Source organism: Oreochromis niloticus, linkage group LG2 (assembly GCF_001858045.2).
Source record: "Oreochromis niloticus isolate F11D_XX linkage group LG2, O_niloticus_UMD_NMBU, whole genome shotgun sequence".
NCBI lineage: Eukaryota > Metazoa > Chordata > Actinopteri > Cichliformes > Cichlidae > Oreochromis > Oreochromis niloticus.
This window is the reverse complement of record NC_031966.2, coordinates 8,706,630-8,930,790: the sequence shown is the minus strand read 5'-3', so window position 1 is coordinate 8,930,790 and position 224,161 is coordinate 8,706,630. Positions and strand designations below refer to the sequence as shown.

General features: G+C 42.7%; 6 protein-coding genes, 1 long non-coding RNA gene and 1 pseudogene across 11 annotated transcripts in view; 7 read left to right on the top strand and 1 right to left on the bottom strand.

The window, feature by feature from the left end:
- Nucleotides 1–2,956: 2,956 nt before the first annotated feature.
- LOC109203062 (piggyBac transposable element-derived protein 4-like) lies at nt 2,957–6,157 on the top strand (annotated as a pseudogene).
- A 5,549-nt stretch (nt 6,158–11,706) lies between these two features.
- On the top strand, nt 11,707–124,327 carry mgat4b (alpha-1,3-mannosyl-glycoprotein 4-beta-N-acetylglucosaminyltransferase B). The gene is made up of 15 exons (XM_019363497.2): nt 11,707–12,125; nt 66,061–66,240; nt 68,128–68,271; nt 69,967–70,100; nt 75,736–75,782; nt 76,812–76,925; nt 83,923–83,998; nt 87,953–88,067; nt 102,311–102,441; nt 103,515–103,622; nt 109,877–110,070; nt 110,172–110,250; nt 115,030–115,117; nt 119,899–120,011; nt 121,212–124,327. The coding sequence occupies exons 1-15, from the start codon at nt 12,029–12,031 to the stop codon at nt 121,233–121,235; spliced, it is 1,644 nt and encodes a 547-aa protein (XP_019219042.1). The 5' UTR covers nt 11,707–12,028; the 3' UTR covers nt 121,236–124,327.
- Nucleotides 124,328–127,228: 2,901 nt separating this feature from the next.
- On the top strand, nt 127,229–144,913 carry canx (calnexin). Its single transcript, XM_005453247.3, has 15 exons — nt 127,229–127,366; nt 132,001–132,228; nt 133,586–133,659; nt 134,095–134,153; nt 134,319–134,460; nt 134,580–134,661; nt 134,916–135,108; nt 135,279–135,468; nt 136,142–136,255; nt 136,452–136,608; nt 136,700–136,915; nt 137,660–137,779; nt 139,965–140,088; nt 140,172–140,245; nt 141,921–144,913. Exons 2-15 carry the CDS (start codon nt 132,004–132,006, stop codon nt 141,978–141,980), a joined length of 1,830 nt encoding a protein of 609 aa, XP_005453304.1. The 5' UTR covers nt 127,229–127,366; nt 132,001–132,003; the 3' UTR covers nt 141,981–144,913.
- A 1,301-nt stretch (nt 144,914–146,214) lies between these two features.
- On the top strand, nt 146,215–164,850 carry maml1 (mastermind-like transcriptional coactivator 1). 2 transcript variants are annotated; one of them, XM_005453245.4, is made up of 6 exons: nt 146,215–146,583; nt 147,171–147,647; nt 155,490–156,779; nt 158,270–158,497; nt 158,832–158,943; nt 160,500–164,850. In XM_005453245.4, exons 2-6 carry the CDS (start codon nt 147,321–147,323, stop codon nt 161,486–161,488), a joined length of 2,946 nt encoding a protein of 981 aa, XP_005453302.1. In that variant the 5' UTR covers nt 146,215–146,583; nt 147,171–147,320; the 3' UTR covers nt 161,489–164,850. The 2 variants fall into 2 exon arrangements, with proteins under 2 accessions (XP_005453302.1, XP_005453303.1); XM_005453246.4 differs by having other exon boundaries at nt 146,216–146,583; nt 147,353–147,647.
- Nucleotides 164,851–166,916: 2,066 nt separating this feature from the next.
- On the top strand, nt 166,917–174,184 carry ltc4s (leukotriene C4 synthase). Of its 4 annotated transcripts, none has more exons than XM_005453235.4 (7): nt 166,917–167,088; nt 169,064–169,138; nt 170,979–171,204; nt 172,808–172,907; nt 173,192–173,262; nt 173,339–173,420; nt 173,908–174,184. In XM_005453235.4, exons 3-7 carry the CDS (start codon nt 171,147–171,149, stop codon nt 174,047–174,049), a joined length of 453 nt encoding a protein of 150 aa, XP_005453292.1. In that variant the 5' UTR covers nt 166,917–167,088; nt 169,064–169,138; nt 170,979–171,146; the 3' UTR covers nt 174,050–174,184. The 4 variants fall into 4 exon arrangements, with proteins under 4 accessions (XP_005453292.1, XP_005453291.1, XP_005453294.1 ...); XM_005453237.3 differs by lacking the exon at nt 166,917–167,088 and adding an exon at nt 167,978–168,194; XM_005453234.4 differs by lacking the exon at nt 169,064–169,138.
- A 19,973-nt stretch (nt 174,185–194,157) lies between these two features.
- ccdc69 (coiled-coil domain containing 69) lies at nt 194,158–214,668 on the top strand. The gene is made up of 9 exons (XM_005453233.4): nt 194,158–194,352; nt 203,764–203,827; nt 207,123–207,292; nt 207,873–207,960; nt 208,406–208,479; nt 209,430–209,531; nt 209,649–209,768; nt 210,400–210,497; nt 211,117–214,668. The coding sequence occupies exons 1-9, from the start codon at nt 194,332–194,334 to the stop codon at nt 211,283–211,285; spliced, it is 906 nt and encodes a 301-aa protein (XP_005453290.1). The 5' UTR covers nt 194,158–194,331; the 3' UTR covers nt 211,286–214,668.
- Nucleotides 194,717–196,436, bottom strand: LOC112847680 (uncharacterized). Its single transcript, XR_003221387.1, has 2 exons — nt 196,035–196,436; nt 194,717–195,574 (listed from the first exon to the last, which is right to left on the bottom strand). It is a non-coding gene; the product is annotated as an uncharacterized LOC112847680 (long non-coding RNA).
- A 7,809-nt stretch (nt 214,669–222,477) lies between the features above and the next one.
- Nucleotides 222,478–224,161, top strand: part of emx3 (empty spiracles homeobox 3) — a 17,395-nt gene continuing 15,711 nt past the window's right edge. Inside the window, 2 exon segments of the mRNA XM_003447619.4 lie at nt 222,478–223,783; nt 223,786–224,065. Coding sequence (XP_003447667.2) covers nt 223,700–223,783; nt 223,786–224,065 — 364 coding nt within the window. The 5' untranslated portion in view covers nt 222,478–223,699.

The following is a 224,161-nucleotide window of genomic DNA, read 5'->3' as shown; positions in this document are numbered from 1 at the left end:
TTCTAATTTGGCTGTAGGTGTGACAGATTGTCTGTCTCTCTGTGTTAACCTTGCAGCAAATTAGCAACCTGTCCAGGTGTATCCCACCTATCGCCCTGGGACACCTGTACCTATCACCCAAGTGTGCCAGTGAACTGCATAAGCAGAGGAGGATGGATGGATGGAGGGATGGATGGATGGATGAAGTCAGATGAAGGTTGAGCAAAAGTAAAAATAGACGCTCTGAAATATACTTGCTATCTTTGACCACTAGATGTCAGTGTGACACAGTAAAAATGAATGTAGACCACAGAGAGGGTCAAAGGTAGAAAAAAAGACGCCCACCTTAATAATTACTTTTGTTTCCTTAACTTTTGTCATAATAATTTCCTACTTTCCACACTTAAACTCTTATGTTGGTGCACTGGTTACGCTTTGAAAAACAGGTTTATATTCAGTGGTTTCACTTTAAAATATATCAAATGCAACACATGTGCAACACAGCTCTTCTTTTATATGGGATTTTCATCTATATGGTGCATGCAAACAGAATTCACATAATAGAGGGTCAAATGCATGTAAGAGATTTGTTTTGAACGGTAACTCATTTCTGGAACTGTGCTTGTTTAGCATGTGGTCATAATCAAACCCCTCCCTGACCTCTGAGGGGCTCACCGGTGATCTGATGGCCCTAAAGAGGTTAGAAAAAAGTCCTGAGACGTTAAAGGAAGAACAAATGTTTCAGACATTTCCTGTGTCAGTGATCATGTTATGTTACCTATGAAGAGTTGTTTCTTCCCACCGAGGCACCGCTCAGATGGATTTCATAAACTCACTGGAGGCGTGTTCGGTTAAATCACTGTTAGAAATGTTGCTGTGCCTCGAGGTTTCAGCCCATCGTTGCTGACTGAGCAGCACTGCGATCGTGGGAAACCTCAGCAAAAAAAACTGATGACACTTAACACGTCTGTCTGCATATAACCATCTGCAGGCCTCAGATGCAGTTTTTAGCTGACCATAAATGTGTTTCGCAGACCCATCTCCTCTGCTTGCAGTACTGTGCAAAAGTCTTGAGCAACCTCTCTTGTCTTTCTTTTAGCTTACAAAGAGTTTCAGTTTTTAAAGTGGTCTTCATCAATAGTTCTCCAGGATCTATTAAGGCCTTTAATAGTTTTATTTAGATTAGATTAGATTAGATTAGATTAGATAGATTAGATAAAACTTTACTAATCCCTTGGTCGGGTTCCTCCGGGGAAATTCGGTTTCCAATAGCACAGAAGTTACAGAATGTGAGCAGAATACCATATATACACATATATAAATACAGAGTATACAAAAGGGATAAATAGAATAAATAGGAATAAGAATACAAGGGAATTGCACATTTCAAGTATTGTGAGTCTATTGCACTGTTGGATATTAACAAAAAGTATTGCACAGTGAAAAGGCACTACAGCTTAGTTGTCCCGCCCTCCTTTGTCCTCCTGTTTCCCCTCCCTCTCCCCTCCAGTGAGGAGTTAAACAGTCTGATGGCGTGTGGGACAAAGGAGTTTTTAAGTCTGTTGGTTCTTGACTTTGGGAGAAGCAACCTGTAGCTGAATAGGCTCCTCTGGTTGTTTACGGCTGTGTGCAGAGGATGCCCAGCATTGTCCATAATGTCCAGCAGTTTTTTAGTGTCCTTTTCTCTGCCACTGTCACCAGAGTGTCCAGCTTCATGCCGACCACAGAGCCAGCCTGCCTGATCAGTTTTTCCAGCCTGGATGAGTCCTTCTTTGCTGTGCTGCTCCCCCAGCACACCACAGCATAGAAAAGTACTCCAGCAACCACTGACTGGTAAAACATCCTCAGGAGCTTCCTGCAAATGTTAAAAGACCTCAGCCTCCTGAGGAAGTACAGTCGGCTTTGGCCTTTTTAAAAAAGGTGCTGTGTTTTGCTTGAGCAGTCCAGCTTGTTGTCCACCCACAGCCCGAGGTACTTGTATGTGTTGACCACCTCCACCTCCTCTCCCTCTATCTGAACTGGCAGTGGACCTGGTCTGGACCTCCTAAAGTCCACAACCAGTTCCTTGGTCTTTGAGGTGTTGAGTTGCAGGTGGTTTGTTGGACGCCATGTGACAATGTTCCTCACCAGACTTCTGTACTCCTCTTCCTGATCATCCCAGATACACCCCATGATGGCCGTGTCATCTGCAAACTTCTGAATATGGCATAATTCAGAGTTGTAGTAGAAGTCAGAGGTGTAGAGGGTGAAGAGAAGAGGGGACAGCACAGTTCCCTGTGGTGCTCCTGTGCTGCTGACCACAGTGTCAGACGTGATGTCCTTCAGCCTGACGTACTGTGGTCTGTCAGTGATCCAAGCCACCAGGCAGGGGTCCACCTGCATCCTGTTTAGTTTCTCCTGGAGCAGACAGGGCCAGATGGTATTAAAGGCACTTGAAAAGTCAAGAAACAGGATCCTGACCGTGCCTTTTCCCTTGTCCAGGTGTGAGTGGGCTCTATGTAGGAGGTACAGGATGGCATCCTCCACGCCGACATCCGCCTTGTAGGCGAACTGTAGTGGGTCCTGGGCATGTTGTACCTGTGGTCGGAGGAGGTTGAGGAAGAGCCGCTCTAGAGTCTTCATAAGATGTGACGTCAGTGCCACCGGTCAGAATTTGGGTTTCTTTTTCTCTCATTTTCAGTCCAGTCCTTGCACCTCACAATTTCCCTGAGGAAAGTTTGGGTTGTTAAGCCCCTTCACTCTGCTCCATGAATCGTTCAAGCATAAAAAGCCTCCTGAATCAGTGTTGTGTCTACACATAACAGACAACATAGCACAGAACCAGTTTGAAATGTACCTTTAGGCTATTTATTAGCAGACTGCCAGAAAAATACATCATTTGTTCCCATTTCTTTAGTCAAATCTGTAAAAAATACCAAAGATAGAGTGAAACTTACTGAAACATGTGCATATGCTGTATTTTTATGTGTGTTTGGACATGTTCCAGTAAGTTGATGCACCTATTTCCCATTTTCCTGCAAAATATAAAGAAATTGGAAGTGGCTCAGGACTTTTGCACAGTACTGAATTAAGGCTCGTTAAAAAACAAACTCTCCTGACATTCATCGACCAGTTTTTGTGGCGACGAAAGTACTGGTCATCCTTTCTTTTTCTTCATGAAAGTTTATGACTTTTCCTTATCTGGGGTCATGAACTGGTGTGTAAAATATGGACACTTTGATGTGTCCTGGAATGTCTCTGCAGTGTTTGTATACAAAGATGATGTTGCGGGTCATTTTGACCCAGACACTTTTATGTAAGTAAAAAGCTGTTTAGTTCCAAAATAAACATTTCTCTTTGATGTACTTTGTTTTGACTGCTTCTGAATATACATTCAGACCCAGGTGTGTATGCAAGAAACTTTCTCTCCCCTGTTCTTGTCACTGTTCTCGTGTCATTTCAACACACCAAAAGTGAGCTCCAGAAGGCTGACAGCTGAAGAAGCTTGATCACTGCTTTTCAACTGGGATAGTGATGAAGAAGAAGATGTTTCAGCGACAGAGGATCTTTCACAGGCCGAGGACAATGTTATTGATGATCCAGACTGTCAATTTTCCGACGAGGAGGAGGATTCTGAGGGCGAGTGTGCCGCCATCTCTACATCAAATGAAAACCAAGGAATGCAGCAATCATCATCCACAGAGGAGACATGGACATCTAAAGATGGTAATATAAAATGGTTATTATCACCACACCGAAGTCAAGGCAGGCTGTCATCTTCTAATGTCATCAAAATGACTCCTGGTCCTACAAGATTAGCCATCACACGAGTTGATGATATTCAATCAGCATTTCAACTCTGCATATCCCCTCCAATAGAAACGATCATACTGGACATGACTAACCTGGAAGGGAGGCGTGTATTTCAAGAGAAGTGGAAGCCACTGGATCAGACTGACTTGCACGCTTATATTGGAATTCTGATATTAGCTGGAGCATACAGGTCCAAGGGAGAAGCAACTGCAAGTCTATGGAATGAAGAGAATGGAAGGCCAATATTTCGAGCAACAATGTCTTTGGAGACATTTCTCAAGATATCTCGTGTGATCAGATTTGACAACCGTGAAACCAGAGCTGGTCGACGTGAAAGAGACAAACTTGCTGCAATCAGAGATGTATGGGCTAAATGGGTGGAAATTCTACCTTTGTTGTACAACCCTGGTCCCCACGTTACTGTTGATAAGCGCCTTGTCCCATTCAGGGGTCGCTGTCCTTTCTGACAGTATATGCCCAACAAGCTGGCCAAGTATGGCATCAAAATATGGGCAGCCTGTGATGCAAAATCTAGCTATGCATGGAATATGCAAGTGTACACTGGAAAGCTACCTGGAGGAGCATCTGAGAAGAATCAGGGGGCGCGTGTGGTGCTGCAGATGAGTGAAGGGCTGCAAGGGCATAACATCACCTGTGACAATTTCTTTACATCCTACTGGCTTGGAGAGGAACTTCAGAAGAGAAAGCTGACTATGTTGGGAACAATCAGAAGAAATAAGCCAGAACTTCGCAGTGAAATTCTGAAGATGCAGGGAAGATCTCTGCATTCCTCATTATTTGTTTTCACTGAGAAAGCAACAGTTGTTTCATATTGCCCAAAGAAAAACAAGAATGTTCTTGTCATGAGCGCAATGCACACAGATGCATCTCTGAGCATAAGAGAAGACAAAAAACCACAAATGATCCTAGACTACAACTCCACCAAAGGAGGAGTAGACAATCTTGACAGAGTCACAGCGACATAAAGCTGCCAGTGGAAGACAGCTCGTTGGCCCTTGGTAATTTTCTACAACATTTTGGATGCTTACAATGCCTATGTCCTGTGGACTGAAATCAACCAACACTGGAATGCCAGCAAATTGTACCGACGTCGCCTTTTCCTGGAAGAACTGGGAAAAAGTCTTGTCACTCCCAAGTTCCAGAGGCGAGTCAGACCAGCTCGATCCCCAGCAGCAGCAGCTGTCATTGAAAAGGTCAAGTGTGCACCATCCAACCAATCTGCAGTGGATCCAGTGGATCCAGGTGTAAAGAAACGGAAAAGATGCCAGGTCTGTCCCTCACGAGAAGACATTAAAACAAGCACTATTTGTGAGAAATGCAAAAAGTACATCTGCAGGAAGCGCACAGTTACATTCTGTCCATCATGTGGACAAAATTGAAAATGTTGAGCATTGAAAAATTGAGAAAATCGTGCAAGTTCAAAAGAAATGTGTTTGTAAAGAAGGAAAAAACTTTTACTAAATTGTTCTTACAAATAGTTCTGGAAATTCACACTGTGTTGTATGTTTGTGTTTTAAATGTTTATCTAATGGAAAATAAAGTTGTTATTGTTTTGTTGCAGTTTTTTTGACAATTCTGAGTGGATTTACACAGTATGGGTCAAAATGACCCGCAACATAATCAATGTGATTTCTTTTCAACATATTACAAGGGTTAGTCTCCTTCGCTTCCTCCCTATCTCCTCATCACCGAGGCTCTTCCCCGTCTCACTGAATGACGGTTTCCTAAACGCATTTATTTCTTATTGCATTTCCTTCCTCCTGTTGCTTTTTTCCTTCCTCTTTTTCTTTACTCTCTTCCTCAGTCTTTCACGTTGAGTAGTTCATGAGAACGAAACATGCGAAGTGAAAGTCTGTGATCAAATTTCGGCCTCAGTGTCTCCTCACTGAAGGCTTGATTCGGAAACATCCGATTTGATGTGGTGCAAAAGTTTTAAAGTTAAAGTAAAGAAGCTGCAGGGTGAACACAAAAGTCAAGATTTAGAGAACCACGGAAAATATTAAAGAACAAAATAATAAAGGCTGCAGTGTACTGCACTGCTTCATAAAGTCACAGCGGTGGCAAAAGGTAACCGTTTGTCATTTTCAGCAGTTACATCTGGTTACTTACCAAAATAAGAGTTTAATCTTTTTTTAAGTCAAATGAAACGTATAGTTAAATATTCTGAGCTGGTTGTAGACCATTTTCACATTTAAAAGACTCAGTTGGTGAGAGATTCTCTCTTTCAGTTTAAGGTGGTTTACTTAAATTCAGTTGATTTGTAACAGAAGCCAACATCTTAGTAATCTCACAAATACATCAGAGAATCTCTGTCTGTGTGCATCTTTCCTCTCTTTGCTCTCAGCAAATTCTCATGCTTTTGTAGAACAAGTGCAAGATTCCAAATGACAGCAGGCAAGGCACTGCTTTAAAAAGACACGAGGACAACACTCTGGAGCACTTTTCATTCAAGGTGTTTACTCTAAATGACATTACACTGCAGTAAAGGTACTAAAGATATGAAAATCTTATATGGTGGAATATGCATTGCTGAAAACGGGAGTGCATTTACTTTAATATTTTAAAGTAAATCTTTTATTTTGTGGGTTGTGTACGTTTGCTTAGTTGGAATAACTGTAGCAGAGGAAGGAGGTGATGACTCCCATCCTAAATTAACTGACTCTTGATGGAGAGATGGATCCTGGCCAAAGGAAGAAGTGTCTTTTAAATGAAGAAAAACTGGGCTGATCTCAATAGAAGCTCCAATCTATGTGTTCCTTTATAGAGTACTGGGTTTGTGTTGTTGCTTTAGTAAAACACAATAAATACTAAATGCAACAAATAAAATAATAAAGACCAAAGAAAAAAGACTATTTATTGAGATGATTCATTGCAGTTCTGACTGACAGCTGAGAGTCAGTAAACTCTGCTTTGCTCCTGAGTTCATAGTTAGACGGCAGAAGTAATGGGAGGGGGAAAAAAACCCTTCATAATGAATTTGCATGCATTCAAACTAAACAGATATTTCCTCTTTTGGTTCCTGGCTCCAGAATTCATGGTCAGCCTCTGACCATGAGCCAGAAATCGAGCATATGTAAATTAGTGTTAATCCTCGACTGTTACTGGTTTTGTCCATGAACTTACCTGAAACATGAAACATGGCTGCAGTGGAGCTCTGTGTGAGCATTTACTGAGTGCCTGAGGATTAAAAACTACAGTGTAAACAGGATGATTCTGGGTTTTTTAATCACGTCCATCTGATCAGATACGCCTGAACCTATAAACTTTGACCACAGTGTGTTAAAAGGACTTCCTCTACAATTTCTCTCAATTGTCACGAAACTGCTGAAATTAATTTTGATACTCTGCCCTCTAGTGGAGAGGTTACTGTATTGCCTCTCAGCAAGAATGCTGTGGGTTTGAATCCAGGCATCCCCACACAGTCCACAGTCCAAAGACATGCCTGTCAGTTCAAGTGGTGATTCTAATTTGGCTGTAGGTGTGACAGATTGTCTGTCTCTCTGTGTTAACCTTGCAGCAAATTAGCAACCTGTCCAGGTGTATCCCGCCTATCGCCCTGGGACACCTGTACCTATCACCCAAGTGTGCCAGTGAACTGCATAAGCAGAGGAGGATGGATGGATGGATGGATGGACGGATGGATGGATGGAGGGATGGATGGATGGATGAAGTCAGATGAAGGTTGAGCAAAAGTAAAAATAGACGCTCTGAAATATACTTGCTATCTTTGACCACTAGATGTCAGTGTGACACAGTAAAAATGAATGTAAATGGTAAATGGTAAATGGCCTGTATTTATATAGCGCCTTAATAGTCCCTAAGGACCCCAAAGCGCTTTATATATCCAGTCATCCACCCATTCACGCACACATTCACACAGTGGTGATGGCAAGCTACATTGTAGCCACAGCCACCCTGGGGCGCACTGACAGACCCACAGAGGGTGTAGACCACAGAGAGGGTCAAAGGTAGAAAAAAAGACGCCCACCTTAATAATTACTTTTGTTTCCTTAACTTTTGTCATAATAATTTCCTACTTTCCACACTTAAACTCTTATGTTGGTGCACCGGTTAGGCTTTGAAAAACAGGTTTATATTCAGTGGTTTCACTTTAAAATATATCAAATGCAACACATGTGCAACACAGCTCTTCTTTTATATGGGATTTTCATCTATATGGTGCATGCAAACAGAATTCACATAATAGAGGGTCAAATGCATGTAAGAGATTTGTTTTGAACGGTAACTCATTTCTGGAACTGTGCTTGTTTAGCATGTGGTCATAATCAAACCCCTCCCTGACTTCTGAGGGGCTCACCGGTGATCTGATGGCCCTAAAGAGGTTAGAAAAAAGTCCTGAGACGTTAAAGGAAGAACAAATGTTTCAGACATTTCCTGTGTCAGTGATCATGTTATGTTACCTATGAAGAGTTGTTTCTTCCCACCGAGGCACCGCTCAGATGGATTTCATAAACTCACTGGAGGCGTGTTCGGTTAAATCACTGTTAGAAATGTTGCTGTGCCTCGAGGTTTCAGCCCATCGTTGCTGACTGAGCAGCACTGCGATCGTGGGAAACCTCAGCAAAAAAAACTCGATGACACTCAACACATCTGTCTGTATATAACTCAGCTCATTCTCTCTCTCTCTCATAGTTGATTTTTATACAGCCTGTAAGTTAATGTGTTGTTTCCTGTGTTGAATCCTGCTTTATATGTTTGACTGATTAAATTAAAAAAAAATTGAGTAATATAAAATCCTTCATGAGTAACAACCCTGACCACCAGGGGGAGCTGCAGATTAACAAATCCGAACCCAAACCAGGAGTCCCTTTCTGTACAGTGAGCATGCTCTGACTCACTCTTACATGTCTCTAATCATCTCTTTCCTGCTCACACATCCTCCTGTACAGCACCTGTACGCCGTCCTATGGAGACTCTTTTCCACATAGCTGTGAAAGTGCTGACTTTATGGGTGAGCAGACCCAGAAAAAGGAAGGAGGACGAGGGAAGCTCTGCATGGCTCTGATGGATGACAGGTGCTCTGCAGTGGGGCAGGTAGAAACTTTAAAAAAAGCAAAACCTGGGAAATCTCACTCGATATCAAGCATAACTGCAAAGAACAACTGAGGATCTTTGTCTTCACACAGAACAACGTTACACGATGATTCCTGAAGTTCTTATCAGAGTCTGACAAATACAAGCAGTGTGACTCAGGTTTGAAGTCAGACGCGATGTGTTTCTGTAAGACAGTTTCAGCCTTATTCCAACAGCATGATGGTGTTTAAAACACTCAATTCACACCAGGCTCAGCTGCAACACTTACAGTAGATGCTCTATGGTAGCCTCAGATCTCTGTGTGCAGGCTTAGAGAGCGGTTCACTGACTTAAAATTTATTTGGAGCCAGCCAACAGGAAAGAACAAAGAATAAATTATCTCAGAATCTCTCACTGTTTGCTCATCATGGACAGAAAAAATATATGAAAAAACCCCATCAGAGACCCAATCAGTGCCTTCCTGGTTATTTTCCAGGAAACAGCTTCTGTAGTTGGTGATTTTTATCGTGAACATAACCTGTTCCAGAGCAGGTTAGGCCTGCAGCATTAGTTACTATGGCGATGTATCACCTTTGAAACCCTGAAAACCAGGATTAAGATGACATTAAACCGAGATTAAACCAGGATTGAACCAGGATGGTGCTTCGCCTGCACTGAAGCTCACAGTTTTACTTTGAAAGGATTACTCTCATGGTTTTTCATCAGTTATTCACAATTCTTCTCATTTACTATTTTCCCAACTGAGTCTGCCCTCACACAGAGATGTGGTTCATTCTGTTTCATGTCTGTTTTCCAGACATGAATGAGTATAAAAGGTTTACAGTTCTCCGTGATATCGGGATGTGTTTACATCTCTGTGGCTGGGGATCCAACCTGCTTTCACCTGTTCCTGGTCTTAGCAGCTCAGTTGTCTTTTAGCACACCTTCAGCTCCAGATTAAACCTTTTTGCTTACTAAAAAAAAAACAGCAAATGAAGCATTTCTGCTTCACAGAGAAAATCATCAACCTGATATCGACTCTTGTCGATCTTTTTTCTCAGACTATCAGGTTGTTTTTTCGGACCTTTGGTTCACGTTCTGAATAAACTCGTGTTCTTTGTTGTATTTCTACATTCTCACCCTCCTGCTGCCTTTGTCTCCCTTCTTTTCTCTTCCTTGGGTGCCTCCTGTGCCTTGTTTTGGTCATAATCCATGTTTTTGGGGTTCAAAAATTAGCCATTAATAAAGAAAAACAGGCCTAACCCTCACAATTTTCCTCACTAAGTAATGCTTTTATTGTGACGGACTCCTGAAGTCCGGAGTTAGAAATAATGTGTCACCCCTGTAATCTGCACGTGTGACCAAACAACCCACCTGTAACACCTCAGTGACTGATGAGGCTTGCTTCTCTGTCTTTCCCATAATAAGCTGAATGGACGTCTGATGAATGCACACAGCACAAAAAGTATAGACACACCCCTCAGCAGGCTTCCTGAAGCCGGCCAATCAGAAGAAAGCGGCTTGGATGGAGTTTCAGTGTGTGTCTGAGTAATGACTATGGCTGTCGGAGCGTTAGGGCGCACTGTTACAAACACCTTGAATCTGCTTGTGTTTATTTGCTTATAAATTCTGCTGCATGCTGAGTTTCTGCACCGTTGCCTCTCTGCCCCCAGCTCAGCGTTATGAAGCCCCGGTGCAGCTGAATCAATACGCAGGGCAGCGTGCTCAGTGAGATAATAAGTGAACTCGGAGAGAGAGGTCAGGGCTCTGAGATGTCCTCGTGGGGAGTACTTTTGTCTTTTCTGTCAGGTGAGAATCTTTTCTGGATTTCATTTTGTTTTAATCGATAAAATATCATCTAGAAGGATGCCCTGACCATACTCTGCGCTGAGCATCATTTTACTTTTAGCTTTACTTGTTCTGTTGTGTTTGTTGTAACTTCTGCTGCCCTCTCTGCCAGGTCTGTCTTGAAACAGAGATTTTAAAGATTTAATGGGTAGATGATTGTTTTGTGAGGAGCTGTGAAACCTCAGCATCTGTTTATGCTGAGGTTTCTACTGTCGCACTGCGGCGAGCTTTGACTCAAGAGAGAAGAATAATGTTTCAGCCATGTTTGCTGGGAACTTTAACTTCGGAAATATGTTGGCTGGAAATGAAAAAGACCATCAGCTGATGGTTGCTGCAAGCTTGCTTGTGGTTCCTAGAGTATTTAAAAGTAGAATGGGAGGGAGAGCCTTCAGTTTTCAGGCCCCTCCAAGCTCCCAGTTTGGATTCAGGAGACAGACACTATCTTTAATTTTAAGATTAGGCTTCAAATTTTCCTTTTTGCTAAAGCATATAGTTAGGGCTGGATCAGGTGACCCTGAACCAAAGTTATGACAGTTAGCTAAAACTAAATGTGAAAAAACATTTTAGTTACCTAAAACAGGGACGTCAAACAAATGATCAAAACTAAACTGAAACAAAAACAAATCCACTCTGGAAACTCATTGACACTGAATAAAAGACACAAAGTCAGAATGAAATAAAATAAAACCTACATTAACTCTCTAACGCTCTTTAGTAAAGCTGCTAATGGCTCCATGATGCACTGAGGATTTGTTTGTTTTTTTGTTTTTAACTCAATTGGAGATCATTTGTTTTGTCTCGGCCTGATTCCTGTTAACGGAGAGTTCTTCCTCCCCGCTTTTGCCAAGCCCTTGCTCACAGGGCACTGCCGGAGTCATTTTCAGGGGCCTGTGCTCGTGTTTTAGTGAATAAAGCTGAACTCTGAGCCTCTCCCCGGGACGCCGGCGCTTTGGAGTAACGCCGGGTGGAAACTCCCTTTCACTCCGTTACATGAATCATTACGTAAGACACGATGAAGCAACCCGACGTGTTTACGATGATTCTGCCTGTGAGGAACCCACCGGAATAACTCAGAGCTCCGGAGAAATTCAGACCTCTGACTCCCTCTCTCTCCTCACGTCTCTCTACCTGGTTGTCTCCTCCCCCTCTCTCCCTCCCTCTCTCTCTCTCTCTCCCTCTCTCCTCAGTCTCTCCGCTGCTGCTGAAACAGCAACAGCTCCGCCCGCCTCTCCGTCTCCCTCCGTCTCTGTGGCTCTCTCCGTCTACCTGTCTCCGCCTGCCTCCCCCTTTCCCTCCATCCACGCGCTGCCCTGCTCCCCCCTCTCGGTGCGGACATGCTCCCGGGGCTCCGGAGATGAGGCTCCGAAATGTCTCCTTCCTGACGGTCTTGTTGTTCGGGCTGTGCGGGCTGGTCTCCCTGTCCTGGTACACCGCCTTCAGCAGCTCCAGAGGTAAGAGCCGGTGTGTCCCGGTGTGCGCATCTGCGTGTGTGTGCGCGCGTGCACGATGGCGGGCTCGGTTTGTTTAAGGGGAGGCGGGGGGTCGTTTGGTTTTGGATGTTGCAGGAAAAAAACGCATGATGGTGTTGATGCGAGGCTGGAGGTGCAGGGAGCGCTCGGTTTGAGACGCATCACGTGCCAGCTGCAAGAGGAGAGGGTCCACGAGAGGGGAGGGCCGGGTGGGTGGGGAGGGGGGCGATTTTGTTGCAGAAAGCGTGAGGGCAATGAGAGGAGCGCTTGATTTGTGATGCCTCCCCGCCAGCAGTGGAGTCCGGGTCCAGGATGAAATGATGGTGGGGTGTGTGTGTGGGGGGGAGCTTTTTCATTAGGAGAGGACCAAGGGGGCGCTCGGTTTGCTATAAGAAGACGGGGACCAGGAGGGGGCGGGGCGTGAATAATGTTTTTTCAGAGACTGTTTGATTTTGTTGTACTTTCAATTTTGAAAAATGTGAAGGGGACCTCCAGGATCTGAGGGAGCGCTTGGTTTGTGATGTCCCAGGTGCCAGCTGAGAGGAGAGGCAGAAAAAGAGGGGTAGGTTTGTTTTTGTTGCAACCCCTCTCTGTGTTTCAGAGAGGATGCTTTGCAGGTGAAGGAAACTCCAGGTCATAAGGAAAGGAGCACTTGGTTTCCTATGCACCTCATGCCAGCTCAGGTTGGAGATGAAGGAAAGGAGGGGGTTTGTTTCATTCAGGTTACATGGGGTGCACGCATACACCCACATACAGGTGTAGTAGGGCACTGCGAGAGGGGTTGGTTTGATTCAGTTTCAGCTTTATCTTTCTTGAAGGTCGAGGTTAAAGGAACAGATAATGAAGGGAGCGCTTGATTGACTGATTTATTTATCCCTCAGCTGAGAGATGAGCTTCCAGGTGGAGGACAGTGGAGGGTTGGTTTGAGTTGATTGCAGCTTCACTTTGTGCTTTTAGATAAGGGGAGTGTTTGATTTCGGACACATGACACACCAGATTACGTGCAGGTGGGAACAGAAGAGGAACAGATGAAGCTCCTGCTTCCGAGGTATACAGGAGAGCGCTTGATTTGTGAGGTCACACCTGCCATCTCAGAGCTTCAGACTGAGGAGGAAGAGCGTGCTGGATGCTGGAAGGGAGCGCTTGCACCACGTACCAGCTCAGGTCGGAGATGGAGGAAAAGAGGGGTTTATTTCATTGAGAGGAGTTGGTTTGATTTATTTACAGGTCTGTCTCCAGTTCGAATAAACCTTAAAGCTTGTGCATTCAAGAGGAACAAGTAAAGAAGGGAGCGCTTGATTCTTTTTTTTAGGCTCCTGGAACCCCTGAACTGGATAAGTGGAAGAAAATGGATGGCTGGATGGATGGGTGGGGTTCCAGATGCAGGACAGTGGGCTTGGTTTGATTTTGTTTCAGCCCCGCCTTGCACTTTGTGGAAAACAACTACCTGTTAGTGATGTCACACCTGCCATCTGACAGCTTCAGAATGAGGAATAACAGAGCTCTGGATGCTGGAAAAGAGCGCTTGTTTTCCATCTAGTGTGGAAATGAGAGGTGGGGTTGGTTTGATTTAGTTGTGGTTACACTGGTGCTGTATTTATTTGTGCAGGAGCAGAAAATGTGATGATGGTAATGATGAAAGTTTGGACTGAAAGTCTGCCAGAGTTGTGCCTCAGGTTAAGGGAGCGATTGGTTTGTTGTCCATCATGTGCTAGAAGAGAGAAAGAGAGAGTGAAAGGTGGGTGGTGGTCGGCGAAGTGGTCAGTACAGCTGGTTCAGAGGTCAGAGAAAGGAGCGCTTGGTTTTCGCTGTGATAGAGAGCTGAGGGGAGGTGATGGCATGTTTGTGCGGAGGTGCGTTAGATTTGTACTGGGGGTGAGCAGACTGATCTGTTTTTGTTGTTTTTGTCCCTTTTTTAAACAAAGCGGAGGTTAACACACACACACGCAGGCCTGGTGTGTGTGTGTGCGCAGTTATTAACCTGTGGGTGTTTGCTCCCAGGAGCTCTGCAGGCTCAGCTGTCAGCTGCAGCTGTGGGTCCACGGGAGCGCTTGGATCGAAACTCCCTCCAGCCTGCAAGAGGGGTGGAGTTTGAGATCAGTATCTGCTGTGAAAGGAGTGCTTGGTTTGCGATTGGTCTCACATGATCTTTTCTCTGGCGTGAGACCCTCTTTGGTAAAAGGGGCCGCTTGGTTTGTGATACAGTGCAGCAGTTTTCCAAACAGCTGGAAGCTACAGCATCTGTATGCTTGCTTTTAATCACGGCGCACACCGGTGGGTGGGCGTGAGACTGACTAAGGGGAAGCAGTCGTGGTTTTGCTCGTCATGGATCGTCTGTTGTTATTTCTGTTTTAGCTCTTAAGCACGGTGTGGTGATAGGACGTTGAGGAGACGGACTCGAACTTGGAGACAGAACTCGGCATCTGGTCAGAAGGAAGAACCACAGCTGGACGGATTCGTGCGAAATGAAAGACCTCACACTGGATTGATGCAAGGATAGTGATGGTTACACCCTCGTGCAGTAAAGACGATGTTTGTCGTATCACAAGACATAAAGTCATCTACAAACTTGTCTACATCAGGACTTTTGGAGGAAACAACAGCTTTAATCTCAAAATGAACAATCAGCAGACACATCTGGTGATTTAAACATCTGATAGTCAGTCAAAGAGGCCACGCCCCTAATACTGCACACTTACTACAAATTAAAAACGTATAAAATAGATTCTCACCTATGCAGGTGTGATGAAGGATTAAATTATCTACAGAGACCAAACAGTTTGTGTGTCAGGCTGTAAAAATGTTTATTTTTGCTGTAAAGTTTTAATGTGAATTCTATGGGGACTGACTCACTGCTGGAGCCTCCGGTGGACGGTAGAGGAACTGCAGCTTTCGGCTCCTTCACTTTGCACTCAGTTTTCGTGTAAACATCAGTTTTTGGTGTTTCTGTGTCTGACGTGGACAGTTTGCAGTTAGTGTGACTCGCACAGACACAGCAGACGGAGTCGGCCCGAGGTGTTACGGGGCCTTAAGCAGAATTTGGTGCGGGGTGTAGTGTAAAAGTGTAAACCTTTTACACGACAATAAATATATTAAGTGGACACTAACTGACCAACACAGCGTCACCTGAGCTCGCCACACCTTGACTGACCTGGAGGCTTGATGCTTCTGAATGTTAATGATAAATGACTAATCTGTAATTATTTATGGAAACACACCTTTATCCCGCCCTTCGTTCCTGTTTCCTTTCAGCCTCAGAGGGATTTTAAATCCTTCTCTAAGTGTTTGCAGTCAGCTCACAAACACTGACAGTGAGCGTGAGCGCGACCTCGGCACCGACAGCCGCTGACGCCTCGGGCCGGCTGAGAAAACATGGAGCGATCCTTTAAATGTGTGCAGCTGCGCTTTCATGTACTTTCACTTTGATTTGAACTGAGGAGGAGAGAGAGAGAGTGTGTGTGTGTGTGTGTGTTTGTTTATGTGTGTGTGCCTGTAAGTGACACTTGTAGTATCAGAGAGTCAGACATGTTCAGATCCGTCTGTTCGGCTTTAACGTCTCTGATCTCTTTCAGTTTTTTCCCCTGAATCTGAACAAACAAACAAACACACACACATACACACACACACACACACACACGTCGGGTATTCATATCCTGTGGGAACATCTAATTGACATGATGCTTTCCCTAGCCCCTTACCCTAACCCTCACCATAACCAAATGTAACCCAGTCACTAAAACCACATTCTGAGTCTCAGAAATGTCTTGAAACCAGGATTTTGGTCCCCACAAAGATATAAATACACGCTCAGAGAAACACACACACCTGGTTTGAACCACTGACACACTTCACTCTGACACACATCTTCTCTTTCTTCTGGTCTTATTTTAGTTGCACTAAAAATATTTTAGATAGGTTTATTTTATTTTTTATTTTTAGCAATATTTTTAAACGTGGACGCGTTTGGCATGAATTAAATAGTTTCACTTTCTTGCCTTGCTGTTAATAACGGAGTGATCAGATTTGAATGTCACAGCTGTGTGATTGACATCGTTGAAGCAAATGTATGTGATTTATGGACGACCTTCAGGAACAAAAATCAAACAAAATCATCTCAAACATAAAATTCATTCACACTCTCTTCAGCGATGTTCTATTGTGGCACATTTGACATCTTTTCCATATTGTTCAGATTTTAGTAATATATTTAAATTTCGATGAACAAAATATGTGATCTTTTTTTATTAGATTTGGTTCATTTTATATTTTTTTCATGCTGTGAATGTTTTTGACCTACATTTTTAGATTTAGATATTTTGGGGAAATTTCACAGATTTTTCAGATGCGTTATTTATTTATTTTGGTAAATAATGAACAACTTTTAGACATTTTTTTTCCATTTTCTTTCCTTTTTTAACTTTTTAAAGTGTAATTTTCTGTCAATGGGGAAAATTTTACTGATATGTTTTATAAATTTTATATTTTTGTATAAACCTTTTGTCATATCACATTATTTCGTATGTTATTTACAACATTTTGGGAAAATCTTACAAACATTTGATAATATTTTATGGTTGTTTTTTTTCATTTTCCTGAGATCTGACCTGAACCTTTGACTCACAGTTATTCAGAACTTTAAAATGATGTGTGTGCGTGTGTCTGCACACAGGTGGCTCAAACCTGCTGATTTACTGTTTTCAAGCCAAAACCTCAATTAGACCTGAACTTCAGATGAATCAGACATTGCTGTGACTCATCCATCCTCCTGATGTGACACGTCCACACACACACACACACACAGTCCTCTCCATCCTTTCCAAATGACGGCATGTTTCTGCTGCAGAGTGGAGATTGATTCACACGCTGATGGCAGTTAACCATTGTCTCTGTGTGTGTGTCTGTGTGTGTGTGTGTGTGTGTGTGTGTGTGTGTGTGTGTTGTAGCACTCAGGGTAAATTAGTCCAGTCAGTGGAGCTGCAGAAAGAGGGTGCGTTTGATTTATTCATTCCTCTGAGACTGCAGCAGTGATCCAGTGATCTCACATTTGCAGCCGTGAGGTCAAAGGTCAGCAGCACCTTTTTTAAACCAGCCTTGTGATTGGCTGAACTTAACTCTGTTTGTTACTTCTTTGACGGCCATGTTGGATTAAAGAACCATTTTACTGTTTTTACTTTAATGTCTCACATTTAACCTTTTTTAAAAAATTTTTTTTTACAAGTTTTCTTTATGAAACTTTGGTTTTTATTTTTGTGCTGCTGCAGCTTTATGTGTATGATTCCCTCTCTCTCACATACACACGCACACACACACAGATAGACACACACAAACAAACCCGCACAGATTGGTTTACAGCGTAGCAGACGACTCATAGTGATTAGATGACGCATCAGATTCGAAGTGAACATGTTTTGTCTTGTCCTGCGGAGACACACACACACACACACACACATCCTGCCTGGCATTGTTCAGCAGCGATAACCTTGGCTTTTACTTTCTTCTGTTCAGTTTGTGTTTCTGTTTCAAGAACTGATCCAAACGTCTGTTCAGTTATTCTGGTTTAATCGTTCTGTGTGTGTGTGTGTGTGTGTGTGTGTGTGTGTGTGTGTGTGTGTGTGTGTGTTCCATATAAAATACAGCCTGAAAGTGAACCATTAATGGCATCAGAAATCACAAGTGACTGATTTTCTGTATTGATTGACCCGTCCTTCAGTTTGAAGGAGAAAGTCAATTAAAAGGTGTGTGTGTTTCTCTTGTGTGTGTGTGTGTGTGTGTGTGTGTGTGTGTGTGATCAATAACAGATGACTGAGCGTCATTTGTTCAGACTCTGCCAGAGCAGCTTTGCATGATTTACAGTCCAGAATAATCCTTCTTTGTCTTTGTCTGTCTGCATCAGCCTCTCAGTTCAGCTAGAAACATTTTAGCTCCTCCTCCTCTTCTGATTGGCCGCCCCTTGCAAACGCATAACAGTGGGGCTTCTGTGCTTGATGTGACTATATTAGGAATATCCCTCCTTATGACATCATGCAGATCCAAGAGTAGAAAAAACTGTGCTACACTGAGAGTTTGGAGCATCTGCAGCCTGAGCTCTGAGCTCACAGTGTGAACATCCATCAAGGAAAGCAGAACAGCACCACTTTAAATGTAATGACATGTCCTATCTTCAGGTGATGGTTCTGGTTCTGTTCACAAGGTGGTTCCAGCTTTAAAGATGTGAAGTCTGGTGACAGATTAAAGGAAAATGTTGTTTCTGTGGTTTGATGGAGCTGCTCATGTCAGTCAGGAAACCAGAGAAGAAGAGGAGACTCCTCTCTTTTTGCTCGTTGGTGTTTATACTCCTATTCTGACTTCCTGTCTTTCAGCTTCCTCTCCTTCCATCATTTATTGCTTCCTATGTCTGTGTTTCCTTTCCTTATTTCCTCGCTCTTCCTCCTCTTCTCTGGCTTTAGTGTAGTAACGAGAGAGAGGATGTTTGACAGTGTGATCAATATGAGGGAAACTGAGAGAGTGTGTGTGTGTGTGTGTGTGTGTGTGTGTGTGTATGTAATGTGAGCTCCAGCTTAACTGTGTGATCTGTTACACAAGCTGCAGTTTGAGGTGTCAGTCACACTGTTAACGGCTGTAGGTGTGTGTGTGTGTGTGTGTGTGTGTGTGTGTGTGTGTGTGTGAGACAAACTTTCATGTGTTTATAATCTGTAGGTAAAATCGATCTCACTCACACGGTGTCACTGTTTAAAATTTAAATGCTGATAATAATCAGAGGTCACACATGTAAGAATACGCCGAAGAAAGTAGTCCCTGACCGAAGCTCTGTTTCCTGAAGAGCTCAGCAGGAGACCTGACGCTGATCGACAGCAAACATTTGAAGCTTTTTCCCGTTTACTGTTTGAACCGATACCAGTACCTGGAATTCGGTATTGCAGCCAGCGGTATCTGTTTACTCGCTTTGAGATTATGGATTGAAAATGTTTCTTGGCTGAAACGTTTGACGCCGCCTCGGTCTGGCAGCGTTCACACCGCTGATGCTCGACTGTTTGCGGTTCCTGTTCATTCTGAGGTTTCAGACGTCTTACACGTCTCGAGCATAAATAGCATTCTGACATTTCAGTGCAGCCGGTGTAGAAATGCTCATTTAAAATGTGAACAAACTGTAAAGAAAAACACGTTTCTATGACAACTGAGTAATTATTTAGCCTACTGTCGGCGAATTTGGCTTTCAGGCCGTCAAACAGTCTGCAGCTTTAGTGTTTAAGCAGATGTTTCCTCAGATCAGATGTGCTGCCATTGTAAGTTTTGGAAAGTATGACCCCACCAGTGACCGCTTTCAGCCCGCCGCCATCGCCGTCTTCGCCCTGTGCGATTGTTGTTCTTCAACATGTCGTTGGAGTGACGTCACATGATCTCGCTTAGCTTCTTCCTCTATCCCGGATGTGCTCTGGTACGGAAGTTTAGCACGAATTGTTCCCTGTGAATCGGTCCTCGGCAGTGTTGACGTGCTTTGGTCAGCACGCCTGTCCTGTCAGGGTCAGTGATGGTTTCAGGTTTTTTACAGTCTGTGTGACCTCAGTCGACGACCCTCTGGGTGCAGTTTGCTTTGTTAGCAGGATCACTCCCTAAGTTACCCTCAGGCTCGGCCCATTTTAAATGTGCAGGTTTTCGAGTTTCTCCAAGCAGGTTTAGGCTGAAGTAAACTGGACAGCGTGGTAGTGAGAAATGATTTTGTTAATTGGAGGGTCATTTATCCCCACGTGTCACATTTTTCTTTTTGGAATGAGCGGTGCGGTGGTTGGCTCGGTCCTTCCTGTGCAGACCAGAGACGCGCTCAGTTACCTGCTGAAGGTGTGGATTATTTAGCCTAAATAAGTCTGAGACTGTCCTCTGGCAATGATGTGACACCATTTCTTCATCACTGAAACGGAAAACTCAAACATAGGATTTTAAAAAAATGTGCGCTGAAGTTTCCCGCCATCTGCGGTGACGTCTTTTTTTTTTTTATATAAAAGATCAAAGAAATGCTGATTAATCGTGATCGTGTCTCTCGTTGTTCCCACATCCGTGGCCGCGCAGGAAACAGCCACTCGTTTCCACGTTGATTAATAATTAGAGGTTAACTGAGGTTTTTAATCACGTCGTGTTAAAGCGGAGCAGGAATGTTGTGATGGATGTTCCTATTGGAAAATCGGGTTACACCCTCTGAGGGGATAAAAGAAAGGCGGCTGTGTGTGTGTTTGTGTTTCTCACTAATAAAGATTTCACACCTATAATTGAGGAATCGAAGTGGAGCCGCTATCGTCTCCATGGAAACCCTCAGTCCTCTATAGGCACCGTGTTGCATAATGATGCTCTATATACTCCAATGGGGGCTTTTATTTTGAAGGAAGTGAAGGAGGCAACATGTTAAAGGATTGATGTCTACAAACACATATGATTATTACAAATATCAGATTTAAGTCTTCATGTGTTCTCTGGGTGAATGTAGGCACAACTGTGTCAGACCGGGTGTTTGTAAGGTGTACCTAATGAAGTGACCACTCAGTGGAAAGGTGTGACTTGAGCAAACCTGTAGATCCAGTCTTGATTAAACACCAATGAAGAAGTTTGAGGTTTGAAGTGTTGAGAAATAAAATTTTTCCTCCTGACGTCCACCTGACACGCTCTGATCCTGCATGTTTGTTCAGCCTGCAGCCTTGACTGCTGCCCTCGCCCCAGGGGGCAGATAGCCTCAACCCCCCCCCCCAACAAACACCGCCCCGATTTAAAACAGGCGCACACACACCCCTGCCGGCCGTTGTCATGGTACGATCTGTTACTGCTGGGTGGTTTCAGCTGCAAGCCAACTCTGTGTGAGTGTGTGAGTGTGTGTGTGCGTAAGAGAGACATTTGGAATAAATGTGGACAGTAAAATTTCGTTTTTACTGCTTTTTCTGTCTGACCTGCTGTGAAGCTTTGAGCTTCTTTGGCAGCAGGAGTTCAGTTGTAAAGTCGAAGATAAGATTTGATTCAGTCCTTCTGTTATAAAATCTGGTATCTGTTCTAAAATGCTTTGATGTCCTTCAGCAACAGTTTCCTCCACTACAGCTGTCACATGGTGTACATGTCATGGATTTTACTGTGAAAGGTAGACGCAGAACCTTTTGCACATCTATCAAACAAATCAAGACGTCAGAATTTTTTGACAGACATGGCTCACAGAGCTCCATCTCCTCAGGACTGAATCATGGGTAACACTTTATAACACGACCTACGACTAAGAGTGTGATTCCTCTGTAATTAAAAACAGTTCGATTTAAAAAATTTTTTATTTTATTTGAAATTAAAACGTTAATATATTAACCTACAAATACTTAAAGGGAGGCACAAAAGCATAAAAAGTCAGGTTTTTATAGGAAACTGAGAAATAATTCTCCTGTACTCTAATATAAATGTGATTAAAAATAAATACAATCAATATTTGCTGGTCTATGTGACTTTATAGTGATAAAGAAAAAGTTAAGCCACTCCATAATAGCACCTCAAAAAGTATGAAATGTTGTTCTTCTGCAAAAACTCCAAAGAATTGACACAGTATTAAAATTACTTACAGTTTATTTTGTGTGTCTCTATTTAAAGTTACAGAATACGTAAAATTACTCATACACTACCTAAAACTAGTTACGCAGTACTTAAATGCACTTACAGTATGGAAATTTATTTGTATCCTGTAAAAACCTGACTTGTTACTGTTGCCTACCTTTAAGGATTTGTAGGTAAATCTAATTACGCTGTAACTTAAAATATAATACAGTTAAACTCTGTTTAATTACAGAGGAATTAAACGGCTATGTTATGAAGTGTTACTGAACCGTGTGCTTCAGTGAGGCGGCGTATACTTCATTCTTATATTATCTTTATTTAACCAAGAAAATAAGACTCTTGAGATAAAAATATCCCTTTGAAGATAAACTAATAAAACACACACACACACACACACACAGACACACACACACACACACACACACACACACACACAGAGGAGACCAGGTTTGAGCCTGAGTGAAATCTGAGTTAATAAAATTCGGGAGTTTTTAAAGTAAAAGAAAAAGTCATAATCTAGTGATTTCCCTACAGAATCCACATTCATAAAATCCTGGAGGCGGTTTGAGCTGACATTATTATCAGTAATGAGGTGAAATTACTCTCATACTGGACTGGATTCAGATCACTGACCACGGCAGAAAGTACTAAATCCATCGGACCTCCATGAGAGAAACCGCGCTCAGGTTTAATGTGCGCTCCTGCTGAGATGTCCTGCAGATGTTCCTGTTCCTGATGTGTTAGTCGTGTTACTGTGAGCAATAAAGTTTATTACCCACCATCAATGGGGCCTTATTGTTTCATCGTTAGTTATGGAAGCATAATGGGATGATAATGTGTTAAACAGAGATGAACACTGATGCGATGAGATCATGCGGCCGCACGAACCGTCTCGTGTTTGTGTGTTTCCTGGAGGGTCCAAGACGCTGTGAAAGGAGCTGATGAATATTTGATGCGAGCTCCAGCAGGTCAGGTTGCACTCTGAGAGAAACCGTCCTTGCCTTCATGCTGCACAGGGAACAAAGCTCACCTCATTCATGTGTGGAGAGAAGATTTAAAAGTCATCTTTAATGGGTCCATCAGGCACATGTGAACTGCTGAGTCTACATTTAAATGTACAATCATCTGAGTGTGTAACTGAGACAACACAGAGCAGATTCACAAACACATTTTGCTGAAGTCTGAGTTTTTCTGTCAAATATCTCACAGATGTAGCAGCATTTTTCATAGACTGTATATAAAAGATGGATGCAGCCAGTGGTTTCTGGGCTCATTTTGACGCTTCTACACTTTATGGCCACCATGTTGGGTTTTGCAGCCAGAGGAGACCTTATCAGGACACCAGGGTGAAGTGTCAAATTATCAGCTAATGCTAGCTAGCTTGGTTAGCAAGTTGCATCTGTAAACTGTATAGGAGCTCCCACTGGCACAGACAGGAGCTAATTAATGCTAAGAAATCAAATCCTAGAATTTTACTCACCAACACCGGAGCTCTTCCTGGACGGTCTGTTAGTATAGTAACCTCACAGCAGCCATATTATTGGTCATGTAATGTCATTAAAAATGCTCCAACAGCATAAACACGGTCCAGATATCCAGTTCAGTGACTCCGATTAGCTGAGGTGAGGGCTAGCAGATACCTAACAGCTAAAGTCGCCTGTGTCACCATGCACCTGTCAGTCGAAGAGGCCACTCCCCTAATGATGCAAACTCTTAAGCCTTAATACAATTTAAACAGGTGAGTTATAAGAACACTGACACCTGTAAAGTTGTTATGAAGATAGGACTTATCTGTAGAGCCTCAGACAGTTTTTATATCAGGATGTAAACGTGTTTATTTCTGCTTTGAAGTTGGATATTTTAATAGGGGAGTCTATGGGGACTGACTCACTGCTAGAGCCTCCAGTGGGTGTTGGAGGAACTGCACCTTTGGCGCTTTTAAGCCCCAGAGGTTGATGCTTGTTCCCACACACTTTTTACCCTTTCTTCTTCTGCCAGTGGAGTCTCTGGTAGCCTCTACATGTTTCTCCTCGAGCACTCTACCGCCACCATTGGGTCAAAGTCGGAGGTGTGTATAAGTGCTACTGAACTACATGCCACACTTTGAAGAAACTGAGCATAGCTGGATTATTCTGATGAAGCCAAGTTCAACGCAGCTGTGATCTCCATTTCTGCCATATTAGAGTTTTTATTCCAGCTCCCATAAATCTGGTTCAGCTGATCCTCACAGCAACTCTCGTAACAGTTCACAGACTGAGACACATTTGTTTTTATAAACTGGCCCCTCATCAGCGCTGACAGTTATTCATTGCTGTGATGTTATCAGATATCTCTACTGAAGTTTCCATAAGCAGGAACCGAACTGATTACTGGAGACATGCGCACTTGTTTATCTTTGAAATTTGCAATTAGCTGATGGAAATACCCGAGCGCTCCTTCCACCGCCGCTCCGGATCAGGTTTGCAGCGTTTAAAGCGGCGTGTAGATAAAGTTGAGTTGAAGGAAGTGGAAACACGACATCACTGCAGGTGTCTGATGTTTCACTGACGTGTGCGCTGAACTGTCTGCAGCGTGTCAGCAGACTGACGGCTGCAGTCGTTTATCTCCAGCTGCTCGGCTCGCCTGACAACCTCTGCCTGTGTGTGAGAGACCCCGAACCGCAGATTACCTCCCTCGCACGTCAAGTCTTCAGTTCAGATTTTATCACATTTTTTAGAAATTTTAATCAGATTTCAGATCAGAAGAAAATACGTCATGCATGTCGGTGCGGCTGCAGGACCGCGGGCCACAGCACGCATGTTACAGTTATAACGATCATCATGAAAGGTTTAAACCCAGCTGTCAGAGTCACTTTTACGCACTTTCTGTTTTAAAAGGCTTCAAAACAAAGACTTGTTTCCATTTGTTTTTTCTGAAACTTCCCTTACAATCATTATATCCAAACAACAGTAACAGGATGCGTCTAAAAATGCATCTCAGAGATTGTAACCAGTTAAATAACACAAAGATATTGTATTATCCGCCCCCTGCCTCATTTTTCAGTACCAGACCTGAGCCAGCTGTGCCATTTGTGAGCCAGACTAGGCTCAAACGTGCTGTCAGTATAGCTGTGACACATGTAACTGGATTAATTGACTGTTTGCTCCTTTAAATATATTTATACTGTTAAAGGTAATTAATCCAAGACGACTCTAAATTGGACCATTTTTCATTAGGAGTATTTGAACTTCTCAGTTCTTTGCCCTTTTGTACTTTTACTTTTCTAGAATATAAAATGCAGCACTTTAACTAAAGCAAGAGCAGTGCTGCTGAAACACATTTTGTCTTTTTGAAGTAACGGCGCTGACAAGTTTGCTTGGAGGCACAGAGCTGACACTGTGTGTGTGTGTGTGTGTCAGAGGTATGAGGAGGACAGCATGTGACCCACTGCCTTCAGCATGTGATGGGCTGTGTGTGTGACCTTTGACCTCTTGTTCCAGTTTTTTCTCTGTGTTTTAGCCAGTCGGAGCTCAAACGCCCACATCGTTCACCTTTCTGTCGTCTGTCACCATAAAAAAATGAAACATTTGCAGACTGCAGCTCCGCACATGTGATGATATCCCGGGTGGTTTGCATGCAGCGAGTCAAACAGTGGTCAGTGATACCTTATCACCCCCCCCCCCCCCCCCCCCCCCGACCACTGCTGCCTGTCTGTGTACCTGCGTATTCTCTTGGATGTGATTCTGTGGACGTTTGAAGGAAGTGAAGCAGCTTTATTGATCTTCCGGGAGCCTAAAAAAAGCGTCAGAACACAGAAAGTGTCCAGAATAGAGCGTCTTTGAAGTCAGCGCACCTGCTGGGTTCAAATCAATTTCTGGTGAGCAAACAGGACCGTGGAGCAGCGCCAAACTCCAAGAGCTCGGCTCAGCTGGAGGAAAACAAAGCTGCAAGTGGTCCTGAGAGCTCTGCCTTCTTCAGAAATTTAGTTTGAGGTGTTCAACCGGCAGCTTGAGAACCCACTGTCGTGCAGATGAAGAAGAACAGCCCTTTATTGTCATTGTACACATACAACGAAATTGTGGAATGAATAAAATGAATCTCCCTCACAGACAGAGACGATTTTTGGAACATGACCGTGAATTGTTTTCAGTTTTTCTGGTTGCAGAGCGCAGCATTGCATCAGCAGAGTTTTATTATCAGAAATGTGCTGATTTTTTTTTTCTGTGTGCTGTGCTAACTTTGCTCTCAGCAGCTCTCCATCAATGCAACAAAAGCATTGTTAAAAAAAATCATTTTGGCCGCTTATCTCTGAGTCTGATGGACAAAAAACTGCTTAGCAGGATCTTCCTAGACATCTTCGGCCCTAAACTGAACTAACAGAAAAGTTCCACACAAATACAGATCAAACACACGCACGAGGCCGTGTTATCTGACCCGTTTCATATGACACGCTGTGTCGGTGGTTGAGATGTACACGGAAACTCCTCACTTGACTTTTTTTTGAGCCCGTTGCAGGAACCAAAGCATGCTGGGTAAGTGTGTTTTAATCTCATGACTCATATAATGCTGATGACGGATTTTTAGGCTAATAGTTAGTGCTAACACACTTACCTCTCATCTTTCCTTACAAAATCGATAGATCCTCCACTTCTTTTAAGTGTCTCCCAGTGCAATTCTTAGCATATTTTGGTTCCTGCAACTGGTCCGTCGGGTTATTGTCTCCCCAGAAACACTTCCCCTTTGCTTTTGGAAATCTGTTTTTTCCTATTTCCGTTTTCGTTTTTTCCTATTTCCGTTTTCGTTTTTTCTATTTCCGTTGTGTTTTGTGTGCTTTTGGAGCATTTTTCTTATTGCTGGTGTTTTCTTAAGTTGCAGTCCGTTTGGCCTCTCAGGGCCACCGTAAGTTTGAGTTAATGATCAGTTTTTGCTGGCGGGATGGGAACGTAAATCAGAGCATCATCTACATATAACAGGAAGTCACCAAATAAAAAAACAACAAACATTTCAGATGTAAAGCAGGATCAATCATGTTTTCAAGATGTTAAAATGGTAAAATTCTGACTCTTCGAATGTTGCAGCAGAAATCGAGACTCGAGACAGACCACGCATCGTTTTTCCTCCATGTTCTTAGCCGACGGTAGTGCCACTCTTGTGGTCATGGTTTAAACACCACAGTGCACCTAGGCTTTCTTTCTGACTGCGTCCATCCCTTTATGACTACAGTGTACCATCTTCTGATGCTTCCAGGATGAGACAAAACTCAAATCATCTCAGACTGGTGTCCTGAACATGACGATGATGAGTTCACTGTACTTGAACAGCCTCCACAGTCAGCAGGTCCAGATCCAACAGGCACCTTTGAGATGTGAACACGAATATTTCCGATACTTTGTTTAACCCGTGCTGTGAAGAATCAAAGCAGCTCTGGAGGCAAAAAGGGTCCAACCCAGTACTAGTAAGGTGTACCTAATAAAGTGTCCTGTGAGTGTACACGTTGCTGTGTACACACATGGTGTCATTAAAAAAAAAACCCCAGCGAAACAGAAGTGTAACTTTTAAAGACGTGTGATATGGTTGGCTGTAGCTCAGGAGGACATCCGCTAATCTGAAGGTTGGTGGTTCGATCCCAGGCTGCTCCAGCCTGCACGCCAAAGAACCCTTGGGCAAGATCCTGAACACTCGGTCGCTCCCGATGTGCTCATCGGAGTGTGAATGTCAAGTAGGAAGCACTTAGAAGCAGAAAAAAAGTGCTTGTGTGAATGAGACGTACGCTCTATAAGAATCAGTTTCATTCAAAGCAGAATCAGAAGCTTTGGGGGGGAACTTCAGGTGTAACCCTCAGTTTGACGGGTCAGGGTGAATCACTTCACAGATAGTTAGACCGTTAGTCAGACAAACCGCTGTCACTATGTTTGGATTTAGGAATTTCCAATGTGTACGGATTTAAAACCATTTTTGGATTTTGAGTTTGACACTGTAATGCAGTCATGAATTATTCCCGTTTACATGCGTTTAAAGGTTAAAAGTAGATTTCTGCTGTTTAAAAAAAACCCCAACAAAACACTAAAAATATGTGTAATGTATTAAAGATGCGTAATATCTTCAGGGAAGTGTAATTTTCACAGAACAGTAAACAGGATCCTGGAGTCCCATTAAACATGTCCACGGAGAGAAGAGAAATCTGGAAGGTAACTAAAGACAGACGAGGAGAATATTTAAACACGAGAAGAGGAAACCGAAACGAGACGAGAGCAGAAGGTACAAAGTGAAGAGGAGGACGAAGAGGAGGAGGGAGGAGGTGATGGGGGGTCTCTGTACTGAATCAGATCAGCTTCCTCACACAGAGCGAACCATCTGTCAACCAGAAACACTGCGTGTGTGTGTGTGTGTGTGTGTGTGTGTGTGTGTGTGTGTGTGTGTGTGTGTGTGTGTTCAGCTCTGCCACTCATTTACTGTAAATGAGTAATGTGAGCGTCCGGGCAGCAGGGAGTGTGTACTGTACGGGAGCGCGCTTCATTAGATTAGATGTTTAAATCTCCGGCTTCATTGACAGACACATTCAGATCAAGTTCAGGCAGCTCTGCCTGGATACTGACAGCAAGTGATACACATTACAGGTCAAAATAAGTAAAAGATGTCAGCACGGAAGTTCTTCGGGGGATTATAATGTCCAAAAGAGGCACCAGATTCCTGCATTTAATACAGGCGCATCTCTGAACCTGTAGCTAAGACGGCTTTAGAAGATGCGTCTCAAAACCTGGTAAAAAAAAAAAACTAGATGCCAAAGCTGGATGTTCCTGGAAAAGCTATAAATTAACTCAGCAGAGTCGCAGAGGGGAAACAAACCCAGAGCCGTTAATCATTTGGCTTGTTAAGTTCTGACGTATCGACCGTGTTTCCGATTCGAGCGTCTCCTCGGTCGAGTCTCTTGACCTTTTTAACATCCTGCAGTTCTTTGACTCTAACAGAGACGAGCTCCCAAAAACTATCCAGCCGTTGCTGTTGGCCTCAGCTGTGACTGTCCTCTGTTACTGTGGCCTCGATTTACAGTCCTGTGAAATTTGCTTCCTCCCTGATTTATAGTTTTTTGACACACGTTTCAGATCATCAAAAAATGTCCTGTCTGAAGAAGTAACTGCCCCCTAAACCTAATGACTGCTTGTGCCAACATTGGCAGCAAGAAGTCTGTCGAGCATTTGTGATAACTTCAGTGAGTTTTTCACATCGCTGTGGAGGAATTTTCTTCCACTCTTCAGTCACGTTGGAGGGTTTTCCAGCATTAACGACCTGTTTAAGGTCAAAGCATCTCCATCTGACTTACGTCCAGACTTAAACTCGGCCACTCCTAAACCTTCATTTTGGTTTTAAGGCCATTCAGAGGTGGACATGCTGCCGTGTTTCAGATCGTTGTCCTGCTGCAGAACCAACTTGAGCTTCATGGACTGACAGAATCCATGTTTCCATCAGTTACAGCGAGTCGTCCTGAGCAGTCCACAGCAGAGCAGTCCAGACCATCACACTACCACCACCACGTCTGAGTGTTGCTTTATGAAATGCTGTGTTAACGGGATTCAAACCTCCCAGAACGTTCTGCTTTTATCTTGTCAGTCCACAGAAGATTTTCCCAGAAGTCTCAGGGATCATCCAGATGTTTGTTGGCAGATGTGAGGCGAGCCTTTGTGGGGGGGGTTTTCTCAGCAGCGGTTTCCTCCTTGGAGGCCATTTTTGCCTGGTCTCTTTCTTATTGTTGAATCATGACCTCAGTGGATAATGGCTGTTTCTTTGGACCGTGGCATGTTGGGTTGTTTTTTGAGGTCTTTTAGCTTGCTTCAGTGATTTACTGTTTAAACAGGTTTGGGAATAATCAGGCTTGGGTGTGACCAGTGAAATTGAACTCAACTTCCCAGAAAATGTGATTAATCACAGTTAACTCATGATTTAACATGGCGCAGTTACTTTGTTAGAGAGGGCCAGGTTTGGAAAGCCTTTTTCTCTTTAATAAATGAAATAACGATTTAAAAACTACATTTTGTATTTACCCTGGTTAACTTTGTGTAATATTAAAATATATTTGATGATCGGAAGATGTAAGTGTGATTTTCAAATATGCAAAGAAACTAAGAAATCAAGAAGGATTTTTTTGTATAGCCCACATAGCTGATGATTTTCTAAATGGCGGTCACATGCACGGTGCCTGAGAGAGTTCAGCTCTTAACACGCCGACTGTGTGGTGAAAGCAGCTCGTCAGCACTTTGGTTCCTGTCCGAGTCACACTGCATCCATTCAGCTGCGGTGCTCAGAGCCCAACAAACATCACAGTGTGCTTCAGAGGGCACGAGTATCCTGGTTAGCAGGCTGCTCTGGGGATATCAGGGGACAGAAAGAATCTGTTTGTGCATAATGCTGTGTACAGGAATGTGCATGATGCCGTGACTGTGCGTGAGATGCATCATTCACTGGGTAAAGGACTAAAACGTTGACCTAAATATATAAAAATCTATTTGAAAGACAGAAATGTGTGTGTGTGTGTGTGTATATATATATATATATATATATATATATATATATATATATATATATATATGAGTGAAAGTGAAAAAGGTCTTGTAAAAAATGTAAATTAGCAGGTGAAATGAGCACCTGCTCCATGGAGTGGGTAGGTACGATTAGTCTGCTTTAATCAGCAAATAATTTACTCTGTTTTCAAGAATCAAGTCAAATAAATCCTTAATGTGAGAATGTTTTCAGCTTTTTAAATGTATTATTATTTATAAACTCACTAGTCTAGTCTAGTTCCAGCAAACTGAATATATTTGAGGTTTTTGACTGTTGTGGAAAAAACGAGAAGTTATTTATATAAAATCATGTAACAGATTAAGTGTGTGAACACAGCTGATATCAGGTGAGGAAATTCTGCTTGTGAAACTGAAACAGGTAGAGCACAAATAGAATAACGGAGGTGAAGTGGAGCACCGAAACCTGACGACACCTTCGTCCACAGCGAGGACGAGGTGTTGTCGTTAATTGGTTGGTATTTGAGTTTCCCTCCAGATGTGGGCCCTCGCTCTCTAAATGCTCTCTTTGTGTCGGAGACTGCTCGAGTCTTTTTCCACAAATGCCCTCATTCAGCTGCTACCTGACTCTGCTCACCTCCGGCTCCCAGACAGGAGGAAGAGGGAGGGGTGACGCCATCTGGGCCTTAGTATCCCGTATCCAGGCAGATTCAGACCAGGTCCGGACTCTGTGAGATTAAAAATCTCACCTGCCATAACAAAACCTCTAAAATGGTTATATCCACTGTCCTTCCCTTTGCCTTGTCTGCTCTTCCTATTTCCGCATATTCTGAGCAATATTTATAACATTTATGGCTCCACGTAGACCCAAACTGGCTCTTAATATTTCACTTTTCCACCTGGGCAGATACACAAAGAATACCCAGCTTCCTCTAAGGCCTTGGTTTAGTGTTACGTTTAATAATTAACATTTTTACAAATCTTTCTTTAGCTTTCATGGAAACAAACACTTGATTATGTCTATTTTATGTCTGTAAATCGAAACACAAGACATCTGAAACTAACTCTTGTCCTGCGTTACTGTTGGCTGTGATTGTAAAAAAACCCAAGTTGTTAGTTATTGTTTTGTATTGTCATCGATATCGTTTTAGTATAACAAATCATTTAGAATCACTCCAGCTGCCATTTGAAAATTTGGAAAGCTAAAGCCAACTAGCATTTCAACTCCGTTAAAATAATGTTAGCTAGCAAAGAAAGCTTATAAGAACTGGCTGACCTTTAACAGTCAAAACAGTGTTTTGCTCAAAGTTACACAGCTTCTAGTTGGTCCAAATACTGATGTGTTAGGTTAACTGGTTAACTAATTCTGAATTGGCTGTAGGTGTTATTGTATGGATAACTTGTAGGATAGCCTCCGGGTTAGCAGGCAAGCTAATGTTAGTCAAAAGAACTCTGATTTGGATTTGATCCCCAAAGCCACACTGTCCCTCCATAAAGTCATTGCCCCACTGATGTGGACCTCAGTTTTATTAAGTTTAGCCAGAAACAATAGAGAGAAGCTTTAGCTAGCGTTGGCTAAAATTAGCTAATCTCACCAAACAAGATTTTTTTTCTAGATACCAAATGCAGAAGCTGGTGTTAGCTTGCTAACTTGCTAACAGTGCTGGCAGCAAAATACAGAGAGACTTCAATTCTTGTGTAGAATCTGTCGTGTTCTGCGAGCCGGTAATTTATTGGTATTTGTGATTAGAGGACTTTTTAGGCTAATATCCATGAACTGCAGTCTCAAATAGAAAAATGACCAAAATTATTGCGACTTTATGCAACAAATTCAAAATGTTGTTGACTTTAAAATGGTTGTTTTGATCTTCAAAACGGTCTTGGTGCAGCAAGTCCGCAATCAAAATGGAGTTGATCTGCGACTGAATGGAGTCAAGTTACATCCAGTCCATTTAAGATAATAACTGTGATAAATCTGTGAAAATTGCGAATCCGTTGCTATTTACATACGCAGAAATTCACATTAACTGTTTTCATTCAGAGTCTTGCCAGAAACTCACAATCTGAAACAGAGATTACTCTACAAAGTTGCTCCAGGATGGCAATTTAACCGCAAAATGACATAAGCGCTTGGCAACGTTGTCTTTTTTTTATATAGAAATAATTCCAGAATACATCCAGCTGAGTTCCTCATTGCAAAAAAGATGCATTGCAGACAAATTGCCCTCAGTGCTTCACACTGACTCGGATTGATTGAAATGTCTTAGAAATCTTGTAGCGTTTATGAATCGGATGGCAATGTGTGTGAGAGTTATTGCAGTCAGGATGTTTTGGAGACGGGATGCCTCTCACCAGGTGACCTGTTAGTCGCCTTTTGATTTAAATTTGTTGCCCAGAGGTTGAGAGTGTTGCACGCTTCAAATTTTACTCTAAAGTGACTTTGTTGTTACACACTGTTGATGCTGGAAGTGAAAGAGGCTCTGGGAAGCGTCACATCCTTTGCATTTTAGAAACTCCGTCCTGTGTCCATCACATGAGATTCAGTTTAAAAAAAGAAACATCACTCTACTTTTAGGGTTGGATTATTGTTGGCAAAGTACTGATGCAGGTTTACACAGTTAGATTTTATTCATGAATTACAGTAATTTTACACAGTACGTCAAATGAAGGTGCTGTTCCCACAGTGTGTTTCTCTGGTACACTGATTTGGGAAATAAAGCCCCTAATCATAACATAATTCCCTTATTACACTCAAATTAAGTTCAGTTAAATCAGATTAGATCCAGGGGTGGGGATGTGAGCCAACATGGCTGCTGTATATTAATCAGAATTACCCTGCTGGCAGTGAGCTGCTGTTTGATCTGATGATTCACTCTGACAGACCAAACACGGTCACTGATAACCAGTCAGTGTCGTCAAAGACCGAAGAGGTTACATCAGGGGACCATTATTTATCCTTCTTACTCACATTGCCCAGTCCGAGTCTGCCAGTACACCTTTTCTAGATTTGGTGCTTTAGTTTAGTCACATATCTGCAGGTAAGGGCTTCATAAACTATTTTAGAAACCATTTTTAAAAGGACGGTCCCTTTTAAAGGATTGTTGAAACTCCCTCTAAGAAATGTCCCATTGGAAAGCTGAGGAAATTATTTAAGTATTATTTCAAAACTGTACAAGGACCGTTAGTCATTCGTGGGAACTTTTGATCCTTCTAAAAACCTCTTTCACGAGTCCTGAAACCTTATTAGGACATGTTTTATTACTATGAGACATAAACACCATTTTCTACTTCCTGTAATAGGCCTCAAACCTTCCTGATAAGGATGGAACCTCTTTGAATTGTTTATTTATTTAAGACTCCTCAAAAAAAAAAAAAACAACCCCCCAAAAAACCAATCCATCAAAGGGCTACAAGAAAAAAAACCCAAAACAAAACTTTGAAAGTCAATCAGAAGATTTCTTGGACACCTAGACTCTTCTAAAAAGCATCTTTACTAATTCATGGACAAGAATCATCCCTCATTTGGACATTTTTCTGTATCTCTGAGACGCTCAAAGGGAATGCTGTCTTAAAAATCCAAAATCAAAGCAAGGACTAATCAAACCTACAGGAATGCCCCCCCTGAATTATATCTTTAAATAAACATGACCAGAAGCCTTTATCAGAGACTGAAATAGCCTTTTACCTCCCTAGAGAGAGTGTTGTAACCTTTTTAAATATCACTGGTGAGACTAGGACCGATCATAGCCTCTGAGGGTCCTTAAATCACTGCCCCAAGGATCGACCCACTGAAACCACTGAAGCATTAAAAACACCCCCCAAAACTGAAAAAAAGAGAAGAGGAAAGCTACAATACTTTTCAAGTAAAGGGAGCTCTGGTTTTTACTTTAAGAGTTCCGTAATCTTCTTAAAGGTTATTAGGACTTGTTTGATTGGACTGTTTGAAAAGACTCCTGAGGGAACACCCCCCCCACCCCACACACACACACACACACATACACACACACACCATGACCACCACCACAAACCATCATAGAGCCTTTTATAGGATACCTGGATCCCCCCAGACAACATCTTTTATATCCTTTAAAATTCCAGGACAAGAATCGACTCTTATTAAATTTTTTAAAACTGTCTGACACTTCTGAAGGAAGTACCAAATAATTTCCACAGCTTGAAGGTCCTTCCTAAAACTTAAAGAAAACCTTGTACCTGTTTAAAACCTTTTATAAGACACCTGGATTCACCTCTAGCACCCTGAAACCCATCGGGAGCTGGTGAAAAATGTATTTATTTGAAGCAGAAAACCACATAAATTAACTCCTGAGCATCTTATTCAGAAAAACCTTAAGTACTGTGCAGGGATCGAACCTGTGACCTATATATAATGTCCTGGGACACGCAGGCTCCCCTGGGAAGACGCTGATTGGTTCACAGAGATAAGAATCTCGTTACCACGTCAACAGTTGAGCACCCTGTCTGTCAAGCGTCTGTTCCCACGGTAACAAAAGCTCTCGTTTCCCCCTGTTGGACTTCAGCCCCTCCACACACATTTCAAAGAGATGGGAAAGTTTCCAGTCAGCGTGCCCAAAGTGGGGATGGGAACCGAGTGTGTGTGAGCCGGGGAGTCCTGCCTCTGTGAGGACCTTCTGAGGGTAGCATGTTGAGCCGGAGGATGTTTCCGCTCAGTCCTCGGCTCTCTAATAACGTGTTTCAGAGTTTGGCCTCGCTTTTGTTTTTAATGTTCACATTCCAGCTTGGATAAAGTCAGAGTCGAGGGAATGTGCTGTGTTTTGCCAGTGGGAGCCCTCACTGGGATACTAAGATGTCCGCGTTGGATTCTGCGGTCAGTGTTTTTATTCTCAGGCCGGGCTGATCCTATTAGGGTGAAAACAGACACACAGTGAATGTGGAGCTTTACAGGAAATGTTGTTAGCATCAGCTAGTGTTAAGGTTTAGGGGCTGTATTGAATTCTTGGATCTGCAGAGGGTTTCCAAGTAAAGTCCAAGTGTAACTGTTACAGAAGTCAGGCCTCGAGTCTTTGGGAACAGGTCAAGTCTCAAGAGGCAGTAGCTCCTGAATAAACACTGAGGGGGGAGCCAAATGTAGGCGTGGTTGTGAAGTAAACTGCTCTGATATAAACAGCAGTTACAAATAAAAAGCAGTTTTTGTTAAAGCATATAGTTAAAGCTGGATCAGGTGACCCTGAATCCGCCCTTAGTTACGCTGCAGTAGGCCTAGGCTGCTGGGAGCTTCCCACGATGCACTGAGTGTTTCTTCTTCACTCACCTTTTCACTGGTTCTGCTGGAGGTTTCTTCCTATTAAAAGTAAGTTTTTCCTTCCACTGTCACCAAGTGCTTGCTCACTGGGAGTTGTCTGGTTGTTGGGGATTCTCTGTATCATTGTAGCCTCTACCTTACAGTGTAAAGCACCTTGAGATTTGGTGCAATATAAATAAAATTGAATTGAACTAAGCTGAATTAGTGAGTAAAGCTTTACAGTCCACTGCCCAGTTATACACTAAATTGAAGCTTCTGCTTTGAACATAGATTGCACCTGCAGCACTTTAGTCTTCACTTGGATTAAAGGTGAACTTTCTGAGAAATAAACATCATCTTTAGCTGAAAATGTTTGTGATCACATTTTTGGTCTTTGGCTCTAATTAATCTGTATAATTTATCTGTGAACGCTAACCTTGGTAACAGTCGAATAATGAGTGCATGGACGTCCTGGCTATCGTGTTTTTATTTTGTGTCATGTCTCAGTAATGTTGGTGGAAGTCTTCCTGTTCTTGTTCCCAGTGTACTCGAGGGTTACGTTAATTTGCCTATTTGTGGACCTGGAGCTGTTCAGTGCAAAGGAAGAACTTAGTTTGCATTACAAGCAAATAAGTCAGTCTTATTTTCCTGCAGTTGTTGGACTTTAGCAGAGTCACTTTGTGTCCTTCTGTTTTGAACTGTTGTGTAATGTGCAGTGAAAGTGGTGGTGATCTTTGTTTACTTTGCAGGTGATGCTGTCATTTGTCTTGGGGTAGTTTGCATGCAAATGCAAAGCAGTGGAAGTTAATGCCACTAAGTTGAAGGATTTTTTTCACTCTGCAAAGGTCAGCAAAGTTTTTTTTTATATAGCACAGCTGCCACATTGTGGACTAACTGTAAGTGTTGTAAAGATGATTGTTCAATACCAAAGTTTAGGGAGTTAGAGTCCCGGTGGGAAGGGATAAAAGCATGAAGAACTTTTTCCAGGTCCTTCTGCAAGACCTAAGGCTTTACCTTGGCAATGACACGGAGTTGATTGAACTTAAAAATGACTGAAATTGTTTTAATTTTTTTTTTTTTTTACAAGAAATTGTAATTTAGACATAGGTCTGTAGGATGTTGCTGGGAATGCCTTCCAGTCCCCAAGAAGATCTGGATGAGGTGGTTTGGTGTTTACCAAAGGGATGCTTTATCTCCTTAACCAGAGTTCAGGCAGCAAAGTGTAGGGCTTGGAAAACAGACGCTTTAATATAGTCTTTAATATATAAATGTAAAATAAAAATACATATATACATGTATGTGAGGTCTCTGCTTAGAGGTTCAAGTGCTTTTTATGCCCTCCATCTGCTCCAACGACCTGTTCTCAGTCAGATGCTTGTAGTGCTTGCCTTTCAGCCCTTGATGTGTCAGAGGAAACAAGGTCGTAGATACTCTCAGATTCATGAATGCGATACTTGACTCTTAAAACTGCACAAAGGGAAACCGAGGAAACCGCATTTTTATTTGAGTGCCACCTCTCTGATCCGTGACAGCAGACCGGAGCCATGTTTGCAGATGTAAAACATCCTGCTCAGATACTCACGGCTGCTGCTGCTGCTCTCGCACAGGTTTGTCTGTAACGTGTCAGAGCGCTAGAACGAAGTGAGATGTTACAGAGAGCGCGCACACATGCACGCACGAACACACACACACTGCCAGCTGCGGGGGTGAAGAGACACACTGCTGCCTTGTTTAGAGAGAAGTGATACTTGAGCTGAATGAGTTTGTGTGTGAGAACAGATTGCTCAGTGTAAAGTCCACTCGCTGAGGCTGAAGGCCATCAGGCAAACACACACACACACACACACACACACACACACACACACACACAGAGGGCTGTTGCTGACATCTTCTTGCCTCGACCTGCTGTACAGGGTGCTCCTTCTTTTCCGTACAAAACAGTTTTTATTTAATGATTTTTTAGGTTTTTCTGTCTCTTTGTGCTCATTTTACATCATTATAGCACTCGATGTTATAGTCTCGCGCAAACTCTCTTCTTTAGTCAATGCTGCCTGAATTTAAATGCTGGAAGTATTCTAGACAGAGCGTGCAGGAGGCAGGACACAGGACACCTACTCACCAGATAATTGTTGTGCTATTCTCACGCTGGTGCAGCTGGACATTGTTGAACACAGACTTAGTAGTCAGGAGCTAGCGGGTTAAAGACCTTTGTGTGTGAGATATAACCCGAGCTGCTCTGTCGAGTAACTTCTAGAAAAAACCCAGCTTTAGTTCGATCTCTGCGGCCAGTTTTTCCTGAACCAAATACAGGTTGACCTTTGCATACATAGACTGTATATAAAAGATGGACGTAGCCACCAACTTTAGATTTGAGCGTTGCGTTTTGAAGTCTCCACATTATTGATTTATTCAGGGATTGCATTTATTTGCACCTGAAGGTGGAGCGCTAAGTTATCAGCTAACACAAGCTTAATTATCAGTTTGCATCCACGGCCTGTGTGGGAGCATCACACAGATACAGATATCTGCTAATGAGTAACATCCTAGTATTTCACTTGCTTAAGCGGAAGACTTCCTCTGTAACTATAATTGATGTCGCGGCAGCGGTGTTATTGGTCAGATGATTAAAAGGAGGACGTCACTCTCAGTGTTAATAAAGTTACACAGTTAAACAGTGAATTTGCGTTTATTATTATATTTACAAAATACCACAGTCGTATCATTTTATTTTGTTGTATTTATCCGCGGCACCGTAATGGCCGGTCCGTGAAAATATTGTCTGATATTAAACCGGTCCGTGGAGCAAAAAAGGTTGGGGGCCGCTGCACTAAAACGGTCCAACAGCACAAACACGGTCCAGAGGTCCAGTTCAGTGACTCCAGATAGGAGAGCTGACCCCAAACTGGTTCTCACAAAGACAGGCAAACACACAGAGGGTAAGGTCTGTTTACCTTTTCTGGAAAAATCCACAAGCAGAAATTCAAGGTAGAAATTTCCGGCCTGTTCGGCTCCAGTAAACAGAAAACGCTTGTTGAAGTAAAATACCCATTAAATGCCCATCAAATCAAGTCAGTGTATTTTTGGTTATATAAAACATCTTCTGTGCTTCCATTCAGACGAGGAAAAATCCCTAAAAACGGGGAAAAACTGGACAAATGTGTCTTTGAGGTGAGCTTTTCAGGTACAAACAAAGCAGCTTTTTCAGTGAAAGGCTGCAAACTAATGAGTATTACTCAACATGAGACTTACGCTGAAGCTCTGAAGGTCGAGCTGTTTTATTTGATAACTCCGGGTTTCTTTATTTGACTTTCTCAGGAAAAAAATGTATGACCAATACATTTGTGACGCACTAATTTCTCCTTGCACGCTTTATTCAACCAAAGTCAGTGTCCACTTGAAATTCAATAGCCTGCTGAGTGAATTTAAAGCACGTTTGCGATGCCTCGATATTTAAAGCACACATCGATTTGTATTAAACCTACCGGGGCAAAGAGCTGAAACAGTTACTCTGTTCAAGTGATCAATAGTTTGCAACCAAATAATTAATAGTTTTGTTAGTTTTAATTGTAAAAATGTCAAATATTTAATGATTGGACTGTAAATAACAAAAGGATTTGTGTCTTTTGTCCCTTTCACTGCTGCAGCAGGGATATGAGTTTGTTACTGAACTGTCTGTGAGACCGTCAGGTAGACTCATTACCCGCGTTACCTGAAACAGTTCATGTTTACAATGACGGGTCCTTTGTAAATGCTGCTGCTTTGATTGGCTCTAATACTGTGACAGTCCTTTCATCCTTATCACAGCCTCAGCGATGAAGTGATGTCTGCACACATCCACCACTGGAAAAAACCCTGAATAAAACATTGAGTGTAACTCAATCCTCCCCCTGTTAAGAGGAACATTTTAGAGTCAGTCGTCATTTGTTTAATGAGGACAACCCGCTTGTCAAGTCTGAGATCTCTGAAAGTTTCCAGGTCCAAACGCTCCTTCAGTTTCCAAAATCAAACAAACTGAGAGGTCAAACTCTTTGAGCTCCCATAAGATGATCAGAGTGGCTGTCCTCTCAGCTGTTTAACATCCAAATGTGAAGAAGAGGATTCACGAGGTTTAGCTGAGTGAGAAACCAACACTTACTGCTGCGCTTTAACTTTGTACATAAAACGGCAGCGATGTTTGGAGGGGTGGTGCCGTTGGACTCATTGGCAGATGATGATGGGCTACCTGCTGAGGCTAATATAAATAAATTAGCAGAAGGAAGTTGGAGGGGTTAGGGGTTATCCCAGCTGTCATAGGGCGAGAGGCGGGGTACACCCAGTCTGTAACAGAGAGACAGAGAACCGTTTACACCAGGGGTCCCCAATCTGAGTCCACGAGGGCCGGTGTCCCTGCAGGTTTGAGATGTGTCCTTGATCCATCACAGCTGATTTAAATGGATAAATTACCTTCTCAACATGTCTTGAAGTTCTCCAGAGGCCTGGTAACAAACTAATCATTTGATTCAGGTGTGTTGATGCAGGGTGAGATCTAAAACCTGCAGGACACCGGCCCTTGAGACCTAAAGTTCCCCACCCCTGGCCACTGACTGCATGTGTTTGAACTGTGGAAGGAAGCCGGAGTACCCAGAGAGAATCCACGCAGACACGGGGAGAACATGCAAACTCTGGATTCAAACTAGGGTCCTACTTGTTGAGGCGGCAGTGCTAAAATGCACCAATTCATTTTCATATTTAAACCTAGTTTATTTTTGACTCAATTAGATAACATTAACATTTTAAAATCACAATATTAACATTAAAAAAAATCATATTTTGTGAAGTGATCTGCAGTGCAGAGGCTGCTCATGCTGTAAATGATTTTACTCACTGATGTGTTAACAGTTTAAAATCCTCCGGTTGATCCAGGCCTGGTTAAATTATAACTGCTCCAGAGGTTATGCTGGGCCCAGTGTTAATAACTGATCCAGGAAGCACAGCGTCTGCGCCCTTACTGGGAATGTGTTTAATTAGAGTTTCTGTATTTGATATTAATTAGAACGTGATGAATAATTTGTGAACTAAAGGTCTGCTGATGGGACGAGGACGGTCTGAAAGCATCACAGCGGGAACCGCAGCACATCGACCACCTGACTGCTAGGTCAGGTCAAGTGCTTTAGAGTGTCAACAAACCACAATCTGTGACCTTTGACCCTAACTGGCTCTCTGCTGACAGCTTATCTCTCTCTGCGCTGGCAGCTTGCCTCCCTCCATCTCTCTCTTTCCACATTTATGACAACAGAGGAAGCTACACAATAAATGAAGGACATTTAAAATGTAGATCAGGACGAGCTCACAGGACTTTGGCTTCGGCCCCCTGAATGCCCCCTCATGTACACATTTGAGTCCTCTTGACTTCATGTTCACATGAAACCGCCAAAGCTGGAGAATACATTTAAACCTTATTTAAGAAGGAAAAACTGGGAATTTTTATGCCCACTCAAAGATTTACAATCTGAAGACTAAATCTGGTTTTTGTTCTGTGTGATTTTTGCATAAAACCGGCTGTGAGCATGAATATTGGAAAGTTGTGCGTGAAAAGAAAATATGAAACAACTTCTTTTTTCCTACATTGATCCTACAGGATCATCCTATAGTCGACATTCCTTGTGGGTCAAAATTTTTTTGTATCTTAATTTTTTTATCCTCTCCAGCTGAAGCCATCATAGATGATAACCTTTGTCATTCAGGCTGATAGGCCAGCTGTTGACCCCCTGGTAACCTCCGGTCACTGAGTCAAAGTGCGTACTCCACAACCGCGGTTGGGGGAGGTTGTTGCCAGTCTTTGTGTGAAACTGATTACAGTGAAGCATTAAAAAACCTCCTGCTGAGTGAGTTGGTCACCAGCAGGTGGCAGCAGTCTCCGGTGCTTTGCATGGAAAACGTTTCCAAAGTTCTGCATTACTGCTGAAACCAAGACATTACAAAAAGGCGCAACTTTTACTTTGAAGGCAACCGGTGAATGTTTCACTCCCGCTCATGCGGTCGTCGACCGGACTCTAGGCTTGCGAGGCCACACTTTTTAGTTTTTGATGTTTGAGTTTTGCTTGTTCCCTGATTGCTAGAACCCGAGAAAACAGTTTCATAATACCAAAAATTCCATATTTTGAATGCCTAGAGTTAAAGTTGGGGTTGAGGTTGTCACTGGTCACGACTTAGACCTCAGACGTTAACATTCGTCAGGCGCTCACTGGTTTTTCATGGAATAACCTCTCTCTGTAAATGCAGACAACATCCTTACTTCATCAAAATTTTGCACTTTAACTTTTTTTTTTGGTGTGGCGATGTTTGAGTTGGCGGTACTTTTACCTGCACCCTGACAAGTAAAGCTGTGAACACTCATTTCTATGAATAATTAATATTTGATTTTTCTAAGAGCTTTTGCTATGCAAGTTGCAAAGACTAACAGGACTGTTAATGTTTAGCTTGAAATCCTGAACTTACTGTGTTCTCATAATTGTTTCAGCTGTTTCATCTCAGTGTTTGTGGCCAAAGGACTGTTTAAAGGTTAAGTTGTTAACAAGGCGCCATGACTGAGACTCGTGCGGCGATTAATGACTCCTGCCCAGTGTTCCTGTGTACGAGGCACAGAAACAACAAACTCTTAGACTGCTATCTCGGCTTATTTACTATAAAACTCTAGTAAAATTCTTTTACTTTGTTGTACCATAAAGTTAATGCGGTTATATTGAGATACTCAAAAAAACAAGCTGGTATATATGGAGGACCACAAGAGCCACGCTCATCGAAATAAAAAATTCTGTGCTTAATTTTAATAAACTGATTTTTAAATTCTTTTCAAGTCTTCATTTCAAAAAACATTTTCGAATTGCACTTTAATAAACTGCATTTCAAAAACCTTTTTCGAATTGCACTTTAATAAACTGCATTTCAAAAACCTTTTTCGAATTCCACTTTATTAAAAACATTTTCGAATTCCACTTTAATAAACTGCATTTCAAAAAACATTTTCGAATTGCACTTTAATAAACTGCATTTCAAAAACCTTTTTCGAATTCCACTTTAATAAACTGCATTTCAAAAACCTTTTTCGAATTCCACTTTATTAAAAACATTTTCGAATTCCACTTTAATAAACTGCATTTCAAAAAACATTTTCGAATTGCACTTTAATAAACTGCATTTCAAAATCCTTTTTCGAATTCCACTTTAATAAACTGCATTTCAAAAACCTTTTTCGAATTGCACTTTAATAAACTGCATTTCAAAATCCATTTCCCTTTCCTGTTCGCTCAGGGATTAACATGTGGATTAGCAGTTGGATTAACAATTTCATTTTAAAAATCCTGCTGCTATTCAAATTAGCCACACCGTGGGATGTAAGGAGCTCTCTGATTGGTTGGTCAGACACAGGCTGTCTGCCAGCCTGGATTTTTCTAGCTCATAGCTTCGCCCTGCTACGAAGCGTGTGTGCTTGTATAAAGGCCGTTCAGCCTCGGGATTTACACTCAGCTCGACACGGATATGTGAAGAATGAAGGGACCCTTCAGCGAAACGGAGAGCCAACCTCTGACTGAGTGCCCGTTTACTCAGTCTGACCACCTGTTGAAGGTAACGTGCTAACATGGCTAACGCTAGCATCACCGCACGTAGCCCCGTTATTTTAAGGTCATTTTAGCTTATGAAAATTTTACGTCGCAGCTGTACGAGCTAGCTACGTGTTTTGTAAGCTGCTGTGCTCTTCTCAAATAAAGCTGGAAGCAGCTCAGACTGTTAGAACCAGCACTGAGGCCCGTTACATTTATACAGTGTTAGAGCAATGGCTGCAACCTACAGCCTTTAAACTAGCGATTAAAATGCTGACAGTAAACTCGTCAGTCCAAATGTTACCACATTACTCTATGGTACTTAGAGTTAAAACAACTGAGACAGGCTGATTAAAATAACAGCTGTCAGTTCTCTCATTCCTTATATCAAGACTGGAGATCACACTACTGATTTCAGTTCATTTAATATGTGAGTGCACAGATTCATTCTCAACTGGACATAAATGATGATCAAAGGTTGTATATATGATGAATTCATCAAATCTCAGCCTCTAACACAGTGCGCTGAATCTTAGCTTTGAATGTCCAGTATATTCTAATCAGTGCAATTTAAGCATTCACTGAACCTACAGTATCTACACCTGTGTGGCAAATGTGTGGTAAAGACACAGATAATGAAGTTTAATTATTAATACAATATACATCATGAGAAACGAAAGCTGAAATTGATTCAGTTTAGTACTTTTCTCTGTATGTTCTGTGATTATAAAGGCCTTAAATTCTGTGATATATACTGTAAATGATTTTCACAGAGGTCTTAAAGTACTTAAATCACTGCTGATAGTCTGGTTGTTTATATTTTCACATCTTTTTGTGTCTGTAGGGCTGTTTGATGACGATTTGGACTCCTCTGGGAGATGAGGACACACCCACATCTGTTCCATACTGCAGCCATGGATGGTGTTACAGCTCTGAGTCAGCCATCAGATGCACACACTGGAAAACCAGCGCCTGGACTTCATGCAGGAGAGACGGCCTCAGTGATCATGGACTCTGCATCCTCTACTTTACCTCCTAATCTCTTTCTCTTTAACACAGAATTAAAATCACTCCAAAAGAGTGTAAACTTACTGAGGAAGTCTCTAACTTGTACACATTTGTACTTTTACTTGTTTTATGAGTTATTTTTAAGAAGAGTAAAGTTATTCACAAAGTTTTTATTCTTCTGTATTTATTCTTTTGTATCATGTACCACAGTCATACTAAACTTTACAGACCTGGTGAATTGGGGGAAAAAAAAGTCATATATATACATGAATGAATCATTCAGCTTCAGCAGTATTTCTATTCATCTTATGAATTCCAGTCTAATGTCAATTCACTGTTTGAGTTCAGTTTTGGTCTTAAACTCCAGAGAATACCACCTAGTTCAACAATCTTTTTATCTGATTATTTGCAAAACGGTTTTCTTCTGAGAGATGCTGCTAGAGCTGAAATTGAGCCCAAAGAAACAAAGTTTAGTTCCTCTGGATTTTCCATGGAAAATTGTTTTATCACTCACTCAGGTGACTTCTCCAGTGTCACGGATGAGTGATGAATATATCTCCCACTGAAAACCATTGTGTCCAGTTAAAGTCAATCGACTTGCTGATGCTGTGCTCATGAGGACAATGAGTTTTAACTTGGAGCACAACACAAAGCTGCCATATTGGATCAACAAACAAAACACTTAATTGAGCAGAATTAAGTCAAAATGTAATATCCTCATATAATGACACATCACACATGACCCAGCATTGTTCTAAGAATGCAAACTTTCTTATTGGAAGTTTTCACAGCTGCCAGAAAGGGACAGATTTCTGTCTGGTCTTAATGAGTGGTCGTTGCTCTCTCGTTTTCTCTGGAATTGCGGCACAGAGGATGTAACACCCATGATAAGCGCTGAGGTGTGTGTCCTTGTCAGGAATCAGCCATCCTCAGCTTCCAGGTTAAGAAAAGTGGAACCAGAAGATATTCAAATACATCTCTTCACAGCTGCTGATGAATTCTACAAAAAACAAAGTTTGTTAAAAACATTTGCAGGTGAATCACCACTGATTTATCAGTGACATCCATTTACTCAAAAATTACTGACAAATGGATAACTAGAATATATAGTTTATAATTTCAACAATGTACTGTACAAAATGGAACTGTACATGACAAATGTGGTGTGGTGCTTGTGGAATTTTTAACAAGGGCCCTACAAAACTTTACAGTACTCATGCTGCCAAACTTCTGATGGCTACGTGTGCAGTTCCTGCTTTAAATGCATTCACTTTTAAGATTAAGAAATCTAAGTGATTTCTAAGTTTGAACTAGCTTATGAACCTAAATCACCGAGGCCGTCTCTCCTGCATGAAGTCCAGGTGCTGGTTTTCCAGTGTGTGCATCTGATGGCCCAAAGCTGACTCACAGCTGTAACACCATCAATGGCTGCAGTATGGAACAGATGTGGGTGTGTCCTCATCTCCAAGAGGAGTCCAAATCATCATCAAACAGCCCTACAGACACAAAAAGATGTGAAAATATAAACAACCAGACTATCAGCAGTGATTTAAGTACTTTAAGACCTCTGTGAAAATCATTTACAGTATATATCACAGAATTTAAGGCCTTTATAATCACAGAACATACAGAGAAAAGTACTAAACTGAATCAATTTCAGCTTTCGTTTCTCATGATGTATATTGTATTAATAATTAAACTTCATTATCTGTGTCTTTACCACACATTTGCCACACAGGTGTAGATACTGTAGGTTCAGTGAATGCTTAAATTGCACTGATTAGAATATACTGGACATTCAAAGCTAAGATTCAGCGCACTGTGTTAGAGGCTGAGATTTGATGAATTCATCATATATACAACCTTTGATCATCATTTATGTCCAGTTGAGAATGAATCTGTGCACTCACATATTAAATGAACTGAAATCAGTAGTGTGATCTCCAGTCTTGATATAAGGAATGAGAGAACTGACAGCTGTTATTTTAATCAGCCTGTCTCAGTTGTTTTAACTCTAAGTACCATAGAGTAATGTGGTAACATTTGGACTGACGAGTTTACTGTCAGCATTTTAATCGCTAGTTTAAAGGCTGTAGGTTGCAGCCATTGCTCTAACACTGTATAAATGTAACGGGCCTCAGTGCTGGTTCTAACAGTCTGAGCTGCTTCCAGCTTTATTTGAGAAGAGCACAGCAGCTTACAAAACACGTAGCTAGCTCGTACAGCTGCGACGTAAAATTTTCATAAGCTAAAATGACCTTAAAATAACGGGGCTACGTGCGGTGATGCTAGTGTTAGCCATGTTAGCACGTTACCTTCAACAGGTGGTCAGACTGAGTAAACGGGCACTCAGTCAGAGGTTGGCTCTCCGTTTCGCTGAAGGGTCCCTTCATTCTTCACATATCCGTGTCGAGCTGAGTGTAAATCCCGAGGCTGAACGGCCTTTGTACAAGCACACACGCTTCGTAGCAGGGCGAAGCTATGAGCTAGAAAAATCCAGGCTGGCAGACAGCCTGTGTCTGACCAACCAATCAGAGAGCTCCTTACATCCCACGGTGTGGCTAATTTGAATAGCAGCAGGATTTTTAAAATGAAATTGTTAATCCAACTGCTAATCCAACTGCTAATCCACATGTTAATCCCTGAGCGAACAGGAAAGGGAAATGGATTTTGAAATGCAGTTTATTAAAGTGCAATTCGAAAAAGGTTTTTGAAATGCAGTTTATTAAAGTGCAATTCGAAAAAGGATTTTGAAATGCAGTTTATTAAAGTGCAATTCGAAAATGTTTTTTGAAATGCAGTTTATTAAAGTGGAATTCGAAAATGTTTTTAATAAAGTGGAATTCGAAAAAGGTTTTTGAAATGCAGTTTATTAAAGTGGAATTCGAAAAAGGTTTTTGAAATGCAGTTTATTAAAGTGCAATTCGAAAATGTTTTTGAAATGCAGTTTATTAAAGTGGAATTCGAAAATGTTTTTAATAAAGTGGAATTCGAAAAAGGTTTTTGAAATGCAGTTTATTAAAGTGCAATTCGAAAAAGGTTTTTGAAATGCAGTTTATTAAAGTGCAATTCGAAAATGTTTTTTGAAATGAAGACTTGAAAAGAATTTAAAAATCAGTTTATTAAAATTAAGCACAGAATTTTTTATTTCGATGCGCGTGGCTCTTGTGGTCCTCCATAGGTATAACCCTCCTCTTATAAGATGGGAGCAGTTAGTTCATTTGATGCATTTTTCATTTTATAAAGACAACTTATGACGTTTTACAGTAATGTAATTTACGTATTAGCCGGGAATAATGTGGCTTTAAGAATACATGTCACTCTGTGCATTACATTCATCGTATGTTAACATCAATTAAAAGAAACATTAGCATACTGAGTGCTGACTTTCTGATATTTTGAAAGCATCTTTCAAACCGCCGCCGAGTGCATCTGCTGACATGAATTATTTACTGACTGTATTAACTTCAGAGTTCACCACGGCGCTCTTTGCAGCGTCTGCACTTTAGAAAATAAAAGAGCTTCATTTGACTTTGTCTGAACATGCTGTATACTCATGCAAGTGCAAATATTCAGAAACACAGACCGTGCAGCAGCGAAGCCAGCTCCCAGCTCGGGTTCGGGAGACAGACACTCTTCAGGCTTCAGACTTTCCTGTCTCGTAACGTTATAGTTAGAGCTGGACCAGGTGGATAAAGCTTTAGCTTTAGCTGTGGGGATTTCCCATGATGCACCAAGCATCCTGTGTTTGTGCACCGCTGCTGCATGTCCTTAACTTTGTTCTGTTTTTCTGCCCTCTCTTTCCCTTCACACCCAAACCAGATGCTGCAGATGGCCCCGCCCCTCCCTGAACCTGGCTCTGCTGAAGGTTTCTTCCTGTTAAAAGGGAGTTCTTCCTTCCTACCGTTGCCAAGTGCTTGTTCACTGTGGACCGTGTTGCCATGTCATTGTAGTATCATCACCTTACTTTGTACTTTGTTTATGAATGTTTATTACTGTGACTGTGAATCAGTGCTGTAGAAATAAAAATGAGCTGACATGAACTGACAGAGTGAAATAAAAAAAATGTAACAGTGTGATATCAAACTGCCCTGGCAGAGTAATTAACCTGCTTCAAGCTCTGATTGGCTGGCTGGTGAGTGTGATAGTGTATTATAATCTGTTTTATATCATAAAAGTATGTCTGTTTAACTTGAGTTTCACTCTCTCTCTCTGATTGGTCCGTGTAATCTTTAATTGGCTCTTATTGGTCACCTCAGGGCTTGTTTTAGCTGCTCTGTAATTTCATATAAGATATGAACTTTTTTTGTATCCTGGGGAACTCGGGCAGAAGTGAAGCTTTGTCCCGCTGCTGCACGCTGCCTCTGTCTGCTGTTGATTTAACAGTCTAACATTAAAGCTTAGAGGACCATGTTTATGAGCTCGGCTAAGAGTCTTAATGGCATTTGCTTGGCTGCAGAGTAAATCCATCAGGGCGGGTGCAGTACTAATGGAGTATTACTGCTCTGCTGTTTGAAGTACAGATTGTTTAAACAAGGACGCAAGTTTTCTCTGGATTTTTTTTTTTTAATTTATCAGAATCGGAATCGTCCTTCCTGCAAGTCATAAAAAATAAGTACTTCCAGTTACACACTGGCATGTGTTTTCATTTCTTAGATTTATTGAACCTCCTCTTTCTGTTTCACTGAACTTGCTTAAGGTCACATCGTGCAACTTTTGCACAGCAGTGTCAACAGCAGCCTCTGTGGCAACATGCTGTAATTACAGCTTTGTGCTCCCTTAAATCCCCTAGATTGAGGATTTTAGTGGTTAAGAGAGCGTTATGTCCTCTGTTTAGAAGATAAATTCAACCACTTTAGAAGTTATATTTGGGTTAAGCACAAGCTGTGCGGCTTTCATGTGCAAAATCCTGCATGGCATACACCTGCTTCTGTTTCTAGCATCGATAATACTTACATAAAGGTAGTTTGCTGCAGTGCAAAAACATAAAAACATATAAAATATACTGTATCTGTTGTCTGGGCTCCTTCTCCTCTTGAAAACGGGATGAAAATTGAAAGAAGATTGCAGGTTTCGAGGCAACTGCTCCACAGGAATCTTCTCATTCTGAGCATAAAATGAGCTGTTGAGCTAATTAGGCTCATGATCAAAAAGCCGGGAGTTGACAACTTTGCTACAACAAAAACCAAACAAGTGCACCAAAGCAGAAGGTGACAAACCATTATTTACTTGTGATTTAATTTACGAGCTGTAGATTTGCGAGAACAGAAAGTTTAGTTAAACTGTGAAAACATCAGGTGTAGTGATCACGTGAGCAGCTTTGCTTTGCATCGTGGTTCAGATTGATCACCGCCGCTGACAGTGAAGTCTCCCATCCATGATGACTTCCCAGATTTATGTGGCTGATCTCCCTGCTGTGAGCTTAAGAGGTGGATGCTGGGGCCTGCAGGCCTGCCCCGGGGCAGCAGGTGTTTCTAATGCAGTGACTGCGGGCTAATGAGGCGCTATGAAGTCACATGTCATATAATGACAGGGAGGAATGCATAAACATGTGGAAGGTTTTTTATTTTGTCCTTCCAGAAGGCCAGGGGTGGATGCAGACCAGCGTGGGAACAGAGCTGAGGAGGAAATGTTACTGTGTGACCTCTGGATGAGACAACTGATCAACATCAGAGCTCTCATAGACAGGAAACTATTATCATACAGACAGGAAGCCACTCACCCTAACATATAGACAGGAAACTTATCGGGCTGAACGTGGAGAGTGGATGGGTTATGAAACTAATGGCCCCTGGGAGCAGGTGTAAACATAAGAAAATGGCCCTCCACTCCTCCAGAGGTGGAGAGGGAAGTTACTTCCTTCTTTTAGAAATCACTGGTTTTCTTTTTCTGGTCATTTTCATGACGTCTTCTTTTTATTTTTATGTTTTTGTAGCTGCTTTGCATCTGTGCATGCTTTGAAGTTTGTTTCCAATCCCGTTTCGTGAGCTGCAGACCTTGTCTATTTGACAATCAGATCATCCCATTATTTCGGAATGATGCTGCCAGTTATTCAGGTGCAGCCTCATTTCAGAGGCTACGATATTTATAATATTCCCGGGGAAATGTTCAAAGCTGGAGGTCAGAGGTAAGATAAATCGGGTTTAGCTTTTATATTTCCAGCAACAGCAAAGTTAAATGTATGAGAGATACTGTATTGTGGAGTAAAGGGGGCACTGTACTCCAGCTAATTATTATGCCTGTGTTTCTTAAAAGCATTCATCCATCTATCCATTTTCTTTCACCTATGTGATTCAGGGTTGTGGGGTGGCTAGAACCTACCCAGCTGTCATAGGGTGAGGGGTAAGGAGCACCTGTGTCACGCTGTCAGTCTATTGCAGGGCGACCGTTTGCTCTCACAATAACACCTATGGCAGTCAGCCTAACCCCATGCGTATCTTTGGACTGTGGGAGGAAACCCCTTGCGGGAATAACATGCATACTCCACACAGAAAGGCTGTAGGCTGGATTTGAACCCAGGAGCTTCATGCTGTGAGGCGACAGAGCTAAATATTTCTGAATGAAAATTCAAAATGCAGAATCTGGAAAGATATCTCAGAGGCTGGAGAAAATGTTTGTAAAGAGGTTTACACCAGAGTGTTTACACGTGCCCACTTTCATTGGCTTCTTAGAGATAACCAACCAGGCAACTGTATTAGCATGTAAGCTAAAAACAAAGCAGCAGGCAGAGAGGCAGCGAGGTGGAGGTGTTGAGGGTCAGACAGCTGGTGGAAAACAGACTCGGTGTTCATCAGAGCGACAGTCGGACAGAGGATGACCGCCTGTTAGCATGCCGTCTGTCTGTCTGTCAGCCTGCTGCTGCAAACTGTGTTACCATGACAACTCTGCGTGTGTGTGTTTGTGTGTGAGACTGAAGGAACTGACCTGACACCAATCACTCAACAATCACACACACACTCACACGAGGTGAGATGTCCTCCAGACTGTGAAGCGTGTCTTTATCCCCCTCAGCCTGCTGCAGCCTGTGATGACACACACACACACACACACACACACACACACACACTGTGTACAGGTAGTTTATAACCTCACACCTTAGACGTATTCTGTATGTGTGTGCTCGTGGGCCATGTGATGTCCTCAGAATACCAACACACACAGCGCTGGTAGAAAACACAGGTTCTTAGAGGTGCCCTGAGACTCACAAGGCTGATCCTAATCATTCAGAAAATATTAATAGCTCTGTTTGTACATGCGAGCTGCAGAGTAGTTTAGAAAATTAAAAATGACCACATATGTGAAATACAATGCAGAAATAAGAAATGCTGTTCAAACGAAGCAGCTCTGAAACACAAGGACGCTGCTGTAACCGTAATCAGCAATCATGCTCGTACTTACTGCAGCCTCGTTATTGCACAAATGCACTCTGCTCTGTGATCTGTCGAGTGTGGATGGACAGCTGAGGAGGATTTTTTTAAGTTAAGTAGCTCTGATTCTGGACTAATAAAGACTTCTAAAGCCTCCATCAGCTTATGGAAGTCATGGCTCCGCTTTCCTTCTCGGCAGCAGAAGGCTGATGTTTCCTCTGGCTTCACAACCTGGAAACTTTTCCTGGAAAATTAATTGTATTTTTATAGAGCAGGTTTGATTATCAATAAAGTTTGAGTTAATGATCAGGCCCTGCTGGTAGGATAGGAACATACAGCTGAGCATCATCTGTATATCAGCTGACATTTAGTTTGGAAGTCACCAAACAGGAGGATTGATGTTAATACAGTTAACTCTGATGGTCAGTTAAACCACAAGTAGAAGTCTTCATACAGCCTGGTGGTACAGCACTATTTTTATAGATGGAAAAACAAACATGGCAATAAAGTATAAAAGGCAAAAACAAGAGTTTGTACAGTTCTCACAAGCTTAGAAGTCAATATTTGGTGTGACCGACCCGTGAGGCAGCTTTCCTTTCATTAGGAATCGTTTTCCAAACTTCTTCCTTGGATTTTGGCTTCTTTTCGTCCTGGTTTCTGTCAGGATGATCCCACACTGCTTAAACGACATTGAAGTTTGGCCTCTGGGGAGGCTGACCCATGACTGATACTGTTTCACTGTGTTATTTTTTTTTTATCCAGCTGTGCTTTACTGCACTGGCAGTGTGTTTGGGATCATTGCCATGCTGAAAAATGAAGCTATTTACTCTGAAATTGCAGAAAGGCATGTGTAAGTGGTCAAAATTAGACTTCTAGGCAGCCATTAAAAAATAGCAACCACATGCGAAGAGAAACGAACTTTCAGGTGTGGCTCAGCGACGGAAAACGGATATAAAGTTTTTTGCTGTCTATGTGTCCAGTAGCCGAACTTTATGATCAAGCCTCGTGGATGTGATTCCTCGTGAGTCTGAGCTCCTCTATGGACACTAACAGGACCGATTTTGCCTTTTTGTTGCGTTTTAAATTGAAGCCAAATGGAGCAGCCATGTAGCGGACTTTAAGAGATTTGTGTATTCATCCCGAGGCTGTAGTGGTTTTCACTTGTGGCAAAACGAATCATACTAGCATCAGTGTTTTTTACACACAGGAAACAAGTGGACTGTTATTTAAACAGGGCTTATATAAACTTGGACGACAGGTTTCAAGTTGTTAGCATTTAAGAAAAGAAAAAGGTTTCATTTAAGATGCAGGAGGGCTGAATAGCAGAAGTTACAAACTGGGGTCTGACACTGTGTTTAAAGTCAGGAGAAGATGACTGGAGCAGTCTGGACCTTTGATTTCAGCTAAAGAGAAAGGATGTTTTAAATCTCTATAAACTGTTCAGGAGCCAAAAGAGAAACAGATCTAAGAGTTCATAATTCGGCTGATAGGGTGGCAGTTTGATGACGACAGGAGAAAATTTCAGATTTTTGTGTCATCTCAAACATATATGTTAGATAAAAGCGTGCACGTTAATTGTCAGAAACCGATAACGGACCAGAAAACAGAATGTGAGGCTCAAACTGAGTTGGTGTGGCCTGACAGACGCCAGATCTTTGCTCCTCTTGTCTCTTTGTCTCTGTTCCGATTGGATGTGACAGCTGATATTGAGAGGAAGCGGCATGTGAAAATATGTGAGCGCTGCCAGGCTGACCAGCTCACACACAGAGAGCGAGCGTGTCTGATGATGGTAATGACTCTGTGAGCTTACCGTCTCCGGGTTTCATTCATCTCAGCGCGCGCACACACACACACACTATCTCTCAAGCACACTCATACAAACAGCAGTATTGACTAAAGGCTCAAATAAACACAAATCCACTCGACACATCGACTGAAACAAGAGCTCAGACGGTGTGGTATCCACACACACACACACACACACACACACACACACTTCATATGATGAAGTCATGGTATTAGATGATACTCTGCTCCTCGGAGATGATCCAGGCCTGTGCAGAATCGATCTCCAGGCTTCTCCGTGCAGAGCAGCCGGCCTGATTTTGGAGCTGTAGTCGAGTTTTTTGTACGCTGGGATGAATCCCTCCCATCCTGGAGTGAAACCCCATGAGGACCACTGCTCATTAACATGCATCCAGAGCCATTGTTGGGATTTTGAAACATGATAATTGCAGAAGGTTACTGGAAAATAAAATAGGCTTAAGATGCGTAATTGTGCTCTGCTAAGCAGTTATGGTCAGGCGTTCAAAATAAACACAATTAACTTGTTCAGTTAAATTTTTGCATCAGCATTTTTCAGCATTTATGATGTTAATGGAGTTCGAGAAGCAGCCTGCATGAGGAGGGTATCTGTCTTGGTGATTTTAGAGTTATAACCCTGCTTCTCGTCAGTGGTGTAGTCCTTCATGTCAACATGTCAACCCCATCGTGGTTTTCAGACGAGTGGGAAGCAGCTGGCAGGAGAATTAGCGCTTACAAAATCTGAGGCCACGGTTTCCTCTGGAGTGGGGAGGTGGGGGTTTGCCCCAGCCGAGGTACACTAAGTACACTGCTCAAAAAAATGAAAGGAACACTTTGTAATCAGAGTATAACATCAGGTCTTTTAAACTTCTGGGATATTGATCGGGTCAGTTAAGTAGCAGAGGAGGGTGTTAATCAGTTTCAGCTGTGCTAGAGGGGTAACAATGAGACCACCCCCAAAACAGGAATGGTCTCACAGGTGGAGGACACTCATATATTTTCCCTTCTCATATTTCTGGCTATTTTTTCCACTAGTTTGCATTTGGCTAAGGTCAGAGATTGGACAGGTAAACCAGCTCCTCCAGGATGGCTCCTTGCTGGCAGAAGATTTGCTGTGTCTCTCAGCAGAGTCTCAAGGGGATGGAGGAGACTCCAGGAGATGGATGGTTACTGTAGGAGAGCTGGACAGGGCTGTAGAAGGTCCTTGACTCATTACTGGGACTGGTATCTGCTTCTTTGTGCAAGGAGGAGAGGATGAACGGTGTGAGAGCTACAAAATGACCTCCAGCAGGCCGCTGGTGGGACCCCCCCAGGACACCATCTGTCGTCTCATTAGCAGCATGCTGGTTGATAATTTTCACTCCTAACACGTTAGTCAGTCCATATCAGTATAGATATCCAGCATGATTGTTTTAATCGTTCCTTGAGTGTATCTCTAAGCTTTCCACTCACCAATCAAAGTGTGGCCATGAACTCTGGGGATGCCTGGGCTCAGCCTCATGGTGCACACACCACATGTGAAGTGAAATTTGATTGGAAGCCCACAAACAGTCGCCTGTAACAGCCAATGAGACGAAGAGCAATCCACCCAACCTTCATAGCAAAACGTTTTCAGTACTTACTCTGAAGTTTTTCCTCACTTTTCTCCAAACCTTCTCCTTTTTTTCGTATCTGATACACTAAACAGCTTCCCTCACGCTGTCTCGGTGACCACCTCCTCCATTTCTCATTCCCGGCGGCGACAGTCTCAGCTGTTGTGCATTTGTGGTGAGTGTGAAACAAACATTTAGCTGAAGCTAAAATGTTTTTAGCTGTGCAAATCCTGGATTCACCTCCTTTTGTGTCTCCAGGTGCAGATTTGTGTTAGTTCGTCTTAATGTACAGACGTTGTAACTGCACCGTGCAAAAACTTCACTTTGGGTTAATGCACCATCAGAGATGTGGCGAGGAGCTCAGGCTTCTCCGCTGGGTGAAGTTGTTGCTCCTTTGGATGCCTCCATGGCACCTCCCTCTTGAGGTTTTGCAGGCTTGAATAAACCCCCGAGGGAGAACCAGAACTCGCTAGAGGTAGACTGAAGAGATTGGCGCTAAAGTGACTTGGCATAACTTGGTTATTTTGACCTATGAATCATGCTAAGCTACACTGGTGGGGGCTCATAATAAAAATATCCACTTTTCTCACAAACGTCAAACCATATGGCATCTCCATAATCTCACGCTGAAATCACATTTTCCATAGACGGCAGCATCTGTGCAAGGTGTCCTCATTGGAGACTTAAATGGACACCTGATGAGAAGCATGAATTTTCCTTCTTGTTGGTGTAAAATCTGAAGAGCTCTTTAAAGTCATCCTGACAGAAACACCTGGCTGAGCAGATGGATCCTTTTAAGACTTTGCTTCCATCTTCTTTCCTCCGTCGGTCTGTCTTTAGAGTCGGAGAAAGAAAACAGACGCCGCCTTTGCTTTTGTCATCAATTCAGCGTTTTTGGCTAGTTTGCTAATGCTCCTAACAGCTTTCTGCCTCTTTGTGTCTGCCTGCTCTTTAGTTTCTGATGTTTTTTTGCTTCTTCAGTTGCTCTGCAGTCTTTTTTTTTTCCCTTGGCATCGAGCTCTCCGAGTTTCAGTCCGTCTGGCTCGAGTGCTAATGTTCCTACCGGTCCGCTGCTCTGATCTGTGTGAATTAATGGAAGAAAGGAAGAAAAGCGCTTTGTTTTGGTTCGTTCTGCTGTTCGAAGCTGACTGTAGTTTCTGTTCACCTCCTCCTGTTTTCCATCAACGCTGCTACAGCCACGATCCTGGCAGATATTTGCTGTTGTTCATAACTAAAGATAAGGCGCGGGATCTTGGCATCAGGTAGATTTTACAGAAGGTGAACCAAGGACAAAGAGAGGGAGACTTCTCACTTTATAAATCTGTGTGAACAGCAGAGGTGGATTGTGGGAGTTGTGTGAAAAATCACAGGCGAGGTGTGAACTTTTAGACTTTGCTTCACTTTACTCAAACTTTCCTCTAAATTTTTATTCGGCTGTGTTCAAATATACAACAGAACATGTTTGAAAAAGAGGTGTGGTGCTGGTTATTCATGAAAGTTTTTCATCTCTGTTTTTGTCATGATGACCAAGTGGCTTGTCTGGAGTCACTGTAACATCTGAAATGTGGATTTATTTTCATGCAGAAGGTCACGACGTGGCACGATTTCAGGTTTAACGTCAGTTGACTGATGTATTGCCACTGCAAACGTAGGGGGCTGTCTCACACACTAAGGTATGTTAACGTGAACACTGCAAGTAGCCAATCAAATTGTTGTGATGTCATAGTTTTGCAACATGGAACTTGGATTTTTTGGAGGCATGAGTAACTGTATTCGCACTGTATTTGAATGCTCTGTAGTTATCAGCTAATGCTCATGCAGCAGCTGTCAGTCAAGAGGCCACGCCCCTAATAATGCAAACTTTAAGGGTAATACAATTTAAAAAGGTGAGCTGCAAAATAAATTCACCACCTATACAGCTGCTATGAAGGGGTAAACTATTTATAGCAACGAAAACAGTTTTTGTATCAGGCCGCAAACATGTTTATTTCTACTGTAAATTTTTTTCTATGGGGACTGACTCACTGCTGCAGCCTCCAGTGGACATTACAGGAACTGCAGGTTTTGCTTAAAGAGCTCTTTATCTGACAGACTAATGAATCATCTTAGAACCCGAGCTCCAGTTACGGTGAGTGAAGTTAAGTTTGGTTTTATTGAACAGGGATTATCAAGTCAAACACAGTCTGTGGATACAGGTTGATAACCAAGCTAGCTAGCGTTAGCTGATAACTGCATTTTGGGGCCTTAGTGGTTAATGGTTGAGCAAAGCTTCAAGCTGATGAGATGAAATGTGAGTCGTTTCTATGTTACTTGTGTAAAATGAATCACTCATTCTCCCCTGTGACCACACACACACACACACACACACACACACACACACACACACACACGTGCACACGGACACACACCCACATTCACTCTAAAGCTGGCGGTTGGATGATGTCATTATTTTAATGCTCCAGCCTTGACTTGCCAAGTGTGTTAACATTCCTCACATACTTTCCTGCTTGTGTGTGTGTGTGTGTGTGTGTGAGAGAGTGTGGAGAGGGATAATTGACTTCCTGTGACACTGCCTGACTGAAAATCACAGGTTGACACCTGTTTATTCTCGCTGACGCACTCCAGCTGTTTCTTCTTCTGTTCACTCGGAAAAGGAGGTCAAAAGCCGGTGGAGGGCTTTTACACAACAACACAAACACATGTATATATGGACTTCCGACGATCCACAAAGACCCACTCAGACCTACTGTTAGCAGTTAAACTCATCCTACAACAACATTTCCATCCACCTCGCCATCATCCTAGCTCCCCTCGTGGGGAACACACCCCATCACAAAACTCCATGACTTCCCCAACAAGGTCCAGATGAAATCAAAGTGTCCTTTGGTGTGGTCTCACTCTTCACTTGCATATCTGTAACCGAAGCAGTAGAGACTACGCAGTCAACACAAACACATGCCTTCCCCTGTAAGAGCACATGGATTACTGCAGTTTACTCCAAACACAAACACAGTGACGAGGCATGAATGGCAGAGGTTCAGAGAGCGAGCCGGGGCTTCGGTGCATTCAGCTCGATTTGGAATTAAAGCTCAGTTTGGCTGAGTGTAAGTGCCGCTGATGGATTATTAAGTCTGTGCGTTATTTTTGTCCGACAAACAGGACTCCACTGAGGACAGGGAGGTTAGCTTGGATCTTCCAGTGAAGTCTGAAGTGATGGAGCTGTAATTAAAAGTCAAACAGCGTGACACTGATCTGCTCTCAGTTTGAAGTATCTCTCATAAACTCACATATTTAGGTTTATTCCCCGCAGTCGGGCCGTTCTCGGGTGTTTGCTTCAGCCTGTTCTCGTCTCCAGAGTGTCACTTGGCACCATCTTGTCCTAATGGCGGCGAGCCTCATGGCACAGTCACTCCCAACTCGTCATTTATCAACAAACATGGTCACTGTTGCAGTGCCGCTGTAACGCTAAAGCTGCAATAAGGCGGTTTATGTTGCGAGCGTGGTATGTGTGGCCCCACGGCTGGGTGGCTCTGTGGGAATGACCTCGGAGCTCCTGATGATGGCCGCTCCGGTGTCGGACAGCTGTGTTCACATGAATGTGAAGGACCTTGTTTTCCTCCTGCACTCCGGGTTATTTGTCCACGAAGCACTCTGTGTGCATGTGCGTGGTTTTTTGCTTTCCGAGCTGCTCAGTGGTTTTGTCGATAATGAACTGCCATCACGCCGCTCTGGGACCACGACCCTGCCATCACATCGGGCTGACTCAGCAGCTTTATTTCCTTCCCTCCTCTTCTTTTTCTAATAAACACATCAGTCTGACTCAGAAGGCAAATCACCGAGCGCCACTTTCCTGTCAGCCGCCCTTCCTGTCCTGTTGACTTCCCTTTTGACATTTTGGGGGTCCCACGGGTCCATTCTGTGTGTCAGAGTGTTATTTAGAGAAGTGCTCTTCCTGTTTCATCTCTTCCACCTGACTTTCTTCCTGTTGGAATAATAATAATGTGTTCATCGTGTATGAAGGGTTAATAACTGTTAATTTGGTTCAAATGACGGGAACTGCAGAGACAGCTGACTGTTGTATTCTCTCATTTATCACTCGCTGATTAAACACCATCTGCTGGGGGGTGAGGATGGAGAGAGGAAGACGAGGGCCAGCGGGCCGGAAGACCCTTCATTAGGGACCTCGTTAAAAAGTGCCAGACCAATCTGTCCACGATGCTCAGCCATGTGAACGCATCGCCCAGTTTCTCTCCGTGAGCAATTGACACGAGACCGAACACTCACTGAAAAATAAAAACTTTATTAGCAGCCCTCCGCCATCTCCACTTCATAACATGAAAGCAGCAGGAGTGACTGTAAAGGCTCAGCTGAAACACATTTATCAGTAAAAGCAACTTTTAATGTTTAATCCTGCGTCTGAGGCTTTCTGTTTCTGTAACACTCCATCACGCAGGTCCTGTTTTTCCCCATTTCTTGGATGCCCTCATCAGAAATGTCCCAAAAAACCAGAATCCCGCTATTAAGTTTCAAATGACAGGAAATTTCCAAGAAGGTCCTGCAAAGTCTGGCATTTAAAAGGGGAAAGGAGCACGAGTTAGTGCATGAACTGTTAAAAGTTAATTTGATTTTGAGGTTTGGAAGTGGACGTATGTCAGGGTGACTTCTGAGTGGGTCAAGCTTTACAGCACAGAATAGAAGAAGAAAAAGCGAAGTGCAAAAAAATGGGCTTTTCTTCAGGACCTGAACAGAGTCGATAGGTTTTGTTGTTCTACACATCATTTTAAATCAGACAGTCAAGATGTGCCCGAAGTGCAGACATTCAGCTTTAATTCAACGGGTTCAACAGAAATGAATTTCAGCCATTGTTATATTTTTATATACAGCAATTGGATGACTGACTGACCGGCAGTTTCATGGCCAAGCGAGGCATGTTCCCTCATTATTTCGTGGCAAACCAAACAAAATAAACCCATTAGAGACTAAGAGCAGAAACTTTAGGAGCGGCCAAATCAGCAATCTGGTTCTTTTATTATTAGGAACAAATTCACTGCAACACCAAAAGACCTGAAGGTCCACAGACGACAACCGAAGTGCATGATGACAGAATTATTTCCATGGGTCAGAGAAACAACTTCACAACATCCAACCAAGTTGACAGCACTCTCGAGGAGGGAGGCGAGTCGTCATCAAAATCTGCAATCATAACTGTAAATCCAGAGCGCTCACAGCAAGGTGCAAACGCTGGTTACACTCAAGGAGAAGAAATCCAGCTTCTTCTTCAGACTCATAAAACTGACTGTAACTAATTGAATTACATGTAAATATAAGAGTGAAATTTTAAAGGAATCTGGTCAACTGAAATTATTTGATTGGTATAAATTTAGTTTACACCAAGCAAATTGTCTTTAATGATTAATTATCTCAATAAATAAAACTTTGTTTTTATACATTTCAGCTGCATTTAACTCAGAATGATTGAATTACTGAATCGTGGACTTGGACGTTAGGGGAGCTGCAGGTTTTGAAACCTAAATGTTGGCTTTGTTTTTCAGCCTCAGGTTGTTGCTGGATTGGGGATTACGGTGGCTAAAGCACATATTTTAACTACATGAACACACGTTTACCGCAGGGCACCGGGTTAGTGTCACATTTTTTTGACATTTTGTCAGCTGTTATCTTCTCTTAATCGTATAAAAAACCCAAAAAATAATCCTAGTTTATTTGATGATGGAACCTACTTATATTTATAGGAGTGTTTAAACCTCAGAACCTAAGAACACACGTTTAAACACATACAGGTCTGTACAGATCCGGGTCTGATCAATGTCAGACCGATGATTGGCATTTAATGTATTGATTGATCAGTGAGGAACAGCTGAACTGATTTTTAGTCCTCGTCCTTCTTCCTGTTCGCTAAAAGAACCACAAGGCCATTAACTGTGAGTCATCCTGAGCGTGTGTGTGTGTGTGTATAGGGTAATCTCATTACCTGTGATCGGTGGCTTTTATACTATTACACACACACACACACACACACACACACACACACACACACACACACACAGATATTACTACAGTATGACTCAACCTGTCTGCCCTCCACACTCTGCTCTGTGTCAGAATTGTGTGTGTGTGTGTGTGTGTGTGTGTGTGTGTGCGCAGGATTACTGTGTATTAGTGATGTTTATCCATCTCTCTGTGCATGTTCTTGTGTTACTAAAGTTGTGGGAACAGAAATCAGTCACATTGTGGGGAATTGGTGTGGTACTCATAAGGCAGGTTTTTCAGCTTTAGGCTCAAAAACCTTGAAGTTTGGGTAAAGTCTGGTTAGGTAAAAATTAAATAGAGGGAAAAAGTGTGGACATCTACTTGTACATATATGTTTGTGAGCACACGTGGGAGTTTTGGGACCTTTTGCATGAGGACGTGTGCAAAGTGAGGACATTTTCAGGCTGTTGCAGCGTTCAGACTAGTGTCTCCATGCTGTTTCCTGTTATTGATCTTTTTGCATTGATTAATTACCGAAAGAAAGCAAGCACACATATGACATCAGTCACTGGAGAGGAGGAGGGGGTCAAAGGTGAGACGTGAATGTCCCATGTCCCGAGTTTTGTGCCTCGTTAATCCAACTTTGTTTGCTGGATGTAAACAGATGATAAACCTCTGATATCTATGTATGCTGTTCTTATTAAATGCATGCCTTAGTTCTTCAACAGGCCAAACGTCATCATAATTTTGAAGAATTTTGACTATACAGATGTTTAAAGGACAACATCTGTATGCTTCAACCTTTGGATGGAGCATCTGCTCTTCCTCTGGTTCCCCCATATTAGACAATACTGAGACAGAGAGTCTGGCTGCTTTTATATGTTTCACATCCATCCACCAAAGAATAGCTTTATATATGGCACATCATAATAAAATGTATTCATGTGCTTTACAGTTGGATTAGCAGTCTACTTTTTGGGTTTTGTACCATGTTATAGTATAAATACATGGGAAGAGGTAGTTTTAAAACACAAGATTGCACAAGTGCAGTCTCTGTTTCCAGTAGCTGCCAGCCAATATCTAGGCCCGTGTGTGCTTGATCTGCACCTGGACTTTCCTAAAAAACTGAACTAAAACTCACCGACTTTAATTTCTTTTTCACGTTTGCCATTTTTAAAGCCATTAAGCTGCTTTCTATTTTACTATCGTTGGTAGGACTCAGAGTGGCCCATGTAGCTTAAAGTCAGTCTAAAAAGGCTAACAGATTATTTCCCCTCACTTTACAGTTGTTGTTTTCATGGCAATAAAAGTAAACAGTGAATTAATTAATTAATTAATAAGCGATGAATTACTGTAGGTTTAATGAACACAGTGACAACATCCAGCCAGATAATCCTAAATAGCCCACCGCATTGTCCTGGCATGTCGTGAAAGATTTTATTTACAGCTGTTTGTAATGTTGAGGTTTATACTTCTAGTCTGTCTCACCTGCTTTGTGTGATCTGTGTCTCCATACAGATTGTTTGGGTTTATAATGTCTCTTCCGACAGAGTTTACTGTGCTGCTTAATTCAACCATTTACACAAAAATATAAACTCTGGTAATAACTGAGCTTTTTTTGGTGTATTTTGCTGTCGGCTCTAACAAACTCCCGCTCCATGCTAATAGCGCCCGGAAAATATTTCTCAAAATTTGAAGTTGCTACAGTTATTAAATATTACGAAGGAAGTGAAACCACTGCTGGAACAAAAGCCTTCGCAGAAACACAGTTTCACTGTTTAACAGACCAACTGCTGCAGGAAGAAGATTATTTCATCAGCGCAGATAAATAACTGGGCAGCAGCATCATTAAAAACTCATCAGCGAGGAGTGTGTGTGTGTGCGCTCATAAATTCACTGCAGTTATCAGCCAAACAGATGTGACCATTGTTCTCATTAATGAGGGTTTACAGGAATAATTACAGCAAAATGAGGTGCTTTCTGAGTGATTTTACTCTCCGGCTATTAAAGTTCAGCTGACAGACAAACTGCAGCACAGCTCCGGTTAGCGTTCAGACCCGTCTGGTAAAAAGTTGTGAGGTCTGGAGTGTCGGCTGTAAACACTTCCTGACCCATATCACCAAGTTTCATTTCTCCGTTACTCTACAGGGAGCTTGAAGTGCTCAGGGCTTGTTAAACTTGGGCGGGTTGAGCTTTGTGGTGTGTTTATGTGCAGGAAATTTGAACCATTGAAAATCAGGCGTTGCTGAATCCCTCGGATCAAGCTGATCTGAGGCCGAACAAAGGCTGACACTCAGAGGACACTCAGAGCTTTCTGTGCATGAGTCTGTTTATCCTATGAAGTGTGGTTACCACAGTAGTATCCACATGGTGTACTCATGACAGCGTTAGCTCCTCTGAGCTGGTCGGGGTTGTGGACAGATGTGGACCTTGTTTCCATGGAGAGAAGAGGGTCAGTCGGACAGACTTTGGTTTTTAATTCAACAATTTGGACACTAATTTGGTGCCTAAATGGTTGTGAACAGATGCTCACGAAGACAGACGTATCAGTGGAGCCTGTTTATTAAATATAAACAACATTTTATGTCATTTATGTCATGGGGAAGATCAATTATGTCTTCCCCATGTGATGTTTTTGTGTAATGTATGTATGGTCGGAGGGTAAGATGGTGCCGCCATTGCGTGCAATAGGTCGGCAGCCTTAACATGAAATTTCCCCTTGTGGGACTAATAAAGGTAATAAAGGTATTTATAAGCCACTTACATTTATCTGAGTAAGTCAAGACGTTTGGAGCGAGAGATCGGGATTTTGAGTTTCCTGCTGATTTTGTTTTTCTTTGATCTTTTTCTCTCTAAATCAAAAAATCAATTCTGTCATTTCAATTGAATAATAATTAAACAATTTAGTAACTTTCTCTTACTAGAATATCCAATAATGCCAACATCAGCAAAGATTTCAATTTTAAATAGTTTTTTTTTTTTTTTTACCCAAACAGAAAAAAATAAGATAAAATAATACATTTCATTTATAGGCGCCTTTAAAGACCCTCAAGGTCACCTTATAATAGTACAAAAAACAACATAAATGAATAAAAACATAAGGTAAATGACAAAAAAACAAGCATGAAAGTCTAAAAGCTAAACAAGGTGAAAAATAGACTAAGACAGAATCAGGAGACAAAACTGAAAGAATAGAACAAATTTAGTGTGTTTTAAACTGAAGCAAATACTCAGGTTCATATTAGCAAGTGAGCAATTTATTTATATAGCACTTTCAGTCAACTCCCAGCTGAAAGCAAAGTGCTGTACACTTGACATGACAAAACACTTAAATTAAAACAATAAAATCAGCACATTAGATTAAATTAAAGCAGTAAAATCAGGGTCAAATTGTGTCATAAGCCAAGGAATAAAAAATATTAAATATAAAAAAATATTAATATTAAAACGATAAAAGTGATATTCAGGTCAATGGAGGAGACGAGCAACACCTGAGTAAAACCACTCCTAATCATAAACTAGTGCTAACTGCTGCGACTGTACTGATGATTTGGAACAAACGTCATGAACTGAAAATGTTAAAGAGAGGAAATACGGCTGAGTTTGTTGAAGTTATCTCGTGTTTGACGTTTGAGGTGGAGGTTTTTGCTGTTTTTATATTTGTGTTTCTAGATTTAAAATAATAAAAACACAATAAAATGAAGCTTTTTGTGAATTCCTCCAGAATAGTTAGTCACGTGAACCCTGTGGGTGTGTCAGGAAATACGTCAACTCTTTCTCTTCATGCAGTTTTCCTTTTTGTTGATTCTTTGGCGATAAAATGATGAATAAAAAACTGATAAGATTAACATAGAAAAGTGTCTCCTGTAAAACAAAACAAAACAAAAATAGGAACAGGTGACACTTTGTGTGAAGCTTTTTCAAAATAAAAGCGTGTCTCTCTCTGTAGACGAGGTAAGCACACCGACCGTCCTCCGTCTTCTGTATATCGAATTCAGTAAAACTGTTAAGTTAAAATGTGTAAAGCTCATTATCTGCAGGCTCAGGCTGAGAAAAGTTGAGGCCGAGCTGTTCATGTTGACACTTCTTATTTTTGGAGTCTCAGTCGGATGTATTACAGCTGGAGGGCTGAACAAAGTGAACGGGGACGTCTGCGTGTGAGCCCAAAAGGGATTAGTGCAGATTTACCTCCACATAGCATTAACTCAGCGAGGGATGATGGCAGGATGATGGACGGCCGGATGCTATTTGCTGCGGCAGATGAAGGATTTAGCTTTTTATTTCCATGTTTTTACCCAGATTATGTCCTTTTTTCCCTCCTACCTGTTGATGATGACGATCTGGCACAGTCCTATACGCTCTGTCTGCCTTCAGAGTAATCCCATGAAGCCTCAGTCTGTCTCTGTTTTCCTGTCTGTCATTCAGCACTGACAAAGAATATGCACAAGCGTAATAAAACAGCGACATGCTCCCATTAATAAATCTGTATTGATTTTACTTCCTGTGTTTGCACACGGGTTGAGTCAGATTACAGCTTCATTATATATAGGACTAAAATGGAAATATATCCTGTAAAAGAACAATGCAGAAAAATACTCCACAGCAAGTATAAGTTTACCTGATGTTTATAAAATCTGGCAGAAATAAGCATCATTCCATTGTGAGCCCTGCAGACCCTGAACTTTCTTTAAATTTAAAATAGATGATTTTGTATAACGCAAGAATTCTCAACCTTCCATCAAAATATCCAGTAGGATAAAATTATGAACACTTGGTCAGCTTTACTGTAAAAGCAAAATGAGGGCCGACTCAGTTTGGAGGTTGAAGTGGACATTGGAGAAACTGCAGGTTTTGGCACCTCTCAGTCAACTTCATAGTCAATCCTGCAGGACATCATGCTTCCACCTAACCCACAGTGTGCAATATAAACATTTAAAAAGCCGATTGTAAGTCTTCGTACATACCGTGCAAGTGAGATATCATTATTTGCTTCGTCGTTAGCTTCATTTTTTTGGTCCTGGATCTTGATGGTTGTTTGTGACCCTGTTTGGTCAGATGTTGGGTTTGAGACGTTGATCTCTGATGCCCACATGTCAACGTTTCACTACATGAATGGTGCGAGTCTGGACGGACAGACTTAAACTGCTTTTACTGCAATTTACTGTTTTTTCAAAGAAAGGCATCAAGTGGATTCTTGCTTTTGCTGTTTGTGTGACTTTTTTTTAACCTCGTCCCCTCCTCTCCTCTTTGTCTCCAGGAGATGTGGTTGATATCTACCAGAGGGAGTTCCTGGCGCTGAGGGAGCGCCTCCACTCGGCCGAGCAGGAGAACCTGCGGCGCTCCAAAGAGCTGAACCTGGTCCTGGAGGAGATCAAGAGGGCAATCGCCGAGAAGCAGGCGCTCAGAGACATCAACCGCACCTGGAGCAGCCTCTCAGGTCAGTCATGAGATTTTCTTTAAACAACAACTATGTAATGGCTCTAAACAGGAAAATCTCTGTTACCCTGAGTTAGATGAGGCGAGTCATCCCTGCAGGAAAAGTTCATACAGTCCTGATCAAAAGTTTAAGACCACTTGAAAAATGGCAAAAATCATATTTCGCATTCTCGTCAGAGAATAAAACTTTCTTCCACCTTTCAATGTCCCGTGTTTGGTGCTCTCTTGCAAAGTCCAAACGGTCAGTTCTGTGGCATTCAAGGAGACGAGGCCTTCAGTCTCAGATGCCGTCTGATGGTTATGGGGCTGCAGTCGGCACCAATAACGGCGTTAATTTGGGTCAAGGATCATCCAGTGTCTTGACGGACAGCCAATTGGATCCTCCGGCTCAGTGCTGGTGAAATTTTTTGGGTGTTCCACTTGACTTTTTTGTTCCAAAACCCTCAGGATCATTTAAGAAATTCCAAATGACTGTCTAACTGCGTCCCACCTCAGCAGTGATAGCTCGCTGCGAGAGATCCTGCCTATGCAGTTCAACGCAGTTCCACTTTCAAAAAGGGAACGTTTTTTTGCCTTTGCCATCAGAACGTCATGACAGTGTGACTACCTGACAGAAAATGACAATGAATCCACATTTTTGCACAGATTTGGCCTTTTAAAGGCACGTGGTCCTAAACTTTGGATCAGCTGTAAAACAGCCTGTTTCAGTTTAAGCGTTGTTTTCAAAAAAATGTTTTGTCTCACTCCCATTTCTTCTTGTTGCATGTTGAAGATCTACTTGGAACCTTGTTAAGATCCAACCACGCAAAATATGATTTTTTGCCATTTTTCAAGTGGTCTTAAACTTTTGATCAGGACTGTATCTTTGTGTTTTATATCTTGAATTGGCCTTTTCCCATCATCACGCTCACATCTACAGCTATTTCAGTGCTGTCATTTTTTCCTGTATCTTTACACTTTATTTGTTTTTGAAGGTAGTTTCAGACGAGTTCTGATTAAAGTGTTGTTCCTTCAGTCGACCAATAAAAATCAAAAGCTGACCTGATTAAATTTGTGATACCGTCTTCTCTTTTAAACACTCTCGACCTTCTGTGGTGTCAAACTCATTCTACTTCACAATTGAACCATTAAACCTACTGCACCTTTTAAGAAAACACCTTACAAATATTCCCTTTTCTTGGTAAAAAGAAGTTTCAGTACATTTTTAAAACATCTTAATTATTTATTTTAAAAATATGCTGAGATGTCTCGAGGAAAATATAAAGTTTTAACAATATCTCATTACCAGTTTGCTTTCCTTACAAAGAAACACTGCAGTCATAAACTGTCTGAGGTCTGCCATTGATGGCGAGGGTTAAGGAGCACCACTATTAGGGGTTTGGATGAAACACTGTAAGTCCTGTGTCATATCTTTCACAGTGTTGGGATGGACTGCATTATAAAATGCACAGCCGGCTCCAGCGACACACCTCTCATCTCTCATGATCTGAAAAGCGATTTTTGTTCGACCCCACATTTAAAATAAATCAGGTGCCCTTGAGGCCTGAAGTCATGCAGTCACTCAGCATGCAGCGCTTCTGTCCTCGTCTCCCTGCCACGAAGCAAAAACTGAATAATGTGCTCAGTCAGAAGATGTGAAAAATCATCTGTAATCCATTTAAACTGATCTGTTTTATCTGCTGTAATTTACTCTGTGTGTGTTCAGAGGAGATAAAGCTCAATCTGATCTGTTAGCGTGCTCAGTTTACTCCGACTTCACTCGTCCGACTGCGAGCCTGTTTCTAAGTACTTTATATGAAAGTGTGATTCAGCCGGTTTAAGCTGGCGGCGGGGAGACCTGAATAAACGTGACCTGATCTCTCCTGCTTTGGCCTCTGTGTGTCTGCAGAGGAGACGAGGCTGAAGCTGTGGAACGTGAGCAGCAGTAAAAACGTGCTGCAGCTTCCCTCCATCTTCCATCATCTTCCTCACCTGCTGAACAGAGAGGACAGCCTACAGCCCGCCGTGCACCTGGGACAGGGACGCACTGGAGGTAAAATCCATCACACCTTTTTCTAAGAACACCTGCATGGAGTTTATTTGATTTAATAATCTTCACAGCCTGCAAATAGCCTGCTTTCTTGGAAGAAGATTTTAATTTAATTTTTAATCTCTAGAAACTTTGAGGTTAAATAAAGGCAAGATCTTGTTTTATATAAAACGATATAAAGTTAATATTACAGAGCCTAAAATTAAGCCTGATATAAAGGTACATAGAGATAAGTCTAATAGATCTCAGTCTGTTTGGTAAAACTGTCTTAGTCTTCTTATGACCAAGGGGTCCTGGCTGAACCAACAGGCCAGGCACAGTGCTCCTCTCCTGGGGTAGCAGCTCACCAAGGCCCCCTCATAAACCCAACATCCTCTGGCGAATAAATACAGAGCTGTGATCAAACAGGCTGACCAAGGTCACTCCTGATGTGTGTGTGTGTTGCCTGTGTGCATGTTTGTGTGTGTGTGTCAAGCCTAATTTATTTTTAAAGCTTTTTTTCTGCTTAGTAAACCATTTTCTGACAACTCTGCTTTACACAGACGACATAAATACAGATAAAACCACAGAGAACAAACACATCAGAAAATGGAAGATATTGCTCTGTGTGTGTGTGTGTGTGTGTGTGTGTGTGTGTGTGTGTGTGCGCACAAGCAGTCAGATAAATTTATGATGCACTGACTAAAACGGGTTAGTCGTGTGGAAAGTGCTTTATGGTGCAGCAGAGGACAGAGATAACCACCAAGAAAAGAAACACAGCAAGGAAATTATATATATTTATTTGTGTGTGTGTGTGTTTGTGTGTGTGTGTGTGTGAGTGTGAGAGAGAGAGAGACACAAATCTGATTTATATGTTAAAGCTTTGAAACAAAACAGGATCAGCACAAAGTGTTTTCTTTTTCTGAAGCATCAAGGGGAGGAAAACATATTAAACTAAAACTGAAAGGCTTAAATGTACAGAAATATGACCTGTGTGTGTGTGTGTGTGTGTGTGTGTGTGCCTGTGTGTGTGTGTGTGTGTGTGTGTGTGTGTGTGTCTCTGCGTGTGTGTGTCCTTGTCCAGTCTTGTTTGATGAAGTTTCTTTCTTCTTTCTTTCTTATGTTCAACACAAATGTAACGAACATAAGAAACCTGAAATCTTTTGGCTCTGGCTCTGTGTATTTGTTGGTAACACCCAAAATTTCCCAGGCTCCTGGAATGGAAATATTCTCCACTCCTACAGTCCTTGAACTACCTATGTGTTTCCTAGAAATGTTTTTCATTTTGAAATGTCAGTTTACTCACTGTCTCTGTCTATTTCCTGTGAATATTTATGTTTAACCAGTCTCTCTTCCTGAGACCATTTCACATCCAGGAAGTGGTCCTATTTGTGGAAATACTCAGTGCTCCCAGATCCCTTAATTAAACCACTGGCTCTGTGTATTTGCTGGAAATATTTACAGCATCAATGCTTCTGACTCTGTGTATGTTTTGGGAAAATTTTAGGTCTCCTTGGCTGCTTTAGGCTCTTGTTTATTTCCAGCAAAATAAATGGATCTCCTAAATCCTTGGTAGTGTCTATTTGCTTGGTATTACCAGTGAGTGCTTCTCCATCTGGGCCTTTCATATTGTGGGACATTAGAGGCAATCTTCACCAAACATTTCAAATCTTGTGTGTGTGTGTGTGTGTGTGTGTGTGTGTGTGTGTGTGTGTGCAGTCTCCATAGTGATGGGGGTTCCCAGTGTGAAGAGGGAGGTCCACTCCTATCTGACCGACACGCTCACCTCTCTGATGTCAGAGCTCAGCGCCGCCGAGAAAGACGACTGCGTCATTGTCGTCCTCATTGCCGAGGTCAGTGTGTGTGAACTTGTATAACTATCATTGTGGGGACCTGCATCCTTTAAACAATCACACTTTAGGGACTTGTCTTCTTTAATGTGAAAGAAAGCCTTAAAAGTCCCCATAAGTTAAATCCTTATCCTTCAAAGGTTTATGTGAAATAGGTACTATTATTCATCCAAGCAGCAACATCTCAGGACTGAAGAACTGATTCAACACAACATCAAGAACTGCAGTTCCTGTAGTGGCCACTTGAGGTGCTACAAATGTTAATATGTATGTCTAAGCATATGTTTACTTCCTACCTTGGCACTAAAACCTCTGTCCTGTGGTGCTGTGTGTTTTTAGTTAAAAACATGAAATGATCTTCAGGATAGATTAAAGCCAAAGGCTAGATTTGGTTGTGTGCTATAACTGCAGTATGTTTGGATTATCCACTGGCTGGCTGTACCTTTGTTGCGCATCAAAAGCTGTGTTGCCACACCCATTACTTTACTGCACTACCTCCCAACCTCAATTACAGCGATAATATTAAAAGGAAATCAAATAAAGAATTGATTTGATTATGTTCAGTTCATTCTCTGAGAAAGAATCTAAGTCGAAGTGATGTCCTCTGAAGTGATGGAAACACGTGTGTGGATAATTGGCCATCAGAGTGAGTGTGTGTTGATGCGTGAGCTTCCTTGCATGCTTTCTAAAGGCCAGTGGTTTAGCTAATGAACCTCACACACACACACACACACACACACACGCACACACACACACACACACACAGCGATAATGTCAGTGATTCTCCGTGTTTAACTTCCATGCTAATGGTAACCTCTAATTGCCAAAGGGAGGTAAAGCAATGATGTTGTGTGTGTGTGTGTGTGTGTGTGTGTGTGTGTGTGAGCACACGTTCACACATTAGATCATTACAATCAATCTGCGAAATGTGTATGCTGTATGCTCTTTTAATAAATAAAGTCAGTGTGTTTGTGTCTTTACAGTGATGAAGGTCACAGTTTACACTGTCTTTGTTTGTTCTCACACTGGAGCTACAGCTTCTCATCTCTTGATATTTCAGTTCATATCTCTTCTTACTGTTTCGTCAAATCTCATTTGTGCAAATCCAATCCAATAGTGTGTCGGTTAATCTCACAGTACATCTCTTCAAATTCACCTGAAAGCCCATTAATTGTGATAATCTCTTTAAAGAAGCTAACTGTAACTTCTAGAAAACCATCATTATTAACTGCACCCATTATGTGAACTCCAGCCATCAATCTGTTGTTTGCATGAGCAAGAATCAGATTAATGCAGTGACAAGATGTCCTGCACTGTTATGTTGGTCTGAATGTGCTGTCTGTCATGTAAGTTGTACAACTACTTAAAGAGCAGTGTATATACTATTTATCTGAATATAAATGTCATGGCGACAAAGGTCACATGGACATCAAGTTAGGGCTAGCTTTATAACTTGGCTATCTTGCATGTTAGCTAAACTAATTTATAAATGGCGAGGGGAGTTTGGATGAATTGGCACTTTCAGTTCCATGAGATAGCTTTCAGTTCACGCATATCAGCCAGAGACTGTCCAGATTACAGACATTAAAACATTAAATCAACTAGGAAGTGGTTATAATGTTATACAGGGTAGGCCCATTCACTCACCATTCAATCACAAATCCCTGTGTCCCTTGTTTCACAATCAGATCGATCCCTCATTCACCAGTTTTGGATGCAGGACACCAAAACGGTGACAGTGAAAATATTTAACTTTAGCTCATCCATATTTTATACAGAATGTGGTGTTAGCAGGCAAGCTAATGGTAGCTATCATTAGTCAGAAGTAAGATAGCTCGGGGTCAACTTTGATCTCCAAAACAACACATTCCTACCATAAATTGAATGAGTACTGCTGTAATACACTCTAACCATTGGTGGTCTTTCATTCTAAATGAACGTTAAAATGAACATTTATTGATTTTTTTTTTTCAAATTTTGGCGTGCTTTATAAGAAATATATACATTTAAAAAAGTAGTACAGATATCTTCACTGAATTATTCATTCTAAAATAAGAAAAATATAATCAGTGCCAGTGTTTAATCCTGTTTTAAACATGACAGAAGAAATTTGTAATTAAAGTGATAAAGCTCTTTGTAATTGTCGGTAATCCATGTTTCTACATATTCAATATAGTTTTTTTTAAAAGAGACTGAAGACAGAGGTCTGGCATCTTAGTCCCAAAAGACATTAACTCACTTTTATGTAAATAGACTTTAAAAGTGGATAAATAGCCAGATTCATCTGCAATGTCCACATTTGTTATTTTGGACTCTGTGTCAGAAATATACAAAAACATACCATCTGCATATAAGGATACCTTTGAATTCAATTGATCTTACCTGCTGTTGTTTTTCCTATAGCCAGTGGTTCAATTGGCACAACAAAAGAAGAGGCATCCCTGCCTTGTACCTACAACTGGGAAAAATATATTTTATCATTTTTTCATACAGCTGCTGTGGAGTCTACTTTTAAGCTAACAATAGTTGATACTGAAAGCAGAATAGAGCCCCAGAGGCAAAGTGTTTGGGATGTAAATTTCTTTGGGACAAAAACCCCCTTAGGTTTGAGTTGGTAGAGGACACTGTACCGAGACTAAAGCTCAAAGGTGTGCAAGCATCTACTGCAGGAGACTGACTGGAGAGTTTATAAGCTGCTGCTGAAGACTCCCTGATTTATAAACTCAGATCAGTTTCAGAGCCTGCTACATTTCTCTGCTCTGCTGTTTCCATCTTGCTATTTTTACTTTACTTTCTGTTCTGCAATTTAATTTCTATCTCTGTTTTTCAGTTGGATGCTTGTTTGTTTTCCCTCCAGGCTGATATAATATTTAAAATCCTCTCAAGGTTTTTGTTTTTATCTCATAGTCACAGATTTCAGCTTTACTTGCTGGATTCAGGCTGAAATTAAAATTAAAGACTTGGCTTTAATTTAACGTTTGTTCAGGTTCGGGGTTTTGGGTTTCGGATAAACTCGTCACGTGGCGTCTCAGCAGGGTTTGTTTATGCAGACGAACAAGGAACGAAAGTACTTAAAGCTTTTAGAGAAGTGTAACATGAATATTGCATGACCAAAGCATGTTCCATTCAAAATGCAGAGGAGCATGTGACACAGCCCAACCTGGTGTCCCGGCCCCCGACAGATCCACCACACATCCTTTATTTCACACGAACAGGTCTGCAATCATTTCCTCTGTCACCTGACAGAGGAAATGGGCTGATTTATCAATTTGGAAGACAAATACAAGAGAGACGGCTGAGAAGAGATGAAAAGATCCTCTAGCTTTGTCATTGATCAGAGTCTGTGGTGTTTTCTTTACCATTTAAAGTGACTACAATTTAATGTACGATAACAATTAATGGTGTCATGACCAGGCTCCTAGGCCACTACGATAAACATGGAAAAGACACAGCAGACGGCTGTAAACCAGAACATTTATACCAACAAAATTTGGAAAACTGCATAATTATGTCATGGTCTCTTGATTGTGGTCCCAGGGTTTTGAGTCACTTTTGAGTCACTTTTGGATTCCTGGTTTCTGTTTGGCCATTCCACTCTTCTTTTTTGGATTATTGTTAGGCTGAGTTTGGATTTCCTGTTTTGATTTCTTTATTATTAATCTTTTCTTATGAGTTTAGGTTCCTTTGGTTGGGGTTTCATGTGATAAGTACAGTTTCCTTGTGTCATACTTCTTGCTAAGTGTTCACATTCCTGTAGTATTAGTATGCTGTGGTTGTTTTCTGTTCACCTTTAAAGATTAGCTCTCTGTCGTTGTTTCCTGTGACTGTCCACCTGAGTCTCGTTCTCTAATCAGCCCAATTTTTATTTCAGACTTTGTGGGCTCCATGTCAGTGACATAGATTTAACAAGCCCTTCCTGCCTCTCTTATAGTGGAGAAGTTTTCCCTTTCATTTTCTAATAAAATATAGTCCTTTAAAAATATGTGTCATACTTTTAGTGTTTGTTTCTTCAGCGAGAGGCTCTTATGGCGTCTGCTTCTCGTTAACACTGAGCTCTGCGGTAAGCTCCACCCAGCTGGCACCTCCAGGATGCCAAAACAAACCACAAACTCTCGGAAAAGCGCGCTGGAAATACATGTGACCGCGCTGTGACCTTCAGAGCCAGATGATTGGGTCCCACAGGGAGTCCATCTGTGCCCTGATTGGGCCGAGCTCTGATGTTACCGATTTCTTAAGTTGTTGATGTTTGAGCTTGAACAAGAGTGTGTGTGTGTGTGTGTGTGTGTGTGTGTGTGTGTGTGTTTTAGGAAAAAACTAAAATATTGTGATGACCTCAGCCTCCCGTGTGTATTTGTGAACATTCATTAATTCAGTGTGTGTGTGTTTGTGTGTTATTGTGCATAACAAGAAAAAGTGAGGAGAACTTGAACACTGTGTGTGCCGGAGATACTTGGACATGAGCATGATTCTGCAAGACAGGAAAAGTGTTTCGGTGCCACCTGTTAACACAGTGGCTACAGAGAAATGCTAAACAACATAAAACAGCTGCACAGTGATGCACAGTTACTTCACACTTGTGAGCAGTTGCTGTAAACAGATGTTAAACAGCCACGAAGAGACAGGCCTGAAGACTACAGAGTGATAACTAGGCTACAAAATCACACAAAACTGCAGAGACACCAAACTCTAGACTTATTACTATTATTATTATGACTTTAAATTGAGCTCTTTTAGTGTAAATTACCTCACTTTAAACATGCAAATACATCAACATAAATTAAACTATTAAATTAAATTCATGGTGTGCCTCATTATGAAATAACTGACTAACTATTTTGAAGTGATGCTGTGTTTTTACTCTCCATGGTTTCATTAGATGGTAACCTTTACTGTTTGGACCCATTCTGCATTAATGACTAGGAGCGAGAGAGAGAGGGAGAGAGACACTTGCAGCAGTGCATGAACTGAGCTTTTATGCCCTTATTATAGGGCAGTGAAGAGAATGAACAGCATTTGGATATGAAATCTTTCTTAAAGAAAAATATTTATTTTGATGTACAAAAACCTGAATAATCGTGCCCCACTGTTTCTCTTATTATCTTGAAAGAGCACTTCGCTCTCAGGCTGCAGGCTTACTTGTGGTTTCTAGAGTTTGTAAAGGTAAAATGGGAGGCAGAGCCTTCAGCTATCACACCTCCCAGTTGGGATTGAAGGGCTCAAACCTTGATTTTTACAACAGTTTACAGTTAGGACTGGATTTTATTTACATTGCTATAAGCTCAGGCTGCTGGAGCCTATGATGTATGAGCACTTTCAACCTCCTTCTTCCACCGTCCAAGTGTTTATATGCCACTGATGCACATCAATAAATAGTGTGTATTTTGTCCCTTTCTCTCTCCTTTTTCTCTTCACCCCAAATCGGTCCTGGCAGATGGCTGCTCCTCTCAGACCCTTCTGACCCCAGAAGTGCTTCTCTGTTTGGGTTTCTCTCTAAAATTTATAAAGTCTTTACCTTACAGTTTAAAGTAACTTGAGCGTGTAGTGCAGCTTATGTGGATGAATTCTTGACTTCATCACTCTGATGCTTCGAAGCTGTGAGTTTCACATCGAGACACAAACTGCTTTTTTGTGTTTTCAGGCTGACCAACAGTACGCCAGCAGTGTAGCAGACAACCTGAAGCGCCTGTAAGTCAACCTGCATGACAGGATGTTGTTACTACTGCAGCCAACACGAGTGTGTGTGTGTGTGTGTGTGTGGTCCCTTTTATGGACATTTTCAGTTCAGATAACAATACCACTGTTAACTAGACTGGGACTGGAAATATTCCTGCATGTATAAGACGACATCAGGCTGGATTTACAAGCCACTTTCCTAATTTTCTAAAAATAAAATATAACAGATTGATATGCTGATTAATATTATTCTTCTGGATTAGTGTTTATTAGTGAAACACTACATATCATCATGAAGATTTATATATAAAATTCAAATATGTGAACTTATTGTATTGTGGGATCAAGTCACTGTTCACAGTGGACAAGTTACAGTTTGTATAAATAAATCTTTGTCGTGTGTGAATGAGTTGTTGCCTCATGACAGTAAATAAGAGCGCACACAGCCCACAATCAGTCGTGTCAACAAGCTTGATCACATCATTAAGTCAAAAACTGCAAACAAACAAACAAACATATTGGAATGTGTTGACTTTGTATTTGTGGAGCACCTCCAAACTGCTGACCATGTCATGTTAGCTTGGCCTAGTGAACACAGAGCAATATGAATTTATATCCCATACTAACCTATTTGTGTCAGGCTTGGCCCCATTGCTGACTTCAGGGACTCTTGGTTTCTGTGTAGAGTTGTGAATGTGAACACCGAACAGCTTTGTGTATGAGCATGTTTGTTTTATTCTTCTGTCCTTAGCTCGTAGAGCAGGGGTGGGCAACTCCAGGCCTCAAGTGCTGGTGTCCTGCAGGTTTTAGATATCACCCTGGGTCAAATGATTAGTTCATTACCAGGACTCTGGAGAACTCCAAGACATGTTGAGGAGGTAGTTTAGCAATTTGAATCAGCCGTGTTGGATCAAGGACACATCTAAAACTTGCAGGACACCGGCCCTTGAGGCCTGGAGTTGCTTACTCCTGTCGCAAAGAGAGCTCATGGTTTGGTGTGAACATTGATCATTTGTTTCACTCGGTCTGTCTGAATCTCAGTTTTCCAGCAGAGATTCAGTCGGGTCTGTTGGAGGTCATCTCCCCGTCGGTCCACTTCTACCCCGACTTCTCTCGACTCCGAGAGTCCTTCGGAGACCCAAAGGAGAGAGTCAGGTCAGCAAACGTGTGTGTGTTTGTGTGTGTGTGTGTGTCTGTGTACATGTTTACACATCTTTGTGAGGACAGAAAATTGGCATGCTAAAATACAATACTATGGGGACAAAATGCCCGTCCACACGAGTTTGAAGGCATTTTTGAGGCTCAGAATGTGGTTTTAGTGTCAGGGTTACAATTAGGGTATGGTTAGGGTTAGGGTAAGCGACTAGGGAAAGCATTGTGTCAATGAGGTGTCCTCACTAAGATATGAAAACGAGTGTGTGTGTGTGTGTGTGTGTGTGTGTGTGTGTGTGTGTGTGTGCGCATGTTTCATAACTTCCTTTAAGTAGATGTGGACTTTTCAAAACCAGACATACTTAAAGCATCTGGATCAGTTCATATAAATAACACTGTTTCTGGATTTCATTAATAGAGGCATGTTATATAAATAGATACGACACTCAGTAAATCCTGAATAGAAATTAGTTTGGGGAATTCTCATCTACCAAAGACTAGAGATCCTGCTTCTAAAAAATCTGTCCTTGGGTCTCAGTAATGTCCTCATGCAAGGGTCCCCACAAAGATAGGTGTGCAAGTACACACAGTCAACTTTACAGTCCAATCAGGTGTGCGTTTGTATGTGATTTATGAGCTCCAGCAATGAGAGAAAGCTGGCGCTGGTGGGTGTCTCTAATCATTTGTATTTATGCATGCATGTCAGTCAGTGTGTGTGTGTGTGTGTGTGTGTGTGTGTGTGTGCGTGCGCATGTGTTTAACATCTCCCCAGGCATCTGTCAACCTGTCGTGGCTAATTCATGAGTCTCTGAGCAACCTAACCAGACACACACACACATACTGAACACACACACACACTTAAGTTGGTCCTCTCGCCTTCCTGTCTCCTTGACAGAGCCATCTTAAAAGGAAACGCACTCACAGCTTGAAGTGACATCATTTTATTTAATGAACTGCTGCTCCGCCCCTTGGCCCCGTTCCTGTGGTAACACTGGACAGGGAGGGAGGTAGAAAAGATGAGTTTGGAAGGGAGAAGGAAAAAAGAGAAACACCTCATCCTCTTCTTCACTGTCTGTGTGCTGATGAGCTATTTTCATCCACCGCCTCTGAAGAAACTGAAGTCTGAAGCTTGTGGAGTCGTTTTTCTCTGTGACACACACTCTGGAGCTAGTTGGTGTGAAAACAGCGGCGACGGGTAGTTGACTGTAACATCTCTGCAGAGGAAGACGAAAAAACAGCGTTCTTCTTCCCTTTTGGGACTCATCTCAGAGAGAGACAAGGAGATCTTCTGATTTTTTGATTTCATTCTTTCTGCAGACATCATCTTCAGTTCTTTCCTAGAAAATATCCGCTTTCAGAGACGCGATGCAGAAGGAAAGTCTGTCAGACAGAACCTGGGCTGTAAGTAATAACTGATGAGAAGAGCTGAGACCTGGGCTGAGTGATGCACGTGTTCTTCAAACAACAGGAAGCGAGTTGATTTAGTTTGCCAGCTGTTGGAGCTCAGAGAGATAGACTGCTGTCATTTTAATCAAACATGGATTCACAACACCTGAAATCCAAACACACAAACACAAAAACACGTTTTTAGATTCAGTAATGACGAGATGAATAAGATGGAAAATAATAAAGTTAAAATAAACATCCAATCATACAGTGCACGGACAGGTTGACTGAGAAATAAGAGTTCTGTAGCGGTGACGCGAGTTAAAGACCAAATATGTAAAACAAATATTGAAAACAAATATTGAAAACTCATAAGTTAAATTCATATTCATATAATCTATAATCAGAACTACTGATTCAGTCACGTGTATGTCAGCTGGTGATGATTTTAGGTACTAAACTACTGCTGGGAAGGTTTATCTATATTAGGACAGCGACTTATACTAGCAGATTGAAAAGCAATATATACCACGAGTACATTTAAACTGTGCTTTAGTAAAGTTAGACTATGTTATGTTACACCACCGGTTGTCTTCATGCCACCTGTTGTTTCCTTTCTGGGCATCCTCCTGCATGCTTAGCATCCAGATTTGGGCCTTTGTGTTTTGCTTCTAGTTTTGTTTTTTGCAAATTTATTTTTTCTTTCAGTCACTGGTTAAGTTTAGGTACCAAAACTTAGTTAACATACTGCAAATCACACAGATAGGTTTATATTTGGTTAGCTTTAGCTACGAAAACCTGTTTTGTGTGGTTTGAGTTCTTGGTTTCAGGTGGTGAAATTACAGTTTGTTCACCTGTGCACCACTAGAGAAGTGTACAGATTTACCACATCTCTTGCTAACTGCCCAGCCTGTACCCTAGAGCATCATGGGAGCAGTTAGTTCGCAAAGTGAAACGTTCCTTCAAACAGAAGATAATACATCAGCTGTGATGGATTTGTGTCCACGCTCTTCAGAGTTTAAGTGAGACGAACGGCCGTCAGGAAGGGACTACATCAGTCTGAAAACTTAATGATTTGGAGAAAATGGACTTTAATATGCAGAACTTGTCTGCTCCTTAAACACTTCAGAGTCTGAGTGAGCAAAAGACAAACACGTCTGCGCTGACTCTTCCTTTTTAACGCAGTTTGCATGCAAGCGTATCGCCGCCGCTTGCTATCTGAGGAGAATCTCATTAAAAGTTTGTTTTCCTGCCGAAGGCCCGATGCTCTCGGTGTGAGAGGAAGATGGTGACGTGAGTCAGCCGGCCGCTCTCGCGAGCTAACCACTGCTCATTCGGTTCATTTCCCAGAACACTCCACCTGTGCGCTCACAATAACGCACCTTTATTTGATCCTATTTATGGCTCCATTTAGACGCACACAGGAGCTTTTAAGGTTTGGAGGCCTGCTTTAATTCAGAAAAACTCTGATTACATCCAATCAATGCAACGTTGGCGAATGTTTTTTTTTTTTTTTTCTGCTGTTTTAATAGTTGAAGTTGTGACTCTGGTAACTTTATTGTTGTTCTTGTGATGACTTCTAGTCTATAATATAATTGTCTTTAATTTTACTGTCATTAGTCTCCACAGTCTTTCTCAGTTTTCCTTCCCTTCTGTTTTGTCCGTCTTTGTTTCATTCCCCAGTTTAGCTCTTTGTGTGTATTTGTGGACTCCAGCTTCAGTATTTTGGTTGCTGGGTGTTTTTCTTTGGTCATAAAAAGCATGTGTTTATCTTCATGTCAGCTGCCTCATTGTCCTGCATTCGGGTCTTCTTCACGTCACCACTCCTGACACTTTGTGCTTGTCATGGGATGATTGACTTTCATGACGAAGGAAACAAAAACTCCATTGTCTTGTCCACTTAACAATCATTCATGCATTCGATAAGAAACTTGTTATTAATAGAAAGAAGCGGATAAATACTGCTGTTTCTGTTGCTTCATGAAAAAAAAGAATACCTGGAAGTTTTTTTTTTTACTTCTGAACTTCTCAAACATCCACGATTATAAACGAGGATGCAGAACGAGAAGAACAAAAATCACAGCAGAGGTGGCAAAAACACTCACGCTGATCACTTAAGTCGAAGAAGCGATAAATGTGTTAAAAAAAATCCAGTTAAAGTTAAAGCACTGATTTAACTTCTTTACTCAAGTAAAAGTGAAGAAGGGTTAACAGGGATTTGGCAGGTGAGGGAACTTTAAGGTCGGTTTTAGCGGTGCAGCGTGGGAAAAGGAATCACTTATAAATCAGTGACAATCGTTTCAACTATGAGCTCCAGTTTCTTTGTGATCAGGCTTTGCTCAGCTGAGCTGTGCTGCTTGTGTTTGTGGATTTAAACAACTGAATTCAACAAGATATGAGACGATGTTACACGAGCTATCATGGCTGAGTGGCAGAGTATCTGTATCGTCTCCTTCAATTCAAGCTGATGTTGTGATATCACTCTGACCATGAACGCCACAGCTGCTCAGCACGAGTCCGGCATCGTGCATGACTGCACACTTCTGTTTGGAAAGTGTAAGGAAGAAAAAGTCCAGATCTTTGTGTTAAAATGCGGCAAGTACCAATAAAAAGTTCAAATAGATAAATAAACATGACCACAGGTCATGTTTAAGGAAATCCTTTAGAGCAGCGGTGGGGAACTCCAGGCCTCAAGGCCTGGTGTCCTGCAGGTTTTAGATACCACCCTGGGTCAAGACACCTGAATCAAATGAGTAGTTCATTTCCAGACCTCTGGAGAACTTGAGGACATGTTGAGGAGGTAATTTAGCCATTTAAATCAGCTGTGTTGGATCTAAGACACATCTAAAACCTGCAGGACTCCGGCCCTCGAGGCCTGGAGCTCTCCATCCCTGCTTTAGAGGAAGGAGTTGACATGGTCATGATGCTGATTCAGGCTCACAGCACAAACTTCAGTTTTTCTTATTTATATAAGAACTTGTTGAAGCTTGTTGGAGCTCTGAGACTGCTGGCCTCTAGTGTGTAAACTGATAACAATAATAATATAATAACCCCTGAGCTGTAATATTGTTACATTCTCACAGGAGAATTTATAGTAAAGAGTAAACATGATTGACGCTTAGCTGTAAATATGTGATTATAAGTGATTACAGCTACAATAAGGTGTCATTAAGTTTGTTTTAGTTTTTAATTTGTCTGTCGTCTTTGTTTTAGAATAATCTCAGTGACGTGAACTTCTGCGGTTTGACCTTTAAAGGATGTTAAGCATGAATGACGTCTTTGCTCAGAAGCTGTGTGTTTGGCTTTTTTGCCTTTTTGATTGAACGCAGCGTGGAAGCACTGTGTGCAATGATGCCTCTGTGGTCACGCTGCTGCTGTTTTTGTATAAGAAGCTGCCTGAGAATCGTTTCTGTTTTATCTGGAAACACTAGAGTCTTTGCGTGGAGAACCAGCTGACTCTCCCTGTCGCCTTAAATCGCCTCGCCGATCGCCGCAAGGGAGTGCGAGACAAGAAAGCCTCTGTGTTAACTTTACTGTTTTGCTATAAAAGCCTCTTTTTGCCTGGATTGTTTCTTAGACCTCGGTGGGATTATAAAAAGTCTATTGACTCCCAACAGTAAAAATAAGCCTTTAAAGTGCCGTGTGAGGAGATGAGCGTGGATCGTTTTTTTATGGCGCAATAAAGAGACGATGGAGGCGTGGATGGGTTTTCTTAACTGAAGGAGTGGGACCTCATGTGTTTATCACATGCTGCACAAACCCCTACAACAAAGTGCATCTTTTAATGCTTTCTTTTATTTTGACCCTGATTTGTGTGGCATGTTTTTCTGGCACTATGATCATGTGCTCCTGGTCAAAGCACAAAGCTGCAAACCTCCACTGGTCAGTGTGAGGAGTTTTTATGCTTCTGGACAAAATCTGTCCTCGTTTGTTTGCACCATCATTCTGCTTTTATATGATCTAATGACACAAAACGTTGAACGCACTAACATAAAACCTCACTGTTTTACCCTCAAGCATCACTGAGATCTGACTAGCAGGTGTCTGTGTCTGTGTGATGGTCACACGGTCTGTGGATGCAGACTGATCACTCCACCCTGTTCTGATGAAGTCACTTATTAAGTGTCGACATATAAACCGTTACCAGTGTATAAGTTATGAATCAGATTTTAGTGACTTCCCTGTTAAAATAAAGAATTCATTATCGATTTCTCTTTTTTCCTGAGAACTTATCGAGCATTAAACAGACGGCGGTAAACTCGCATACTGCAGCAGGAACCCTCTGAGCTCTGACACCTCGAACAGCTGAGCACTCGCTCTGTAAATATCGAGCTGTGTGTGTTTAGCAAACCTCGTCTGTAAACACACCGATTCAGTTCACCGCTGATTGCTTTGTTCTGTTTCTGCGAGCGCCTGAAACTCGCGGCGCGCTCTCTTTCCCACCTCGCGGGCCAAAGGCGTCGATGGAAACCTGCAGAGCTACAACCTTGATCCTGCTGGATGTGCTTCCTCTGTGTGTGTCAGAGACAGTTGGTACCTGTTTAGTGTGTGTGTGCAGCGTAAACACACAAACATTCAGTGTTTTTTATACCACGAACAGGCATTTTACAGGTGAACAGGCGATGAGATCAGCTTCACCATTAAGGGAACACTCTGTGGTCATTTTTGGATGTTTTTATTTTCATTCTTTCATTGTTTTTGTGTCTTTGTCTTGTTTTTCTCTATTTTGTAGCTTTTTTGTGTATTTGTGGTTGTTTTGTGGACCTTTGTGGTTCTTGTTGGATAATTGACTTTCATGAAGAAACAAATACACGCTGCCTTGTCTTTGCCACTTATAAGATCACACGTACTTAAGAAGGAGAGGTTCAATCCAAAATCACATCTACATATTTTGCCTCTGGCCTGCAGCGTTGTTTATCCAACACAGTCGTGTTTGACTTGCTCAGCTTTGCCAAACTGACTTTCCTTAACTACAGTGAAAGTAAATGGCACTTGTCTTGCATCTGTAGAAGAGCCCAAAGAATGCACTTGAAAAATATGTGGTTACTCGAGAACATCCACAAGGCTGTGAGCAGTCTCAGAAAGAAACAGAAGAGTAAATGTCTTTTAAAGCTGGTTCTTGATGCTCTTACTGGTTTCAGTGGGAGGAGCCACACCCATGCAGCATTGCATTTACTTACATCGCCGTCCTGGATATTTTTAGATGAACTGATCTGTTTATAACCCTCCACCTCTGCTCAGTGATGGAGATGTCCTCCTTTACTCTCTGAGGGGAGGCGTGGTACATGTGGACAGGTGATGTGCAGTGTTTCTAATGTCCAGCAGGGGGCGACCCCTCTGGTCAGTCTTCCTTTTGGTCTCCGTCGCTGATTTTAGGGGAGAAAGGATGAGTGTGATTTAGGGCGGAGCTACATCGTGATTGACAAGTCGCTTACACTTGTTTCGACAGTCCAACTTTAAAACACCAGCATAGCAACAGCTCCATAGCAACCCATTAACCAATGGATGATGTCACAATGGCGTGTGTGCATGTGCAGTAACTGTGTGTGTGTCTCAGAAGAAGAGGTGCAGGTATACTTGCTTTAACACATTAACTCCTCCCCCTCTTCTTCAGGTGGAGGACGAAGCAGAACCTGGACTACTGCTTCCTGATGATGTACGCTCAGTCTAAAGGAACCTACTACGTCCAGGTAAAGAGAAACACAGAAGAAGAAGAAGCTCGGCGAGCAGCTGCTGGTCTTTCTCTCTGTCTGTGGTTATTTTGGATGTTTTTGTAGTTATTTTTAAGCATTTCGGTCGTTTCACGTGTTTGTGCCAAAATCCTGTGGGCGCGGCCAAAAATACATAAATGAATTTGACAGTTGAGATAAATTGTTCATTCCGCTTCACGTCAGAGTGAACGCTGCGTGTTTATCGGTGGATTTTCTGGTAAATGATTCGTTGCCATGTGGTGAATGAAAGTGATGCTCACTGCTGCATCTTTCCTTTAAAACTAGTCTGCTTTTCCAAAAGCAGGATTAAGGAGAAGGGGGCGTGCTCAGAAATGATCAGGATCATGTAAGTGTAAATTCAGATGACACGTCCTCGTGTGTTTTCAGAGCTCCTGGGAGGACTTTGATCTCCTCTTTGCTTTTTCACATCTCTAATCATTTTGCATGGTTTCACTCTTTACTCTGTATTTCGGTCTTTAGGTTTAATTTTTTGTTAGATTTTGGTTGATTTGGCGTCTGTGGCTGTGATGTCTAGTTTGGAGACGGAGGCCGAGGTCACATGTTCACAGGGAGTGAGCATCGTGGAGGGGAACAGAAACATGTCCATCACAGGGACAGCTCAGAGTCAGAGAGGTTGAGATTGTTTGCACATGTGCAGAGGAGGGAGAAAGGAGGAAAAGCTCACAGAAGATTCATGGATGCAGTGAAGGAGGACATGCAGAGGGGGATGCTGGGATGGGAGGAGATGCAGATAACCCGCCATGGCGCCCCCTAAAGGTAGCAGCTGAAAGAAGAGCAGGAAGAAGAGTCTGTGGTCATTTCAGGTTGCATCTTTTTGTCTGTTTTAGGTCGTTTTTCGTCGTCTGGTCACATTTGGGTCAGGCTGTCGTTTCACTTGGTGGTGATTTTTGGACACATGTTTCTCAGGTTTAGCGTCTTTGTCTTTTTTTTTTTTTTGTCACATTTTGTTTGTTTTTGTGTATTTGGGTCATTTCAGGACTCATTTTTTAGTCTGGTTGTATCTCTGTGTGATTGTTTTATGCCTCATTTTGGTCATTTGTGTTCCTTTGTACCCTTTTGAAGCACATTGTGGTTATTTTCTGTATATGTTTCTGATTCAGGTCAGATTTTGGTCAGGCTGTGTTTCTTTGTAGGTCCTTGACGGACGTCACATTTTGGTTGTTTTTTGCGGGTGTGGACGGTTAATTTCCTGAGGGGTCACATGAGGAGCTTGGACTGTTATAGAGGGTCACGGCAATAAGCCTGTAAGGAGATAAAATTAATAATGAGCAGAACTGAGTTAAGTTTCTTGGTGCGACCCGTCACATCAGTCCCAGCTCCTCGTGCGGCCCCTCGGGAATGTTAACGTGACCTCACGTGACCTCGGAGCTCTCAGCAGACAGTCGTCTCTCCACAGAAACAAAACAAGTCGCGCTCTGAGTGTGATGAAGCTTTAAGATAAAAGGTCTCTGTGATGTAATCCCGCTGGTGTCTGAAGCTGATGATGAAACTGTTGCATTGTGGGTAGACTAATGGACGCGTCTCTGTGGCGCTGTCACAGAGCCTTTGTTCCCTTTAAAGATGAAAAGAAGAAGAAGGACTCGTCCCTCGTCCTCCTCCTCGACATGTGGGACAGAAAGGCGTTTTATCTGAATAAACAGGAAATGAGATGAAGTGATCTTTAGCTCACCTGCTTCCTCGCGACCTGCAGACACCCCGGCGTCCTCCAGAGGTCTTAAAAACACCTCATAAATATATTTGAAATTAAACAGCCTGATCGACCGGCTCTCAGGCTTTCTGCAGGAGACAGAAAGCCTTCACACTGAAGCCGGTGTTGCGTTCAGGTGCGTCTCACCAGCTCATGAATTAAAAGCGCCCCGTGTCACGTCCCGCTTCTGATATTTTCTCTTGTGCTAATAAAAATTAAATGAAACCTAAAAGTGCAGGCTTCATGTCTTTGGCTCTGCCATCCGCTTCGTTACGCTCACTAACCTTTAATTATCTGAGCTCGGTGGATGATAAAGCTGCTGATGCGGAGCAGCAGAGGAGAAGTGCAGCGTGTAAAAGCACACCAAACTATCCTTCATCTTCCCGGCCCTTTAATCTCCTTTTCCTTCTTCTTCTTCCTTCTTTTTGTTCTTCTCTTTCATTTCTTATTCATAATGGTTCCTCCCTGGATTCTTCTTCTTCTTCCTTCTCCTCTTTACTTCTTTTTCCTCTTCCTGGCTTCTATTCTTCTTCTTCACGGCCTCTTCTGTTTTTATCTTTTGTTCTTTTCTTCGCAGAGCATCAGATCACACTTTCAGAAGCTCTGTTTGACTTTTCGGCTCTCAGGGCTTTTATTTTGAATGTGGATCATGTTCTCTCGGTCATTTCTCACTTCCTGCCCTCCTCATCCTCACCTGACAAGGCTTGCTTGTGATCATGGTGCATTTATTGAACTGGGAGCAGTGTTTTGAGTGTTAGTTTAAAATAATCAGTGTAAAAACTAAAGAAAAATGCACACTTTTTATTGCTTAAAGGTGACGTCTGTGAAATACTGTTGAAATGTTGTTTATTCAAAGCCTGAAATGTGGCTGAATTATAAAACCAGCCTATTTCTGCATTCGAAGGTCAACCAAAGAGTGACTGAACGAAAATACAGAAAGTGATGACCAATAGATGTGAAACCGTCACAAAGACGAATAAATTCCACTGAAATGATGAAAGATGACATTTTCCTCAAAGACGCAGCAGAATACCTGCAGACAGGTGATGTCAGAGGTCGAGGCCGGCGGGAGGTGTTCGTGACAAACAAATAAAACCTGAATTTTCCTGACTCTGAGGATTCTCCATGGAAATGAGAAGCGTTTTCTGACAGAACGGCGAGCAGGAAGCTCTGCAGATGGATGTGTGATGTGCCGCTCTGTGCGCTGGGCTGTTGTGAGCCGCAGACTTGAACGCTGGTCTGCCTGCCGGAGCTGAGCTCGGTTATTTTTCTGGCTACTTTCCCGTGATGGAGCAGTCTCGCCGACATCATCTCAGCCGGCGGCGGCGGAGCTTCGGCTGCTCCCACACGAAGCTTTCTGACAGGAACACGGAGCCGACACGCTGTTTTGACACCTAAACTCTCTCTGAACTTTGCAGAGTTTTCGCTGTCTGCACGGAGCAGCGGTGAGGCGAGGAGGTGGAGGAGGTAATTACTCTGTGTCGACTACCCCGGGGACGAAAGGGGAAGACGTGTGTCAGGAGGCTGGCGTTTATGGAGCGTCTCCTGCTGGTTTGAGATCAGGAGCAGAAATGTTGAGTCTGGCTTCTCTGCTGAAGTCTTAGTGATTAGTGACGAGGCGAGAGGCAGAAACCCTGTTAAAGTTTGGATGTGCATCGCTTTCTCAATAACAATAAAACTATCTCAGTTTTATTGACATTTTTCTCCCAGTCTGATGGTTTTTGGAGCCGGCGTCTGTCTTTTACCGGTTTATGTTTGCATCATGAACTGTGACTGACTTTTAATGCTACAAACTCAGACAGCTGATGAGCCTCCAGAGAGTTCCTCTGGATCTGTGCTCCGTGATGTCCTGAACAGGTTTATGGATGTTTATCTGTGTTATAAGTAATAAAAAAGCAAGATCCAGACTTCTTGTGAAAATGTCTGATTGGAGGGTTTTAAATGATCTGCCTTTTGCTTCCACCTCACCTCTCCCTCCGTTCCCCTCTTGCTTCTTCACATTCAGCACATTTATTATGATCTTCATCTGAGGAGTTCATCGAGGCGGTCATGGTAATTTTGGCATTTCGTGCGTGTGAACGTTAAGCAGGCTTTTGTTTTTTGTTTTGGAGGGCACACACACACACACACACACACACACACACACACACACACACACACACACACACACACACACAGTTAGAGGATGAAACTAAACTGTGTCTTTCTGTCTCTCTCTGTTGCAGTTAGAGGACGATATAGTCGCTCGCCCAAACTTCTTCACCACCATGAAGAACTTTGCGCTGCAGCAGCCGTCGGAGGACTGGATGATCCTGGAGTTCTCTCAGCTCGGCTTCATCGGTGAGTCGCAGCGCTCGACTCCATCAAGGGTGGAGGAGACCCCCCCCCCCCAGACGGCAGAGGAGCAGAGAGGAGGTTCTGTTGTTCATTCGATGGTCATCTCTGAGAACTTCTCTGTGTCGTCTTCTTTTAGCTTCTGAAGGGACTGCAAACAGGTGAACAGGTGTCCGTCCAAACACCTGAAACACAGTCTGCAGTTACAAACACACGGTCAGCACAGGGCACAAAGTGTGTCGCTGCCAAACGCCTTCGACAGCCAAGTATTCTGTGAGTTAGCTGGTTTGATAAAACGTAACACCTCAGTCAGAGATGATGGGTGGTGATCCTCTCGCTCTGTCAGGCTTCACACAGGCTCAACGACTGGTTGGCAGACACAGGGGAACCACTAGAGCGATGTACCCCGGCTGATAACTGGATCAGGTTATCGTTGTGTTACTTTACATAAATACATACATTTTTCGTGACCACAAGGTTTTTATTTTTATCGCAAAGCACTTTGACTTTTACATGTGCTGCATAAATAAATGATCCTTACTTACCTACTAGGGAAAAAGGTGTGTTCTCCAACCGCTTGGAGAGTGGTTATTGGAGGTTGCTGCCTATCAGTGAGTGAACGTGACCAGGAAGTATGCAGTGAAACACCTCTGGTTTGAAAAGAAGACAGATTTGTCATCATTAACTACTTGCTAAGCGAAGTGTGAAAAGTGTGACACAAACTGAATATGCAACATGTTAGCAACCAAAGCAATCAGGAGGAGGTTTTTAGCCAGAGACCAGAGGCTTCCCAGGGGTCGAAATCTCCGGTCCACCCCTTTTAAAGCAAAGCGGTGTGTTTCACATGTCCTTTCACTCTTCCTCTGTGCCGCCTACTCCAGTCAGAGACATTATCAAAGGAATTGTTCATAAAGATTTATAAGTAGCATAAAAAACAGCAATAGAGCACTGATGAAGTAGTGTCTAATCCTCTGCTTTCACTGGTTATTACGCTTCTTGTTCTAGTCAGTTTGTAACATGATGTCTGTACATTGGAGCGCTGAGACAACACAGGCTAGTTCAGGTCTGACTGTCCCCATAAACAGTCCACAGACATGAGTGCTGCGTTAATCAGTGATGTAGAACAAAGTGCTGCATGAGTCTATGGTTAAAATGTGATTGTAGGCTAAAGTGCTTTGAGTGGTCAGTAAGATTAGAAAAACACCATAAATGCAAATACATTACATCTTTAAAAAGGCTCTCAGCCTTCCACTTACTCTCGTTTCTTTAATATTTTAAACTTATAAGTTGTAATTAGCACTGATGGATGCTTTTTATTTTCAATAATCGTAGTTTCTCATCCTGGGCTGACATACCGGGCTCTCCTCGTCCTCCGCCTTCTTCCTTCTTTTTCTTTTGCCATTTTTCTGTTTCAGCTCTGATGCCAGTCCTTTTCTTTGTTTTGAGTCATAGTCTCGAGGGAAATGCATTCACCACCTCGCTGCCCAAACCTCCGTTTTTTTCCATAAGCCGTGTCACTCTAAATAAAAAGCCCTGCCTTCTGTTTCTCTGTCGTCAGCCAGGTTTGCTTCAGTTGCAAAATCCTCCTTCGCTTCTCTCTCAGGCCGGATTCACACGTAGGTGTTGCAGGCCTGATGTTGCGGGGGTGTCTTTGCTTACACGATCATCATATTTAGGTTTAATTAGCCGTTAGCGTGATCCAGACTAGCTGACTGTTAAACTTTATTCCTGTACCCAAGAACAAGAACTAGCTCATTCTCTCAGGACATCCTCCGCTGAGAGGATGAGAATATCGTGATTTGAGTTTGATTTGAACAGTGCTTGCATTTTAAAAGTTAAACTTTTCTCAACTTTTTAAATGGAGCAAAGCGACAGTTCTGCAGTTCAGCACAGCAGCGTGTGACATCACCACGATCAAAACAGCTGGCTGGAAAACTCTGGGGCATGAAGAACAGACGCTCTGATGAAGGACAAGAGGAGACGGTGACTATGGTCGTGTCCAAATTCATGGGCTGCGTCCTCCTGAGGACGCAGTAGTAGGCCGATTACGTCACAGCGACGCAACGAAGGCTGTCCAAATTTGTAGACTCCTCCAAATGCAGCCGACAAATGCGTCCTCCTTTTCCCCGAATTTGAAGGATGGGTCGGGTGTGTCCTTCGTGGTCCAACATATCCCAGAATTCATAGCATGGCCCAGCCAATTCCAGTTTTCAACAATGGCGGCTGCTACTAAGTTTTTAATATTACTCTTATTAATCTTTCTGGGTCACAAAATAAACTTTTAACATATTTTCAGGCGATATTGTAGCTGTGTAAACATCAAATATCTGCTCGGTTTATCAAGACATCACATATTTGCAAAAATGCTTCGACGTTTTCGGAGACATCTGTTACCCACCAGCTTGATAGCTAGCCGAGAGCTCAAGGGTCACTGAAGCCGCCGAGAACGGCACAACTCCCAGCACATCATTTTCAGATCACCGCAGACTTTCGCTACTCAGGTTAAACGTAATATATAAGTCACTTAGACAACCTAAAAATGCTATTGTTTGGCTTTTTTCAGTGTTTTATTTGTTCATGAGTAAATCGGTTTGGCTGAGATTAAAGTGATTAGATTAGATTAGATAAAAAAAAACTTTATTAATCCCCCGGGTGGTTTTCACACAGCTGAATAAACGTCAAACAGAAAACTGATTAAACAGAAGTGTGAGACGGTCGAGAATTTACGCCAGTGTCCTGTTATATTTTAGATAGCAAGGAGCAGACGGCCGAGTTTATTAAACTCCACCGAGACAGCGGTGACGCAAATCTGAAGGCTAGACCGTCCCATTTCACAGCCGTTTACTTCCGGCCTACCCGACCTTCTGAGGACCCGGCCCACGTAGACCGCGAAGGCCGGGTCCTCAGGAGGATGCAGCCCATGAATTTGGACACAACACAAATAAACATAAGCAAGAGGAAGAGGAAACAGCTGGGAGAACAAGACAGCTGAACTAAATCAAAGAAGAAGACACAGGGGAGGACAAGTGAAAGCAGAGTACAAGGAACAACTGACTTTCAAAATAAAGCAGGAAGAATGATAACCAAATGGGGAAAACACATGAATGGACTTAATACTGGAGGACTGACACAGTAGGATGAAGCACTGAGGGAGAACTAAACTCTGAAGCAGGGGTGTCAAACAGATGGCTCGGTGGCCAGAATCAGCCCATCAAAGAGTCTTAATTTGGCCGACTGGACAGCTATGGAAAATTTTTTTTACAGCTTCTCATACTAATACTGGCATTTCCATGGTCATTCAGACACCACCAAAGTAAAGAAGTAACAGATTTCTGCTACAGTTGATTAGTTACCTCAGGGATTAAATGTGTAATTAAACTTTTTTACATTGATAGAACGACTTTGACTCATCTGGCCCGTTTAAGCTCAAAGTGGGCAGTAAAACAAGTCTGACACTCTAAAGCAACCAGGAACTAGGAACAGACTAAATACACTAAAGAACAAGCCAGGAATCAAGGCCAGAAAGATGCAAAGCTCACAAATACGACCCAGGACACGACAGCTGAAGCCAGCTGAGTCCACGGTAACGGGAAGCACTCGTGCCGGTTGTCCTGCTGAGCTTGTGGAGAACATACTGAAAGTAGATCAGCTGATGAATGCAAGAATATCACTGCAGATTTTTTGCAGTCTCATCTTAACTATTTCCCACCAGATCGGCACGATGTCAGCGAAGAGCGATGACATTGTGCCGTGTCATCGTGCGATGACATTGTGGAGAAAGATTTCATCAAGATATAAAAGTGATGGAAAACTGATATCAGGGAAAAGTGAATCTGAGCATGAAGAGTGGCTACTGTTGGGTTTTGAAAAGAGACACGGATGTGAGCAACGCTTTCGGCCACGCTGACCTCGTTTTATTTTGGTCTTAATTTACAGAGATTTGCTTTAACACGTCTCTCCTGGTTTCTTTTCAGAACAAACATTTTAAATTATTTTGGTGGGAAAAGTTAAGATTCCAGTCAATGTAAACATGAGTGATGTGTAGCTCAAAAACATGACAGGGAAGCTTAAGTCATGTCTGTGTAAACTGACCAAGAGCCAGTCTGAAGTTTTCCAGCAATAAACAATAAATATTTAGCTTTGGTTTTTGCAGACCAGTGTAATTAATACTGATTCATACATATTCACACATATATAGGAACAAAAGTTACCAGAGAGCTTTCAGGGATTGAGAGGCCAGACAATTTCTACGCTGATGGAGGCCGGACGTTTCCACAGCTTCTAAGCTTCGCGATTGAGGCGGCGATGGAAGCAGTGAGGTTCGCTGCCTCTGACAGGATGTGAAGCTGATTTCCAGTTTCCATCTGACTCATGAATTAAATCCAGCAGATTAATTGAGGCATCAGCCTGCATCTGATCTGCCTTCTAATTATTCTGTCAGGTCTAATCAATGAATTCTTCCTGGATCCAATCAGCCGACGGCGGCACGTGGAACACCGGCGTTATTTGCCTGGAACCAGAGTCAGGATTTATCCTCAGAACTGTTTCCAGTGCTGACAGATAGGCCGATGTAACAGAACCTGAAATCAGAGAGATCAGAGGTTTCGTCATGTCAACACGCTCGGTAATTAAATCCTGAAGCTGCTACCTACTAATCGTGTATTTGTGCTGAAAGTTCAGACCTCGAGTGCCCAAAAAGTAAACTCTTCTTCCTAACCAGAGCCGCCGTTAATTCGCTTCGACTGATGGTTGATCAGGACTGAAACAGCTGCTGAGAATAATCCATCTGTGATTTAATGTGATAAATTCCCATGGCCCTCGTAGCTCAAAGAGCACGGAAAACCTGAAAGTAAATTTATATTATTAAAAACAATTAACAGAAAGAAAAAACACCTAGAAATAAGGACTTCCATGGAGATTTATATCAAAAGACCTGACACATAAATTAATTTCAAGAAAATCAAACCCAAGCTCAGTCTTTCCAAACCAACATAAATACATAAACATACAGCGGAGGTGGACTGAGGTAGAAGGTCTGTCCATAATTATCTTTATCCAGATCCAAAATCATCATAACTCACTGAATTTTTACCAGGTTTTCTGAGTCGGGTGTTTTCAAATGCTGCACATTAAAATGGGAACAAACAACATGCTAACCCCATGTGGACAGTATCTGTGACAGTTCTCGGATATAATGTTAAATTGAATATTACAGTTCTAAATCCTGAGCAAGATGGTGACAAACGCACGTTTCACCAGCCAATAAGTGAAAACTAAACAGTGAGTAAAAGTCAAAAACATTACAAAGCAAAGCGTCGTGAAGATGCCAGTGTCAGACAGATGCCGTGGACAGTGAGCCAGAAAAATGAAACCAGTCCTCAACCGGTTGGCAAGTGGTTGCCGGGTGAAACTGGTCGCAGAGAGTGTGCTACACTGAAAACCTCCTTTTGATTACTTTGGTCATTAGCAGATTCCCACAGGGAAGACCAGCTTGTCTGAAAACACGCTGAGCAGTAGTGAAACTGAACGTTGACCTTGAAAGTAAAAGCATAATTTTTACATTGAAAACAGAGGGTTGCCATTTCAGGCATCACATGTTTCAGTTTCACCGCAGCTCAGCGAGTATCTGGTGAATGTTTGCAGATGGCCACCTTTCCTGACTCACTGAAAAGGGAGTTTTCCTTACCACTGTCACCAAGTGCTTGCTCATAGGGGTTTATGTCATTGTTGGGGTCTTCTCGGTATTGTTGTATGGGCTTTATCTTACAATATAAAGCACCTTGAGGTGACTGTTGTTGTCGTTTGGCACTTTATAAATTAAATTGAACTAAACTGAATTGATCTGGTCAGTGTCTTCCATACAAACAAACTACATACCACTTTGCAACCAGTTTCTCAGAGTCCAAGACAACAACCTCTAGCAACCACTCATCAACTAGTTGGAGAATGCTCATTTTCCCCTAGCAACCACAGGTTACCATGGGGTCACGGGCCCATCTTCAGGCTTGCCTGACTGATTTCGTAGCAGCTCCCAGCAAACACTCACAACAGCTCAGGGAAGGCAAATTTTTCCTTAATGACTGATGGTTGCCAGGCACTTACCACATGGTCTCTGAGGATTCTGCATTCCTTTTAACGGCCACAAGGGGGCAGCTCCTGTCGTTGTATAGACACTTCTAGGAAACTTGTCAGGTCCTCTTCCCTCGGTTTACCTCGCTAAACACTTCCCTGATGAGTCCAGGTGCTCAGTCCTAGCTTCAGGTCATCAAATGAGAAGAGAATAGAAAATGTTACTGATATTTAAAATTATGTTCATTTAGAAAAGAAGATTATCCAAGATACGCTCTTTGGCAAACATCTTTTGATTGACATGTTAGCTAGCTGTAAACACAGGCCGGTTCAGTGAGTTTAAACTTAATTTTTTAATTTACAGCATCTGCATTTAAAAAAATCATTAAATCAGTGCTTTATGACACTCCAGGTCATAAAGCACTTTTCAAAGTGTCTTTATTTCTGATTCCTTGGTATATAAACACTGTAGCAGACAGTGTACCTGGCCAGGTCCATCGGGTTAACCTGATGGGACACTTTTTCCGCTGTTTTTCTTCTCTCATTCTGCTCCCTGGTGTGCGTGGACACCATAAGAAGCAAAACATCCAGAAAACAAGCCAGATCTGACAGACAGGAGCTCATGAAACACTGCAGGTTTCTGCCTCCTTGGTGTGATGTTGCTGGTTTTGCTGCAGAAGCTGTGTGAGGTGATTTCAAACCACTTGTTGCTGGTTGTTGTTTGGAGGCAGCGACAGTGGGTGAGCGGGTGGAGGGACAGCGAGGTGCATTTGATTCCTCCATCACCGGTCCTGAGTAGTGACAGGCCGAGCACTCGGGGACCTATTAGAGAGGAGTCTGGTGGGACGACAGCGTTGCTGTGTAGCTTAGTGTGTTTAAAGAGGGAGGCTGGAGATGAGCTGAAAATGTCAACACTGACTTCACAGACACAACACCATCTTCCAACACAGAAATAAATTCAAACACAGTGAGGCTGCACCAATTCCCAGTACCAGATAACGCTGGATTATTTTGAGTTTTCTTTGAAGGTTGTCTGGACTGTTTCTTAGACCTCGGCCAACTCGGAGTTCTGATATTTCTACAGTGCTAGGTGTAGCAGGATATTTCACTACTGTATGTTTGCACTGTGGGTAAAATTGTTCCTACATTACGTCTGTGTACAGGGACCAACATAAAAATTTCTCCTGATGTTCTGATGCTTTGACTATTTCTGCTGCAGTCTTTTTTTTTCTGGTTCGGATGCAGACGTCTTCATTCTCAGTGAAGAAGAAGACATTATGTTCATGAACAGCTCCACGTGAAGTGTTTGGGTATCGCTGAATGTGACTACAGAAACTGCTTGTTGACCACAGCTGGCTCTATGTCAGATTCTTTCTTCTGACTTAAGTATCTGATAATAAATATCAGCAACATCACACAGCTGCACAAAACTTGGAGGATCAACAAAAACTTTATTCCCATCTCGTGTTTTTGCAGCTGCATCCTCATTGTTGCATCATTGCTTTTCTACTGACCCTGAGTATTTGTGATATTGTGCAGTGTTTGGTTCTGTTTTGACTTCATTATCCTCGTGATGGTAATAGTGATAGTGTGACCATCGGTGAGCATCAGTACGGCTTCATGCTGAGAAACAGAAATACAGACGTGATGTTTGCTTTCAGAGTTCTGATGGAGACGTTTAGAGAAGGTCAGAAGGAGCTGCACTGTGGATTTGTGGATCAGAGAAGATGATTGGCTGCTGAAGTGTGGTACTGTGTGAGGAAGTCAGGATGAGAGATGGGTTCACATTGGGGGTGGGATTACATCAGGGATCTGCTCTGAGCTCCTTGTTTGTAGAGGTGATGGACAGGCTGGCAGATGAGGTGGGTAGGACTCTCTGTGGACGCTGATGTTTGCAGACGACACTGTGATCTGTAGAAATAGTATGGAGCAGGTGGAGGAGAGCCTGCAGACGTGGAGGCATGAAGCAATACAGAAAACAGGGGTGATTTGTGACAGAAGGTTATCAGCAAGAGTGAAAGGTCAGGTTTACAAGATGATAGTGAGACCTGCTCTGATGGATGTCTTGGAGATGATGTAGGCTGGGCTGGAGATGTTAACATGCTCACTGGGAGTGAGCAGGATGGACAGGATTAGAAATGAGTCCATAAGAGGGACAGCTCAGGAAGAGCGGATATACCGGAGCTGCCTGGCAGGAAGAAAAGAGAAAGACCTCAGAGAAGATTCATGGATGCAGTGAAGGAGGATGTGTGAAAGAGGAGGATGCTGGGACAGGAGGCGATGGAGACAGATCATCCACTGTGGTGAGACCTGAAAGGAGCAGCTGAAAGAAGAAGAAGAGGAAGTGTTCTGCTTTTGGGTCCTCTCCACATTAAGCTTGAAACATTGACAAATTCCTTCATAAGTCCGGTTAAGCGTCCCTAACAGAAATGCTGATGCGCAGTGAAAGTGGATTTGTACACGTGTCGGCGAGTCTGAACGTTTCTCAGGAAGCACGATACAGCTCGGTACAAAAAGCTGCCAGGCTTTGCTGAAGCCTTCAAAGTGAGCCGTATTGTTTTGATGTGTTAAATCCTCTCGCTCTTACTGTCCCCCATTTTAATACAAAGCCTCGGGACTAAATTGCTTCGCGGGATCTCTGGAGGAACGTCAGTATTTATCCAGACAGATCCGTCTCCGCGGAGACGCTCTGCAGTCATCGGAACGCCGCCTCCCTCGCCGCCTCGTCTCCGCTCCAGGCGCAGCTTCTCCATCAAAAGAAATTAAACATTTTTACTTGTGAATTATTGATCGTGCTAACTGCAGAGCAGAAAACAATCAATTATCATTATGTGTGCTATGAAACCCCGAGGGACGCAGGAAACAATCCAAACGGATTTATGTTCTTGGCTCAACAGGAGCGTCAAAGTTTTCTGATGAAAATCTCTTTAACGCTGTTATTTAAGAGTGGAGCGTGCTGTAGGTGAGGATACACTCGTGTCGCTGTGTGTCTGCGCTGCACGGGGACATCATTAAGCGAAATCCTCAGATGTAATCCTGCTGCTGCGGGAGGCTGATGAAACTGTTGCTTTGTGGGTCGTCTGACAGTGAAGTTAATGAAGGGGTGAGAGTCGCTCTGTGCCTTCATCACACGGCCTTTGTTCTCTTTAAAGAGGAAAAACTGTGTCGGACAACAGAAGGTGATGAAGAGCATCCAGCTCAGGGACACGCTCGCATCAGCCTCTGATAATAATGGAAATAATGAGGGTAATTAACACATTAAACCAAACAAGTCCAATCATTATTTAAAATTAAAACATGATGCGGTTCAGAAGTGTTTGCATGATTTGTGGCTCCATGTGCCACTAAATTTAGTTTGAAATTGTTATTTATTTATTTATGTATTTATTTATAATGCATGAATAACAGAGAATAAGCTGATATGATGTGCTTTCATTATTTCGGCAGGTGTCTGTGGGCGTTCGGTAAAAGCACATCAACACAATGCGCTCACTAAACTTCTTGGCTGTGAAAGTAAAAAAAAGTTTCTATTCAAATTTAATTTATGCCTCAGGTCTTAAAAAGACATCATCAGAGTTGGAGGATCTTGAATATTTTAAAGCTTTTAGAAGCCCAAACTTTTCATGTAGCATCTGCCACAGGAACACCGAGACGGACAGTTTCTTTGAAATATTTTCTCACATCATAACGGATTTTAATCATGTGCTCAACAATTGGATCTCCGGACAGATTTTATAGTTTTTGTCACATTTGCTTTGCTTACATTTTTTCCTCATATCCGCAAAAACGATGATTGTCTGATTAGTTACGTCCGATGTGATTAGCTCTTTTAGGGTTCAAAGATAAAATAAACAAAAAATGTAAATGATTATTTCTTCTAAAAAGGTAAAAAAAAGAATATCAAAACCTGTGTGAAAAAGTAACACCTTGTTAAAGTATGAATTAACTATGATTAACCACATTTTTTGGAAAGCTGAGCTCAGTTTCACTACATACCCAGGCCAGATCACTGCTGGATCACAAAATCGCTTAAATAGAAACTGTGTGACAAAGTAAAGCAGACTAAGAGATCTCAAAAAGCAGCACATCATGCCACAATCTAAAGAAACAGCTGAGAAACAAAGTCTCTGACATCTATCAGTCTGGAAAGGGTTACAGAGCTAATGCTTTGGGTTTCCAGTGATCCGCAGTGAGAGACATTATCCACACATGGAGAAAACCTGGAACAGCGATGAAGCTTTCCAGGAGCAGCCGGTCTTCCAAAATTACTCCAAGAGCGCTCGACTCATCCAGGAGGTCAGAGAAGAACCCAGAACAAAACTGAAGCACTGCAGGCATCACTCGGCTCAGATAAGGTCAGAGGTCATGACTCCACCATAAGAAAGAGACGAAAATAGCCTCCGTGGGAGAGTCCAAGGAAAAAAACACTGCTGAGCAAGAAGATCACGAAGGCTCGTTTCACATCTGCCAAAAACATCTGGATGATCGCCGAGACTTCTGGGAAGATATTCTGTGGACTGACGAGACTGATGAGACCTGGAAGATGAGTCCCGTTACATCTGCATCAAACTAACAGCATTTCATAAAAAGATGACAGCGACAGTCAGACATGGTGGTGGTAGTGTGATGGTCTGGGCTGCTCTCCCGCTTCAGGACGACTTAGATTTTGTCACAAATCTGAATAAATGCGAGTAAGCATTACACCAAACCAAGCTATCATGACTGAAGACTTCACATGAAATTAGCCTGTTTATTTCTATGGGGACTTGCTCATGCTGCTGGTTCCTCTAGTGGACGTTAGACGTACTGCAGTCACTAACCAGCAACATCCAGCACTGAGAACTGAGGCTACTATCAGCCAGAAAAAAACAGGAAATAGCTTGGTGTTAGCTTTGTTTGGAAATCTTGAGATTGATGTCGTTGTTTTAACAGCATGCCGCTGTGTGTTAAGCTGCTCCAGAATAAATCAAAGCAGAAGAAGAAATGAAGCCGAATGAGAGGCAGAAGCAGTCGGCAGTGACGGGAGGAGGGAGGATTTGTAGCCGGTGTTTCTAACATTTCCTTCAGCAGTCTGTTTGTTTTCTGAATGAATCGGTTACAGGGTTCACGTGTCTTTAACGGATTTTGGCAGCGTTTCGCCTCCTGCTCCTGCTGGCTCGTTCGAAATTTGATTTGATGGAGAAATGATAGCGAGGGCTACAGAAATAGGAAGAGAGATGGAGGTGAATGCAGAGAGAGGCGTGTGTGATGGAGAACAGCATGAGTCTCATCTCTGAGGTGGATGATGTTGATTTCACACCTGGATGTTTGTGCTCGTCTCTGACTGTCTGAGCATCACAGACCTCCTCCTCCTCCTGCTCCTCTTACGTACCTCCGGGCCTCCCTCTGGTGCTCGGCTGCGACCTTACGAATCCTCCCTGACCCTGAGTCGCCTGCGAGCAGCGGCTGCTTTAATAAATTCATCAGGGTGAAGCTGACTCACTGAATTAAATCAGACGGAGGGAGAGCTGTGGCGCTGCGGGGCTGCTCTCTAATTCAACTGTTTGAATTTGGGTTTTGCATTTGCTAAGTTTAGCCTCTCTTCAGCCTCATTCACATCTGCAGGGGGTAGTTTTTTTTCCGATGCCTTGTCGAACATCCGACCCTCCAGAGGCTCAACTGTCCAAATGGATCAGGGCGGAGTACAAGGGGCAGGAGCGTGGCAGAGCTCTCTGCTGGCCTTTTAATTCGCCCTCGTCATTGTTTCAGTCTGTGGAGACTGTGCGGCTCACTTTCTGACCTTTCGTTTGTGGAGAAGGTTTCCTTCAGCTCAGCCTGACTCTGCAGAGAAAACAACAGAAACAAGCAGACTGAAGAGCTGAGTGACGAGAGGTTATTTCAGGCAGCTGGATGAACTGGACAGTGGCAGTGGCATAAAGCTCCAGCTCCTCTCATGCAGCGAGGTGAAGTAAAAATGTGATAAATCTGAAGGATAAGCAACCCCTGCTGCACTATTCTGACATGCCCTCAGATTTCAGAGGAGCAGCTGAACAGATACTAACAAGATAATTATTGAAAATAAACCAATCAGCAATCATCAGGCAGAGAGAGCAAGGCTGCTTTAATTTTGAATAGCACAGCTATTCGTCTGTAAGCAGCAACTCGCCCACCAGATACCAAAAAGTAACCAAAAGGAACAGCAAAGCAGCAATGATTCCAGTTTTTATTTTAACTGGTATTTCCCATTTAGAGTTGTGGTCAGCATTTTGTATCCACTCATCAACGGCATGAATATCGTTGTAATTTGGGCTTTTAATGAGTTCTTGGAATGGCTGTTTTTCCAGGGTGGAAGGATTGTACAGCAGCATGTTTAATGATTTGAGAAAATCCAAAATAAATTTGTTTTTTTTTTAAGTCATTGATGATGGATGCCATGCAATCAATCCACCCTGGAAAAAGAACCATTGAAACATTAAAAAACCCCAATAATTTCCATGTTTCTCATGTGTGTAATGTGTTTACGGTTCTGTGGTTCGTTCTAACTTTGCGTTGACCCAAGTCATAAAGAATTCGGGGAAAGGAGGAGTTGCACTTTTTACATAAGCTGCTTTCAAAAGTTTCTTTTCGTAGTTGTGGAAATACTTCTTTGTTATGACAGCTTCAACTTTAACACACAAAATACTACCTACAGCAATACACAACCCAACGCATCTCTCAAATAAATGAAGGAGTCTCTGTATGTCAGTTTGTTTTTTGCCTTTGTAAAGCACTTGGTCACTTGCATTTCTGAAGACCACTGGAAGAGGGTTCACATTCAGGTCATTTCAATTATATTTTGATTTCATTATGCAGCTCTTTAGATCACATGCAGAATTGTAAAATATTGTCACAGGTGACCGTTTGGAACGTTCCCACAGATACAAAAAATTAGTCTAGAATGTTCTCATAGATTTAAGAAAGAGTCTAGAATGTTCTCATAGATCAAAAAAGACCTAGACTGTTCCCATAAATTCAAGAAAGAGCTAGAATGTTCTCATAGATTACAAAGTAGTCTAGAATGTTCTCAAAGAGTCACAAATAGAGTCTAGAATGTTCTCATAGATTAAAAAATAGTGTAGAATGTTCCCATAAATTCAAGACAGAGTCTAGAATGTTCTCATAGATTAAAAAGTAGTCTAGAATGTTCTCAAAGACTCACAAATAGAGTTTAGAATGTTCTCATAGAGTAACAAAAAGACCTAGAATGTTCCCATAAATTCAAGAGAGTCTGGAATGTTCTCATAGATTAAAAAGTAGTTTAGAATGTTCTCATAGAGTAACAAAAAGACCTAGACTGTTCCCATAAATTCAAGAAAGAGCTAGAATGTTCTCATAGATTACAAAGTAGTCTAGAATGTTCTCAAAGAGTCACAGAGTTTAGAATGTTCTCATAGAGTAACAAAAAGACCTAGAGTGTTCTCATAGATTTAAGAAAGAGCCTAGAATGTTTTCATAGATTCAAAATGTCTGCTACTTGAAACACTGTGAAATATGTTTATTAGTAAACCAACTAACAGAACAAATTGAATTTGTTGGTATTAAGTTTTCCGGCATGACTCCCCACACTATTAGCAAAATGAGTGAAAAACAAAAGAGACCGAATAACTGGAAGGATCCACTGTAATTCTTAAAAAAAATATGACCGATGTCTTGTTTTAGCTGCCTCAGCTAAGGTAGATCATTATCTGCAAAGGGAGTACTTTTACTTCTGTATGTATTTCTTTTTTCTTGTTTTCATACTTTTTTTAATTTGTAAAGGAATATTTTTAGTTTGTACTTTTGATTCTCGTGCTAAAAATAAAGAATCTGAATACTTCCTCCGGGCATAAGAAAACAGAGCAGCAACATGAAATACGAGGATCAAATTTAAGTATGGCACTGATGAATGACAGTAAAGGTCACTGCTCCATCTTGATGTGTCGCTGCTGTTGTGACCTCTCACCTCTGACTTTCTTGCTGCTGGATGACGGGAATCAGAGCTTTTACACTGTCCCAGAATACAACCAGCAAACTGTTTCTGAATCACTGCATCTTTTCACTAACATGCTTTTTGAGTGCAGCTCTGTTGGGGAGCTCATTACTAATCTAAATATCTGAGTGTAAGTCAAAGAGTTCGATGAAGCATGAAGGGCTTGCACTGAGCTGTGCTTCTCTCTGTGCAGGTAAGATGTTTAAGTCTTTGGACCTGTCGCTCATCGTGGAGTTCATGCTGATGTTCTACAAAGACAAACCCATCGACTGGCTGCTGGACCACATCATGTGGGTCAAAGTGTGCAACCCTGAGAAGGATGCGGTGAGTGGATACAACAGAAATCATCAAAAAAAGAGGAGATCAAAGCTGAATGAAGGGTTTACCATGATATCTACTGTATATAAAACAATATCAGCCAGAAAAACAAAAAACTCATACTTTTAACCACTCACATGTGCATCAGCAAGATAACAGCAACACAGGCTTCAGATTGTTATTGTCCCTTTACTAAATGAGGCTGTTTTGTTTCTGAGTGGCACCTGTGTCACACTGTTAAGCACATCATGTGTTAGCGGTCCGGTAGTGGGACATATTGGTCATGAACAAGTGATTCACGTGTTTTTGCTGCCTTTGTGTGATTTTCAGTAAGAATGTAAACTCAGCTTTGGCGTTACAAAGAGTGTGTGCAGTGTTTCAGCTCAGTCTCCAGGAAAAAAGTGAAAAAGTCACAGTTTGATTTGCTTCTGTTGATGGACACAAACTCCCATGACTGAGAAAACAGAGCTTTGAACAAAGTGGCAGCTGTTTATTTGAACTCAAAGCTGTTTTTCTAAACCAAAACCTTTCCAGTGGTAATTAATAACACACTTAAAGTGTGAAATTCAAACTGTGGTCACATGAATTTTTGGAAATAAATGACTATATCCTGGTGAGGAGGAGGAGGAGGGGTGTCAGTGGGATTAGTCAGAAGACTTAGTTTTACTTTGTTTTCATTGGCTGATAACTTTTTACTAACAGGTTAAACATTATCTGGGTTAAAAAAAAATACTCCTTCACAACAGTTAATGACGCTTTGTATTTTAGATTTTTCCTTTCTTTATGGTTTATTTTGCTTTGTTTTATTACCGTTTAGTTAACTTTTAGTTGTAAAGTACTAAGGGCAAAGTTCAAACTAAAAGTGGTTAACGTCTCCTCAGTGAATACTTGAGCATACCCGTTCCCTCGTTCCTTACTAACAGCAGGGTGAGTTGTGCTTCCAGCCTGAGAGTAAGCGGTTCATCGTGACAGCGTTCGTACTGCAGGGCTGCTGCACGCATGCTTTGTAGTCGAAGATTTGGGAGGATTGTGTGTTTGTAAATGTACCTGTTTGCATCTCCCCCCTCTCTCTCTTTCAGAAACACTGTGACAGGCAGAAAGCCAACCTGAGGATTCGGTTTAAGCCGTCGCTCTTCCAGCATGTCGGCACCCACTCGTCCCTGGCTGGAAAGATTCAGAAACTCAAGGTAATGACTGAGCGTCTCTCTGAGCGCAGCTGTATTTATATCACGGCGGGAAATGTGCCGCTCTGTGAGCCTCGTGTTCCCGAAGACGACCACAAACACCTGTTAGCAGCAGATACACGGAAACGTCCATGAATATAAAAACTTATCAGGAATGTTTTTCCAGCTTGTCTTCCTGTTCCTCCCGTCTTATAAGGCCGTCTCTCTCCTGTGTTCCTGTTTCTCTTGGTGTGACCCTGGATAGTTGCCAGACACAACATACTGTGTAGCTCAACACAAGCTACACGCTACATACAGTTTGATCCTGAAACCTGGACGCCCACGAGCCACTCGTGTGTAGATGCTCGCTGTCCTGGCTAATGGCGCTGCTTCACCTCGTCAGCTCTCATTAACACTGCAGTCAGAAACCACTTTGTCATCACCGTGCAGTAAACGTGCAACCTTGCTGCCTTTGAAATGGTTGCTTCAAAGACAGAGACCAGGTCTACAATCATTTGCAGTCAGTTGCCGAGGGTTCATCTCGCCTAATAGGAGGCAAACTTTCTGCAAACAGTTGCAGTCTGGCTTGGACCGGCTGCAGATCACATCAGTCTGAATGAGTCTTTGTCAATGAGGGGACTCGACTCTTCTGGTTTCCAGCTGGTTGTATCCTGGTTATACTCCTGGGAAGGTTGCTGAGCTCAAATGTAACAGCTAAACGTGAATGTACACAGCAGGCATGCGACTTTCACCTATTTATGGCAGTTAGTTGCTGTATTATTAGAAACAGATGACATGTAATTGTTAACGGGACCCCATATTATTACAGGTTTTAGTGACAGTTCAGGCATTTTGCAGCAAAAAATAAGTGAAGTCAGATAACTTGATCTTATTGGATTAAACGGATAGTTTAACATTGAGGACATAATTTACACTTTAAAAAGATGATAATTTGCAATATATGTTACTACAGTAATCAATATGTCAGAAGAACTGTTAGGAAATTGTAATAACAGTGAAGTACTGTGATAATATTTGGTATTGTGTCTGGTGATTCCCACCTTTAATAAACTGACGAATGTCAGAAAACTGCCGTTGTCTGCATAAACACAAATCCATATTAACTGCTTACCTTCAAAATAAAACCAGAACCTCACAGATGTGAAGCATAAATTCAGAAATTCCTCCATGAATCGTGACGTAGTTACTGCAGTCGTTCAGCAGCCTCGCTTTAATACAGGAACGTAACCAGAAAACTACCAGCTGGCAACCAGTCGAGCCTCATGATGATTTCTTTTTGTCCTTTTTGCAGCATGGTTAACATCCTGTTTTTGCTCTTATTTCTGAATCAGCTCATAACTTTACTGGAATTGAGCTACAACCTAATTTCCAGCCCCATCCAAATTTCTTAAAATATTTATTTTCAAATAAAGGATTCTTCTCAAAAAGGACAGAAATAACCCAATAAATCAAAACAAAACAATCGGATCCTGTTGTGCCTGCAGTCTGCTGCAGTGCACCGGCTGACCCTTTAAGAAGAGTTTGGCACAAACGTCCTGTGAATGTTAATCTTTGATTTGTTGTCATGTCTGTTTTGGTGAATCTCAGGTAGACTCACAGCCACGCTGTGGAGCTGCTGAACAAACGGTACTTATTTCATCTGTTTCCAAGGGGCAGGCGACATCTTTCAGTCTTGTTTTAGTTGAAGATTCTTTATCATTTAAGCTGTAATGAGGCAGCATGGCCACCCGTGGTGTCATTTCAGATTATTTTAGAGATTATTCTTATGTTCTAAAGCTCAGCTCTGAGCCGGACGGCCTCAGTGTGAAAACATTGAGTTTCCTGAGCTTGAAGCGGGGTGAGGTTCAGTCCGTGTTCAGTCCAGCGTCTCTGGAGAGATGAAGATTGAAAGCCTCTGCAGTCGGTGGCAGCTTCGCTTCCTGCCAGCAGCTCGGCCGGAGCGCCTCCGCTTAATGCCTCTGATTACTGTGTTAAGCGCGGTGGATATTAGCCCGCTGACTGGTGCTGCAATCTGCTCTAATCAATTGGATATCGATCCGGCCGCCCCGTCCCAGAGCCTCCTCGCTGTGGGGATAGAAACGCAGAGGCTGGCTGCATGGGGCCGTGTAACTATGGAGGCTAACTCCGCTATTACCCTCCAGCCTGAACTGTTCACCGCTTCAGAAAGAAAATCAACCCAGAGTTTTAAAAATCAAAGTCATAATGGGAGGAATTGAAGTGGACGTCAGATTTATTCGACTGTAGAGTCGTGTAATTAAGAGGGAAAATTAAGTCTGGAGACTTGTTCATGGATGAAGGCGTGAAAATAACAAAACTGATTCAGAGTTTTATTTCTCCAAAGTCATTAAATGTCTTGAGTTAACCCCTGACCTCTGCTTGCAGAGACTTTAACACTCAGCTGTAACGGTGTTTGAGTTTGCTGTATAAGGACTCAACACTGAACAAATATCTGTTCACTGACTGTCAGCAAGAATGACTGAATTATTTCTAAGGCCAAACCGTTCCTTTAACCGGAGTATAAAATCATAAACAAACTTCTTTCAGTCTGGAGCTCCACCAGAGCAGCTTTGCATGATTCACAGTTCAGAATCATCCTTCTGTATCTCACACCAGACTTGCTGCAGCTCCTCGGGTCATCCACTGTTTGAAACAAGCTGGTTTAGCTCCACCCCCTTTAAGAAAATCTTCTTCTGATTGGTTACCCCTCACACACAGCCAGAATAAATTGCTGAAGCTGAGCATTTAAAGCACCGTAAAGCCTGACCTCTGACCTCATTATTATAAACTTTGTCCATGTTTAATGTGAACATCTTCTGCTAGAACAGCAGATCTATGACAGGAAGTACTGAGAAGCAGAGCAGGTCCACTTTAACATCTGAAAATAGGAGTTTCTTATAAGAGAGTCTCAGACATCACCAATCACTTGCTCTTTTAAAACCTGATATTATGCTGAGCTGTAAAAGTTATAAAAAGGAAAAGCTTCAGATTTGAGTTTCTCTTTTATTATTTGCTCACAAACAACAGAAACGTTATAAAACCCTCCTGACAGAAATGTGACAGGTAGGGTCAGAAAGGCAGAGCTCAGACAGAAAACCTCAAATCAAGCAGAATAAACGATAAAAATATTCTGACAGATCATTCAGCGGATGAACAAAGCCAAAACATTTCTCACATCACAAACAGCAAACTGTGGATGGGATGTGTTTTAACATCTGTACTCCACAATGTCTGAGAGAACACAGTTTCATAAACAGGACCACAACAAGACAAAGTCACACAACTGTTACACAAACGCATCAGCCTCTGGGGGTGAAACCAGTGATGAGGCACCAAAAGCTGCAGTTCCTCTAACCTCCACCAGAGGTTCCAGCAGCGAGTCAGTCCCCATAGACTCCCAAGTTAAAACTTTACAGCAGAATTAAACATGTTAACAGCCTAATACACAAACTGGTTTGGTCTCTGTGGATAATTTAAACCTTCCACACACCACAGGTGTGAGTTTAATTATGTCACCACTTTAAAGTTGTATTATTAGGGGCGTGGCCTCTGTTGGCGGCTGTAGCTGCTAGCTGTCTGCTAGTTTACACTAGGGCTGGGTATCGTCACTGATTTCTAGAATCGATTCATTTCCGATTCACAAGGTCCCGAATCGATTCGATCCACGATTCGATTCGATTCGATTCGATTAAATTCGATTTGAATCTGGGAAATTTTGACAGTCAGAAATATTATAATTCAGATCAGTACATTGACATATTTTTGTATCTATAAAAAGGAAGCTGACACAGGCAAGACTTTATCAAAGGTGTGAGCGTCACAGCAGATGCCTTTGTGTCAAAGTAGCTGAAGATAAAACACATAAAAACATGAAGGTGATTTTTCCTGGCCTGGGATTTTATAAAAATATTCTGCAGTACATCAAAAACGAAAGAAAACCATTAATCAACATATGAACATTACCTCTGATGTTACAGCGGTTTTATTAGAGACACTAAGCGTTTTGCATTTTGCATAATTTTAAAAAGTTTAAATTTGTTCAGTATTGAACGGCAGAAATTAGGTTTTCTTTTCGGAAGTATGTAAAACGAAAAAAAAAAAAAAAAAACAGCGGCCGACAGCGCTGTAAACAACAGTAGACTTGTGCGTAACAAGCAAGCGAATAATGCAGAAAACAGTACAGAGAGAGAGAGAGACAGAGCTGTGCATGAAGTGTGACTTTATCGTGGGTGAAGCAAAACAGTAAAAGTCAGAGGGAATTCATGACGATGTTTATGTGAAGCGTAGTTTGGATCGTCTTTTGCTGCTGGTTCACTCAATATTGTTTGGAGAGAGATAAAACTAACAGCTTTAGAATCAGCGCAAAAAGGGCGTGAACACAAAGCGCGGACCTGCCGAAACATCAGAATCAGCGAGCTGTCGGCTTTCAGCCCCGACCGTGTCCGTGCAGTTGTTGTGCCAGAAAGTGATTGCCGTCCGCGGGAACGCGCGCAGCCGCTTAAAGCTGCAGCGCCCGTCGGGTGAGAAAGGCGACATCTCACTGATTCTGATCCGCGGGTCGCGCTGTGTGTTTACGTCCTTGTGCAGAATCCGTGTACCTGCTCTCATTTACTGTCTTAGCTGTTTGGTGGTTGTTGAAATTTTGTGAGGTTTCACCTGAGATTCTGGCGTTTCGGGCAAAATAAATTTATATTAAAAAATCGATTCAGGATTTTAATGAATTGATTTCACGTTATCCAAGCCAGAATCGATTTTAATCGATGAATCGATTATTAAAACCCACCCCTAGTTTACACCTCAGCTAATCGAAGCCCCTGAATAAAATGGCTGCTGTGAGGTTACTGTACTAACAGACCGTCCGAGAAGTCTACGCTCCATTTTTAGGATTTTATTTGGATGCTACTGAGTGCTAATTAGCTATTTAGAAATCTGTGACTGTGGATGTGGACAGCTTCCTAACCAGGTTAGCTGGATTAGCTGATAGCTTAGCACCACTTCTGGTTCTACAAACCCAACATGGTGGTGGTAAAAACGCTGACATTGAGGTATGATCGACAAAGTACTAAGTGACATTACAGTGGTTACTGTGGCAGCTGGGGATGAAGGACCTGGACCACTCCAATGCTCCCCTGCAGGTAACACTAAAGAAGCAGATCACACCTGTTCCAGCTTTTTGAAGGTGACCAGCAGAATTTACAAAGTTGCGCAAACCTGAGCAGCAGTCGCTCTGCTTGCCTCTTCCCTCATTACTGATCCTGACAGGAGTCAGACCTGCAGCTGCTGCTGTCATTTCACCTGTAACAGAAATATTTGGTAATGAAATGTTGGCCACAGAGGGCGCTGTGCCTGCCAGTGCATGTTTATCACAGAGAGTAAAGTTATTGGAGTGTAGAAGCATAACAGACATGGAGCCTGCTCACACTGAACTTATTCTGTCAACAAACTACATCAACGACATAGACGCTGTATCCACGCTGATGTGATGCCTTTGTAAAACTCTCTATGAGGAAGAATATCACATCTGTACTGATATGGGCTGGGTAAGGTGTTAGTGAAGGATGCCACATCATTTGATGAGAGTGCAGGTTTAACTGCTTCGTTGCCTTCATTCTTTAAACTCCAAAACTAACAGAGGTGTTTATTCTTCTTCATTAGATGAATCTTATTATTTCTACTAGGGAAACGCTCTTGTTAATAATCTGAAGGTGGAAAAGGTTTTGTGAATATTTCATGTTTCATCCATGATGAGGTGGCATGGTACCAGAGTGGCAAGGCTGGATTTTTAGAGCATATTGTGATCTAATAAAGGCTTTGGATTGAATTAGATCCTGATGGACTGAGTCTGTTTTCTTGCTGTTTGTGTCTGTGCAGTTTCAATCCTATCACATTCTCGTTTTGTTGGCGGCAGTCTTGCGTTATGAGTTTAGGTTCAGAGGTCGGTGCGTGGTCACTCAGTGCTGCTATTGAATGATATCCAGAATACAAAAAGTCTCTGTAAGTGCACCAGAATAGCATGACATCATGCTTCTGTTGCTCTTCGGAAGGGTTTCTGCACTGAAGCGAAAGTGGATTAGTCATCAAGGACAGTGAGCGCGGCTGGCGATGATACCAGCGGTTCGAATTATCTTCTGGTCACTGCACAGCGGCGTCGGCTGTGCAGTGATTCAGACGTGCAGCTGCAGAAGCATCCAGCAAGGCGTGACTTCATACTGAAGAAGTGCTTTAGTCATGTGATGTCTGTTTGTTTGGGGTTTTTTTAGGATAAGGACTTTGGGAAACAGACTCTCCATAAGGGTCACGCCAACCCGCTGGCGGAGGTGACGACCAGCCTGAAGACCTACCAGCACTTCACCCTGGAGAAGGCCTACTTGGGTGAGGACTTCTTCTGGGCCTTCACCCCGGTGGCGGGGGATTTCATACGGATACGATTCTTCACGCCTGTTCGCATCGAGAGGTCAGTAACGAAGGACGGGATAGGGGGAGTACCACAGGTTGGAGTCTTCCCTCCGACCCTGCTGCTCTTACTGAAATATCACCTCTCTCTCTTTCTCTCAGGTATTTCTTCCGGAGCGGAAACATTGAACATCCAGGAGACAAACTCTTCAACACGTCAGTGGAGGTTCTGCCGTTCGACGTGAGTGTTCAGATACAGTTTTAATGGGCGGGGCATCCTGGGGAAGCCTTAAAGTGTCCACATGCTTCTTTGCTAGCTGTTTTGGGTAAAAGTATAGAAGTTTAAAATCTTTTAGATGTGCTTACTTTCTTAAAAGATCATTTCGGTGCAGTCCAGCAGAGGTTCAACTGAGAACAATCTTTATAGAGCTTTTCAAAATAAAGAGAGCTCACCAAATCAACGTGTTACCCCTCTTCACCCACTCATGTGGTGGCTAGCAGCATCACCTCTCCTCGAGAAAGGCCAGGGTTTGAATCCAGGCTAAGGCCTTTCTGTGAGCAGGTTGTTCTCCCTGTGCTTCCTCCAGCACAGTTCAAAGACATGCGTCGGGTTCAGTTTAATTTGGTGTTTATCTCTGTTAGCCTGTGATGGCCGGGATAGACTCCTGCAGCACTGAATTGGATGAGGTTTTCAGTTAATGGATAGATGGGTGAAATTTCTGCTTTTTGACCCAGTATCCATCACAATGACAGCAAAGGATGAGAGTGTAAAGTTAACATAGCCTTTACAAACATCAAGGACGAGGCAGGCAGGCTGAAACAAACCAGAGTAATCCAGGAAGCCCCTAACCGAGAGATTAATTTCCATCTATAGCAGGAGACCATATCTGACTCTGCCATGAGTGCCTGCTATAAGTGAGAACAGACTCAGTTTGTGGTGTGTGGAAAAGGAGACAGAGTGATGGATCACTGCCACTTTCTGTCTGTGGTCGACTGTAAAACGAAGACTGAATGAAGCCAAGAGCCTCAGCGGGGCGGAGAGAGGTGCGCTGAGAGGAAGAGGAGCTCCTACCGAGATCAACAGGAGAGATAAAACGAGGAGAAGAATCAGCACACGCTTACAGGAAGCTGAGCACACAGACACGTGCAGACCGGAGCTGGAGGAGGGAGGCGGTTGCTGCAGTAATGCTGACCAGGAGCAGGAAGGGAGGAGGAGGAGAAGGAGGGGGTGGGACTGGATGATGGCCCTGAAAACTGCAGGTACACGCCAGAAAACGTGGCTGCACAAAACACGATTACTGCTAAATTTGTTAGAAATTTCATCGTCCATGCTGCGGCTGCTCTCTGGGCCGAAACGTGTCAAAGTGTGGTTTGTGAGGCTGAATCGGTTTAGTTCATATGAAGCTCATCTGTCTGTTGTTGTAAAGGCATCAAAGGGCTTCGGCTTTTCTGTGTATCGAGGTAATAACACAGAGAAAACCTGCAGTCGAGTTTTATCATTGCATCATCACCTAAGAAGAGTCCAAAAATGATCAGTCTTCTTCTGCCTCCATCTCCTCCCATCCCAGCATCCCCCTCTGTCACACCAACCCTCTGCATGACCTCCTTCACAGCATCCTATCTGAGGTCCTCCTCTTGTCCTCCTGCCTGGCAGCTCCATCAATATATCCCTATATGCTCATCTCCACCCGTTCCACCCGGCCTGCCTTCTTTTCTTCACCTCTCGTGATTTGGATGGTTGACCCCACGTATTTACACTCACCTGCCTCCCTCTCATTCACACTTCTCTCTTTTTGTCATTTGTGATTCAAACATGATGTAAATGTGTCAGTGGAGCCGTCAGTAATTGAGCTGTTCTGATAAGAGGATGATGGAGGTGAGCTGAAAATAATTAATTTTAGGTGAAAAGGTCATTGAATTATCATATTAATATGTATGTAATGTGATCATTTAAACCGTTATGTCGAACCGGCGGTATTGTTTGGATTATTTGAGGCTGTAGGTGTGAATAATCGCTGTGACAGCTGAGAGCAGATAAACTGATGTTGGTTTAAATGTCAGTGTGTGTCTGAGGCAGCGTCTCCATTCAGAAGTTCATTAGCAGCCGGGACAGCGTCTCAGTCTGTGCGAGGACAGGAAACAGTGCAGGTGTGTGCGCACATGGGAACGCTGCAGAGCCTTTATGAGTACTGTTACTCCGGCACAGGAAGCACGAGAAACAGCAGCAAGATTAATGAGTGAGCAGCTTAAAGTCAGAGTTTTCACTGGTGGATCTCCTTTTACCTCCTTTTACCTGGCTAGATCACCATGGTAACAGGTGTGAAGCACATGTGGAAAGTGCAGAGCGGGTGATGTGTTTGGGGTTTTGGTGGCAGTGCTGATCAGATGCACAGTGAGGTGTTGCTTTAGTCGTATTTCACTAACAGCGACACAAATGGCACCACAGTCTGTTTAGCTGCGCAGTTTTTAAAAAAATATCCTCTTTCATTTCTAATGCTGCTCTTTCTTGTGTCGCCTGTACATTAACTTCCTGTCTGTTTTCTCTGAGTGTTTCCGCCTGTGTCTCGTCAACGACTCGTGTTTGTGTTTCTGTTCTTGTTGCTTCTTCACAAAGCAGGAACTCCAGCGACACTTGAGGGAAGATGAACAACTTTAATAATTGACCAACGCGTTTCGGCTTGTGGCCTTCATCAGGGTCATAGTAAAACATTCTAAAAAATTGCTTAAATACAAGACAGGAAACAGAAAAAAATTTAAAATTAACCAGTCAAAACTTCATAGATAGGTCAGCTGACATATAATAGGTAGGTATTGGTTAATTGGCTAAGTCACGACCAGGTAAATACCGGACTAGATCATTACTGATGAGGAGGAGGGGGGGGGCTTTATCACATGCAGAACTAAAAATGTAATCTACATGATACAGTGCCCATGCAATAAAATATATATAGGAGAAACATCGCCCTCTTAAAGATCGAATTAATGAGCACAGAAGTTCGATCAAAAGGAATGATTTAACCAGCCCTGTTGCAAGACACTTCAATGATAAACATCCAAATTCACCATTATTTTTCCTAGGCATAGAAGCCATTAAACTAAACCAAAGAGGTGGCAATATAAATTTTATCCGGAAAAAAAGAGAAGCATTTTGGATATTCCGTTTTAAGAGTCTGCACCCCAGCGGTATGAATGAGGATTTTTCTATCAATGAGTTTTTATGAACTACACTTTTTGTTTTTGTTTTGTTTTTTTTGTTTGTTTGTTTGTTTTGTTTTGTTTTGTTTTTTAATCCTATTTTATCAGTTAAATTACTCTCACATGAGTAATGTTTATTCAATTAATCTTATTTTAGCCAAAGAAGAAGTAACGTTCTAGACATCTCATCTTAAGTCTACATTTTAGTCTAAATTTTAGAGATTTCACATTTTAGAGACATAAATAAGGATCTTTTAACAAATGTGTTCCTGTGTGATGATGTAATCTTGTTTTCTAATTCAAACGTGCTTTTACTATTAAAGACTGCCCTTTCTTTTTTTAACCTGTGTGTATATTTATAACATTCTTCTTATGCATTTCATGCATGTGTTGTTTTTCAGACATATGGGGGTTATAAACCCCCCCCCTCCTCCTCATCAGTAATGATCTAGTCCGGTATTTACCTGGGCGTGACTTAGCCAATTAACCAATACCTACCTATTATATGTCAGCTGACCTATCTATGAAGTTTTGACTGGTTCATTTTAAATTTTTTTCTGTTTCCTGTCTTGTATTTAAGCAATTTTTTAGAATGTTTTACTATGACCCTGATGAAGGCCACAAGCCGAAACGCGTTGGTCAATTATTAAAGTTGTTCATCTTCCCTCAAGTGTCGCTGGAGTTCCTGCTTTGTGAATTCTGTCATCCTCTCTATGCACCTTGGAAGCAGGTGAAGTTGTGCCAGAAATTTTTTTGCTGCGATTTATTTTCTTGTTGCTTCTTCAGACAGATCCTGTGATTCAGCACAACTTCCTTTGGCACCAGTAACCTGAAACACTCATTCTCTGTGTGACTCTATAAGTTTCTCACTTTACTGCGTTGCTTCAGTTCATTGAGGTTTGCAGTATTCATTCATGCACAGCTCTCTGAAGGTCCCATCACAACATCTCAGTCAGGTTGAGTTCTGGACTCTGACTGGACCGTTGCAGATTTGCTGCGCTGCTCTGGATCATTTTCCTGTTAATGAGCCAGTTTGGTCTGAGCTTTAGCTGTGGGACAGATTTCCAGAAGTCTTGTTGTTTGTTCAGAAGCAGCTTTGCAAACTTAAACTGTGCTGTGATTTTTTTTTTTTACAGAGAAAAGACTTTCTCCTGGAAACCCTTCCGCATAAAACCTTAGAATTTAACTGTGCTTTTTGCCAGGAACGAGGAAACGAGCTATCCTCAGGGATGTGTGACACCCTCGCTTTATTATTCCTGTCAGGATGGAGAGTTTTGTTTTTTGTTTTGTTTTTGTAGTAGTTAAACAAATCCACGTGACCTGAGGTGTGTCACATGTACCCCGCCGTGCTTTGATTGTTTAAGGAGATAAATAAGGTTCTGAAAAAAGTGAAAAGGTTTCAGTTTTTCAGAAAAGGGTACTCAGTTTTTTCAAGGAAAAACCTGATTTAATGTTAAAGTTTAGTGTTATCCTTTAACCCTGGTGCTGTTGTATTTATATGAGAAGTTATTAAACTTTTAGTGTGTAAAATGAGCCCAAAGCTGCAGAAAACATAAGTTCTGAATCTAAATAGAAAAGTTAAACGTAGCTGGAGGAGAGGAGCTGAGTTTTTTTATTGCTTTTATTGCACATGTAACTGATCCATGATAAAAATGAGTTTTATCCATATTATAACTATAATTGAGACTCTCCAGCTTTCAATGAATGGCCTTAGATTAGATTTATAATTGAATGATGAGGCGTTTTCTTTCTGACACAGTAACGATACAAACGCAGAGTCAAATTAATTGATTAACTGATCGGCTGGTGTTTTGTTTGCTTCCAGAATATCCAGGCAGAGAAAGAGGCCTTGATAGAAGGGAAGGAGAAAACGCCAAAGTACCACCGGACCGAGGACGGCTTCATCAGAATCGGTGAGTGATGGCGCACAGACAGCAGCCGGCTGTGTGCAGCTTCACCGAGTTTCCCTGATCATCATAAAGTGATGGGTGTAGCAGCAGCTGAGGACGTGCAACTGACTGCTGCATTTGAGGAGCTGTAATGAGCTCTTTCCCTGCACATGAGCTGTCACAGTTTACATCTGCAAGGAGGGAAAACGCTCCTTTTACTCTTTTATCTTCCTGAACTCTGAAGTGAACTTCGACACGCAGTCTTTACAGCTGATCCAGTTCAGGTGTTCTCCACTGCAGGACCATTTTAAGAACCTGTACTTGTAAGCAGCTCCACAAAACTGCCAATCAGCAGACCTCAGTGCTGAATATTTCACCTCCCAGCAAGGATTATTTTAAAGAAAGCACCTTAGAACAGCTGATCTTTCAAATATCTGAGCCCTGTGCGCTAAAAAGTCGCATTAATTTGATTTTAGATTATATTTTGAGTTGTTTTCTCAGGAATGATCCGTGTTTGTGACCATAGAGTGTTCACTCGCTGCTTTCTAGTCTTTCCATTTTAAATCCTATGGGCGTATCACACACACGGACACATCTGATAGCACTCAGTCACATCCAAGTAAAATAAATAAAAAACAAAACTGGATCTCAGACAGTCAGTTAGGACAGTAATCTCACAGCAGCCATATTATTGGTCAGATGATGTTATTAAAGATGCTCCAACAGCACAAACACAGTCCAGAGGTCTACTTCAGGGACTCCAGTGATCTGAGGTGACAGCTAACAGCTACATTCACCTGTGTCTCCATCCACCTGTCAGTCAAAGAAGCCACACCCCTAATAATGCATAATAATTCAAGCCTATATAATATTTTAACAGGTGACTTATAACTGTACCGTTGCTTTGAAGGATTAAATTATCCACAGAGACCAAAACCATTTTTGTATGAGGCTCTAAACATGCCTATTTCTGCTGTAAAGTTTTAACATGGCGGTCTATGGGGAGTGACTGACTGCTGGAGCCTCTGGTGGACGGTAGAGGAACTGCAGGCTTTGGTGCTGCACTTTTATTTGGTGTATTTTTTCAGCTCGTGGAGGTTTCATGATTCACAAAGCGAAGACTTCTCCTCCTTTATTTTTTATATTGAATAATTTAACAGTGATGTTCTGCACATCTTTCACCAGCACGCAGCCTGACAGGTTTGGTGTTTTCCAAACTTTAAGAGCTGAACAACAACTTTTGTTATGAAAACTTTGCATTAGATTGTAAGAACTGACAGGCTGAAGGCCAAAACTTGGTTCCACTGTGGATGTGAGAAGGTAAAAAGTCAGGTATCATGCTGAGATCTTACATCAGTCCGCTTTCCATCTGATAGAAATCCAGCCTTGCAGGATGATGCTCGTAAAAATGTAAACTTTAGTTATAAAGAAAAATGAGCAGATGAAGAATAAGCACAAAAAGTTGGAGACTGTGCGTAAGTGCATTCAGTCAATCGATCAATAAACTCGTCAGGAATAGATTTCATGTCACAGGTTGGATTTTCAGTGTAGCCTCGGGGTTTCACACACATTGGCAGACTGTCAGATTTATCTTTTCATTACTGGAATTTGTTTTTCCTCCAGCTGGGCTGATTTCAGCAGGATTAACTGGAACCTTCAGTAAATAAATTAAGGTGTCCTGACATGCTGTGTGAAGTTATTTGACTTACAATAAATACAAACTGAAATAAAACCAACAGAACAAAATATAAGTCTGCTCATTTGTTCTTTGCATTCGGGAGCACCGAGCATCCTTGGTCAGTTTCTATTATATGAATGCAAACATTAAAGCTTCTGGCCTATTTAGCTCATCTACCCTTTTAGATTATTCTGGACCACAGTCGTCTCTTTGTCTTTCTCATTATTTGCATGAAAGACAAAGTTGATTTGTGCATGTTTGAATCCACCTGAAGGAATCAGGACTTCAGAGGGAAAGGAGATACTGGCCTACAGCGGGTGGAAGGAGCGCGAATGTGGGCTGACATCATAAATTACCAGCAGCTCTTTATCCTCTTCATCAATTTTTCAGATGAGTTGGAGGATCGATCCGGCCGGCGCTCCTTCACTCTATTCATTTCATCGTGCTGCCTTCAGGAGACCTGCATCCAATTTCAGTGTGTGAGATCTTCTGTGTGAGAATTAACCGTCTGAGAGAGTCAGGACGAAACGGCATGTTTGAAGGAGGGCGGGCTACAGAAAGGAGGGAACTTCATTTCAGCGTTTCCTCTTTAACTTCAGGTTCCTCCTCTCACTCCGTCATGTCCCAGCATCGAGCCCGAAAGAACCCAAACACGTGGTTTTCTCCCCGTCACTTCCACAGAAATCAAAAGTTTACAGAAACTTTTAGGCGGTTCAAACTTTATTTTATATAAATGTATTTTTGAGAAGCTTTGCATCTTAAACACGCTTTGATTTTTGTGGAAAATTCCTTCACAAAGAGATCAGTCCTGAGGAGGAAGCATGGGAACTTTGATGTTTTCACTTTTCCTCTAGCACCACCATGAGGCTCGCATTGTTTCAGTTAAAAATGTAATCACCCATCAGATGATTGGGATGGACTTTGGTTCAATTCATTTAATCAAGCTCAAGAATTCTGGAGAATTCATACCCGAGTATTTCCATTCGTCCTCCTTTCTGCTTCCTGTGCTTTAATCCAGACTTGAAGTGAACCTGAAGTCTGCTGTTTGTTGCCTGAAAGTGTAAAATGTCATCCTCTTAAAAGATTTGTTTCCCGCCTCTGTCGGCGTTTATTGTAGGAGAAACAAAAAGAAATCTCCCATGTCAGCCCAAGAACTGCTGTCTGATTATTTTTTATTGTCTTTGTTCTGAGCCTTCGTGTGATCTGTGTTTCTGGGGACAGCTCTCAGACAGCTGTATACACGAGTCTGGATGCTGAGTGAAAACCATAATACCCACAATAATATCAGATAATACCCTGTGATAAACAATAACACGCTCCCCAGATGCTGTTCTCTGTCAGGATTACAGTTGCTACCTGGAAGCATCACTGCCAGCATGATAATCCTAGTAAATAAATCCTCTGAGGGATTATTGCTCTGTTGAGGTGCAGTTGCCCTGAAACCAACCTCAGCTGGAAGACCCGATACCGGCAGGACGCCAGAGAGGGTCTGATGGAGACTGAGGCTTTTTTTCTGGTAGTCAGGCTCAGAGAAAGCCAGAACCACAGGGGTCAATAAATGGATGGTGGGAACACGTAATGTGTCTTAATAACCATTAATAACCCTGTAAATCTGCACAGAAAGCATAACAATCCCTTAATTACTTCAGCTTCCATCAACTAATGAATAATGAATAATAAACCCAAACTAATCCCTTTTAAAATGCTAAAAAAGCAGGTTAAAGGTTCAAATAAACCTTCTTTAAAGATAAGATGTTTTATCTGAGCCAAAAGTAGGTCTATCAAGGGGTCAGTTTTTACCACTCAGTCTGAAAACATTGGGGTATTGTCGTCCCACCAGGGTGGCTGGGCGGGGTGATGCAATTTTCTGAACACAATAACTTCAGAACGAGGCGATGTAGGATTTTTAAGTCTATACCATAGGCGCTTCTAGCAAAATCTCAGTGACATCAAGGTCAGAGGTGAAGTTTTCTGAAAATCTTTCAAGCACAATATCTCAAAAAGGAGTTATACCACATTTACACCACAGGTGCATGTACTTGGAGGCTGGAGGTGAGCACTGCCCACCGCCAGTATTTTTGTGAAGCATGTTCTTTGTCATGCAGGAGCCAAACACAGGCACAAAATTAATGACCAAAACAAAAAGTGAGTTTTATTCTATTCAAGGGTAAAGAAAGACAAAACAGAATAAAGCACACCCAAATCAAATGAAGAAGAAACCAATGAAACGGGGGGGAAAGTCCTAGATGATCTGACAGAGACTGAAAGTACATAATAAAGAACAGAAGCATGTGTTCCTCTGACCCGGGTAACTTCTGGGTTAGATCTGGGTTTTAAGATCAAAGTGGGCTTTACGTGGCCGGCAATGTAAAATGAGTACAGCTCTGCTGTATTCGCATTTCTCTGATGATCAGCAACTTTATTCCCTCCAAACAACTGTACAATCATTTTATTGTTGTATAAGATTTAATGTCTCATCTTAAAACAGAGCAGCTATTTGAACTTATATAAAATTTGCACATGGACTAAACCATTTGTTATTATGTTTTTATTTACTATTGTTGTTATTGTTAGGAAGTACTTAGTTGTCTGCTGTCAGTACATTTATCTATAACTATGAGTGAAACCGTGGGTTAACTACGCATGTTCGTGTGACCATTTATCCTGATTACTGATGTTAGAGTAAATGAATCCAGATAAAAGAAAAATACTGCGGATATGTGCAGGGTCCAGGATAATAAGGTGAAGCCAATGAGGGCAGAGCAGACAGTCATAAGAGGGACAACACAGGAAGTAAAATCACCAAAGTGACATGTCCAAAATAACAGGAAACAGCAAAGAACAAGACTTTAGAAAACCTAGGCGGGGAGATCACCGGACAAACATGTGTATCCCTTGTGCAGTTGGCACGTGGTTGCTGGCTGCTGTATTTAAATGGATGAAATAGATCACAAAGAGGATGATGCACCATTACCTGCCTTGTGTTTACTTTGGTCACTGGCAGATTAAATAAAGATGACAGTAGAAATCTCTGTAAATTAAAAAGCTGTGACAGTGCACTTCTGTTTGAAACTATCCTCACTTCTCCTGTCAGGTTATTGAGCCTGTTGATCTTCATCTTTTCCAGGAACGTTCCATAATGGCATCGCAGAGGGGGAGGTGGACCCCAGCTTCGGGCCCCTGGAGGCCATGCGTCTCTCAGTGATCACGGACTCACCGGTCTGGGTGATCCTCAGCGAGGTGAGATCGCCTCAGAGTTAAATCAAACTAAAACTAATCAAAAGACGGTGTTCTGTGGAGACATTTATCCACACTTACTGCTGAGTATTGACAGAAGTCGTCCTTGGAGAGGATTCTGAAGTCTCCGGGGTATTCTGTAATCCTTTCTTTACTTTGTCTGTACAAACCAGTCCAGTATATTAAGTCCTTTTCAGTGAATGTGGTCCCAGTGCCCAATCTAAGAACTAACTTCAGGTATGTGCACCAGAAAAAGACAGAAAGTTGGTACCACTGATGTCAGTGTCCAGCAGGTTTTCTGAAAGATTTATTTTTAAAAAGAAATGTAATTTATTGTATTTTATTTCATTGGACTGATAGTTCAGGAAGCAGAGCTGTGCCCTGAATCAGCTACAGTAGCTCCAGTTAGTGACAGACTGCAGTAAAGTTGACTATTAGGCCGACAGTTGTCATGTCTTATCAGAGCTTAGATAAGATCCACGCACAAACGATGACAGTACAGTGAATATTAACTGAAAGCTCTCCTGTAGTAATGCGGCCGACACACCGGGAAAGCAACCTGTGAGTCTCCAGATGGAACGATAATTAGAGCGTGGCTGAAAATAAAAACAGCTTGAATCCGTGCTGCAGCTCGCCCATCAGCTGTGAAGCAAAGCTGCAGACGCATCAGGTCTCGATAATGATTGGATTTATAGATGCAGGGCCACACGTGAAACTGGGCACGGCTTGTGATGGAGACGGAGCCCGGTTCTGCTGAACTTCAGCCCAGTTTAATTCTTTAGGTTTGGCTTTTGTAAATAAGAATCTGCGGCATGCTCTGACCTCTGAGGGTCAGCGAGGAGACGGAAAGACTGCTATGTGGATATAAAGGAGACCTTTCAGATTGTCTCACCTTTTCTGAGCAGCCACCTGATTTTACAGAAACCGATCAAACATCCAGGTTACCGCGCTTGTTTCTGCTCCTTTTATTAAAGTTTATTCAAACTGTAATAAATCTATTATTTCCTCTGAATATCCCCTGTATTTGGAGTTATGAGGGGTCAGATAGGCTAAAATGAGTGAAAAGCGGCAGGTTTGGACCCCCGCCATACTTCCTGTGTGATTGTGCAAACCAGCTGATGCTGAGCAGGTCAGGCGGGTTTGTCTGGTTATTATTTTAGTGATTCTCTGTGACTCACGCCTTCGCCATCTCTCCTCTCTCAGATCTTCATAAAGAAAGCCGAGTGAAGCTCCGCCCCCTCAGAGTTACCTCAGCAGCGTTCAGACGAGCTGACCGGAAGCTCCTCGGCTCCCGTCCTGCCTCGTCCCGCTCACCAGATCCCCACCGCGGTGCCACAGCACCGCTGCCTGGCAGGACCTCGGCACTGCAGGACTGAACAGATCAGAGACTGAGACACAGCGACAGGTGGGCTCACCTGTCTCCACCCAGAGGAGCGATGTCATTACTCCTCATCCTGTATTTATGTGTACATACAGTAAGCTCAATGTTGAAACACTGGTAATCACGGAGGCTGCGGCAAGAGTGGCGAGCCACCTCTGGTGATCGATCTGCTGCTTTGGGACTTCCTGTCTGCAGACGGGACCTTCCTGCCCCGCCCACAGTACCCGTGTATGTGCGTCCACTCGCTGCGTGTGGTGATGTGTGTGCTGCAGGCGTTTCCCCTCCTTCAATTTGCCTTAACAAAGAGCAGAGTCACTTCAAACAGGCCCCGCCTCCCGACATGTAGCGTCTACAAATACCCAGAATCCTCTGCTGCAGCCTCGGACCTTCTTCACGTCATCGTGGCTTCAAACTACTGACGAAGACGCCGACGAGTTTCTGTTCATGACCACGTCTTTAAGTTACTGAGGCCTTCACACTGACTGCTCTGTGTCCTGATTACTCTGATTACTCTACAGTACACCACTGTACCCTGAGGCATTCCTCAGTACCATGTAGTACTCTGATTACTCTGCAGTACTCCACTGTGCTCTGAGGCATTCCTCAGTACCATGTAGTACTCTGATTACTCAGCAGTACTCCACTGTGCTCTGAGGTATTCCTCAGTACCATGCAGTACTCTGATTACTGTGTAATACTCTGATTACTCTGAAATACTCCAGTGTACTCTGAGGTATTCCTCTGTGTTTTGCAGTACTCTGATTACTCTGCAATACTCCATTGTATTCTGAGAGTCTTTGGTATTCTGCGGTTCCTCATTAGTACTCTGAAATATGCTACTGTATCCTGAGATATTCCACATTACTCTGACTGTTATTCAGTACTCTAATTACATTGAAATACCCTAGAGTACTCAAAAATATTCCACAGTACTTTGAATTCCTCAGAAGACTAAAAATGCTTTGAGGTATTCCACAGTCTTCTGAGGTACCTTGGAGTACTTTGAGGGTTATTTTTAATACTTTGAGGTACACTCCACAGTACTTTGAAGTACTCTACAGTCCCCTGATTACTCTGCATTGGTCTTACTCTGCAGTACTCTTAAATACTTTGCAGTACTATGAGGTATTCCACAGTACTGTGCCGTACCTTAAAGTACTACAATGTGCCTCAGAAAACTGGGGTAATCAGTGTACTGCAGAGAGTATTGAAAAATAACCAGAGAACCGTCCCTCAGAGGGACTCTGAGATATTATGCAGTAATCTGAGATACTTTACAGTACTCTGAGGTATTTTGTAGTACTCTGAGGTACTCTGTTGTACCACTGGGGTGCTTTTCTCCACAGGTCGATTTTTAGTTTTTCTGAGCAGATGCCATCGTCCTTCGGCTCTTTGTCTCGCGCTGAGCGACGGTGTCAGCGTCGTCTTACAGGAGAGAAGTTTGTGATAAATTGTTCCCTCGTTTGCAGATTTTAATCTTTTCCCCGAACAGCTGCCTTAAAGTGACGTAACTCATCACATTATCATTGTTTCTTTTGTGCATCTAACCTTGTACCGACTAAATTTAATTGACTTCATGTTGGATCAACTGATTTATGAGGACATTTGTCAGATTTAGGGGCCACATTACCTCTCTGCAAGACCTGAGAGCGAAATGAACATCCTGTCAAAGTTTATTAAAACTCCAGAATCACTTTTAAGGATTTACATTCTTGGGTTTTAGAGGTGGATAATGGCCAGGGCTCTGATTAATCTCCTGGGTTCTGGACATTTTGAGGTCTTGAACTGGACTAAAGTGAAGAGCGAGTGGCCGTCTGGAGGCTCTCTCCTTCTCTAGTGGTTCTGTGGTTTAACAATGAGTAAATATGTGGTGTTCTAAGTGCTGTCATCTGCCTTTAAAACACAAATGTAGGACAAAAGAGAGTGTTTTAGTGTGTTGTTTCTTCTGTTACATTTAATGCTGTTTTAACTTAATTTCACCCGTTATTTCTGCACTTCTGGGAGCTTTAAACCATGTTATGAAGTGCGAGTGTTGCTGGAAGGTTATTGCTTTGATGCCTGTCACGCTGCGGTTATACTGGGCAGCTTCCAGTGAATGTGTTGAAGTGAACTGCCTTTGCACTCAGTGCAGTCGCTCATAAGAAACAACAAAACATACCAAGTAATTCTAATTTGTTTCCATTATTAATGTACTAAATATGTCTTCAAATACACACAGAAACAGTGGAGTGAAGCTGAAACATGAAACCGTATTTTATTCACAGTAAAACACTGAAAACCTATTAAAGGTTTAAACTGAGAAATGGACAATTTTAAGAAAATATGAGCTCATTTTGAATTTGATGGCAATAACACGTCTCTAAAAAGGGCCATATTTCCCTCTGTGCAGCATCCCCTCTTCTTGAACAACAGTCCGTAAACATCTGGGCACTGAGGAGAGCGGCTGCTGGAATTTTTCAAGAGGAATAGCATCCCATTCCTGTCTGATAAAGGATTCTAGCTGCTCATACAGTACAAATTGGCTTGCTAATATGCAGAAACACCACAGGATGTAACTTTGACGTCTGTAATCTGCTCACAGTAATCCACGTGTCCATTCACAGGAACAGGCTAAGTGAAGTAAAGGAGGTAAATGAACCACGGGAACAGTTTATCGAGACTCTCCTCCATTAAGATGTGGCTCTCTTTCCTGTACAAACTGTCACTAGTTCAGATTTTCAGATGTGAAGTCAGCTGATCAGTGATATTAGGCTAAATTAACTCTAGCTTCAGGAAACATCCCAGGATTTTATTTTTTTTATTTTCTTTGAAAGATGCACTGGAATGCATTGCTATCATCTTGTATGTGTCTTTTGTATCCTTTAGATAAACTCTATTTAAATGAGCTTAAACTTCTATCCAATCTGTGAATTGTAATAAAGACAGAAATTTAAGTGGTTTCCTCGTGTCTTTTAATTTCAGCATCTCTTCTAATGCAGGAAAGTCTTTCTTTTTCCAGATCCCCCCCGCCCCAGTTAAAACTGAGCAAAAAGCTTCCTAAATAATTAATGTTTGCTCATTTTTGTCGATTTCTGATCAGACTAATGGTGCATTCATACTGACAACATTTCTGTAATGAGGTGAATTGACAGGCTTTATGAATGGGGATGAATTCACATTCAAAAAATTAACTTCACACTGTCACGAAAACTAAACTTCACTTTTACATAGAGACATGAAAAAAGCAGAAGGTATGGAGGAAAATTTTGTGAAAATATGTACAGAATATATTAAAAAGGTCTTGGCTACTCTTTTCAGATGAAAGCCGACATTTTCCAGGAGTGTATCTGACATCTGGCTTCTCATGATGGAAAATTCATTGTATGTTTATACCTGCAAGTCTGAGTCAACTAAGGAAACTGTAGGATCAATTAGGAAAATAAATCAGTGCATCATCTGCGTGTAAACTGACATTTTCCAAGGAACTCAGCATTCTGAGCAGATTCAGTAAAAAACACAGGTCCTTATACTGAGCCTTGTGGTACACCAGTATTTATTGTAAAGGTGAAGAAATATAGATTCACAGACCAGAATGTGAAGCACAAACTCCTCGTCATCATCATCAATGTGAATTTCTGTCAGGGTGATAGCTGGATCATCATGCTGTGGTTCTGCTCATAAATGAACTGATCGATAAATGGGATGAAGAGTAACTTGGTCAGCAGAGCTGTTTCCATCAAAACTGTCCAACAACAGAAAATTTCTGCACTGCACTGTTGTATTTGTACTACAACAGAACAAAAAACATACATATATATGACACAGGAGTGCTGTTATGAGGTTAAGTGTTAAAAAAGCATCTTTTTCTACTTACTTTATTTACTTTTACACTTCTGTCACAAAATAGAGTGAAAATAGGGTTTTTCATCACTTTTAAAAATTTTAATACTGCAGTAAATTATAAATGATTCTATGAATGAAATTAATGAATTGCACTGGTTGTTCCAAATGTCAGTAAGGACTTGAGGTATGTGCATATTTGGCTGCAGAGTTGTCAGGGGGATGATGTGGAGGAGGTGAGTAGTTTTCTGGAAACTTTGTTTCATCACAAAAATGATGAAATGGCAGCATCACTCATTGGTTTTTGCAGAAGCTGCTTCATCACACAGACTCTGTGATCTTCATTTCAGGTGGAGAACAGAACATTTTCTATAGTCTTGTAGGTAAGGTCTTTACCTTACAATATGATGTGTTTTGAGTTTTTGATGAGCCTAATCTAAATCAAACTGAATTGATTTGAATTTAAAAGTGAGTTTATGTCCACCTCAATCTGAAAAAAGTCAGGTGACAAGAAGTGCTGAAGACTGAAAAAATTAACTCTTTTAATTACGATCACTTTAAAAGTCACAAATAATTCAGCAGGTGGATGGGTACCTTTAACAACTAGCTCTGGAAGAGAACTGAGCTTCCGTTTAAAAGGGTAACGGCAGCATGTGGTGTGGCAGTCACATGCAGGAAGATCACATGATTCTCAGAGTTCTGCTCTGACACAGAGTCAAGCATCAGAACATTTTCTTCGATGATAAAGCATCACTATCTGTGGCTCCATAGTGTAGGGATTAACACCTTCAGCTAATCCACAGAAGATCCGTGTTCAAGACCAGGAGGGTACCCAAATCTCTGGGGACAGCTGGAAGGTCATCTGATCTAAAAACATGACAAAATCAAACGTGCCAATCCATTTGCTGTGGCGACCCCTGGTGAATAAGGGAACAGCCCAAAGAAGCTTTATAAATCACACAAGACTGATTCTTTATGTTTCTTTGGTCACTGCTAATTAGAGCACAATAACATCCAATTAAAATCTTAGAGTTTCACTCAGCAAAACTGGAGCTTAGACCTGTTGGATGGTCTGTTTATTGAATTTACCACACAGCAGCCATATTAGATAATTGCATTAAAAATGTTCTAAAAGGCTCAAACAGTACAAACACAGTCCATGGGTCCAGTTCAGAGGCTCCAATTAGCTGACTCACTACTGGAGCCTTAGGTAGACATTAGAGGATCTTCAGAGCTGGACTAATTTTTCAGGCCTGGAGGTCTCGCTTTGCATCAAAGAAGAAGCTGAGCCAGCTCAGTTGTTGGCTGTTGTTTCAGTGATGATCACACTAACAATGACACCACTTCACAGGTCAAAGGACCCCCAACCTTTGCACACAGAAACCACACACACATTTAAATCCCGATTTCCCAGGTAAACAACACACACATGCTTTTCCCCCCTAGACTTTACCAAACAGTTTTTTAGTGCAGACCGGTGTGCATGTTTACTGTGTGCACAAAAACAGTTGAAAATTCATTTTTGTTTCTTATTAAAGTAGAAGTAAGTTTTTTAGTTGTTTTATCTCATATTTGTGTATCAAATGTGTAATTCAGATGCTGTCAGATTAGAAATACATGTAATAAATACTTTTTACAATAAATTTGACCTTTGTTTCTGCACTGAATAAAAGTGCTCCCCAGAGACTGTATGCTTTGGTTACAGTTAGCATAAATTTTAAAAAGTCATAATTAAATTGAGTTATGAATTAAATAGCTTTGGAAATTCAGAAAGTTTTATCCAATAGTTTAGTAGTTTTATCCAATCAAATACTTTAGTAGGTTAGAACCGAATTAAATCATTTTATGAATGAAGATCTGCAAAAATCAGTTTCAATCTCATCCCGCATTCTTAAGCCTTTTCATAAGCATGACTACAGCCAATCAGGGCACACTTCCCCTGGCAGCTCATCCAATCATCGCTGTCCACGAGGTGCAGCTCCATATGGGCGGGTCGAGCGACAGTTTCTGTTGACCAATCAGCTCCTGACAGTTGACAGGAAACGTCAAAGTTACGCGCTGGAGAACCAATCGGCGACGGGGGAAGGCGGTTAGTGCCCTCCAGGACCCCACGTGACCCTCCTCAGTAGTTCCCAGGCGGTGCACGGGTGAGCTTGAGGTGAGTGAAAACGCCGATAAATGAGAATTTTTAAAGGGTAGCTCAGCCGAATACAACTGTTTTCTGACAGGTGGTGTTCCGTTCACGTCGCCCGGGCTGTAGTTATTTACATGCTGTCGGTTTCTATCCGTTAAATCTGCTCTCCGTGTCTCCGGCGGGCAGTTAGCACCGGGCTGATAGCTAATTAACCGCAGGTGAACCCAGCTAGCCGTTAGCCCGCTGCCGTGGCCTCCGTTAGCGGGTAATAAACGCACCTTAAACCCGAGACTTGTCCCGGTGATCTGATTTGATTAACGTGGAGTACAGTCGGATTTTTTCTCACAGCGAAGCTAAAGTTGGTCCGAATGCTTCATTCAAAGTCGGGTGTTTCGTAAGGTGCTATGCTAACATTGGGCTAAGCAGGGATCTGGAGGAGGGAGGTGGGCGGTGTTCTCGGGCTCTTTGAAGGGTTTAGGATCAGCTGTTAAACTGTCCAGAGAAGACTGCGCTTTAAGATCCGGGTAGCAAAGCCTGCAGAAGGCTGGCAGAAAGAAATGGGTGTATAAAAACAAACAAACAAACAAAAAAAAGTCAATCATAAGCTACCTGCTTTCATGACTGACCTCCATCACCTGTCCGCTGTCACAGGTGTGTTAGCATCATTACAGGTAGACACTGCAGATTCAGTGACCACTGTGGTCGAGCTTGTCAGACTACAACGGGGATAAAGTGGATGGAAATGAGCTGATCCTAAGCTGTAAGCACAGTTTTTTACCAGCATGACTTAGAATTACCAGCAGGGGGCGACTTCTCTGATTTTAAAGTAAAACCAGAGCGCACGGAGTGAATGCTCTTAGGCTGGTTTAACACGATACTGAGTTAAGCATGATGTTTGGTGTCATTTACACGTTTGCAAACGAAAGGTTGCTAGTTCATTTCCGGTTACCTGTGGGGTAAGCAAGTAGCCAAAAGTACCTTTTTTATGGTCAGAAAGAACCCTGGGAAGTTGGGGACGCTATGGGCGGTGCTCCTTCATCATTGACAGATCACTCCATCATATCCACCCCTCTCAGATCTCACCTGGGTTCAAAACACCAAAACGGTGATGCTGAAAAGCTCAAATTCTTAATGTTAAAGTTGAATTGCTCCATGATCGTGAATTGATCAAGATCACATCGATCAGGATTAACATCTGGATTGTTTTAAGACATTTCTTCATTAACTAAACATTTGATCTTTATCGAACTATAATTTGCTTCTTTCAGCTGTATATGTAAAGTAAGATTAAAATGTTAATATTAAATATACTAGACAGCCCAGCGTTTCCCTAAGTTAGTAGCTGTTTTTCATTGTAAAGTCTGGCTCAAAGGGCCGCCGCTCGTAGCGTTTACTCCAGGATGTCTGCAGGTGGCGATATAGACATGTTAATCTGCAGAAATCTTTGACTTTTACTTCCTGTAGATCAACATCACTGTAAGGACAGCTGCAAAGACATCACAGCTGGATGCTCTCTGTAGATTTTTTTTTTTTTTTTTAAACAAGACTGTAAAAAAATGAAAGGGTACAAGAAGTGTCTGAGTAGCGAGTCTCTCTTAAGTTAGCAAGAACAAAGCGAACTGCTCCGAGATCTGTTAGGCACATAAGTCGAGATGGTTTCTGTTCCCACATTTAAAAGTAGCATATGCATGCTTGCTTACTGAAGGAATATACGATCATCTCTTCATCTCGCTTAGATTACAGGGACAATCTTTGGTGGGAATATGAGGGCTTACACGCAGTGACTCTTTAATTGATAAAATTACCTGACAAATAAAAACCGTATCATTGATCCTTAACAGAACATAAATAATTCCATTCTCTTCTGCATATCCACTTCGTAGTGGGGCTTCTGCCTATCCCAGTGGTGTACACCCTGCCCAGTCTGTCGCAGGGAAAAAAAAATCATAAATTAGAAACAAACTGAGCCAAAACAACCTGACCACGTTTGAATTCAGACACGGCAGTGACAGGATTTGGGATTTTAATCTTATTTCTGCTCTTTGGTTTTCTAAACGCATCATAACGTTAATTCAAACTGTTTTTTGGCACGACCACAGACTGAGTGAGTTGGGCCTGTTCTTGAGTTATTCAGTTTTTCGGGTTCATTGTTCAGCCTAAATGCTAACCAGTCCATCCTGTTTGGTTACGATTTAACTGACACATGCTGTTTAACTGTACATAACCTGAACACCTGCAGCAGTCTGAGCTCCACCGTTAGTCCTGTTAGAGCAGCTTTGCATGATTCACAGTTCCTTATTTATGTGACACCGGGCCGCAGTGCAACTGACTGAATGTAGAGGTCGCCATCTAATGACATCACAAAAACCCAAGAGTAGAGAAAGCTGAGTGTTTTAGAGTAATTACTTGAACATGTACTCACTTCTTTGTTTGAAACTGTTTAATATGAGCATCCACCAATGACCACACTGTAGGCAGAAAAACTCTTCCTGCAGTGATGAGTTTCACAATATGCAAGGTTTTGACGCCCCACTGGATTTGACACATTTCTGTAGTTCGTGGCATTATTGATGAATTATGAGAAATTGGTTGGTGTGAGGAGCAGCAGATGTCCTTCAGCTGTGAGATCAGATTGATTGATTGATTGATTGATATACCTTTATTAGTCCCACAAGGGGGGAGATTAAGTGACTAACGGCTTCTGGAGCCTTCAGTCTGGGTGGATAACAGCCACTTCAGCTGGTTTCACTCAGCTGATTAGGAATGGCTGATAAAACAGCAGCTTACAATCAGAGGCCACCCAAGAACTTATTACTGCCCACAGGCAGCTGGAAAACTGCAGTGTGAGTTTGTGAGCTCATCAGTGAAGTTCAGCATTGTTTGTGCAGCAGGGAACCTAAAGAAAGGCTTAAAGTAACATTTTTGTCCTTTTATTTTGAAAAGTAAGGTGTATGCATATCCACATATACACATTTAAGCAATAGCCTGACAGATGACCCTCCTGTGCACAGAAACAAAACTAACCTGACTAGGATTAAGGACAGAAATGTTTTAAAGTTCAGGCTCCTTCAGACCCTACAAAACGCCTTTGATGCTAAGCTAACGACTAGTGCTGGCAGATATGCTAATCTGTCTGAAAGGCTAATCTGATTAGCTGGCAGTCTGCTGAGTGAGATGTGCTTAACTTCAGGATCCACTTTTCTTGCCTTTCTTAATCTTAATGCACTTCCCGTCATGTGACCAGATTGTTTTCTTTTTCCTTGGCACCAATCGGACTGATCGGTAATTAGATTACCTTTTAGAGCAGCTCATGTCTCAGCATAGATGGATGATGGTTGGAAGACCAGCTCAGATGAGCCAAATCTGCTGGAATAAATATTAATAGAGACACTTGGGGTCAGAAGGTTTTGCACTTCCTGTCATGTGGTACAGATGATCTGGATCATGAATCTTTTCCTCCTCAGATTTAATGGAGGATGATGAATGATGGAGAACTTTGTCTTTACATTAGTCAGCCAGTCTAAAAAATTTTTCTCATTTAAATACGTCACCAGTCTTATCTCTGTTTGAGACTGCTCCGCCTGCAGCTGCACCTGCAGCTGCACCTGCACTGCACCACTTCCGTTAATATCTATCAGATGCAAAATCAACTCCAGATCAGTCTTTCCCTGGTTTGCTCCAGATTTAGGTTCTCTGTTTGGGCGTCCACACACATTCTTCTTCTGCAAATATTTGAATTACAGAGTATGTATGTGACAGATGAGTGTGGTGCTGTGCTTCATCACAGAGTGTATATGTAGTGTGATATATTCGTAGCTTTAAGAAGGCAGGCTACAGCTTCTGCTGACTGATTTCAGTGAGCTTGTTTACTTTTCCTTTTAGGAGACCAAGCTCGGCCGTCAGTGATTTTAGTGGATACTCCGAGCTTTGGTTTTACTTTTTTCCAGTGTACATGGCGATGTCCCTGATTATCTTTATCACTTTCTTGTCAGGCTAAAATTCTTTTACTGTCATTAGTGGCAATGAAAAGCATCAATGTAAGAACAACTGTAAACCCAAGTAGCAGTTGGGGTCGCTGAGCCCTGATGTGACACATCTTTTTGAGAGATTTTTACCGACTGATGTTGTAAAGTCCTGATATTTGTTGTTTAATGTGGTTCAGGAACACAGAACCTTTTTGGGCCTGTTTTTTCTGATGGTCACTGAACGCAGCAGCTTAACATTAGTTGTGTAATCACGGCATTGCTGCACTGAAAGACGACAGGAAGTCAGTCATCAGTCATGACTGACACAGCATCTCATGTTAAATAACCCGTAAAACAACTAAGGTAGTGATAGGTGTGTGTGTCTGCGTGCATTTATGCTTGTACCGGGGTGCTGCTGTAATCTCTCGGGGTATAATCTCATTAGGGTTAAAAGGAGCCGAGGAGCACGTCCTGTGGGCGCTCCGTGGTTGGTCACCATGGTGATAGATGAAACGCAGGTTGGCAGTCTGTTAATGATGGAGGAACACGACTGTGTGGATTTTTGTTGTTATTTATTAAAAAAAACAATAAAATGGGAGAAATCTCTGTATAACTAAAATCACGGGTTTTTGGCCCGGCCCTGCTTGCTACTCAAATCCAGGTGTGACGGGTTTTCTGCTCCTCTCTGTGCAGACTATGAATCAGCGGGTTGGGTTGTTTGTTCTCCTGGCGGCGGGCCTCCTCTGCCTCAGTTTGGCCCCTGTCTCTCGGGGTGACGATCTGGTCGAAGACGGTCTGGATGGCGATGACGCCGACGTGGAGGATGAAATGGACCTGAGCTTGGCTGGAGATGAGGAGGATCTGGAGGACGATGTGCAAGATGAAGCTCCACCTGCTCCTAAAACCCCTCCCAGTCCACAGGTAAAACAGCTTTATTTATTTTTATTTTATTATTAATAAAAAAGATGTTTTTCATGAATTCCTGTTAATGATAAATTTGCAGATGGTAGAAAATCTTTTTTTTTTTTTTTTTTTTAGTTTCATAAAGTCGTGAAGTTTATTTTCAATAGAAGCTGTAGTTACATGGGTCTGCACACTAGGGGGCACCAAACTAAATCAGACAGAAACCATCTCCAGGTCCAGATTGTCCATCAGTTCCTAAAGTCAAATTCTGAGGCTCCACTGAGCCTTCAAAATGGTCCAGATTCTTTCAGTTTCAGTAAAATGATCAACATTGCTGTTCTCCCAGCTGTTACAATCAAGTTTAACCTCCAGCATCCATGAAAAACACGACTTACAAGATTTATCTGAGTTGGCAGCTTGTTATCAGCTACTCTCCATTTACAGGTGATATCCCATACGCTGACTGAAGGAATAAACTAAAACGTACAAATGTGCTATAACTTTGTAAGTAAACAAATACAGAAAACTAAACAGCACAGGGAGGATGAAGGAAGAGGGTTAAACTGTTCTCAATTAAAGTTAATGTTGAGAATACCTGATGGGCAGATGAAAAGGGATCAAACTTCAGCCAAGAGAATGTCTGAGACAACGTCATTAACAAAAATAAAAATGGCACACGAGAGAGCAGCACACCACTACTGAGCTCCTGGATGTAAACCTGACCATCACTGATGACTGGTTTATAAAAGGCTGCATATGATGCATCAGTGACGTCCTAATTTTTTATTTACCGACATGTTAAAAAGGTTTTTAAAAAAGTTACTTGTTTCTTGTTTTTCTGAAAGCTGTTAAAATTGTTTGTCTATGTTTTTGGTTGTATGAATAAAGTTAACTCGATTGAAGTTTTTACCTGTAAGGATTATAACTGCTCTGCTCTCAGCGTTTGTTTTGGCTCATTCTGAGGTTTTGAATGTTTAACCCAGAAGTGTCTGTTACCCATTAACCAATCAGGTCAGGAAGTGGGTCTGATGAGAGAGCAGTGATCTGACCTGCTGGTCTACTGACCTGCATTCTCTCTATAGACACAGACTAAGAGTCGGACCTCAGAATAATTCAGTCTAATGACTTAACGGGTAAATTTTCTTGGAGTCGGCAGGTTTTAGACAGAAACCTGCTCATGAATCATTTCCACAGTTTTGATCATGTTTGCTTCACTTCCAGTCTGACTGGTTATTCAGAGTAGAGCTGAGGTAACGTGAACACATCTGAAAGGCTTTGAGCTCAAACGAGATAGGAAGAGGAGGACGAATCAAACAAATGTGTTGGTTAACCTGCACATGACGATGTTATAACTTACTTTCATTTCTTCACTCAGGTGACCTACAAAGCTCCTGAGCCAAAGGGGGAACACTTCATTGCAGAGTCTTTTGATAAGGGGACACTGGATGGGTGAGCACCACATGAGCATGAATCATAACCTTCACTTTCATGTTTTCTTTTTCTTACTTTAAAGCTTTTTTACACGTGCTAGCATCCCACTAATGCATGCCAACTGGTCAGTTAAGGATTTAAGGACACCCCCTCACTGGCGCAGAGCCAGCTTGCTGTAACCTAGTGATGGTTTGTTTGTAACGTTAGCAGATTTAAACCTATCAGATCAGCCCAGAGTTTGGAACAATTAGCTGAAGTTATTCTCCCAGCAGTTATCAAGACAATCGATTAGTGAAACAGTCATATGGTTTAATTTGATCATCAGTTTCATCAAAGAAAAGCCTCTGTGTTTGATCTGTGAAAAATGCTGCAGAGGAGTCGGTGCACACGTGTACATCTACCTGTAAACCTCAGAGCTGCAGCGGAGTCGTAACCCTCTATGTGCTGTTTCAGGTGGATTCTGTCCAACGCCAAGAAGGATGATGCAGACGAAGAGATCGCGAAGTACGACGGTGAGTGCAGATCTGTAACCTCATCATGTACATGATAACGTGCAGGAGCAGTTTTTTACATTAGATATTACATCAGCTGAGCCTGGGATGTCCTAAAAAGGCCACTGTAACGAAGATTACCGCCTTGTTTTAGTGTTTGTCTGATGATGATGACGATGTTAACAGGTAAATGGGCTGTGGAGGAGATGAAGGACAGTAAGCTGCCCGGCGACAAAGGTCTGGTCCTGAAGTCTCGAGCCAAACATCATGCCATCTCAGCCCACCTGCTGCGACCTTTCACCTTTGAAACCATGCCCCTTGTCATCCAGTAAGGACAGCTTTAATGTCTGATTCACATTTGAAACTCTGATTGGTAGATGGGTGTGAACACCCAGGTGTTCTCAGTCTGAAAGGTACTGATCAGTAGTGTGATCTGTCTGTGTTCAGGTATGAGGTGAACTTCCAGTCGGGTATCGACTGCGGCGGCGCCTACGTAAAGTTACTGACTGAGACGCCCGACCTTGACCTGGTCAGTGCGATTCCCACACACGTTAATTCAGTTTATTAATGATGCCACTTCAAAAGGAAAAGCAGGACAGTGACTTAAAAAGGTTTTAAATGTTGTTCGACTCGTGATCTAACTCATTAACTCATCTTCCTCTCATGAGCCAAAGAGGCAGATCTATGAAATGTTCTTATTGATCACTCAAATAAGTCACTGATAAAAACACCTGCAGGCTACGAGGCAGGTAAGCGCTGTAACATGTCCGTGTGTGTCTGCAGGACCAGTTTGTGGATAAAACTCCATACACCATCATGTTTGGACCCGACAAATGTGGAGAAGACTACAAGCTGCACTTCATCTTCAGGCACAAAAACCCCAAAACCGGAGAGTACGAAGAGAAACACGCTAAGAAACCCGACGCCGACCTGAGGACGTACTTCACCGACAAGAAGACTCACCTGTACACGCTGGGTGAGACGCACAGGCTCCAAATGTGTTTATTTCTGCTGTAAATGTTAACATGGGAGTCTGTGGGGACTGATGCCCTGCTGGGGCCTCTGCTGGACGTTAGAGGAACTGCAGGTTTTGATTTTGATTTTTTTTTCTTTGAGTGCCTAACTCGTCTCTGTTGCCTCCAAAAGTGGTGAACTCTGACAACAGCTTTGAGGTGTTGGTGGATCAGACGGTCGTGAACAGCGGCAACCTGCTGACGGACATGACTCCCGCTGTGAACCCCCCCGCTGAGATCGAAGACCCTGATGACCACAAACCCGAGGACTGGGATGAGAGGCCCAAGATCCAGGACCCGGACTCCGTCAAACCCGAGGATTGGTCAGTACAAGGGTTTCATTTTCAGTTTGCTCAAACTTTCATCCAAGTGTTTGACCTCAAGAAAACAAACTGAGCCACGGCTGCACGACTGGAACTGAAGTAAACATGTTTGCAGTAAAAGCATCACGGGGTCAGTCTCGATTTCTGAGATTGTTTACTTTTTCTGAATTGAAGATCTTAAAATTTTAAGTAAGTTTAAAAAGGGAAAAGAAATTCCTACAATTTATTTAAAAGGGGGGGAAATAAAGTAAACCCTCCATAAGTGTAAAAAAAATAAATAAATTAAAATCTGGAGATGGTGCTGCTTCTTACTTCAATAACAGATTCAGAATGTATGAAAAACATAATCCATGTCTATTTAGAAATTAAAGGCTTACTTCATGTTTTCCTGTAAGTACAGTGACCTCACAGCAGCTATATTATTGGTCAGATGATGTCATTGAAAATGCTCCAACGGCACAAAAACTGTGCGCAGGTCCAGTTCAGAGACTCCAATTAGCTAAGGGGAACCCTAGGAGACGGCTATCAGCTACGACCACCTGTGTCACAATCCACCTGTCATTGTGACCGACTCACTGCTGGAGCCTCTGCTGGATGTTAGAGGAACTGCAGGTTTGGTGCTTCCATGTTTGCCGCTCTGTGACAGCAGACTTGGGTTGTTGTGTGTTTGCAGGGATGAAGACGCTCCGGCTCAGATTCCAGATGAATCTGCGGTGAAACCTGATGGCTGGCTGGACGATGAGCCCGAGTACATCGGAGACCCTGACGCCATCAAACCTGAAGACTGGTGAGTTACACCTGCCTGTCGGCCCGGAGCAGGTGGAAGGAAAGAAATGTCTAAAGCAAACGGAATGCAGATTTTCTTTTCACTGTGAACCGCTTTCCTGACAAAGCCCGTGGATTAATCCACTGCTGAAAATAGTCCCAGTAAAACCTGTATTCCAGTATAAAGAAGATAACCGAGTACTCTTCGTGCCTGTCAGGGATGAGGACATGGACGGAGAGTGGGAGGCCCCTCAGATCCCTAACCCCGCTTGTGAGACCGCCCCCGGCTGCGGCACCTGGAAACGGCCAATGATCGACAACCCCAACTACAAGGGCAAATGGAAGCCCCCCATGATTGATAACCCCAACTATCAGGTGAGTCTGACTTCAGTGTGAGGTGATCATTAGATGGAAGGGGTGGAGTCTTTTGGAGGCTCTCCTCATCTCCGACGCTTCGTGTTTTCAGGGCGTCTGGAAGCCGAGGAAGATCCCCAACCCGGCGTACTTTGAGGACCTTCACCCCTACAAGATGTCACCGTTCAGTGCCCTGGGGCTTGAGCTCTGGTCCATGACCTCTGACATCTTCTTCGATAACTTCTTCATCACCAATGACCGCAACGCTGCTGAACGCTGGGCCTCTGATAGCTGGGGGCTGAAGAAGGCAGCAGAGGGCGCCGCTGAGGTGGGTCCATGTTATTAGATCAGATTAAATTCAGTCTTCTGGGATAAACCGGATTTGTATTTGTTTTGGGAGGGTTTTTTTGTCTTTTTTTTAATTAAGTGTGTGCCATGATTAAAGTTTTAAAAAAGTGAAGTGACACCGTCACCACCTCATGTTTCAAATGCTCAGGCTGACCTCACACACCTCAGCGCAGCTTCACAGTGGAGCATCAAACACGTTAACATTTTATTTTTGCACAACAGAAATGAAATGAAAGAAAATTAAGTTTCCTTACTAATGTTTCACAAAACAATTGAATATTAAGGACAAAATCCTTTTCCCATAATTTTATTCCGAAAGGTTAACTTGAATATATTCTTCAGTATGAAGTGAAATGTATCAAGCCTGTTTTTGTTTTAATTTGATGATTATGGCTCAGATTTGATTCATTTTAGGAAATATTCTGATCATTTGAGAAACCGGATTACTGAGTTTCATGAGCTCTTAGCCAAAATCATCAAAAATAAAAGGATCCCTCTAAACGTCTCTGAGCTAGTGGATATCCTTTAATAACCATGCGTTTCATACTTATTAGCATGACTGGGAGAGTTTTGGTGTTCAACTCTGATATCGTTACTGATCATTTAAAAAAATGTGTAAAGTGAAGTGGATTTATTGAAGTCTGGGTTAACCTGCGGGAGCCCCGTGATGTTTCCTCATGTGTGTTGTTTTTTGTTTTGTTTTTTCCCCCTCGTGGTCGTGCAGCCTGGGCTGGCAGCTCAGATGCTAAACGCTGCAGAGGAGCGTCCGTGGCTCTGGGTTGTCTACGTGCTCACCGTGGCTCTGCCGCTAATCCTTATCTTCGTCTTCTGCTGCACTGGAAAGGTAACACACACCCACCCACACACACACACACACACAGGGTCTGTGCCTCTGCAGCATCAAACTGTTTCCTCATTTGAAAGTCAAGTTTCTGTCTTGGTTTAAATAAAGTTAGAATTAAAAGTGAAGCTGTTGCTTCTTCAGAGCACAGAGTCCTGTGTGACATTACTGTGTTACTCATTCATTTATATTGTGCTGGTAGTAACAATGCATGACTTTATTATGTTTATGCCTCGGTCAGCTGAGAAGCTCCTGTTTTATGTCAACTGTCATCAGACTTTCTGTAGAGAAAATGTGAAACTTGATATTTACAAGTTAAAATCCAGCAGTTCAAAGAGCCACAGTTCGATGCTGCAAACCCAGCCTTGTGGGGCAAAAGCGTGCATACTCCTGGTGCCGTTCTCAGGCCCGGCTCAATGGAAGTCTGTGACCCTGTCAGGAATAAGAGAGCAGCTCACTGCCGCCTGCTTTCCTCAGTGTAATGCTGTCATGGAGGATTTCCTCACAGGTGGACTAATATGATTGGTGGAAATGAATCAATATAAACTGTTGTTATAATTCAAGCTGCATTTTTAACTGTTATTGATAATTATTTTAAGGTTTTAATTGGACATGAGAAAATCAAACCTCTGTCCATCCTGCAGTCTGATCCTCAGGGCATCCTCTCCTGGCTGCTGTCAAAACTGCACATTGTTATTCCAGAGGTTTCCTTTAATGGTTTAAGTTGTATCGCACTGATGTCCACAGAGGTCGTCAGGATCAGCTCAGGGTCACTTGAGTCTCAACAGCTTGCAGGAAGAGTTTAATGACGCTGGACGCCCTAACCGCGCTGCCACCGCCTCCTCCGGCCCGGTGACTGATACTGCTGCTAGCATAGCTTCACGTCATGTTGTTGTGTTTGTGCTGCTTGTGTGCGTCTGTGGTGCTGCAGTGCAGTCTTTGTGTGTTTCATTAAACCTTGTCACTCATTGGTTGTAATTGTGACACCGATTATAACTGAGAATTCATGACTGGTGGTTTGGTGTTCTGAATATTGGAAAATCAGGTGAAATCCTTTGCAGCAGACCTGCTGTTGGCACAACTGTTCTCCTATTGGCCAACACATTCTGAAAATGCTCGTCTGAAAGGGCGCTCTTTATCAAACGTAGGCGAAAACCGTGAGTGAAAGGCAGTGATGTGTTTGTGAATGATGGATCTGAGAAGGCAGTGCTGCTGTTTAACTCGCGCTACATGGACCAAAATCCCGGGCCACCTTCACGTCACACCTGCAGCAGCTGCTCAGCCGTGGAAACCGAAGCTCCCGGCAACACGCTGTCTGTGCTGATGTTAATGCTAGAGGTGGTTTGGACTCCCTGGCTAGGTGCTGCAGGACTAAGACTGAGAACACTTGAGTTCAAAGGTTAAGAGGTGTGGCCCAGTACTTTGGCCTATAAAGTCTGTTTCCTATGAACACGTCACGTATCTGGACGTCTCAGCTGTTTCCACTGTGGCATGCTGGCTTGTTCATGGAGAAGACAGTTTGGTAATAACAGTAAATTACTGGTGCGGGTGTGAACTGCAGTGTGATTTGACTGCAAAAGTAAAACCGTTCATTCATAAATGTGACGGTGCCTTTGTGTATTTATATCAGTCTTAGATCCTCAGCTGAGGGAACCTGAAATAATCGTGTTGTTGTTCCTGCGTCATTGTAACGCTGGTCCAGGATCAGCATGTTACCCAAGAGTTTAGATAATACTATTTTAAAACGATCACTAGCAAACCACCACAAATAATGTAAATTTTGCAAACCTCATTCTCCCTCTTACTGATTGTTCATTGCTCCTGAAGAGGCTGTTATTCACCCCCCCCCACACACACGCACACACATTGCAGCATAATTGAAACTGACCAGTGTTATTAATTTGATCAGGATATCAGACACACCAACAAGCTGTAATCTCAGATCATGTAATGTGATCCTGGATTTAGCGCTTGCCCATTAAACCAGCTTTCTTCTAATTGGCTGCTCCTCACAAACCTCTCAGGTGACCATATCTGGGATATCCTGTCTGTATGACATCATAAAGATCCAAGAGTAGAAAAAAACTGTGATAAACTGAGCTCAGGGGATTACTTTAAATGCTCATACTTTGTTTAGTATGAGCATCCACCACAGCAGCACTTTGAACTGCCTTGTTTCCTTCTGCAGAAGAAGAGTTCGGCGTCGCCGGCAGAGTACAAGAAGACCGATGAACCTCAGCCTGATGTGAAGGAGGAGGAGGAAGAGGAGGAGGAAGCTGAGGAGGCTCCGAAGGCTGAGAAGAACAGCCCAGGTTACTGAGATCTTCAAACTGAATCTGTTTGTTTTTTTTGAGTTTGCAGCTGTTTGTTAATTTGATTCATCTTTGTCTTTCAGGCACAGACAAGAGTGAAGATGAAGAACCTGCAGAGGAAGAGGAGGACGAAGAAAAGGAGAACACAGCTGATGAGGTGAGGCAAAGTTTCATCACAGCAGATTCAATCGTGACTTTTCAGCTCCTTTAACTTTTGAAAAGATGTAAAAATTAAAAAATAAATAAAGGTTTATTTTGTATTTTTAGTCATTTATATTTTACAAAGAAAAGTTTTTTGTTTGTCTAAATGTCTTCACACCGGTCTTTAAAACTTGTTGCAAAGATGAACTTTGATTTCATTTTATTTTCTCAGATTTGTTTTGATGGAGTCTGAAACATAAAATGTAGAAAACTTGAAAAAGCCTCAATTCAGTAAAAATGTGGGATGAGCTCAGTCTGCAGCGTGCTGTCAATGTGCTGCAGGTGTAACACTCGCTGCTTTCCAGGAGAGTTTAAACCCCCGACCAGTCTCAGCAGATGGCTGCCCCTCACAGAGTCTGGTTCTGCCTGAGGTGTCTTCCTATTAAAAGGGAGTTTTTTTTCTTCCTACTGCCACCAAGTGCTTGCTCAAATGGGGTCCTCTGATTTTTGGCTTTGCTCTGCATAGTTGTAGGGCAAGGATGTCAGACTCGTTTTACATTGTAGACCCCATACAGCCCACTTTGACCTAGGGCTGTTCGATATAACGATATATATCGGACGATATGAAAACATCTATCGTTCCATATTACACTATCGTTTGTTTCATGGTGTCGCAAAATGAACTGTTTACTGCAATATTTTTTTCATGGTTTTCATGGTCACTGTAGTGGCTATATTAATTTCATAAAGTTCTCTTTTTCTCTTATATTTAAAATAACCACACTATGGATGGACAAGCAACTGTTTTTATATGTTGTCGTTGGCAACAAAGACAGTAAACCCAGCGTGTGGCTCCTGTATACCTTCACGCACAAGTCGATTTGCCCGAGATTCACGGAATTTACAGAAAATGTAAAAATTTTGTGATTATATATTGTTGTCGGGACGATGAATGTCTTCTATCGGGATATGAGATTTTGGTCATATCACACAGCCCCACTTTGTCCCTAAGTGGTCCAGACAGGTGAAACCTCCCTTTGTAATAACACAAAGAAGTTTAACTACACATTTAATCGCTCAGGTATCAGAATATTAGAAAGAGAGGAGCAATTTGATGAGTCTTTTTTTTAGTTTTTCTACATGATTAACAGGTGCTGCTGTAGTAAATAAATCATTTAAATTTTAGAGAAAAAATTAAAATTAAAGAAAAGGAGTCGTTAACAGAAAACAACTGTTTTCTTTTTTTAACCTGTAGATTTTGCAAAACAAAACTGAATTCTCTACAGTAGATTGTAAACACAGCTTTTCTGTCATTTCATTGATCATCTATTACTTAATTACTTTGGTTGTAGTATGAACGTCATGGGGGGAGTGGGGGGAGGTCTTTATCAGTAGGCGAAGCTGCAAAACCTTCCTCATTTTTCCAAAGCTGTCCAGTGTGTATGACTCGAGTCTTTGCTGGGCTGACTCTGGCCCACAGGCCTCATGTTTGACACCCCTGTTGTAGGGTTTTTACAGTACACGCCTTGACGTGATGGTTGTTGTGATTTGGCGCTGTATGAATAAGACTGAATTGAATTTTCCGTCTGAGGCTGTGCAGTCTGTTTCAGATGATTTGATGTGAGCGAGTAACTTCGAGCTTCCTCTCTGACTTAAACTGATTCGTCGTCTCGCCTTCGTTTCCTCTGCAGAAGCTTGAGGACGATGTTCTGCGGAGATCTCCGAGGAGCAGGAAGCTCAGGAAGGAGTGAAGTCTGACTGCAGCCCTGACCTCAACAGCTCACCCCCTTCATCCCCCCTCCCTCTCCCCTTCCTCCTCCTCCTCCTCATTCTTCTTCTCGTCCACTCTGAGGCAATGAGGCCTGAATGGAACCAGTGGAAGCAGCAACGGAAAACTAATCAAGACCTCCAACATGGACACCTGATGATGATGATGATGATGATAATGATTATGTGTATGAACAGCGCCGAGTTAGATTCAAAGGATTTTTGTTTTTGAAAGAGATTTACTAAAACTTGCTGCATCATTCCTTCACAACACCTGAACACTCGAACCTGCAGGACCAACATCCTGTTCGCCGCCATCCTCAGCGAGCCCGCTTGAGGCAGTCTGTGTTGAGCTTCCAGCAGTCTTTAGCCTTCCAGCAGCCGAAACATCAGTCAGGTCAAACAGTCTCCAGGTAACCAGAGTGTTAAACAGCCAATGAGAACACCCTAAATCGGTCCCTGGAGGGGCTTAGCCCATCATCCTGTTTGAGCTGCCGTGATCCTGCTGCCTTGCGTTGTCACAGTCTGGGTGAAAACACCTGCTGACACGACGCCAACAGTCAGGATGACTTTAAAATCTTTTGACCAACCAGAAGTCTTCCTCATTCCTTAAAGAGCTTATAAACAGTTGGCTAATCCAATATGTCATCATCTAGCTAACACAATGTAACCTGCTAGCTAGACTAACCGTTACCAACAGTCAGTGAGTTAGCATCGCAAAAGCCCAATTAGCTTACCAACATGCTGCTAATTAGCTTTGGGATCAGCTTGCCTTCATTGCACGGGTTTGGTTTTTTTTTTGTTTTTGTTTTTTTTATATTTGATCCACCACCAGGCTGCTAATGAATGCTACAACAAACTTAGCAACCCCACTTGTGTTAGCAAACCCATAAGCTAACAGCTTGTTTATTACAGTAAATCAGCCTGTTGGTGGTTATCCTACTAACAACCACAGTTTCCTGCTGGCTAATCGGTCGAGCTGGGGATGTTATCCAGAAATTACTAGGCCGTTTCTTCACCCTCCTTAAACCTGGTGTTGGCTAGGCGCTAGTGAGCTGTGTGGCGATATAACACCAATGCTTACAGCAGCTAGCTGCTAACAGCTTGTGGAGTTCATTGATTAGCTATCAGTCATGCTAACGTCTGAAATAATAAACTGGTAACACTTTTTCTTCCATTTTTCGTCTTTGTTTTTCTTATGTAAATGTTAGCATATGTTAGCTCGTCTAATTTAAAAAGAAGGTCAAAGGTCACGTACGTGTAACAGTCTGCTGATCTCGGGTATGATAGTTGTGTGAATGAAGGTTCAGCTCATACACACAAAAAATCTTTAAAATTAAGTTTTCTTTTTTTTTTTTGTTATAACAGTGGCGCTCTGTGGACGTTTGAACAACACAAAAACACTACCACAATGAGGTGCTTAACATTTCAGCTGTCCGCCTGCAAAGCGCCACCACCTACGCCTGACCTCCACCAATAACGGCTGACCTCCATAGTGGTCGTTTTTAGGGTGTGGAGCGCGACTTCACCTGCTGACGTAGGCGTGGCTCGAAGCTCAGGTGGTGTGCGTAAGTGGACCTTGTGGGCTGAAGCACTTGCCATGTGTGACCACAGGTGGTGCCAAATTCAGAACCAATACCCCGAAAGATGATCATGTGATCTCAGCGTCAGGCTGGGAAAATGCCTGGTGTCCGTCCAACCAACAGTTTTAAGTCCTGCCATGTAGCGCAAAAAAGTTATTTATTCATAGAGTGAGGCTTATTTTTCATCTGTCTGTGATAAATTACCAAAAAACAACCATCGTTCTTGAACTGGTAAAACCAGAGATCAGCATATAAACTCTGACTGGTCGTGCAATGCGCTGTTACGGTGTCCCGTCTGCAGCCCCCTGGTGGGCTGAGAAAGTACTGCAGGTGTGCCGCAAAATCAATAAATGTAAAAGTTAATTTTTATTTTCTAACCCGATTCTCTTTTGAGCCTGAAGTCATCTTATATGAAGCAGGTGTCGGAGGTAAAGCTGTTGGTGGAGAATCAAAATAAAGAAGGAGAAACTCCCATCTTTGGTTTGTGTGATTATCAGAGTTTGGGTGGGCCGATCAATGGGAATCACAGAACGAGTTTGCTTTATTTTCTCACTAATGATGCTTCAAATCAAATCATTTGCTGTAATTTTTGACTATTCTGATTATAAATCCTTATCGTTCATTCAGTCAAATCTGAATTTTACAGACTTTAACCTTCACTCTTCTGATATTTTCATTTCCACTGCCAAAATAAAAGTGCCTGGCAGGTAACGATGATTTCAAATGATCTGTGTGAAACTTATTGATGCTCTCAAACCCCTGATCACCTGTTTATGTGCTAATCATTCTGCAGAACCTTTTTTTGTTTTTGTTTTTGTTTTCCGTCTGAGGTGAAACTGAAGCGATCAGCAGGTGGAAAATGATTCCAGCGTGAATCCTGAGCCAGATCTGTTTTCAGTCGGGACAGGCTGCTTGTGATTGCCTGGTGGTTTATGACAGGTGTTGAAAGTTTGTGTCAGGTGACCCTCTCCTCTTCCTCGTAGGATGAATTTGCTGGCTCTGCTGCTTGTAGTGGCCGTGAAGATGCTGTTGTTTAGGCACGATGGCGTTGTTCATGGCATTGTTGAAGCTGCCTCGCTAACAGACTGTAGACGGAACACTGTACCTGCGGGGGAGACTCTGCCTCTGTAACTCTGCTTTTTATTTTGTTCTGTGTTTGTACTAACGGTTGGCCCGGCCGCCGTCCCCACGTCCACGCTGAGTGGACCTGCTGACAGGAAGCTCCAGCTTTCAATGGAAATACTGTGATGATGGAGCCTGCTCTGTGTTTATGTGTGTGCGGACACGTGGTCAACACTCGTTTTGATTAATAAAAACATCAAATGGAAACCGAAGCAGAGGCAGCAGCGTGGTTATTTACTATTGTGCCTTTCTTATTTTAGCTCATAAATAAAAATACTGTTAGAGATGGCATGTTTATCTATTTGAAATTAACTTTTTTCCCTCAAATTAACTTTGTAAACTGTAAACTTGCCCTGTGTTTTTTTTGTTTTTTTGTTTTTTTGTTTGTTTGTTTGTTTTTCTTATACATCCAACATTTGTCTTATGTGTCAGACTGAGGCTGAACTGCAGGGCTATCCTGGTATGAGATGAAGGATTATTATGAACTGTAAATCATGCAAAGCTACTCTGGAAAAACGCTAATTCTTGTTTCCACGGCTGCAAACCTCCCTAGTGCGAGCTGGGGGACACCACTTCATGAAGCTGATAGAATCACATCATCTGCAAAAAAGCAGAGATTAGATCCTAAGACCACTGAACCAGACACCCTCTACAGGTATACTTACCCCTGCGTGCCATCTCTCACTGAGGGCAACTCCAGACTAGAACACAACTGCTCGCCAGGAAACCGATTCCAGAGGTATATCTACTCCTTCCCCACCAGAGAGGCAACTAGGTCCCAGGAACAAGTTTCAGTAGCCGGGAATCGGACCACCAGGGCCACTGCACATGACCCCTACCCAGCTCACATAGCACAGTGGCACCACCTGCTAGTAGTGAGCCCACAGATTAATTATTATATTTATTTAAAATAAAAGCAAAGATGCATTCAACTTCTTTGGAGGTTTTTGTTTTCTATATTATTCTTTCTAATTTATAGTTTAATGTATCTTTGTATGTCCAACCTTGCTTTTTTCTATTGTTGGTTTCTTTTTCCATATTAATTTCTATGTAACTCTTGCATAGTATTAATTAATGTATTTATTTTTGTATTTTTCCTAATCTATGATTTATTAATTAATTAATTTTTTCTGAGGGGCGAGGCAGGAATCCTGGCCCCATTAGTGTCCTTCAGGGGCCGCTAATGACCCCAAATAATCTTGGCGGTCAAACTGCTGATGAGTGTTTAACTTGCTGCAGTAATTAAAATAATTATATTCATATTAAATTCAATTAATATTAAAAAAAAAGTGAACTTTGAGTTTATTTGTTTCGGGTTTCTTTTTGTTTTTGTTTTTTTGTGGTACAATAACCCACTAACCCTCCCTTGAACAGATTTACCGATCGTACACTGTGCGCGTGTGTGTTTGTTATGTATTGTTCTACGGTCATTGATTTAAACGCGAGGGACACTCGGTCTCATCTTCTGATTGGCTGTTTCTACTGTCCGTCACCGGAAAAGGTGGGGACATTCCTGTAACGCAGATGAAGGAGGGGAAAAGAGAAAGTTTTCAAGATGGCGGCGGTGTAACTTGTTCGTTGGAAAACAATAGAAGAGGCGCAGAGGGACTCTTATCCCACCGCTTCCCAGGAATTCGCTCCCAAACAGCTCATCTCGGACGTGGGCTCAGCCGAGGGAAAGATTATCCTTGGGTGTAACTCTGGGGAGATAGATTTAAAGTATGATGGTTCATTTAAACGTTTCAGGCTAGCTATCTTGCTAGCTAGCCGAACCCCAAACAGCGTTAGTAGCTAGCGGCTAACGGCTAGCGGGAGGATCAGCTGTTCGGAGGACAGATGCTGGGACAGATGCTGTAGGGGAGCGGACAGCAGCACTCTCACAGTAAGTGACTTTAACTCTAACTGTGCTTCAGGTGTCCTGAAAGTCTGGCAGTTTGTTTTCAAGCGCGTGAAGTTTTATTTCCATTAGCTGACAAGTTGTTAGCCAGCCAGCTAATCCCATGCTACCCGAGCTAACCCCCATCATCCGAGGAGAATAAAGTTTGAGGGGAGTTGTGGAGCCGTTAGGAGGCTGTCAGAAGCGGAGCACCGCCGGTAACGGGCAGGTGGACGAGGAGACGGAGGCTAGCTCCAGACCAGGTTCCGCTTAACTCATTTTCTGGGGGTGGGGGTGGAGTGGGGGGGAGGTTTTTAGGCTCCGGCTTTGATTTAGAGTGGAGGAATGTGCTAGCCGAAGTTAGCCCAGCGGGAGTGAGTTTGAAGGCAGCAGCCTGTCTCTCAGACTGGGGTATAAATGATCAGGAGCAAAGGGCAGGGGCAGCTCAGGGAGTAAAGGGAGGACCAGATAGGCTCTAGCAGGACTCCGGTAGCTTTACACAGCTAATTAAACGAGCTGTTGTACACAAGATCAGGTAGATGAGGAGGCTGGATGGCGCTGCCCCCAAAAACCTGACCTCTCCTCTCCGGCAGTGAGTGTGACTGAAGGCCGTTAGCAGCACAAAGGCCGCCTCCATGGAGCCAGCACCGGAGTCTTTGTAAAGGGTGAGGGGGGGTGTAGACGCCAGATTCAGCAATATATGGACGAAACCTGAGCCGGGAGTTTACTGCAAGGCTTTATTGATGATGGCGGATTTTGTTACACCGCGACGCAGCGAGGTGATGGAGCGGCTCCGCCGGAGGATCGAGCAGTTCCGGCAGCATCACAACAACTGCGAGGAGCGCTACTTGGCCGCGATGATGGAGCGGCAGGAGATGGACCGGCAACAGACCTACGCCCTGCACCAGCGCTGCCTGCAGTCCAAAGCCAAGCGGTCCAACAAGCACCGGCAGCACCAGCCCAGCGGCGACCAGGCCGGGCAGAGAGCGCCGGGAGGCGGAGGAGGAACCGGCGGGGAGCACGGGGAGAGCGGGGTGACGACGGGGGAGCAGAGCAGGAGCAGCACCGTGGTGAGTGAGCACACCCACAGATTTCATAAAAATCAACATAAGAAGCTGGAGGGTCCAAACAAGAGACAACAGCACTGATACTGAAGAGTCTTTATTCATCTACCAGTGTCATTCCACCTGTTTTTATAAGCATAGTTAGCCAGGGACTGTATCACTCCCTGTTCATCCTGCTCAGAACCCCCCCCCCCCCCCCATGAATGCGGGAACATGTGCACACTTCCATCACCAATGCAATTTAAAACTATTCTTTTCTTGTGCTATGTGCTATTCTTTTACTGATCTATTGTCGTGTCTGTGTGCAATGTGTGCCAACATGGCTGATGTTAAGGTGTGTAGAAGAAAATTTTTTCTTTCTTTTTTTTAAACTGCAGAAATTCATAGATGAGAGCTGCAATTAAAGCTTTATTTTATTTTACTTGGTGTTTAAGACCAAAAACGCAGTTAAGTCCAACTGTTTTTAGTAAGATTTAAAAAAAAAAAAAACTTGTTTCCAACATTTAATGAATAAATGATTCAGTGTATTTTTTCTTTTAGAAACCTTGTTTTTTATTACATCATGAAATCTGCCAATCAGCAGTACATAAAACAAGGACTTTTTTGTGGAAGGAAGTAACTGGAAGAAGCCTACAGGTGTGAAACAAACTGTTTTGGGGTAACAGCTGCTTCTTCATGATGGGTGGGTGTGGCTGAAAGACAGTATATCCAGCTGATCAGTTTATTGATTAAGGCGCTGAGGATGAGCCAGTGTTTCAAGCCTCACCCCCTCAGTCTGAAATCACTCACTAGGTGTAATACCCCAGTTAATCAGTCAGTTCTAATCACCACCATTGATAAATCCAAATCAATAACATGAGACCACGACAAAGCTGCTGATCAGTGAAGCCGCTTGCACTCGTGTGTTTGTGTGTGTGTTGTGGCTTTGCTGTGTGGTCATGTGACGTGTTTCCCCTAAATTTGGCTGTGGTCGCTTTGACAAACTTCTCTGTTCAGCGCCTCTGAAAATTCAGACACCTCTCAGCTCTGACCTTTGACCATTTGCATTTCTGCAGTAATTTCGAGCTGAATTAAAAATGCCTGTGGATGATGGAATAAATTTGTTCTTCTGAAAGATTTTTGAAGGGTTTAGATCAGATGAGCTTCCTGAGAACAAACAGCAGTGTAGTTTTTGTTTTCCTGTCAGTCAGCCGTTTTCTGGTTAGATGAAATGAAGAGGAGGTTTTAGTCACTCAGAAGTTTCCTGCAGCTGATCGCTTACATGCAGGATCAATAAGGTGTGACGCTGCGGTGGAGGCTCGGGGTGTGTGTTCTCATATTTCCTCATACATTAATGTGAGGCGGCCCGAAAGCCCTGAGAGGTGACTCAGTGTGAGCAGAAACCCCCCACTGCTGACTCATCACAGAGGAAACTCCCGTCGTTAGGAAATGCCTCGCTCAGCAAAGGCTGGGAGGAGGCGGGGCTACAACTGGCTCTCCCTGATGTCACTGAGTGTGCGTGTAGAAGTTTTGAGCGAAACTGAGTGTTTTCACAACACATTGGCTGATAAGAGTCTGAGTCAGAGAGCAACTGATGTTTCAGTGTAATCGGATCCTCTGAGGGTTTTTCTGTCCGTCAGTTAACGAGCAGGAGCAACACCTGAAAGTGTTCTGTGCTCGAATCCTTTCCTGTGGGTTCTGAGCATCGTATTCTAATTGGCTGTCACACAAACATTTAGTTGTCCTTCCCTCCTTCCTTCCTGTGTCCTGTATGTGGTGTCAGAGAACATAAAGTAATTGCACGTAATATTGCTCTTTGTCATATTTAAACCAAACAATAAAACTGTGTTTATCACACAGTGCTGACCCATTTAAAAAAAGGTACATTTTTCACCACTCCTGAATTAAAAAGAAGTTGTCAAGCATTGTTTGGCCAAAAAAGCAATTCATCTGCAATAATAATTATAATGATAATAATGATGATGATGGAGCAGAAGCTGTAGGGCTGTCACACTGTCAGTGCTCTAAAAGCAGAAAGCGAGCTGTGGGTGGTTTCACCTAGAGTATGTTGGCCAGCCTGATATCAGACATGTCAGGCTGGTTCCTGAACAGCTGACTGTGGACAAACCAACCTGCAGTGAACCTGTTTAAAGCGGTGACTCTGTGAAGTCAGGATTTCTGCCCTTAAAATACTCGCAGGACAACAGAAATGGGGCCCATAGTCTGGAATTTTGTGGCAAAGGCTGAGCCAGAAATTCCAGGATGAATCACCCTGTAAATATTTGGAAATGATCCTTTTTTCTCAGGAAAAATGCACAGAGTAGCCATGACCGTCCCAGGAGTTATGACAACATTTTATGAGTTTCAGCAGTGTCACTGTTAGTTACGGAGGTCAGACGGTGGGACGTAGGTTTGTGTTTAAAAGAAGCTGTTTGAGGCTGCCCCCGCCTGGAGGGACCTGGAGTTAGACTCACTCCAGGTCAGTAACCATAGCAACATGGGTGTGGAGTGGGACCTGTATTTCAGGTTTAAAGGCGTTCACGTGGTCACCTTATCTCTGTTTTCTGGGAGTCACTCAAGCAGATAATATTCAGTTTTGTGAAATGTCGTATTAAATCGCTGCTGTGAGCATCAGAAACAAAAACAAAGTTTACACCTGTGGTACGACAGGTCTGGTCAGCTGATCAGAGCAGAGTACCTATAAATTAGGCAAAATGTGTCATTCAGAAGTTCAGGTATCAGTTTAGTAGATTTCAGTTTAGTTTTGTTTTACACTTTGATTGGTATGATGTCAGAGAGGGGATACGCTCTCACCCACCTGCCAAAAAGAAGAAGTTTTCCCGAAGGGGGAGGGGCTAAAGCATCTTATTTTAGACTAATGAGCTTCACAGAGGCTCATGTTAGACAAAGAAGGATTATTATGAACTGAGGGTCATGCAGAGTTACTCAGAATAGTCTAAGAATAAAAACCATTAACTGAAAATGGTCGCCTTTAAAAAAAAAGAAAAAAGAAAAAAAAAGAAAAAGTAAAGCCTGTCTGACTCAGACACCAGTGAAGGCAGCGTGAGTTTTATAAACAGAGGCAGTGTGTGGGCGAACGTGACTGAAGGAAACTGAAACTCATCTGTGTTCAGAATCTGATGCGCAAACACATGCCGCCACACACCTAAAACACCATGACCAACCGAGAGTGTTGGCATGCCCACACAGGTGAACGTGAGGCCTCAGACTGTTTTCAGAGCTTCCGGGCGAAGCGTCAGGGTCGTGGGAGGAGCAGAGGAGTCAGAGATGAGCTGCTCTGAATGTTTGGATGCTGCCACTTTGGCTTCAGTCTGGCTAATCAGGAAATTCTCAGAATTTTTTGGCGAGGACGGGGTTTTTTTTGTTTGTTTGTTTGTTTGTTTGTTTGTTTTTTGAAAGGAAGGCCAAAGTTGCTCATCTGCAACACTGAAAGCAAAGGCTCGACCAGTCAGAGCAGAGCAGTCTAAACCCTGCCTCTTTTACATCTTTGAAGCTGAGTTTTGATCTAGGACTTGTTGTAGGAAGAAAATCCCCTTTAAAAGCAGTGTGATCTTTTATTTTTTTAAATAAATCTATGTTTTAAAGCACATGCCTGCATCAGTGAACAAAGTGTTAATATTCACAGGTGGAGATGCACAAAAACACAGACATAACTTCCTGTTCTGACCTGCATCACTGAATCACAACCAGTATTTAATGTTTATGAACACGGTTAATGTGTGCAGTGTATGCTCCGGGTGTATTTTTTCATCCATCTGAGACGACATGCAGTCGATTTACTGATGGAAAGTCCCCACACTCAGCGACTCCCAGAGCATTTGGCAAGAAACGGTCGAAAAACAACAATGATGTTTTTCTCTGAGCGACTCTTTGCTTTCTCCAAGTGTAAAACTGAGAAGCCTTTACTGACTTTTAAAGTGATTTATGATGTTAGTCACAGCCTCCGTCTGTCACCTTATTCTCGTCGCTTAGGTGAAGCTCTGCCGAGATGCTTAGCATGGATGCAATCGCACAAACTGACTCCGTCTGATCCTAAAAAAAAAATTAGAGGAGGACTTGTTGCAGGAGTAGCTGGATTATTTGACGTTTTGAAATTTTTTTTTAACCCTTTGACTGTAAAAGTCAAGTTTGTTTCTATAACGCATTTGAAAAAAGTAGCTGTACATCTAAAATAATCAAATTATTTAAAATTTAGGACAAGATGACAGAATGTAAGAAAGGAAATGAGAAAACCTGAGTAACAAAAAACACAAAAGTAGTTGGAGCTCATTCTGATTTAAAAACCCAGAGAAGTTGGGCGTCATATCCATAAAGTGACCATAAACAGGATAACAGCTGACGGTTAATGACGGTCACCTCATTGGGCGGACGGCGTGCACGCTGAACTTTGTGAACACGTTAAGTAAAGAACAGGTGATGTAGGATGTTTGACTGCTGTGTTCTTTTTAAGGTGTTGTAATGTTTTGTATCTTATTTTATTTAATATAAATAAGCCCTTAATAATAATCAGCGGTCATCATTGACCTTTTCGGGTTTTTATCAGCACGATTCATGTGCACCGCGTCTTTAAGCTCAGTTTTTAAAACCTTGCGATGTATCTACAGCCCCCAGTTTCCCTGATGCCAAACATCAGAGTGACTCTGAGGCGAACTAAGGTATCAATGTGGACATGAAGCTGAGGGTCAGGTATTTTTCACAGCGAGTAATCATACAGCAGCACATTAATGACTAAAATCGTGCTGTGGATAGATCATCTGTGCCATTCTTCTCACTGAAGTTTGGTTTGATTTCAGTGTCTTCAGCCCCACATCAGGGCTCGCAAAATTTCAAAATCCCTGGTAGCCCTTCGGGCAGGGACTCTTCAGTTTTTGGTAGCCCAAAAATAAATTTAAGTAGCCCGAATAAAAAAAGAGAGCAATTTTTTTTATTGATGTTTTCTTTCCTGTTTTTTTTTTTTCATTTACAATATTATACATTAAAGTATAATATTGTAACGCAAACAAAACATGAATCAAAAAATTGTGAAACACAAATTACAACATTGTATAAAAATTACAATCATCTGCTCAAATACTTGGTTCTAATTGAACAGAAATTTCTATGAACTTGTAAAACTGTGTAGACCATGAATCAGTCTGTGTCAGGACCTGAATTTGAAATTTCCACTGAAGTCACGGGTAAGAGGTAAGTGGAACCAAGATCGAGGCCATTTGCTTATTGAAGTTTGCAAAGACTGCTAAATTTTGCCAATGGTAGTTCACTCTTTGCAACATAGTACAGATTTTTCAGGTTTATTTTTAGTATGTTCTTTGCAATTGGTGTTTGTTCTGGGAAAGATATTGCAGACTGAGCAATAATGCATTTCTTGCATTTCTCATGGGTTCTAATGGGGGTCTTTCTTAAAGTTACTGGGACCAGTAATTTTAAGAAAGACCCCCATTAGAACCCATGAGAAATGCAAGAAATGCATTATTGCTCAGTCTGCAATATCTTTCCCAGAACAAAGGCGCTTGTCGACTCAGAAATCGAGGGAAAACCAACAACACACCCGGCAGAACATTATGTTATTTACAGGGGTGCACATAAGTGGTCCGCAGGTGCGCATTCGCTGTCAAAATAAAAGACGTGCACCAGATAAGAAGTTGCAGCGCGTGTTTGCGTACATATAAAAGGCACTGTTTTTGTCCGCTAGAGTGGGATTTTCACGGCATATTCTGCACCACATCTCTGTGCGTTCATCATTTGTTTGAAGCCAGCTCACCTCCTGCAACCACTTTTCCAAGAATATGAGCTTCTTTTGCGATTCGGACTCCTTCTGACGTTTCTTTGGAGGTGGAGGAACACCAAAGTAATTGCTTAAAGGAGCTTCTTCGACATCTTTAAGAGTTCTAAACAAATGTCTGTCCTCCTCCAGAAAATCTTATGTACGCAAACGCGCGTTGCAACTTCTTATCTTGTGCGCGTTTTTTATTTTGACAGCGAATGCGCACCTGCGGACCACTTATGTGCACCCCTGGTTATTTAGCTTGTCATATTCCAGCCACAGAAATTCTTTTGTCCATGAAACCATAAAGCTGCACTTTCTTTTTCCCTCATAGTCTGATTTGTCATAACTTTTCCGTTTTGTGGCAAGCTTTTCTTTGGCTGTCACTTCTTCACCCTGACCTGTCTTATTTGGCTCAGCAGAACTAAAATATATATCCTGCTGCTTTTACACACGCACTCACATAACGGTCAGCGACTCTCTGCGCAATCAACCTCTCACATGTTTAAGCTTGCTGCGGGAGATTTCACTTGTCACGTTTGAATAGTAAGCTAATGAATGATAAGACAATGTCAGAGGAATTGGTGCGCAATTAATCGTCACTCACCAATCAGTACTGCCGCTCTCTATACACAGTTCGCGCAATCGCAAAGTGAAAGCAAAAAACAGCAAATTCAAACGCGATTTCAATATGTCACATATTGACAGTAGCTCATCGATGCCAATGACATAATTACCCAGCTACATTTCCAAAAGAATGCAAAAGCATTGACATATATTTTTCCTTCCTATGATAGCCCGACGGGCAGGGCTGAGATAGATTTTGGTAGCCCGACTGGAAAAATCGCTAGCCCCGGGACGTCGGGCTAGCGATTTTGCGAGCTCTGCACATCATTGTCCCTGACAATTATAATATATATATGTATATGGCCTGAAAATGGTTAAACATTGGAGATCCTCATTTTCATGGTTGCTCTGGATGATCTTTGGAAACTGAAGAAGACTTTAGACCTGGAAATCAGTAATGACGACAGACTTCAGAGGGTGCTTTTTCTTTTATCAGAGTAATTTTGGTTTAATAAATCTGCTCACACACAGGGGCCACTTTTGCTTTCAAAGTTGGCCCAAATGTGCTAATAGATTAGTTTTTTTGCCTGCTTTTGGTAGTAAAAGTTTTATTTGTTAATGTTCTGTAATGTCACATAAACACAACAAAAAAGGCTTAAAGGAAAAGTCCACGTTATCATGCACAGCCCGCATGTGGTTAGGGATGCTGAGAGCCGGTTTGAGGAGCGGCGTCACATTACTGTTGTTTGACTTTCCAGAGCAGGAGACACTTTGGAGCTTGTGTCCACCTGCCTGCTCGTCATCACGGGTACCGCAGGTGTTCAGAGTGTTTGGCGATCACGCAGTGTGAGGATCAGCTGACGTGCTGCGATCGGGCGGGTTGAGCTGCCAACAGAGCGCAGCCGTCAGACCTGCCGACTGCCCTTTATGCCCTTATGTAAGCCGGCCTGCAAGTGATTTTAGCAGCACCTGTCTCTCTGCTGCGCACCCCCTGCAGCTCAGCTGTGTGTGTGCCTACTGATGGTGATGATACCAAAGTGAAAAAGAATTCAAATTACACAAAAACAGAAGCAGTTGAACAGTTTCTAATGCACCACAAAGTATGAGTGTATAATTGACAATCATTTATGTTATATCCTGTTTTTGTGCAACAAAGTTTTTGGTAACTTGGTCATTCCCAAATCACCCCTGCCCTCCTCTTTCAGCCTTGTGATGGAATATTTTATTTAAAGCCTTCCGTTCATTTAGATTTTATTTTCCCAAACAAAGTGGCGCTCTTTTTTTTTTTTTTTTTTTTATTTCTCAGCCGGTCAGAATTCAGACCCAGTGTAACATGCGGGTCTGGGTCAGATAAAATGTAGTAATGCATTTTTTACAGATGTAAATAGTCCTTGTTTTGTAAATTATGTGTTTGTTTGTTTGTTTTTTTTAACTCAGAGGTTCGCTTTGAGGTTTGAACCATCTGGGGTTTTGCTTCGAGTAACTCTTGATGCTTCTTTTTGTCGCTCCAACTGCAGGAGACTCTGAAGAGGAAGCTGGAGAGCATCAGTCCTCCTGACCTGCGAGGACAGGTCAACAGTTATGAAAGCTTCCCGTCGAGCCAGAAAAGCTGCCAGGACAACAGCGCCACCGCCGGTTCCCCGCTCGACTCCAAGCCAGATATCAGCAACTCTAACGGGCCCATGTGCGAGTCGGCGGACGGTGGCAGAGAGCCGGGTTCAGACTTCCATCCGAAAGAGATGAAGCAGGAGCCAGACGACATCCTCCCCATCATGCCGCCCCCGGTTGGCAACAACAGCCTGTTCCCTGAACTGAACGAACAGGAGTGGACGGAGCTGATGGAGGAGCTGAACTTCCCTGTGGACTACGAAGACATCCAGGAGATCCTCAACGATGGCTTTGAGGACCGCAAAGACCCTCTGGAACTGGCAGCCACTCAGGGTGGTGGTGGTGCTGTCGGGGGAGGAGCAGGCAGGGGGGTACAGTCTTCCCAGAGTTTACTTCCTTCAGATTTGGTGAGCGTGAAGGCGGAGTTTTCCCCACCCTCTGCCGTCTTCGAGCAGGATTCTCGCACCGGCTCCCCCCAAGTCAGATCCACTCCTTCTGGGGCTGCTCCTCCTCACCCCACTAGCTCCCCTGTCGCCTCCTCCTCTGCCTCTTCCCCAGCTCTTCCCACCTCCCAGCCTGCTCCTTCCAGGCAAATCCAGCCTCCACCCAACCACCTCCTCCCTCAGGGGCCCAAAGACTTGTCCCCTGCCCAGCAGCTCCAGGAACTGGCTGTTCGGCAGCAGAGAGTCCAGCACCTCCACAGACATATGCAGCAGCAGCAGCAGCAGCAGCCAGGAGCCAAGTTCCCCAACCACCATGGCACCTCTCCATGGTCCCAGATGCCCAATACCTCTCAAAGCTCACAAGCGAGTGCGTTTGGTATGGACAAATCCACAAGCAACTCCCTTTACTCACAGGATTTCAATCCCAATGCCCAGAAGCAGATGGTGATATCCAGTCAGCCCAACAAGGCCTCTCCAAAGGCGGGTGCTGGCAGCTTCATGCCGGGCTCTGCCGGACACCCCAACATGCTGGGGCACCCGACTTCAGGGCCGCCTCTCAGCCACACTCCAGCAGCAGGTACTCAGGCCCCGGCCGTCATGCTGAACTACAACAACACCAAACCTCTGTCACACTATGAGGCGGGGCCCGGACCGCCGCGACCCACTAACCCGAACCAGAAGGTGGCCCTGCTTTCACTGATCCAGCAGCAGTGCCACAAAGAGAAGCCCTACCGGCCTCAGATGCCACACCTACAGGTGAGAAGCACCCACGAGACACAGCCATCACACGTGATCCGAACTTGATTTAGAGCCGACACTGACAGAAGAACTTAAATCGTGGGACATTTTTTAATATTACTGTAATAATTAGTGTTTTTGATTATCTGATTACAACTGTGACCGTTCTTGATTACAGAGCTGCAGCTGAGCAGCACCGATAATCACGTTCAGGCTTATAGAGCAACAAGTGACAGTTTTAAACTTAATCAAAATAATTCCTCCGACACAGTTAAATAAAGTTTCCAGCGAGGAATCAGGGGGGACCTCAGATGGACAGGTTGAGCGTCGGTTAGCCCACCAGGTGAAGACAGAGCGGTGCAGGTGAAGTCGGGCAGCAGCCTTTTGTTCAGCTGCTGCTTAGTGTTTGTTTGGGTCAAGCAGCTGGTTGCTAACCCTCCCACGGGGGGGGGGGACGAACGGAGGGAGGGAGGGAGGCCATGACAAAGCAGCCTTTCATACTTTATACCCCACCCTCCCCCTCTCTCCCTCTCTGTGTATTTAAATTTAGCCGCTCCTGCCTGTACTTTTCCTCTCAGCAGACAGGACACACTGTTCCTGCGCTGCTGTCTGTCTGCGTTTTGTTCAAAGATAAACATTCCCAGCTAATTTCAAGGATACGTCTTCCTGAATGGAATAACCTTTCCTGTAGCTCCCCCCTCAGGGTGCACCGTGCATTCTCAGCAGTAGATCCATCATGAGCCTGTAGTTCCCTCCTCAGCCTCAAGGGGGCACTAGCAATCCTTCAGGTGAATTCTGTGCAGTGAAAAATGAACAATTAGTAGTTGTCAAAAACTAATTTTACATTTATAGTTAGTGAGGATTTCAGAACCACTGCCCCTTGATCATCACATTTGAAAGCTGTCCAACTTAATCTGTAAATGTTGTTTTAACCAAGATGAAGTTTATTTTAATTTATTTAACTTTTATTTCATTCTTGAAAGTAAAATGTGTTGTTCAAGGAGAGCTGGTCAGGAAGGAAACAGCATTACTAGGCTGTGAAAATGGTGGCTGGTTATCAGAGGCTTTCAAGACAAGCTCCATAATTTCAGATATAAAGATTGTTGTCAAGAGGACTTTAGGACACACCTAAATGATCCCAGCATAGAATCAGACGAATGAACACACAATATTAATCAAATCAAAAAAATCCATATAACTTCATGACTTTAAAGATCTGAAATCATGAGCTTTACAAAGAAAAACAGTTGTCAGTTTTCATACAGACAAGACCGGTAAGTTTCTGAATGGAAGGATCGCTCAACAAGTGGTTAAAGTTACTAAACGAGAACGTTGCAGCAGGTAACGTATGAGATGTTCTGGTTAAACTTTTTGCCCGACAGCAGCTCTGCACTGGAGTCATGAAGAACTGCCTGACGCTGTTACCAAAGTCACATGAAGCTTTTTTAGAGCAGAGAAAAAAAGTGTCACTTCTTCTTCAGTAACAAAACACAAAACTTCATCTGCAGGACCAGAACGGCTACCCCGCTCCTCCACACGGCCCGGGGCCCACAAACGCCATGACGTCCAAGCCTGGAAACAATGCCATGCCGGGTAACCACGGCAGCGTGTACATGACCAGTACAGAGGCAGCAGCGAGGAAACAACAGCAACAACATCATCAGCAGCAGATCCTGGAGCAGCAGAAACAGCAGCAGTACATTCAGAGGCAGCAGCAGATTATTATAGCCGAACAGGTACGACTCACCTGCAGGTGGTTCCAACATTTCCAACCTGCTTGAACGCCGAGAGGGTCAGTTTATTCTGTTATTGTCATTGCACTGCTCACCGTCAGTGGCCACATGATGATGAATTACACCTCGCGTCTGTCCTAAGTTTCAGCTGCTGCTGCAGTAACACTGCTGTGATTACTGTGTACGCATTTATAAATACCACTACACATTCACGTACAAGCATCTCGAATCTCAGTACACAACCTGTTTATTTACACATGCACCAGTTTATGCTCATTTACAGGTCAGTGTGCACGTCTGAGGCCCACACAGTAACCCTCTGCATGTGTCTGTGCAGGAGAAGCAGCGGCAGCGACACCTGACCCGACCTCCTCCACAGTACCAGGACCAGTCGGGAACAACGGCCAATCAGAACCCTTACCCACAGCAGCCGGCCAACCAGTTTACAGGTACACCTACAGGAAGTGTTCACACGTTTCTCAGGTCTCTCAGGCATGAACACCTCTGAGCAAAAACGGTCACAGAGCTGTTACTCTGGAAAAACTCTGGAAAAACTGCCCACTGCTTTTTCACATGTGGAATGAGCTCATTGCTGCCCCTTGTGGTTGTTCAGGGAGAATACACAGAAGACAAAAAAGTGGTTATTTTTTGAAAGAAAAAGGTGGAAAAAGATGAAACGCTCCTGAGCAGGATCACAGCCTTTACTGGGACTTTTTTTTTATTACTTTGCTTTATTTATTTCATATTGTATGCTTTGTGATTCAGTTCAGAATCACAAAATCAAAGGCCACAAAATATAAGAAGAAGCAGAATCAAAACAGAAGACCACGTTACACGACACCTTGCAATGCAGAATTTAACACAATTATTAACTACCAAAAAAGGCACTTAAGTAATCATAACAGGAAGTAGGAGTAATTTGAGTGTGTGTTCTGCAACGTCTTGGTATGGGATTGTAAACGGCAGGAATGAGTGAGCGGCAGCGACTTCTCCTCTCTCTGAGGAGAGGACCTCCTCAGTCCTCTCCTCACTTTGAGCCTCCTTCCTCATCAGCGGGAGGAAGGAGGCTCAAAGTGCCAACACTTGGGCATAAGTTGTGCATGTGCTTCGAAAGATCGGACCATGAAATGTTTTGAAAACATGTATTTTTCAAGAATAATTTAAGGCTCAAAATGCAGAGTTGATCATCGACCAATGGGAAAATTCCAGTAAAAAGAAAAAAAAAAAAACACAGAACAAACAAATTGGGCATCAAACATAAACTGTAACCGGTTAAAGACCGTAAGATAGATTGCAGCTCGGGTAGCTGAAGCTGAAGCTTCCAATACAATCAAGTTTATGGAGAAGCACGGCTCAGAGGTTCGTCGGGTTTTCCGGCCTTAGGATAAATCCCATTTAAAACGGTATGATGTGTTACTGCAGAAAGTCATAGCACACAAAAGATTCAATATTAAAATGACATCTAAAACGTTCAGGGAGCCAACAGAGAAGCCAGAATCAGGACCTTGTAAAACCAGCAGAGTTTTTATTAAAGTTCAGGATTTCGTGACCGTCTGGTCTCCAAAGTGACGAGTTAACTCATGGAAATGAAAACCCAGCCTGCGTTCTTACAGGTTTCTCCTTCATTGATATTTAACATGAGACAACAGATTTATGTTGAATATCTTTAAAAATGTGTTTCAGAGCAGCTGTGTTTTATACCTGGACGAGTGAAACCAGAGTGAGTTTGGTTTCTGTGGGTTCAGCCTGACTGTGTAAATGCCGCTCGCCGCTCATTTGAATGGGAAATGAAAGTAGCTGAACAGATCAGCGGTTCAGCTCCAGCAGGGTTAGAGTTACGGGGACAAACAAAATTCTTTTGTTTTCTATTACAAGATCTCAGGGATTAAATGTTTGACTAATGAGCTTCACTGGGCCGACCCACTTATGTGGCCCACTCTGAAAAAAGATTTTGATGCACGTTTTCCTGATTGTTGTTTTCTTCTGTTCTTCTGGTTTTGTTTAGCTTCCTCTCAGCCAATGGGCAGTGTCAGCTCCATGGGAGGCCCTGCCCCCGGGTCCCGCATGTTCCCTCAGAACCAGGGCATGATGAGCATGAACATGGGTCAGGGCGGTGGTCCAGCAGGTGGCGTAGCCCCGCCTCCGACAGTGAGTCAGGCTGACATTAGTCAGCCATCCTGTGGGGGCGGAGGGGCTGGAGCCGGCGTGGACGTCCTCTACAACACCATGAGCATGCACCCCAACCACCTGGCCCAGCAACCCAGTCTGCAGCGCCAGACGTCTCTGAACACCACCATGAGCGCTCCCTACCGGCACAACCCCCTGCCTCAGCAGCAGCATCTGAAGACGCCGCCCAATGCAGCTATGTTAAAGCAGCCTCATGTGGCTGGAGCTGCCCGTCTCCCGGCCTCCATGCAGGGCAACATGGGGGGCGGCATGCCGGGCGGTCAGAGCACCGCCTGGCAGCAGCAGCTCGTCAACCAGCCGCCTTCCAGTAATGCAGGCCTGTCCTTCAGCGGCCCCCCCAATGCCTTCCACATGCCGCCGCAGCAGCAGCCTTGCATTCCCAAGATGCCATCTGGCTCTGCCCCCTTTGGCGGCAACCCCGGTGGACGTCCGATGGGTGGTCTGAATCCCGGACAACAAATGATGCAGACAAACATGGCAGCACCCCAGCAGAGGGCACTGCCCAACCCCCAAAGACAGGGCCAGCCAATGACCAATCAGCAGCAGGGCCCCCAGAACCAGGCCGTACTCCCCAACCTGGCAGCGTTCGGACAGCCACAAGGCAACGGTCGCCAGGGACTACAGTGTAACCAAGGATACCAGGTGAGCCAAACAGTGAGTCAGCAGCAGCATCAGGTGTCATTCGGATACAACGTGGCGTCAGGGAGTTTCCCCGCGGAGAGTGACCTGGTGGACTCGTTGCTGAAAGGACAGAACACGCAGGAGTGGATGGCCGACCTGGACGAACTGCTCGCCAACCACCACTAGTCTCACGCACGCATGCACACGCACGAAGCCTGCAGAGTGAGCTGCCAACCACTTCCTGCTGCCGCCACGTGTTAGCGTTAGTCGCAGAAGGCTGGCGTAACCGCGTCACGTTCTCACGCTGTCAGAGAGAAACCTGTCAGCACTGCATACGCACAAACTGGCCGTTGAATCGTTGCAGCACGATGAAGAAACACAAAGTGTTCGGAGCTCCTGTAAGCAGCCACATTCCTGCTCTGAGCCGCTGCAGTTCAGCTGAGTCAGCTGATCCGTGCAGCTGAGCTCCTCCGGGGTTTCCCACAGATCAGACTGAATTCACAGGTGGCAACACCACACTTTCTTCATTAGATCAATAAATATTTAAAAAATAGAGTAAGATAACCAGCTGCCTGTCCAGGAAGTTCCTCATCCCACTGTTCGGACTGCGGCTGGCTGTCCTCTTGCTCTGGAGCCGCGGTGAGCTCGCTAAACCTGCTTCAGGTTCAAGGTGGCATGACCTCCCAGCTCACCGCAGCTTCAGAACATCTGCCCACATCAGCGGCGATCCGCAGGCATCCATTTGAGATGAGGTGATGGAGTCTCTGGAAAGCAGCTGAGCGAGTCTGTGGGAAACACGACAGGAACGGCTGGTGCAGTGACTGACCTTTCAAAATAAGAGCGATGGGATAGTCCACCATGAAACTGATCGTATTGTCGTTTTGAGGGGAAATTCGTTAAACATCTCCATGCGGTCCTCAGAGGCTCCGTTCAGAAACCAGATTAATGATGAAGCGCTCAGTGTGTAAAAACACTCCTGGTAGAAAAGTCCTCAAAAAAAACATTTAAAAGATTTTTTGTTGCAGTCCTGACATCAGCTTCCATTCTGGACTTGGATGCACTGATACAAATAAAACCAGTTTTTAAAATGCAGATTAGGGGTTTTTATGGAGAATAAAAAAAGTGGACTTTTACATGAATAATAAGAATTGGCTCTTAAACGATCGCCACCTTTTTTTAAGCTGCTGTCGTCCCTACAGGACGGCACTAATCAGCTTCTGTCCTCAAACTTTCTAAATTCAACTAAACTTTCTGATGCCACTCAGAAACATTTCACTAAAGTAAAGTCTCGGGCTGAACACTTTACATGGAATGAAATGAGAGTCAGGTGTGGGCCAAACATTGGCTGCTGTGTGGTGTTCGACCTTTTATTGCACATTTGGAGGACATTACCTGATAAACATCAGAGTTTATCTGCTGATGAATGGGACGAGAACTAACTGGCGCTCCGAGAGCAGCCAGATGAGATTCGGGTCAAAGCCTGAAAAATCCACCAGCTGATACTGGATCAGCTGTTTTTAAAGAAAATGAAATCAGAGCGTTGAAGCTCGGTTTAATTTTTCCCAGTATAAAGACTGAAAGTGTTTGTGATCCTTCGCCTGAAGGTTTCTTGATTGTTGTGAAGTAGCCTGAACTGATTAAACTGGTTTCTGAGACTTTCTGTTCTCTTCCACCAGGAGTGTAAATCTAAACACCTGCACACGAGTCAACGGTAAACACAAACAAATGGTGTGCACGCACAAAAACAGCAGTAACATTACTACTGAACCCGCAGTCCTTGCCTTCGACCGCCACGTTAGCATTAAGTCACATTAAAGGACCATCCCTCTGGGTTTTTTTTTTTGTGTGTGGGGGGGGGGGGGGGGACTCCTTTCTTGTCACTGGATGTCTGTTTTGTTTTTTTATTTTTAGGACTGAATCAACATGTGTTTGTTTCTGGTTTTACAGCTCGAGCCGGGTGATTTTCATACTGTAGGGAAATGATTTTCTCCATAAACATTTAAATAAATTAACAATAGCGCTTTCTTTGTTCAGGTAAATGAGCTGCTGGAATATCGAGCCTTTTTTTCCCCCTATGGAATTTCATGTGTTAAATTTGAGGCCAGCTGGTTGTTGGAGGCTCACAGATATTCCAGCAGATTTCATAAATCCTCCACAATTACATTTGATTCAAGAAAATGAAGAAAAAAAAACAGAGAAATGGTCCTTTAAAAACGTAACGAGCCGCCGGGAAACGAGCAGCAGGACTCGGAAAGTGTCTGTCACGGAGTCCAGTACATGAACCTCCAGGTGAATGCGCAGAGTCCAAACAAACAGGCGCACTGAACCGCGATGCCTTTAAATCACTCATAATGTTATTCTGTGATTCAGCCTGACGAGAACCTGCAGAGAAATCATCCGTCGCCTCCTCTAAAGCTGCGTTTCTGAGCAGAAAAGCATGGAAAACCCGGAAACTTGTGCCCTTTAATGAGGACATTTACCCCTGTGTTTGGTCTGACAGATAGTGGGCTGATAGAAGAGCCTGAGAGTCCAAATTCAGAGTAAAATGCCCTGCGAGCCTGACTGAAGAATTTCAGTCCTGCTATTTAAGGCAGAAGTCAAGTAAAAATAGTTTTCACCCACGTCTTACACCTGCTTCATATGTACAAAAAAATTTGGCCTCACTCGGGATTTAGATCCCACTGTTCTCACCTGGATGTGATTTAAGATACAAAAATATAATGTGTATAAAAATAAAATTGAAACATTTCCATGTGACAGTTTGACACTTTGTTTTAAAATAGAAATTTAATGTGAACTAAACATCCCTGCAATCGTTGGGCTCGGTCAGGAGAAATGGGAATGTTTTTCTCCGTGCTGGGAACGCAGCGTTGGCGTTCCATCATTCAGAGACTTCAAGCTGCGTCATCTGCGTTCGATGAATCTTCCGTTGTGTCCACACAGTTGTCACCGCCGGTGTTAATCAGACTGAATCGTTCTGAGGGTTCTCTGCAAGGTGGAACTCTGGCCGGGTTGCTCCGTTGAAAGTGGAGTGGTGACCCGGTCGTCCTATCTACTGTACTGTTGTCCACGTTTGCGTGTTCTCGCGGCAGCGCTGTTTTGTTCCTGTTTTTGTCGCCGATCGGTTGCTCGGGGACGGTTTCGTGTTTCCATTCAAATCGCTGCCGATCCCTGGGCCCGCCTTCGACTTCCAGCCTCGCTCGGCCTCCTGGGGTTTTCTGGGTTAAATGTTGTAAACGGGCTCTGTGTAAATGTCTATAAATATATTTTTTGTATGTATGCCTTTCCTAATGATCTGGAGAAGATAGATGTTATTTTTATATATTGCAGCGGATTTTTTGTAAGTATTTTATACTTTTGATATGGTTCTCTGTAAAACAAGAGTATTATGTAAATATAGTTCTTTAGAAAGCTGCTGCCTGTGTGTTTCTGTCTGTGTGAATTCTCTAGACCTGATTCAACACATTCATTGAATGAGACGACCTGAGTTTTCTGTGGAGGTTCTCCGTCCTCCATCATGGAAATGAAATGAAGTTCTTTCTAGTTCATGAAGCTGTTTCGCCTCTTATTCAAGGTTGCTGACAATACAATACTTTGTATACAAAGTTTTCTAGAGTTAGACTTCAGCCCCCAGTCATGTCACGCATGCTGCGCCTTGCAATTAGTACTAACGGGTTATGCTGCTGCAAACACATTCAATCAATTTCACTTTTGCATGCCTTAGTTTGGCTGGGTGCATACTACAGCGTTACCTGTAGTAGCATGTTGGAAGCAATTTAATTAACTAGATGACTTTGTTGTCAAGACACCAGTTTTGGGGTGGACCCTTTAGTTATCAAATCTGAGGCAGAAGAGAGGAGCAGCGTGCACACTGTGTTTCAGACTCTTAACTGTATAAAGCCGGTGGATTTTACTTTAAGCTTTTAAAGTATTACAGGCAGAAAGCAATCACACAGACACACCTGGACCAAAGCAGACTGCTTTTACATTAAAGTGTTCTAATTCATGCAAACCCTCCCTTTAATCTGCAGAATCAGCAGGTACACAAACCCCAGAGTGGTGGACAGATTTGTCGCTTCAGTGTAGTGGCAGCCATCCTATTCAAGCCATGTTTACAGTGATATTAATCCTGTTAACTGATATGCTAATGATTCTGATTCTGGTAACTGCTAATGGGGCAAAGCAGAAGCTACTTTAGAAGGGTTTAGAACTTTCTTCCTCTCACCAAAAGGTAAATCAATGACACAGAGTTTACAGTCCAATAAATCGTTGGTTTACATTCCTTTATAACAACATTAAAACTGAACATGGGCTGCTGCTGGGTCATTGACAGGTAACATCCTCCTGACTTGCTCTCTGCAGCTCTGCTGTACCCTAAATAAGCAATGAAGTCCAATTTGACCAGAACAGGAAACTAATAAAGTACATCAACTCCTGGGCTTGTAACAGTCTCCTCTGAAAATGTGCTGTAAGGACAGATGATTCATCTACTGCAGAGTTAAAGGTACAAATAAACCTGAACCTGTCGGATTCCATCGCTTCTAGTGAGCCATCTCTTGCAGATAACGAAAACTGGTTATTATTAGAAAAGAGCCCGAGGGAACTGTTAGGAAACTACAGTCCTATCAGGTGTTTCAGTCCTGCCCAACAGGTTTACTCCCTCTCCCTGTTACCTGTGCTCAGGTAGTTGTTCTCGACAGAATTTCTTTCCCCTGCGTTGGGAGCGCATACTGGACTCCACCTCCATTTCAGCCAGCCACACCTGGAAGTAGTGACGTTTTACTATAGTGAACAGGTGAGTGTCGTTACATTACAGTTCAGTTTGTGGGTTACAAGAGAGGGGAGGACTCATTTTGGGCTTAATTCCATGTTTGTGTTTCACATTTACACCTTCAAGCATCCACACTAGACTCAACATATTCATGTTCTCATCTGTAAACGCAGACGCTGTTTACTGACATCAGGGTTCTTATTTCATTCCACACTGCCAGAATTATTTACACATGTTTAAGATCATGATTAGTTACTGCTCTTGATCTTTGCCTTTTTAAGTCTTTCTGCCCCAGTCTTGCACAGTGTCAGCTCACAGCTTTCCCCTATTTGGAGGTTAACAGATTCCATCAGGCTGACCTTGCCACAGTCTGTTCCCCCTGTCCAAATCATGGACAAACAGTATCCCTCATTCTTGATTTTTAGCTCATAACCACTTCTTATGACTTCTTACTCCTGTAATTTTTAATTGCATTCCTCCCAGTGACAGCAGGCCGGGGAGGAAGACTCATGTTCTTGCTTCACACCGAAGGGACATAGGAGTACGTTCTCCAAGTAATTGCTTTGTTCTTGTACAGTCTACTTCCTACTAAACTATATACATGTCAAAACTGTAAAGCTGAAGAAACAAAAGACTAGCAGCATGAATGTAAAACTGTCAAAGAGTCTAAAACTTGAAGTGTAAACAAAGTGTTATTGTTAAAAAATAAAAGTGATATCAACATAAGGCATATTATATATAATTACTGTTACAATGCTCCCACGCTCATTGAAGCCACGGCCTGCTGTTTGGCTGGCATGGGAGGCTCGTCAACTAATGCAGGTCACCTGTGTGAACTATTCAGTCTCTTTCTTCCACCCCACCTGAAGTTAACCTGTTAGTTACCGGTGTGTCTTGGTTAGGTTCTGTTTAAAAAGATATTTAAGTAAACGTCTTGTTTGAACTCCTTTCTTGTCACTTACTTTGAGACAGTTTGTGACAAATGGGGGCTTGTCTGGGATCTTTAGACATATTGGTAAGATTAAACATTTTTAATTTAGTGACTTAGCTTGGGGTTTGCTAAATGTGAGTTGAGCTGAGTGTTGACACAGCCTGAAGTACTAATGGTATTTGGTGTTTTGACTAATATCTTAGGGATTTTTATATAGGATAGAATTATTTTGGATTGGTTACTCTGTGGCAGCACTATTATTGTGCTTGGGTGTTAAACCCATGAATTTATGGTTTCGTGTGTGTTTTGGTGAGTCTCTGAGCCATGCATCCCTTTTTGTAGGCTTAAGTGGTTGATCTGCACCAGGGCTGTGATCGACCGTGGCTGCTGGGGCCCTATGGGTCCTCTGAGCCTGGCTGGGGGGCTTCTTTGCCTCCCTCCTGCTGTGTGCCCAGCCTGGAGGCTGCGGTCTGTGATCTGCTCCCGGTGCAGACAGCTCCCTGCGATAGTGTTTCCTCACTTGGTTAATGCGTACCCAGCCCAATTTTACTCTTTAGGTGTGTGTGTGTGTGTGGGGTGGGGGGAGGGATGTGTGTATCATGACCGCTTCTGTTAATGACAGTGTGGGGAATGTGTGGGAGGGTGGGGTGGGCTGCTTTTAACCATGTAAAGCACTTTGTGCTACAGTTTGTATGAAAAGTGCTTTATAAATAAAGATTGATTGATTGATTGATTGATTGATTGATCTCCAAACAGGGGAAAGCTGTGAGCTGACACTGTGCAAGACTGAGACTGAATCTCCATAGGACAGGGGTGCCCAATCCTAGTCCTCGAGAGCTACTGTCCTGCAGCTTTTAGATGCATCCCTACTCCAACACAGCTGAATCAAATGGTTTGATGACCTCTTCAGCATGTCATCAAGTTTGGCAAAGGCCTGATAACAAGACATTCATTTGATTCAGGTGTGTTGGAACAAGGATGAATCTAAAAGCTGCAGGACAGTAGCTCTCGAGGACTAGGATTGGGCACCCCTGCCATAGGAGATCAACCATGCTTTCCCTCTTTGCGTGACAGAAAACGTGGTTGAAGACAATATCTTGGGAGCATTTCCCCAATTTCGAGAAAGTTGCTATTTTCTGGTTGGCGTTATTTTGGTGCTGGTGGAATTGGTATACAAGTACCCACCACAGGTGTGTGTCTGAAGACTAGGGTTAAAATCATCTTGTACTAAATAACTAGGGCTGGGAAGCATGAACTCCGTGGCTGGTGTTTCACCGGTATATTAGTCTTGTGGGTTTGTGGCCTGACTGGACACATGGCTGGGCGAGTCTTGTGGTGTGGCAGAGTGTAACAGTTGAATGTATGAAAAGCAGGAGTTGCAAAGTTTAACTTAAATAGTGTTATGAAAATTTAGCTTGGTAGTTGGGTCTGGTAGCTCTGTAGACCATTAACTGCTGTGACTTGCTGTGAGCTTTGTAGCTAGGTTCCCTCTTTGTTGGGGTCTTGGAAATTTTGGTTGATGTAGGCATTGTTGTTTTGAGGAACCGTTTGGTATGTTACTGATGCTCATACTGGCATTTTGGCAAAGCAGTGTATGTGGGTTTGTAGCTGCACATTATTTGGTGTTGGGCACTTTTGATGAGATCTGGTGCTCATTTAGGCACAGGAGATTTTCACTTGCTGTTCCTAGGTTATTGTTTTGTTTTTTCCTGTTGAACCCATTTGCAAGTATAGACTTACTATGCTGGGGCTGACATGACTTGACCTCTTCTGTATACCAGCTATGCTATTAGAAACCTCCTGTACTCAAAGCTGGTTTGCCATGCATTACCATACCTGCCAACATTCACTTTGACATTCCACTTAATTTGTGGTGGTAGGAAAACTGGCTTTAGTGAGGGCGTGGGTGTTGGCTCGTTTGTGGGCCAGGTTGTATGGTAGCAGTTTTAACGTTGCCTTTTAGTTTTCAGAATAATTTGCAAATGTCAGTGTGGAACATTGATTTTTATGAAGGGGGGGGGTTGATTGTTAGCTAATGCAGGTCACTTGTGTCTTGCAGGCTATTAAAAATTGGCCCAGATGAACTGCTCTTCCACTCCACCTGACATCAACCTTTTGGTCATCTTTTTCTTAGGTTAGGTTATGTTTACTTAAATGTGAAATAATTAAACTTTTATTTAAACTCCTTGCTTGTCACCTACTTCCAGCCAGTTTGTAGCATTAGTCTTTGGTGTACCAACAGCAGATTTGCTTTGTAAATCACAAGCTAAACAAAGAAAAGCTTCTTGTACAGGTGCGCTTTCCACGCAGAGCTGGTGGAACCATTGCGCACACACCTGTCACACAATCTGTTTTGTTTTTTTGTTGTTTTGTTGTTTTTGTTTTTTTTTTTTTGTTTTTTAAATAAAGAGGGTCAGCCTCGAATTTCGAGGGATTTCTTGTAACCCTCTGACAACAGTTTTAAGTTTACCCAGCTGTCATCAGTGTCATGCTTGTTTTTTTTGTTTTGTTTTTATTTTGGGAAAATACTTATTAATGCAGCTAATGACTACAGTTAATTTAAACAGTTAAAAGGGAAATATTAAGGCTGTAACAAAATCAAATGTTGGTGTTAGGCTACGTTCACACTGCAGGCAAAAGCGCATCAAATCCGATTTTTTTGACCCTATGCGGCCCATATCCGATCATGGTATGACAGTGTGAACGGCACAAATCCGGTATTTTCAAATCCGATCTGGGTCACTTTCGTATGTGGTACTGAATCCGATACATATCCGATGTTTTAGAAAGCGACTGCTGTTTGAACGGTCATGTCGCATTAAAGCCGTCTTTTACGTCACTGACACAACACAGACGCCAATTATCAGCGCCGGAGAAGACATCGCGAACGCTTCCTGGCCATCCAGTGTAGATGTTAGTGAAACTGTTGGGAAGACAACGTGAACATTTTATTTGTACTGTATAATCTGCAGATTCTGACAGAAATCTGCAACTATCCTTTGAAGCACCGCTCCTCTCTAAAACAGCAATAAGGATAATTATTAGGTTATTTACATTATTATGTAAATAACAAAATAACTTGAAGCACAAATTGGGGAAACGTAAAGTCCGAAGTCTTTATATTAAGGGCCATCAGTCAAACAATATTGTTTGCTCCGGGTCTAAACAGAGCGCGTTGTGTGTGACATCTTCTTTTGCGCATGCGGGCCGCTTTGAGGGTTCACACTAGAGCGCGTTTGCTGTCACATTTTATTTGTAGTGTGAACAAGCAGACAAAAAAATCGGATTTGATCAAAAAATCGGAATTGAGCATTAAGACCTGCAGTGTGAACGTAGCCTTAGATGCCTGTGTTAAGGTGAGTGGTGACAATTTGCAGCGCGTTTTTGTTTTGTTTTTGTTTTTTGTAAATTTATACAAAAGAAACATTGTCATTTTTAAATGTGACTATGGAAAATATTTTACAGTTCATGTGTTCAGAGATGACACTTTACTTCCAATTGTGTACCTAACTGGGAATCAAAACTGCTAACACCTCCAAAACTAAGAAGTCATAAGAAGCGTTTGAGTTAAAAATCAAGAATGGTGGACACTTTGGACAGGGGGAACCGACTGTGGCAGGGTCAGCCTGATTGGACCCCCCCCCCTGTGCACGAAAGACTTAAAAAGGGGAAGATCAAGAGCAGTAACTAATCATAATCTTTAAGGCGTGTAAATAAAGTACTAGATGCTGGACACTGATTCTGGCAGTGTGGAATGAAATAATATCTGATGTCATAAGAGACGCCGTTTACTGATGAGAACATGAACGTGTTGAGTCTAGTGGTCTATAGTGTGGATGCTCGAAGATGTAAATGTGAAACACAAACATGGAGTTAAGCCCAAAATGAGTCCTCCCCTCTCTTGTAACCCACAAACTGAGCTGTAATGTAACGACACTCACCTGTTCACTAAAGTAAAACGTCACTACTTCCAGGTCTGGCGTGGTTGGAATGGAGGCGGAGTCAACTGGGTCCGCTCTCCCTGCCCAGTGCGCGCTCCCGACGCAGATAAATTCTATCGAGACGAACTACTTGGCATTACACCTGTCCTACTTGTTCTCGCAGACCAGGTGTGTGTCGGTCTCACCTGTCTGACTCTGTAAATGATGGAGGAGCTGGTCGGGGTCGGCGCCGTGACACTGCTCGGCGTCCTGGAGCAAGGTAAGCTTTTTGTGACACGAGTTCTTACTGGGGTTAAGTGATCATTCTAAACTTTTTTTTTTTTTTTTTTTTTTTTTTTCTCCCTTCCTGTTTAATTTTACATCGTTTTGTATGTTTATGACAGTTTTAAATTGTTGTTCCAGCCTGCAGACTCGAGAAACGGCTCCGCTGGTGCTGTTTTCAGAGTCGAGGCCATCTTTAGACCTCGTCCGTTTTAAAATTATAAATAATTATAAAAAGTTAAAGTGATTTAACCGGTCATGACGCTTGAGTCTTTTTGTTTTACACTATAGTTCAGCTGCATTACTGTTACTGTTTTACGCCTTTTTATTTCCTGAATTCTGTTTACACCTGTTTTATCTGTTTGTCGTATTTAAAACAGTTTGAATTCCTGTGTTTGCATGTCAGCGTACACCAGAGGTGGGAAGTAACGAAGTATTTGTACTTCGTTACTTTACTAAAGTAAAATTCCCAGATATCTGTACTTGAGTGTGTGGCATTAAAAGAGATGACAGAGTGCAAAGTCAGGGGTTGCAGTTAGCCGGCTGCAGATGTCCATAAGGTACTTCAGCATGGAGGTAACCCTGCACTGTCAGTGTGTTTGTAGCTAAAGGTCCCGCTGCTTTTTTCACAGGAGAGAAAAGAGAGGGCTAACTCAGAGATGGAGAAGGATAAGGAGGACAGAAGAGGAAGGAGAGGGCTTAAATTAAAGACTGCTCAGTGGTATTTGATAAACTGGAAATTTAAGGCTTATACACAGAGTCCTTGTGTTTTTGGCTGACTGTTATTTAAAAGCTGCATGAAAATCCTCTGCAGGTTAGTGCAGGATAAACGGGTTAGTTTGCTCTACTGTGATGGATTTAAATCAGCTGATCACAGCCTGTACATTAAGAAAATCTACTGCAGCTCTCAATAGAAATTGTGAATTAGGATTTCCCCCACGCTGAGCCATTACAGCTCGGTGTGTATGATTTTTAGGGTTTCTTCACCTGCTGAATCCACTTTAACCCCTGACTGTACACATTTTCTGTTTAGGGCCAAAGTCACCCTCTACATTGTAGGCAAGGGAGTTTTTTGTTTTTAATTTTTCCTCTTTCTTTGCTCATGTTCTGCTGATCTGATTAAAGTTGAATATTTATGAGAATTAAAATTTAGGCCATTTAACACAAAAAAAAAAAAAAAAAATCTAATATTTTATTACATTATTACAGGACAAGGTTGAGTTAGCTTTGCACACACACAGCTGGCAGAAACGTCCTCCGAAGAGCTACTTTCAGGAGTACATTTTAGAGTCGCTGCTCTTTACTTTGAGTTAAGACGTTGAGTCAGTACTTTACCAGAGTATTTTTAACACTAGTATCTGTACATGTGACACCTGGCGTTCATAGCCCTCACTACATTCTTGCTTTCTCTTTATATTTTTTTAGCTTTTATAAATAACATTTGCATAGATGAGCAGCCTGGTGTGTACTTTGATCTGTGTAGCAGAAGCTGTGTGAAGGACAGCTCATGAAGCCATCTTTTCTTTAACATTTGAAAAAAAATTTAACGTTCATGTAATTAAAGTATAATGTATATTAAAATGTGTTCTTTATGTTTTTAGCCTATTTCTCTCTCCAGGTAATTTATGCCAGGAGGAAGTATTCAGTGTCTCCACCTGCCACATCTGGACCACCAGAATTTGAGAGGGTCTTCAGAGCTCAGTGAGCCCCATTGTGTCTTTGTCTATGCATGTACTTGTATCACTAAAATGTGGGGACACATGTTTCACGCCCACAATGTGGGGACCCTTCAATTTTGGAGGGACAAAAGTCCCCAATGAGGGCAGTTCTTAACTATATAGGTTTACACCAGATTCAAATGTTCAAAATTTTACCTGATAAATTGGTAAGAATAATAAAGAGATGCCTCTAGTGCCCCCTGGAGGCTGTGATGTGTAGTATTTTACCACTTAGTTTTGGTTAGTTTTGTTGTCCTTTGTGTTTAGAGCAAACTGCTCAGAGTACTTCCCCATCTTCATCACCGTGCTGTGGCTATCTGGAGTGTTCTTCAGCCAAGGTGAGGCAACAGCATTAACACGTACACTTTAAATATTTACCTTTTCAGGTCGTAAAGGTGTGTCTGTGTGTTTCAGGTCTGTCTTCAGTCTGTGGTTTGCTTTATTTATACGGACGGTTCAATTACTTTCAAGGATATTCTGAGTCTGCACAGGGACGGTGAGAGCTATGAGAACCCCTGCATTTACGATAAATACACTCGCTGTTTAAAATCATTCTCATACTGATACTAACATTTGCACTGCAGGAACTCCCATATGAAGTGTGAGTTTTACTTTATGCAAAGGTCCTGCTCTGGCTTTCATACCCTCTGAAGGATGGGACCTCTCAGGGTTATTGAATTTTAAATGTTCACAGTGAAGTTAAACACTGAGTTAAATGTCAAACCGTATGACATCATCAGAATCAGCATACTTTATTAATCCCTAGGGAAATTATGTATCATTTATGTATCAGTCTGACAAACGTCAACTATCAAAATTGAGCTACGCAAACACAGAGGACAAGAGTAAAAAATCACCAAGCTAAGGTTATTTATTTTGACTGTGATCGTTTAAGAAAATGACTTATTGTGAGTAGTTCTGCCTGTGCAGGTGTGTAACAGGTAAACTGACTCAACACTGTTCATGCCTCTGGACTCTTTCAGTCTGGCTCCACTTTACTTCAGTGCTAAGATTCTCTGGATTCTCATCGGGTTCTCGGCTGTTGGCATTTTCCTCACGTTCTGCCGAGTTTACCTGAACGTGGACCTGCTACAGGAACTCTGCTCCATCCTCGGGCTGTTTTGACCGAGGAGGATAAGAAGTGACAAAAGGGAGGAGAGGTTGTCTTCTACTCTGATCTTCATCTCTGTATTTCTCATACAGTTTGTTAAATATTCTGTTATCAACCTGAAAGTGGGGAATAAAGAGAGAGATGATGTATCTGCATCTGTCAGTTTCTGTTGATCACCAGCAGGGGGCACCACACCCCAACTTTGACCTTAAAGTTTCTTCTATTCAAAGGACAGACACCACAGTGTAAAAATACTTGACTACAATTTAAAGCACTGCATGCTAAAGCCCCGTTCTTATTATAGTGCATATAAGAGGGTGCTCAATTTTTTTTAGAACTTAACTCTTTCGTTTTGCATCTATAATTAATAAATGTGCTTTCAGGACTTCTTCAGTCATATTTACAACAGCACACCAAGACGGATGCGCTGTGTTTACAGAAAGAGGAACCTCTTATCTCCACTACAATTTCCATTTATGGTTGAACTGATTTAACAGAATTTTAGTGGAAGGCAACCAAAAGCCAGCAAAGTGAAACAATGCTTTTGACAATAAATAACAATGAACTGTTTTGATAAATATTCATAACCTTTTTTTTTTTTCTTCTTCTAATGCCTTTCCCCCACATACTGGCCCTTTTTAACTTCCTATTATTCAATATAATCTTTGGAATCTTTTTATAAAGCACATTTCAGTCCTCACGTTCCTGTTTTTGGCCACAAGGTGGCAGCATTTCATTTAAAGATGCTCTGGGTAATAAACACTGAAGATGAAGAATAACTTGGTTGATCATTTTGAGAAAAACAGATTTTTTTATTTATTTTTTTTTTTTAAGTGAATCAAAATACAAAGAATGTAATGAATCGAAGCTGGGATGGAAATAATATCAGTGAAGTTTTAATATTTGTTTTTAAAATTTAAATATAAAAATTTGTTTAAAAACAAGTTCTAAATTCACTATAAAACTCTTTTCATACCTCAAATCTATAGTGCTTGTTTTTAACCTTAAATTAAATACAATGCACTTTTGAGCCTAACAGCAGATAAAGCTGAAGCGTCGTGAGATGATTAAAATAGAAACCAGCCCCTCTGCATGTCCTCCTTCACTACATCCATGAATCTTCTCTGAGGTCTTCCTCTTTTCCTCCTGCCTGGGAGCTCCGTCTTCATCATCCTTTGTCCAACATGTCCATGCTCCCTCCCCGGCACAAGTCCAAACCATCTCAGCCTCACTTCGAAAAAAATAAATAAAACAATGTGGAGGATTTCAGAATAAGCAGTCCTTTAAAAGTAAAAATGTTCAAAATTTCTACCACATTTGAGGCGTGTCTTCAGTATGAGCACTGAAACATTTTTTTCTTTGCTGTAATTGTTCCTCAGGGAAAAGTCTGTGGTGGACATGAAACCCACAGTCCTCGTTTTGCACAAAAACGCATTTTACAGTTACATTACAAAATTTATCAGAAGCTAAAAAGAAGTTTCAGGTGACATCTTGATTATTTCTGTGCTTTTATTTCCTTCTGCAGCATCTCGTCCTTAAACATTAAAACCAGCATAACTCTGCTGCTGCCGCTGCTTCTACAGTTAATGTGCGGTTAATTAAACCAGCGAGTCAGGACGTTAATGTGATCCAGGCGCAGGCTGATATTTCCACTTATGCCTATAAAAAAAACATGGACAACACAGCTGCCATCGGGTGTGGAGGGGTGGGGGCTCCTAAAGCATGAGTGTCTATAGAGGCAGGGGTAAAACCCCTCTGCTGGTTTTCAGCCTGACTCGCCTGTCATGAAAGCCGTAAGTGTAACTGCATTAGATCGGTTACATGAGGTTTATACTGAGATCACTACATTCATTAAACTCTGCTGTCCTATGAAAACCTGACTTTAACAGAGAGCTGAGGTCTAGTGCCAAGAATCAGATTAACATCCTTCAGATGAATCCCTTTCATTAAATTATTCATTCATGTTTTATTTAAAGTATTTACTGTCAGACTGATCTTTTGTTCTGTGATGTGTTTATAATACAAATAATGTCATTATAATTTATAATAATACCATTTTGGCTGCTGTAACACAATATTTTCCAACTTTGGTATTTTTTTTTTAAATTTTTTGACCTTATATTAACTGATCTGAGCTGATATGTTCAATTAACTGCCAGTTTTCCAGTTAGTTTAGCTGCTAATGGGATGAAGTAGCATTACATCTTCATCGTGAAGTTACAGCTGTTTGGTTAGCCATAACCTGCTTGGCAATGTTACTGTAAGCAAAATGTACGTTTTATAATTCAAAGATAATCCTGCAGCCTTTGCTCTTCAGGTAAAATTTATAAGGTAAAACAGTGAGATCTGTGTTTGTGGAGGATAAAGGCGTCTTTGTTGGTTTATGAAGATTCATCTTTAAAATCAGAACTACTTTGTATCACAAGTGTAGTCTATTTGTAAAAACCCCAGGCAGCAGAAGCTGATATAAGCCTGTAAACTGTGAAGTGACCGGCTGTTGGAGATCAAATCGATCTTGTGTGCGTCCGCAGTTTGTGTTTATTTGGAAAAATCCGATCATCCGACCAGCAGCCTGAGGAGAGCCGAGTCACGTCGAGCAGTGTGATCTGAACGCTGCCTTCAGTGGAACAAAACAGCTCTAATTAAAGCTTTATGAAGTTCTCAGAAGCCTCCAACAACAAAAAGAAGAAGGGCATGTTACATAGTTTTGTGTTTGTCCTGAAATCCGACGTAGATATTTTTCCTTTGGAGCACAATGCTGTTTATCCATGTCGGTGTAAACGGCTCAGTGACTGCTAGACAAGCATCTGTCATCAGCTGGAAGTTGCATTATCCTAATCAAACCAGCAATGTCTCTATATAAAAATCATCTCTCGGTTAAAATACACAGAAATCTCTCATGAGCACTTTCATGTAGGAACTATTTTCTATCTGCTGTCTACATCCACCAAGCAAGACAACCAAGTTACAACCTGGAGGCCGAGAGGAGCCCTGACCAGTAACACTCAGACCTGCCATCAACCTGCAGGGTAAAAGAAAATGAAGCTGCAGCACCAACAGCTGCAGTTCCTCTAACGTCCAGCAGGGGCTCCAGCAGTGAGTCAGTCCCCACAGAGTCCCATGTTAAAATATCTGACTTCACAGCAGACATACACCTGTTTACAGCCTGCTAGAAAAACTGTTGTGGTAACTATAAATAATTTAAACTTTTATAACACCTGTACAGGTGTGAATGTTTTCTTTCTGACAGCATCTTTGACTGACAGGCAGCTGTAGCTACTAGCTGTAGCTGTCTGCTAGTCTTCACCTCAGCTAATTGGAGTCCCTGACCTGGAGCTCTGGACCGTGTTTGTGCTGTTGGAGCCTTTTTTACTGGAATTATCTGACCAATAATCTGGCTGCTGTGAGATTAATTAAACTAAGAGACCATCAAAGAAGTCTGAGCTCCAGTTTTGGGACTTTATTTGGATTTTACTGAGATTTTACATTAAATCATCAGATATGTGTGTCTGTTTGATGTGTGTGATGTTTGATACAGTCTGTAGGTGAGACTTGGTAACAGGTACCATTAACTGGTGACGTAGCACTCCACCCTCTCCTCCAAAAAAACAACATGGCAACAGTCAAAATGCTAAGTCGAGTCTTCAAAATGAACAGCCTATAAACAGTGGGTGGCGTCATGGTGACAACATCAATCCATTTATACGCAGTCTATGACTGTAATCTATTTATTACAAATTTATAAATTTATAAATCTATAAATTTAGCCCCCACCGTGTTGACTTTTACCTCTTTTCCAGCCGTGTGGAGCCACTACTGTCCTCGTTTCAGGAGGGATTTACATAGAGCTGTAAAGAGATAGGCTGCAACTACCAGTCACTAGTTATTAAATGACTTTTGTCTTAGTTTTTCACATGTCTGTGGGTCAGAGGTGGATTGTGGGTAAGTTGTCACTCAGGTTGTTTGAATTTTCTCACGCCGAACTGTAATCTGCACCACAAAGAACTGAAGACTATTTATAGAGCAGCTCAGCTCGAGTTTATATTAGGAGGTGCAGCCAGGTCTGTACAGCCTGTACATTATCACCACACACACACACACACACACACGTGCACGCGCTGGTTCATGTGTGGAATGCAGCCCTGTGTGTATTTTTAGCATGTCGTCGTCTCTCTGGCAGACGGAGGAGCAGCAGTTGTTGTTCTCAGCGTCAGGATAACTTTCCATCCAACAACAGCTGCTTCACTTTCTGTTCCTGTCTGCGCCGTCTTCTCAGGCTCCGCCCATTAGAGACAGCACCGCAGACTGCCTCCATCGCTCGCCATTAAACACCTGAACACCAGCGAATCACATTTCTAAGACCCGACTCCTCGTCTCTGAGAAAGGCTCACATTCACATCTAACATCGTAAAGATAATCTCTATGACGGGAGAGTCTAACTCTCACCTCTGATTGTGAGTTTACCAACAGGTAAACGATACCTGAGGTCCTGACTTGTCCCTCCTCAGTCTGGAAAAGCTTCAGGAGGAGCTGGAAAATGTTGCACAGCCGCTAAACTCCTGAGTTGGCTTCCACTGAGCTCCAGGAAGATGGACCTTGGCTCTGCTTCCACATAAACAAACAACAAATGTTAACTAAAGAGACTTCGTTACGTTTTTTAATATCTGAAGCATAAAACATGTTTTAAATACAGTTTAAATGCAAGGCTTGTTAAGCCACACCTTACAAACATCACCAAGACCAGCTGTAAAGTTACAGCAGCACAGACTGTGTGTCTCAGGAATGCGCACCTATTCATTGGGTGATGGACAGAATGCTGTTCAACTTGTCTCTGAGTCTTACAGAAAACCTGATCAGTCAATAACATTATTTCAGTTTGATCTGCAGACAACCTGAAGCGATTTCCATGTCTCCTTTATCAGGTTGTCGGACAGAAGGCTTGAATGTTTAAATGGATCCAGTTTGAGCGTACACTCAATCCCTGTGAGTCACTCATAGGGATCATTTTGTGCAGAACAAGAGTCACATGACGCACAAAACCTGCTTTTTACTTGAACATGCTCAGAGCCTAAAGGGTCAGGTTCTTGTGTCAGAGGTTGAGGGACTCGAGTTAAACTAGATTTGACCACCTATCACGGATGGTGCCATGTGACACTGGTGCATCTGTATGTGGTCACATAAGAGAGGGGAACGGGTTATGGAAAAAAAAATGGACAAAGACACCTACGGACCACAAAAAGAAACAAACGACTTCTAAAAGTGGTCGATTTGATCTTAAAGTATACTCAGACATGTTGTGATGACTTATGTAAGAAGGTTGTTATTTAAAGCCACCGTAAAGACGTCACACACCCAGAGTGACCTGAGCCTATCATTAACCAGCTTCTTGTCATGTAAATCAGTGAGTTAGTTAACTTTGCCTGCTTCCTGTGGATGTGAGATTATAAAGATCTGTTAAACAGGTCCTGTCATTTGTTTTCAGCAGCATCAGCTGAGCTTCCTGTTTGTAGTGATTCTATTAAGAGCTTAATGCTGATTGGCTGAGATCATAATTATTGAGGCTGTTAATCTGAGCCGGATCAGATTAACCGTGTGTCCAGGTGTCTACCTACTGCCATTGTAAGATGTAGGCAAACCAAATTATTTTAAAAACGTATCTTTATTTATCACAGCCATGTAATGAGAATCCTGATTTTGTCAGCGACTTTGAATAAGGTCATAGAAAAACTTCAGTTCACCATAAAAAGTAAAAATTTTTTATAAAGAGGGCCGAAATTAAGTAAAGATGTCACGATAGCCTACGATTACACTCAGGTATGATTGTGCTAACAACAATTTAGGAAAAAAGCAGCTACGCTGCATCGATTTAGTGATCTTGTTTCAAAAAGTCAAAACATTAGCTGGAAGAGAAGTTTAAAAATGTCAATTTAATTTACCAGATCCAGAATTTACATGTATTTGCCGACCTTATCCAGAAAGTATTTTGCTACCTGAGACAACTTATGTATATGTAATACATCTATGATAGCGGACGACCTAACTAACGTTAGCCAGACAAAAAGACACCTCGGGGACGAACGGGATGTTGACAACCAAATAATCCCATCATGTCCTGAATGTCCTGCTGATGTTGACCACCTAAGGTCCCCAGCCTAATTCCTGGTTGGCTTCAATATATAAAAATAGATTTTTGCTGGCTAGCATTAGCTAACATTAGTTTACTTACTGACAGAGCTAATCATAGCTAGCTTGCTCGCTAATGTTGTTTCTAGAGCTGCAACTATTCATGGAGTAATTCAAATAATTTGATTTGACACAAATTCTTGACTTCGATGATTTGTTTAATGCATGGCTCTGCAGCATGGCGGTGTGTTAAACGATGTAAACGCGAGTGCTTCAGACACATTTACGACTAAAAACAGACAAACAGACCGACCGCAGTACAAACGTATTTAGGAGCAGTGTGTGAATAAAAACTTAGACAACAACAAGACCACACAGCCCTCAGTTTAAAAAAACCCCACTCATTACACAACAGCAGCAGTGATGATGACGCTGGCACCGTTTAACCTGGAGGCGGAGTCTATTTACACACCGCGAAGGGCAAAGAGGCAGAGCCATTACCAAGACGATGAGATCAGGTCTAGTGAAAGAAAACAGTAGCTCTGTTCCTGTGATCAACATTAAAAACGAATAGTTATGTCTATAACCTCTGTTCCCTGAAGGAGAGGAACGAGGTACAACACATAAGTATGGGATATCACGCCCTTGCGTGTCCTGGCTGAAGAAACCTTTATTCACGCCTTTAAGGCAGATGACGTGTGATGACACGCGCACGGCCCCGCCTGCACATATAGCCGCTGTCATCACAGTCATCCCTCAGTTCGATAGCCGCTCTTCATCGAGCCAACTGCTCAGTGGGGCCACCTTGTGTTGTACCTCGTTCCTCTCCTTCAGGGAACAGAAGTTATAGACATAACTATTCGTTCCCTTTCAGTCGATTCACTCGGTACAACACATAAGTATGGGATATATATACACGCCCCGCAGAGCAGCCACCGAACCGGAATCGGACCACCACATCCTTAGTGAGTGGTAGACCCAGCAGAAAGGACAGCATGAGCCACCGAAGGGGCTGTAACGTCCAACCGATAAAACCGCACAAAAGTGTGCGGTGATGCTCAACTAGCTGCCGCACAAATATCAGCTACAGGCACCCCTTTAAAAAGAGCCCATGAGGTTGCCATCCCCCTGGTGGAATGAGCTCTCACCCCGTGGGGCAAAGCAAGACCTGTGGTGCCGTAAGCCAGTGAGATAGCGTCTATAATCCAGTGGGACAGCCTCTGTTTGGACAGAGCTCTACCTCTATTTGGATTGGCGAAGCAGACAAACAGCTGGTCACATAAACGCACATTCTGAGTGCGCTCAATGTAGGTGCATAGCACACGCACTGGACAAAGAGAATGCATCCTCCTCTGCTCCTCAGATGCAAAAGGAGGGGAGCAAAAGCTCAGCAACTCAAACTCCATTGAGCTATAAGATGCAGGCATGATCTTGGGAAAATAGGCAGCATTTGGACGCAATACGACCTTGTGGCCATCAGAAGAGAACTGTGTGCAGGAGGGATGCACAGACAGCGCATGAAGGTCACCCACTCGCTTTGCCGAAGCCAAAGCGAGAAGTAATGCAGTCTTATATGAAAGAAATTTCATATTCACAGACTCAATGGGTTCAAACGGGGGGCTACAAAGGGCCTCCAGCACCAAAGACAAGTCCCAAGCAGGGACACTGGACTTAAGCACGGGCCTCAGCCGGCGAACTCCTTTCAGAAAACGTATGGCGAGGGGATGTGCACCTGGTGTCACCCCGTCAAAGCCAATATGACAAGCAGATATAGCTGCTAAATAAACCTTAATTGTCGAAGATGAAAGGCCCTTATCCAGCAGCTCCTGCAGGAATGTCAAAACATCCACAATAGAGCACTGAAATGGGAGAGTGTGGCAGTCCTGGCACCATTGCTCGAAGGCTCGCCATTTGTAAGCATACAAGCCTCTAGTAGATGAGGCCCTAGCGCTCTGGATTGTCGCTATCACACTAGGTGGCAAACCCTTAGCAATCAAGTTTAACCTCAGCAGGTAAGCATGAAGGCGCCATAGATCTGGGCGCGGATGAAACACTTCTCCTCCCGCCTGAGAGAGGAGATCCCTGTGGAGAGGAAGCTGCCAAGGACTCGCTGCTAGCAGGCTGATTATCTCTGCATACCACGACCCTGTGGGCCACCAAGGGGCCACTAGAATCAGAGAGAGGGAATGCTGACGCACTCGCTCTGGAACTGGAGATATCATTTCCACTGGGGGAAATGCATACAGGAGCACGTCTGGCCATTGGTGCGCTAGCGCGTCCAAGCCCAAGGGTGCATCGTGGTCGATTATGGAGAAGAACAGGGGGCAGTGAGTATTTACCCTGGAAGCAAAAAGATCTATTTGCGCCTTGCCAAATAGATCCCAAATCTGAGCCACTATTAAAGGGTGTAACCTCCATTCTCTCACCAGAGGACCCCCCCTGGAGAGAAGGTCCGGCCCCAGGTTCAGGTGGCCCGGGACATGGGTGGCTCTTAGAGACAGAAAATGAACACTGCACCATAACAGCAGCGAGCGAGACAGCTTCAACAGGGGAAGAGAGCGTGTTCCTCCCTGCCTGTTTATGTAAGACACCACTGTTGAATTGTCCGTTCTGACTAAGACATGCTGGCCCTCCAGGACTGGACGGAAATGCTTTAGAGCTAAGAACACTGCTAACAGCTCTAAGTGGTTGATGTGCAGCTGGCGCTGGGCTGCGGACCAGATCCCTCTCACTGATGCACCCTCGCACAGCGCTCCCCACCCTCTTAGGGAAGCATCTGTGGACACCACCTTGCGAAACAACACCCTCCCAATCCGAGAGCCCTGATGCAGCAGCCTGGGCTCCCTCCAAGGACGGAGAGCTAGCATGCAAGACGCGGTTACCAGCAGCCTCCTCCGGAGGTGACGCGATGCACACAAATGGTGAGAGAGAGTCCAGCGTTGAAACGCTCTCATTTTTAACAGTCCAAGTGGCACTACGGCGATCATAGATGCCATCATGCCCAACAAGCTTAACCGTGGCTCAGGGGGTTGGGAAGGGCACCTGTAACCGGAAGGTCGCCGGTTCGATCCCCGGCCTCTCTGTCCTGGTCGTTGTGTCCTTGGGCAAGACACTTTACCCTACCGCCTACTGGTGTTGGCCAGAGGGCCGATGGCGCGATATGGCAGCCTCGCTTCTGTCAGCCTGCCCTAGGGCAGCTGTGGCTACAACCGTAGCTTGCCTCCACCAGTGTGTGAATGTGAGAGTGAATGAATAATGTCATTGTAAAGCGCTTTGGGTGCCTTGAAAAGCGCTATATAAATCCAATGCATTATTATTATTATTATTATTATTGTCGTCTGGAAACGCAGTCTGCGTCCCAGCTGAAACTGAGCGAGGCAGCGATGAAACGCGGCCACTCTGTGCTCCGACAAACGTGCGCGGCTGGAAAGCGAGCATATTTCCAAACCGAGGAAAGAAATCTGCTGACTCGGGATGAGCGAGCTCTTTTGAAAGTTCACAGAGAACCCCAGTGTCTGAATGTGTGACAGAACCAGCGACAGCTGTGTCTCTCTGGAGCAAGCTACGAGAGCCCAGTCGTCTAGGTAGGCTAAGATGCGGATACCTCTCTCTCTGAGGGGTGCTAGCGCTGCTTCGGCACACTTCGTAAAGGTGCGAGGAGCGAGCGACAGCCCGAACGGCAGCACTAGGTATTCGTAGGCTACGCCCTCGAATGCAAACCTCAGAAACTGCCTGTGTTTCGGGTGTATAGCCACATGAAAATAAGCATCTGTTAGATCGATTGTTGCAAACCAATCTCCCGGGCCGACTGCATTCAAGAGCTGTCTGAGTGTTAGCATCTTGAACCTGTACGTTCGTAGATACGTGTTCAAGACTCGCAGGTCGAGGATGGGACGAAGCCCTCCTCCTTTTTTCGGAACAACAAAATAACGGCTGTACCAACCTTTGTCTGTCTCCGAAGCGGGGACCACTCGTATTGCTCTTTTCTGCAATAGCGCCTTTATTTCCTCTCTGAGTATCATGGCCGCCTCGATGTTGACAGTCGTGTTTACGACTCTTTGGAAACGAGGCGGCTTGACCCGGAACTGCAACCGGTAACCCATGGCAACAGTTCGCAGCACCCACGGAGAGGGGGCGCAAGCGCGCCACTGAGGGAAGTGAGCAGCCAGCCGGCTGACCTGCAGCACCGTCGGCGGGGCGTTGTCACCCCCCAGTGTGTCTGCAGGGGACTGCATCACCTGCCTGACCTGGCTCATTCTGCCCGCAGGCTGAGCATTTGTGATTGTTTGAGAATAAACAACACTCTTTATTGATTGTAACATGGAAACATGTACATTCATACATTTTGTTGGAGGCACCTTTTCTGGGGCACAACAATGAAAAACAGCGGGAACACTTGATGTGGTCACCTGAACATTTAACACACTTGAACAGGGAGTTACCTGAGGCATTTTGTGTGCAGGGGTTTTGTGCTTGGGAGACAGTGTTAGGAAAGTGCAGCGCCTTCTGGGGCTGACAACCTGAACAGAACTTAAGCGGCACCTCTTGGGCGGCAACAGAGGGGTAAAAGCAGCGTCTCCCTGCTGCTGGACCCCTTCTCCACTCGAAACCACAGCTAGGAGGGCTGAGGCTTCTTCCTCCTGGGCGTCGGGTCCCGCCGGGGGCCCGAGGGTGGGCCTTTGCTCCAGGCCGACTGGCGTGGAGCTCGGGCCGGAGGATGTGCTCTCACTGGCGGCACACCCACTTCAGCAGTGGGTGCCGGTCTCTTGCCAGTCGGCAGAGGAGCGGCGGGCCTGTGAGAGCTAGCTGCGGGCTTGGGCTTGGGCTGACCTCTGGGGATGATGTCGCGCAGAGCTTCCGTCTGCTTCTTCCTCAGATCGAATCTAGCCTGAATGGCTTCAAGTGAATGTCCGAATAACCCAGCCGCAGACACTGGTGCGTCCAGATATACAGCTCTGTCCCTATCCGGGACGTCAGAGAGGGTCAGCCACAGGTGCCTCTGCGCCACTACTGTCGAAGCCATCCCTCTGCCCAGGGAGAGCGCTGCACAGCGAGACGCACGGAGGATGTAATCTGTGGCGACTCTGACCTCGTTAAGAAGAGGTGCCAGCGGGCTGTCATCAGGAACCAGCGATCCGAGCTCCGCCAGGCACATTGTCTGGTACGTCTGGAGCATGGTGACGGAGCTCATGGCGCGAGCAGTGCCGGCCTGAGCCCGATAAATCTTCTCCAGCTGCAAAGCAGAGAATCTGCAGTGCTTGGACGGCAGAGTTGCGGGGCCGCCGACACCATGGTTATGGGATGGGGCCAGATAAGCAGCCAGAGACGGCTCCATAGGGGGTGGGTTAGCTAAGCCAGCCCCCTCGGCGCCGTCCAATTCCATGTACTGTCCATAGCCGGGCACAGTGACGCGGGTAGACAGAGGTTTGTCCCATGATACAGACAGCATATAGACTGCCCCACCAGGAACAACATCATACTGGATCACTGTTACACCACTGTAAAAGATGCCTATCGCTCTGTGCCCCGGGCAGCTTTGGGACATTCTGATCACTGCATGGTCCATCTTATTCCAGTTTATAGGCAAAAACTCAAACGTGCCAAGCCTGTAGTCAAAACTGTGAAGAAGTGGACTAACGCAGCAAAGCAGGAACTGCAGGACTGTTTTGACTGCACTGATTGGACTGTTTTTGAAGCTGCATCTGATAACCTGGATGAGCTCACGGACACTGTGACATCATACATCAGTTTTTGTGAAGACGTGTGTGTGCCAACAAAGACCTTCTGCACATACAACAACAATAAACCATGGTTCACCCCTAAACTCCAACATCTTCGTAAGGCTAAGGAGGACGCCTACAGAAGTGGTGACAGGGCCCTGTACAAGCAAGCTAGGAACACACTGACCAAGGAGATCAAAGCAGCTAAAAGGATCTACTCCCAGAAGCTGGAAGAACGGCTCTCAGCCAACGACCCTGCGTCAGTGTGGAGGGGCCTGCAGGAAATCACCAGCTACAGACGCCCCCCACCACTGTTGAAGCAAACAAAGACCTGGCCAACGAGCTAAATACATTCTACTGCAGGTTTGAGACGGACAGACTCCCACGCCTCACCCTCCCCTCCCCAGAGTCACCGCTTCAGACACTGGCCCCAACACACCTTCCACCTCTCCCCCCTTCACCCTCACCCTCTCCAATCCAGTCTCAACGACCACCCCCACCCTCCCCAATCCAGACTCAAAGACCACCACCACCCTTCCCATTTCAGACTCAACGACCACCACCACCCTCTCCAATCCAGACTCAACGACCTCCATCACACCTCCCACCCCCCTTTCCTCCTCCCTGAAACTCAGAATACACACTGAGGATGTGAGCCGACTATTCCAGAAACAGAAGCCCAGGAAAGCCCCCGGACCAGACGGTGTCTCACCCTCCTGCCTCAAGACCTGTGCTGAACAGCTGGCTCCCATCTTCACTCGCATCTTCAACAGATCCCTGGAGCTGTGTGAAGTTCCATCCTGCTTCAAACGCTCCACCATCATCCCTGTTCCCAAGAAACCCACCATCACAGGACTGAACGACTACAGACCTATCGCCTTGACGTCTGTGGTCATGAAATCCTTCGAACGACTGGTGTTAGCCCATCTGAAGGACATTACAGGCCACCAGCTGGACCCTCTGCAGTTTGCCTACCGGGCAAACAGGTCGGTGGATGATGCAGTGAATATGGGGCTGCATTACATCCTGCAACACCTCGACCGCCCGGGAACTTATGCCAGGATCCTGTTTGTGGACTTTAGTTCGGCTTTTAACACCATCGTGCCTGAACTTCTCTCTTCCAAACTCTCCCAGCTCAGCGTGTCTCCAGCTACCTGTCAGTGGATCACCAGCTTCCTGACAGACAGAAAGCAACAAGTGAGGCTGGGGGAGATCACCTCTGAAACTCGGACCCTCAGTATTGGTGCCCCTCAAGGATGTGTCCTCTCACCACTACTGTTCTCCCTCTACACTAATGACTGCACCTACAAGAACTCGGCTGTTAAACTCCTAAAGTTTGCAGATGACACCACCGTCATTGGCCTCATTCAGGATGGTGATGAGTCTGCATACCGGCAGGAAGTTGAGCGGCTGGTACTCTGGTGCAGTCAGCACAATCTGGAGCTGAACACTCTTAAAACTGTAGAGATGACAGTGGACTTCAGGAGACATCCCCCAACTCTGCCCCCCCTCATCATGTCAGACAGCCCTGTGTCGACTGTGAAGATCTTCAAGTTCCTGGGTACCACCATCTCCCAGGACCTGAAGTGGGAGACCAACATCAATTCCATCCTCAAAAAGACCCAGCAGAGGATGTACTTCCTGAGACAACTGGGGAAGTACAGTCTTCCACAGGAGCTGCTGACCCAGTTCTACACTGCAGTCATTGAGTCTGTCCTGTGCTCCTCCATCACAGTCTGGTATGGTGCAGCCACTAAACAGGACAGGAGCAGACTGCAGCGGACTGTACGGGCAGCAGAAAGGATCATCGGCGCCCCCCTGCCCTCCATCCAGGATCTGTACCTCTCAAGAACCAGGAAACGGGCAGGGAAAATCATCACAGACCCCTCACACCCTGGACACAGACTTTTTGACCTGCTGCCCTCTGGCAGACGGTACAGAAGCCTGCAGACCAGGACCACCCGACACAGGAACAGTTTCTTTCCCCTCGCCATCTCCCTTCTAAACAGTTGACCTGTCACACTGCTCCCCACTGCCAGACTGCAACTGCACCTTATGTACATTCTGTAGTATTCATTCCACCTCATTTCATTTCTGTATTTTATGTACATAAGTTTAGTTATTTATAGTTGGTTTACACAGCTTTGTGTATGTATGTGTATGCATGTATAATGTATATATAGACGTGTGTGTGTGTGTGTGTGTGTTTTACATTGCTGTGCTTGATAGCCACCATCTACCGGAACCAAATTCCTTGTATTTGTCTGCACATATACTTGGCCAATAAACACGATTCTGATTCTGATTCTGATTCTGATGATGCTGTTAGCTCGCAGAGAAAGTCTGGGAACATGGGAAGGCAGTTTTTGGCCGTTGCGGGCTCCGGTGGGAGGAAAAAACCCGCGAACCGCGATAGCTTCTGAGCTGGCGGAGGAGAGGGCCAGTCCACCTGCAGCTTCTCAGCAGCACGGCGAAACAGGGAGAAAAGAGAGGTGTCATCGTGGCCGACCGGCGCAGCAGCGGCGGCACATTGGCCCGACAATGAGCTCTCCTGCTCATCGTCCGACAAACCATGGATGTCCAGGCCGATGTCCAGCATGTCATCGTCTTCCTGGGGAGCGCTGGTGGGCTTCAACCCAGGCTGAAGCCCGTCAGCGCTCCTGCATGGTTCCGGCTCGTCATCGGCTAACCCGTCAACATATTCCATGTGGTCAGCCCAGCTAATTGCGGGGACATCGACTGGAAAATCCTCGTCTTCGGACTCGGACGAAGCCGGGGCTCCAGACTCAGAAAGGAGAGGGTCATGCTGTGCGACAGCCGAGCGTCCCAGCACTTTTTCCACAAACGTCACCCATCTTTCCAGGGTCGAGCGCCGGAGCTGGCGACAAAACGCACAGGCTTCGGGCTCCGTCAACGCTCTCCTAGCGTGGATGATCCCCATGCAGACAGGGCAGGCATCGTGCTGGTCGCTGTCGTGCAAAGAGAAACCGCATCCCTGAGGACAGGGGCGAACAGAAGATTTCTGCTTTGCTCGCTTCGGTTTGGAGTCCATTCCAAAACGCAAAGCGAAACGCTGCACATCAAAAACTTGAAATTAGCGCTCCGAGGCCGCCTACACACCGACTGCGCGGTGGAGGCTAACACCAACAGGGGCAGTTAAGCTAAATTCAAGTCGGCAGACAACGGAGCTAACTAGCAGCAGCTAGCTAGCCCAACTCAGCAGAGGTGTTCTCAGCGAGGTGAAGAGCGTAAGAACTGAGGGATGACTGTGATGACAGCGGCTATATGTGCAGGCGGGGCCGTGCGCATGTCATCACACGTCATCTGCCTTAAAGGCGTGAATAAAGGTTTCTTCAGCCAGGACACGCGAGGGCGTGATATCCCATACTTATGTGTTGTACCGAGTGAATCGACTGAAAGGGAACTTTACTGGGAAAAAGCTGTGGGAGTCCTTCATCAAAGCACCCGATCAACAAACTCCGACAAGTAGAAAAGCGAACTTTGTAGCTGCTCCATCCACCGCTGTTTGTTTTATGCGGCAGAAGAATCTGCAGTAAAGCTCCACGGAAAAAATAGAAACCAGTGAGCCGTTCATTGTGAAAGACCTGTATTTTTTCTCTTTTGAGTATTTATGATTGCTCATTAATAAGACGAAAGTATTTTTTATCCGTTTACTAGATTAATTGATGGAATAATTGATAGATTACTTGATTACTGAAATAAACTATAGTTACAGCCCTACTTGTCTCCATCTAAATCATCTGTGAAGCCACCTGAGTGTTTGTTTTTGTCCTTGTGGAATTTCTGGTGTGTTGTTTAATGACATTAGCTAGCAGTTGACTTCATTTCTAAGCTAACGTGTTGGTCTCTGACACACTCAGGGCACAGATGTCATGTCCTTTGAGTTTTAGCAGCAAATTCATCCAGAAAACTTCACACAGAAATCTGTCCAGAGGCTGTTAATACTGTTTAATAAATGTAAAGAGACCATAGTGCACATTTAAGATGAGAAAGGGTGTTAACCTGATAGTTAGTAATCCCAGACTGGTGTTGAGCACATGAAGTTAATATAAAGCCACTCCAGAGAATTCAAAATGCCCTTTTAAGGTGCTGCATCTACCCACTTCTCTATCTCCTCTGATTATATCCACCAAAGATGGATGATTAATAGTTTAAAAAACATTCCAGCTAGAGATTAGCCTTAACCAAACATCATGATGAGGAAACAGCTTATGTCAGCATCAGCTTTGAAGGTTTGCAGACACTTCCAGCCCTGATTGTGTTATTGTCTTTTTCCCTGCCATGTTCTGAATCACTGACTTCACGTCTTTCACGTGTTTGAGTTGGACAAGAAAGACTCAGGAAGTTCTGGAGATAAAGGAGGACACGAGGAAATAAGGGAACACTGGAAACTTACTGTTATTTTTTGATTTCATTATATTCAGGATATGTTCTTAGAGTTGGTGCTGAGGACATTTTATTTATATTTTTCTGATATCTGCAGAAAAAGATGACCCACAAGTTCAAGGACCCATAAGTATGATATCAAAACCTGTAATTATTAAAATGGGATTCTCTTTGGTCACATTTAAAGCTCAAAAGTGTTTTAACAGAAACACACAGCTGGCACATGTCCTAAGTGGGTTTCAGAGCTTTACAAGCTTTGGGTTTTGCTCGTATAATGGTCATAAAACAGGAGCAGGTTTCACTGCCGAGCTGCAGTTAAACCCCAAAAACCTCATCCAGCCAAACAGCCGCTGACTCTCTGAATTTAGGGTTTTTGTAATCTCTAACAGAAATACATTCACTCCTGTAGTCCAGGTTACCACCAAACATGTGGTCTTCTTTGCTTTGATGACTAAAATCAGCACATTATACATTATACACAAATTAGTGCCGTGTTAGTTGAAAAACGAATTTGGAAAGCTAGCTAACTAGCATTCCCATTCAGATGTGATTTTTGTAGCTATAATGTTAGCAAGCGACATATTCAGGCAGCTAGCTGTAACTTAGTTATGCTGCGCAATTATACTGATAACTGTTTTGTAGCACTAGCTGATAAAGAATTTCAAAAATATTTACTAGCAGTTTAAGTGAATGACTGTCCCTATCTACTTTAAATGTGTTTACCTAGTTAAAATAGTTAGAACTAGTCCTCATTTGTGTCATTATCAACGGGTGAGGTAATTTGGAAAATTAGCCAACTAGCATTACCTCTCTGATATGATTTTGCTAGTGATAAAGCTTGCAATCAAGTTATAGCCCACTAGCTGTATTTTGGCTATGCTAGTCTGATGATGGCTATAATAATATTAACTGATGATGTAATTTATCAGCTTCCAGAGTTGATAAGTTCTCATATCAGGGCAGCGAGTTTGGATTAGTTGGTATTTGATTGTATCCACTAAAACCAGCCATTTAAAATGACACAGACTGCCGTTTGTCTGTGTTAGCAGGCATGCTAGTGCTTACTAATATAGAACTAGTTAGACCAGCGGTCCCCAACCCCAGTACCAGTCCGTGAGTCATTTGGTACCGGGCTGTGAGAGTTTAGCTCGGGTGTGAAATCTATGGTTTTCAGGGTTTTACTCGGTTTTTACAGTTATTTTTCTTAATTGTTTTTATCGTTAACTCGGTTTCCCTGGTTCTTTCCCCATGTGTCTGGTTTTAATTTGTTGTATTCATCTGTGACACCTTAAAGTCCGGTCTGTGAAAACATTGACGGACATAAACCGGTCCGTGGCACAAAGAAGGTGGGGACTGCTGAGTTGGACTAGCTGACTAACCTTAGCTTGTACTGTAATGTTGTCTCTGTTTAAACCCTGTATGAAGACATGTCAGTGTTGGTGTTTGTCCTCGTGTCGCACCTGGGTTGTGCTTGTAAATGATTGTTTAGTGAAGTTATTCATTTGTGGACGCCATTTCTAAGCTAAAGTTAGCTAGCATTGCTCACTTTTTTCTTCTCCTATGTTTATCTCATATCTCAGTGATAAACTCATAAGTAAAAACATATGTTAGTGTGGAACAATAAAGCATTGTGTATGTGTAAGTAGCATGCACTATGCTGGTTATATATTTTTATTTTGAATTACTGTGAATGATCTGAGAAGTTTTTCCTGATCACACCAATAACGCAATCTTCCTAAACCCTAAAGAGAGTCAGACTTAGTGTTTACATACCTCACACACACACACACACACACACACACACACACACACACACACCCTTGACCATGACATTAGCTAATAGAAATGCTGTAATTCAAGTAGACACCACCCTGAAAGCTCAGCTGCGGGTCAGGACAGTGACAGTATTGACACTATTGCTGCAGCTAACAATAAGATGACAGTAAGTTGACATGGACGAGTAGGGAAAGTTTCCTTGTTAATGACTACAAGGGCCTGCAGAAGATACTGCTGTATCTGCAGTCATCTGGACACAGCTTAACCACAGACTGTAGGTAAAGGATGGACTTTGTCACATCATCAGCGCAAACATGGTGCAGAGGTCCACTTCAGTTGAGGTGAAGCCGAGCAGACAGCTAGCAGCTACAGTTGCCATAACCTGTCAGTCAAAGAGGCCACGCCCCCACCCTCATTAGCTAGTCCCATCTCCTTTGTTGTTCACTTCGTACATCTCAGATTTCCAGTGTAACACAGAAGCCAGAAAGCTGGACGGGCTAATGAACAAGGCTGGTCAGAATCTGAAGGAGTCAGTGAAATTCAGGAGGTCATTATGAATAACCAGTCTCAGCTGTACCACTCCAGAGAGGCAGCAGAGCTTCTCCCCAGACTGATTCAGTCCCACTGATCATTCCTGCTCTTCTCTGTCTGTTTTATAGCCTGTGGCACATTTAAACAACATAAGTTGACTGAAAGTGATTCAAAGAAGGCCTTTTTTATTGAGCCTTTTTCTAAAAAAAAAAAAAAAGGCTCAATATACATGATAAGCTAAAAGGAAATAATACACCTGCCTTTGTAGGGTAAAATTACTGGTATTCTATTGGTATCTGCAATACTGGCCCTGTGTTTGCTTGGTATTTGGATCGATACCAAAATAGTGGATGAATGGTAAAAAGATGTTTGATATTATATTGTCTTTATCTGACTTATCAGGATGACTGCTGATAAATAACCTTTCTAACTAATCTAGGTTTCTCTGGCAGCAGATAACGTTTATAACTTAACACCATTGCAAAGATTAAATACAATAAAAAAGTTATTTGCACTACATTAATTTGCACCAGATATGAAAAATTTACCATGACTAACTAAATATTTACTTTTATCTGACACCTTTCTGCGTGAAACTCTGCAGCTTGTGAACCAAAATAGGTGTTTGTGTGAATTTTCCACCTGGAAATTATTATTATATATATATATATTTTAATTATTATTATTTTGACATCCACAGTAACATATTCTACATACTTTTTTTTCCAATATGTGAAGTAATTTAAGGTCCAGAGGGCGTTTCAGAGCCATTACACCCTCACTTTATGTTGAAATTCAGATTACTCATAGATTATCTGGTGCTCTTTGTTGTGTAGGAGTTTCCTCAGGATGAAATAAACCGCTGAGCGGGGGGCGCAGAAGGGGGGTGGGGGGTTTAAGGCCAGTTGTGTAACTTAAACACGAGTTTTCTGCATTACCATAACGGTTCCCATAGACAATAGAGTCGCTACTGCGCATGTCACAGTTTTGATATGCGGCTACTTTCAAACGCTGTGGGAAAATAGAACTGCGATGCTACAGCCGTGACAGGAGTGTGACTGTTGGAGGATTTCTGAAGTCAAGCTGGCATTAAAGTGATGTGTAAATTTAGTTTTTATTAAAAAATAATGTTTACGTATCTAAATTTATTGTCCAGACTTTAGTACAGTGTGGAGGAAATGCAGTCTGAAGATTTATGTTCTTACTGTTCAGATGTGAAGTTGGACTTATTTGCAAGAATAATACTATATGAAAAAAAAATCAAATGTTATCCGCTGAATAAGATAAATAATAAAATATATTAGATTGATATATTATTTATATTCCATATAGATAATAAATATATTCGTTTTGGGACGTTTCTGGATTTTTGACCTTTTCAGAAATTTGGATGTAACAGAAAATTAGTCCCAATGATAAGTTGTTGTAAACGATGTAGTGTCTGAATTCTTTTACCTTCTGAGTGGAGAAAATTATTTTTCTTTTTTGTGTGTATTCAAATGTTAATTTGAATAGCGGAGGTGGAAAAAAACGTTCCTCTTTTTAAAGAGACGATTGTGGTAAGAGTTCCTGAGTGTCCCTGAAGGCAGCAAAGGTAAGCCCTGCCCTCCCAGCCGGCTGCCGCAGCGGTGCGTTCATGGGACTTTTTCCGGAGTGTTTGAAAGTTGTCAACAGAGAAGCAGAGGAGGGAGCAGGAGATCAGCGGCTTTAACGGGACTGCGGAGCTCGGAGGAGGAGGAATGGGCTGCACTCAGAGCAAGGTGAGACACACGGGCAGGGGACAGTCGCGGACCCCGCCAGCACCCGGCACAGCTCCGCTTTGTCTTCTGTTTTTCTGCCACCGGAGGTTCATTAACAGGCGGTCGGCGGCGGCGAAACGTGCCGGGAATGAGCGGCGGGGAACGGACTGTGTGTCCGCGGCACAGGCTTCATCTTTACCCAAGTTTAACCGAGTCACAAACACGGCGGCAAGTGGAGATTTGGCGCTAAAATGCGGGAAAAACAGCGTTTTCCTCGTCCTGAACATCTGTTTCTAATCTGGAGTTTGAGTTTTCCCACGATGCTCCTTTCTAAGAAGTGACCTCAGACACATTCATTTAGAAACTTCTCTGAAATCCTCCAGTGTGCAGATAAAGTGAGTTTATTTACGAGCTTAAAGCAGCTTTAGTGCGGTTTTAGCACCAAAACGTGCCGTAGTGAGCTCGACTTCCCTCCGTGAGCCTCACTCAGCTGAAAGGTTTGATTTAAAAGGAGAAGTTTACATCAGTTAAAACCAGCTGTGCTCACGGGCCACAAACAGTGGCTCAAACCAGCACAAACCAGAGCGAAAAATCCTAAAAACACCTTTCTGCTCGTGGTTTTATCGCTGCACTCTGATAGAACTGCTTTGGATCACTCACAGTTCAAATTAATGCCTGTTTATCACTCCCTGGGCCTCTGAATTCATCCTTTCTTCTGATAGGCTGCCCCTCATAAGCAAAAAGTTAGAAGAGTTGGTGGGTGGGACTAATGTGCCTGAGATGACCACATTAGGCATAAGATGATACTTCCTAGAGGAAATGGCAGTGAAAACTCCAAACATTGTTCCGTCTTTCTTTGCAGAACCCTTGTTTGGGTCCTGTCGGACCCTTGGTCGGGGTGTTTCTGAGTTTGCAGCTGCAGTTTTTGACTTTCTGAGCTGTCAACCTGTTCACCTCCACGTGCAGCTCAGCTGTTGGTGCTTAATACGTCTCTGTGTGTGAATCTGCAGCGTTCGCCCATCTTGTGGCTGTAATTCTGCCCCACTCAGGGGTAAAAGTGAAGTTTGCCAGCTGTTGTCTTTCACTGGTTATTGATAGAAAGTGACAGCGCCACTAAAACTTAACACAGTGTCCGAAAGGAGGTCCGGGGCCTCCTGTTGTCCCACCGGCTTGGACTTTGATATCACTGAAGCTGAATCCTCTCTGATCCTTTCAGCGAGCAGGTTGCAGCATTTTTCTGAAACTGAGAGAACGTTTATGACATCAGCATTTTGCTTCCTGCAGAGATTCAGAGAAAAGGGTTTCCAGCTCCGTACTTTTGTTTTTGGACTGTTAGAGTAACTTTGCACAATTTAAAGTTACCCTTCTTTATCCTATACTGGCCCTTGATGCATCCTTTACCTGAAGCAACATGTTTTAGCTCCTCCCCTTTAAGGCTTGACTCAATTTATGTTAAGTGCTAAATGTGCGATAGGACATACATATTTTTTTTGTCACATCTATGTCCATCTTTTGTTTATAGTCTGTGCTCAGGTCCACCTACAATCGTAGAAACGCCGACACTTTTTATAGCATCGAGTAATCAACAGGAAATGTGATGACATCATATATTTTCCTAAACTTCATGTCCTATCTGCAAATGTGGGGTCCGCCGGACCGCCACAGCTGCTATTGGACAATACAGATGTTTTGGCTTTACCTACCTTTACATTTTGTGTTTAGTGTGACTGGTTGACCAGCTGAGACATTTCGACTTTTCCATCCGATTGATCCGACTAATGGTGCTCCTGGTATCGACGAGCTACAGCTGAAGCCTTTGGTTGGAGCCTCAGAGTGATAACGGTGAAGTTGATGGATAATTTGATGTTGATCCTGGTTTAAATGCCTGCCTCGGGCACATTGCTCCATCGCAGAGGCGGCTGAAGATGCTGTTGCATAACACAAAGCCGAGTAAATCTTTGATTAGCTCAGAATAGAAAGAGGTGTGTCAGAGAGGCTCAGAGCCTGAGGAGGAAATCCACACTCACACTGACGGCTTTAATAGCATTTCAGATTAAAGTAGACTTATTTACACTGCTGCTCAAATACCACCTTCCCCACTAACATCCACAATGATTTATGAATGATTCCTATAACTGTTGTCAGTCGCAACGTTTCTGCTTACTTTAATGTTGTTGTTTTTTTAATAAAAATAAAATGGATTTTCTATCAGAAGTTAAAATTGCGAACACAGTTTGGGATTGAAATCTTTTTAAGTCTGCTGATGCGTCCACACAGCGATATGGAAACTAAAAATCGTAGCTGCAAACCCCTTTGAAACCCTACACTGTAACGCGGTGTTGTGCAGTGACTGCGATTGGTCCATTTGGTCCCATCGTTTCCTCCTGTTTCCTCCTTCTTTACTGCTGCCGCCATTTTTCAAATGGACTGGAAGGGAACGGATCAGCTGTAGGAGAGAAACTCTGCTGCCAGCCGGTGGTTTGGTGGTGACATTGCAGAGTCACGGCGGTATCTGTGCTTGCTATGCTGAAGGCTGTATACAGAATCACTTGTGTGACTGGTAACAGTGCCGTCCCGCGCTAGTTCACGCCTAAAACAGGTGAAATGTGATTAAACTAACCTTTAATGTGTATCAGTAATTACATAATGTGATACCACATGTGTACAACGTAAAAAGCATCATTCGAAGTACGATTTGGTGATTGAACAATGCGATTAATGTAGACTGCAGGCTCTTACATGAACACAGTACGTACGGACCTTATTTAACCTCGTCTGTTTTCTTTCTTATTGAAATGAAAGCGCTGTATTGATAAGGTTATGGAAATAACCGTGAATTAACTGTTAAGGACGTCCACGTAGGAAGCATTTCACTCAGTGAGCATCGCATTGTTGCTCACAATTTTACGCTAGCAACCAGTGAGCTTTCCAGGGTATGGTTGTCTAGGTAACCGTGCATTTGCTGCTCTGTCATGTGTAAATCAGTAGTATTCTTCACTCTCATTGGCGTCAGCTGCTCGCCTCACAGTGGGCAAATAACTCAGGACCCGCCCACCTGTTTTATGTTGCTGAACGTCACCGACTCTCTACGGTCTCTGGTCACCACATCACTGCTCTTCACTGGACGCCCCTTTAGCATGGCTGGTATCGGTCTGGTACGAGTGTTAAGTTAATGAATTTGGAGTCATTCTTCTTTATAAGTAAAAAAATAAAGCGTGAATGTTTTCTGCTCTTGGTTTTTATTCACGGACACGTTAGTTGCTCCTTTCTCTGCTCTCAGTCTCGCTGCGTGTGCACCTCCTCACACACGGAGTGGAGCAGACGTTGGATACAAAGTAACCACTGAGCCTTTTTATCGACTCGTCGCGATGGACACAGTGAAGAGATCTGATACATGTAAAGGTGGCTGATTAAACCAGCTGTGCTTGTGTCTGACAACAGTAAGGTTTAATGTGTTTATTAGTTTGTAATGGGTGGTGGATGGAAGCAGCTGAAAGGACATTTTTCTGGACCTTTGAGCTTGTTGATCAGGTGATTTTGATTATTTATTTATTTATTTATTTTCTTTGACCTGTAAAGGTTTTTATAACAGTAATGAGTGCAGCTCCTCACTGTGGGTCAGAGAGGGAAAAAAAGAGGCTTCTCAGACTGAATCTTATAAAATTTTTAATCCTAAACACATTTTACAGTCCACGTGAAGGCCTCATGGTGAATCCACAGCTGTGATTGTTGGAAACATGTCAGTAGCTGTTGCAGCTCTATTCAAATATATTCAAACCTTTGACTATTAACGCTGCTCGTGTTGCTGCTCTGCTCGCGTGCAGTTTGTTTCTCACCTTTGGTCTTCTCGTTCGCACCCGTCCAGTTGTTTCCACCAACAGATGGTGTGGCGGCTCTCAGAGGTTACAGTTTTCCACCATCTGGACTCCAGACAGAGCAGATGGTCTGTTTTAAAGATGACGGGAGAAGAGTAACGTGGGTGGAGGAAGATGTTTTGGAAATAAGAGTTGGCAGGACTTGAAGCTTAAAACTCGAATACCTGAACGCACTTCTGCTTGTTCGGTTTCTGCTCCCCCTCTGTGTGAACTTTATAACCTCTGTGCAGTAAAACTATCAGTTCACCACATGAGCTAAAATAACAGGAACTAATGAATACTGATGAATTCAGCTTTGAACCACTGGTAAAAATGTCAGAAGGAATAACAAATATCTGGATTCTGTTTTTATCTACACAGAATTTAAACAGCTTCTCTTTTTTCCCAGAAAACCCCACAAAATAAACCGTTATAAGTGATCTAAAAAAGAATTTGCGAAGTTCTGAAATACTCTGGCTATGCGCTTGATCGGATGAGTTGTTGTCACTTCTGTCTCTTAAAACAGACGCTGCCGTTTAAAACAGGTGCTGCATTTTAGTCACGTGTTATCGCGGTGCTCTGTAAGAAAAAGCAGATAGAGGGCAGTATGTACGGGAAGTAGTAAACAAAGTATAACTAGTAAACTGTTCAGGAGTACTTTGGTTTTAGTACAGCTGATAAACAAAGCTGTGCAGAAAATTGTTGCTAAAGAATAAACAATTTCAAAGACGATCTCAGTTCTGTTCACTGATATGTCGTTGAGTTCTCCACTACAGAGAAATTCAGTTGATTACCTGCTTGATTGACCTGAAATTTAAATTAAGACCAGACAGCTAGTTTAACAGTAAGAACACATGTGCTAACATTAGCAATCTTAGCATTCTTTCCTAAAAGGTTGACCTCCGTGAGCGATGTATGAACACATCGCTCTGACTGCGAGGTTGCATATCAGTTTATTCTGAAAAAAAACTTTTAGTTTTTTTTCTGTTCCACTTTTCTGAAGTTATTCAAGACGTTCTACTTCTGGAAAAGTCTTTCAAGTTTTTTTCTCAGGGACCACGAGGTGTTCCCAAACCAAATCTACTCAAGGAGGTGTGGGGTCCAGGTTTTAGGAGGCACCTCTGAACTCCTCTCCCTGTTTCTAAACTACGCCAGCCGCTAGAGGAAGTTGATGTCACCTGCTTTCATCCACGACCTCATTCTCCTGGTTACTACCAGTGACATCAAACCAGCGTCGCTGCTAACGCTGCACCCACCTGCCGCTCCACCTCTCGCTGTGTGAGCAGGAGCAGCTCCCTCCTGACCCCCTCAGAATCAGCTGATTTATCTTTTAAATGGAGACCTTTCATCTGCTCTCACTTGTTCTAAGCACACACCACGCTACACCGCCACGTGGTGATGAAAGTTTACCCAGAATGCACTTTTTAAAGTTTGCTCCAGTGATTTATCAGAGATCAGATCAAACATCCTGCTCTGTTGGATCCTTTGTGCTGATGCTCAGAGTCGGTGTCAAAAACCAGAAACCAGGTTTAGTGTTTAGAGTGGATGTGAACCTGATTTAGGTTCAGGTTTTAGCAGAGCTTAAATGTGTTCTAGTCTTATAAATATCATGTAGGCTTCTTTAGCCTCAGGGAGGCTAGAAAAAAAGCTTTAAAAAGTGCGAAACTTTGAAACTTTTCACAGCGAGAAGGTAAAGTTTTGCGCGGCTTCACTGAATAAACTAAAATTCTTTTTTAAAAAACAGCTGATTCTGAGGATGTCCGGTGGGATTGTTTATGGCACAGAGACCATTTCAGCATTTCATTGTTTACTCGCTCAGCTGTTCAGTTGCTGCAGTTTAACCCAAACTTGTTAATCAGTGTTTTTTCTCGTGGTGGAGGTTTCAGGAGCCAAGTCTGGTCTCTGCTCCGTGAAACCAGGCGTCTGTTTCTCTGCAGGCAGGTTTTTCTCCGAGGTGAAGTGTTGTTTAAACACAGGAGAGGAATCTCGCTTCTGATTTATGGCCATTTTAAAAAGTGAGGGCCTCCGCAACGCCTGCAGGAACATATGCTTCTCCTCACCACCTTCCTCCTCCTCCTCCTCCTCAGAGGTTGAGTCCACGTCGACGTGTTTGAGCCAGAGATATTTATTGTTTCAGCTCCGAGTTTAAATAAAGAGGGTGTCCAGTTTGCAGAGCAGAGTTTAAAGTGTTTATATAGAGAGAGTGTGTGTGTGGAGCAGTGTTTTAGGGCGTGATTGTTTGGCCTCAGTGTTTGAGCAATATGATGGTGTGAGGCAATACAGTAAGCATTTCAGTGTGTGTTTGGATACACGCCTAACTTAGGCAAGTGTGTGTGTGTGTTGCTGGGATTGAACAATGCTGGTTAAGTAATGAGTTGCGTGTATCCTGATCGATATTTTTCTTTCTTTAACGGGATAAACGAGTTTTTGGCGTTCCTTTTTTTCTCTCGCTGAAGTGATGCTGGCTTCCTGTGAGCTGCTGAAAGATTTACGGCAGTTTACATTGACAGATCCAGTGATGACTGTCATACAGATGCTGCAGGAAAGCAGGGGTTCAGTATTTGCACACAGATGCTTCAAAACAGGGAGTCTTTGTAATGCATCTTAAGAAAAAAAACAAGGATTTACAGCCAAATTGTGAAGGCACACCTGCACCTTCACCTGCATGCGACTGTTTCCACGGTTCACGCTGGCTGAACATCAGTGTTTCTGTTTTCTTTGCTTCTTTTATTTAATTTGCTTATTTGATTGCTGCTGGTCTGAGATCAGCCTAACAAAGTGTTGTTGTACAGCAATAAAGTTTTATCTTTACGTGCCTGTAAGTCAGCTGACATGCTGCCACTTCCTTTACTGACATGGCGCCTAAGAGAGACAGGTTGTATTACCTGGACCTCAGTGTCGTTTTGCTGTTTTGCTCTATTATTTTTTTCTTTCTAAATCTCTATTTTTAACATGTTTGATGTTATTTTCTGTTTATGCTATTTGTATACGTATGGGACTTTGTCAACCCTGGTTTGTTTTAAAGTGCTTTATTAATAAAGGTGGTATGGTATGATGTCGTACAGAAAGCATTTCAGCGTTAATCCCTCCATAGACCGTATGAAAGCTGGACGTGATGTCACAGCGTGTCTCTTGTCCTCTCTTCCTCCCCTCACCACTGGGTCATGGCAGATGGCCGCCCCTCCCTTAACCTGGTTCTGCCAGAGTATTCTTCCTGTTGTAAGGGAGTTTTTCCTTCCCGCTGTCGCTAAAACGCTTGGTCAGGGTGGACGTCTGATTGTTGGGGCTTTCTCTGTTTATCTGTATTATTGTAGAGTCTTTACCTCACGATATGAAGCCCCTAAGGCAGCTGTTGTTGAGATTTGAATGTCTCAAGTTGCTCGTTTCTGCGATCGCCATCCAAAAACCAAATGTGATTGCGAAGTGTGGCTCTGACTGTTAGCTAATGACTAGTGATGAGTTGTTGGTGTTTCCATGCCACAGATAATCTTGTATTTTGAAACGGGTTTAAACAAGATTTACAAAACATAATTTCTTTTTATTCAGTATGACCCGAAACGAGTGATGGAGTCCGTAAACTCAGCAGGGGCGTGTTTACAGAGTCTGTCGCCATCTGGTGGCCTTCAGATAAAAAGCATGTTTAAGTCACTTCTACGCTGGCTTCTTTTTTCTGATCTAGAAGCAACATCTGTTTTTTTTTTTTGTTTGTTTTTTTTATTTATTACATCTATGCTCCTGTCGCTGTAAACCCAGACTCACTTGGCCCCACCCACACTCTCCCTCTGAAGCCCCTCCCACAACCTTCCTACACCCCAACCTGGCTCTCAAAGCTCTCCTTTAGTATGGAGGGAGACATTGAAATTAGAATAATAACTTGAAGTTTAGTAGTAATAATAATGGGAAGAAGAATAACTAGAATCTTGTCAGTTTAATTGTTCCATACTCAGAACATGTGTTTATCTACTTTATATCAGGTTTTTACGACTTGTTGGATTAAGTTCTACTTCAGTTATCTTAAGTGCGTAATAAAAGCGTTTATTGTCCTCTCATGGTTTCATACTTAAGAGGGTAGAACAGTCAAACTGGTTTAAGTTAGATTATGTTTGTTTTTAAGAATTTTTTAAGAAGGCTTTCAGTAAATCACTTGATCCTTTTGTTTGTCTGCTCCACCTTTTCCAGGTCCAGCTGTAGGTTTTTACATTAAAAGCACTTCATTCGTATTAATGTTGAATCGTTTGTTATATTTTTGTAGCTCCTCACCCAACACCTTATCACAATCTGAAATCTTCTTAATCTTTCTTTTTGGATTCAGACCTGCCCCAGGTGATGGATCGTCTCTGTGCAGGCCCTGAGCGGCTGCAGGTCTTTTGGTTTTCAGCAGCAGGAACAGGCGTCTGTTGTCCTGCAGCAGCTGAAGTTACGTAACACATGAAGAAAAGAGGGAAAGTTTCAGCGTCAGTCATGTGGACACTAATGAGACGCTTTCATAACAAACTCCCTGCTCCAGTTAGTTACCCGAAGCCGGACCAGGACTCGGTCACATCGTAACACTTCACTTCATGTCTAATTATTATGGGATGTTATTAAAGCTCATCTCTGGACAGGTGTAGTGTACATCAAAAGCTCAGATCTTCCCTGACTCGGGTTTCTTTAAACTCAAAGTGTTTCAGAGCTTCCTTTCTCGTGAGTTGCTCAGCATTTCTCTTCCACCTCACCATCAGTAGCAAACAACACTAGCTAATGTTAGCTTAGCAATGAAGTCTACCATTCACTAACATCACCAGTCGACGGCTATCTGAATGCTGATGTTAGCTGGTTAAGTGGGTATCAAGCAGTCTGTCAGCATTAGCTGATATTAGAGAGTCGCTTTTCTCTAATGAACCCGGTCAGACCCAACAGGAAGTTGACTGTCAGCATAAAACTACTGCTCACATCAGCATGGCTGTAATTATGACAAATGCCAATCGGGCTCCATAGTGCCGGGCAGTGAGCACAGGCCCACTGGAGGATGTTGGGCCCTCCGGTCCCCCTCATGAAGCCTGTGTCTGATCGTGTGGTCAGAGACATTCACACCAGTGACCTGCTGGAGGTCATTTTGTAGCTGTGGCAGTGCTCATCCTGTTGCTCCTTGCACAAAGGAGATATGAGCTCTGCTGATGGGTTAAGGACCTTCTGCAACCCTGTGCAGCTCTCCTAGAGTAACTGCCCGTCTCCAGGAGTCTCCTCCATGCTCCTGAGACTGCTGGGAGACACACCTGTTAATGACATGTGGAGATGGACTACCTGTGTAACCCCTGCATATCGCCTTATGCTATCAGTAGCTACACTGACACTACCCAAATGCAAAACTAGTGAAAAAGAAGTCAGACAATATTAGCTGGGAGAAAATGTGAGTGGGCTCCAGCTGTGAAATCATTCCTGTTTTGGGGGTTCCCATCTAGTGCAGCTGAAACTGCTACTTAAGTCAGTATCCCAGAGGTTTGATGCCATTCTCGGATTATTTTTAATAATATATGTTCATTAAGAGGAATTTGAACGTCTGTTTATTTATTGCAACGTCTCCTTTTTGTCTTATCAGAAGAAAAGCAAAGGCAAGAAAGGAGAGAAGACTCAGAAGGCGAACATCCGCCAGGATGATGAAGGTGAGTATATTTTACACAGATATTTATGCATGTGCTGCAGACTGTGGTTTCCTCTTCACTCTTCTTTCACTTCCTGTTTGCTTCTCTTGTTTTTCTGAACCTAATGTCATGAGAATCAGTCTGACTGATGATGAGAGGTTTCACTCTGCTGTAATGTTGCTGTGGTTGTGTAAAGTCATACTTCATATTTTAGGAGTACAAAGACTCCTTTTTTCTGAGGAAAAAGGACCGACCTCTTCCTCTCTGAGTAATGTCACAGATTTGTTTCTATAAAAGTTCTTGTTTCTGTTTTTGGTGGTGGAATAAATGCATGTGTGATAATTACAGCGTGTTCTTCTCCGTAAATGGGCTGGTATTTAGATGGTGACACAGATTTTTGTAATTCTGCTTCTGTACACTTCCACTGAAAATAAGCAGCTGATAAATGAGTCTGGTCTCAAGGTTCTCTTAGAAAGAGTGTGAGGAACTTGGTTATTCAGGAGGAGGTCAGAGTAGATCCCATGCTCACCTGTACTGGACGCCTTCTAGGTGCGGTGTTTTGGGCTTGTCCCCAGGCCACAGCCAGTACACTCCTGGAACGGGAAAACCCTCGAGTCGCCTCAGAACGTCTGGACAAGGTTGCTGGAAAAGAGATCTGACCATTTCATACAGAACAAACTGCCATCTTAGTTTATTCTAAGGCTTTTTTTAATGAGCCATCAAGCTGCCAGGCGCTGCAGATGAAAATGAGCCTGTGCGCAGATAAATCTGTTGCATGACAGACTAAAGAAGTCATGCTTTCTGGCCTTTCCTAAATAAACAGAAACAGAAGTGACATCATCATCAGAACGTTACAGGTGTCTGTTCACACCTGTTAGAACACCTTTATCTCCCTCTAACGTCTTACAGTTTTACCTGTTCAGTTTTTTTACCTGACAGTTTAGCGGTCCAAAGATAACAGAGCCTTTAGCATAGCATTGATTTTACGCTACTGTGTTTCTTTTTCCTTATTTGGGTCGAAGGTTTAGGCTAGTTCTGTTTTTGCGGGACAGATGTCTCCACCTCAGACACATCCATCAGTTGGAGCAGATTATTAACATTTTTTTTTTACTTTCGCTGTTAGGCTTAGCCTCGCATTTATTGTGTGTAAGCACAAAATAATTCAGTAACAGGGAATCTAAACATGCTTGTCACCAATGAAAAAACAATACATAAAACAAGTTTTTGGATGTTTTTTTTAATATAAGAGTTTTCAAAAAGTTCTCTCTAAACCCGGGCTTATTGTCAGTCATCTATTTGTTGTGGAGATCCCAGCGGTCATAGGGTAAGAAGCTGGGTATACCCTGGAGTACTTTACTTTACTCAGCCTAATCATGTGACGGTCCTATGAAAACAAACAATACCCATATGGAAAAGATATATATAAATCTTATAAAGTTTGTATCTGTCTTGTGTGAAACTTGTATGAAAAGCATACAAGAGTGAAAACAGATATAAGATCCCTTGAAAAATTATATAAATGAAACTTGTATGTTTTGGATACTTACTAAAACAATATATGAAAGTAATGAGAAAGCGGCCACTTTCATGAGTAAATCATATAAGTTTTTACTATTTCTTTTCCATATGGGTATTCACATTTTTATGATCTCCAGTTTCCCAGCAGTGACAAACGAGCTCTGAGCGATCATCCTCACACTGATTTTATCAGAGTGACTGAATGAAGCAGCTGCTTTGAAGGTTTGACTCACCACTGACGCTCGCTGCACCCTCATTTCCTCCTGTGTACGAGCTGCTCGTTTAAACTGCAGCGATGGAGGAAGACGTGTCGTCATCCCGTGAATCACCAGCTGGAAGTTCACGTTAAAAACAGCATTTTTGCACACTTATTCATTCATTCATTCATGTTTTTTTGGTTGAAAATTGCACTGTTTCAGCTCTCTGATGAGTTTTAGTTGAAATCTTCTCTTCCTCTCATGTTAAATTGTCTCCACGTGGATTTTAAAGCTTTAAAAATGCGACTTTATTGCTCTGAGCTCCGTCGTGTCTCATTTTTCTGTGTTTACATGCTGCTGCAGGACTTTGTGAATAAACTCAAATCAAAGTAAAGCTGGTCTTTGTCTAAACATCAGACACGCTCCGACCTGTTTGCGCCTGAATTTGAAGTGGGATTATTAGAAAAATACGGATATTAAGTAAGGACTGAAAGCCCCGTTGGCTCCCGGTATTAAAATATGTGGCAGCTTGTTTTTGACTCCAGATGTTTTGTTAATGATTACCCTCGTTGTGTTTGTGACGGCTGAAATGTGATCTGGTTCATCCAAACTGAAGACGTCACTGAAACTGAGTGAACAGATCGTGTGTCTGCACGTCCGTGCTGTAATCAACGGGTTGAAATAAGAACTGCAGTGAGAAACACTTCCTGAATACAGGTGTGGTTCATGGCCGTGTGTTTTTGTAAGGATGAACTTCAGCTTTAGACCTTGAGAGAACATTTTTTCATGATTCCCACGGTCATTAAAAAGTATGAAATTAAAGTCAAGGAAAGTGAAGTTTAGAAGGCCTGAAAAATGTTGCAATATTTTTCATAAAAACACATTTGCAAAGTGCTTCACAGCTTCAGTAACACATTAACAAACAGGACATACAAACTTTGAACTTAGTGTGGCTTTTTCCAACGCAGATTCTGATTATTCGTAAGGAGATCGATCGGTAAAAATAATTACGAAAAATAGTAGAAACAAAAAATTTTTCTTCAGTCTTTCTATTGATTTCTATTGAAATATTTTATTAATATAAACTTCATCATAAAAGCTGGGAAAATGCTGTCACGGCAGCCAAAACATTAGTCAACCTATAATGCCTGTAGTTCCCCCCTCTGCCTGAAGAGGGCGGTGTGTCTGTAGTTCCGCTCTCTGCCTGAAGAGGGCGGTGTGTCTGTAGTTCCGCTCTCTGCCTGAAGATGGCGGTGTGTCTGTAGTTCCCCCCTCTGCCTGAAGAGGGCGGTGTGTCTGTAGTTCCCCTCTCTGCCTGAAGAGGGCGGTGTGTCTGTAGTTCCACTTTCTGCCTGTAGAGGGCGGTGTGTATGTAGTTTCACTCTCTGGCTGAGGAGGGCGGTGTGTATGTAGTTTCACTCTCTGCCTGAAGAGGGCGGTGTGTATGTAGTTCCCCTCTCTGCCTGAAGAGGGCGGTGTGTATGTAGTTCCCCTCTCTGCCTGAAGAGGGCGGTGTGTATGTAGTTCCACTCTCTGGCTAAGGAGGGCGGTGTATTTAACTCTAAAGCATCTCAAGGTCATGTTTTTGTGTTGATTGGCAGGCAAACGTGCGTCAGGTCAGCCAGACGTCTGTCTGGAGAAGCAGTTGGAGCGGTTTGAGTGGCAGCTGAGGATTTTAAAGGAGGCCAATGGGAACCCAGAGAGGGCGGAGGTACTGAAAGACCATTGTGATGAAGAACTCTGTGGCCTCGTACTGAGTATCCTTGATAAGGTGAGATGTTCTTCTGATAATTGACCTGATTATCTGGAATCACTGATTTTTGTTGTTGATTGAAAATAAAGTGTTCTCTTTTGTTTGTTTGTTTGTTTGTTTGTTTGTTGTTGTTTTTTGTTTTTTTTAACCATCCAGGAATTATTCTAAACAGCCCAAGAGGTTTCTCAGTGAGTAGGAGCTCTTAGGTACAGCAGGTAGATTAAAATGTAGTATCATCTGCATACAGAGTGATACTGAATATGGTGCTTATGAAATATAGACTCAAAGGGTTGTGATGCTGAAAATAACAAGGACCTAAAATAGTGCCTTGAGGGATGCCACCTTTAGTGAGATATTAGACGTTTCTGTGTTCTGCCAAAGAAGATTTAACAAAAGAAGAAAAGCAGTGAATGGACTTAAAACGATGTCAGTGATTAAAAGAGCACAGAAACCAGTCAAGTTTATTCAGTTTCTGCTCATTTCTTTGTAAAACACAGCAGGTTTTTGGGACTTCTTGTGTCTTGTTTTAATGACGCCTGCCCTCCAACCGTCTCACTTATTTTCCTCTTTATTAAACTGAATCTGTCCTGACTTCCAGGTGAAAACGGAGACGACGGCCGATTTGAACATTCTGCATGAACAGAAGAGTAAATCTGCTACTGAGGAGCACGAGAGGCACGTGGAAGGTAACGCACAGCAGACGGCTGGAGAGTCAACACTTAGATCTGCTGTATTTGTTTAACGAGTTGTGATTATGGGACCACAGACTTCCCCTCCTGCAGAGAGACCCCCAGGATAAAAGAAGTGGGAAATGACTAAGAAGCACAGGCTAGATTCTCATTTCTTTTGTCACCCTGAAGTCATTTTTTAGTCTCCTTTTGGTCATTTTATGTGTCTTTGTGGTTGTTTTTGTCTCTTTTGGTGTCTAATTAGAATATCTGTTATAGATAAAAGAACCTGACAAACACAAGTGAAGCCACTTTCAAAAATGAGTCATGAGTCATGTTAGATGTTAAAAACATTTGGCCATTTGAGGGTTTCTAAGTGACGCCAAACTTCTTGGTCTACATGTACCTGTTTGAGGTCATGTGATGCTGGGACTATAAACCGAGTTTGTGTTGTTTCCTGCAGAGCTGCAGAGGAGAAACGAGCACGAGAAAAATCAACTGACAGAAAAGTTTCAGGCGGCTGAAAACGTTCTCAAGGTAAACACATCAACGTGGAAACGATGAGCAGTTTCTTTGTGTCTGTTAATACAGTCTGAAAATCAGCCGAGAATGTAAATGAAATTCTGTATTTAACGACTAGATTTAATTTCATTCTTGATTTATCTCATAAAGTCTGTGTTTCCTGTTTGTGTGTGAGTAATTTTGTTTTGTTTTACCCATTAATTATTAAGTGTTAGTGAAGCTTTTGTTATAACAGTCTACATTTTAAAAGATATGGTTCCCACAGTTGATGCACTTGGTAAAACCGGTAATTGTAATTTCAAGTATTTGTAGCTGATGAAAAGAACAAATATGTGAACTAACGGTGAGAGCGGAGATCGTCTGTATGATGCAGACCTCAGTTTCATTAATTTGAGCTTAAAGTTAAAGACATAGCCTGTATATAAAAGATTCCATGTTTGTCTGTATATATTAGACTCTGTGGTTGGAAGCCTCAGTATGACGTATTGGACGAGAGCTTTTAGTGCTAAGTCATCAAATAACGTCAGTTAGCTTGATTATTAAACTGCATAAACTGTATGGGAGCACCACACAGACACCTGCTAATGACAATGAGCTGAATTAGTTTTGTTTTGTTTTGTTTTTTTGAAATACTGAATCCAGTTTGTTCTAGGGGAAAAAAGAGAAACAGCAGTAAATTACAACAGTAATAATCTGTTAAATAATTCTAGTTATCCTTTTAAATTTTGTGTGAATTTGAGGCTTCAGAGGTTTAGCATGGACATATTTGAGTACATTTTGCCCCTCCTGGCACTGAAGGAATTGAATTAGTTTCTGTAAGCAGTTAGAAAAGTGTTAAACATACGTGCAGAAACCCTGTGAGAACTCCAGCAGGGGGCGCTGTTCTGGATGTTAGCGTGTTGAGGTTTCATGTATTCACTAACCAGGATGAAGCTGAATCAAGTGTTTTTGTTTTGTTTTTGCAGGCTAAAGTGGAGGAACTGACGGCAGAGCTGCAGGTTTACAACGAACTGAAGAGACGAGTCGAAGAATCGACGTTTAAGAAGGACCTGCAGAGGAATATACAGGTGTGTGTGTGTGTGTGTGTGTGTGTGTGTTTACATAAAATTAAACTTGTGTTTGAAGTTAAATCAATTTAAACCATCTGTAACTCTAATATGAAAACCCTTTAATATCCTGTCTAGGCTCACGGGAGCCCAGGTGCATTCTGGGAGTCTGAGCAGGAGTCCCTGGTGTTTGTGATTGAGATGAAGAGTGAGCGCGTGCAGGAGCAGAACAGGAAGCTGCAACAGATGGACATGCTGGTACGTGATGATGTTTAAAGAGTTTCTGCAGGTGTGAAGCTTTGACGTCACCTGACCCGTCCGTCACCTCTCCGTACGATGATGCCGAAGCTGACGTGGACGTGAAGAAGCTACAGACGTCAGATACATGCTGAGTGTTAGAGCGCGCTGTGTTTCATGTGAAATGATCTGAGTTTTCACAGATGTGCAGGAGCTGCTCTCCTTTTTTATTGTCAGCTGTAGTTTTTTTTATCTATTCAGAAGGTTTTATACAAAATATATAATAGCAGCTGCAGGCTGTCACCTTTATGAGGGCCTGTGGATATCAGAGAAAACCATTTACCTTAAATCTTTGAGTTCTAGACCCAACTCTGAGTAATTAATTAATGTACCTCCTCAGTAAGATAATCGGTAAATGAGCTTTTTAAAATCCTGAGTCCAGAGTTTGCAGAGAAAATGCAAAAAAACCTTGTTAGTACAAAGACATCTCTTTGTAGTAACTGTGATGTTACAAGACTTTAAAAGTTTGACTTCATGTGCTGAACACTGCAGAAAACCTGAACTTTGACCTCAAACTCCATTTCATTCCTGTTCATTTAATGTCTTGACGTTTCCTTGTGTTTGTGGGGCTCGTTCTTTCCGTGATTTCCAGGTGGAGAAGAATTTGGCTTTGGAGGACCAGGTCGTCCACACCCTGCAGCAGAACGAGGACCTGAGGGTCCGGATAGACAACTGCCAGACTCTCATTCAGTATGTACCTGAATATTTAATAGAGTGAAGAAAGCAGAGCAGAGGCATGAGTGTGCTGCCACCTGCTGGACAGAACATCTTCCTGCAGGAGCGCTTCAGTCAAAATGGGCTGGTGTTAGAACAGTTTAATATAAGGAGGTGCATGTTTGAAGCTAAAGGAGGAACACATTTTGTTTTACAGTGATAGAAACTGATTTAACTTCAGATTCAACCCTCAGAAAAACCTCATTAAGATTAGAGAAGAGTCATTTCTTATAAAACCAAACAAACCTGAACAAAGTTCCCACCTGACCCTCTCAGAATCAGCTGATCTCTGTTTACATTGACTTTATTTCATGTTGAAGAACTGCAGATATCCACATTCAGTTTTCAGAGCTACGAAATGTGTTTACACCCACTCCAAGTGTCACAAGCTAAAGAAGATTTGTTCTAAAACCAACTTTGAGCACCAGTTTAAAATCTGTGAAGCAGAGCAGCCGAAACAAATCAGTATCCTTGGATCAGTGAATGATCTCTGTGCAGTCTGTTGCTCCGTTTTCTAGGAAACATAAAGAAGTAACAGAGGTCCCCAACCACCTTGTCCTTTCTCAAATAATTTTCCCTTTGTTCCTATTCTCAGGCAGCTATCGAAGGAGCAGCAAGACATGAAGGTGGCGCTGGAGAGGCAGGTAGCATCCAACCAGAAGCTTTCTCAGGAAAAAGAGCAGCTAATGTTCAAGCTGAGACACAGGGACTCAAGCCCGCCCATCCACCTGCCCACCGTGATGCCGGAGATCACGCCAAGATGACCAACTGCGAGTCTGACCCTGGATCTTTTTTCGACTAGCAGCCCGTCTGGTTTCAGTAACTGAGCAAAAGAGTCAAACAGAGCGTGAGCGGCCAACCTTTTGAGCTCTGACTCTGCCTACATTAATGCTGAACAATGAGAACATCGGTTTCACTGCAGCCAGCGGATCTTCTGCAGTCGATGAGGTTTACTGAACAACTCTGGATCCTCTGAGATCACAGCAAGCTTTAAGCGTTTACCGCTGTATGCACGAACTGTTTGGAGCCAGAGAGACATGCTTATTTTTGTTTTTCTGGCATTTTCTAATGACAATCATCGGTTTGATGGCGGTTTAAATGTTACAGAAAGCTTCAAACTGAGATACTAGGAAGAGAGTTTTATTTTATTGCAGAGCAAAAACGGACTGATGAGCGTGGCAGCACAGAAATGCTCGCTCTGTCCGTCACATCACGTTAGCAGAAAACTGATTGAGTCGAGTAGTGGAGTGGAACCTATCTTGAGTTCAAGTTCAAGAACTCCTGCTGGCGCCATAAAACCTGCATCATATGCTGTGATGCTTCGTCAGGTGTACCTTTTCATCAGGTCTAGACCTCCAGCTATCAACGACTTTCCTTTTTGAATGAAACTTTTAGCCCACCATCAGTCTAGAACCCACATATTTCATAAATCACATCCAATAACAGGAAATGGACATATACGTGTGATAATAGCCATAAAACTTGACTAATTTGATTTCTTTTGCTGACGAACTATTACTCCAATCACTGTATCTGTAGGTATTACGGTTCTGGAAATTCAGAAACCTAAGACGGATAAACTCTCATCAGTCTTCAAGCAGTGCCAACAAACTGTTTGTCCATTCCGTGGTGTGCCTTCTCTGATCGTCTTGTCTGCCAAAGTGCCTCCCATCAGGACATGAGCCTCTTTGTTGGAGTTGGAGCCTTGCTGAGTTGAACAGTATTAGATGCACGTGAAGTAGCTGAAGGTTCAAACGTATTAAACTATCTCCAAGGACTCTGCTAGGAACCAGGTTTGTTGATTGTACCAGAAAGTCTGAGACCTTTGAGGTTTCAAGGGTTCTAACAAAGGCCCGTTTTACTTGGATGGTTTATGCATTTGATGAGCTTCCTGAAGGTCCTCAAGAAAAAATATGACTAGTACGTGATGGCTTTCCAGTTTATTAGTGTTTTAGCGTTTACCTTTGTGCCTTTTCTAACTGCAGGGACTGTTTTTCCACTACTTATTTTATCCTTTTTATTTCCAGCTTGCTCCCTTCACTAATAGTCCACCAAATTTAAAAAAACAAAACAAAAAACAGGGCTATCTCTAGAAACAACAGACCTGCTGGGTCTGTCTGGAATTATTTGTTTCTTTTCACGTAAATCACCCCAGTTTCTACTGGTAACTTTTGGCTGTTGGTTATTTTTCACGAGGTAGTATTTTACGACACCAGAACTAAACATAAAAGTGAGCAGAGGTTTAAACCCTGAAAGGACTAGTACAGTTCTCGATGTAGGGTGGAACCAAACCCACAATGGAAATAGAAAGGTAAATACTGACACCAATTCACACCTACCCTGTGTTGGAACAATGCTTGGTGCTTTGTAGGGAAGTCTTTCAGGTTTTTCTCTCATTACGAACTTCTGCTTGAAGGCTCAGATCTTTGTTTTTGTTTTTTTTGTAGTTGGTTCTCTCAGTTCTTCTCAAGCACCTCTATTTTTTGATGTTCAATTGAGATCACACTTTTCATTGTACAGCATCAGTAATTGAGTATTTAGGAGCCAAAAAAAGAAACTGCATTAAAGGTTATTAAAGTATTAAATGGGCTTTCAGATCAACAGTTTTTCTCAGCCATAGTTTTATTTGTTAAAAAAAATTACCCGCTATATATGGCACGCTAACATAATATCTCATGCTATTGTCTTTTGGTTGAAAAGCGTTGCAATAATATTAAGATATGTTAGCTGAATGTTAAAACCTAGGACCAGAGCTTCAGTGAACACCTCTGTAAGAGCTATCAGTGCTGCTTGTTACTGTCAATTAGGGTTGATGTGCTAGCAGTAAATTATTAGCATGTTACTCGTGTGTTTACCCGTTAGTAATAGTATATTAACATCCCCAGAAAAAAAGGTACATGTCAGAGTGCTAGCACACAATACTTAGTAAAATACACATTCATATCTTAACCTTAGCAAGCAGAATGCTTTAAAGGGTGAGGTTTTTTTGTTTTTTTTTTTAACCCACTGTTGGTTTAAAACTACATTAACAGTGTTTGCTAACAGTTAGAAAATGTCTAAAAAAACAAACAAAAAACTGTGGCGTGAGGTTGCACCTTACAATAACTCTGCTCTATTAGTCCGTGAGCTATTGTGGCTGGTAGGCTAACTGCTAACATGTTGGCTGGCTCCAGTAATTAGCTGTGTAGGCTTAGCCAGCTTGTTCTGGTTGTGTTCATAATATATTAGAGTGAGCATGCTTATCATGTTCTTTATATATTTACTGCTTTTATATAACTATTTTTTCATGTGTATTAGTTAGCTAGCTAGCTTAGCTGCTAACTAGAAGTTAAAGCAGTTTAACCACACAACATCAGTACTTTTCCTTTCTACATCTCTTTGTTAGTCAGTTAATTTATCTTTTTAGCTGCGTGTAGGGCTGTGTTATCTAACTGGTAACATGCCAGCTAGCCACAGTAGCTCACAAATATTAGCAGACTAGCTGTTTGGGTGTTTATTGTTTTAAGTTATTCAGTGATGTGATGTAAACATTGAGCTAAATTCTGCGACCAGTTAAAATAGTCATCTAAATCACATAAATCTGAAGTGTCCTTTTCCATGCATCTTTGTGAAGCTGTTAGTCATTTAGCAGACAACAAAATGCTAACATGCTGGCATCCGCCATTTTGCAGGATTCTTAAAATTTCTATTTCCGTAACAGGTACATTTAAAGCTTAAACAGTGTAATTTTCACAAGTAAATACTTGAGAACAGTCACAGAAATCTAATCACTGTATACAGTCTTTGAGTCAGTTAATGGATTTTTTTTCTTTGGAAGATTTGAAAAATATTGTTATTTTTGTCAGGTTTTTTTTTTTTTGCCTGACGTAAGTTTGTATTGCCAAAAAACAATGTCAGTGTTGTTACAGCTCTGTATTTTGCACCAGCACTTTGACCGCTATTTTTACCAGGCATTTATAGAGATTTACATATTGTACAGTTTAGATTTTTTTTCTCTTTCTTACATGTAAAGAAAAAAAAGTGGTATCTGTCTTTTTGCAGTCGAATGGAAGTCAAGCAGTTTGCTTTCACAGCGTGATGTAAATACACTCAAATGTTTTCTTTGTTGTTTTTTTTTTGACTTGTTAAAATAAAAATCTGTAACTGAGTTTGACTGCTGTTAATAATTTAGTCTGAGATTACATTTTTACTTACATTTGGATCTGATGAGGCTAGATCAAGATGTAATATCGTACAGAGAATGAAAATATAAAAAAAAAAGTTTATATGTAATGTTAAACTCACTAATAAAGTTAAAGATAAAGTAAAAATTCTTAAATATTAAGAAGAAAATGGGCGCGGGTGGGACCTTCAGTGGGTAACAGGAATATTATATATAATTTAGTGAGGAATTTGAACTAAAATTCTTAAGTCTACAATAAAAATAACAAAAAAGACACAAAGAACTAAGAGAGCATAAAATTGTTACTAAATGATAAAGATCCAGTGGTGTAATGTTGATCTGCAACCATGAGGGGGCAGCAGAAACCAGCCACTGGAATATAACCTGTGAATGTGATCACCACCACAGGCTTTCCAAAGACATTACAACACTAGCTGATGTCACTGGGAGCTAATGCTAACATTAAGTTAATGCCGAGCATTAAACAGTTTTATTCTTATTCTGAACTGAGAGATCCTTGGCTGCTTTAAGGACGTTTAAATATTTAGGTCATAAGAATATTCCAGGACATATAGTTCACAAATAGGAGCTGTATTTAGCTGTAAACTGGAGTTGTACTTGGAGGCACCTTGGCTATGGGTTAAAAAATAATTTCTGCAGTGTTTTTTTTTTTTAATTAACTGTAACTAGTCTCTGGATATCACATCTGTAGCAATGTTATATACAAATATAGGGTATATCTTAACCCTATGAAGAAACAAATAAATCTTGTTTCTTCATAGGGTTTTCATTTGCCTTTTGTTTGTTGCTTTTTCCTTAAAAGAAAAACCTAAAATTTCCTCCAACATCTTTTTCTAATCACTTCCTTGATGGTAAATTAGATTAAGGAAAGATGTGAAGGAGAATTCAAAAGGGCTTCACCCTGTGTGTTCTTAACATGTTGTTTTATAAATGCTGGTATACGCATGGAGAACTCTGATAAATAATCTCTACATCCTTCAGTTTATTTTAATGAAACACATTCTCTTTATTTGTGACGCCACATTACAGAAAGTGCTTCACACAGGAAAAAACTTCATAACAAGCAGATTTTAATAAAGTTTTGGGTTTAAGAAACTGTTACTGAAGCTTCAGTAATTTACGTGATGATCAGCTTCACTTATTGGTTGATCATTTCGTTTGATTGCGCATAACTATGGACTGTTGAATGGCATTATCTCCTTTTCAACCAGCTCTTTTTATGGCTACAGGTATTTCAGGGTCATCTCAGTTAAGAACTATTGTTAAAAACAAAGTTATTATTATTTTTTTTTACCTCTAGCCTGGTTTTCCATTTGTGAGCATTAATTGGGGATGTCGCTAACCAGTGTTTCAGGACAAACCCAGGTCATTGTCTCTCACAGTCAGGTTTAGATGGGTTTTAGTTTATAAGTTGAGAAAAGACCGAGATAAGAGCTGCCATCTTTACAAGAAGACGAGAGGAAATGTTTTCATGTCCTCTAAGTCTTTTAGCTAAGCTCTGGATGGCTTTAATCAACCTTTCAGTGATCGGGGCTGTAAGAAGTCCTAAATCTAGGAACCGTGCATCATCTTAGACAGCAGGTCAATAAACTGCTACAGTACAAGTCAACCAGCCGGCCTCAGCCAGTGTCCACCAGGGTTAGCATTTGGTTTCAGCCACAAGCTAAAAGATTCTCAAACTAGAAGATGTCTCCTTTCAAATCAAGTCTCTCACATGCATTCTGTCATAAAATGCCAATAATGATCTAGTTACAACCTAACCCTGAGCCTACATTGGTGGATAGCAACCTGAGGGATGGTGAGAGATCAACAGTCCTCACAAAAAGGCGTCCTCACATGTGAGAAATCCACAACATGGTGCCGAGTCAATCAGAAATCAAACGAACTTAAAAAGAGCAACTTGCGTGGCTGAAAATCCCCATCACAGGTATGGATCCATATTAGTTTGTGATATATTTATGAAAACATCAAGAACACATCTCACACATATTTATGAGAGTATGAGATCAGGGTCAACTCCAAAAGTTCTAAGTTGGGCCAAGAATACCGCTCATATAAATATTTTTATTGAACTATAACAAAACTGGTAATACTGATTTAAAAAAGCAACAACTAGAAAACAGTCTGAACAAACCGTAAAACCTCCTCGATGAAGGGAGAAATTAAAAACCACCAAAACTGGCAACAGTGATGGAAAAAATGAACTCCAGCTGACCACTCATGCTCGAATCTGCCTCTGGGGGGCAGCAGTCAGGTGAGCCCCAGACATGCTTCATACACTAATTTATGTTTGTTTGTTTAGAAAGTCCTTGTCTTCCTGATGACATCACGCAGGTCATGAAAGACAATGCGCTGTGATTGGTTGGGGACTAGCCTGCTGTCTGTCTCTTTATGTTGAGGCCCAGGAAGATGGAGACCTTTGACCTGCAGAGAGCGTGAAGTGCTGAGCGGATGTGAAGGGATCAGCGTGTCAGTGGCTGTTTGATGAGCTGAGACAAAACCTGAAACCTGCAGGTCGACCCCCCCCAAAAGCACCCCCACCCCTCCAACCACAGAGTGTGTGTGCTTCTTTTGCTGACATTATGGGGACCCTGTCTTTGGGGAGCAACAGCAGGTCCCCATGAGGTAGATTTGATTCTGAAGGCTTGGTTTAAGGTTGTTTAGGTGCATCTACAGTAAATGAGTCCATGTAAAATCCTCTGCAAAGTTGAAAACACACCTGTGCCTGTGTGTGTGTCAGCTACGGGTCACAGACTCTGCTGCCATGTCACAGGTTTCCCATGACACCTCACCGCCACCTGGGAACACCTGAAGCCCAGGGCAAAGTGTGTGAAGAGGAGTTTTATAGAAAAGGGAAGAGACAGAAGAAATGCTAGTCAGCTCAGACAGTAAAAACACAGGTTGTAATAATAAATATAACAACAAAAAGACATATTTAACACCTTCATCTGACTTAAGAGCTGAAAACAACTACATCAGATTATGAGAGACAGATTTTAACAGCTCTCACATGGGAACAAAGCGACTATACTCAGATTCCCAACAGCCACAGTTCATCCATCGCCTCTGTTTTTGGCAGTTTTAATTACTTACAAATCTTAATTGTATCATTAAGAATAGTAGCTAAATGTCCAGTCTGTCCTGTGGGAAAACCCTATGTCAAAATCCAGGTAAATATTATTAATCTGGTCAGAAAATATTCACCGGTGTGTCAATCTGTCCTCATTTTATTTAAAACCTATTTAGAGGACTAATTAGGTTTTAAATAAAAATTCTGTCCCCCCTCCAACCTTTTTACCAGTCAGTTCTCTGAAATTTTAAAAACTGTCTCATGATATGTTCAAATAAGTTTCATTAATTGAGATATTTGGTCCTCTAAGAGTTTTAAAAAATCTCTTCCATAAAGTTTTAATCAGTCCTGGCCCCAGACTGTGTCAGTGGTGTTCTGTCAGGGCAAGCAAGGCGAGCACTGCTTGCCCAGTGAAAGCTGAAAATAAACATCAGTCAAAACCAAAGTGAAATGGCCTCACTCTTTCCATCTCTAACAGCATTCTCTTACTAAAAATGTCTTGCCTGTGTGCATCCATCCTTTAATTACTGCCATCATGTGGCTACAGTTGACTGCTGTTTGTTGAAGCAGGCTTAACTCTGCTTAACTACAAGCTCCTGCAGCACTTCTCAGTTTCATTCTCTTCTCAGAAGGGAGTTCATCGAGACGCACAAGCCTGTCAGCATGTAACAAAAGGCATGAAGTACAAAATCATACAATGGTACGTTTTAATCAGGTCCTATAAAAGCTGCTGCACACCACTGTTTCCATGTATCATCAGACGCATTTTATGTCGTCTGAAGTTTGTCAGCCACTTTTTTTTGCAGTTTTCTTTTTCAGACTACTTCGTGCTCTGTGGTGTTCTTAAGAACCACCTCAGCCATGTTCGACCGTCCTGCAGCTGCTCCTCCTCCCCCAATTAAACCTGATGAAAGTGACAGGCATCAGCAGGACAACTGTATCATCGCTGTCGCTGTTTGGCCACGTCGCTTGCGCTCCACTTTCCCTCTTTTACATTTTTTAAGTGTCCTTTTCATGTGGGTCATGAACAGGAGCGATTAAAAGTAGAGAAAAAGAAATTTGCAGTTATTTCCTGTTAATATCTTTCCCTTGTTGGGGTCTAATGAGAGGAGTCGCCCCTTCACTTTCAAGAGGGCTTAGCAGCAGTTAGCTGGCTCCAGGCTGCGGGGACAATAATCACACTTTAACTCAGCCTCACAATGACTCACACCACTTAATTCCCTCTTTCAGAGCCGGCGATAAAACGCCAGAGGCAAAATTAATAGATGCTAATGGCCGCCTTCAATCAAAGCCGAGCGGGATCCAAATCTGCCAGTAAGGCCTATTAATTAACATGTGGAGCGGGTGGGGGGAGCACGGGGAGGCGGAGGCTGCCATACTGAGGCAGGATGGGGAGGAAAAAGGGGCTCTGCGGTTCACACGGGCCTCTGCAGGGCAGCCCATTGAAGGTGGAGGCAGGGGGGCTTTGTGGAGCTTCCCGGGCCACAATTAGAGCCTCCTGAATGGGCTGGCATTTGTCCTCCAGGTCCCAAAGCTGCACAGGAAAGGCCGAGTCTGGGCCGTATGGGTCGAACCCGGCGTGCAAGTGGTGTCCGAGGCTGAGGACACGAGGCACGAAAACACACAGAGGTGCCCCTTTCTTCTTCTACTTTTTGTAAATGCAAGATCGGTCCTCCTCCTTTAAACTGCAACAATATGTTTGCCATAAATTTCATGTTTTCAGCTGTTAAAACTTAATTATGATCATCAAACACCTTCAAAACCCTCTAATGATTCATTACAACTGATATACTTCATATATTAACGGTAGATTAGAAAAATCTAGACTTGCTCTGAATATTTCCATTAACCACAGAAAAATTATTTGTTCTCACAGAATTTTAAAAAATCAAGCTTTACCCTAAAAACAGATTAACTCAGTGACGTACCAGAAGGTAACAGGTAGGCATCACTGTAATGGACTCCCCCGACATGTTTAAGTGCAAGTTTTCACAAAGCATGAACATTTCTTTACTTGTAATTTGCTTTTGATGGTAATGAGCAGGATCAGGAACCTGTGGTGTTCAATATTGGCAAAGTTAAACTCTGGAATAAAACTGAATGTGAAATAGAAAAGCCTGTATGAGACCACTTCACAAAGGTACCCTGAGCATACAGAGTATTAGGATGTTTGCCAGAAGTGGATCAAGAATGTTAACCAAAGGATTTGGTCCCAAGTAACAGCACTGATGAGATTTGTTAATAATGGTCTATATCTTGTTGGTTTATATGCACCTGCTTAGTATAGGCTCGTTTTATAAAACCTTTTTAATGTATTAGAAATGTATTATTGTCATTATCTGAACATATTATAAAATAACCTGAAAATTGCACCTTCCTGCCTTGCTCGGTTGTCTCTAACAACCTGGACCGATTTCTGCGAGAAGGTAACACCAGCTAACACTAACTGGCTAGCTACTATTAGCTTAGAAATACAGTCCACTCATCTCTAACATCCCCAAATGACTGGCTCAACACAGATTACAACACAAACTACGCATGACAACAGAAACTAACCCTGATGTGGCTTCAGATTTTATTGTACTCGTGATATCATGAGCAAGCAAGGCCCGTTTTATGAAACCTGAAAATATTTTTTCTTAAATTCAGTCAAACCAGATGCAGTTCGAAAAGATAATAAAAAACCAAAACCAATTATAATCAACATTAACTTGCCTGCTAATATGGACAAACTGTAACTTATCTACAAAGCAAAATACAGGTTTAAGGTGATGACGATGGCTAATTTATCTAAACCCCCAAGGCTAATCCGGTAAGCTAGCACGTCACTTTCACATTACTTTCTTAGCTAACATTATAAACAGCAGCTACCTGGCTGTCATCACTATTAAAATAATATCTGAATGGAAAAGCTAGTCTGCTAGATTGCCCGATGACCTTACAATCTAATGTAATTCATAACAGTCTTATTTTAGCTATCAATAAATCTGGTTTGAAGCAAACCAAAGATGAATAACATCTACTTTGTACTCTAACAGCCGACATGGGAGCGTTTACCCAGCTACCTGTAACTTTGGCAGAATAGTTAACTTAGTCAGTCCTGCCTGACTAAGCCTTAATTATGCTTCTGTGTTGAATCTACAACGTAAATCATGCAAAAGGCCAATGTCGTTAGCAGCGCTTATACTTGTGTGGCCTGTATCGGTGCACGTCAGGTTACAACATAGGGTATTCAGACGTTTCTGTGGCTACAAGGGATTCATACAGAAAAGTATAAATCTAGTGTCAGCACGTAGCTGCTACAGTAATCGTAATTCAGTTGTTGTAGTGATCTAGCTGCAGCCTACTTAAAAAACAGAAATTCAGAATCTTAAATTTTCTAATGATTTAAGATTCTAATGAAAATATAACAGAAGTGACAGATTTCCTTATTTAAAAAACACAAACAACACAGGCTGTTAGCTATAAATAGCTAATTCTACCCAGTCACATGCAAAGTGTTAAGGCAGTGCAAAGAATAATATCACATTTCCTTTTACTTTAAAAAAAATATATAAATAAATAAATTTATATAAATTTATAACTGGAGATGTAATTTCAAGCTGTTATTACTATGGGCCACACTTTGGGAATCACTGATCTAGCCTGTATATCAATGACTTGTTTAATAAAATTTTTATCCCAAAACTGTTTATTATTTGTCTTATATTTTCATGTTGGAGTAATTTACATTACACATTACACGTGGTTCAGGTGTCGTCTTCACTTGATCTGATTTTCCAGGCGTTTTTTTTGCTCTCTATAAAATTAATCTCAGCACTATATCAGCATTATATTGCTATGAATCATTAGGAAAAAGAAACATTTCATTTATTTACTTTATAAAAGTGTATCTCCAGGTGTTACTAATGATGGAAAAAGCAGATCTCTGTGTAGTGATTTAACTGTGGTTATGTAGTGTTTACATGAGAAGAAATGAACCATTAAGTTTATGTAATCTGGTGGAAATGTGCTCAAAGCAGCAGCTCAGTGAAGGAGTTACATAAACATAAGAGTGATAAGAGGAAAAAAAGGAAAAAAAGTTGTTTGAGCTGTGGACTGTTTTCTGATTTTTATTCTTTTATTTTTTACTTCATGTGATTTTTCTTTTTAAATAGTTTAATTTACATAAAATAAAACTTCAGCTGACTAAATGTACTTCCCATCATGCACTGCATTAAGGCGATGACACGGTAGAGATCCCTCGATTTCACTGAAGTTTGATTGTGATGGACGTGTTTATCGCCTCGGTCACAACACGAGAGCACAGGACGTCTCGCTGCCTTCAGCTGCAGGACAAAACACATAAAAGAGGGAGTTTTCCTCTGACCTTTGACCTCCAGGGTCAATCGTCTTGTTCTGAGTCAATTGAAGTGTCACTCAGAGACACACGGAGAGCTGTGTTTTCATCACTTCAGAGGACATCACATTGGCTTTTATTCACTTCCTGGAGACTCACCTCACAGTAAAATGTAATGACTGAAGTTCAGAACCCGACTGTGTGCGAACACACTTCAGTGTGTGAGTGAAGCACAGAGCAGTGAGGTCCACGGTCACGCTTCACAGTTCGGACCTGAAGCTCTTTGTTCGTGGTCACAGAGAATACCGTGAAATTAGCGTCAAAGGTGTTCTTACGCCAGAAAAAAGGAACTTTTGGGGAATTTTTTAATTCTTTTTATGGATTTCAGGAAACTAAACATATGACAACAAATCACTGACAAAAATACACACAAGCTAGTTTTTATACAATCTGAGAACAAATCAGGGGCGTTTATGCAGCAGCATATAGATGCGCCATGTTCACAGGAAGTTATAATAAACTCACAGTTGTTACTGTGACTTCACATCATACACATTCAGGTAGATCAGCAGGTGGTCGCCATCCCGAAGCCCCTTAATAGAAACAGTTTTAGACTCATTTTTTATTTTTTCTCTTCCTTCTCATCACAAAATAAAAACAGAGGCACGAAACAGCTAAAAGGAGCCACGGATACTCTTCAGAGTTTAAATATGGTCTCATTCCTTCATTTAATTAGTTTTGTGTCCTCGTTTATGTCACTATATAAACAGAAAGAGACAAAAATAATTAGAAAGATGCACAAAACGGCTCCACGGGCCTCTTTAGCCTCATTTTCTGTCTTGTTTAATTGTTTTTTTCTTTTTGTTTGCTTCAAAAATTAAAAACAATTACTAAGATGCGCAAACTGTCTCTTAATCCGCCCACACACACCGGGGTCAACTGTTCGTCACATTTTCACGATAAATAAATTTCTTTAAGCACATTTCCCTCTCACTCAACGAACATTAGAAGACAACCAGATGATGATTTTTAATTAGACAGCTCATATTAATCATCTCTGCTATGACCTCATCACTCTGATCATCATCCTCCTCTTCATCATCCTCTTCATCACTGTCAGTCATTATCATCATCACCTTTAACATTCCTCCTCCTCCTCCTCACCGTCATCCTCTCCATCAACAAAATGGCAGTCGGGGCGGCTGCTTGTGCGCATGCTCGGCGCACACCTCTGGCAGAGAGGGCAGGTATCAGTGCCGAGGCTCCTGACTGACAGACACTCCCGGCTCGACTCACACATCAGCGCGCGGCGGCACGAGACAGGAGGACACGCGGCCGAGCAGCGCCCGGAGGATCACCCAGAGTCTCTGAGCATTTTCACCACGACAGCGGAGCTCGCCCCTGGCACAGGTGAGAGGAAACTTCGGCCCCTTCCCGGTGCGGAGTGTCCGGATTTGCGCTTTTACGCACAGCGGAGAGCCACCATGGGGGGAGTGGGAGTTTGAGCTCCCCGAGTCCGCGGACCTGGACTGACTGGACGGCGGGTCGTTGAAGAGTTGAGCGCTCGGTCTGCAGCGGTGCTCACGATGTTCCAGCACGGCGGAAACAAGAAGTGCTTCACCATCGAGTCTCTGGTCGGGAAGGACGGGAGCAGCCACGGCGGCGGCTCCGGGAGGAGCCCATCCGGCCCACGGCGCTGCGCTTCCCGGACTCCCTGCACCCGGCCGCTGCCGCCGGAGTGTTCGGCTCCTGCTTCCAGGGGAGCAACGGGAGGACTTTGTTCCCGGACATGGTGCTGCAGGAGCCCGGTACACACGCGCAGGGCCCCGGCGGGCTGCCGCTGCACCCGCTGCAGATCCCCCCGCAGAGCTTCTTCAGCCCGCAGCACCGGGACGCGCTCAGCTTCTACCCGTGGGTGCTGCGGAGCCGGTACCTGGGACACCGCTTCCAAGGTGAGCCGGGAGGAGGAAGGGTGGCGGGACCCTCGCACTCACTCCCGTGGTTTCTGTCGCGTTTTAAACGCTTCCAAGCTCTTTTGGGGTCACAGT

Bases quoted from the DNA above. Each gene is read 5' to 3' on its own strand.
- mgat4b (XM_019363497.2), top strand. From the start codon at position 12,029: ATGAGGCTCCGAAATGTCTCCTTCCTGACGGTCTTGTTGTTCGGGCTG. The intron at 76,926-83,922 runs GTCAGCAAACGT...CCTCTTCTTCAG, and splicing joins GACCCAAAGGAGAGAGTCAG to GTGGAGGACGAAGCAGAACC. The intron at 102,442-103,514 runs GTGAGTGGATAC...TCTCTCTTTCAG, and splicing joins GCAACCCTGAGAAGGATGCG to AAACACTGTGACAGGCAGAA.
- canx (XM_005453247.3), top strand. From the start codon at position 132,004: ATGAATCAGCGGGTTGGGTTGTTTGTTCTCCTGGCGGCGGGCCTCCTC. The intron at 135,109-135,278 runs GTGAGACGCACA...TGCCTCCAAAAG, and splicing joins GACTCACCTGTACACGCTGG to TGGTGAACTCTGACAACAGC. The intron at 140,089-140,171 runs GTTACTGAGATC...TTTGTCTTTCAG, and splicing joins GGCTGAGAAGAACAGCCCAG to GCACAGACAAGAGTGAAGAT.
- maml1 (XM_005453245.4), top strand. From the start codon at position 147,321: ATGATGGCGGATTTTGTTACACCGCGACGCAGCGAGGTGATGGAGCGG. The intron at 156,780-158,269 runs GTGAGAAGCACC...CTTCATCTGCAG, and splicing joins CTCAGATGCCACACCTACAG to GACCAGAACGGCTACCCCGC. The intron at 158,944-160,499 runs GTACACCTACAG...GGTTTTGTTTAG, and splicing joins GCCGGCCAACCAGTTTACAG to CTTCCTCTCAGCCAATGGGC.
- ltc4s (XM_005453234.4), top strand. From the start codon at position 171,147: ATGATGGAGGAGCTGGTCGGGGTCGGCGCCGTGACACTGCTCGGCGTC. The intron at 172,908-173,191 runs GTGAGCCCCATT...CTTTGTGTTTAG, and splicing joins GAGAGGGTCTTCAGAGCTCA to AGCAAACTGCTCAGAGTACT. The intron at 173,421-173,907 runs GTGAGAGCTATG...GGACTCTTTCAG, and splicing joins TCTGAGTCTGCACAGGGACG to TCTGGCTCCACTTTACTTCA.
- ccdc69 (XM_005453233.4), top strand. From the start codon at position 194,332: ATGGGCTGCACTCAGAGCAAG. The intron at 208,480-209,429 runs GTAAACACATCA...TTGTTTTTGCAG, and splicing joins CGGCTGAAAACGTTCTCAAG to GCTAAAGTGGAGGAACTGAC. The intron at 210,498-211,116 runs GTATGTACCTGA...TCCTATTCTCAG, and splicing joins AACTGCCAGACTCTCATTCA to GCAGCTATCGAAGGAGCAGC.